The 243,803-nt window shown below is 39.0% G+C and overlaps 6 protein-coding genes across 15 annotated transcripts; all 6 read right to left on the reverse strand.

Annotated features, from left to right (window-relative positions):
* Positions 1-4,020: 4,020 nt before the first annotated feature.
* Positions 4,021-14,505, reverse strand: BCAS2 (BCAS2 pre-mRNA processing factor). Its single transcript, XM_058175192.1, has 7 exons — positions 14,186-14,505; positions 13,998-14,090; positions 12,409-12,479; positions 11,612-11,773; positions 10,185-10,235; positions 6,533-6,613; positions 4,021-5,803 (listed from the first exon to the last, which is right to left on the reverse strand). Exons 1-7 carry the CDS (start codon positions 14,276-14,278, stop codon positions 5,677-5,679), a joined length of 678 nt encoding a protein of 225 aa, XP_058031175.1. The 5' UTR covers positions 14,279-14,505; the 3' UTR covers positions 4,021-5,676.
* A 14,893-nt stretch (positions 14,506-29,398) lies between these two features.
* On the reverse strand, positions 29,399-101,736 carry DENND2C (DENN domain containing 2C). 4 transcript variants are annotated; one of them, XM_058176866.1, is made up of 20 exons: positions 101,590-101,736; positions 72,417-73,384; positions 68,701-68,849; positions 68,267-68,373; positions 58,651-58,821; positions 55,239-55,335; positions 54,084-54,128; positions 49,098-49,285; positions 46,463-46,572; positions 45,368-45,437; positions 39,806-39,883; positions 38,052-38,192; positions 37,544-37,692; positions 36,751-36,928; positions 36,208-36,249; positions 33,977-34,082; positions 33,476-33,715; positions 32,097-32,183; positions 30,783-30,849; positions 29,399-30,417 (listed from the first exon to the last, which is right to left on the reverse strand). In XM_058176866.1, the coding sequence occupies exons 2-20, from the start codon at positions 73,214-73,216 to the stop codon at positions 30,414-30,416; spliced, it is 2,829 nt and encodes a 942-aa protein (XP_058032849.1). In that variant the 5' UTR covers positions 73,217-73,384; positions 101,590-101,736; the 3' UTR covers positions 29,399-30,413. The 4 variants fall into 4 exon arrangements, with proteins under 4 accessions (XP_058032849.1, XP_058032848.1, XP_058032851.1 ...); XM_058176865.1 differs by having other exon boundaries at positions 30,783-30,882; XM_058176868.1 differs by lacking the exon at positions 30,783-30,849.
* Positions 101,737-111,634: 9,898 nt separating this feature from the next.
* On the reverse strand, positions 111,635-138,368 carry AMPD1 (adenosine monophosphate deaminase 1). The gene is made up of 15 exons (XM_058176874.1): positions 138,168-138,368; positions 129,739-129,913; positions 128,647-128,812; positions 126,226-126,391; positions 123,726-123,945; positions 122,799-122,928; positions 119,447-119,641; positions 119,197-119,328; positions 118,929-119,092; positions 116,536-116,662; positions 114,542-114,705; positions 113,938-114,058; positions 113,155-113,328; positions 112,929-113,039; positions 111,635-112,504 (listed from the first exon to the last, which is right to left on the reverse strand). The coding sequence occupies exons 1-15, from the start codon at positions 138,187-138,189 to the stop codon at positions 112,346-112,348; spliced, it is 2,226 nt and encodes a 741-aa protein (XP_058032857.1). The 5' UTR covers positions 138,190-138,368; the 3' UTR covers positions 111,635-112,345.
* A 4,595-nt stretch (positions 138,369-142,963) lies between these two features.
* Positions 142,964-154,336, reverse strand: NRAS (NRAS proto-oncogene, GTPase). Of its 2 annotated transcripts, none has more exons than XM_058176877.1 (6): positions 154,302-154,336; positions 151,708-151,834; positions 150,403-150,581; positions 148,991-149,150; positions 148,444-148,567; positions 142,964-147,791 (listed from the first exon to the last, which is right to left on the reverse strand). In XM_058176877.1, exons 2-5 carry the CDS (start codon positions 151,816-151,818, stop codon positions 148,448-148,450), a joined length of 570 nt encoding a protein of 189 aa, XP_058032860.1. In that variant the 5' UTR covers positions 151,819-151,834; positions 154,302-154,336; the 3' UTR covers positions 142,964-147,791; positions 148,444-148,447. The 2 variants fall into 2 exon arrangements, with proteins under 2 accessions (XP_058032860.1, XP_058032861.1); XM_058176878.1 differs by lacking the exon at positions 154,302-154,336 and adding an exon at positions 154,114-154,254.
* Positions 154,337-159,487: 5,151 nt separating this feature from the next.
* On the reverse strand, positions 159,488-202,965 carry CSDE1 (cold shock domain containing E1). Of its 5 annotated transcripts, XM_058176869.1 has the most exons (22): positions 202,826-202,965; positions 197,202-197,597; positions 196,409-196,568; positions 194,309-194,455; positions 192,297-192,495; positions 191,312-191,421; positions 190,859-190,951; positions 190,369-190,466; positions 187,488-187,569; positions 185,671-185,799; positions 185,125-185,250; positions 184,709-184,921; positions 181,764-181,904; positions 181,508-181,666; positions 180,324-180,431; positions 179,615-179,790; positions 174,974-175,086; positions 172,094-172,213; positions 171,321-171,499; positions 165,845-166,008; positions 163,971-164,103; positions 159,488-160,785 (listed from the first exon to the last, which is right to left on the reverse strand). In XM_058176869.1, the coding sequence occupies exons 3-22, from the start codon at positions 196,532-196,534 to the stop codon at positions 160,738-160,740; spliced, it is 2,664 nt and encodes an 887-aa protein (XP_058032852.1). In that variant the 5' UTR covers positions 196,535-196,568; positions 197,202-197,597; positions 202,826-202,965; the 3' UTR covers positions 159,488-160,737. The 5 variants fall into 5 exon arrangements, with proteins under 5 accessions (XP_058032852.1, XP_058032856.1, XP_058032854.1 ...); XM_058176873.1 differs by lacking the exon at positions 196,409-196,568 and having other exon boundaries at positions 194,309-194,397; XM_058176871.1 differs by lacking the exon at positions 196,409-196,568.
* A 5,589-nt stretch (positions 202,966-208,554) lies between these two features.
* On the reverse strand, positions 208,555-217,364 carry SIKE1 (suppressor of IKBKE 1). Of its 2 annotated transcripts, none has more exons than XM_058176876.1 (6): positions 217,205-217,364; positions 215,982-216,143; positions 215,765-215,870; positions 214,962-215,104; positions 213,110-213,223; positions 208,555-210,203 (listed from the first exon to the last, which is right to left on the reverse strand). In XM_058176876.1, exons 2-6 carry the CDS (start codon positions 216,138-216,140, stop codon positions 210,087-210,089), a joined length of 639 nt encoding a protein of 212 aa, XP_058032859.1. In that variant the 5' UTR covers positions 216,141-216,143; positions 217,205-217,364; the 3' UTR covers positions 208,555-210,086. The 2 variants fall into 2 exon arrangements, with proteins under 2 accessions (XP_058032859.1, XP_058032858.1); XM_058176875.1 differs by lacking the exon at positions 217,205-217,364 and adding an exon at positions 216,988-217,198.
* Positions 217,365-243,803: the final 26,439 nt, after the last annotated feature.

The following is a 243,803-nucleotide window of genomic DNA, read 5'->3' on the forward strand; positions in this document are numbered from 1 at the left end:
TAATACTCCACCTTCTTTGTTCATTTCCCAAAGTTCAGCTATTTCCTTCTGATTGACTCTCCGCACAAGCTTATATTCACAAACTGACTAAAGGGTGGATTCTTATACAATTGACAAAAAAAATGGACTTCATCGAAAGACTACTACTACAGTTCAAAGATATTTTTTTTCCTTGCCGCATAACCATTATAATAGATTATTTTGCACTATCTTCTCTTACCTACCTCACTTTAATACAGAGTCCTCAATTTACACAGTTGGGATCAGAATTTCTGTTGCTAAGCAAGGTGGTTATTAAGTGATTCACACCTGATTTTTTGACTTCTTTGCCATGGTGGTTAAGCGAAATCACACAGTTGTTAAATAAATCATATGGTCGTTAAGCAATCTGGCTTTCCACATTGACTTTGTTTTTCAGAAGCTGGCTAGAAATTTGCAGATTGCATTCACATGACCCAGGATGTTGCAACTATTGTAAATATATGTCAGTTGTTGAGCACTTTGATCTACGGTTGTAAATGCCAAGACCAGTTGTAACCTTTTTTAGTGTCATTGTAACTTCAAACAGCCACTAAACAAATGCTTGTAACCATTTTAAAACTTCACTTGTCCTCAATATATACCTTTTTTCACTATGTCTTTTAATGCAGCAGTGATTCTCAAATGTTTTGTAGACCTCTGATGGTCTTTGTAGATCCACAAAGTGGTATACTGCATAGGGCTGTCTTAACCCAGGAGCCTGATGGGCACTTGCCCATGGGCCCCACAAGCATAGGGGTCCCATAATAATCTGCGTATGTTAACCTTCAGTGCACCTTGTATCCTATAAATACAGCAACATATTTATTACATTTTACTGCATTTTTAATACTAACATGCAAATATATGTTTAGTTTTATCAACCATTTACATTTTTATTCCTGTGAGTAGTTGTCATAGGGGCCCCAGTACACTGCTTTGCCCGGGGCCCATAATTTTTTTTTTATTTGCATTTATATCCCGCCCTTCTCCGAAGACTTAGGGCGGCTTACACTATGTTAGCAATAGTCTTCATCCTATTTGTATATTTATATACAAAGTCAACTTAATGCTGTTAAGACGGCCCTGGTACTGCAATCTTCCAGCAGTCAGTTGGCCAGTCATAACCCTCTGCACCACTTCCTCCCTCCATTCTCCATTCTCACCAAAAACAGGTACTAATTCTTTTTTTCCTAAGAAGATAAAGCAGACAAACTTCAAGTTGTGAACCACAACTCAAGGATAAAATGGGGAGCCATACAAATGTTTTAAAGAAACAAAAGGAAATAACTTTTTCAAGATTTTAATGCTATGGGCCAAATAAATAAAGTATAGTTCCAGCATTTCTTGTAGTAGCCATTTCTTGATCTGGTATTGAAGGGTTGCCTTCAAATTGATGGTTTTAATTCGGCCACTATTGAATAGGTATTTTAAATTGATATTTTTAACTTTGTATATTTACTGTTTTTTATCCTGGCTGTACACCGCCCTGAGTCCTTCGGGAGAAGGGCGGTATAAAAATTTAAATAAATAAATAAATAAAAATAAATAAATTATTCCTTTTATTAAATTAGTCAATTAGAAACTTCAGCTTTGCAATATTAGCTATAGAACATAGATTTTGAACATTACCCTCAAATGGAAGCACTTTGATCCTCACCTTGAACTCCAGAATGAAACTGAAAGGCTTCAACCAAGCATGGTACCTCCGTGCAACAAAGAGCATTGCATAGTGCTTTCAATTCAAGCCCATCTCAACAAAATAAACACTGATAATAGTTATCTCTGGCTTTGTAAGATTGGAAAGGTTCCTTTACAACCCTATTTGGGGCTTTTGTCAGGACTGAGAAGAGCGATAGAAAGTAGGTGAAGAATGAAAGTCTTGCATGTCAGAGACAAAATTCCACAGCATTAAAATGGTAGCAGGCTGAACCTATGACTGAGCATCCCTGCTTGACAGTGAATGGTGTAGGGAAAATAATTATTAGGTAGATTAATTTTCTAATCTCATTCTCCAAAATAGATAATCCTCGCCCTTGTGAGGATCTTGTATCTGATCTTAGACAACCTTATAGATATTGGAATATGCCTAAGATAGTAGAACTGAAATCATTACAAATACACGTCTAGTATCAATGCAAGTATCCTCCAGCTTTTTACTTGAACATTTCAGTTACTATATTTTAGTGGAAATACCTAGAGCATATTTATTTTAAATTAAAAAAATAATAATGCATGAACAGCTTTTATTTCACTTGTTATATATCAGTGGCTATGGCATTTGGCTTTGTGGACTGTTCATCCTTCATAACATTAAAGAGAGAGTACTTGTCAGGGATCTGGAAGGTTGCACTGTGAAGAACAAAATAAATCTCATGGCAAAGCAGTATTATAATTACCCAGTTCAAAGCCTAGCAATGGTGTCTTATTTTTCCTATTGTACTTAAGAGGGGTAGAATCAAGGGATAGAATCAAACAGGGATAGAATCAATCATAAACAGAGGGATAGAATCAAGATCATGTGAAGTGAGAGTGCCACTTTATAATGCCTTGGTAAGGCCATACTTGGAATATTGCTACCAGTTTTGGTTGCCACGATGTAAAAAAGATGTTGATACCCTAGAAAGAGTGCAGAGAAGAGCAACAAAGATGATTAGGGGACTGGAGGCTAAAACATATGAAGAACGGTTGCAGGAACTCGGTATGTCTAGTTTAATAAAAAGAAGGACTAGGGGAGACATAATAGCAGTGTTCCAATACCTCAGGGGTTGCCACAAAGAAGAGGGAGTCGGGCTGTTCTACAAAGCTCCTGAGGGTAGAACAAGAAGCAATGGGTGGAAACTGATCAAAGAAAAAAGCAACTTAGAACTAAGGAGAAATTTCCTGACAGTCAGAACAATTAATAAGTGGAACAACTTTCCTGCAGAAGTTGTGAATGCTCCAACACTGGAAATTTTTAAGAAAATGTTGGATAACCATCTGACTGAGATGGTGTAGGGTTTCCTGCCTGGGCAGGGGGTTGGACTAGAAGGCCTCCAAGGTCCCTTCCAATTCTGTTGTTATATTATATTACTTGAAGCAATTTATTTATTACATGTTGTAGAGCAAATAGTGTAACATTTTAAATTGATCTGTTGCATTCTTGCAAAATGGCTGTGGTGTTTCTGTTCTTGAATTGTCAACAGCCAACTAATCAAACAGTCTGAAACCATACCATCAGAAGTATTCAAACAAACAACACCAATGCTAATTTGCATAACATAAAAAGGTATGTAGAGGCCAGTGTTCTGATCGATAAGCACAATTCAAAGCGCACTGACGATATTTCCTCAAATGGTGGACAAAACATTTGCAACCAAATTGCCAAGCTCGGCGCTCAAACCAACAGCCCTATTTCTGTTCTTCTCAGTTCACAAATCATGACCAATTGCAAAGCACACCTTATGAGAAGCCCACTTGCTACTTTTTTTATCAGTTCTACAGAATGCTTCCATTACCTTATTTTTTTTTTCTGGGCAGGTATGCGCACTTCCTAATTATACTGCATTTATTCACCATTCATATTTTCTAACAAAGCTTAAGACACATTTGGGATCCAGGGACGTAATTGGAAATAAACCAATATTGTCACACCTCACTATGCAGTATGGTAGCATTTCTTTCCTAATTTAATCCTGATTTTCCAATTTTGTGCTAAATGGCACGTGCACAAACATCTGCAACTTATGCCTCTGCTTGCAGAAGCGTGGCTGAGGTTTGGATTGTGGAAGCATTAGCCTTAAGAAAGTGAAATCCAGATCTCCTGCTGACGCAGGCAGTGCTGATGGAGAATTAAAATTCCTCAAGCTCTTAAGAAAGCCCTGGAAAAGGAACTGTGAAAAGATGGCTTGTCACTGGTTAGGTGATTAAGCTACTAATGTAGCTAAGTGGATTTTAATAGATGAAAAAATACAACATCAGCAAGATCCTAGAAGCAAGGACAAAAATGAACTAGAATGAACATTCCCAGCCACCATTTTTTTTATTCCCCTACTTTGCTTTCTCCATCTCTCAAGATTTTCCTACTTTTTAATTGACCACTGTAATTGGGAATATTTTTCATCAATCAATACCCTTTTTTTTATTCCACTTCTTTCTTTTTTCATGCCTAAATTCTGATTGCTTCTTAATTATAGTTAGAAATGCTTCTATATAAAACTCTGAAGAAATAATTCCTTCTGTAGTACCCTATGTTCCATCTCTTAGTCAGAAGAATGAAGGGAATAAAGAAAATTCATAAAGATAAAAAAAACTGCCATAAGAGAAATAAGTGCTTTGACATAGAGTTCATTCCACTTCCAGTTTGAAAACAATATTACTACTCATATTTAGTAAACAAACAGATACTGTACTGCTGGAGAAGCTGCAAATGAATCCCAACTGGCCATTACTCTGAAAGGAAACTACAAATTTTGTAATCAGGCAAAGAAAGACTGGGGACAATATATTATATACAATATATTATGACTCTAAAGCAAGAAACCACCACACACATATGTAGTCATCTTGGATAGTTTTTCCTACAGATAACATGTTATGAGAGGGAAATCCTGATTTGCCACAAGGTTCACCTGCATTCATTAAGCACAATACAACTGAACACAATCTTCTGAAAATTTCACCTTCTGGCACCATTACTACATTTCTCAGTCCTAAAATTACTTGAGAGCATATTATGGTTATCACTAATTCATCATTAATGTTACTATACTAGGAAATGTCTCAATTTTTAAGTATTGTTGTGAATATTTACTAAATTTAAATTCTTTATGTCAATTTGCATCATTTCCATAATTGCATAAATAACACGAAGTTAATTGCAACAAAATGTTAATTTAAAAGACTAGTCATCTGATAATTTAATGTATATTGTTATACATTACATATAGTTATTTAAATATATAACTGATATGAATAATATCATTTGCAGTGAAACCCAAACTTTTGTTTTCATTAGTCCATTAAATACAGTCCAAACACAAAATGTGTTCATTGCATCTGAAGTTTGCAAAACCAATTAAACCAAGTTTTATTTTTATTTCAAATATGAAACTGTATTTCAAATTAAATAACCAATGTCCCACATCTCCTAAGTAATCGTGCATTAAAAATCCCATTATACCATTTGCACTAATCCAATATATTGTCTTGACACTTAGAACAAAGGTATTTGCTACCACTACACATATTTGTATTTATTACAGACAATCTATTTTTTGCCTAAGAGCAAATATAAAATATAAGTAAATTATTCCATCTTTTAGATCTTGCTAACCATCTTGTGACATTTGAAAATATTTTGACATTCACTGGCAACATAAATTTTACTGCAGGATTTTTCAACTACAATGCTTTATTCTTGCTAGACAATTTACACTGGTATTTTTTTATTTTGTATTCCTTTAAAAAAAGATACAATCCTTCATAAAAATAAATCCCTCCATGCTAAAAATCTGGAAAATTAATAAATCTTCTGAAGAGGTTTGGACTTTGCAATCAGGTTATTAAGCTAAAGTTCATGAATCTTTTAACACAGGTGATGGCTTCTATATCATTATATACATAGAGAAATCATCTTCACTTATGCACAAGCTTCAGGCAATGTTGTATTAGCCTGCCTCAGAAGTCTTGCTGGATGTTTTCTTTATTTGCCTCTCCATGTTGCTGCTTAATTTGAGAAATTTCATTTTCCAACTGCACAATAGTTCGTTCAATCTCATAATTTTTACTGACAAGGGACACCCATCTAGAAAAAAGAAAAAAATATTATAAATGAATGTGCTAGTTTTATTAAAAGAATGAATGAATATTCCTCTTGGGATGTGCAATACCATATTGTCAATAAAATAGAAAGATAGCAAAGGAGTGCAAAATAGCATATTAGTTAGTAGAATGTGCTTAACACAAACAGAACTTCACCTGAGATGATAGAAATAACATGGCTGTTGATGGGAGGAAAATATAGATAATAAGGGACAATGTGAAAAGACAACAGCCTTAATACTGCAAAGAATTGTTAATACATAGAAACAGGGATTTACAAGTTTTTATAATAACTCATGTTTGTTTAATTATGTTGACTAATTGTGACCAAGTCACAATTGCCAAGATTTACAAGTTATACTAAGCCATAAGCCATGTTTAACAAATTATAATGGCTGGATAACCAATAGAACGAAATAAACTTACCCTATGTCATGGCATGCTATACATCAGGTAATTTGGAAATTGTTTTGTAACATTTAAGCTCCAATAATCTGCTCCATATTGAATTTCAAAAAATTCTTATTTATTTCTTTTTTTTCCAATATGAGGAAGTGACTATTGAGAAATAAAAAATCTCGCCATTCCTAACTTCTATTTCTACATATGGAAATGTTTTATAAAACCCAGTTACATTTTAACAGATTAATTCAGTAGTCCTGCAGAAATTGTTTTAAAAGTAGGTGAAATACTAGTGAGAAAAACTACTCACGTGGATTCCATTTCACGAAGTTTAGCACCAGCTGTGAGTTGCATGTTCTTCCGCTGCCAATTAAGGTCTTGGATGTGTTTTCTGGAAGAAAGAAAATGGAATAATGAATTATATAGTAATTTATTCGGCAGCCCAATACTTTAAGATAATAATCCTTAGAATTACAAACACTCATAACACAGGTGTTTAAAATGACCTCATAAAAATGAAACAGCTCACTGGATACACTTGGAGCATCTCACAATGCTCAGTGAGAAAAGCAGGATAGTTTTAGATTCTAGATGTGTTAACCAGCAGGGCATGGCACTAATTCTTGACCATCATTGTGTAGATATGCCTCTGAATTGCAACAAAATGAAGATCCCTATTGTATCAACCCCGATGCAGAACACCTAATATTTATTTTTATTTTATATAAATTATTTTAAATGTTTATAAATTCTATTTTCTATTTATTATATATATCATAATAAATGAAAGAATTTCCCATCAATTTTAAATACATTGCAAGCAAACTTATACCCATTAGGAAAAAAGTTTCAAAAATCTAATATTTTTATAACATCATGGCAGAGTCATATATATGGACTGAATGGATGCTGTTGCTAGATGATTTTTAGGATGTTATAAAGGTTTGCTGTTTTTATTTGAGTTGTGGTAGAGCCTTTTGAGATCGTCATCCAAGCAGAGAACAGGTCTTGTTTACTGTCTGACCCGTACGACTTATATCTTATGCAGCCTGAAACAAAGTTGTTTGGAGGAACAGAAGGCCATTTGCTTTGTTTGGAGTTGGAAAGCTGATGATAGGGGATTGGAGCCAGCAGCAATTGGAGCAGGTGTTGCTGGCAAGTGGATTGCTGACTGCCAAGTCTACAGAATGATTGCTTTGCAAGGGAAACATTCCAGGTATTTGGCAGACTGTTGATGCAGCAGTGGAAAGGAGCTGGCACCAATGAAGATGTAGTAGCTCTATTAGCGGAATGGCCTGTGGAATGAAATAGATGGGACTATCAGAGAATGGATGAGGACTATTTATTGATCAGGACAGGTTATAAGATTCCAGTAATGATGGGAGGAGAAAATATGATGGAAGACGGGAGGTGGGCCGCTCATGGATCCAAGCCACAGGTATATTATATTATGGCACACTCCAGCCCCGAGCTCACTCTTGAGCAGATGGCAGACTTTCAAGGCTCTGGGTTGTCAGCTGATGCTAGCGAACAACAGATTAGTCTGTTATAAAGCCACCTTTACTCACAACTTACTTGTGCATGAAAGGGCTAATGTGGCATGCATTACCAAAATCTAGCTGGGAGAGGAGGTATGTATGTGTCCCCTGAGATATGTCTGCCTATTTCCAGATATTGTACCAGCCAAGACTCCAGTGTGTGAGTGTGAATGGGTGAGAAAAAGAGAGAGAGAGGGAGAGAAAGAGAGAGAGGGAGAGAAAGAGAGAGAGATCATCTAAGATATTGGGTCCCTTATTCAGATTGCTGGGCAGGAAACACAGTTTATTAAGTTGGGTACCAAAGAGAGATCAGTTGTACCAGCACCCTGCTGGGTACCAACCTCCCTGCTTGAGCTTCTTGACACTATAGTTGGGTGGTGATAAAGTTTCTCCTTATGGTCTGGGGGGACTTTAATTTGCCTTCCTCGGGAGTGGGGTCAGAGACAGTTCAGGAGTTTATGGTCACCATGGCAGCCATGGGTCTAACCCAAGTTATCTGGAGCCTAACACCGTAATAGTGATAATTTATTTATTTATTTATTAAATTTTTATACCGCCCTTCTCCCGAAGGACTCAGGGTGGTGTACAGCCTTATAATGCACCTGATTTGTTTTTTTCTGTCACAGCAGTGACAGTGTTAATAGATTTGGGGACACAGACAGAATCTGTGGCTGCAGGGGCCAGGTTTTGTATGGTTATCTAGGGGGACTTTGAACCAAATGAGCCTTGCAGATCCTAGTTCGGTCACTTCAGTGTTAGATCTGTGTCTCTCCTGGATTGCTAAGACTGTGCATGATAGGACACATGATTGGATGATTAATTAGAGAGGGAGTGGTTCTGCTGCTTTTTAAGTAGACAGTGGCGCACCCCATCCTCAAAGAGGCCTTCACTGAATCCAACCAATATGGACATCTTTCATCCAGTTTCCAACCTTCCCTTTTTAGGGAAGGTTGTGGAGATTGGTTGCAGGACAACTTCAAAGGACTATGGATGAAAATAATTATCTGGACCTTTTTCAGTCAGGATTCAGGGTAGTGCTTAGGACTGACACTTTATTGATAGTGCTCATGGATGACCCCTGGTGGGAACAGAATGGGTAGTGCATCCATTTTGGCTTTTCTTGAAATACCTCAGTGGCATTTAATAACCATAGTATTTAGTATTAGTATTTTTCTGGACTGACTTTGGAAGCTGGGGAAGGGTGGCACTGTGTTGTGTTAGTTTTCCTTCTTCCTTTGGTGTTGCTTTGGTGTTGCTAAGAGAGAGACTGATAAGAGAGAGATAGAATTCACGGCCTCTACTTTATGAGCTGCCTCAGGACTCGGTTCTGCTCCTCTATTCAACATCTACATGAGGCCACTGAGTGAGGCAATCTGCTGGTTTGGGGTAAGGTATCCTCAATATAAGGATGAGTTCCAGCTTTATATCTCCGAGTGATGTGGTGAATATCCTACCCCAGTATCTGGAGACTCTCAGTCAAATGGGCTTTGACTTAACTCAAGCAAGATTTAATGGGTGGCAGTATTATTGCCCAGGATAGACCCAATGTACAAAAAAGGAGTTCTCATGCTTGAAGAGCAGGTGACAGCTGTAACTAGGAGGTCCTTTGCACACCTTTGGATGGTACACTAGTTGTACCCATTCCTGGACCAGGAGGCTCCACTCACAGTCACCCATGCGCCTATAACCTCTCATTGCAACATGCTTTACAAAAGGCTATCCTTGAAGAACATTTGAAGCTTCAATTGATATGGATAGTAAATAATATTGGATATGCAACACGTGTAACAGCACTACTGTGTGAGCTGCATTGGTTACTGGCATTCCCAGGTGCAATTCAAGGTTCTAGTTGTTTCCTTTAAAGCCCTAAATAGCTTGGGACTAGGTTATCTAAGGGACCATCTTTTCCAATACTTTCTATCCATCCAAATCAATATAGCAGGTTGGGCAATGGTGTGAGTCCTGCCAGCCAAGAAATGATGGCTGGCAGGGACCAGAAGACATGCTTTGTCGGCTCTGGTTCCTATCCTTTGGAACATCCTTCTTCAAAGCTAAAATGGCCCTTACTCTGTTTTTAAAAACTTGACTATGTGCCCATCCCGGGACTCCTAATGTGTTATGGGTGCTGTTTCTTGATTATACTGATAACTATTATGACAATTTTCTCAGATGCTGTATACATTTTTGTATTTTTAATTGTTTTATTGCCCAGAATCAGTAGGATGATATGGGGCAGCTATAGAAAATAAGTAAATAAATTGTTTTCATATAAATGTGTATTCCTTATAGAAATAGGAATCTGGTGGAATCTGTGGCCAAGAAAATGTTTGCTCAACTTAAACTAATTTACCAATGAGGATAAAAATAAAGCAAACAAACTCCACAACCTTATTTTGTCTGACTGAAAGCAAAAGCAGCTCTTACCTTAAACTTTGCAGCTCTTTCTGTGCCTGTTCAATCATGTGGACTAAATGCCTAATTAGCAGACAAAAATACAAGTTCATTATATTATTCAAATATAAAAGGAAAATAATGAAGTATTATTTCACAATAATTTCAAATATTCCAAGTATTATTTCACAATAATTCCAAATACCAGACTTGGTCATCTGAAGATGAAGCCAACAGGAAAAGGATCTACTATGGAATAGTAGTATTATGGTAAGGTTTATAGCCCCTGCTATATGGAACAGCATAGGCCCTTTTGCAAATACAAACTTATGGTGTTTAAGTAAAGTAGTAGGTTTTGCTACATTGCAGTGGTACAAATGCTTATCAAGAAGATCGCAGCTCCAACAAAGGTGTCTATGGGTACATTGGAAGCCTTAGTGCCAAACTGGGGAATCATTTTTATTAAAACTGAACATTCAATATTTATGTTTTAAAGTATTTTACCTGGATAAAATAAACAAACAGAGCTTATGTTAATTTAGCTCCCAAATCTCTTTTATACTTACTACTGTTAATGTTGCCATCCTTTAAACCTGACACTAAAAATATTAAAGTGGTAAAAACACCTGACCTACAAAACATATTTTGCATATATCTGCAGTGTGTGATACAAAGAAATGAGTACAGTCAGTCATAAATTTACAGCAGTTCATTTAGTCACTATTGGAAATTATAATGGCACTGAAAAAAGTGACTTCTGACTGCTTTTCACACTTAGCACCATTGCAACATCCCCATGGCAACTGACTCATGTTTATGACGGCTGGAATTTCCTGGGATCATGTGATCCCCTTCTGCGACCTTCTGACAAGCATAGTCAATGAGGAAACTAGATTCAACCATGTTACTAACTTAACAACTGCAGTGATTCACTTAACAAGTATGGCAAGAAAGGTTGTAAAATGGGGCAAAACTCACTTATCAAATGTCTCCCTTAGCAACATAAATTCTTGGCTCAATTGTGGTCATAAGTCAAGGACAACTTGTATTAAGTTTCAGCCTTAACAGAAAATTTGTGTTTCCCATTCCATCAGAAAGCGAATAGCAGAATAGATAATCCTCATTTGGTGACCAAAATTGGAATCAGACATTATGACCTTATATTATTTTACCTTTGCTTTACTGATCTGAAAAGGTCAAAAATGCAAGTTCTGATCATAAAGTTACTTTTTCATTGCCCCTGTTAACTGCACAAGGTAACTAAAAGAGGCAGTCTCTAAACAAGAAGTACCTGTAGCTATGAGGTGGCTGCATATCAATCTTAATTTACCAATTAAGTCTCTTGACAGAATTCATTTACTACCAAAAAAAAATGAAGCCTCCCCCAAATGGAAATGAAATACCAAGTCTTGCAGATAACCCTTTTCAAAGAAAGACTAAGGCTATAACAAACAGCTTACTCATTATATACTTTCCAGCCATTGCAGCCATATTGAGACATCAACTCCAAATTTTCAATTCGAACTGCTTGGTGTTCCAGTTGAGCCATTGAGTTATTAACACATTCCTGCCATGCTGTAATATCATTCTTCTGCCCAGAGGAAGGTGCAGGTAGCTCATATCTGCAATGAAAATAAGAGGAAAAACCATTGTTATCTCATTAGAGTATAACTGTCAGATAACCGATTATTTTTAAGATTTAAACTTATAAATGTATCGGTTTTGTAAGGGGAGAGTAGAGTGTAGAGAGTAGAGTAGAATAGAATAGAATAGAATAGAATAGAATAGAATAGAATAGAATAGAATAGAATAGAATAGAATAGAATAGAATAGAATAGAATAGAATAGAATAGAATAAACAGAATAGAATAAACAGAATTAGAAGGGACCTTGGAAGTCTTCCAATCTAACCCCCTGCTCAGGCAGGAAACCTTGGTTAAACATAATTTAAATACCTGAAGATTCCAGGGCTTATACCAGCAGAAGTAATGACCCACTGTTTTTTTTCCAAAGGTCAATATTTGTAAAATACATGTCCATTTTTTTTCATATATTAATGATTTGTAACTCCCAAAGCAATTATGTTATTTTTTTAAGATGAAAAGAATTATTGACTACCACCTAGTTCTTGCTTGTCATAATGAAGCAAGAAGTAAAATGTTAGTTTTTAAAAATTCAAAACATACCCCCAAATTTTAGTTCTACACTTTGCCCTAGCATAGATGCAGACATTGTACCTACATATAGCTAGCCTTACCTTTTCATGCTCAGTAATTCTATGGGTTGACGAGCTGCTAGGCGTTCAAACTCATTTCTCATTATTTCAGTCTATGAATCAAATTAAGGATAAATTAGTTATATCCCAAAAACCAGGCAGCGAAAGATTATAATCAACACATTATGCAACAGACATACATGTAAAGCAGTCTTATCTCATTTGAATACCTTTTAGAGGTTTTGGATTATAAGCTTTACCACTTCTTGGGCAGTACATTGATCATCATATTCAGAAATATAGATTTGTGGAATTATTTTTCCTTAATTAGAATTGGATGATGTCATTCATACACTTATCTCAGCAACCAAGTTGCAGATACGTTTTATGGGATAAAGTAGAATTTACGCCATTACTATCAGTTTTTGTGAGCCAAAAGTTCATTTCAGATATATGAAACATACTTATTCTAGTCTATGAAAGTGATACTGAATTTGAAAAAAAATGTGGCAGTTACAAAGTCTTTTTTTACAATTTTCTGAAATGTCTAAACTGATTCAGAGTCCCTCCACATATTCTAGATTACAGTTTAACATTGCAAATGGATCTATTATGGGGATTTTTTGGGTAAGATATTTAGAAATTAGAAGCATGCAATTTCTGCAGCACAATCTTGATGATGTTGACAGGGTTATTCATCCCATTCCATCTGGTCCATTCTATTGCTAAAGGAATTTTTCTTTTTAAAGCACTACAGATGTTGCAGACAGAACACACCCATACATATAAGGAGAAACTTTGAAAACTGCCCTTTGTATTTGCAACGGAAGAAAGGTAATATTACAGTTCTTCTACTCGCAACCATTTCTGCAGAGTACATTACATTTGGGGGAAGTACCAGTGGTCAAATTCAATTTTTTTTACTACCGGTTCTGTGGGTGTGGCTTGGTGGGCATGGTGTGGTTTAGTGGGTGTGGCAGGGGAAGGATACTTCAAAATTTCCATTTCCTCCCTACTCCAGAGGAAGGATATTGCAAAATCTCCATTCCCACCCCACTCTGGGACCAGCCAGAAGTGGTATTTGCTTAGTTCTCCCAACTACTCAAAAATTTCTGCTACCGGTTCTCCAGAACCTGTCAGAACCTGCTGGATTTCACCCCTGGGAAGTACTACTGTCCCTTTCCTACCCACTCACCATGCCTACAAAATCTGTTTTTATCAAAAATTCATGCAAGGAACAAAAGGAAGGAGGGAAGGAAGGAAAGAAAACAAGAATTATGGATAAGGTCAAAACTACTCCTATTTATAAATAGCAAACCTGCATCAGGGAAAGTGTCAGTAAGCACAAGTCAATCAAGCATATTTCACCCTCCGCCAGTATCTTCTGTGCGCTCATGTTCCGGAGTGTCTAAAATGTAAACTCTTAAATGGTTTCAAGAAGAGGCCTTTCCACAATGTAGTGTTCCCGTGATGGGGTGGACTCCCACTCCCATAATTCACGCGTAACTACGTTGGATCGAACTAGGGAGCCGTCGTTAAACTTCCTGAACGGCGGGAGCAACACGGTGACAGAAGGGGCGTCCCGGCTTCGACCGGGGCCGGATCTCATGCGAAACACGGGTCGCGCTCACCTCGAAAGTGCTGTAGTCCGGCGTAGCCAGGTAGCTTAGGTAGTTCTTGGTGGGTCTGTAGCGTCGCGTCTCCTCTTCCACCAGCGCCGCGGCCTGAGAGAAAAGCGGACAGGGACTAGTTTAGCTCCTCCGACAGGCACAACGGGACCCCAGCCCGCCTCTCGCCCTTCCCGACGCGCCACTCTTACCGCTTCCCGGATGCCCGGCGCTTCATAGCCTTGGTCGAAGTAGGGCAGCGCATCTACAGCGACTTCGCCCGCCACTAAGCCCGGGCCGGCCATACTGGAACGCTCACGAGCCCTTTCCGCTTCTCAGTTGCCCCGCTACAAAGCTCCGCTTAGGCCTTGCCTCCTCTTACCGCGTCTGCGCGGATGTACACTTGGCGACTCGGCCTAAATTTTACCCTCGGCGCGGCTGGCTGAAGAATTCTGGGAGTTGAAGTCTTCAACTTGCCAAGTTTGGAGGCCTTGGAAATTCTCCGGCCAATCGGAACCTTCGCATCATTACGGACATCACGGAGCTGCTCGATCGCCCCTCCCTTAGCTCATGCTTTTCAGATGATTGGACTCCAGGTCCTGCACTTGCGCACTAATGTAGCTTTCAAAAATATTCGGGCTGTTGTTGTCCAACAGGTCTGAAAAACATTGGACTTCAATAAGGCGCTTGACGAAGCACGTATCTTACTTTGCACACTTCCAGGATGGGCTATAGATCCTGGATTCGTCACAAATGTAGACAAAAAGTAAATTATGTAGTCCACTGCTAAAAAAAAGATAAGATATTCCTTACTGAACTAATGTCAAAATAATCATATCCCTTGCCATCTATAGCAATGTTTTTCAAACTTGGCAACTTTTAAGATATGTGGACTTCAACACCCAGGATTCCCAAGCCATCTTGGAAGTATTAGTATTAGTATTAGAAGTATTAGTATTTATTAAATTTCTATACCGCCTTTCTCCCGAAGGACTCAGGGCAGTTTACAGCCAACATAAAAACAATATTTATAAACAGGATTAAAAGACAATATAAAAATCTAATTCAATTTGGCTAATACCTATTAAAAATTATTCAAAAAACCATGATAAAACCCCACTTAAAACAATAGTGTTTTAAAAGAAAACTGGGAGGTGGGGCAAAGATAATGGGTATTAAATTGGCTTAACAGATTTGGATTCTGTTTATGGCGTGGCCTGTACTTAAATAAGAACGTTTTGCTCTGTCTTAAATTATTAAAGTCCCAAAAGCCTCCAAGCTGTCCCCCTGCTTGCTGTTTTACAAATCAAAAGTCTGCTTCACATTTAGAAACTTGCCATCATATTACTACTGTAGAATAATATAAACAATGTTACAATATTAATGTAAACTAATACTATAGTATTAGTATAGCCTTTCTGGTCATTGTACATCATATATACAACAAAATTGGTTATAAAATAACACTATGGTAGGAACCCCCTGTATGATCTTGCCTTTTTAATATTGAGAATTTAAAATATTAATTTTATAATAGCTTAAATTATTCCTCCCGACTCTTATTGCACTGCATCATCATATGAAGGAAATGTTCTTCATAGAAATGAGTAAAGAAAATCAGCAGTATATGCCAAGAGTGTATGTCCTAGCAGCATCACCCAAGATGTGAAGGTGCCCATCTAAAGCAAGCAGGTACGTAGCAATAGCGCTTAGATTTATATACCGCTTCATAGTGCTTTATAGCCCTCTCTAAACGGTTTACAGAGTCAGCATATTGCCCCAACAATCTGGGTCAATTTATCAACCTCGGAAGGATGGAAGGCTGAGTCAACCTTGAGCCTGGTGAGATTCGATCTGCCAAACTGCTGGCAGCTGGTGATCAGCAGTAGACCGCAGTACTGCACTCTAACCACTGCATCACCGCAGCTCATATTATGAAACGGCAGCGATATATGAAAATGCTGGAGGCAGATTATCACTTTAGTGACAACAGCAAATGCAGCAATACATACTGTGCGGGAATACTATTCCTGTATTTTTTATCAAGAAACCCACATGGATAGAAAATATAAAATGATTGACAATACAGATGATGGTCCCTTCAGATTAGATGACACTCAGCATGTTACTAAGGAAAAGCTGAGGAATAAGAAAAAAGAGCATGCTTCATTGATTATATCCATTATATCCATCTTTATTATTTTATAAATAACTCAAGAAGGTAAACATACCTAATACTCCTTCCTTCTCCTATTTTACCCACAACAAAGTATTTGAGTTGACCATATCAGGTTGTGGAATGCACCTAGAAAAATGGGAATCCCAGAATATCATATTGTTCTTTTCTGAAACTACTGCAGATCAGGAAGTTACAGTATGGACAGAACATGGTGAAGCAGATTGATTCCAGGTTGGCAAGGATGTGAGATAAAGTTGTAGACACTCTCATTATTTATTTAACTATATTAACTATTTATTTAACTATATAAAGGGAAACAGGATTGGAAAAGGACATGACTTTAAAACTGGAGGAAACATCAATAATTTGTGCTGTACTCCAGAATGACATCCCAGTATAACATCTCGGCTGCCAAATGGGACATAGTCAGCTGATGGTTGATTCTATGCGTTATTCGCAACAGGAACTCTTGCGCCTGCGAGGTGCCCCCGCCTCGCAGGAATGGCCCACCACACTATCGAGGGCCGGCCTCTATGACGGGTCTTGGGACCCACAGAGGTGGCATGCTAAAAAGAAGGGTTTATGGGGTTTTTTAGAAAGGGAATTTTTAAGGGGTGGGAGGGTAAGGGCGGGTAATGGGGGTAACCCGTCGGGTAGGGGGCCAGTTCCTGCACATGCTCGCGGCGGTTTTTCTTTATTAGGTCCAGAGGTTATGGGGGGAGAGTGTGTTCCTATCTGTGAGGGTGGTTCTATTGACACGGTAAGTGGGAGAGGCAGATATGGCGGAAGCGAGGGGTCATATCAAGTTCCGGGAGCGCGTGCTCGATGTTTGAAAGCGATCACGCGCTCCGACCCCTTGGACTTCACCCGTTTCCCGGATGGTCAGGATCCTCAGAGCTTGGGCCTCCGGCTGATGTTATGCAATGCTCGGTCCGTGGTGAATAAAGCCCCCCTCGTTTGTGACCTTATACAGGGGGGTTCCGCGGACCTTATGGTGTTCTGTTTCCCTTCCCCCAATACTCCCAGCAAAGAGTCCGTCAGAGGCCTTCCTTTTTTTTTCCTTTTATTTACATAGATACATGTCCTGGCCACGTCTACCCACGGGCCTGCCAAGTTTCTGGAGATAACGAGGAAATTATAGATAAGGCCAGAATTACTCACGAATATATTCTTCCCTCCATGAATTAGCTTGCGCCAAATTCATTGCTTTGTCCGAGACAAAAAACCAGGAAGTCCCGCCTCCTATTTATAGTCTCTGCAGATGTCACTGCATGACAATTATGACTTGGCTTTGTCCCAACTCTTCCGCTGCTGCGCACGCCGATCAAGCCTTCGTAATCTTGCGTCCCTCCAAAACTGTTCTTGGGGCGTTGCCAAATCAGAAGAAGGCCCGGGAGAATCAGGCCTTGCCGGCCTCCTCCCTTTGAGTGGGTGCCAGGGAGGAGAGGGCTCAAGAGAAGCAGGGCTTGCCAGGTCTTCTCCTCATTTTCTGAATCATCCGAGTCCAGGAGTCTGGGTCCAGGAACCTGGGTCACAACACTATCCTCACCGCAGGGCCCTTCCCCGGGCTGACGATCGGGATGCGGTCGGGCTGGGTTCTGCTCATGGAAGGCCTGCACCAGGTCAGGGCATGAACGCCGGAGGCATCTACCCAGGAGAAATCAGTCCCGTATCCCTTCCACGCGATCAAATATTGGAAACGACCCTTTAGCCAGCGGGAGTCTCGTGACGCTGTGGACTTCAGATTCCTCCGATCCGTCCTCGGCGACAGTGACGGGTGCTGTTGGGCACCGAAGGGGACTCGGTGTGGCCTCAGGAACCAGAAGGGACCGTGAAAACGGGTGGATCCGCATGGATCGTGGCAGGGTCAGTCGGTAGGCTACCGGGTTGATGACTGCCTCGACAGGAACGGGCCGATGAATCGGTGGTCCAACTTCTTTACCGGGCGGTCGGACGGGAGGTGTTTGGTGGAGAGCCACACCGGTCTCCAACTGCCAGCGGGGCGTTGCCCGTCGGGAGCGGTCAGCGGACCGTTTGTAGTCCTCCTTTGCCCGATTCAGCTGCTGACGTCAACTGTTGGACCGCATGCAATTCCGTCAGGAAGGTCTGCGTTCGGGAACAGGAGAGTCCGTGGTGCCAGAGGAAGAGCCGCGGATGGTACCCCACATTGGCAAAGAACGGGGTCATCTGAGTAGAGGTGTGCTGAGAGTTGTTAAAAGCAAACTCCGCCAGAGACAGGTAGTCGCCCAGTTGTCCTGTTGCTGGTTGATGAAGCAACGGAGATACTGTTCCAGTATACCGATGACCTTCTCTGTACCCCGTCGGTCTCCGGATGGTGCGATGACGACAGACATACCTGCACCTCCAACGCGCCATCAGGCTCTTCCAGAAGCGGGCTGTGAACTGAACTCCAGCGGTCCGAAACCACCCTGTCCGGTAGACCATGGAGGCGGAAGATGTGCTGCAGAAAGAGACGGGCGTTTTGCGGCTGTGGGCAGTCCGCGGCATGGGATGAAGTGTGCCATCTTGGTGAGCATGTCCACCACCACCAGCACCGTGGTGAACCCAGAGGACGGCGGCAGGTCTGTCAGGAAATCCATAGAGATCGCCCCCCAGGGTCTGTCGGGTGTCGGCAAGGGCTGGAGGAGCCCCGGAGGGGCCCCGTGGCGGTCTTGGCTTGCCGGCACGGTACGCAGGATGTCACGTAGGCATGTATATCATGCCGCACTCGGGGCCACCAAAAGGTCCGTGTCACCAGGTGGAGGGTCTTGAAGAACCCAAAATGTCCTGCTGCAGGGTTGTCGTGGCACTGGGTCATGACGAGGGCTCGGAGTGGTCCTGTGGGCACATATAATCGCCCCCGAAACTTGAGTAAGTCCTCCTCCAAAGTCCAAGGAGACGTGGGGCCCACCTCCGCCTCCTTTGCTGCGACCAGGCGCCCTGGCGCTGCGCCTCGCACCTGGGCCCGCAAGTCCACTGGCTCCGTGCTGCGGCCAAGGCTTCTGCCGCAGCACTGTCCGTGGAGGAAGGGGTCCTTGGCGCAGAGGTACTCTGGCTTATGGACAGGGCATCCGCCCTCCGGTTGTGACCGCTGGGAATGTAGGTCACGCGAAGTTGAACCGGCAAAACAACGACCACCGGATCTGCCGCTGGTTCAACTTCCGAGCTGTGGTGAGGTGCTCGAGATTCCGATGGTCCGCTCGACCTCCACCTGATGTCGGGCCCTCCAGATGGTGTCGCCAAGCCTCGAATGCAGCCTTGATAGCCAGCAACTCTTTTCCCAGATAGTGTAGTTGCGCTCGGAAGGTTGAGTTTCCGGGAGTAGTAAGCGCAGGGAAAAGTGTGCCACCATTCGCCGGAGCCTGTAGCAGCACCGCTCCCAGAGCCACATTGACGCGTCCGTTTCCACCACAAAAGGCCGGAGCGGGTCGGGATGCCTCAGGACGGGTTCCGTGACGAAGGCTTTCTTGAGGGCTGTGAATGCTTCTTGCTGCGGGGACCCCACCGAATGCAACCTTCTTCCTGAGGAGCTGGGTAAGTGGAGCTGTCAGTGTGGCGAAGCCGGGATGAAGGTCCGGTAGTAGTTGGCGGCCCAGCAGGCGCTGAACATCCTTCACCCGACGAGGGCTTCCCAGCTACACAAAGCTTCTACTTTACATGGGTCCATGGCTATGCCTCGGGCGAGATGATATGCCCGAGGAATTCTATGGAAGTCCGGAAGAAGACGATTTCTCCAGCCGCATTGAGTTGTTGCTCCATAGCGTTGCAGAACCAGACTGACGTGTCGAAGGTGGCTTTCCCTGGACCGGGAGTAAATCAGGATGTCGTCAGGTAGATAACCACGAACCGATCCAACATGTCTCGGAACACGCTGCTCATGAAGTGCTGAAAACGGCGGGAGCATTGGTCAACCCAAATGGCATGACAGTGTATTCGTAGTGTCCGTATCGGTGCCGAATGCCGTCTTCCATTCGTCTCCTTCTCGTATCCGCACCAGGTTGTAGGCCCCCCGGAGATCGAGCTTGGTGAAGATCGTGGCCTCCCGCAACCTTTCCAGTAGCTCCGGGATGAGCGGCAGGGGGTAGCGATTCCGCACCGTAATGGCGTTTAGCCGGCGGTAATCACAGCATAGGCGCAAGTCCCTAGTCTTCTTCTTCACAAGAGGACCGGGGCCGAGAGAGGACTTTGAAGGCGGATGAACCCTCGGGCCAGGTTTTGTCCAGGAAGTCCCTGAGGCGGCCAACTCGGGCTCCGACATGGAATACAGGCGTCCCACAGGCAGTGGTGCGTTGGGCAGAAGGTCCACGGGGCAATCGTAGGGCCGATGCGGGGGTAGTCGGTCCGCCTCCTTCTCGCTGAACACGTCGGCGAAGTCCGTCAGCTCAGGAGGCAAGGTGATGGCAGCGGTGGGGACGTTCTGGCCGGCACAGGTGTGGCGGATGTGATCGACGCACTGCAGACTCGGGAAAGAGATGGCGTTCCGCGACCAGGCCACCTGAGGATCGTGGGTGCGCCAGGCCAACCCAAGGACCAAGGGAAAATGAAGGTCCGCCGTGACATAAAACTGGATCGCCTCCTCATGGTCCCCAATAGCCAGGCGCAAAGGCTGGGTGGCGAATTTAATGGGGCCGGACACCAGTTCTCGTCCATCAATTGTCTCTACCCGCATCGGAGGGTCCACCGGAACCACGGGGACCGCAAACTGGGTCACAAAGGCCTGGTCCATAAAGTTTGTTGTGGCCCCTGAGTCCACCAGCGCATGCGCCTGGAGCCCGTCCGACTGGTTCCCCAACCATATCCGTGTGTCCAGAATCAGATGCCGAGGGGGCCCAGAGTCTACTTCCGCAACGCGTCCAGTGGGGCTTAGTACGTGCCCGACCTAGGGTTTCCCAGGTCGGGCCTGCTCCGCTTCCGATTGGTCACGCTGTGATTCGGGACCGGCGCGTGCCCCACCGCTTTCTGGGGCAAGAAGCGCGAAGTGGCGGGCTCCCCACAGTACAGGCACAATCCCCTTGGCGCCCGGTTCCGCTCCTGGGCTGTTAGGCGAGGTCTGGCCGCTCCCAACTCCATGGGCTCTTCCGCAGCGGTTACAAAACGGGGCGACCCTGGGTGCTGGTGGTGCAGGAAGTGGGGTGCAGATGTCGACGGAGGGTCCCGGGGTGCGACGGGACGGTCGCCGTTGCAGACGGGCATCGAGGCGGAGACAAGGGCACCAAGTTGTCGAGGGTCCGCGGCGCCTCCACGCGGGCCAGCTCGTCTTGCAATTCCTCTGAGAGTCCCTCCTGAACGCGTCCACCAGCGCTGCATCATTCCAGTCAGAGTCCTGGCACAAAAGACGAAATTCGCGATGTACTCCTGCAGGGGCGTTTCCTTGACGGAGTTCCTTAAGGCGCCTGGTTGCCGCCAGCATTCGAACGGGTCCTCATACATGGTGCGAGGTGCTGCCAAAACGCTGTTGGTCCGCCAGCAGGGGCTGTCCTGGAGCAAGAGGGCGTGGCCCATCGAGCAGCCGAGCCGGAAGAAGGTTAATCACGAAGGCCACCTTAGCCCGGTCGTCTGGGAAATCCTCTGGCCTCATAGCCATGTAGAGCTGGCACTGTCCCAAGAAGGTCGGGAACATCTCAGGCTGCCCAGAAAACTTATCCGCACGGTTATCGGGCACTTGCGGCGAGGAGGAGGTGGGAGGATGGGGGGCTGCAGGCACATTCCTGGCAGCAAGTTGGCCTGCCAAGTGAGCCACTTGCTGCTGGAGCTGTTGATTAGCCGTGTAGCTGCTCTAACTGCTGCTGTACCTGCTGCTGATCCATCTTTGGTGGAAGATGTTTTAGTCAGGTCTTGGACAAAATGTTCTGTTTCCTTCCCCAATACTCCCAGCAAAGAGTCCGTCAGAGGCCTTCCTTTTTTCCTTTTATTTACATAGATACATGTCCTGGCCACGTCTACCCACGGGCCTGCCAAGTTTCTGGAGATAACGAGGAAATTATAGATAAGGCCAGAATTACTCACGAATATATTCTTCCTCCATGAATTAGCTTGCGCCAAATTCATTGCTTTGTCCAAGACAAAAACCAGGAAGTCCGCCTCCTATTTATAGTCTCTGCAGATGTCACTGCATGACAATTATGACTTGGCTTTGTCCCAACTCTTCCGCTGCTGCGCACGCCGATCAAGCCTTCGTAATCTTGCGTCCCTCCAAAACTGTTCTTGGGGCGTTGCCAAATCAGAAGAAGGCCCGGGAGAATCAGGCCTTGCCGGCCCCTCCCTTTGAGTGGGTGCCAGGGAGGGAGAGGGCTCAAGAGAAGCAGGGCTTGCCAGGTCTTCTCCCTCATTTTCTGAATCATCCGAGTCCAGGAGTCTGGGTCCAGGAACCTGGGTCACAACATATGGGCATTACGGAGACCTGGTTGGGCGGAGACCACTGTACCTCAGATTGCCGGGTGCGAATCCTCTTGTGAGATGGGGTCATAGGTGTCAGATGGGTATGCTGATCACGTACCTGGCTCCTTGCTGCGTGACAGCTGCCCTGCCCGAGCTCCTGGAGGTGCTGGCCGGGGTGGCAGTTGAGACCCCCAGACTTTTAGTCATGGGGGACTTTAACTTGCCATCGTCCGGCTCGTCATCGACGGCAGCTCGGGAGTTCATGGCTTCCATGACGGCCTTGGACATGACCCAAGTAGTTGATGGCCCTACTCACAATTGGACCTGATTTTTCTCTCTGGTCAGTGGTTGAGAGATCTGGACTTAAAGGAATTAGTCATTGAACCTTTGTCATGGTCAGATCACTCTCTTCTTCGCCTGGACTTTCTGACCGCCATTCACCGCCGCAGGGAGACGGAGCCGATACGTTGGTTCCGTCCCAGGCGCCTGATGGACCCGGATGGGTTCCGGACGGAGCTTGGGCCATTTCCTGAGGGTCTGGCTCACGGCTCGACTGAGGAACTTGTTGCGGCCTGGGAACGGGCCGGCAGGCTTGGACCGTGTCGTGCCTTTGCGGCCTCTGACCCGGCGCAGGTCCCAACCGGCTCCTTGGTTCTCCGAGGAGCTGAGAGGATGAAGCGCCGGAGAAGACGCCTAGAGTTCCTGGAGGTCAGCTGTTCGAAGCTGATCGGACACTAGTGAAGTCCTATACTAGGACTTACCTAGTGGCATTGAGGAAGCGAGGCGAGCTACGCCTCCTCCCTCATTGCATCGGCAGATAACCGCCCAGCCGCCCTGTTTGGGTGACTCGCTCCCTCCTTACACCAGGGGAGCGGGATGACCCGTTGCAGGGACGTGCTGAGGAGTTTAACGTTATCTATACGATAAAATCGTTCAGCTTCGGGATGGTCTGGACCAAGATTGCAGTGATCGGGTGAGATGCGTGAGGGTGGTCTTGGTGACATTGTGTGGGATGAGTTTGACCCTGTGGCTCCGAGGACATGGACAGGTTGTTGGGTAGGTTGAATGCCACCACGTGTTTACTGGACCCGTGCCCCTCTTGGCTGGTGCTGGCCACTCAGGAGGTGACACGAGGCTGGCTCCAGGCAATTACGACCGCTTCTTTGGTGGAGGTGTCTTCCGGCCGCCTTGAAAGAGGCGGTGGTGAGGCCCTCCTCAAGAAGCCTTCCTGGACCCGGCTGTTTTAGGTAATTATCGTCCGGTCTCCAACCTTCGCTTGGCGAAGGTTGTAGAAATATGGTGGCATATCAATTTCCCTTGCACCTGGATGAAACTGTCTATCTAGACCCGTTCCAGTCCGGTTTCGGCCCGGTTACAGCACGGAGACGGCTTTGGTCGCGTTGGTGGATGATCTCTGGAGGGCCAGGGACAGGGGTTGCTCCTCTGCCCTGGTCCTATTAGACCTCTCAGCGGCTTTCGATACCATCGACCATGGTATCCTGCTGCGCGGTTGGAGGATTGGGAGTGGGAGGCACCGTTTATCGGTGGTTCTCCTCCTATCTCTCCGACCGGTCGCAGTCGGTGTTGACAGGGGCAGAGGTCGCCCCAGGCGCCTCACTTGTGGGGTGCCGCGGGGTCGATCCTCTCGCCTTCTGTTTAACATCTACATGAAGCCGCTGGGTGAGATCATCAGTGGTTTCGGTGTGAAGTACCAGCTGTATGCGGATGACACCCAGCTGTACTTTTCACACGGACCACCCCAACGGTTATCAAGTGCTGTCCCGGTGCCTGGAGGCCGACGGGTCTGGATGGGGAGAAATAGGCTCAAGCTCAATCCCTCCAAGACAGAGTGGCTGTGGATGCGGCATCCCGGTACAGTCAGCTAAATCCGCGGCTGACCATCGGTGGCGAGTCATTGGCCCCGATGGAAAGGGTCCGCAACTTAGGCGTCCTCCTGGATGAACGGCTGTCTCTAGAAGACCATTTGACGGCCCTCTCCAGGAGAGCGTTCTACCAGGTTCGCCTGGTACGTCAGTTGCGCCTTTCTGGACGGGATGCCCTATGCACGGTCACCACGCACTCGTGACGTCTCGCCTGGATTACTGCAATGCTCTCTACATGGGGCTCCCTTGAAGGGCATCCGGAGGCTGCAGTTAGTCAGAATGCGGCTGCGGGTGATAGATGGAGCCCCTCGTGGCTCCCGTATAACACCCATCCTGCGCAGGCTGCACTGGCTACCTGTGGCTTTCCGGGTGCGCTTCAAGGTTTTGGTGACCACCTTTAAAGCGCTCCATGGCATTGGGCCGGGCTACTTACGGGACCGCCTACTGCTACCGAATATCTCTCACCGACCGTGCGCTCTCACAGAGGGTCTCCTCAGGGTGCCGTCAGCGGCAATGTCGTCTGGCGACACCCAGGAAGGGCCTTCTCTGTGGGGCCCCACCTCTGGAATGAACTACCCCGGACTTCGTCAGCTTCGGACCTCGGACCTTCCGCTGGGCTTAAAACGATTTATTTAATTGTGCAGGGCTGAGCTAGATTTTAAATTATTGGTTTTAAATTGGGTTTTATTTGATATTTTAATTCTAAATTTACGGGCTTGTTAGAATCAGTTTTTTAATTGTTTTATATTGTATTTATATGTCTTTTAAATGCCTGTACACCGCCCTGAGTCCTTCGGGAGATAGGGCGGTATATAAATTTGAATAAATAAATAATAAATAAATAAATAAATAAATAAATACTACTCTAATCTGCTAAAAAAAGTCAAAGAGCACAGTGAAAAAATGGAACTAAAATTAAATAAAGAAATAATGACAATAGGTACAGCAATCAGCCTTACAATACACAGCAAAGATATTGAAGTGGTAGATAGTTAGTAGAAAGTATCAATAATAAAGGAACATTCCGTCAGTAAGTATACCATAGATTAGCATTTGGTAGAGTAGTCATGAAGCCTTGGAAAGGATATTCAATATGCTGGAAAGTCTGTATCAAAAACAGCAGTAGCAAACTGGATGTACGCTAACAATGGGTGTACCACTGAAAGACTCAAAAGACCAAACTAAAGACAGATCCTCCTGGAGAAAATCTTATGTACGAGGTCACTAAGAGTCAACTCTGACTTGATGGCATAATTGTCTTCAATCACCGGCAGCACTACTATGCACCTGCATATCTCCATCAGGATCACCTTCCTTGCTCTTGAATTATGTTTATAAATTTACAGCAAGTTGTAACTATGTTCATTTAATGCATTTCTAACAAGCAATAGTATTCTGCACAATCTGTAGCTATCAAAGCTCATTAAAAACTTTAAAATATATATATTCAACTTGTAGTGAAGCCATTGTTGTGTTCTGCCAGGTTTTATGTGTTGAGCAAAAAGTGAAGAAAAACTAGACGTATACTGGATAGTGCCCATACAACTCCAACAGATAAAACAAAGATTCATCAAAACACAAAAATAGTACACTTTATTCCCAAAAGATTTTGATTTCTTATAGCTTCATCTTTGTACATACAGTTTTGGTTTTTTCTATACAGCATAAATTAAGGCTTTATAAAGAATGAGCAAAACAAACAGCCATACATATGAGACAAAGAAGAAGGATGGCTACTGAGAAGTACCCAGAGTCTCAAACATGTCTGGGGCTAGATTAACTCAATTATTTCTCAAAAGTGGGCATGGCTCAAAGTTTTCTTCCTGTTCTTCTGAATACTGTTAAGAGCATAGTTCAAGCGCTGAAGTATATTCCAAAAAGCAATTCTTAACTGCTGCTATTCAAGAAACAGGGAGGGTGCTACATATTCTGAAGCCAGATTCTGAAACCTTCAAAGCAAAGCAACTAATTCAGATTCTGTTCTTTGTGTTTGGGACTTGCTTGTGTCACTGTTATATGTATATTGTGCTCCTGATATACTTTTCTCCAACTGTTGCCTTCCGTATAAATAGGACTGCAAGATTGATCATAGTGACTGAATTCTGAATCCCACCATATGTAGAAGATACTGTGGAGGAGGAAGGTTGATCCCATTCCAGAGACTGATCCACATTTCTTCCCTGTCCAGTACAAAGATGGGCTGCATATAATTTTTTTTTCTGTGTGTCTGTGGAGGAATGGAAAGCATCATCCTCAGTTCACCTCTAGGCTTTTGGGAAGGCAACCACCATCTGACGTAAAAAGTGGTATTTCACCCTCTCCTGGCACAAGCAAGACAGTCCACCAATTGCACTTTATTTCATCTTACACAAGTTTCTGTTCCAGTTGCTGTGACAAATATGCCTCCCCCCTTATAGCGTCTTAAGAGACCACTTTATATTGGCGTCCATGCCATGACAGGATCTTTTTCTACAGCAGCCCTGTAGTGCAATAGTAAATGCTGGACATTTTTCTCTTTTTATTTTAACAGATTCAGCAGTTTTCCCTTCTAACCCAAGAGACAGGAACCGTGGTGATGCATGTTCAGCCATTGGATGGTGAAACGCTCGACACTTCTTGGTGTGTTTTTTTTTGGTGTTTTTTTTAATTGGGTGAAACTGACAAAAGTTCTGCCAAGTTTTCCTTTTTAGATCAATGATAAGAAGAACTGCAATCTTTTTGCTTTTTTTTCCTCCCAGTCCTCAAAATAGAATGGAAAGCAACTAGCACCCACTTTCACGGCATAGGCAGAGAGTAAAAGCAGAAGGGGAATTATCAATCATAGTTCATGTTAATCACAGTCCAAGTAGAATACCTGATTATCACTATGACCATAATAAAGAAACAGATTGAAATCCAGAAACAGATTTTTTAAACGGCTTCATTTTCAGGCTGTTTATTTTGGGAGACAAGCAGCTGACGACTGCAGAAAAGCCCTCAGTACGAACCACGTGAGTATCAACCTGCAATCTCACTAGATTCCAAAAAATGTTGTTCTGAATTTACTTACATTGACTACTGACTGGCCAAATTAAAATAAGGACATTTCCTAGGCCTTTCGACAAATTGTCTGACTCCTCATAGAGAATCAGCAAGTCAAACTTCTGCCTATTCTTTCTGTTTCAGAGGTGGATAGTGTTCATATTCTCTGAGTAGAGCTTGAGTTCATGATAAAATTTCACCAGTTTTTTGATATTATATTCTTTGATATTATTTACTATCTTTGATATTATTTACTGAACTTCCTTCTTCTTAGACAGATCTACCTTACATGCTGCAAGGGGACAAAAGGGTAACTGTTCCCCATTAAAAGCAGCATTTTTTTTGGATAACAGGCAAGCCACAAACTTGTTTCATCCAAAGGTCAATTTAACCACATAGCAGAGAAACAGCCCAATACTTCAGCATTATGCACTTCAAAGAAAAATCCCCTTTCACTTGGAACATTTTTGCTCACAGGCAACATAACATAGTCTAAAACCTTTCGTTATTGTAAACATGTGGCAACATTTTACTAGACAGGAGCCATTAGCTATATGTTGTGCAAGAGAGCTGCAGAGGTGAATGGATCATGAAATACCTGCAAGTCTATATCATAGTAAACCATGATTTAACCATGATTTATTACATAAATGATATTTGGCCGAGTATTCATTACAACAAGCCAATAACCATGGTCTAAAAAACCACAGTAACTGGTTTCACCCAACACAAACTGCATTTTGGCTTAGGTCAATGTGTGGTCCTAGACTTTCTGTCATATTTGATTAATGTGTTACGTAAATCCAATATTTAGGTAATAAATCCTAAGAAGATTATATCAAATGCTAGGCATCTCCAGGAGTAGCTAATAAGAAAATTCAGTATTTATTGAAAGCAGTTGACAGATTTAACATTAGATGAAGAAGCATATTGTTGATGATATTCAGCTATGGGAAAAGAGTAGAATGATGCTTCAAGAGAAGAATATTTTGTTATTCCAGCTTTTACTGCAAAATAGACTGCATGCAGTTATCGTCTGTCCCTTTACATCAGTTCTGCAGCAAATTAATCTATTTCAATGTCAACATCTTGACTTTGAAAAATATTCATACTCCATTTGGGAAAACAGTTTTCTCCTGAAAAGTAAACAATATTTTAGCATGAGGTATTTCCTCTGTCATATATGAGATGGACTTGTAATTAGACAGTGTGTACATTCACAACAATTAAGACTAACATAGCAAACAGTTTTCTTGTTTTGCTTTCAAAAGTGAGAAAAAAAGCTTTACACTGCAGTAATATGTCCAAACAATAGTTAACATGAATGATCAAGCCAATAGAATATCTGATGCAATGGTGTTAGAGTCAAGGAGAGATTATAACCTCCAACCAGCTTTAGGAAAGGCTTTCTTGTGCAAAGAATCTACTCAAGAAAATATTGGCATAGCCACTTGGCTGGATTCCTGGTTCTTTCCTGGTTTCTTCCTCTTTTTAAAACGTACCAGCTGAATCCTTGAGATTGCTTTGAGCATACTTTTAATAACACGAGGAAAAAGGGAGAATCTTTTCCGGCCATGCAATATAAATAAGGATATAGTTTGTGCTGTTATTTCTGCTTTATGAATCATCTCTGTAAACAGAAGTTCATTTTTTGCTCAGTGATTCTCCAACCGGATCAAGCAGAACAGAGACCAAGCATGCTGTTCATATTTGGTGCTCATTTTTCCAGTCATCTGACGTTCTTCACGTGGGACCTGAAGAATCTAACAGAATACCACAACAGCACAGCCATCTCATTATGGCTTGCCAGGATTGTAAAATAAAGCTTAGTGATTCTGCATTTTGGCTTAGGTCAATGTGTGGTCCTAGACTTTCTGTCATATTTGACTAATGTGTTACGTAAATCCAATATTTAGGTAATAAATCCTTAGAAGATTATATCAAATGCTAGGCATCTCCAGGAGTAGCTAATAAGAAAATTCAGTATTTATTGAAAGCAGTTGACAGATTTAACATTAGATGAAGAAGCATATTGTTGATGATATTCAGCTATGGGAAAAGAGTAGAATGATGCTTCAAGAGAAGAATATTTTGTTATTCCAGCTTTTACTGCAAAATAGACTGCATGCAGTTATCGTCTGTCCCTTTACATCAGTTCTGCAGCAAATTAATCTATTTCAATGTCAACATCTTGACTTTGAAAAATATTCATACTCCATTTGGGAAAACAGTTTTCTCCTGAAAAGTAAACAATATTTTAGCATGAGGTATTTCCTCTGTCATATATGAGATGGACTTGTAATTAGACAGTGTGTACATTCACAACAATTAAGACTAACATAGCAAACAGTTTTCTTGTTTTGCTTTCAAAAGTGAGAAAAAAAGCTTTACACTGCAGTAATATGTCCAAACAATAGTTAACATGAATGATCAAGCCAATAGAATATCTGATGCAATGGTGTTAGAGTCAAGGAGAGATTATAACCTCCAACCAGCTTTAGGAAAGGCTTTCTTGTGCAAAGAATCTACTCAAGAAAATATTGGCAGAGCCACTTGGCTGGATTCCTGGTTCTTTCCTGGTTTCTTCCTCTTTTTAAAACGTACCAGCTGAATCCTTGAGATTGCTTTGAGCATACTTTTAATAACACGAGGAAAAAGGGAGAATCTTTTCCGGCCATGCAATATAAATAAGGATATAGTTTGTGCTGTTATTTCTGCTTTATGAATCATCTCTGTAAACAGAAGTTCATTTTTTGCTCAGTGATTCTCCAACCGGATCAAGCAGAACAGAGACCAAGCATGCTGTTCATATTTGGTGCTCATTTTTCCAGTCATCTGACGTTCTTCACGTGGGACCTGAAGAATCTAACAGAATACCACAACAGCACAGCCATCTCATTATGGCTTGCCAGGATTGTAAAATAAAGCTTAGTGATTCTGCATTTGGCTTTTCACTTCTTTTGTAGAAACTTCATTTTATTACCTAAAATACAACAGGAGATAAAAAGAAAGGCTGATATATTACCATGTGGGAGACAATTACAAAAAATAAAAATAAAAAGAATAGGTTTGTCTGTCTGAATCAAAATCCACAGTGGCTAATTTTGACTTGTGGAATTTTAGTATTGGATTTTTCAGAACAGAAAATATTTCTCTCAGGGAATGGTAAAGGGAATATAATATTTTAAAAGTATCTCAAAATTTAAATATATTTTGGGGGGTCTCCAGATCCCCCTATAAATGAGATGCAGAGAGTGCTAAGTAGGCTTTTAGTAGCAACACCCCAATTATACAATGTTTATCGATAGAAGAGAAGAGAATATATGAAGTTTTCTACAAGAAACTTGCCTGATCAAATGCAAATGGTTGTCAGCTCCTGAAACCTTAAGCTTCTTTAGTATATAACTGCAGTGTTCTGTTTTGAGTGATAGTGAGCAAGGGATGATGACTGTAATTTACAATTTACGGTACATTTCAATATGCCAAAAACAGCTCTTTCAGCCTTGGTCTTAACATTCTAAATACAGTGCATTCATGCATATAATTTTTAGAATTAAATTAATTGGAGCAAGTTCAGACAAATTACCTACTTAACAAACACTGCTGCCTAGATTATAGTCAAATGAGGGCTGGGGGACCCAAGACACAAGAGAGAAGGATGATTAGAGAAATGCCAAAGACTTGCAGAAGTACAAGATAAGAGCAACAGGAAGGGGGAGTGAAGCTGCTCTGCTTGAGCCTTCTCACCACTTGCGGTGCTTAGAGATGAATATGACTCAGACTTTGAACAGGAGGACTGCTATTAGAAGCTGCTTTAAATTCTGTTTGTTTAGGACCCAGTGTTAATTTCTAGTGCAATGCTCTACATTTTCACTAGGCAAAAATATCCACCTATGAGTTCAGATAACTGAATATGTAACTGTTAACTGAATAACTGTTAACAGAAGCAGTTAACACGAAGGTTCACTGATCCATTGACATCATATTGCAAAATCAATTGCTTAATACTGTTAGTGGCAAAAAGTGCACTGGGGAACCTAAGATTTCAAAATCAAAGATGAGGTTAATATATTGTGCTAAGCCACAAGAAGGATTACAAATTTTGACTTAAAAGATTTTGGGAACTGAGCAACCTGAGTGGTTTATAGATTACCTGGCAACATGAGCCCAGTTAAGGGTCATGATCATGAGAGTAGTGTGGCTTAAAGGTTAAGGTATTGGACTGACATCAGGAAGATCCAGGTTCAAGTCCACCTTCAGCCACAGAAACTCACTGGATGACTTGGGTCATCTCTCAACTCAATCTACCACAGAACTGTTGCAAGCACAATGGGTGGGCATGCCATGTACTACCTTGACCTCCTGAGGAAAAGTAGATTATAAGGGTAAATAATAAATAACATAGCTCAGCTGAAGTATAAGCTTTAATTAAAACATAAGAAGCAAAAGTTAAAGCATAAAAGGCAAACGTTCTTCCTCAACTACTTTATTAAATTTCTGTTTGGACATCAAGATAAGGATTCTAACCCTCAACTAATCAAAGTTAGAAAGTCACACCATATAAATAATTCCAGCTGTCAGTACCTTTTTAGGAATCAAAGTAAGGTCAGAGTGGATCACAAACAACTAGACAAAATAAGAACAAATCTGAGGATGACTCACCCAGACTGCGAAGGATTTTGTTCATTCCACTTGGCTCAGTCTCTGGAATAGTCTCCAAGTATTCCAAGGCACGAACTTCAAACAAGCCTTGAAAAAGAAAGCAACATTTCAATAGATGATTTTGCTATGGAAAACACCCTTATTTTTTATTTCTATATTTTAAAAGTTGAGCTCTGAAGAAGCAAAAATATATTTAGAAAATCAGAAAGCTATGTAGAGGATGTTTAAAACTCAAGTAGAAAATCTCTCAATTCTCTAGCATCAAAATCAGGTGAAATATGCAACGTATAACTCACTACAGAAATATGTATGTGTACAGGCATGCGCGCGCACACACACAAAAATTATACAATTTGCATGGATTAATGGATAGATGCACACCACTCTCCATGTTTGGAGATGGAGTTTTACAATTATTTCTCAAAGAAAAGCAAGGGTAATTTTTCCCCTCCCTTTGCTCAACTATGAAAGTAAATGTTGAAGACAGGGCAGACCTCATGGAAGGCACTATTTCTTATGGGTTCTGTCTCTCAGATTCTGAAATTGTTATAAGTCAAGGATAGCAACCTGAAACCTTCCAGATGTTGAACTGCAACTCTCATGCAACAGGGCCAAAAGCTGCTTGTTCAGCACCATCTGGAAAGAATTTTAGTTCAGCAGTATCTGGATGATCATTGTTCCCACACCTTTCAAAAATGAAGGGAAAGAGTTCCATCTGTTCATTGAACTTGCAAATTTTTTTCTTATTCATTAATAAACTAATTAAGATATTTAAAGATATATAGATTTATTTCGGAATATGTTTAAATTTTATTCCTTTTCAGTGTAACAAAAAGCACATGACAATACCTGACTAATTTCAAAAAAGCTACATAGGGTCAAAGCTAGGTAGCAGTACGATAACCCTAGGAAAATCCCAAGGCTGTCATCTAGACTAGAAAAAAAATGGGTGGGGGGAATCCCAGAAGGCAATAGCAATCCACTTCCAAAACAACATGGATGTGTTGATGTAATCACCAAGAATCAAGCGCAAGTTAAGTATGACTTTACCTTCCAAATATTTTTTAAGTTGTGGCAAGAGCTGGAACTTTGAAAACAGATATTTCTAGTGCAACTAGAAAAATCTTTTAAAAGCAAGAGGTATTTGTCCTTATTAAACTATTAAATCATTCTTGTCTTCTATGTCTAGTTATTAAAATGCTTTGGTTTATGGCAGCAATAAACATTCAGTTTCCAGGCTAAAAACTAACTAAAATTCAAAACAACAAATGATTTGAGGACATCAATATCTTTAACTTCCCAGCAGAAAGGCAGCAGTTACCTGTAGAGAGAACGTCATCCTGAATTTGTACTATTTTTGTTCTACACCAACAGCTCACCTTTTACCCCACTCTTCCGTAGCTCTCGGTCCTGGATGAAACCAGCAAACATTTGTGTCTCCATGAAGATATCTAGGAAATGGCGCACACTGCGGGACGTATGGGACTTCCGGAAGGGCTCCCGCTGGAATACTCTCTCTCCTTTCTCAGTGACATGCATGTGCAAAGAATAGTGTCCCACAATTTCCACAAAAAAGCGCACAAAAGCCTCTGATACTAGAGAGTCCAGTGTCACATCACCTGCAGAAAAAGAAATGCCATATTACACAGTCAGTCCAGGAAGTAATGTGATGGAGAAGAAGCTATTAGTGTTAGTTTTTTTTTTTTTTCAAATTGAAGATGTAAGCATATGTTTAAAAGTTACAGTGTTTTGGGGGAAAAGGCAAACATTAGCTGGACTTCATTCTTGTTATTTTTCACCCCATCATGGATTCACTCAGAGCAAGAAATACATCTATTTGAGCTAGGTTAGAGGCAGAATTATTTTTCAATCAACGTCACCTTGTGTGTAATAGCGTTCCTGAGACAAGATTTCATTCCTTTCTTCCAAGATCTGTACAAGTGCAGCCTGAAGCTTGTGAGGTAGAATTTCATTCTCATCTGAAACCTTTGAAATAAAATAGTGGAGGAGACAGAGAAAAAATAATGGGGTGAACTTGGTGTCTTCAGAACTAAACAAAATGCTGTATTAAGCATCAGTACCTACAACTCTATGAAATGTCTTCAGTGTCAGTGTACGGATGCATGATTAGGCCACATATTATAAAGTGCAAACAAAATTAGCCACATATAAATTGATTTACAACAGGGTCTATAATATAAATTGTGGGTATAAAATGTGACAACCAAAATCTTCAACCAAAAACTGTCTACTATTGACCTCACCCCATTCCTAAGAGGACTATAAGGGGCGTGCATAAGAGCACAAAAGTGCCTACCGTTCCTGTCCTATTGTTCCCTTCATTATATCAAATTAACATAGCTGTTGCATACTTTTACTTATATATATATATATATTTCTGCCTACTGCTACCGAATACCTCTCACCGACCCGTGCGCTCTCACAGAGAGGGACTCCTCAGGGTGCCGTCAGCTAGGCAGTGCCGTCTGGCGACACCCAGGGGAAGGGCCTTCTCTGTGGGGGCTCCCACCCTCTGGAACGAACTCCCCCCAGGACTTCGTCAACTTCCGGACCTCCGAACCTTCCGTCGCGAGCTTAAAACACATTTATTTATCTGCGCAGGACTGGATTAGGTTTTAAATTTATACTGGTTTTAATGGGTTTTATTATTTATATTGCTTTTTAATAATTCGGCCATGTAGAATAAGTTTTTTAACTGTTATTTTAGTTTGTATTTATATGTACTTTTTTACTTGCCTGTGAACCGCCCTGAGTCCCTAGGGAAATAGGGCGGTATATAAATGTGATAAAATAAATAAATAAATAAATAAATAAATGATGTGTTGTTTTTATTTATGACGATGTTTGTGTATACTGTTGTGACAAAATAAAATAAAAAAAAATATTTTCTGTATTAGAAATTGCATAGGGAGGGATTTTTTGCAAGCACCCCGATGCTAAAATTAACAAAGGGTTCAGACAATCAGCTAAAACAACAAAACTCAACATCTTTTTAACTTTTGCTTTGCAGAATAAGACAATGAGCAATTAGTCAGTCTGTGCTTGTTTGTCTTGCAAAAGCAGCAATTTGGTCAACAGCAGACAATGGTCACCAGCAAGTATAACATCATGACAGATTATTTTAAGGAACAAAAAACCCGAAAGTAAACAAAAAGCCCACATGTGTCTAGACAATGAAGGGAAGTAGAGGAGAAGAAGTCCATTGAAGGTTTTCCTAAGTGCCATCCTCTATGATATACAGCATGTGTGATTTGGCCTTCTGAATGATATGATTATTTCTAAACAGCAGCTGACCCAATTAGGAGGAACCTTCCTTTCTGTACTTTACAAAACAAAGCCCAGTTGCCTTTTGAAAAGGTACTTTTGGAATGAACCTTGTTATTTATTGTTGCATATAGCAGCATAGGGTTGGAGTTGATAACAGTATAATGTGAATGAAAAGCTTAAATAAATTTACACTTGTGTTATGACTCTAATTCAGCCCTTCTATTGTTATATACAGTAAGTTAAAATAAAAATGAAAAGTCAAGGCTGGCATTTATCATAATGACATGTTCAGACAGTTTACTGTTGTGGGAATGAGTTTATACATTGCCACCCACCCCTACCACCAGTAGCAGAAACCTAGAAGATCTGCATGGTGGTTTTACATCAATCAAAACAGGATGTACTGTAATTCTTCTCAACTGTATTCTAAACTATCCATATTTAAAAATAAACCACAGTTCAAGACAGAACCTAGCCAGCTTGATTTACTTAAACTTTTCTTGTAATTCAAACTGCAACATATTTGCTTTTTGTAATGTAGAAATGATAAAGTGATAAAATGTGGAGACTTTCTTGGAGCTGAGCTCAACGACACATCTATATAGTTTTCTAGGCAACGGAGATTTGCCATTTCCTTCTTCTGGGATTTTTTTCACCTCTAATTTTCCAGTGTAATTTACAGCTCTACCAATTTCTCATCCAAATATTAACCAGGTCAGATCATTCTTAGTTTTTTTGGGTTGAGCAAATACTGTCACAGCAGCTTGGTGCTGTTGTTTCCTATGCCAAAGCAGAGACTAGTAGAACCTATTGTTTTATTCACCTTTTGCAGAAATTTATCGGCACACAGATCAACGATCAGTACCTAAGAAAAGAAAGAGTCATACAATTAATGCAAATCTTCAATTGCTTCAAGCAACCTCTTGCCCCCTTTTCAATTGAATGAAATGTTCAGAGCTGACCACGGGGCTTCTCTTTTGTATTAAATTTCTGCAATTCTCATTAACTATTAACAATTTGGAATGCAACAAGTTTACTATTTCATAGCATTAATTTAAATTCAGTCCCTCTGAGGAAATAAGGGAAAGCTCTTACAGGCTTAATAACTGGCCAGATACAGCTACCTGAACACTCAACAGAGGAAGCAAGTCTTTCAGAATTCTGCTTTAATTAGTTATGGGAATAGCCTTTGGACAATTACCAGTTGTCACATTTAAAAAGACAAAAGAAGCATAATATCAATGTGTGTCTTTGACCTCAAAGATGAATTACCATGTTTTTAAAAGTAAGTTACACAGTCATTACCATAGCCTTTAGCAGCTGTACAGCATAGCACAGCTCTGCATTCTGGTTTCACTGATCTCACCTCTTCTATAGGCAGGTCCTGGAGATGTGTTAAGGAGCAGGAGAGGATGCCAATGAGAAAAGGAGTAGGTGAACAAACAATATCTATCATGGAGGCTGGCAGGACAGGGATGTAAGTGTGTTGCCAGGTAAATGGGTAGAGGGTTGCAACCACAGCATGGCCACATTTGGACAAGGTACTAGATGGAAAGAACATGAAATGAAAATTGTATCAGTAAACAAAACATCAGTGTCTGAACCCCTCAGGAGATGGTCATATGAAGAAGCTAAACAGTAATGTACGAAGTGGTTCTACATAAGAAAAAGAAACAGAAATGGCTCATTCCAAACAAGTGAAGTGCAAAATTGAATGTTGTCCTACATTAAAGATGTTTTGAATGATACTAGAGAAGGCCTGGAATTCTCCTAATCATGCTACTGCTCCCAAGGCAAACTATTTTAAATAGAAGAGCAGTCACATAGGTGTCACCAGCATTAGGAATTATAACAGTTCTTGGAAGGGAGAGTTCTATGCACTTCTCCCAAAAGTGAAGTCTATACAGTTTTCCAGATCAGCATTTAATTCTGGCTCCATGTGCATTAAATATTCTATCCAAATATATGTTAGGGTAGATTGACATATTTTTTTCCTCTTGAAGAACAGATACCTCACCTTCTATGTACACTCTCCCCACTCAAATGAAATGTATTAGCTTGCTTTTGGTCTGAAGTTTGTTTCCTTGTATATTTTTGTCCAGCCTACATATACATTGCATAACAAAAATCACAAGTTTACAGTAGCATGAAAGAGTCACCTTAGATTGTCAGCAACAAAGATCACCCTTCTTTCTAGCAGAAGAGAAGCACAAACTTGGATCAAATTAGAGACACTGAGGCACTTTAAGAGACATTCAAAATCTACGTGTTCTAATCGGGAATCCAGTGGACGGCAAAGCTCAATCACCTAAAAGCAAAGAAATAAAAAAGAACCATGGATGAGAAATGCAGTATTTTATTGTACTTGCTTTGGTGAATGGCTGGAAGAGATACACAAACCACACAAATAGAATCCAATATAAAGATCGAAAGCCTTCAGATTTCTTTAGTCAAATTAATTCCATTACTTCTATGGGACAAGTAATAAGAAGTATAAGCCTATGAAATAGGCTTATTTCATCATTCAATAGAAGTAATTAATTTCATTACTTCTATGGGAATAGAAGTAATGGAATTAATTACTTGTACTTGATGATGAAATAAGCCTATTAGATCGTCACAACTACAGGGGCTTTCATTGAATGAAAATTATATCTCAGCTTTTACCTCATTGCCAGCTCCGGGCAGGAAGCTCTTCACAGTGATGGTACGCCCAGGAGCAGGGAATGGTGCTTCCATAACGCTGCGCATGAATGGGTGAACTAGGGCAGGAGACATCTCACGCCTCTTCTCCACTTCATCTAATATCTGCATAAAAAGAATTTTCTGTTACCTGTCCGGTTCCTTTTAAGACAGTGGAAAGAGGACTGAAATAATATTTTATATCTTTAATGTATATCAGGTTGTGTGCAGGTAGATGTGCATGTGTGCCTTCAAGTCAGTGCAGGCTGTTTAGCAACATTTTTGGAAGTGGCTAGCCAATCCTTTCTTCCCAAGACTGAGAGATACCGGTAGTGGCTGGTCCAATGTCATTCAGCTGGCAGGTCTAGACTCATGGTCTCCTGATTTCTAGGCTGATGCCTTTAACCATTGCATCAAACTTGTTCTCAATAGTTTATTTATAATTTGCAAAATATTTTGCTTTTCAAACCTTCATGGAAACCAATTTTCCTGATTATTAATCCTGCAAACTAGTAGTCCAGACCCCGAAGGGTTTCCCAGGCCGTCTTCAATTTTTTTTCTTTTCTGTTCATTATTCTTTTAATTTTAAGTCATGTCCACTATTTTCAGAATGTATCCTCAGCATTTTGGTGGACAATGGACACTCTGAATTTTTGATACAGAAGCATTAAATTCTGCAGCAGGACACGATTTATCTTGGCACCAAAGCATTACAGCAGTTTTGGCAAAGTCATATTCTGACATTCCTTACGGTTTGGCTCATCTTCTGAATTTGTTCGTTATTTCAGAAAGGTGACTTCTTGTTTTATTTTTCTTCTGAGTTTTTGAACTTGACATTTCAGAGGCCTTCAGCCTCGGACACAAAGCCCATTGATTTTGCTTGTCAGAAGGTTGCAAAAGGGGATCGTATGACCTTAGGACCCTGCAACTGTCATAAATATGAGTCAGCTGCCAAGCATCTGGATTTTGATCGTGTGACCATGGAGATATGCAATGGTCATAAGTGTGAACAATGATCATAAGTCACTTTTCTCAGTGCCATTGTAACTTTGAATGGTCCCCAAACGAACTGTTGTAAGTCGTGGACTACCTGTACCTTTCCATCAGACTTTTGTCTTGTTTCAGGAGTATGTCAGCTTCCTGAGGTCCATAATTTCTTTTTGGTGTCTTTCAACATTTGGTTAGTATGCAACAAACTACCGCTCTTACAAATTGAGTTTGTAAGTCTTTTTTGAAAAATATACCAAAAAAAAAAATAGTTCCAAAGCAACAATAAAAAGTCCCCACCAGATTTTATACTCAAGTTGTGCACGGTATTTTGGGATTCTTTTCAATTTTGGTGCCCCCTAAAATTTGGTGTCCTAAGCAACTGCCCAGTTTGCTTGGCTCTAAGACAGCCTTGAAGTAGACAATGTATTTCTGTCTCCTGCAAGTAATCAGTTCAGGCATTTGGCAAAAACAAGTTAAAAAGCTGCCCTTCCTCTTCGTAGCTTCAATGGGCAGAAATAAAAAGGAGCACACCAGAACAGAACTTAGTGGGTAGTTATATCACTTCCAGGTTTGGGCTCTGTTTGCATCCTGCCCCTGGGCCAAATTACTTGCAAGAACATTGAATCCTCTGCAGAGAAATAATTGCCATGCCTTTTCTACCCAACCAGTTTTGTACTAAAAAGAAGTGTAATTCCCATAGATATTTGCTATTGCAAAGCAAGCAGCAATATGAATGTAAAGTTCCTCACCTTAGAAAAAAGGTTGAAGCAGCCTAGACGGCTAACCATGCAGTAGACCTCAGGTAGCAGCTTTCCTTTTCCTTCTGGCTAAAAAGCAATAGAAAGAAAGAGTTACTCAAGTCTCCCAGTGGGGCTTTCCCCATCTTCTTTTTTCTACTTGACACACCAGTCTCATTAACTGTTTGAGTGACCCTTTGCTATTTATGTCTTTTCATCTAAGTGGCCCATTTAGCTATAGTACAAAGCACCTGAGCACATTGCAAACTATCTATTAATAAGATTGCTTGCAAATGATTGCTCTTTACCAGCTCCTGCACAACAGAGATAAATACAAATTGCTGAACATTTCTATCTGTTTTATTATCATCCTTAGCAAGAAAACATCTGGATCCAGATTCCTTCAGCTATTCCAACTGATAGTTAAGACTGCAGAAAAAATAATTGCAACCAGCTTGCCTTCCATAGAAGACCTGTATATTGTGTGGGGTCAGAAGGAGGACTTAGAAGATATTTGCAAGACCCCTCATGTCCTGCACATAAACTGTTTCAACTCTTCCCCTCAGGATGGCACTACACTGCAGGCCAAAACACTAGACTCAGGGACAGTTTTAACCCTCGCACCAGCAAACTGCTAAGCATATGGAGAGCAAACTGCTAAGCATATGGAGGCTTTAGACTAGCACCTTCCATAGATGCTTGACTTTCTCTGATGGTTCTGCATTGCAGGTTTTCAAAATGCATTTTTCCTCAATATAAGCTCTTCTTCAAATAACAACTACCACTGGTTGTATTCAATTTGCATTAGAGTGTTTTTTCTTCTGATTCCTTTTAGAAATTTTTGACTGTGGAAAAGACAAATGTTGGCAGATTTTGATGTTGCTCCACTGCAAAATTTTGGGACAGCAGGATACCTACATTTATTCCTAAAGCAACACTTGACAAATTCTTTCATTCCGTTTTTACACTAAAGAGTTGCTAGGAGTCAGATGGCTGATTATAACATAACATAACATAACAACAGAGTTGGAAGGGACCTTGGAGGCCTTCTAGTCCAACCCCCTGCCTAGGCAGGAACCCTACACCATCTCAGTCAGATGGTTATCCAACATTTTCTTAAAAATTTCCAGTGTTGGAGCATTCACAACTTCTGCAGGCAAGTCGTTCCACTTATTAATTGTTCTAACTGTCAGGAAATTTCTCCTTAGTTCTAAGTTGCTTCTTTCTTTGATCAGTTTCCACCCATTGCTTCTTGTTCTACCCTCAGGTGCTTTGTAGAACAGCCCGACTCCCTCTTCTTTGTGGCAACCCCTGAGATATTGGAACACAGCTATCATGTCTCCCCTAGTCCTTCTTTTTATTAAACTAGACATACCCAGTTCCTGCAACCGTTCTTCATATGTTTTAGCCTCCAGTCCCCTAATCATCCTTGTTGCTCTTCTCTGCACTCTTTCTAGAGTCTCAACATCTTTTTACATCGTGGAGACCAAAACTGGATGCAATATTCCAAGTGTGGCCTTACCAAGGCATTATAAAGTGGCACTAACACTTCACGTGATCTTGATTCTATCCTCTGTTTATGCAGCCCAGAACTGTGTTGGCTTTTTAGCAGCTGCTGCACACTGCTGGCTCATATCTAAATGGTTATCCACTAGGACTCCAAGATCCCTCTCACAGGTACTACTATTGAGCAAGGTACCACATATACGGTACTGGTGCATTTTGTTTTTTGGCCTAAATGTAGAACCTTACTTTTTTCACTGTTGAATTTCATTTTGTTAGATAGCGCCCAATGTTCAAGTCTGTCAAGATCTTTCTGTAACTTGAGCCTATCTTCTGGAGTGTTGGCTATTCCTGCCAGCTTGGTGTCATCTGCAAATTTGATGAGTTCCCCATCTATCCCTCGTCCAAGTCATTGATGAAGATGTTGAAGAGTACTGGGCCTAAAACAGAGCCTTGGGGTACTCCACTGCATACTTCCCTCCATGTGGATGTAGTTCCGTTGAGGACTACACATTGAGTGCGGTTGGTCAGCCAGTTACGAATCCATCTGGTGGTGGTGCTGTCTAACCCACATTTTTCTACTTTATCTAGTAGTAGGTTATGGTCTACTTTATCAAATGCTTTACTGAAGTCCAAGTAAATTATATCGACAGCATTCCTCTGGTCTACTAATTTTGTCATTTTGTCAAAGAATGCGATAAGATTAGTCTGGCATGATCTGTTTTTGACAAACCCATGTTGGCTTTTGGTTATTACTTTGTTTGCTTCTAGGTGTTTGGTGATTCGTTGCTTGATTATCTTTTCCAGAATCTTCCCCGGTATTGAGGTCAGGCTGATAGGTCTGTAGTTTCCTGGATCTGTTTTTTTTCCTTTTTTGAAGATGGGAACTACATCAGCTCTTTTCCAGTCCTCTGGCAGCTCCCCTGTGCTCCAGGATCTTTGAAAGATATAGTTCAGTGGTTCTGAGATCACGTCTGCCAGTTCCTTCAGAACCTTGGGGTGTAATCCATCCGGTCCTGGTGATTTGAACTCATCTAGGGTAGACAGGTGTTCACTTACCATTTTCTTCCCTATTTTAACTTGTGTTTCTAATCTGTTTTTTGTAGTGCTGTTTTTGATAGGTTGGATTGTTTTTTCCTTTTGTGTAAAGACAGATGCAAAATATGAGTTAAGTAGATCTGCTTTTGTCATCTTCTTGCCACTTTCTCCCAGCAATGGGCCAATTGTTTCCTTGACTTTTTTCTTGTTTTTAACATGTTGGAAGAAGCTTTTTTTGTTATTTTTTACTTTTGTCGCTAGCCTTTGTTCATTGTGAGCCTTAGCTTTCCTCACTTCATCTTTACAGGCTCGGGCTATTTGCTGATATTCTGCCTTAGTTATTTGCCCCTCTTTCCACTTTTTATATTTGTCCTTTTTGTCTTTCAATTTGTCAGATAGTTCTTTATGCATCCATGCTGGTTTCTTTTGAGATCTATTATTTTTCTTCTTCATTGGTATTGTGCTAGACTACGCTTTTATAATCTCACTTTTCAAAATTTCCCAAGCTTCTTGAGTTGTTTTCCCTCTGAGGATTCTCATCCATTGAATCCTTCTCAAGCTCTCTCTAAGTTTATTGAAATTAGCTCTCTTAAAGTCCAAGACTCTAGTTTGTCTTTGTTCTACTACTTGTATTTGCTTAATGTCGAATTCCAATATTGCGTGGTCACTTGCCCCCAAGGTTCCTGTAGCTTCAACACCTTCTATCATTTCATCTCTGTTAGTGAGAATTAAGTCCAGTATGGCCGATCCCCTTGTCGCCTTCTCTATTTTTTGGGAAACAAAGTTGTCTGCTAGGTTTGTTAGGAACCTGTTGGATCTTCCACTTGGTGCAGAGTTTGTTTCCCAGTTGATGTCAGGGTAGTTAAAATCCCCCATTACTACTGTGATGTGCTTCCTACATACCTTAGTTAGCTGACTAGCAAAAAGTTCATCTACTTCCTCTGTTTGGTTGGGTGGCCTATAGTATAGACCTATGGCAATATCGTTTTTCACTCCTTTTATATTGACCCAAATACATTCAAGATGATTTTCATCATTGTTGTGCTCTATTTCTGTAGAGATGTATGATTATGATTATGATTCTGTAGAGATGTAGATTATGATTATGATTATGATTATTTTATTTACACAAAATGACAGTATACACAGCAAACGAGATAACTATGCTGGATTTCGTATCACAGATCACTAGTCGAACACTTCCCAAGCGTTTAGGACTGCGTGATGTATCGGTGAATTATGCGACCCCAGTAAGGTGGCCTTCTGCAGCTGACCAATGGTGATCTTGTCAGCGCCAATTGCTTTTAAGTGCTTGCCTAGGTCTTTAGGCACAGCTCCCAGTGTACCGAGTACCACTGGAATCACCTGCACTGGTGTTGTGCCTCGTCCGCTTTCCCCGCAGCCGGGCCCGTCTTATCTGCTTCCGAATGCTTCCGAATGTCCTAGCATGCCTCCCGGCCCCAGCCCTGGCTCCATGCCCAGAGAGGCCGAGGAAGAAGAAGCGCCTCCAGCCCCCAGCCCTGGCTCCATGCCCAGGCAAACGGAGCAACTAGCCCCCTCCCCCTCCCCCACAGCATGTGAGCCTGAGGAAGGTCAATTACCAACAGCTGCAGACTGGAATGACCCTCACTTCAGGAGAATTGATAGGCGGCGTCAACAGAAGGAAGGGAGGGGCAGCCTGGATAAGTGCTGAGTCATGGAGCCACACCCCATGGCCTAAATAAAAGATCTGCTTTCTGGCATTCTCTGAGTCAGGCAAAGTCTACCTTATCTTGCTGAAGTCACTTTCTGGTCTCCTGCCTGCCTTAAGAACTTTGCTAGGACTTTGGCAGAGCTGCAGAGGCACGCCTGATTCAGATTTCCCTGACCCGGCCGTCAGCGGAGGAGTGGGACACGACAACTGGTTTATGCCAGAGTCTCTGCAATTCGATTCTCAAATCTTGATATCTGATGACTGATTTTTTTTTTTATTATTATTATTATTATTATTATTATTATTATTATTATTATTATTATTATTATTATTATTATCATAGTCAAACAGATGTTCAGACTATATTTGGCATGTTTATCTATCTAGCAAGGCAGATGTTGGTGTTTGATAGTGTTAAAGGTATCGTACCAGCTGTTTTGAGAACAACTCTTTTTTAATTGATTAATGGTGTTGGTTTTTTTATTGTCGATGGTATTCAAGGGATGCTCCAATTGTTTTGGGATTGTACCCAAGGCACCTATTACTATTGGTACCACCTTTGCTTGCTTTTGCCATCGTCATTCTATTTCTATTTGCAGGTCTTTGTATTTGTTATCTTTTTCAGTTCTTTCTCTTTTATTCTGCTATCTCCAGGTATTGTCACATCCACCATCCAGACTCTCTTGTCTTTCTTATCAACAATGTTATGTGGCAGGTGCCTGTCTGTTTTAATTCTTAAGTCCCAGAGCACTTTAGCTTTTTCATTTTCTATTATTATATTCTTTTATTTTATGGTCCAATTCTGCCTCTGTGAATACTTTATTTTGTATTATAAATCAAAATCAATCTGCTAGCCTCTGTTCTGTTGTTTCTGATTCTGGATGTTGTTCTTTCCAGTGCATTAGTGCATTAGTTCTTCTTGCTAGACTTGAACTGTAATAACAGAGCATTTTTTCTTATATTCTACAAATATATCTCTGTTTGTTTGCAATGGGTAAACACCTTTTTTCCAGTAGGTCTGCAACTACTGGCCCTCGTTACTCAGCCAACAGTCCTGAATCCTATAGCACATTTTTCACCAGATGTCCAGGAATTATCTGTTGACCCAGGCAATGAGTGAAATAATATGGATTTCTGTAATTTACATCTCACCATATTATGGGAGCAACATTCTTCATCCTGCTCCTCTGCTGAGACCTATCCAGTATGGTTGAACCCCTGGCATAGCTCTCATATCCCTCAGAGCACACAAACCCCACAATCACATCAAAGTAGTGCCTCACTGGGGAGGAGGTCAATATTATTATTCTTATTAATATATACTTAATTAATATACTCACCAAGAGCCTTTTGCAATATCCAAACCAGCGGCTGCCATCCTCACCAGTTAGCACAAAGGAAAAGGTTTCACTGAACAATACACATATACAAAAATGATTGTTAGTTTTATTAAGGAAACAAGTGCAAAGAGCTATTATATCACAACTGTATATAAATCATATTTCTCCAATCAACTTCTATATATGGTTTTTTTTCAGACCTCCAGAAAGTTTACAAGAGATCTTTTATCGTATGTTGACTTCCCAAGTTCTCCACCCTGCCGCAAATAACCATAATTGGCAGTTTAGAAATGATCACTTCACCACAGTGTAAGTATAATGAGAATTCTAGGGCCAGCAACATCTAGGCCATTGTAGCACTGTATTAGAAGGTGGAAAATAACAAGCACACGGGCCGAAAAAAACCTCAAAAATGGGCCAAAAATAATAGGGAGAATAGCTACAATAAAAATGAATGTTACCATGTGTCATGTTCTTGACTTTACTTTTATTGAAACAATAAATGTATTTCAATAAAACAACTGTAATTCAAACAAAACAAAATAAAGCAAATTGATCTGCAGAGGGAAAAACATGACAATCATAGAATCAAGGAGAAAGGAAAGAAGGGAGGGAGGGAGGGAGGGAGGGAGGGAGGGAATGAGTGATGAAGGAAGGAAGGGAGGGAGGAAGGAAGGAAGGAAGGAAGGAAGGAAGGAAGGAAGGAAGGAAGGAAGGAAGGAGAAAGAAGCGGGAGGGAGGGAGGGAGGGAGGGAAGGAAGGAAGAAAGGAAAGAAGGAAAGAAAAGAAAAACAACAGCCATATAAACACTAATACAATGTTTATGAAGAAACTCAGACATTTTGGAAATTCATATTTAAGGCTGTGGTGTAAAACATTTTGATGAAAGCATCAGGAAAAATTTCGTTAATATAGTGAAGTAATGGAGACCAGATTAAAATTAAATTGTGTTTAATACTGCAACAGTTTCTAAGTTTTGTAAAGTATGATCACTAAACCAACAATATGATTAATCACCAAAAAATGGTAAGTGATTCTCCTATATGCCTCAAAACTCTGGCCAAAATGAGTAAGGCATTAGGCATCACCACTTACCTCTTTGTTTCTGAGGTTGGACACCAATCTTTGGGATCAGGGAAACAAAATCTGGGAATGACCTTTAGTCTGTCTTCAGTGTCCTTAGATTGACGAAAAGGATGGTCAGACTGCAAATAGAACAAAAAAATTGCCAGGCTGTCAAACAAATAAAACCAGGCTAATATTTTTCTCTGTGCAGATTGACTTAAATTAGATGCAGAGACAGTGACTGTGTTTCAACGGTATCTGGAAGCTGTGGGCAGCAATTTATCCAAGAATCTTTCAAGACACCCACCAAGTTTTTAAATTAAACATATGATTTAAATAATAAAAATGGAATGCTGCCATCTGCTAGGCAAACCATCTGCCTCTAGAATTTATTTTGAAAAAGGTTTCTGTGAATCACACAGGCCCTACATGCGTTTGGGGGGAAGGGAGGTGGCAGCTGTTGCAATTCAGTTTGGAAATTTTTCTGATGTGCCAGATCTATTGAGACTATCATTTTATGAATGGGCAACCACCTGAGGCTGCCATTTTGTGAATCTATTCACAATTCACTGTCAACTATCAATACATTCTGATTCTTAAACAATATCAAGACTTGTTTTGCCTCCTGATTATTCATTCCAGTTCTCAATGACCCACCAGTCATCTAGGTCATGGCTGTCTCAAATGTGTTTTTTTCGTCTGTCCTTAGGCTGGGATGGTGGTGGGAGGGGAATGGAAGGATCTCCTGTTAGAATTCCTTTCATTTCCTCCACCAGCATCATCACCACCCTTCAGCCAGAACAGATGAAGCTTCTTGAATGAGAAGTGAAACATCTTCTTCTTCCTCAAGGGAGACAAAAAAAAATAGTCCAGTTGCCTTTTGAAAAAAGCACCTTTGAGAATAACTTTCACTGTGGGTGTATGTGTTTTCTTTAAAGCAGAACTTTCTAAAGAGTAACAAGTTTCAGATAGTTCTTAGTTTTACAGCATTATTCCTTTGGACGTTTTCCTTCACTACATAGTCTATTGAAGCAAGTGACTGGCAGACTGTTTGGAAACAGAATTATTTTGGGAGCTGGTGGAAGTCTGTAATAATGGTGCTCATGTTATATAATCACTGCCCCATAATTACTAGAGTAAAGTTTCTTACTAGATCCCAGTCTGAAAGACCCTTCTGTGCAAATCTTGTTAACAAACTACAAAGCATTTCCTAGGCAGAAGAAGACAAATGGGCTGGCAAAATGCCATCATCCATTTTGTCAACAGTGTCATAAAGAGTGTAACAACCATGTGACCTTGTGAATCATTGCTCACTACATTTTTGAGCAATGTAGCAGTGCTGTTTTCGTATCAGTAGCAGTTTGAATTAAATCAGCACAATTTTGGAATTGTTTGTTGTTCAATTGTATTTCATTCCTCATCTGAGTCTACTACTAGCCACACAAGAAACTAGTGCATGTTTCCCCCCAAGAAACCAAGGTGCAAATCATTTTGCAGTCCACCAGAATCTGCAGAGGGAATGAGCCCCCCCCGCCCCCCCCCCCCACAATCACATTAGTGTCATATGTATATTTGATAGCTGCTTTTTTTCAAAAGAAATGGTGGTTGGAGAAGAGGAAACAAATACAGGAAATTCTGTCCTCGAACCATTGTTCCTTTTTTCCAAATAATTCCTCCCTCAAACTTCTTCCCCCAATTCACTGGATTCCAAATATATATCCAAAGATGCAAATGTGCATGTAGAAGGTTTAAATCTGTCCAAGACCTTTGATTGTTATCAGATTTTAGAATGATGCCCTCAGAAATTGTTAACAAATTGTAATTCAGAAGGTAATAGAAGACAGAGATAATTACTTGTATCACTAGAGAATTATCAAGTTAACTCTATATGGATTCAGATAATTTTAAATGTAAATGAAAGTGTTTTTTTCCCCAAGACTAACCATTACTCTTTGGAATCTAGCTGCTAGCATCCTATTCAAAGGACAAATTCACCATTTAGGCTCAGAAAAAACTGCACCTCCGCAAGACACTAAGCCCCGGAAAACTATTCTATGACATACTCTTTTGCATGAGGTTGAGATCATATAGGTGCAGATGGTGAAAACATGCAATGAAATGTGGTTAATGCATAAGACAGTATGTTATTTTTCTGCTGATCGTAGCACAGATAATATTGCTGTGGACAAAAACCCAACCACTGTATAAACATTCTACCTCACCTAGGTTTCCCAGCTTCCAGATGTGCAGATTTCGCTTCCCACAGTTCACAGCAATAGTCATGGGAATTGAAATCTACAGATCTGGAAGATGGCCAGGTTGGGAAACACTGATCTATACTTATATACAGTCAAGGCAAATAGAGCACTAATTTACTTATTTCTTAGAGTTTGAATCAAGAAAGACTGAGGGACTTCTCATTGGGAATCCGTGAACAACTAAATCCATAACATATTCTCCTGCAACGTGGGATTTTGAGCATCCAGAAACAGACTCTGAATCAATGAAAGCACAGCTCAGCAAAGGCACAGTGCTCATCTTGTGTTTCCTCTGTCAGTACTTAGGTTCAATTTTAACAGGAGTGAAGGTTCCATTTCCACCTGGCCACCCAAAAGCACCTAAATTTAGTTTTGTGGAGCATGGATAGAAGTAAACAGACACCAACCTTACATGGAAACTGTTGTATAACCTGTGGGGTATATGTTGCCTCTGATGGTTTCTTCTGCAGAGATACCACAACGAACAGCTCAAAGAGCTGCTGCTCCTGGAACTCAATGAGATCTCGCTCCAATGTCTGGTAATGTGGATTCCGTTTGGACTGAGCCTGGACCTGCAGAAGGCGCTTATGGCGACCTAGAGAAAAGAAGCAGTTCTTCAGTTGCCCAATCTTGCATCTTGTATTGGGGAAATGGTATGGCTTCCATTCATCAGGTAGAGGGACTGCAAAAATGGCTCTGCTATGGCTCAACAGCAGGTCAGATTTTAGAGCTGCGTCCACAGCATAACTAAAAGTAATAGCTGTGTTGCTGGAATAACAGTATTCCCATAAGCAAAAGAAAACGTGGGTAGCAATAATACCTTAATCGTCCAATAAAAAACCATACAAATAAACTTATACTAAATTAACAAGCCACAAAGCCTAACTTCCAAACAGGCCTCTTGAGCAATATCGTGGTACACTAACAGAAAGCCATTCATTCTAAATGCACATAATGCTTTACGAAGTACTGCGAAAGTGATGAAAATTGCAGTGGCGCAGACTACATGGACACGAACTAAATAGCTACATGTTAAGTGTCTCCCTCTCACTAGAGAAAATGCTGATCTGACCACCTTCATGAAACTGTTGAAGGAAGGAAGTGAGGAAAATAATCACGGCTTGCTTGGCACTATGCCTTTATTATTAGCAGGGAATTGCTGTGTTAAGCTATATGCAAAGCTTAATTCTGATGATTTCCAGGCATGGTGAACAGGAAATGCTGGTGTGTCCAGGGCCATTGGTGCCAATTAGGACAGATGAGTCACGATGCAGAGCCAGTTTGGAGCCTGCTGCTCTAGTTGTTCTTCCTCCAGTGTTTACATGCAAGGGCCAAGCGTTATATATAATTTCACTCCAGTTACTCCTTTTTCCCAGCGAAGGGCGTTTCATAATATTGCAAGAGACAGACAGAGGCATGACTGGGCTTCTTTAGCTTCAGTGAAAGGGGAAAAAAAAGTTCTAAAGAGGCAGCACTGGAAACGATCAAAAGGGAAAACACTTGACCCGGAAGCAGATGATTATTATGTGCCAAGTTGTTTTCAGCTCATTATTATTATGTTTATGGCATTATAAAATAAAGAGGGCCTCTAATTACAGCCCAATAAAACAGCATGGTTCTTGCAAGGTAATTTTCCTTCCTGGGCAGTTTATTTTCCTTCACCTTGACAAAAGACACAACTATCCTGAGAACTTGTTGCCTATCCATTTTTACATGGTTTCTCTTTTAAATGCTAAGTCCAAAATCTGCACTGGAGAATCATCCTTGTTTAACTTTCCTTCAGCACTGTGGCCATGCAGTTGCTTGTTCCCATGCTCTTTGCAGAAACTAGCCACTGCTGCCAAGCTATGGCGCATCAGAGGTGGGGGTCACAAGCAGTTGCAAGCTGTCTGAAACACTTAAGGCAGAGGTGTCAAACTGGTGGCCCGTAGGTCGGATGCGTCACGCACAGGCCACGCCCAGCCCAGCTCCGCAAAGGGGACAAATATCACGAAACGTCACATGACGCCAATGTGACGTGGCGAGTTTGACACCTGTGACTTAAGGGAAGTGGTGAGAACAGTTAAGGGAAGCAGCAGGTACAGTTGTGCTGTGCTGTTAAGACTTTTGAGGTAGTCCACACAAGAAGTACAACAAAGAAGCCTGGCTTTACCGTTACCGTAAGGTTATATTAACAAAATTTTGCAAGAGCGGAAGCATTTCTCCGCTCGTCTCCTTTTTACTCTCTGGAAAAGTAGGGAGGATCTCTTCTGAAACACTTCCCACACCTCCTCTGCTTCCGTGGATTCTGATACCTTTTGCATAAAAGATGTCTAGTCTGCAGCTCTCTGCCTTGTCTCCCAGGGTCATTACCACATACCATTACACGGGCCATCACCAAGAATCACAGTAGTCTTAACAAAGTGATGTTACATTTTGTGTCACTGTTGCGGGCTTTGGTAGAATCAAATCACACTTACCACCTACATATATCCACTTCTTGGCAGAACCAGATAAGCGCTGCAACATGCTCTCCTTTTCTGAAAACCACCTTTCAGACTTTGAGATAACCATGTGCCCCTTCTCTTAGGGAACTGAAGAATGGCTTTAAAAAGTTTCCCATCAAAGAAGATCTCTTGGCATTTTCTTGTTTTCTTAGTACCATTTAATTATTTATTTAATAGAATTATACTCTGCCAATGTTCTACAGAAGCTCAAGGCAGTCCATATAATACTCCTTCATCCTATTTTTCCACAACGAATGTTGTGAGGTAAATTGGGTTGAGAGATAGTGACTGGCCCAAGGCCACCAGAAAGTTTGTAGAACCAGGATGCACCACTCCTAGTTCAACTCCTTTATTACTACACTACATAAGCCTTTCAGGGGTTCAAATGTGTTCTAAATGAAAATATTACTACACTACTACAAGTGCTAATAGATATATGCAAAGCAACCATAAGCCTTTGTTACTGACTTACATAATAATAATCTGCTGTTACATTGCAGCTAAAATTAAGAATGATAAACAGGCTGTCTTTCAAGAAAGCCTTTCCCCAACTGATTTATAGGGGTTTTAAACTGGTTTTAATATTTATATTTCTATTTTAATAATTGGGCATTAGAATAAGTTTTTTAATGATTATTTTAATTTGTATATTGATGTTTTATGTGCCTGTGAACCGCCCTAAGTCCTTTGGGAGATAGGGCGGTATATAAATTCAAATAATAAATAAATAAATAATATAAATAAATTTCCTTCTCAAAGCAACTGTCATTAAATTCCTGAGGGGCCCCAGGAGATCATAGCTTAAAAGTGATTAAAAGTGCCGTGGTGGCGCAGATGTTAGAATGCAGTACTGCAGGCTACTTCTGCTGACTGCCGTCTGCTTGCAATTTGGCAATTCGAAACTCACCAGATTCAAGGTTGACTCAGCCTTCCATCCTTCCAAGGCTGGTAAAATGAGGACCCAGATTGCTGGGAGCAATATGCTGACACTGTAAACTGCTTAGAGAGGGCTGTAAAGCAGTGTGAAGTGGTATATAAGTCTAAGTGTTATTGCTATTATCCTAAGTTCTAAACCCATCTATTCCTTCTCTCAATCAACCCAGTTCTTAATGGATTTCTAAAATGGAGCCTTACAAGCCTTTAAATGATCATAATGCATCCATTCTGTCCAGCAAATAGTGACCATTCCAATTATTCAATTATTCAAATAGATCTCAGTCCCAAAGTACTTCATTGACTACCGTATATACTCGAATATAAGCCGATCCGAGTATAAGCCGAGGTCCCCAATTTTACCCCAAAAACTGGGGTAAACTGGGGACTCGAGTATAAGCCGAGGGTGGGAAATGAGGCACCTACCGGTTGGGGAAACCCTCCCTCCCTCAGCTGAGAAGGCTGGCGGCTCCCCCCCCCCCCCCCCTCACTGCACCGGCAGGGCTTCAGTCCGGTAAAATGTGAAAAAAAAAAAAAAAAAAAACTCGAGTATAAGCCGTATATACTCGAGTATAAGCCGAGGGGCTTAAAAAAAAAAACTTGAGTATAAGCCGTATAGACCCGAGTATAAGCGAGGACGTTTTCAGCACAAAAATGTGCTGAAAACTCGGCTTATACTCGAGTATATACGGTAAGTAGAATTTGCATAGAACATAGACACTCTCAATAATAATCTGCTGTTACATTGCAGCTAAAATTAAGAATGATAAACAGGCTGTCTTTCAAGAAAGCCTTTCCCCAACTGATTTATAGGGGTTTTAAACTGGTTTTAATATTTATATTTCTATTTTAATAATTGGGCATTAGAATAAGTTTTTTAATGATTATTTTAATTTGTATATTGATGTTTTATGTGCCTGTGAACCGCCCTAAGTCCTCTGGGAGATAGGGCGGTATATAAATTCAAATAATAAAATAAATAAATAATATAAATAAATTTCCTTCTCAAAGCAACTGTCATTAAATTCCTGAGGGGCCCCAGGAGATCATAGCTTAAAAGTGATTAAAAGTGCCGTGGTGGCGCAGATGTTAGAATGCAGTACTGCAGGCTACTTCTGCTGACTGCCGCCTGCTTGCAATTTGGCAATTCGAAACTCACCAGATTCAAGGTTGACTCAGCCTTCCATCCTTCCAAGGCTGGTAAAATGAGGACCCAGATTGCTGGGAGCAATATGCTGACACTGTAAACTGCTTAGAGAGGGCTGTAAAGCAGTGTGAAGTGGTATATAAGTCTAAGTGTTATTGCTATTATCCTAAGTTCTAAACCCATCTATTCCTTCTCTCAATCAACCCAGTTCTTAATGGATTTCTAAAATGGAGCCTTACAAGCCTTTAAATGATCATAATGCATCCATTCTGTCCAGCAAATAGTGACCATTCCAATTATTCAATTATTCAAATAGATCTCAGTCCCAAAGTACTTCATTGACTACCGTATATACTCGAATATAAGCCGATCCGAGTATAAGCCGAGGTCCCCAATTTTACCCCAAAAACTGGGGTAAACTGGGGACTCGAGTATAAGCCGAGGGTGGGAAATGAGGCACCTACCGGTTGGGGAAACCCTCCCTCCCTCAGCTGAGAAGGCTGGCGGCTCCCCGCCCGCCTCTCACTGCACCGCAGGGCTTCAGTCCGTAAAATGTGAAAAAAAAAAAAAAACTCGAGTATAAGCCGTATATACTCGAGTATAAGCCGAGGGGCTTAAAAAAAAAAAACTTGAGTATAAGCCGTATAGACCCGAGTATAAGCCGAGGGGACGTTTTTCAGCACAAAAAATGTGCTGAAAAACTCGGCTTATACTCGAGTATATACGGTAAGTAGAATTTGCATAGAACATAGACACTCTCAATAGTTATCTGCAAGGTATAATTATGCCACTTGACCTGTCTTAGGCCCAGTGATTCACTCACTCACTTTTCGGGAGATTCTCTGGTTCACTCTCATATCCACTGGTTTCACCTGAAATGACAAAAAGTTTCCCTCAGATTTTGCCAACTTAGTAGAACTGGAAATGTTGGAAGCAATCTGACAGAATAACAATCAATTATGTTCCTGAAATTTGGGAAAAATTGTATGAACAGTAAAGGCATCTATTCAAAAACATATCTACATATGTGTCAGGTGTTAAATAAAGCAAGTCAAGCTCATTATACAATTCTGTGGTGGCACCTTCTCCATTATGCAATGCAAAGGACTGAGAAGATGCATCACCATCAACTGTTTAACATTACTAGGCAAGTAGGCATCATTGATTTGCAAAATGTAGATTACACAAACAGCCCTTGGCTCTAGCTTGTATTTCAGCACATGTGGAAGAGGAAAGTCATCTAAAACAGGAAGGACTATTGATAAGATATATACACCCACACAAAATAATACAATCTTGCTCTTCTCATTTTAGCAACAAAAATTCTATACTGTCCTAAAGGGGCAACAGCATAAAAAAAGAGAAATCACAGATCACAATATTTCCCAAGGGAATTCTCAGAATTAACATAATTAAATCCAGGTTACTGAAAGGTCTCATTCCAATGGGACTGGTCCGTCCCACCCATGCTAGCAAAGGAGGGATGCTGTGGGCCCAATCAGCCAGGGTGTTCCGGCTGGCAGGGTCCAGAAAAAGAACTTTCTCTGCTGTCGCTCTTGCCCTTTGAAACCACTTGTCCCCTGTAGTGAGGTCGGCTCCAACCCTCTGACCTTCTGCAAGAATTTAAGACCTGGCTCTGCCAGTTGGCTTGGGACTCTAGTGGGAGAGCATCACAGTGAAGGTGGTTGATTGATCAATAGGAATTTCACTCCCCACCCCATCCTGCTCCTGCCCTTCCCATCTTTTAGTTAGGGTGTAATTTTTATATTTTCATAGTATTTTATTCTGTATAGGTTTTATATAGTTTTATTTTTTGATATTGTAAGACACCCAGAATTATCTTGTGGTAAGATGGATGGCCAAAAAATAAATAATATATAAAATTAAATAATAAAATTAAATAAAACCAAGAAAATCAAATAAAAATAAACAAACAAATAATGAATTGACCAGAAGAATTGCATTTAGCCCAGGATTTATACCTCTGGCTGGAGAAAGTTCTTTTCCAGTTTGTACCACCAACTTCACACGTTTCTTTCCTCGTCTGGAATCAAAGATCTCTTGTATCTTCAATACAAGCTGAAACCCAATTAAGAAAGAAATCATCAAGAGGGATGATAAGTTTCAGAGAAAGAAAAACTACATTTTTATACACAGGCTAATATAAGAAAACACTACAAAATTTAGCAGAGCTATAATAGAAGAACTGACGGGAACACAAATGCCCCAAACAGAACAGATTACTTTCATCTGCATAGTGCTAATAATGTAGAATGATCTTTAATCTGGATACCAAAAATATTCTAATCCATGATGAAAGCTAAATTGAACAAAACATGGATGTAAATAGGTTCGCTGGTTCTATGCGGTGAATGCTCTGTCTCCAAGCATTACAGGGTTTTGTTTTGTTTTGTTTTGTTTTGTTTTTTTGGTGCAGGCATAGTTTGAAGTAAAGATGCCATTGTGCTCAGCTTGGTCTTGCATCTACATCAGTTTCTTGCAAACATTATGAAAGTGATTTGCCACTAGTTTTTCCAGGATTTTTGTTAACTTCTTATCTAGATAACAGCCTAGAACTGCCAGGTATTCTCCCATTTACCAACCAGGACCAATCCTGCTTAGCTTCTGTGATCAGCCAAGATTAGCTAGATACTGCCATTTGCAGTTGGTAAAAAACAAATTGTTAGAGCATAATTGTATAATTCTTAAATACACTTTTTCTTGAATAGTTGGTTTCTACCATTTCCATAGAAACAGCCACATGTTCAACTGTGGTGGTGGTAGCTGCCCAACCCATCAAGCATCATATGGTGTCAAGTATCTCAGGCCATAGGCAGAAAACAGAAAGATCTACACCACATGCATGTCTAGCATGTCTAGTCAAAACTTGCTGACGATCTCAGCTCCTGCTCAACTACTTGCTATTTTAGACAATGGCATGTAGGCCAAGTTCACTCTTGCCCGGCTTCAAGAATGCATTCAGCATTCCAAAGCAAAGGCAACAGGGTGGGGTCCAGTTATTCCCTTCACTGCAAGTCATATAGAGAGACAGAAGGCAGTTAGCAGGTGAACCGTTCTTAGTCTTAACTATAGCAACCTAAGTAGAGTAAAAAGGAAAAAAAAGAATTTTAGAGATCCAGTCTGCTACTCAGAGCAAAGGTGATACAATTTGACCTCAGGAAAAGTCTGTACCTATGCAAGAAATTCTGTAGGTCTTCCACTCTTTCCTTCTGCTTCTTTTCCATTCCTCCCAAATTTCCCCAAATTTGATTTAAATGATTGGTTTAAGAGCTTCTTCAGATCTTGGATGTTAAACATGAAAAAATGAAATGGACTCAGAAATGTATGGTACCATGTAAAAGAATATCAGGGAGCTGCGACTGATGCTTTCTGGAATACAGGTACATCACAGAGACTTTGGAAATGTGCATTCCCAATGCACAAGTTTCAAGGTGACTCCTGCAAAGTCTGGTGCCTACAATATTTGTAATGGCTTCAAGAATGACTAGAAAATGCTGAGAGCTGAATGCATGATGTCAAGATGCTGGAGAATACATTATTTTCCATGCTGGAATTGAATAAGAATGTTTGGCTTACTCGGGCATTCTTCCAGCAATCATGGCCAAGTTCTATGAGTTCAGGATGAGAGAATAACATGCACTTCCTCTCTCAGTAAATTACTCTCACATTTCTGAAAGTGGTTGGGGTGATCATTTTTGTCTGAGGCATAATGCTCATATGGGGCTTATTAATCATCCTTTGTGGCTCAATTAATCATCTGTGTATGCTCCACACAATATTGATATGCAATACTTAGAAAGAGAGCAAATTTGACCTGCATATGTGCTGGCTTTCCTTCTGTCCACCTATTCCCTCTATCATAATGGAAATAAATTCTAACTAACAATGTGACTCTTTTTGCCTTCTGGCTTTGAGTAACCAGAAATGGGACCTTCTTTTGCTCAAATTCTTAAGTAAACATGATGTCTGATCTGCAGTTCTTTTCCTTTGCAATATTTCATGATTGTAGATTCATTAGACGACAATGCATATGTAGATTATTAAAAATTACTAAATTACTAAAATTGATAAAAAATACTAATTGTAAAAGATTCCAATTTCTTCAATGAACAGGGAGTCTTTCTTTCTTTCTTTCTTTCTTTCTTTCTTTCTTTCTTTCCTTCTTTCTTTCTTTCTTTCTTTCTTTCCTTCTTTCTTTCTTTCTTTCTTTTTTCCTTTCCAGTAGCTAGAGACTGATCCAAATCTATACAACTCTAGATGATAACTGATGCTTCTCAGTTTTTCTAGGTTCACCTTACTTGCACATCTCTGCTAATCATTCATTCAGAAGCACATCAGGAAATTACACTGAAATTTTATATAACAGCCTCATCTTTAATGAGCTGCTCAAAAGCTTTTTTTTTTTTGAAAAAAAATTATTTTTAAAACAAACAAACATAAAAGCATCTTCCATCCAAATACAATGTGTCGGTGGGTCAGTTACAAATCTTTTGTGCAATTTTAACATATACATATCATTAATTTATCTGATCTTACATTTTATCGTCCAATATATATCCAAATATTTTAATCAATTAACCCTTATAATATTTATTCTCTCATTTGATATAAATTATTCTAGATCAATATTTTATCTTATTACACCATTTATTCCATCATCTTAAATCATTTGTATCATTCAGTAATTCTCCCCTTGTAAAGAACTCCAATCTTCTTTATTATCTGCTCAAAAGCTTTTAAAGTACAGAACAGTTGAAAATTAAACCCTGAATCAGTAATAAGCAACCTCAGGGAAAGAAGTCCAGGCAAAATAAAATGAACTCAAGGTCACTTTATGCAATCTAAGTCAGGAACTCATCTCCTGTTTTTAACAGGAGGGTGTGTTCCTGAGTTACTCCTGGTGTAAGTGGGAACTTAACTGTGTATTAACTACATATTGCCCAATATTGCCAGTGACATCTTAGCAAATCTGCATGGTAATCAGGACAGGATATCAAGATAACTTGGTAAAGATATAATTTCAGTTATTTTCCTACTAGGGTCTTTTTATGTAATATTGTATACTGAATATTTATTTTATTAGGATTATTTTGAATTCAGATTGAAAACATATGAAATAACAATCCACTGTTATTGCAAGACCTTCTGGATATAGTGTGACAGCAGTTCCTAAGCTCTCATGTAATCTGATGGCAACTCCCAAAATTCAGCTAGCTTGAATGATGGCCAGACAGAATTGCCACCCCAATCATTAAAAATGATAGGAATGACCCATCCAAATGCTGTGGTACAGAGGAGATAGGGAGAGGAAATGGCAACAGAAGCTGGTATTTGTCTAGCAACTAATTATTAATATTTTGGCTCAGTCCTTACCCGGGGAAGATTTTTTCTCTTCCTGCTTCCAACATCTCCTGCTTTGAAGAACTTCCATTCGGTTAACGTAACAGGTAGCGTTGAATCTTTCGGCAACTTCCCGCGCAAACAGATCCGTGTGTTCTTTAGCTCCAAGGTTTTACGGTGAAAGAAGTGCGGCTTGTGGAGAAGCTGAAGAAATGTGAAAGAAGGATAAAAGAATGCTAATGTTTTACAAAGAAAGCAATTCCCACTGAACTTGATACAAACAGATGCAGACTCAAAAACAATATATCCCACCATGCAAAACAGTGGCTTGGTTTTTAGAAGAGTGAAAGCAGGAAGGTCTAAAAGTTTGGTGGCCCAAGTGCTCTGCCAGCGAAAATGGGCTCCCGAGCTCTTTTTCCGGTAGCGATGGCCTCTTGCAACCCTCTGCCAGCGAAAACGGAGCCCAGGAGGGCCACACGCAGCACTCATGAACTCTATTTTCAGTTGTGATGGCCTGCAAAATGCTCCCAGTTCGGACCAGATCGCGGGTGGATCGGAGAACTGGTAGCAAAAATCCCTGTCCCCACCCCCACCCCAGCTGAGCCGAGTGATCATCAGAGGGTTTTTTTTTACTTTTAAAAGCATTTTTCTTTGGCTGAAAAAATGCTTTTAAAAGTAAAAAAAAAGCCTCTGATGGTCACACGGCTCAGCTGGGATCATCAGAACCCTTTAAAAGCATTTTTTCTACAACCTCTTCAGCTGAAGAGGTTGTAAAAAAAATGTTTTTAAAAGGTTCTGGCGATCAGGCAACTCAGCTGGGATCGTCAGAACCCTTTAGAAGCTTTTTTTCCTCAGGAGATCCTGCTGAGTTGCCTGATCATCACAGGCTTTTCAAAGCATTTTTACAACCTCTTCGGCCGAAGAGGTTGTAGAAAAAATGCTTTTAAAAGTAAAAAAAAAAAAAAAGTTGGCCACGCCCACCAGTCACCAAACCACGCCCACAGAACCCAGTAGTAACAAATTTTACATTTCACCCCTGCCTGCAACCCTCTGCCAGGGAAAACATGTGGCCTTCCCGAGCTCCGTTTTTCCTGGCAGAGGCACCGCAGGCCGGTCCTTCTTTGTTTCCAGGGCAGCCCTGTGGGCCAAATCTAAGCACCCCCCAGGCCTGAATTTGACACCCCTGCTCTAGGAATCAATGTTTGGTAACAATGAGACTAATAGATATGAGAGCTCTTCGTTTGAACTGTGCAATGAAGGAAAAAATGAAATCCTCCCCCCGTCCGTGCCCTTGTAAACCACAGTCCCAATCTTCCCTTTCCCCATGAATTCTACTTAGAATTAAAAGAGAGACAGAAACGAGAGATGTAGCTTCCAGAAATGAATTAATTATTATATCCATCATGGCCATCAACCACTGGACCAGATTATAAATCACAGAGAAATTTAGGATTGTTCAAGATAAAATATCCCACAGAGGTCATCATTCCTTGCAGTTTCTTTTTTCTAGCTTTCTAGAGATATTACTGTAGAACATAGGAAATTGTGACTCAGATGTATCAGTTTCAACCTCGGCAGATAGAGGTATGTAGCTGACCCCATAAGCTAAGCATGATGGGGCCTGATTAGTATTTGGATGGGAAATTATCATAAATCCCAGTTCTGTTGACTAGATTAAAAAGGTAAAAAAATCTTGCATAGATAAAATCATCAAGGGGTGGACTTGAAAAGGTATCTTTTACATAGGCAAAACATAAAAAATTAAATTAAAAAGAGCAAATTAAGAATACACAAACAGATTTTAATATAAGCAACATACTGTATATGGTATGTCTATAGGAAGACATAATCTATACAGTACTGCACATGAAGATCTATTCTATAGGAAGATATAAGAGACTGAAGAAAAAGTAAACTGGAAAAAAATCCAAAATTTCACAGAAAAAAGATCCAAAATTTCAACAGAGGAAAATACGGGCTAATTTTAGCACAAGCAATCATCAAAAGAAGGAGGATGATATTGCCTTAAACAACAAGGAGGACATATGTCAACAAATTTCAACGTCAGGTAAGAAAGGGCATGGAACGATATATTAATCAAAAATGTCAACAAAGAGGACAAGATAATAAGAAAAGGAAATGAGGAATCCATTTAAGAAGATCCAAAAAAATCATCAGAAAATTTATTCACTATTCAAGAATAGTGAAAAAAGAGATTTCATAGATTTCACTTCAAAACAAAGTAGTATAGAAATATTTTAAATACTTAAATATCAAAATCTTTTACAAGTAATATTATAGATTGACAGGAATATCTGTAAAAACAAAATACATTCAGGAACTAATTCTACAAGAGAATGAGATACGACAGGCAACAGATCTGCTGTTAATAAGAAAGTACCAGGTGCAGATGAAATATCTATTGAACCGTTTAAAGCTAAAGACAAAGAGACAGTTGAAGTCCAAATAAATCCATGTCAACAAATATGGAACAACACAAAGTGCAGATTAGAAAGCAGCAGTAATAGTAATAGTAACAAATTACTGAGCCAATTTTCACCACATTTTGCTTAAGATTTCACCATTAAAATATATGGAGAGAGATCTTATGGAGATAATGCCAGAATGTAGAATATGTTAACATTAATAGGTAAACATTTAAATAGAGAATGAATTATTTTATGTTTTTGTAACATAATTCTGGGCAGTGCACAATAAAACTGCCCACAAAATACAGATGACACAGATAGAAAGTCTGAGGGAACGACGACCCTTCTTAGCCAAAAACAAACAAGACCCACCCCTTCATTCAACCAAGGCCAGGGGGAAGACTAAGTTTTAAATTCAGGCAAGTTGGGAGGTCAATTGCGTCTTGAGATGGCTGAGGTGATTCCAAACAACAGGTGCTGTTACAGACAAGGCACACTTCCTAGGTCCCACCAGATGGCACTGCTTAATAAGGTGAACCTGGGGGATGCCCACTCTGCCCAATCATACCAGTTTTTCTTTCAGAAAATATAGAAGAATTAACAGAAATAATAATCAGAAGGAACTTCCTGATGAGCGAGAAGCTGGTCTAAGAATTAATTTAGAGGAAAACACAGTAGTTCAGAATAAGCAAAACAGTGCGATAAATTTATGTATTTTCCCGTATCTGTATAATTTACTCAGAAAGCACACATTAGGAATGGCTGGGTGAAACATGTATGTATGTATGTATGTATATATGTATGTATGTATGTATGTTTGCATGTACAATACCTCTACCCATTGAGTAATCTAGATAAAATTTTAACAGGTACGGATGATAATTTAATTAGAAAATTATATGGATACTTATTAGAGGTTAAACTAGAAGAACAAGTTAAAGAGACTATGATTGCTTGGGGGAAAAACTTTGGACATGAGATTGATTTAGAGACATGGCAAAAATTGTGGATACAAAACTATAAGATGATAATGTCTACTGCATATAAAGAGAATTTGTATAAGATGTTTTACAGGTGGCATCTACCCCCAACAAGAATAGCCAGAATGTTCAAGAACAAATCAGAAAAATGCTGGAAATGTTATCAGATACTTGGTTCTTATTACCATATGTGGTGGACATGCGTAGAAGCTAAAAGATACTGGACTAAAATCTACACATGGTTGGAGAAAATGATAAAAAAGCATATAGACTTTAAACCAGAAGTTTTTTTATTGGGGATTATATCTGAAATTTATAATAGAGAATTGAGATACTTGATTGTGAATGTAGTAACAGCAGCTAGGATTGTATTTGCTAAGAACTGGAAAAATGAGAAATTACCATTGCAAGATGATATTATTAAGAAAATAATGGAATGTGCAGAATGAGTAAACTGACATTTGAAATTAGAGAACAGGAAGATAAGCAATATTACAAGATATGGGATTTATTTTACCAATGGTTAGAAGGGAAAATATGTTTAAAAAGATTGGAGTTTCTTACAAGGGAAGAACTAGTGAATGTTACAAATGATTTAAGACGATGGAATAAATGGTGTAATCCCACTGAGGAGCATAGCCAGTTAAGTCTTTATATAGGTTTATGCTAGAGTTTAAATTCAAGGCTTTTTTCTTCTGCAGCAGTTTTTCCATTGCTAATCTGTCCTGTAAAAATAGGACAATTGTATTAGACTGCTAATTAAAAGTACCATAGACTATAGTCAATCTGTCTTGGATTAAATAAAGGCTGATTGCTCTCTTAGAATAGAATAGAATAGAATAGAATAGAATAGAATAGAATAGAATAGAATAGAATAGAATAGAATAGAATAGAATAGAATAGAATTTTTATTGGCCAAGTGTGATTGGACACACAAGGAATTTGTCTTGGTGCATATGCTCTCAGTGTACATAAAAGAAAAGATACGTTCATCAAGGTACAACATTTACAACACAATTGATGATCAATATATCAATATAAATCATAAGGATTGCCAGCAACAAGTTATAGTCATACAGTCATAAGTGGAAAGAGATTGGTGATGGGAACTATGAAATGATTAATAGTAGTGCAGATTCAGTAAATAGTCTGACAGTGTTGAGGGAATTATTTGTTTAGCAGAGTGATGGCCTTCGGGAAAAAACTGTTCTTGTGTCTAGTTGTTCTGGTGTGCAGTGCTCTATAGCGTCGTTTTGAGGGTAGGAGTTGAAACAGTTTATGTCCAGGATGCGAGGGATCTGCAAATATTTTCACGGCCCTCTTCTTGATTCGTGCAGTATACAGGTCCTCAATGGAAGGCAGGTTGGTAGCAATTATTTTTTCTGCAGTTCTAATTATCCTCTGAAGTCTGTGTTTTTCTTGTTGGGTTGCAGAACCGAACCAGACAGTTATAGAGGTGCAAATGACAGACTCAATAATTCCTCTGTAGAATTGGATCAGCAGCTCCTTGGGCAGTTTGAGCTTACTGAGTTGGCGCAGAAAGAACATTCTTTGTTGTCCTTTTTTAATGATGTTTTTGATGTTAGCTGTCCATTTGAGATCTTGCGATATGATAGAACCTAGAAATTTGAAGGTTTCTACTGTTGATACTGTGTTGTCAAGTATTGTGAGAGGTGGAAGTATGGAAGGGTTTTTCCTAAAGTCTACCACCATTTCTACGGTTTTGAGTGTGTTCAGTTCCAGATTGTTTTGGTTGCACCACAAGGTAGTCGTTCGACCTCTCGTCTATATGCGGATTCGTCATTGTCTCGAATGAGACCAATCACTGTTGTGTCATCTGCGAACTTCAGTAGCTTAACAGATGGATCATTGGAGATGCAGTCATTGGTATACAGAGAGAAGAGAAGTGGGGAGAGCACACAGCCTTGGGGGGCCCCTGTGCTAATTGTACAGGTATTTGATGTGATCTTGCTTAGCTTCACCTGCTGCTTCCTGTTTGTTAGGAAGCTTGTGATCCACTTACAAGCCTGTTCCGGTACCTGTAGCTGGTTTAGCTTAGTTAGGAGAATGTCTGGAATGATGGTATTGAATGCTGAACTAAAGTCTACAAAAAGGACCCTTGCATAGGTCTTTGGAGACTCAAGATGTTGTAGGATGTAGTGCAGAGTGCACTCTTTAGGCAGAAAGCAAAAACTAAAGAACATTGGACATGTGAGGCAAGTGAAGGATGGATTTAAAAAGTTTTTAATGCTTGGCAGGTTAAAAGAAGAAGACAACAGGCTAGATTGATGGACAAGATCAAACAAGCTACAGGAATGTCCCAGGGAGAATTACACGTTATTATTGCAGATAGGGCAGGATGGTTCATGCAGTCACTCCGAATTAAAACCATCTTGATTACGCCTAAAAATAACTAAATCACACAAAGAAACCAAACAACAATCAACTTTGGGGTTAAACCTTGTAAGCTGCCTGGAGTTGCCAAGAGTGAGTTAGGCGGCCATGTAAGTTTTTAAAATAAATAAATAAATACTCAAAAAACCTTGATTTAAATTACATGAAGAAAAATGGATTAGTATTGGTGTTAGTTGCAGAAGAACAATTTATACCCCCATGTCGCCCTTCTTCGTGCAAAATGGTTTTTGCCTTAAAATAGTTCTTCCTTTTAAATGGTAGCTGTCAGTACTTCATTAAACTCCTATAAAATAACACATGCTCATTCCTTTTTTAGAACAGTATACAACAGGGGTGTAAAATTTGATCGTGTCATGTGATGTATCGTGACGTTTTTTGTCTTTGCAGAGCCAGGGTGGGCGTGGCCTGCGCGTGATGCATCTGGCCCAGGGGTCGCCAGTTTAACCGGCCTGGTATAGAAAAATAGACACTAACAATAGTAGCTATTATAATTTCATCTGCCAGGGAAACATCTCCTTTTCCCCAAACCATCAAAGATATGCAATCTACTCCTATCCTCCAATTCACTACAGGTAGTCCTCGACTTACGACCACAATTAAGCCCAGAATTTATGTTGCTAAGTGAGACATTTGCCCCATTTTACTACCTTTCTTGCCACAATTGTTAAGTGAGTTATTGCAGTTGTTAAGTTACTAACTTAACAACTGCAATAACTCACTTAACAATTGTTGTTAAACGAATCTGGTTTATCCATTGACTTTGCTTGTCAGAAGGTCACAAAAGGTGATCACATGATCTGGGACATTGCAACCGTCATAAATGTGAGACAGTTGCCAACAGTCTGAATTATGATCACATGACCATGGGGATGCTACCACACTCGTGTGAGAAATGGTCATGTCACTTTTTTCAATAATGTTATAATTTTGAACGGTCACCAAATGAATCATTGTAAGTCGAGGACTACCTGTACTAAGTACGAAAAGTTAATTGGGATGGAACATTTTCATCTTTTCAGCTATTATTATATGTACCTTTGGTAAGTAGTAGGTAGGTAAGAGATATTAACCTGCTTTTGGCAGCCATATAAAAAAGCACATAACATCTAATTCCCTAAAGGTTACTAAAATCTTAACACCCAGTCAGTATGGCTAATAGTAAGAAATATTGGAAGATTTAATTAAGCAACAACAGCTACATAAGCATCACTGAAGTGTGTATACCCCTTCACATTTTGTAAATATTTAAGTATATTTTTTCACATGACAACACTGAAGAAATGACACTTGGCTACAATGTATAGTGATGAGCATGCAGCTTGTATAACAGTGTCAATGTGCTGTCCCCTCAAAATAAAGCAACACACAGCCATTAATGTCTAAACTGCTGCAACAAAATTGAGTACAACCTAAATGATAATGTCCAAATGAGGCCCAAGTAGCCATTTTCCCTCCCTGGTGTTATGTGACTTGTTAGTGGTACAAGGTCCCAGGTGCGAAGGGGGAACAGGTGTGTTAAATTCAGTGATATCACTCTCACTCTCTCATACTGGTCACTGGAAGTTCAACGTGGCATCTCATGGCAATGAACTCTCTGAGGATTGAAAAAAAAGAATTGTTGCTCTACATAAAGATGGCCTAGGCCCGTGATGGCGAACCTATGGCATGCATGCCACCTGTGGCATGCAGAGCCATTTCTGCGGGCATGCGAGCCGTCGCCCTAGGTCAGCTCCACTGTGCATGCACGTGTGCCTCCCACCGGCCAGCTGATTTTCAGGTCTCTGTCGTGCATGCAGGAGACGCACGCACATGCCCATGCCATCCCACCCCTCCCAGGAGTCTCCATGCAGTCTGTTTTGGATGCCAGGTAAGTACAGGGCTCACACAGAGGATCTGGGAGAGTGAAAAACAGGTCTCCGGAAGTCCAGAAAAAGGCCATTTCCGGCCTCCAGAGGCTTCAGTGAGGCCTGCTAGACCCAAAATGGGACACAGAGGGGGGTCGGGCATGCATGTGCAGGGGGGTTGTGCGCGCATGTGCAGGGGCATTGCATTATGGGTGTGGGCACAAGCACAAGTGCTATCTTGTGTGCATGCTTTTGGCACCCGAGGAAAAAAAGATTAGCCATCACTGGCCTAGGCTATAAGAAGATTGCCAAGATCCTGAAACTGAGCTGCAACATGGTGCCCAAGACCATACAGCAGTTTAACAGGCCTTGCCATGGTTGACCAAAGAAGTTGAGTGACCAAAGAAGTGTGTGTTGCTTTATTGTGTGTTGACTTTGGGAAATAGACATACTAGTGCCGCCAGCATTGTTGCAGAGATTGAAGGGGTGGGAGTCAGCCTGTCAGTGCTCAGACCATACGCTGCACGCTGCATCAAATTGGTCTGCAGGGCTGTCATCCCAGTAGGAAACCTCTTCTAAAGATGATGCACAAGAAAGCCCGCAATCGGTTTGGTACAGACAAGCAGACTAAGGACATGGATTTCTGGAACCGTGTCCTATGGTCTGACGAGACCAAGATAAACTTATTTGGTTCAGATAGTGTCAAGCATATGTGGCAGCAACCAGGTGAGGATTACAAAGACAAGTGTGTCTTGCCTACAGTCAAGCATGGTGGTGGGAATGTTATGGTCTGGGGCTGCATGAGTGCTGCCGGCACTGGGGAGCTATAGTTCATTGAGGGAACCATGAATGCCAACATGTATTGTGACATACTGAAGCAGAGCATGATCTCCTCCCGTCAAGACACTGGGCCGCAGGGCAGTATTCCAACATGATAACGACCTCAAACACACCTCCATAATGACCACTGCCTTGTTAAAGAAGCTGAGGGTAAAGGTGATGGCCTGGCCAAGCATGTCTCCAGACCTAATCCTTATTGAGCTTCTGTGGGGCATCCTGAAATGGAAGGTGAAGATGCACAAGGTCTCTAACATCCACCAGCTCTGTGACATCGTCAAGGAGGAGTGGAAGAGGACTCCAGTGGCAACCTTTGAAGCTCTGATGAACTCTATGCCCAAGAGGGTTAAGGCAGTGCTGGAAAATAATGGTGGCCACACAAAATATTGACACTTTGGGCCCCATTTGGACATTATCACTTAGGGGTGTACTCACTTTTGTTTGCCAGCAGTTTAGACATTAATGACTGTGTGTTGCATTATTTTGAGGGGACAGCACATTGACACTGTTATACAAGCTGCATGCTCACTACTTTACATTGTAGCCAAGTGTCATTTCTTCAGTGTTGTCACATGAAAAGATATACTTAAATATTTACAAAATGTGAGAGGGTGTTCTCACTTCTGTGATATACTGTAAGTAGGGAAGAGAAAAGAAATGGTTGGTTGGTTGAGCAAATGGCAAGCTACACTAGTATTAGGTTTGGATCACATCCATATGAATCCATTCCTGAAAAGGAAAACCTATGCCCAAACACAACTGTACAAATACTATACAATTTTCTCTTTTTAGTCCTTTTTGCTGCTGTTGTTTTGGTTTGGTTCTGTGCATGGGAGGGCAAAGTATCCTCTTCAGATTAAATAGAGACCAAACAAAGTTAAATCAGTTTAATGGGCATCCATTCTCTTAAAAGTGGGTTTACATATCTCTATGTTCTTCAGTGAACAACTGCAATGTGATGATTCACATGGGAATAAAGACAAGGCATAACAACGAGGCACCTATTTATTTATAATCACAGAGCAATGTAGACAAATAACTTCATTTTATTCAGATTTCTGCACGATAATGCCTAAACCCTGTGTAGCACCAGCACAAAGCCCAATATTTAACTAGAGAGGACAATCACTAAACGTTCATTCACCTTGGGTGGCTTGAAGGTATTTCGGGGAGGAGGCAGTTTCCAATTAGATGGGATCCTCCACAAAGGTTTCACTTTAATATCCTCATAGGGATTCTCTTTTGCAGGATCTAGAAAAAAGAATTATTTTGAAGCAGAACATGGGTAGACAAACCAACCACATATATTTGCCAATTACTATTTTTCCATATGCACAAACTGGCATCAAGTTATTACCCAGCGAGTGACAAATAGAGAAATCAAAGCAAATCCCCAAATGACTATCTTTAATTTCTAGCTTCCCAGTGGAGGAACTGTGTATATATATCAGATATCCTTGAATATATCAATACAAAAGATCAGAATGTATTCTGGAATTCTCTAGAACTGAACCGTAGCAGTTACTTTTCATTCAGAAGGCTGTTTCTTGTTTCCTTTAGATGGATCTGGAATCTTACCAATAATATCCTCATAGAGGTTGTCCTCTGACTGCGTGCAATAGAGACAGACACGTGTGGTGCCATTTAGCTCTTCATGAAGCTTTTGGTACTCGATGGCTGCTAGTCTGTTTCGATAACTTTGGATGTCCTCAAATTCAAAGGACTTTCTATAAATAAGAATAGGATATGTTATCACACATCTTAGGTGCAGACCCAAGCGCACCTATTTACCTCCTAGCTTTTTTTAAAGCAAGCTACCTAGAAATGGATGAATTTTTAAAATATACATAAATAATATATTTATCTATATAATAAATAATATGTATTTACAAAATTGTTCTTGGAATGTTTTAGAAAATAAAATCATGTGCGCAATTTTGGAAAATCTGTCTTTCTCAATCTTCCACCAGCAATGTAGAATGAAAGAGGCGAAGGAGCCATTGAAGATAATTTGACTTGATACTAAAGCAGTTTATTTAACATAGCCACACTTGAAAGTGCTTTAAGTTACATAATATAAGCCATGAAATATAGTTTGCAAACCACAAAAATGGGAGACTCACAATACTTTAAAACAGGGGTCTCCAATCTTGTCAACTTTAAGACTTGTGGACTTCAACTCCAAACTTTAAGACTTGTGGACTTCAACTCCCAGAGTTCCTCAGCCAGCAAAGCTGGCTGAGGTACTCTGGGAGTTGAAGTCCACAAGTCTTAAAGTTGACAAGGTTGGAGACTCCCTGCTTTAAAACACACCAAATTTTTATTTGGTTTTATATTTATTCTTCTAAGGAAAAAGAAGAGAACTTAGATACTAAAGTAGCTCTCTTGAATCTGATGTCCCCTAGATTGTCAATCAAATAATAGTACCACCAGCAATATTGTCTATATTCTGTATCATTTTAATGCAGGACTGAAACAGCAAAACTGAAATGATAGGACCAACCCCACAGTACAACTCCAAGACAACACATGAGGGAATCTGAAAATCAGAATTTGTTGCCTGTAAATAAATAATGACTGGGAGATATATTCTATGTAAAACCATTGGTTATACTCAGCTACTTTATGTCTCCATGTGTCTATAGGGTAGTTCTCAACTGGTTGTTTTATAACAGTTTAGAGCAGAGGTCTCCAACCTTGGTCCCTTTAAGACTTGTGGACTTCAACTCCCAGAGTCCCTCAGCCAGCAAAGCTCAACTCTGGGAGTTGAAGTCCACAAGTCTTAAAGGGACCAAGGTTGGAGACCCCTGGGTTAGAGTTATGATGATCTTGACACCTGTGCTTTATGGCCTGTAAAGTACTTCCAGCTATTGTAAAATGGTGCTCCCCATGATAAAGTGACTGCATTTTGGGTGCTTGGTAACTGAATTGCCACTATGACCGGCTGCAGCACCCTGTAGTCACATGACTGCAATTCGTAACAATTTCTGCCAGTTTGTGGTGGGTTTTGTTGGTTTCTGCCAAAAAAGGTCCATTCAGAAGACAATCCCTGTGAAAAATGTCAAAAACCTGTGTTTAGTCATATGTGCATCTGGACTTATGACCAAAATGATTTACAACCAGATTTCCAGTCCCAATTTCATTATAAACTGAGGGCTACCTGTTTTTATATTTAATACAATATTAATTGAATTGATTTAATTTTATTCAGATTATGACAAATTAAGGTAAAGAAGAAGGAGGACATGGATGAGCCTAGAGTCATTCTCATTGCAGTACTTGTAACTGGCTGGTTTGTGTTTGTCTTTTTTTTTTTTTTGGCTGGTTGATGACATGCAAGAAAAAAAAAGGAAAGAGAGGAAAGTCAGAGGAATCAGTCAATCTTTTTGCCTATCACACACTGCATATGCATAACCAAGACAGCACCGTGGGCAACAGAGACAGGATACGGATTGGCAATAGGGGCAGAAAATATCATGTCAGTATAATTTTCTGCCAATTTACAGGAACAACAGACAGCACTTTAATTCAACAGAGGGGAATAGCTCTTAGTGCATGATACAAACCGTATCAGTGATAGTGTTGCTATCATCCTTCATTTCACATGATCAAAAATGTGAAATACATCTGCAATTTCTGCAGGATGTTGGCTTTTCATGCCAACTTCCAGACACACTAATAAACTATAAATATTCCACTTTAAAATAAATTTCTGCACCAGGATAATCCACATCATGCATTAATGCTGAATATGACATACTGTATGTAAATGTCTTTATCTTTCAAAGACAGTCATATCAGGGACTGCCTACCCATTTTTAGTCTAATTTTATGATCACATAGCTTCCTCTTACATAGCAACAAATGCAATGTTTTCATTTTCAAGGCTGAAATTCTATTTTAATGTAACACTTTGCATGCCAAAGGTCAAAAAATAAAGGCACATACTACAAGGATGAATGCTAGGACACAGTTTTGCAACTACTCAAAAAACAAACAAACATTTTCTTCATTCATGTGCTCCACTCCAATGAACGAAATTATGTAATTAAATGGAAGCAATTTTCTAAATGGAAAAATGTTTTGTTTTCTCAAGAATTATCCAAACTTCCACATTAATGTTTATATGAGGAAAAATGACCCCAAGTAGAAGACTTACTGATTGACTGATTATGTGTGCTATCAAGCCAGTGTTGATTCTTAGCAATAAAATAATGATGATGATAATAATTCAGTGACACTAGACAGTTTGTAAATTGTTGAAAACATTTAAAAACAAGTAAAAATACAAGAAACACAAAACAAATAATCAAACATGGCAAAGAAAAACAAACTATATGGGAACAAGGAAAAGAAAGAAAAATGGTGTCCATCATCTTGCCAAAGTTCTGAGCAAAAAGCCACTTCTTAAGGGCCCTTCAAAATGGCAATAGAGTGAGGGGAGCAGTCAAAACTCTTTGGGGAGGGCTGATTCCAGAGAGCAGGCATGGCAATAGAGAAGGCAGACTTCTGGGGCCCTGAAAGATGACATTGTTTAATCAACAGAACCCACAATATCTCAACCCAGCCAGATCAAACCAGCTGGATAGATACAATGAGTGGTTCCTGAAGTAATTAGGATGTTTGCCATGTAGCCCTTATAGGTAGCGACCAGCACCTTCAATCATACCTGGAAGCAAATTGGCAACCAGTGCAGCTCATGAAGCAGAAGTGTTACATGAGCATAGTATACAAAATTGTCGCTACAACGTCTTACCTGTCAATGACTTCTTCAGCTTCAACCATAATAATACATGAGCAAATGATCGATACAAACTCAAGGTAAATTGCTCCAAACTCGATTGCAGAAAATACGACTTCAGCAACAGAGTGCTCAACACCTGGAATGCTCTACCTGACTCCATTGTTACATCCTCAAACCCCCACAGCTTCAACTTTAAACTGTCTACCATGGACCTCACCCTATTCCTAAGAGGTCTGTAAAGGGGGCGTGCATAAGCGCACCAGCGTGCCTACCGTCCTTGCTATCTTGTGCATGTTTGATAAATAAATAAATACATACATACATACATACATACATACATACATACATACATACATACCAAGGCTGTCCACACTGCTGTATTCTGATTATTTCAAGGGCAACCCCATATAGAGCACCACATGCATACATACATAGATTTTCTCCATGTAAATGACTTACTGCTCCAGAAAGTTGCAGTCTTAGTAATTAATTTGTACAAACAAAGCAAATTAGATTCATCCCCTACAGAAGAGGTCAAGCTGCAACCCACCTCTTAGATCTGCCTCGGATTCCTCTGCTGCCTGTTCTGCGGCCAGACTCACAGGAAGCAGTTGCAGGATAGCTCCCATTACACAGCTGTTCCAGTGGCTTCTTATTGCTGTGGTATCCATTAGCGAAGTTTGCCTGGTCCTTCTCAGAATGGTAACGGAAAGTCCTCTGCGGTTTGGGCACTGGGTTGATGGCTGGCTGCCTTTCCTGACCTTCCACATCATAATATATTGTCTCCAGGCTCTTTGCTGGAGCTACATTCAGCTCCTTCTCGGTCGAACCACAGCTTTCCCGTTTCCTTTTTAAGTCCAGTGCAACAGAAGCTTCTCCATCAAAAGGAAGAATTTCCATCTGTTTCCATAGGCCTCGTGAGGTGTAGAAATTCCCAGGGGGCAGTTTCTCCCGTGGCCATTCTGTAGTATCTGCTGCTTCAGATAAAGTGTCACTAGAAAGTTGCTCCACTGAATGGTTTCTGGAAATCTCTTGGAAATGGTGGTCATCCTCCTCCTCTTCCTCCTCGGTCACAGAGCCAAGATTAGAGTTTTCCCACAAATCTAAGCCTAAACGCTGAACATTTGCTTCTATACTCTTGTCCGGTGCAAGAGTTGATGGCTTTTCCCTGCTGTCCAGGCCATATCTGACCCCAAAATCCTTCAGTTTCTGCCTTTCTTCCTGGCAGACCCCTTTTGTCCGACCTTCCCACTGAGAAATCTTTTGCTTTATGTTCCGGCAGTGGCTACGGGACAGTGTTTGCACAGCCGTACGGGAAAAACTGGAATCTACACTCCCTGTAGGGTGCATGGCAGGCAAGCTAAACTCACAAAAGCCCCATCACAGCATGCTGCCTTTGGATATATATATATTAGAGGTTAGAGAATTTCCAAAACACAAACTCCTTTTGGTTAATTATATCCAGTTTGTGGAATGATCCAACTTTTGCAGAAAGAAGAAGGGTATCCTGATGCTATTCTGTAGAAAAAGAGACAAAGGACATTTATCAAAAGTACTAGAAGGCCCAATTAGATAATGTCACAATAAATTATTTTCCACAAGACTCGCTTATTAAAAACAAACTAAAAATTATTCTGATCTTTTCTCCTTATACCCCAGAGCAACAGACTTAGATTTGCAACTTATTCACTGATAAAAAATGTGTGACCTTTTCATTACTTTTCACTACTCTCAGTGAGAGCTAGTTTGGTGTAGTGGTTAGAGCATCAGACCAGAAACTAGGAGATCGTGAGTTCTGGTCCTACCCTAGGCACAAAGCCAGCTGAGTGACCTTGGGAGATCAACTCTCAGCCCTACAAAAGAGGTAATAGCAAATTACTTTTTGAAAACCTTGCCAAGAAAACTGCAGGAACTTGTCCAGGTAGTCTCTGAGAATTGAACACAATGGAATGGAAATATATATGTTTTTGACAGAAAAACACTTAATCTCTCTCGTGACTCAGCTGATAAAAGGAGCAAAACTTGTGGCTCAGAGATTAATACAACTGCCTAATATGCAGGCAGCCCAAGTTTGAATCCGAGTAAGGGTATGGCTAGATGATGAAAGCTAAAAGGGGTGTTGGTCTTACCTGTAGCTTAAAATATATCTATACTAGTTTCCCTTTATTTCTTTATCAGCAATATATATTTGGTATAAAATGGTTTGTCGTGAATGTGACTGCTTGAGGGCTCCTGGATTGGAGCAGAAAGGCGAAAGGGAAGCAGTATGCTCCCTCCCGCATTGGGGCAGACCAGGTGCTTCAACAGAAAAACACTTATATATTTATAATATTTATAAAAGTCCTAGTCAACAAACAAGTCCCAGCCATGAAAATTGACACCGGACCCAGGATAACACACAACGCCACCACCAATCACCCTCACCAGAATAAAACCCAAACCCATCCCACAGACGAAACACAACCACCATCCAGAAGCCAGATCATGCTGGCACCACCGGATGCTGCGCCCCCTTCCGATCCCCACAAAAAGCAAACTGACATATGCCATGAACACATGACAAGAGCTCAAACTCAGAGCCAAACCTAAACCCGGGATGCTGCATCACAGCCATCTGCTCAGGACATTACATCACAGAACCAACAGGCCACAACACCAAAGCTCAGGACGTTACAGCACAACCTACCATCCAGGATGTTACAGCACAAGACTCAGGAGGTCACATTCCCAGAACTCAGGATGTTTCCACACAACCCATTACCACCACAGGAGGTCATATTCCCAGAACTCAGGACGTTTCCACACAGCCCATTACCACTATAGGAGGTCACATTCCCAGAACTCAGGACGTTTCCATACAGCCCATTACCCAGGTCGTTACAACAGAAAAGACTAATGGGCACACAACTAGGACCACACCCACACAGGATGCTATGAAACAGCTGACTAATCTGTAAACACCCACTCCATCTACCAATCAAGATGCACCACACAGCCAACCAACCCGCTTACAGCAACCAAGTCAACACTCCCCACTTCCCCACCAGTATTTACAGAGACGGCAGCTCCGACCATGCTTTGCTCGCACAAGCACAAAGCCGAAAACACCAGCCTGAAGATGATGAGTGAGACCTCGTCAAAACGTCGCCAAGATACTCTCAACCTTACACAGGAAAAGACCCGAATACACCAAGACCTACATACCTATACTCGTGAAAACCTACGAAAATAAATAAATACACACACACACACACACACACACACACACACACACACTTGACAGAAGTTTATTTTATTTATTTATTTTTATTTATCAAACTTCTATACCGCCCTTCTCCCGAAGGACTCAGGGCGGTGTACAGCCTTCATTTAAAACAATTAATATACATATTAAAATAACCATTAAAAAACTTATTCAATAAAAGGCCAAATTAAAACCGTCGATTGACCATAAAAATACCCAATAAAATTACCATTAAAAGTTTAAAATTTAAATTTAGAATTTAAAAAGTCAGGCCAGTCCTGCTTGTATAAATAAATAAGTTTTCAGTTCCCGTAGTTGCAAGTTGCAAGTAATACAAGCATTTTAGCAACTGAATTTGTATGATGCACAGTCAACTGATTCACAAAGATACATTTTTAAGAATACCTCATTAGATATTCTTAACACGTTCTGTATTTGTGATACTATTAAAACAGTGCTAAAAGAAAAAGAAGCCCAATGCCGTCATGTCTGTGTGAGAATTGGCTTTATATCAACCTACAACCTCTCTCCCAAATCTTGAAATTTTGCACCTGGATGAAGTCAAGAATATAGATAAGAAAATCTGATCTAGACAAGCTCAGCTATAGCTGAATGGCTCATTTAGCCCATACACTGAAAGTTCCTCACCTTGTAGAGTTGAGCATCAAATTTGAGAACAAAATAAAAGGTAGAACCTCAGTTACTACTACGTACTACTGTCTTGGACATTCGAACAGTAGCTGCAGAAAGATTACCCAGTTAAAATCAAAACGCTTCAAAAGCACAAGTCATAGGATTGGAAGCTCATAGCTATTAGATTTGAAGCTGATAGAGACCTGAATTAATCTCAGGGTGATGTCTAGGTCTTGCAAACTGGGCTCTTCCCAGTATCAACCAGATCTCCAAGCTAATTTATGGCCTCAAGGTATGACTCTGAATAAAGAATAATACAAGTACAGAGGAAAGGCTTTACTGCTTCACTGTGCAATTTCTACCACCTATGCTGATCAGCTGTTAGACTGGCTCTCTTTGAATTCACCCACACAAAACATTTATACAAAGTGAGGAGTGAGACTGACAGATGGCTAAACCCATCAGCCTACCTATCTGCCAGAACTTGTCTCTTGCCCTACTCCAGCCCTATTCTACGTGAAGGAAAATGATTGATGGGTGCTCAGTCAGTAATGCTATGCAGGCAGGAAAGGAAATAAAATCAGGGAAATGCCTTCCCTTAAAATGCCCTGAACCCTTCAAATGAAGACTCCACCATTTGATGGCAGAGCAGAATAAGCAGAATAGGAATTTGAAATAAAAGCAGCAGATGTTATGCTGATATGTTTTCTGCTGCTTGTCATAGGCTGTTTGATAGTTTTTTATGCAGCAGAAGCCCTTTGTTCACAAAACCAATATGAGATATTGGCACAATAAGTATAATCACACAGTGCCCTTACATTCTGACACATTCCAAAGCACCATTTTGGAATTATATCTGAAGCACTGCTCAGTTTCAAAATTTACCCATTTTATGGTTTGCTACATGAGCTAACCAGCAGCTGACAAAAGTCATTGCCACCACTCTTTCTACTTGCTGAGATCCTAAGCTGCTATAACTGAAGAGGGAACTTCACTCTTGAAGTTTCCAGAAGATAAAAGATGGCCACAGTTTTCTCTGACAAAGTCCAGCTCTGTGACAGCTTCATCCCAAATTACACTTATTTTTTTTCCTTTTAAGAAAAAAAAGGATTATTTTAATCCCTGTGAATCTTAACATACTTATTTTGTTCCTTGATGCTCCCTTCCAAATAGATAAAAAGTGCCCTACTTATTTTGGCTTTTGATGACATCACTGCATACATCCTCTGCGGTCTTTAAAGCAGGGGTCTCCAACCTTGGTCCCTTTAAGACTTGTGAACTTCAACTCCCAGAGTCCCTCAGCCAGCAAAGCTGGCTGAGGAACTCTGGGAGCTGAAGTCCACAAGTCTTAAAGGGACCAAGGTTAGAGACCCCTGCTTTAGAGGGCCAAAAATGTGCTGAAGCTAGCCCTTGCATGCAAAAACTTGCGAACACCAGATATAGTTGGATACTGAGATGAGGTTTCCAAATAGAAAAATCCTGTATGGATGGCATTAATCTAACCCTTATCTGACATATGGGTCCTCGGTGATAGAAAATACTGTCAAATTAGTAAAGAACTTCTTGACCTCTAGCCCCTAAAGACACCCCAGGCCTGCCCCAAATATCACTGCCATAATCCATAGAGGTCCCACACAATTTCCTATGAACAGTTCAGACTCTCTTCTCTAGCATTAAGAACTGGAATAAGAATTAAGTATAACGAAACCTGTCTGGAAACAACATGGATATGAATCTAATCTACCCTGTTCTACATTCCTTTTGTCTATATTCCTCCTGTCTTGATATAGAGCAGCAACAAGGCCATTCTTCCGAGTAGGAGACTGGTATCAAGGGCTAATGATTTTCAAAAAATCCATGGAAATTTTGGAAATCAAAGAAGGATACAGTAGTCTAACGTCCAGGGGTAGAAATCATCTCACAAAATGTGAAAAATTCCTAACTCACAATGCAAGATTCTCATACAAAGAGGAAAAGAAAGTAGTGCTGCCTGTATGATTCAGATCTTTATGGTGATTCTTTCCCTCAATGCTTCCCTGTCATTTCTATTTTCAACGGCAGACTAACTCCTACTTCAACCCACATATTTAGCTAATTGTGGGAATCTTTTTTGAGGCTTTTTTGATCTACCTTGCACAGCAGGTGTCATATGATTGTTACATCCACTAAGAGACTGATTCCGCTCACACAACTTATGGTTTAATCAACTCTGTTTCTGGACTAGTACAGCATACTGAACTACAAATTAATCACATTAGACTAAATAAATGGCTCTGTTTGTTGTAAAATCCATCCATTGTGGCCACTTCAATAGTATGTAAATATAAACCCAGGCAATCAGGTTAATTCAATACCTGTGGGTGGTAGAAATAACCACATAAAGTAGAAGAAGATGATGGCAAACCACTGCTGAAAAACCTTGCCAAAAAACTTGTCAAGGTGGTCTCTGAGAATCTTCCAGTCAATATTTTTTTTTTAAAGAAATGATATGAACAGGACTTTTTCATGAAACAAAATCATGGAAGGTCGAACTTTTTGAACACTGGTATTTAAAAAAGAACTATTGTAGAATCTTCTACATTGGAAAAATTAAATTACTGCTGAAGTTTTTGTTTTAACATGATGAAATAGCATGCACCCAAATTTAAGACAGCTCTAAACAAAAATAAAGCTTTATTATATACAGTATCTTTGTAAAGTGCCAAAGGTCAGCTTTTGGTTCTCATCGCCTTTTCAGTGGATCCCTTCCACATTTTCTTCTGACCAATGACAACATTGGATACAGGCAATATTAGCCCAAATCAGTCTAATGGCATGTCTTGTTTTTAAAGGAAGACCAAATCTACTATTTTTACTACAACAGGGTAGCAGTGACTCTGCCTAGATATTCACTGCCTCCCAAAAAGCTATTTCTTTATTTTTCAAAGCAAAATTCTCTATATTTCTTTAGTATGTTGCTCCTGAAATCTGATAAAATTTTCAAATCTGATCATATCCCAATCTATCTCAGGAGAAATACTGGCTATTCTTGTTCAAGGCACAACCCTTCATGAGCCTCCACACCCAATGGAAAGAATAGAATACTACTATTTGAACTTGCATAGGCTTGCAAACCAGGTAACTGTGTCTATCATCAAAAGAGGTGAATTTTGTCCTGATAAGGTCTACTATCCTGTTCCGGTAAGGCGCCTGGTGGACAGAATATCTCCCAGTCTTCAATGGAGAGTTGTGGCTATGACTAGCAAGCTGTTGTCTGCCCAAAACACTGACAGAAAAGCCCTACAGAATGACAGTTATCATAGACCCCTGTTTAATTGCCTCATCCACAACTTTTTTATTATTATCAAAAACAGAATCAAAGGCCATCCTCCTCTAACCTAGATGCTGTAACTGGAAACTGGATTAAAGAGTTACAGGATACCAGCTGAACATGGCCACATTCAGAACTCCAGAATGTCAGGGTCTCTGACAGCATTTAAGTTCTCCAATTAGAGAGACAGAAGTTCTAACTGAAGCCACCCTCAACAGAACTGACTTAACAATTACAAACAGAAATAGTCTTATGAAAGTTTTAGGAAACCTTTAACATTCAGTGACCTTATAAAATAGAATGAGCAATCCACAAACCTAAGTGTGACTGTCTCAAAACAAGCAGGGCAAAAGTGGTTTTAATCGAGTTTTGTAAGTGCAAAAAAGTTTAAGGGGCAAAGCTGGCACTTATTTCCTCCATTAATCTGTTGAAATCATTTTTTAAAAAAACTTTTCATGGGCAACATGAAAACTTCCAAAACCAGACAAAACAGTTTGATTTGATTTGATTCCTAGTGATAGTATGATGACCTACACTTTCCTATGCTCCTTGGAACTGAGTTAAGGTAAAGGTAAAGATTCCCCTTGCACATATGTGCTAGTCGTTCCTGACTCTAGGGGGTGATGCTCATCTCCGTTTCAAAGCCAAAGAGCCAGCGCTGTCTGAAGACGTCTCCGTGGTCATGTGGCCAGCATGACTAAATGCCAAAAGTGCATGGAATGCTGTTACCTTCCCCACCAAAGATGGTCCCTATTTTTCTACTTGCATTTTTTACGTGCTTTTGAACTGCTAGGTTGGCAGAAGCTGGGACAAGTAACGGGAGCTTACCCCGTTACGCGGCACTAGGGATTCAAACCACTGAACTGCCAACCTTTTGATTGACAAGCTCGGCATCTTAGCTACTGAGCCACCATGTTCCATGGAACTGAGTTATCCCATAGTTATTTACCCCGCAGAATTTAACCCCTGATTCAGTATCTAATATAGAGACCCAAAGTATTTACAAATCAAATAGTATTGATCCTGGCTGCAAAGAAATGTTCAATCCACTGTTTTTTCTCCATGGAATATATATATATTCCATGCAGAAAACCAGTGGAAAAAAGACAATTCTTCCACTGTGGTTAATTGATGATGTCTGAAGACAGCAAAATAAAACACATGAAGACACATATTGAACCTCCCTTTGGCTACCAGTAAGTAGCATTTTTTGCAAGAATAGCTAGATCACAATGTGAATTAAATCTCAGACTTTAGAAATAATTTAATGCATTTTACCTATTTACAATTTCTTAAATTGTCTTTATGTCCTCCCAATTTCATTTTTAAAAAGTAATCAATAGTTGCTACTAAAGAATACAGGTAGTCCTCAACTTATGATCACAACTGAGGCCAAAATTTATGCTGGTAAGTGGAACATTCGTTAAGTGAGTTTTGTCCCATTTTATGACCTTTCTTGCCACTCTTGTTAAGGAATCACTGCAGTTGTAAAATTAGTAATTCAGCTGTTAAGTGAATCTGCTGTCCCCACTGACTTTGCTTGTCAGAAGGTCACAAAAGGTGATCAGGTGACTGCAACCATAATAAATATAAGTCAGTTGCCAAGCATTTTAATTTGGGTCATATGACCATGGAGATGCTGCAACTGTCATAAATGTGAAAAAGGGTCATAAGTCATATTTTTCACTGCCATTGGAACTTTGAATGGTCACTAGATGAACTGTTGTAAGTGGAGGACTACCTGTAATATGGTAATCATTTGTTAACTGAACTCATTTAGTTTACATGAATTTATATAATACACTAAACAGTAAACTGCAATTGCTGAAATTGCTCAACACACTGAGCAACAAGTGAGCGAGTCACATTTGTCCCTAACATATTATTATGCACACAGACTCCATGTCACATTATCTGATGATTAAAATTGTCTCAACCACATTCATTATAAACTTTCTCACCTCTTCTTGCTGTGCTCCCACAACATCCTTAAATAAGCCTCGTTTAACTATGGTTTTACCAAATAAAAAAACATCTGGCTTCTTCCCACACATTAACAAACATCTGGTTTCTTCCCACACATTAACAAATAAATCACATTTGCTGGATTCACATAACATATTATAACAAACTTTGTTTATTTCTATGCATGGTATGTGAGCCCAGCCTCTCCCTCCTTCCCTCCCTCTGAATTTTTTTTAAAAAGACCATTGGCTTCCAGTCTTGATATCTCTAAATACCATGTTTCCCAACCTGGGCAACATTTATTTATTTATTTAGTTAGTTTATTTGTCACAACAGTATATATAACATAAGCATGAAATAACTATACGGTATATAAGCATAAATATAGTGGACTTCAACTCCCAGAATTCCAAGCAAAGCTGTCTGGGGAATTCTGGGAATTGAAGTCCACACATCTTCAAGCTGCCATGGTTGAGAAACACGGTCTAAATACATTAAACACACATTTATTCTATGGTGTTACAACAAGCAAATTTCCTACTCTTTGAAATTTGGTTGACTATTGAACATCAGTAATTTGGCATGCGAAAAATAGGAGGCTTAGGGGTTTTTTAATTAGTTGTTTTAGCAGATTTTTTAAGGGGAGTTTTAGAGGGGATTTTAAGGGTTGGGAGGGGAGGAGGGATTTGACGGGTAGGGGAGAGAACCCGTCGGGGAGGGATCCAGCCCCTGTGCTTGTTCGCGACATTATTACATCTGGTCTGAAGGCAGGGGGGGAGGGTTCTGTTCCAGGACTAGAGGGCTGTTCAATCGGTACGGTAAGTGGGAGAGGCAGATATGGCGGAGGGCGTGTCGAGTGTTGGGAGCCCGTGCCCGATGTTTGAACGTGATCACGTGCTCCGCCCCCTCAGTCCCTACCCATTCCTCACGCGGCCATGATCCTCAGAGCCTGGATCTTCGATTGATGTTATGTAATGCCCGGTCCGTGGCTAATAAAGCCCCTGATTTGCGATCTTATTCAGGGGAGTCCGCGGACCTTATGGGCATTACGGAGACCTGTTGGGTCCGGAGGGGGTTCCCCTCGTTGAGCTGTGCCCTCAGGTTTCCGAGCATTTCATCAGCCGAGGCCCAAGGTAGGGGTGGGGGTGGCGGTTGTCATTAAGGAAGATCTAGAGCTGAGGAGGCCACTGTTCCTCAGATTGCGGTTGTGAATCCCTCTATGTGAGGTGGGGCCTTAGGAATCAGTTGGGCTTGTTGATCGCGTACCTGGCTCCTTGCTGCGTGACCACAGCCCTGCCCGAGCTGTTGGAGGTACTTGCCTCTGTGGCGCGTGAGAACCCCAGACTTATAGTCATGGGGGATTTCAACTTGCCATCGGCTGGCTTGCTATCGACTGCAGCTCGGGAGTTCCAGGTTTCCATGACGGCCTTGGACCTGATTCGGGTAAATGATGGCCCCACGCACATGGGGGGAGGCACACTGGACCTGATTTATATCTCTGGACAGTGGTTAAATGATCTGGAACTAGATGATTTAGTAACAGAACCGATGTCATGGTCCGATCATTTTCTCCTTCGACTAGACTTCCGAACCGCCATCCACCATCGCAGGGAGACGGAACCTATACGGTGGTTCCGTCCCAGGCGCCTGATGGACCCTGAGAGGTTCCTGACGGAGCTTGGGCCATTCCCTGAGGATCTGGCCCACGGCACGACTGAGGAACTAGTCGCGGCCTGGGAGCGGGCCGCGGCTGGGGCCTTGGACCGTGTCGTGCCTTTGCGATCTCTGACCCGGCGCAGATCTCGTCTGGCCCCTTGGTTCTCCGAGGGGCTGAGGGAGATGAAACGCCGGAGAAGACGTCTAGAGAGCACCTGGAGGTCCAGTCGTTCCGAAGCTGATCGGACACTAGTTAGGTCCTATTCTAGGACCTACCTAGTGGCAATGAGGGAGGTGAGGCACTCATACGCCTCCACCCTCATTGCGTCGGCAGATAACTGCCCGGCCGCCCTGTTTCGGGTGACCCGCTCCCTCCTTCATCAGGAGGTGCGGGATGACCCGTTGCAGGGACGTGCCAAGGAGTTTAGTGGTTATCTATACGATAAAATCGCTCAGCTCCGGGATGGTCTGGACCGAAATTGGGACGATCCAGGCGAGGGAGAGGAGACACGTCTTGTTGAGTCCATTTGGGATGAGTTTGACCCTGTGGCTCCCGAGGACGTGGACAGGTTGTTGGGGAGGCTTCACGCCACTACATGTTTACTGGACCCGTGTCCTTCCTGGTTGGTACTGGCCACTCAGGAGGTGACACGAGGCTGGCTCCAGGGGATTATCAACGCTTCTTTGTTGGAAGGGGTTTTCCCTGCCGCCTTGAAAGAGGCGGTGGTGAGACCCCTCCTCAAGAAGCCTTCCCTGGACCCAGCTATTTTGGGTAATTATCGTCCAGTCTCCAACCTTCGCTTTGTTGTGAAGGTTGTAGAGAGTGCTGTGGCGCGACAGCTACCCCAATACCTGGATGAAGCCGTCTATCTAGACCCGTTCCAGTCCGGCTTCCAACCCGGATACAGCACGGAAACAGCTTTGGTCGCATTGGTGGATGATCTCTGGCGGGCCAGGGACAGGGGGTACTCCTCTGCCCTGGTCCTATTAGTCTCTCAGCGGCTTTTGATACCATCGACCATGGTATCTTGCTGCGCCGGTTGGGGGGATTGGGAGTGGGAGGCACCGTGTATTGGTGGTTCTCCTCCTATCTCTCTGACCGGTCACAGACGGTGTTGACAGGGGGGCAGAGGTCGACCACGAGGGACCTCACTTGTGGGGTGCCACAGGGGTCGATTCTCTCGCCCCTTCTGTTCAACATCTATATGAAGCCGTTGGGTGAGATCATCAGTGGCTTTGGGGTGAGATACCAGCTGTACGCTGATGACACCCAGCTGTACTTTTCCACCCCAGGCCACCCCAATGAAGCTGTTGAAGTGCTGTCCCGATGCGTGGAAGCCGTACGGGTCTGGATGGGGAGAAACAGGCTCAAGCTTAATCCCTCCAAGACGGAGTGGCTGTGGATGCCGGCACCCCGATTCAGTCAGCTGCAGCCGCGGCTGACTGTTGGAGGCGAGTTATTGGCCCCAAAGGATAGGGTGCGCAACTTAGGTGTCCTCCTGGATGAACGGCTGTCATTTGAAGATCATTTGACGGCCGTCTCCAGGGGGGCCTTCCACCAGGTTCGCCTGGTTCGGCAGTTGCGCCCCTTCCTGATCGGGATGCCTTGTGCACGGTCACTCATGCACTCGTTACCTCTCGCTTGGATTATTGTAATGCTCTCTACATGGGGCTCCCCTTGAAGTGCACTCGGAGGCTTCAGTTAGTCCAGAATGCAGCTGCGCGGGTGATAGAGGGAGCTCCGCGTAGCTCCCATATAACACCGCTCCTGCGCAGACTGCACTGGCTACCTGTGGCCTTTCGAGTGCACTTTAAGGTTTTGGTTACTACCTTTAAAGCGCTCCATGGCTTAGGGCCTGGGTACTTACAGGACCGCCTGCTGTTACCACATGCCTCCCACCGACCCGTACGCTCTCACAGAGAGGGACTTCTCAGGGTGCCGTCCGCCAAGCAATGTCGGCTGGCGGCCCCCAGGGGAAGGTCCTTCTCTGTGGGGGCTCCCACACTCTGGAACGAACTTCCCCCGGGTTTACGCCAAATACCTGACTTTCGGACATTCCGTCGTGAACTGAAGACACATCTTTTTATTCGCGCGGGGCTGGCTTAAATTGAATTTTATTAAATTTTAAATTTTATTAACTAATTTTAAATGGGGTTTTTAGTTCATTGTATACTTTTCAGGCCAATTTTAAAATAAGTTTTTAATTTCATTTTAAATTGTATATTGTACTATCTGTTTTATTTTTGCCTGTACACCGCCCTGAGTCCTTCGGGAGAAGGGCGGTATAAAAATCAAATAAATAAATAAATAAATAAATAAAAAATAAATAAAATAAATAAAAAAAGACATGCTTTTTTTAAAAAAATCTTCTGAGACTGTTCCAGAGATGGATTTCTATTTATTTTTAAAAATTCCCCTTGCAGCATTGCTAGGATTAAAAAAGAAAGCACCTTTCCTGATCTCTTTGCGAAGAGAGGGCTGCTGGAAAGTGTTAATACCACGTGACAGGCATTTTTTCTAACCTCTTTCCAACACTGCAAGCCAAAACACATTTTAAATGTTTTCCATTCCAAATTCCCAACAGGGATTAATTTAATTTCCTGAAGCCAGGAGTTCCAAAACTATAGAATTGCCAGATGATTCAATATCACTGCTCCCCTCATTGCTAGGTCAAGCCCACCCAGAGAAAGTATTTTTGCCTGCGTAAACTAGGACTGCTGCAATACAACGGCATCAACCATCACAGTACAAATTGCCTCATGGGATTTGATCGTATCTGAAGAAGCCTGCTGATTTAATAGATTGTTTTCTTGTGACCAGGTGAGATTCCTAAATCACTGGTGATATTCCCCATCTAAGTACTGCCTGGGGTCTTCTTAAATATTTGAGATAAGAAATTTTTTCCTACTATTTGAGACACATCAATAAAAACAAAGTTAAATGTTTTGATACCTCCTTCAGAAGTTCGGTTCCACAGGGAGACCCTATATACTAATTTCAAATTATTTATATCAACCAGTCAGCTTAGCTGGCTGGGGAATTCTGGGAGTTGTAGTCCACATGTCTTAAAGTTGCTAAAGTTGAAAAACAGTTTTATATAAAGTAATTCTGAATTTGAAGGGCTTTCCAAAGGCATGTGTCTATCTTTTATTATTATTATTATTATTATTATTATTATTATTATTATTATTTATTCACATTTTTATACCGCCCTTCTCCGAAGACTCAGGGCGGTGTACAGCAAATAAAACGACAATAATCCAAAACCATTTAAAATATCATAACAAAGTTAAAAATCTAATTAGACTGCTGTATACTTAAAACTATTAGGTAAAAATAGAAAAGATAAAAAACCCTGTTAAGAAACCCGCTAAAATCCCCAAATATTAAAATCAATCAATCAGGCCAGCCCCGCTTGGTGAAAAAAGAAAGTCTTGAGCTCGCGTTTAAATGTCCTAAGATCAGGGAGAAGACGGAGTCCCACCGGCAGCTCGTTCCACAGAGCCAGGCCCCCCACAGAGAACGCTCTTCCCCTGGGGGCCTTCTTATTCTTTTCCTAACCATAGTCTTTTATAACAGAAACATTATTCATAATATATGTAGTGCAAGTGAATACCTCTGTCTTGATAGTAATAGAACAATTACACAAATATATGTACTATAAAATAGCAAAATATAGAGTAATCAGAACAATTTATATAAATTCAGGGGTTCACCACATATCCCTAAAACCTCTTCCCATTATAAAATGAATGTTTCATTAGAATCAGATATGAGCAGGAAACATTCTATCAATTTGTAATAATTTTAAGTTATGTCCACTGTGGTTCTTCAATGTTGATGTACCAAAACTATCCATTACTGCCTGGGCTGGTGTAGGCAAAATAGAGAGTAAAACCTGAAGAGAATTTTGACAGTATTCCTTCTTTGCCTTCTAAAGCATGATGGGGTTTCCACAAACCCTTCCTTGACCTCTAGTTTGGGAACTTCCGATCTATTTACCTTATAGATCTGGCTAGCCCGGAACATCAAACTCTATTTGTGATTTAAATCAGGCCATTTTTGCCAGACTTTGGAAGAAGCACAAAGAAGAGCAACTAAGATGATTTAGGGCCTGGAGACAAAAACATATCAAAAACAGTTGCAGGAATTGGATATGGCCAGTCTAGAGAAAAGAAAGACTAGGGATGACATGATATTCCAGTATTGAGGGGCTGCCACAAAGAAGAGAGGGTCAACTTATTTTGCAAAGCACCAGAAGGCAAGAGAAGAAATAATGGATGGAAACTAATCAAGGAGAGAAGCAACCTGGAATTAAGGAGAAACTTCTTAACAGTGCAGACAATTAACCATTGTTCTCACGGCGTCTGACACAACTGTGGCTGAGCTAGCCGAGACAGTGGAACAGCTTTGCCTTCAGAACTTGTGGCGCTTCATCACTGTAGGTTTTTAGGAAAAGACTGGATAATCATCTGTCTGAAATGGAATGGAATAGGGTCTCCTGATTGAGCAGTGGATGGACTAGAACAGTGGTCACCAACTGGTGGTCCATGAGAAAATTTTGATGGTCTGCAGAAAAATTACTTGCATTTTTATATTGCACTAAATACTATTTATCTTTTTAAAAAATTCATATTAGTGGTCCGCAGGATTTAAAATTATGAATTTAGTGGTCCCTGAGGTCCGAAAGGTTGGTGACCCCTAGACTAGAAGACCTCCAAGGTCCCTTCTAGCTCTATTCTGATTGATATTTGCTCCAAGGCCATTCATTAGAGGGCATTCAAGAAACAAATCCTCTAGCAAAGCAATAGCTTTCCTGTTTAGAGATGGCTGATGCCAAGTCTTACTAACTTTTGATGTTAATTTGAGACCCCCATATCTACTCAGGCTTTGTATTAAATGCTGCTATTTAGTGTGGTTTTCCCTTATTAGTCTAGGGTTTTTAAAAATAATTTTACATAGTTTTATTAGTTTGTATAGCCGCACATAACTTCATAACTACAAACTTATTTGTATAATTTATAAAGAAATAAATACTCAATTCTAGTGTGACTCACTGAAAAATTCTCAAAGTGGGGGGAGGGGGGGTATCAATCAAGAAGAGCATTCTGCTGAAACATATGCTGCCAATGTGGAATCCTATCCAAAAGATGGATGAGTCAAAAAACAAAAATGTTGGCTCCAGCTGTTTCCAAATCATGAAACAATTCTGCCAGCACAGGCAAGAATGAGAACCAAACAGATTTTCTGAAACGATTCTTAAAAACTTCAAGTGTCAAGAATTGCTAAACAAATAAATTGCCTAAATTGCAAGTTAGATTAAACACTCATTCTTGAAAATTGTGCCTCAATTCATCTTGGGCTATACTTACTATAATCTGATAGCTAGAAGGATATAATGTTGGCACCCCTTCAATTAATGGGATATGAATTGGAATAGATTTCTTGTGGTTGTGATCTATTTTTCTGCAGAAGGTTCCTCTCAGACACACGAGGGAGCATATTAGCTTATAGTAAAAGGGAAGAAAGAGACAATGAAACTTGTTCAAACAGAATTCATCATTTGGAAATCTCAGCTATTAATCCATCTGATGTTTTAGTTCTCCATTTGAATCCCCAAAAACCAAATCTATACACACAAATGTCATGCTGTGCCCAGAAGATCACCTGACCAAGTTATCTTTTAAAATAGGACTGTGCAAATGCCTTTACGAGGCACTTCAGAGTGCACAGAAATGGGTAAAGGCACATCTTTCTGAATTGTTAAATTAACCACATTTTTTCCAGACTTGTGAAGCTGCTTCGGATGTTATTCCTTACTGTCTCTGCTTGCACGTTCTTTTCAGTCTGCTGGAAACGACGTAAAGTAATTGTGTACACACACGTGCATGCAGAAATACCGGAGTGCACCAGTTTAAAAAATACTTTGCACAGGCCCCTACATGTTCTGAAATAGTTCTTCTGAAGGATTGCCCAGCTGAAGGTATATGCTGACATGGCACTAGTATTGTTTCAGAACAAGAAACTGGCTGAATGAAGACTGTTGTGCTAAGAAAACCAAAGAAGCAATCAGGTATAAAACTTGGCTTTGTAGCAATGCAAGCAAAAACACATCCATGTTGCTATTTCTTAAGCTTTCTAACACCAGACAATCTGTGATTGTTGGGGAAACACAGCACCCCTTTCCTCTGTTTTCAATAAAGAGAGCTGGGCTTTAAAAAAAAAAATCAAACCAAACCAAAATAACATCCCAACTTAATACAACTATGTACAAAAACGTGGGATATCTTTATTTTGTCTGATTTAAATTTATTCTAACTTGAAAATGGTGAATCTATTGTATTTATGTTACAAAGCATTCCACTTAATAATAGTTCAGGAGTATTTTCCTTGGGTTACTAAATGTCAAAGAAAATATTCCAGACAGTATGTTCTTTGGGGCTTGGAGAGCCAACTCAAACTTCTTGGGCAATTAGATTAGGTGGCGCTTCTTCACAGCAGAGAAGAAACTTGAGAGTACAGCAGGAGATCCATCCAGCATTGAGGGCCCCCAGTATGCCTAGAGAAAATTAAGTGGACATAGATTTTTAGCCAATAGTAAGCGCCCCAATAGAATGTCCTCACTTGAGGCAGAACTAACCCTTGGATGTCTTTCTGCTTTCCCATGAGGGTCCAGGATTGGGTTTTGTGCCTTAACCTCCCTCAGATTAGGATAAACATATTTTCCCTCTGGTAATATGAATAGGAAAGGATTTAAAGAAAAATCTGTGACAGAGAAAAATCTGGGAAAGTGAAATTGCTCCTCATTGTCAACTCTGGCTAACATTAAGAGTTGAGAATGATATAGTTATTGTAGTTTTGAACAAAGTGGATTATTTGCCATTCACCCCACCCTCCATAAATGCTGGTTAATTTGGGGTTTCTCTATGTAGTACTCATACGTTAAGAAAAGACTGGTCAGTTTTTCTATTATTCCAGATACAAAATAAGGGATTTAAGTTGCAAGAAGGCATATTCCAATTAAATGTTAGCAGAAATGTCCTAATTCTAACAGTAGCCTAACAGTGCCAATGACTTAAGGCTGGTTTTTCTTTGCTGGTTGTATTGAAGCAGAGACTGGATACACATTTCTTAAGGATGTTTAATTTATATTCCTGCACCAAGCTGGGAGTTATACTTAATAGCCCCTTTTAACTCTGATTCTGTTATGTCCTCCCTGGTTACATGTATGCTTTCTGCACTGTACCAAAAAGGAATAGTCAAGGCAACAATTACTTGCATAATTTTGGGGGGGAAAAACACAGCAAGGAAATCAGATGATGAAATGAAGATCTATTATTAGAAGTCAAATCTCTAGACATACTTCGAAACTATCCGACATGAGGAGATAACAGGTATCAAATCATGGCAAGTGGTAACCTCTTCACATGCCATTTTCTAAGTGTAAATCTGGCCCACCAGTTAACTGCTCCATTACGCAAATATGTAGGTCCTCAAAATAGCAATGAGGAAGGAAAGTGATACTTTTAATAAAACAAGTTTTTAATAAAAGATGCAACAATTCCACATCAACTGCTTCCCATAAAGATCTGAAATGTCCTCCCAAAATAGGAAAGTATATGAAAACTCTTGCATTTTCACATGTGAGACTAAAATGAAGCTGGCTAGCTTGTTCCAACTGTTGTATAAATTCGGTGAACTATAAACAACAGTTGTAGTAACTATCATGCAAATTGAAAAAAATTGAGATAACTAAGGCTTAGATAAGAACACAGTGACAATCTTTCTTCTCTCTCTAATTCACTCAGAAAATTTTCAGTGGTGGATACTACCAGTCTGTTGATATACTGCATTGAAAGGGTGGATATACCATAATTATATTTTCAGCATATTCAGTGTGGGAAAGAAGGCAGAGCATGTCAAGGGTTCTCTAATCTATATTATCTTGAGACTTAAAGCAAGGAAAACTAGGAGACATTTCAATAGCAACTTCATCATAATGCCAAACTAGCTATAGGCTAGCTAGTGATGACTCCTTTATGTAGATAATATGCCAGAGGGAATAAGAAGTTTATCTAAAATATCATTTACTATAAGTAAATACACAGTCCCTTAGAAACACCCTGTTTCACTCATCTCCAGAAAAGGTGTGGAGCAGGAAAAGTGATTCATCTAGGACACAACATTAGGCAGGAGCTGGTTTCGGCTTCAATCCTGCTGTTCCTCCCCCAGAATTCATCACCCTTCAAACCCCTATTCTGTCATGTAGACATCAACTACTATCAACTCATAACCAAGGATTTGGCTGTTTTCGGAGGCACAAAATTGTCCCAGGAACACTATTTTGCCTGAAATGCTGCAATATTTTCCCTGAAGAAAATAGACAGTACATCTCACATTCATTTTCCTCCCATGTTTTCCTCCTTGCTCCGAACACGTTGAAAGAAGAAAAATCAATTGTACCGGCATCCTGAGAAAACCAATGAAATAAGTACTTAACTTTGATCTCCAGTTGTAATAGTTTCACAACAAGGCTCTTACTGTTTTTCCTCTTGGCTACTCTCCATTCTTCACCAACCTATTGCCCTACTATGGAAAGGATTCAACATGCTACAATGCCCTTTCTAATTCTTGATTTTTTTTAAAAAAATCAGTACAACTTCTTAGCAGGATTCCTAAAGGAAGGGCTGCACAGGGTTTCTTTGGTGGCAGCCAAAAGGAAATGAAAGAAAAGAACTATGGAGTTTCAACTGCATTCAAAGAGACATTGCATAGTGAATTCACTGACCCTGAAAACAAGTCTAATGAGGTATAGACTATATTCATACAACACAGAGAAACAAATATTAGCTAATTATTTTTAATCTATTGTGTTATATCAATCTGTAATGATTATCATGCATCATGTGAATCCAGAAACTGAACTAAATAGACCATGGGTAAGTATGCTGTATGCTGAATACTGTACAGAACTGGATTTCAACAAATGCTTTGAGTCATACCATGGTGTAGTGATTGTGTTCATGTAATACTGTAAGCCATGATCACTGAATTAATGTAGTTGCCTGAGTCAGCGCCTGGACCTCAAAAACTAATTACATTTGTTTGCATATTACACTGAACTGCAACTAGCCAACCACACTTCAACCCTACGTATTGTACAAACTCAGCCACAGAATCAGTCACAATAGAAACTATTTGAAACTTTTCTGCACAATTATCAGGTAGAGGAGTTTGTTCATTTCATTCATTCATTCATTCATTCATTCATTCATTCTCTGGCCATACAACTTTATGCAACAGAGGACAAAACAATTATGATTATGTAAAATAATTTACTGTTCATGGCAATTCATCTAGGAACTGTGGCAGGCAAGGAGAGAGGAGAGGAGATCTGAGTTGGCAAAAAATCTTCCAAAAACTTGATCCATGTGCTTCAGACAGCATTATCATCTTCTCCTTTCTCCCCAAAATATGGTACCTTCAACACTTGAATGCTGTCAGCAAAGTGACTAAGGTTTTCTTAGGATAGAATGGAAATGCAGCAATAAGAAAAAACTGACTGTTAGGAAAAGAGTTGCAAATTTAAGGCCATTGTGAGAGAGACAAACACTCCTATGTGAGAAAATTGAAACCAGTTGTAACCAAAATAAAATTAACTTCCCTTCAGAGTTCACAGAACAACTGCACGTCAGTAGCAGCACACCATACCTGATCAGGATTCTAATACAAAACCTTGGGTACAATGCACCACTTCCCGCTGAGAAAACAACAACTTAGATACCATTAATTTGCTATCAGCAGTAAGGTCTACGTGCTTACTGGCTCACTTCTCTCTTCTACAGGAACTAAAACCAAACATGACTCTCCCTTCTTAAAAGTAAATCACTAGCTTAGAGGCAGGAGTAGCCAACTGAACCTTTCTCTGGCTAAGCCTAGAACAGGATGGACATTTGCCTGCAACTACTAAGGGGAGCGGAAAAGAGACCTAAGTGCCCTTAGCACCAGCTCACTGGGGGCATTCTAACATTTCCTCAATTGCAGGACAAAGCCAAGGGCTTTTGTTAGAAAATAGTATGCCTCATGGGTAACCATGGCACCAATTGTGAGATAGAGAGCCCACATAGCTTCACCGCAGCAGTTGGCTCTATAACAGAGCCGGCAACAAAAATAAACTTAGTGATGGGTACTATATCTGTAATATAAAGCTTTCTGAAAAATGTGCTTCCGCCTCATAGCAAGCAGAGAAATAGCACAATCAGGCAAAAAAAGTGAGATGCAGAAAATGCTAATTCAGGAAGCAATCTAAAAGTGCTGCAGAGAAGCAGAGCCCTGAAAAATCAGTCCATGGTTATGTTTATACAGCAGAGTGCATCACTAACTAGTCAACTGCAGTTCAGCTAGACTGCTCTAGGAACCCACCCATGTCATCAGCTGAAGGGCTCCATGCAAACATAGACTGCATTTACACACTGCATAGAACCATATTTTATTGAACAAACCACAATGCCTGAGGATGCACAGCATGTGAGGAATGATTCACTGCTGACACACAACAATCCCTGGGCCTACAACACATCAGATAAAATCAAACAAGCAACATAACTAAGCACAATGTGTAAACCAAATTACTACAAAGCTAGTCTCCCCCACTGCTATTCAAATAAATACCCACAGAAAACCTTGTTTCTAACCAGCAGCCAAAGATGTAACAGAGTGCAATTGTGTTTTCCGTGGGCATTCTGCAATGTGTGTCCAGGAAGAGGATGACCATGACAGGCGATTTCCCTGCTTTTCTGCACTGTGATGTGAACAAGACTATCCAGCAACCCTGGTAGCCAACACCCTTTCCCTCCTATCTGGAGGCCAGGGCAAATACAGGCTAAAATTCTGGCAAAGAGCCCAGAGATTCACAGCTGACACAAAGCAGCAGAGGGGAAGCACTGGGGAAACAATTTCTTGCAATCTACATAAATATAGACTGGTAGGGCTGGGTTTCCTGGGGAGCACACAGCACAATAGATTTGGGGTAGACAACCGGTGCCCTCTAAATGCTTTGGATCCCCACAACTCCTGACCACAAGATCTTCTGATTAGAGCCTTTCGTGGGCCAAAATAACTGGAAGGCATCGGAGCATTTTACACATCTGGTACAATGGAAGCAGTTTACACATCTTGCATCTTACACAGCTTTGAGTGTCAGTTGTACATGCTCTTGCCTGTCATTTCTCTAAGCACTAGAATGTAAGATTACAGCAGTCTCCCACAAAACTGAAAAGAGCCTTTCTTAAAAACTATACACAAGTTCATGTGTAGCCTATGTGTTATAAATACCTACAGGTATCGTATTTCTCCTAAAACACGACCCACCCCCAAAAAGAAGGCCCAGCACCGTTTGTGTGCATGCGTTAAAATTAAGCCCTACCCCCAAAATTTGGCCCTATTTAAGCGCATGCACGGCCATGCTTGCCGGAATGGACAACGGCAGGCTTTTTCGAGGGGATGGCTAATGGTAGCTGGAGTGACCATTACAGATAGGCAAGGGTGCGCGAGGTGCGTGGACCACAAAAGAAGCAGCCCAGTGGCCAGGCCAGGCAGGTGGATTGCATTGCTTGCTCTTTTTGGCCGCGAAAGAAGCGGCCTGGTGGCCAGGCCAGGTACCTGGATCATGTTGCTCGCTCTTTTCAGCTGCGAAAGAAGCGGCCCGGTAGGGGGGAAATTAAGACACCCCTCGAAAAGAAGACCCAGTTGTATTTTCGAAGAAACACGGTAGTCTTAAATTATGATCACAATTGGGACCAAATTTCCAGTACTAAGTAAGGTGGTTAAGTATTTTATGACCTTTTTTGCTATGGTTAAGTGCATCACTGCACTTAAGTGAGTTACGCAGCTGTTAAGCAAATCCTTCCCCCATTGTCTTTGCTTGTCACAAGCTGGCTGAGAAGGTCACAGTGGCAATTACATGACCCCAGGTCATGCAATGTCATAAATACACATTGTTTGCCAAGTGTCCGAATTTTGATCACATGACTGTGGGTATGGTATGATAGTGGTAAGTGCGAGGACAGTTGTTTTTTCAGTGACATAATTATGAATGGTTGCTCTACAAGTGGTTATACGTCGATGTCTATTTGTAAATATAACAGTTTGTAACTGAATATAATTTTGATTTTACCAAAGAATACAATCCGAAACTTTTTTGATGCAATCTGTAAGTACTGTACACAATGCAATAATATTTATTTCATAAAATAAAAACTAGGGTTTTTGCTTATTTCTTTGTACACACATAAAGGTGAAAGGCAAACATTAGCTTCCATTAAAAGGTGAGGGCCACCACATATGTTACCCTGTTTCCCCCAAAATAAGACATCCCCTGATAATAAGCCCAATCGAGCTTTTCAGCACATGGCAATAAGGCCAAGCGCTTATTTCAGGGTTAAAAAAAATATAAGACAGGGTCTTATTTTCAGGGAAACACAGTACACTTTTAAGAAATATCAGCTGTTTGGCCAGAAAGGGAGAATGCAAGTCAACCATCTACAGGTAGTCCTTGCTTAACAATGATTTGTTCAGCTACTGTTCAAAATTACATTGCTGAACGAAGAGACTTAAACCTATACCCAAAGTTATGGCCACTGAGGGGCCCCCATGGTCACATGATGAAAATTTGGGCACTTGGCAGTTTTCTCCCCCATCATAACTGACCACAACTATTCTCATCCTTCTATCACTGAACAAATTCTCTCTCCACCAAACTTGGAAGGCCTCCCTCAACCGGTTACAGGGCCCAGCAGTGCAAGTAAATTGCTCCACCTACCTGCGTTTTTCTGCAGCTGATGATGGGCACATCCACTCAATGTGCAGCATGCCTTTCTTATAAAGGTCAAATTGTGCCATTCTGCAAGGAAGCACCATTTTCATGATCGATTAGAAAGCTCCTTTTCCAAATTGCACAATTTTAAGAAGGAGCCTCCCAAGAATAGCACCAGCTCTCATGATTATTTGGAAGGCTATAAAGGACCTCTTTCTAGCCTTCTGAATGATTGTGTTCACTAGCTTTCTAGAACAAATGAAAACAAATGAAATTGTTCAGGAGACTAGCTGGCACCAAAGCACCCCTGTGCTCTGCTTAATGAACTATGCAATCACTTAATGACCACAAATGGGAGAGCTGGGATTGCAATTGTAGATCAAAACAGTTACTTACTGATCGCTTTATCCATGACCTGGTCAATTGTGGTCATAAGTCAAGGGCTACCTGGAGGTGGTGATAGGTTCTGGAAGGAGGATATATGGACAAGCTCTCATGGTTCAGAATTTTCTGGAGGTAAGGCTTTGCATTTACTGCATTCACCCATGGATGCACATGTTAAATTGTAAACGAAAATATTTATTTTACTTCTGCCACACTCTAAAAACTCTTAACACCTTACAAGCTATCTAAACAAAAATTAAAACATATACAATACAGTTAAAACCAATCAATCTAATTGTAACAATTGTGTGGATAACCACTAAGAACATAAAAACATAATGATACAAAAACAACAACAACAAAGAGAACAAAAAATAGAAAGCAAGATGGCATCAGGCATAAACTGAAGGAAAGGCCCTCCAAAGCAACTCAGCTTTCAGAAATCCAAAAGGAGGAGCCAATCTGATCTCCATCATCAGGAAGATGTTCCCAAGAACTGGTGCTTCTAGAAAAGGAGTGCCATCAAACCTCAGACAGCCCTTCCACATTGTTCAGAAAGGTGGGATTACAAAAAGTTCATCCCTACGAATTCTACCTGTATCCTATTACCCAGTTAAGATTTTGTCATCAATTGCTCTATATGTGTTGTATCACTTTACAGAAAGACCATCAAAGCCAAAATACCAATTTAGCTCCATGAGGTAGACTAAACTAGAATGTAACTACGAATACTCTATCTTTATTGTATAGTTACATTAACAGAATCTTGCAAAACAAGATTTTCCCCATTGTCTCCTTTTACTCTCTGAAAAACTAGGGAAGTTCCCTTCTGAAATGCTTCCCATGCCTCCTCTTCTATGAGCTGAGACATCTTTGCATGCCAGTTGTCCAGTTTGTGGCTCTTCCTCCTGTCTCCCAAGACCATTCTCAAACACCATTTCAACCACTGCAGCCCTATTGAAAAAGTTTCCGGAGTTCTCCATCTAAATCTTTCAAATTGGTATACAGGATACAGTGCAGGAAACAGGACTGAAAAGGCCACACTTCTCAGAAGGATTTGCCAAAGTGGAAAAAATAGAGAAAATGCAAGATTACAAGTTCTTTCATTGCAGTATCACAGATAGTCAAGAAGTGAAGCACAGTTCATGGGAGCAACTGGCAAACCTGATATACCGCACTGTGAAAACATACATAAAGAATGTCTAGGGTAAATCTTTTCACATACATATCAAATAGATAACTTATCTTAAATATTCTTTTAACATACCAAATAAATGGTTACACAATTAATCCCTTTTTCCTCTATTCAATCATGTCCAGTTCTTGGAGATTGCCTGTACAATACCCTGCAGTTTTCTTGGCAATGTTTTTCAGACGTGGTTTGCCATTGCCTCCTTCCTAGGGCTGAGTGAGAGGGACGAACCGAAGATCCCCAGGTTGGTTTTGTGCCTAAGGCAGTACTAAAACTCAGTTTCCCAGTTTCTAGTGGATGCTTTAACCCCGTGATAGCAAACCTATGGCATGGGTGCCACAGGTGGCACACGGAGCCATATTGATGGGCACTTGAGCATTGCTCTAGTTCAGCTGCAGCGCGCATAGGCACATGCCGACCAACTGATTTTCGGGCCTTCTGGGCCCACCAGAAGTCGAGAAACAGGCAGTTTCTGGCCTCTGGAGGGCCTCCAGGGGGGTGGGGAAGGCACATTTTTCACTCTTCCCAGGCTCCAGAGGCTTTCTAGAAGCCTGGGAAGGGCGAAAATGCCATTCCCCACCTCCCTGGAGGCCGGAAACGGACCAACAATGCGCGGGGGGAGGGGTGGATTGAATTATGGGTGTGGGCATGCATGTGTGCAACCCCCCTGCGCTCCCCCCGCTTTTGGCACGTGATGGCAAAAAGGTTAGCCATCACTGCTTTAACCTCTACACCAAACTGGCTTTCTAAATTCTGCATTTAATTATAATCCATGATAACTAGAAGGTCACTGAATATTAATGCAGAAATTAATCAGCAACAACTTATAAGTCATCACTGTCTGGGCTCACACAATATCTAAATCAGCAAACAAGATTATGACTTCATACAATGTGGGAATTTGGTCCATATACATACATTAGAATATTTAACTTTGTTCTCCAGTTGTAATAGTTTCACAACAAGGCTCTTACTGTTTTTCCTCTTGGCTACACTCCATTCTTCACCAACCTACTGCCCTACTATGGAAAGGATTCCAACATGCTACAGTGCCCTTTCTAATTCTTGATTTTAAAAAAATCAGTACAACTTCTTAGCAGGATTCCTAAAGGAAGGGCTGCACAAGGTATATGAATCTGGTCAGTATACATACATTAAACAGATTAATCTTAAAAATCTACTATCTAGCATATTATTATGTAATATCTATGAAATATCAAATCCTTTGAAAATTCAGAATTCAGTGCTATTCACTAAATGTGACTTACACTTTGTCAGTGACTGAAGTGATTGATTCCTTAAAAAACTCTTACTCTTATTTTTTTAGCACTGATGATATTACCTATTTTGGGTAATGAAACAGCTTCAAGGAAACAACCGTGCTCAGAGAGCACCAAGGACCACTCTTACTCTTGCTTGGAGTCCCATTCTTAAAACTCCTCTATTTAAAGAACTATAACATTTCTCTGTTCTTAAGGAACTTAAAAAGGAGAAACTACAGCCACTCAACTAGAAAATGCAGTTAATTGTAAAAGTGAAACCAAGTGGCTGTTCAGGCATGTTTTATAGAAAAAACAGCTTTGCGATTCATCTCCTTGGATGATAAAAAAATTATAACCCAGTGAGAGTGGCAAACCAGCTATACAGGTATCACCCACCACACAAACACATATTGCTAAAGTGAAGGATGTTTCAAAGGCTATTTCAGAAGCATGCAGAGACAAAAAGATTTCACACATACTATCAAATCATCAGGTTAGGATGACAAGATGTATTAGTTTCAGGCATCCACAGAGAACTGCTTCACTATGCACTGACTCCCTCAAAGAGGGACAGAATCTCACTAATTCCCCCAAAACAGTTACAATTTAACCCCAAAGTTTGGCTTATTTTGATTCTCATGCAAAATAATAGATACAACAGGTAGAAGTAAGGATTAAAATCTGTGATGGCTTAGAGCACCTGATTCTTACAACATGATTAGATGTTATACACAGAACTTTATTAAAAATATTTTTCTGGGAAAAAATGCAACAATCCAAACCATTTCAATGCCACCAAAGCTGAAGAAATTTTATTTCCCTAATCCAAATTTTATTATTATTACTTTAATAGCCACATATAGTAGAAAAAACTTTATTTTTTTGACAGACATCAAGCCTAAGAAAGTGCTTCTTCTGTTATTTGAGCGTCCCTTTTTAACAGGACAATAGGGAAAGGAATTTGTATTTATTTATTTTTTTCAAACTGCAGCATAAACAGAAGGTAGATTGGGATCTACTCATAATTTTTGAACAATTTGCAGTAAATGAGCAATGATTTCTGGCTCTTGTTTACTAAGCAAAGAAAATAGTAAACTATTACTTATTCCCATAATTTTTACATCAACTAATCAAATTTTATGTTATAGGAAAAGATTGAGAAGTCTGTCAAGTGCTGTACAGTCATATAAATTTATAACAGGTTCTAGTTGGTGAATATTAGTGTTATATGAAATACAACATAAGTTATATCCCGTATACTTTTAAGTCTGCTAATGCTTGCATTAGGATATAAAGCCAAAATTTAGGTTCTTAACTCTCTTCAGAAATCTGACAATTCAATACAATTACAGTCCCTTTTGATCCCACAGAGGCTGTTATGGCATTATTCAAAATTCCTTAGCCAACATTTTCCCTTTGTTTCTCTAGTAGGAAAAGCAGCATTGTCCTTCTCTCCTAAATATAATAAAAGGTCACAGAACACCATTACACCATTTCCTGGTAGTGCTGTGAAACTGCTTCAAAACATTGCAGGGGGAAAATTCAACTAAGCAGACCCTTTGACTCTTCTCCAACACAAACCTTTGGAGTTTGCAAACACAGTTCTTAAAAGCATACAATGCTGTCCTTACCTTTTTACAGAAAGTTGCCACTCACCTTCTGTTAATCCAGAGTGGTATATATTTCCCAAAGTTATCAACATGTTTAATTCAGGGAGTATTTTTGGGACCTGAACACTTCTATTCTGAGTTTTAGCTTTGTGCACTAGATTTCCTACTCACCATTTAAATCCAGATATGTATTTGAAATCCTAACCGTCAAAATTCAAATAACAATACAGATCCAGGTTTTTTTTTAATTGCAGTATTTTGGCAAACTCAGAAACAGGTTTGAAGAACAGATTGCTTTGACAGCAACAAGATGTTGTGGTCACTGATTCTTATTTCATTGACAGCATGTGTGAAGCAGCTGCCTTCCTAGTTCAAGGCTGTATTAGAAGTAAGAAGGCACACATTATGAATTTAAGTATTTCTTGAATTCACACCACTACCACCTCACCAAATTATTCTTCACATAAATAGAGATTGTTTAGGATCAGCAAGCTTCCCATACAAGACTCAACAAAAAACAAATAAGCACAAAACTCCAAAATTGCTCTTGGCTGTGATGGATAGTCAGAGCAATCATTCAACATCATTTTCTTATTTGACACCAGAACAGGTAATACTTGAAGCCTGAGCCAATGCTATTAATTGTCATTACAACAGGATAAAAAGAGTCCTGTTGAATCAGACCAAGCCTATGGGACCAAAAATCACTCATTCTAGTAGCAACTAGAAGCCAGTTGAAAATCAACAACTAGAACTGAGAATAGCTGCCCACTGCTTTCCTTGAGAAATTGGCTTTGCCACCTCATGGAGGATAAATACCACTTTTAATCACTATTGGTGATTAGAAGCTTTCTTTTGGCTGAATTATCTTAACCTTTTCATTTGACATGTACACGAGTGGGCATCATCCCCATCTTGTGGATGGAATTCATTCATTTAACTATGAGTTCTGGGAACTACTTTCTCAGGCAGACTAATTAGCAACTTGTCTTATTATAAAGCATCAACCAAGGCATCCTATCACGCAGGTTATTATTTAAGAGGAAGTACAGGAAAAACGAACTCAAAAAGGAGGATCTGCCTCAACCTTCAAGAATATTCCAACCACCCCACCACCTATTCTATGGGCACTAGTTTCCCATGCCGTTTTTCGCATTTTGGAGAAGTCACGCGTGCTCAAGCGGGGATTTGCCGTTCCTCGGCCGCCTTCAGGATTGAGGGTCGAGACGAGTTTCTCCTAATGCAAGATCCCCACGGGAAAAGGAGGGGGGTCAAATAAACTCTCTCCGAGAGTCACTCGAGCTTGAGCGTCGCAGGAGCGAGCGCAGCACCATCCTCCAAAGAAAGCACAGCCTTGATTCTCAAGCCCGCTTTCCACAACAGGGGTCTCCAACCTTGGCAACTTTAAGCCTGTCGGACTTCAACTCCCAGAATTCCCCAGCCAGCTTTGAATTCTGGGAGTTGAAGTCCGACAGGCTTAAAGTTGCCAAGATTGGAGACCCCTGCTCCACAAGAAGCATCGCTCAAATGCCCCGCCAAGCTCAGAAGAAAAGCCAGAAAGTGTCGTCGTCCCCCTCCGAGTTAGGCAAAAAAACCCCACAAATTAAACAGGAAACTCGATGGCAAGACAATCTCCGTGTTTCCCCACTCACCGGCTTCCATCGCTCCCCTGCTCCCACTGAAATGCTTCTCGGGCTCCTGCCACCGCCGCCGCTGGCAACTATGCAAGAACCTAGTAGAGCCGCTCTCCGAAGTTGACACATTTGGGCAGGGCCTCCGCCGTCCAAGCCCTGCCCTTCTCCGCCTAATATACAACTCCTCCCCCTCTTCTCTCCTCCCTCCACCCCACTCCCCACCCCCCACCCCCAAGTACATGTGGGCGCTCCTTTGGATCGTTGTGGCTGGTTTTGCCGAGCGCTTTTGGCCATGTGCTACGCCCAGCCGTTCACCCACGGGCGGCCGGGAAGGAAGAACGTCTGGCAAGAGATGGCTGAACTATGCCGTCAGAGCGCCCTTCGGCAAAAAAACAAAAGCGAGAGAACCAACGAAACTCGAGGCGCCTTCCCAAGCCAAATAAGTGAGGCTTGTTGTAGTGCCGCAAGCTTCGGCTGGTCTTCAGAATCCCGTCTGACTTCTACAACTATAGGATCCGTCTATAACAGAGGTTTCCAACCTGGGCAACTTTCAGTCTGGCGGACTTCAACTCCAGCTGGGGGATTCTGGGAGTTGAAGTCTGCCAGGCTGAAAGTTGCCCAGGTTGGAGACTTCTGTTAAAGGCTTTGCTGGCTGGGGGATTCTGGAAGTTGAAGTCCGCCAGGCTGAAAGTTGCCCAGGTTGGAGACCTCTGTTATAGGCTTTGCTGGCTGGGGGATTCTGGGAGTTGAAGTCCGCCAGGCTGAAAGTTGCCCAGGTTGGAGACCTCTGTTATAGGCTTTGCTGGCTGGGGGATTCTGGGAGTTGAAGTCCGCCAGGCTGAAAGTTGCCCAGGTTGGAGACCCCTGGCCTATAACCTCCTTGCTCGCCATCTTGGATGTGCGCGCGCGTCGCCTCACGCGGCTAACACAAATGTTCAGACCGTTGCACCTTCACCTCATGCAGATGTTGCCATTTTTCTTTATGAACAAGTGAGCAACCCCTAGTTTGCAGCAGCGGGGCCTATGTCAATTACTTTGAAATTAACTTGGATACCACGGGCTGGTTCAGACCTGCATTCACCGATGGGTGTAAAAACTGGATCAAAGGGGATATTAAGATGTGAAGCAGTATGAAATTGTATTTGGTGTAAGTATTTTTTTAACACCTCAAGGATCCAATCTGAATCCCACTTTACACAACTCCTGGATAATTGTGATTATGTAGATTCCGTAACAGCCAAAATGTGTCACAGCTTTCAATTGTGAGGTCAGGGTGTTGTATATTACTAGAACAAACATAAAATCAAGAATTTGGGCAATTCTTGGAGAGATAAGCTGTACTGTTTCTAGGATCAATCGCCTTGGAATACTAGTTGCTGGATCACAAGCGAGAGAGTCTTTCTTCCTCCATGTCAGCCCTGTAGCGCTCTCAATGATTGCCCACTATGGGGATCAAAGTCTTTTTGAGAGACCTTTGGCCTAATCCAGCCTAAATATTTTCCTTTCCTGGTGTTTTCAGGAGATACTCAAATTGCCTTTCTTACTGATATATCTCCCTGTCTGATGACAGCTTTCACAGCTAGAGAGGATCCCTGAAGGCTGGACACCAGTGAGATGGTAGATAAATGCAATGAAGAAAGACCCTGTAACATCCCAAGTTTTCTTTTAAAAAGGAACAAAACTGGGATTTTTTTCCAAGTCGTGTTTGTATCAGGGACAAAAGACAACAATGCTAAGCTGTTTATGGTTCTTCAGAATTTTACTTTATCCCAGACCGGATGCAACTCTTAAGATGGAAGGCAAAATGAATATTTGCATTTGTTGCCAAAGCTGAATTTCTTTATGTAATGCTGTCACTGGAGTTTTTTCCTTATACCCATAGAAGACACACCCTGCAGAATCACCCACTGAGCACTTATCCTCAGGTGCTGTAATGGCACAGTGCCAGTGGTGAGATTCAAATAATTTAACAACCGGTTCTCTGCCTTAATGATTTCTTCCAACAACCAGTTCATCAAACTGCTCAGAAAGTTAACAACTGGTTCTCCTGAAGTGGTGCGAACTGGCTGAATCCCACCACTGCACAGTGCCCACCCACCCACCCACCCACTCTCTGCAACTTAGGAGAATCAAGCACTTCACCATTGCAGCTGAACAGCTGTGAGAGACTGGGGTCTGGCAAATCCTTTCACACCTTCTCAAATTCACACCTTAGAACTGTAGCAATGTAGTGTCATTTCATTCAGATCAACAAATAGGAGAAACAGTTAAAACAAATGGCTGCAAGCTGTTGTTTACACTTGAACATTAAGAAAGGAGAATGGCTATTTAGAGCAAGGATGTGAGATGTTGCGGCACAGTGCAAAACACATCACTAGTTTACAGGATCTTCCTGAGCTATGGTTAAATTTCAATAGAATTCTGCAAAATGACAAATTACAAAGCTCTGGGGACAGAAACACAAACTTCAGGTCAGGGGTTGGTTGGTGGGGCTATTCTGTTCAATAATCAGGCTAAATCGGAAAGAAAGTGATTGCAAGACAAAGACAAATTTCTTGTGTGTCCAATCACACTTGGCCAATAAAAAATTCTATTCTATTCTATTGAAAGGGAGAGACATATACAAATTGGTAATACTGATAATGATGATATTCTCTAGGACAGGGGTCTCCAACCTTGGCAACTTTAAGACTTTAAGACATGTGGACTTCAACTTCCAGAGTTCCTCAGCCAGCTTTGCTTCTGGGAGTTGAAGTCCACAAGTCTTAAAGTTGCCAAGGTTGGAGACCCCTGTCCTAGAGAATATCCTATATCATCATAGAGATATATTTCAAATGAATAAGTGCTAATGTTTTTCCCCAGGTATACAAACCAGTAGTGGTGGTGGTGGGAGGCGCCGCCCACCCACCCAGTCATAATAAAAAATGCTCTGCGCGTGCACAGAAGTGCTGCACACTCACAAACCAAGTGTGTGCACCTGCGCGCTACCGATTGTGAACCGGTAGTGCCGGGATTTGAATCCCACTACTGATACAAACTAATAAAGTTTCTGAATAGTCCCAATGTTTTTAGTCTTTTCCCCCCCCAACAGTTGAACTTTTTTGCCAGTTTTGTTTTAGCTTGAGGCAAACTCTTGTCATTATCCAGATAGTAAAGTATGAATAGAATATTCAGGTAGAATGGACTTGATTGCGGATGATCATGCTTGCAGGACTTTGCTGCCTTCCTAGATTCCTGGATTGCATTTCTCATAAACTTGAAAACCCATCTGTGTAATTATTATTATTATTATTATTATTATTATTATTATTATTATTATTATTATTATTTAAATTTGTATACCGCCCTTCTCCCGAAGGACTCAGGGCGGTTCACAGCCAGGTAAAAATACAATACAATAAATACAAATTAAAATACAATTAAAAAACTTATTAAAATTGGCCAGGATTAAAATTTGGAGCTAAAAACCCATTAAAACCCATTAAAACACTAATCCAGTCCAGCGCAGATGAATAAGTAGGTTTTAAGCTCAGGTAAAGGTTCGGAGGTCCGGAAGTTGACGAAGTCCTGGGGAGTTCGCTCCAGAGGGCGGAGCCCCACAGAGAAGGCCCTTCCCTGGGCGTCGCCAGACGACACTGTCGCTACCGACGGCACCCTGAGGAGCCCCTCTGTGAGAGCGCACGGGTCGGTGAGAGGTATTCGTAGCAGCAGGCGGTCCCGTAAATATCCCGGCCCTATGCCATGGAGCGCTTTAAAGACATTCACCAACACCTTGAAGCGCACCCGAAGGCCACAGGTAGCCAGTGCAGCCGCGAGGATAGGTGTCACTCGGGAGCCACGAGGGCTCCTCAATCACCCGCAGCTGCATTCTGACTAACTGTAGCCTCCGGATGCCCCTCAAGGGAGCCCCATGTAGAGAGCATTGCAGTAGTCCAGACGAGACGTCACAAGGGCGTGAGTGACTGTGCACAAGGCATCCCGGTTCAGAAAGGGCGCACTGGCGCACCAGGCGAACCTGGTGGAAAGCTCTCCTGGAGCGGCCGTCAAATGGTCTTCAAAAGACAGCCGCTCATCCAGGAGAACGCCCAAATTGCGCACCTTCCATCGGGGCCAATGCCTCCCCCCCGCCAGCCAGCCGCGGCCTCAGCTGACTGTACCGGGATGCCGGCATCCACAGCCACTCCGTCTTGGAGGGATTGAGCTTGAGCCTGTTCCTCCCCATCCAGACCCGTACGGCTTCCAGACACCGGGACAGCACTTCGATGGCTTCATTGGGGTGGCCCGTGTGAAAAGTACAGCTGGGTGTCATCAGCGTACAGCTGGTACCTCACACAAGCCACTGATGATCTCACCCAGCGGCTTCATATAGATGTTGAACAAAGGGCGAGAGAATCGGCCCTGCGGCACCCACAAGTGAGGCGCCGGGTCGACCTCTGCCCCCGTCAACACCGTCTGCGACGGTCGGAGAGATAGGAGGAGAACCACCGATAAACGGTGCCTCCCACTCCCAATCCCCAACCGCGCAGCAGGATACCATGGTCGATGGTATCGAAAGCCGCTGAGAGGTCTAATAGGACCAGGGCAGAGGAATAACCTCATCCCTGGCCCTCCAGAGATCATCCACCAACGCGACCAAAGCCGTCTCAGTGCTGTAACCGGCCGGAAGCCGGACTGAACGGGTCCAGATAGACAGTTTCCTCCAGGTGAAGGGGAAACTGATATGCCACCATACTCTCTACAACCTTCGCGCAGCGGGTTGGAGACTGGACGATAATTACCTAAAACAGCCGGGTCCAGGAAGGCTTCTTGAGGAGGGCCTCACCACCGCCTCTTTCAAGGCGGCCGGAAAGACTCCTCCAACAAAGAAGCACTCAGAATCCCTGAGCCAGCCTCGTGTCACCTCCTGAGTGGCCAGCACCAGCCAGGAGGGGCACGGGTCCAGTAAACATGTGGTGGCATTCAATCTACCCAGCAACCTGTCCATGTCCTCGGGAGTCACCGGGTCAAACTCATCCCACACAACATCACCAAGACCGCCTCAGACGCCCCGTCCGAATCGCTGCAATCTTGGTCCAGACCGTCCTCCAGCTGAACGATTTTATCGTATAGATAACCGTTAAACTCCTCAGCACGCCCCTGCACCGGGTCATCCCGCTCCCCCTGGTGAAGGAGGGAGTGGGTCACCCGAAACAGGGCAGCTGGGCGGTTATCTGCCGACGCAATGAGGGAGGAGGCGAGCAACGCCGCTTCCCTCAGTGCCACTAGGTAGGTCCTAGTATAGGATCTAACTAGTGTCCGATCAGCCTCTGAACGGCTGGACCTCCAGGAACTCTCTAGGCGTCTTCTCCGGCGTTTCATCCCCCTCAGCTCCTCGGAGGACCAAGGGGCCGGTTGGGGTCTACGCCGGGTCAGAGGGCGCAAAGGGACAAAACGGTCTAAGGCCCCGCCGCAGCCCGCTCCCAGGCTGCAGCCAGTTCCTCTGCCGTGCCGTGAGCCAGACCCTCAGGAAATGGCCCAAGCTCCGTCCGGAACCTCCCTGGGTCCATCAGGCGCCTGGGACGGTACCAACGTGATGGTTCCGCCTCCCTGCGGTGTTGGGTAGCGGTCAGAAAGTCCAGGCGAAGGAGAGAGTGATCTGACCATGACAAAGGTTCAATGACTATTTCCTTTAAGTCCAGATCTCTCAACCACTGACCAGAGACAAAAATCAGGTCCAGTGTGCCACCCCCGATGTGAGTGGGGCCATCCACTACTTGAGTCAGGTCCAAGGCCGTCATGGAAGCCAAGAACTCCCGAGCTACCGTCGATGACGAGCCGGCAGATGGCAGGTTAAAGTCCCCCATGACTAAAAGTCTGGGGGTCTCCACCGCCACCCCGGCAAGCACCTCTAGGAGCTCGGGCAGGGCAGCTGTCACGCAGCAAGGAGCCAGGTACGCGACCAGCAAGCCCATCTGACATCTATGACCCCACCTCACAAAGAGGGATTCACACCCGGCTATCTGAGGTACAGTGGTCTCCCTCGGCTCTAGACTCTCTTTAATCACAACCGCCACCCCTCCACCCCTACCCTGGATGAAACTTGAGGAATAGTCAAGATCTCACTGTGACACAATATATAGGTAAGGGTCTAGATTCTGTATGGTGATCATGAGCTATGCAGGATTAGCATACAGCTAATGTTGAATTGTTTTGCCCTTGGACTCTATATTAAAATGAAACTTGCTTTATTATATACCAGGGGCTCAAGTTGTTTTTCAAAACTCAAAATAATGAGACTAATTACAACCAAACTTATGAAATCGCAACGCTAGTGATGGAAACATAAAATCTCTTCCTACTTGAAATCCAGGGGATTAAAAGTTTCCTTTCCTGAAGTTGTCTTGTTGTACATTTATCAGTACCATATAGGTTTTTAAAATCTATCAATATTATTGGGGTTTATTGGGTGTATATGTGTAAATATTATAATTTGTATTTTATTTATTTAAATTTAGTGGTCACTCAATTACAGTGGATATCTCCCAAAGCCCAGGTATCATCCAACATCAACAAGTCTTTTGAATCTTTGTAACAGGATTCTGTTGAGAGCTAGTTTGGTATAGTGGTTAAGGCGTCAGGCTAGTAGTCAGGAAATCATAAGTTCGAGTCCCACTTTAGGCACAAAATCAGCTGGGTGACCTTGGGCTAGCTAGTCTCTCAACCCTAGAAAGGCAATGGCACACCATTTCTGAAAAACCTTGCTTGGAAAACTACAGGAACTTGTCTAGACACTCACTGAGAATTGTACACAGTTGAGCAAAGGGGAAAAAAAACATAGTCAGTAGATGGCGACAGACCTACTGTAGTATAATGAAGCAATATTAATGATAAAATGTAACTTTGGTGGTGAAAAGCATTCAAGACTTTTGTTATCTTAATGCCTAACATAGCAATTGCTATATTAAACATCTCCGTATGCATGACATTGTATGGTAATCTTTATGAATGATTATCCAAATCAGGTACAGTTTTCTGTCTTATTAAATTACCGTATATACTCGAGTATAAGCCGAGTTTTTCAGCACGTTTTTTGTGCTGAAAAACGTCCCCTCGGCTTATACTCGAGTATATACGGCTTATACTCGAGTTTTTTTTTTTTTCTTTTTCCACATTATACCGGCTATACTTGGCTTTTGCTTTGCGGAAGCCCTGCGGTGCAGTGAGAGGGCGGGCGGGGAGCCGCCAGCCTTCTCGGCCGAGGAGGAGGCTTTCCCCAACCGGTAGCTGCCTCATTTCCCTCCCTCGGCTTATACTCGAGTCCCCAGTTTACCCCAGTTTTTTGGGGTAAAATTGGGGACCTCGGCTTATACTCGGATCGGCTTATATTCGAGTATATACGGTAGTTAATCTCCATAATGCCAGATGTCTTCCGTGTTTATGAATATCAGCAGTTATGTTGATGTGGTCCGAGTTGCTTCAGTTTCAACTGAATTAACTTCAAAAATTTCAAGCAAAACGGAAAAAGTCTGTCTATCTGAGGTTGTGGTACTTGACTGATTTTATTTTTGCATTGAACTTTGCATTGAACTTTTGAATTGAATTTTGCAGATTAGAATATCATATGAAAGAGACCAGCTATCGGAAAATTAAAACCAGAAATTGAAATGAATTGATACAAAAGAACAGACTGTTGATACCTGCTTCAAAATTTCTATTTCCCAACAGGCTAAATATCTTAGTTATATAGCTGCTCTTACATCTGTTTATTCTCTCTTGGCCCTAGGAAGAAGGCAAGCTACTTCTACAAAAGTTTGCCTAGAAAGCTGCATAGAATTGTTGGGAGAAATTAAGTCTGAGTTTAAAATGAAAGACTTCCAGCTCTTTGTTGCTGACATCTCTTGGTCGTCCAGATTTTTACTTCCCAGGAAGTAGCCTTGCAAATGATGCTAGGTGTATCACGATTAATAGAAATAATAATAATAATAATAATAATAATAATAATAATAATAATAATAATAATAACAACAACAACAACAACAACAACAACAACAACAACAACAACAACAACAACAACAACAGAGTTGGAAGAGACCTTGGAGGCCTTCTAGTCCAACCCCCTCAGGCAGGAAACCCTACACCATCTCAGACAGATGGTTATCCAACATTTTTTTAAAAATTTCCAGTGTTGGAGCATTCACAACTTCTGCAGGCAAGTCGTTTCACTTATTAATTGTTCTAACTGTCAGGAAATTTCTCCTTAGTTCTAAGTTGCTTCTTTCCTTGATCAGTTTCCACCCATTGCTTCTTGTTCTACCCTCAGATGCTTTGGAGAACAGCCCGACTCCCTCTTCTTTGTGGCAACCCCTGAGATATTGGAACACAGCTATCATGTCTCTCCAGTCCTTCTTTTTATTAAACTTGACATACCGAGTTCCTGCAACTGTTCTTCATATGTTTTAGCCTCCAGTCCCCTAATCATCTTTGTTGCTCTTCTCTGCGCTCTTTCTAGAGTCTCAGCATCTTTTTTACATCGCGGCAACCAAAACTGAATGCAGTATTCCAAGTGTGGCCTTACCAAGGCATTATAAAGTGGCACTAACACTTCACATGATCTTGATTCTATCCCTCTGTTTATGCAGCCCAGAACTGTGTTGGCTTTTTTAGCAGCTGCTGCACACTGCTGGCTCATATCTAAATGGTTGTCCACTAGGACTCCAAGATCCCTCTCACAGGTACTACTATTGAGCAAGGTACCACATATACGGTACCTGTGCAATTTGGGTTTTTTTGCCTAAATGTAGAACCTTACTTTTTTCATTGTTGAATTTCATTTTGTTAGATAGTGTTGTGTCTCGTCCAATCTCACCTCAGCCGGGGTCTTCTTATCTGCTTCCGAACACGGAGGAATGTTCTAGTATGCCTCCTGGCCCCAGCCCTGGCTCCATGCCCAGACAGGCTGAAGAGGAAGAAATACCTCCAGCCCCCAGCTCTGGCTCCATGCCCAGGCAAACGGAGCAACTAGACCCCTCCCCCTCCTCCACAGCATGTGAGCCTGAGGGAGGTCAATTACCAACAGCTGCCGACTGGAGTGACCCTCGCGTCAGAAGACTTGATAGGCGGAGGCAACAGAAGGAAGGGAGGGGCAGGCCTGGATAAGTGCTGAGTCATGGAGCCACACCCCATGGCCTATATAAAGGATCTGCTTTCTGGCATTCTCTGAGTCAGGCAAAGTCTAAACATATCTTGCTGAAGTCACTTTCTGGTCTCCTGCCTGCCCTGAGGACTTTGCTAGGACTTTGGCAGAGCTGCAGAGGCACACCTGATTCGGATTTCCCTGACCCGGCCGTCAGCGGAGGAGTGGGACACGACAGATAGCGCCCAATGTTCAAGTCTGTCAAGATCTTTCTGTAACTTGATCTAAATGGAGAGATTTGTGATCTGGAAAGGGAAAAAAATCTGTGGGAGAATCTAATTGTGGAAAGAATCTTTCACAAGGATATCTGGTTAGGAATAGATTTGGATGAATTAAAATGACTTTAATACTAAATCTTCTCGGCGGCATGAAAAGGCTGTGTTGGAGGTCCAAAACAACTGCAAGGCCAAAGGTTTCCTGTTCTTTTTTTAAGAGTCAGGGTTGTACTTTGCATCTATATTTACACGCTTTTCCTATGCCGGTTCTAAACCCAAAAGGCCACTAGCATGGTTTCAAGTAACTACTATATTCTTTAACCCTTGTATCCAAAGAACAACTTTCTATTAGGAGAGCTGTGAATATAGACCCAGGAATTCAGGGCAGTGTGCCTGCTGGTGTTGATGACAAATATGCAGAAGGCAGCTGAACAAAAGAAAGATCTAACTGTCTGATTAGAGCTGGAAGTTGCATGATCTTCCTTCTCTAGACAGAGGGTTTTTGCAATAAAATAATCTTTGTTGAACATTTTCATTCAAGATTATATTCTGCTTGGTAATTGCCAGTTTTTACAAAAGATAACAAAATCGTATGACTGAATACATAAAACAAAAATGTTGAGGCTTGGAATATATGTGTATGTGTCTGTGTATACACACACACACACACACACACACACACACACAGGGGTGAGCTTCAGGAATTTTAGCAAGGGGTTCTCTGCCCGGTTGCTGGATGGGCGTGGGCAGGGTGGGCGTGGCCTAGTTGGCCTTCTGCACCATGGGGGGGTGCTTTTTGCCCCCCCTGGGCTCTGGAGGCTTTCCTCAAGCCTCCAGGAGGATGAAAATGGCATTCCCAGGCTGTTATTGTTCTTGTTATATTGTTTTTATTCTTTACTTTAGTATATACTTCAGTATACCTAATTCTGGGAAAGATTGAGGGCAAAAGAAGAAAGAGACGACAGAGAACGAGGTGGCTGGATGAAGTCACTGAAGCAGTAGGCATGAGTTTAACTGGACTCCAGAGGATGGTAAAGGACAGGAAGGCCTGGAGGAACGTTGTCCATGGGGTCATGATGGGTCCAACATGACTTCGCAACTAACAACAAAAATGGCTTAACAAAATGTTTGAACTCAGTTGTAATATGATTTTTCATCCAGGATGTTAGAAAAACAGATGTTTGTAGAACAAAGAAGTGCAACAGTACAAAAAGGCTTAGGAAACATGCTGTATTTCTTTACTTGTTTTGAAAATATAATTTAAGCTGAAACAATATGGTCAGAGCTATCTTTCCTCCCATAACTGACTAATGCTAAATAGTAATGCTATTTTTCTGGCTCCAGCCAGCTCCACGGTTCCAACAGTTGATACACAAGATGCTCCAATCTAGTCAGGTGATTTCAGCCCCTCAGCCATAAGATCAAGCTCATAGCACAATGTTTCGTAGCGGTAGGCCATCCGGATCTGCGCCACGTTGGTCTTGGAGATGTTATTACCCTGTGGGCCATCTTCATGATAGTTCTTGCCCAAAATATGGAGCTTTTCCTGTCAAAGGGATGCAATGAGTCACACATGCATTCCAATCACTTTTCCCCTAATTCCTCCAATTAAAAAAAGGAGTTTCTTTTTGCTCGTCTTCCTTCTCTGTATCTTTTTTCCTCCCTTTGATCAACCTAGTCATATTCTCAGATATACAGCAACCTTATATAGTCCTTTAAGATTTTCTAGTAAGCCTCATGGAAAGCCAGCTTGGTGTAGTGGTTAAGGTATCTGCCAAAAACTGGGAGACCATGCATTCTAGTCCTGGCTTGGTCCCAAAGCCAGCTGGATGACCTTGGGCCAGTCACTTTCTCTTGCCTAGGAAAGAGGCAATATCAAACCACTTCTGAAAACCTTGCCAAGAAAACAGCAGGACTTTCCCAGGCAGTCTCCAAGGATCAGGTACAACTGAATGGAAGAAGCATCATACCTCATGAGATAGGCCACACTGCAGGACACTGTTGCGTGCAATCTCACACATATCGCAGGTGCTCAGCTTGAAGACTTGAGCAGCAATTGCATATTCTTCCATGAGGGGCTCCTGAGAAATAAATAAAGTGCTGAAAGGACAAATGCCAAAGATGCAGCCATCCCTCTTGCCCACACCCCATCTATTTTTATAAACAAATATCCATGGAAAGGAGCCGCCTTCCTACCTTGGTGTAGTGGAATTGCATGGGATCATCAGTGGAGAGAGATACCATCAATCCCTTCTGATGGAAATCAAGGAATGGGTTTTTGGCATACTCTAGGAAGAGGCTGTTGTTGCTGAGTGGGGACATGGCAATTGGGATTTGGGCTAAGAAGTAGAGATATTGCAGCACAGGACTCTGGGGAAAAAGACAGTAGAACTGAGTTAGCACAGTCATGAAGCAAGATTTCTCATTTCTCGTCTGAGAGGATATAGGTTTCAGGTTTGTTCTAAGAGAAAGTTGAATAATGTTGAGTAATATTGAATCTGCCTATGTTAGTCATTACTTGTTCAGCATTTGGAAACATACAAGTTCCAATCATTTCAGTTATATTAGAAATCTCTTAGAAATCTAAGATGGGATCTGAATACTAAACATCTAAGGAAGCCAACTAGACCAAGTTTTCCAACTGAAGATACAATTTTGGTGTATTTGTTGTTGTTGTTAGTTGCGAAGTCGTGCCCAACCCATCGCGATCCCATGGACAATGTTTCTCCAGGCCTTCCTGTCCTCTACCATCCTCTGGAGTCCATTTAAACTCATGCCTACTGCTTCAGTGACTCCATCCAGCCACCTCATTCTCTGTCGTCCATTTCTTCTTTTGCCCTCAATCTTTCCCAGCATTAGGCTCTTCTCCAGTGAGTCCTTCTTTCTCATTAGGTGGTGTATTACTATGCAGGAAAATCATATAAGCATCTAAAAAGGGTGGTTTATATCTGCTTTCTTCTTCTGAATGCTACAACTCACCTTCATCAGGTTCAAGCCATGAGAAATATTATCTGCAGTCATGAAGGCAGCCAAGAGGTGGGTAAGAGAACCAGCTTCTCCACAGTGAGGACGGAATAGGAAGGTGTTCATACCACGCTTCCTGGAAATAATAAGGCAGCCTTTATGCATGCTGTACATGTTAGGTTAATTAGGATAGGAGGATCCAGCTAAGACTTTATTGGATACCATCATACACACACACACACACACACACACACACACACACACACACACATACTGATGTCCTTCCATTTCAAAGGCATAGTGAGAGGGGAGCAGAATGCATCTAAATTTCAGGACATCTAAATTCAACAGTCTTCACCTTATCTACATTTGTTTGTTCTTTCTTCTGTAGTGGATTTGGAATGAAGACTCTAAGAACTGGATTTGATGGAGGGATCTGATCGATGCAAATGCATTCTTGAAAGACATTAAGCAACAATACACTTAACAGAATTAGTGGGCGGTTATCAGAATCATCAAACTTAAGAACATTGCTTGACTAAAGAGTTAGTAAAGGGAATTTGAGTATCAAAGCATAGTGTCAAAGCATAATCCTTTGCAAGCTTAAGCCAGAACTCACCGTCGAAGATGATTCAGCACAAGGATGTTGGCATACATATAATACAAATAATATGTATAGGATGGATTTTTTTCATGGTTCCACTCCTCAGGCTTGGGACTCTTGGTAGAAAACATGTGCCCACTATGTTTGGACTCATCATCTACACTATCAAAACCAGTAACCTGCAAATAATAAGAAAACGTTGTACAAGATGTCCAACTTCATCCAAGATGCTAAAATCTCATAGTGGTGTAATATTTTATTGCTTGTTATTCTTTGGGTCAAGACCCCCAATTTGATGAGTTGTTAACTTGCTTTAGTTAAGGATGTGCTGCCTTAGATGCAGACTTTTGATATAGCACTAGCCCTGATCTCTGGCATGCAGTTTCAAAGAGCATGCCCAGTTTCCAACAATGGAATTAGGACCATGTTCTTTGTTCTGGGCTTTCCATAGCAGGAAGTTGATGAATACAAATCACCGGGACCTGAAGTATTACATCCCAGAGTTCTAAAGGAGCTGGCAGAGGTCATCTCAGAACCATTGCACCACATCTTTCAAAAATCCTGGAGCATCGGGGAACTATCAGAAGACTGGAAAAGAGCTGATGTGGTTCCCACCTTCAAAAAAGGAAAATAAAACAGACCCAGGAAACTACAGACCAATCAGCCTAACATCAATAATCAGGAAGATACTGGAAAAGATAATAAAAAACAGATCTGCCAACATCTAGAAACAAGTAAAGTAATAACTAGCAGTCAGCACAGGTTTGTTAAAAACAGATCATGCCAAACCAATCTTATTTCAATCTTCAACATAATGACTAAATTAGTAGGCCAGCAAAATACTGTTGACATAATACTGTGGACTTAGACTTCAGCAGGGCATTCAACAAAGTAGACCCCAACCTAATTCTCAGTAAGCTAGAAAAAAGTGGGATAGATAGCATCAGCACCAGATGGATTCACAACTGGCTGGCAAACCGTACTCAACAAGTAGTCCTTAATGGGTCTAAGTCTACATGGAGGAAAGTAAGGAGTGGGGTACCACAAGTTTCCATCTTAGGCCCCGTACTCTTCAATATCTTCATAAACGACTTAGATGAGGGAATAGAAGGGGAACTTACCAAATTTGCAGATGATACTAAGCTGGCAGGAATAGCTAACACCCTAGAAGATAGGCTCAAGATCCAGATGGATCTTGACAGACTTGAACACTGGGCCCTATCTAACAAAATGAAATTCAACATAGAAAAAAGTAAAGTCCTAACCTTAGGTAAGAAAAACCAAAAGTACACATATAAACAGGGTGAAACCAGGCTTAATAGCGGTGACTGTGAATGGGATCTTGGAGTCGTAGTGGACAACCAGCTAAATATGAGCTAGCAGTGTTCAGCGGCAGCCAAAAAAGCCAATGCAATCCTAAATTGCATTAACAGAGGGATACAATCAAGATCAAGTGAGGTACTAATACCACTCTATAAAGCCTTAGTAAGACCACACCTAGAGTACTGCACCCAGTTTTGGTCACCACACTATAAAAAAAGATGTTGAGACTCTAGAAAAAGTTCAGAGAAGAGCAACCAGGATGATTAGGAGACTGGAGACTAAAACATGAAGAACAGATCCAGGAACTGGGCATGGCTAGTCTAGTGAAGAGAAGGACCAGGGGAGACACGATAGCAGTGTTCCAATATTTGAAGGGCTGCCACAGAGAAGAGGGGGTCAAACTATTTTCCAAAGCACCTGTAGGCCAGACAAGGAATAATGGATGGAAACTGAACAAGGAGAGATGTAACCTGGAAATAAGGAGAATTTTTCTGACCATGAGAACAATCAACCAATGGAACAACTTGCCTTCGAAAGTTGTGGGAGCTTCATCACTTGAAACTTTTGAGAGAGATTGGACTACCATTTGTCAGAAATGGTGTAGGGTCTCCTGCTTGGGCAGGGGGTTGGACTAGATGACCTACAAGGTCCCTTCCAATTCTGTTAATCTGTTAATAAGTACTCACATGACGTAGGAAAACACTCAGTTCCTTATTGTCCTGGGGATTGATTGTTGCTTCAAACACAGGCAGGAAAATGTTCTCCAGCATCTTCCCAAAGTGTGGTAGAAAGTTCTTTGCCTTAAAGACATCACTGAGGGAAGAGATAAAAACCAATTCAGCTCAGTTCCTACAGTACAGCAGAAACAAATGGGCTCAAAGACAGTGTACAGTGAGGATGTAAAAACCTGCTGCCTCACAAAAGTCTTGGATGTATCCCTGCCCCCACAAGCTTCTCCAAAAGTCATTGTTTTTATTACAGATTATGTTTAGATGCCACCATATTCAACAGAAATTATACTCAGCAGTTTACAATAAAAACATAAAAACAAGTAATAAACACAAGCAATGTAAAAATGGCAAACACTATAACAGTGACCATTCATTCCTCAATGGCTCCCCAGAAGGGACTAGGGTGTCAGTGATGAGGGTTGTGAGAATTGGGGTATGGGGGTTTAGGCTTAGTTTTTGGAGGGAGGTTGGATTATGGGATATGGTCGTCTGAACACTTCAAATTATTGCTCTATTTTTTTTCTTTTTTAAAACTGCAAAGCTGCCAGAGTTGTTCTGAAGTTAAGCAACCTCTAAATGTAACCGTCTTCCTCCTTCTCCATTGTTGTCATAATCGTCACCACAATCCATCTACTTTGAAGATGGAGAGTGTCCCACAACATGAAGGTTGCAACAGAAAACAATTGCTTGCAAATCCCAGCCTCTTTTACCTCTCCTACGTGACTATTAGAAGGTGACTATTAAAAGATATTGGTAATAGCCCTAGAAAACTAAAAAAAGAATAAATTAGATTCAAGGCTATACTATGGCTGCAGTCAGGATTTTCCATCTCACACTTTCCCTTAGTTATGAGAAATATATTAGGAGCTAGAGTTTCCTTGGCATCCTGAGAATGGCAAAAACCAGCGAGCAGCTGTCAGGTTTCGCATACAGCTGAGCAGTAAATCTTTGCTCTCCAGACACTGAGGCCCTTATTCAGAAACTGATTTACTTGGTGCAAGTCTTTCAGATCTGATCCTTCTTGATTAGTCTCGTTATTTCAAACAAGAATGAAGCCATACATACATAGATTTCTCCAAGGTATAAATGGAAACCAAAAACCTTATATATATATATCAGGAGCTGCTGATCCAATTCTACAGAGGAATTATTGAGTCTGTCATTTGCACCTCTATAACTGTCTGGTTCGGTTCTGCAACCCAACAAGAAAAACACAGACTTCAGAGGATAATTAGAACTGCAGAAAAAATAATTGCTACCAACCTGCCTTCCATTGAGGACCTGTATACTGCACGAATCAAGAAGAGGGCCGTGAAAATATTTGCAGATCCCTCGCATCCTGGACATAAACTGTTTCAACTCCTACCCTCAAAACGACGCTATAGAGCACTACACACCAGAACAACTAGACACAAGAACAGTTTTTTCCCGAAGGCCATCACTCTGCTAAACAAATAATTCCCTCAACACTGTCAGACTATTTACTGAATCTGCACTACTATTAATCGTTTCGTAGTTCCCATCACCCATCTCTTTCCACTTATGACTGTATGACTATAACTTGTTGCTGGCAATCCTTATGATTTATATTGATATATTGATCATCAATTGTGTTGTAAATGTTGTACCTTGATGAACGTATCTTTTCTTTTATGTACACTGAGAGCATATGCACCAAGACAAATTCCTTGTATGTCCAATCACACTTGGCCAATAAAAATTCTATTCTATTCTATTCTATTCTATATAAATGTGCCGGAATTCAAATTTTATTTTTTTCCCTCCTGCTCTTCTAAGTCAACAGATACTTGACTGACCTACTAATGGTCATGAAAAATTCTTGATATATAATAGTTCTATCTAGCTGGGTATGTTGCTTCACCAGTTTCATTCTTTATGCCACCAGCAAGGGTATGAAGAAGCCCACAGAAAGGGGTGAGCTAAAAAGACAACAGACTTAAACCCAGGAGAAATCGGACAAGAATGTGTACAGTATGTGTGTGTGTATTGCATTTTCTGTTTCTTCTAAGGTATTTTGGAATTGCTTTAAAATACAAATCAGGAACTCAATAATGACTTGCAACTATTAAAATCTAGCTAGAGTCAAAACTGACAAAAAGTCCAACAATTTGGCCCAAGTTTTAATCTGTCTTTTGTAAATATTAACCTCACCAGTGGTGGGTTATTACCGGTTCACCCCGGATTGGGCAAACTGGTAGCGGCAGCAGCAGGAGGCTCCGCCCACCCACCCAGACGTCTCTGTGCATGCGAGCGAGCGCCCACCCACGAGCGAACCAGTAGTGACGGGATTTGAATCCCACTACTGAACCTCATCCTTTTGTACTTACTAAATTCTGGGTACCTGGATCATCCATCTCATATTGGGTGAATATACACGATGTTGGGTGAACCATTTAGCTAATTTGGACCATTCATCTGGTGAGCATCCATAGATGGAAAGTCGGGGCTCTGCATATTGGTATTTGGCATCCTCTAGATCAGAGCCAACTTCCTGATAAATCAGAATTAACATCTATATTAATCTGCTTCCAGTAGATTACTTCATGCTCAAATTCATACTCAAAACATATGTATATATATATCATACTATCTAACCTTAATGATGGTAGCAAAATACTCGCCATTGATGGCATTTTCAGTCTTCAGGTAGAGGTCACGCAATTCACTGGCCCCTACTGGGTTATACTTGGCATTGAACTTATCAAAGCGTTGGAAAGTCTGGCGGCCCTGCAGCATAAAGGAATAGTCAAGTACACAAAGCCATAAATTCTGGTTTAATATTAAGAGTGGTGCACTATTTGTATGATTTACCCTTATTCAAGTAACAGAAATAGACAGGACTTACTGCGTGCACATCAAGTGAATCCACAGTTAGATCAGAAGGGAGAAGATTGAGCTTCTCAAAGAGCTGCCTCAATGTCAATGTTTCATCCTTGGATTTGTATACCACCCTATCAGCATCGATCCGGTATGACCTCTTAATAAATCGTAATAGATGCTTTTGATTCATGCAAGCTGCAGCATGGATATGTGTATCTACCTGTTAGAGAAGCCAAAGGTCAGTTGAGAAGAATATGCTGGTTACTGTTGGGAATCCCTCCCCCAGAACCCATCATAAAAATGATATATGATTAGATCAGCCTACTCATCTCTGTTGCATCCAAGTTATAAAAACTACAACCCCCAGAATTCTTAGTAAGCCATAATAAAGGAGCCTTTCAATTCTGTGCATTAAAATCACACTAATCTCATTTAGAAACTTGGTGTCTAAAAAATAGAATAAATGAAACAAATGAAATAATTTGGCACTTAGTTTAGCACATCCTAACTTCCTTATTTTGGAAAGTCAGAAGATTTTGAAAGGAATGAAAGAGGAAGAGGCAGACTTTTAGAAGCAGGAAAGAAATGAATCTCGGGGATCAGAACTTTTGATCTGTATTTTATCAAGCAGGAATAAGCAATACTGCCTTTGATGGGTTAACATTTTACTTATTTGTTCACACATCTATGTTTCCAAAAATCATGCAAGAATGAGATGATTGATGTGTCTGAAATAATTTCTATATCTGCTATATTTAGGTGCAAATGTAACAATGTCAAAGTGAGAACATATATAGAATAGAATAACAAAGTTGAAGGACCTTGGAGGTCTTCTAGTCCAACCCCCTGCTTAGGCAGGAAACCCTGTACCCAGAGGTGGGCTTCAGCCAGTTCACACCAGTTCGGGTGAACTGGTTAACTTTTTGCCCAGTTCGGAGAATTGACTAATCCCACCTCTGACCGGCCCTGCCCAAACCACCCTTCCCCTCTCAGGAGTCCCCACACAGCCCGTTTTGAAGTTACAGGTTGGTGCAGGAGGCCTTCCAGACCCAAAACAGGGCGCAGGGGCATCATGCGACCCCCCACCCCCCATTTTACCTTCTAGGATGGTGCAGGAGGCCTTCCAGGCCCAAAACGGGGCACGGAGGATGTTGTACGCCCCCACCCACATCCCATTTTGCCTTCCAGGGTGGTACAGGAGGCCTTCCAAGCCCCAAACCCCCACTTTAGGGTGAGTTGGGAATGGGGATTTTGCATTATGATTGTAACTAGGAACCAGTAAAGGAGGAATGGAAAAATCCCTATCTGTAGATCAGCGTTTTTCAGCCTTGGCAAGTTTAAGATGGGCAAACTTCATGCTGCTTGGGGAATTCTGAAGTCCATGCACCTTAAAGTTGTCAAAATTGAGAAGCATGGGTCTACACTAGATCTTAGGATTTTCCATTCCTGTTTTATTTAGAATTTGGTGCAATTAAATAAATCAGTTGTGGTTTCATTAACAAATAGTGATTAAAGCGATATGAACCATTACTGGATTTTTGTGAGAAACTAAAATTAAAAGTTGATCTGGGATTTGATTATTACATAAGGGACTATGGAAATAATGTAGACAAATGTTAATCTTAAGAGTAAGAGTTTGATATTTTTTTTACTTATACCAAAGAAAGTTAGAAGTCATTCTTTTTCAGTTTCCCTTCTTTTCCCTTTTCTTTCTTTCTTTCTTTCTTTCTTTCTTTCTTTCTTTCTTTCTTTCTTTCTTTCTCTTTCTTTCTTTCTTTCTTTCTTTCTATTTTCTGAGTCTTTTTTTTTTCAAATCTGTTTTTAATTTGTTGATCCCTTAGCTTTGTAAAAAATTTTATGTACGAAGGATCAAACACTCAGCCATTATAATTCTACATTCCTTTTTTACAGAATTCATATCAAAATTTAGAATGAAATCCACTGGGAGCCATCTCATATAATGCAGGCTCTGAGTCCCTCTAACCAAAAAGTGTTTATTGATAGAAGAGAATATTTGTAGCTCAGGATTGAACTGTAGGTTTCTTAGTGCTTTCTGAGCTTGATGGTTTTCTTGCAGATGTTTCATTACCAAACTAGGTAACATCATCAGTACAAGAAGGGAGTGGAGTTTGCTCTTATTTTCATATACTAGTGACTTACCCTGTCAGTGTTGATCAGTTGCTTCACAAAAAGTGTTTTGATTGGTCTCTAAAGCCTCAGGCAGAGAACGGTATTCTGCACCCCTCCCTCAAATGTTCTTTAAAATATAGTTTCCCAGCATTCCTTTAGGAACCTCCAACATGCAAACTGTGGTTACTCATCCTAAAATGAATCCTCTTTACATGGAGCTTTAAAATTTGCTGTTTGCTGGAGAGGTGTGTAGCTAAAAGTCAGTCTATGTTTAGTATACATCTGATTTTGGGGATATTTCTTCATAACCAAACAAAAGTCTATTTTCTGTGCAGTTCACACCCCTTGTTCGCTGGATCTGGATGTCACAAAGCAAAGCCCACATTTTGTAATTAATCCCCGTGCCCCATTTTGGCTGGCAGAGTGCTGCAGAAGGCTGAGTGCTGACAGGCCCCCTGGCCACGGCCACCCAGCCGGTCATTCGGGCAGAGAACTGGTTGTTAAATTATTTGAATCCCACCACTACCTATACCATTTCAGACAAATGGTTATGCAATCTCTTCTTAAAAACTTCCAGTGTTGGAGCATTTACAACTTCTGGAGGCAAGTTGTTCCACTGATTAATTGTTCTAACTGTCAGGAAATTTCTCCTTAGTTCTAGGTTGTTACTTTCCTTGATTAGTTTCCACCCATTACTTCTTCTCCTGCCCTTAAGTGCTTTGGAGAATAGTTTGACTCCCTCTTCTTTCTGGCAGCCCCTTAGATATTGGAACACTGCTATCATGTCATCCTAGTCCTTCTTTTCATCAAACTAGACATACCCAATTCCAACTGTTCTTTATATGTTTTAGTCTCCAGTCCCCTAATCATCTTTGTTGCTCTTCTCTGCACTCTTTCTAGAGTTTCAACATTTTTTACATCGTGGTGATCAAAACTGGATGCAGTATTCCAAGTGTGGCCTTACCAAGGCATTATAAAGTGGTATTAACACTTCACGTGATCTTAATTCTATCCCTCTGTTTATGCGGCCTAGAATTATGTTGAGTTTTTTGGCAGCTGCAGCACACTGCTGGCTCATATTTAAATGATTGTACACTAGGACTCCAAGATCCCTCTCACAATTACTACTATTGAGCAAGGTACCACATATACTGTATATGTATAAGTCATTGTGAGGAATCTCTCCAACTTCTTTATTTGTCATTATGGTTTCTGATAAGGAAATAATGTATAGCGAAATCCCTCACCTTCCGACAATTATAGAAGTCCCGATGGGGATTGTTCTTCAGCTCCTTCAATTCTTCCATCTCATTCAACATCTCGTGTACGTTGAACTTGAAGGAGAGGAATCGCAGCCTTCGGTGGGCATAGGTTTTACTGCAACAGTCGCAAAAAAGACCACATATTTGCCCATAAGTGTCCCATAGAGTTAGGAAAAAGGCATAGACATAAGAGTAAGAAAGCATTTGCCAATATCACCACTATCTGCCAGGCATGACGGTCCCTACTATTGTAAGCTTAATAAATGACAGCTTAATGAAGTTCACATTCAAAATTGAACAGTGATAGCCGGCTCATACTTGTGACCAAGTAGGACAACTTGGCTCTTGCTTCCTGTGTCTACAGGAAACACCCTTCTATTGTACAACTGCTGCATTCAGCTATAGATCTCAAATATCAATATAGAGCTGTGACTGTGGAATTCTGGGAACTAAAGCCTACACGTCTTAAAACTGCCAAGGCTGAGAAACACTGAACACTGATATAGGAAATTGGTGGTGTTTGGTTTACCATTACTTCTTTTAATTGCATAAAATCACTTTTCTGGAATTTTGCAGTTATGCAATTAACATTCTTAAGCTGGCTCATGTCAATGATCCATACCACAAGTAAGCATTTCTAGGGAAGACCATTTTTGTCAGAGTTTTCTCTGAACGACAAAATAGTCCATGACTATTGAAAATTAACAGCACGGCTTCCTGGTCTTTTCAGATGGGAAATACAAGGAAGCCAAGTAAATTTCTATTGAAAACACTTTAAAACCTACTCAAATTATCTTTTCTCTCTGATGTGTACTATGGCTCCATCTACTTTGCGATACTCAGTACCCCAAGAAGGTTAAAAGCTGCTTTTCTCCACCTCAACGTCACCAGTTCCTGCTTTAAGACACTTACACAGGCCCCTTTGCTATAAGGGCAAGCAGGAAGTTCATGTCATCAATAAAGACCTCCAGGTTAGGGTAGGACAGGTCCATGGGCTCACTCCTGGCAGCAGCTTTTTTGTCAGCATAGACATATACCACCCCTTCCTTCATTTCTGTATAGTAGTTCAGATTCTCGGGAAGATTGTCAGTTTTCCAAAGATCTGCAGCATCCTTCACTGGTGAAGTGAACACTAAAATCAAGCAAAGAAACACTCAAGTGAAGATAAGGAACGTTATAGGACCTATGCATTACCTCACAGATGACCCCCATCCCGTTAAAGACCTTGGAGTTTTCATGTCAAATGATCTCAGTGCTAAAGCCCACTGCAAATACATAGCAAAAAAGGCTCTAAGAGTTGTAAACCTAATCTTGCGTAGCTTCTTTTCCAAAAACACTACACTACTAACCAGAGCATATAAAACATTTGCTCGACCAGTTCTAGAATACAGCTCACCTGTTTGGAACCCTCACCATATCTCTGACATCAATACAATTGAACGTGTCCACAAATATTTTACAAGAAGAGTTCTCCATTCCTCTGTAAACAACAAAATACCTTATCCCACCAGACTTGAAATCCTGGGCTTGGAAAACTTGGAATTCTGTCGCCTTCGACAAGACTTAAGTTTAACTCATAGAATCATCTATTGTAATGCCCTTCCTGTCAAAGACTACTTCAGCTTTAATTGCAATAATACAAGAGCAACCAATAGATTTAAACTTAATGTCAACCGCTTTAATCTAGATTGCAGAAAATATGACTTCTGTAACAGAATCATCAGTGCTTGGAATACTTTACCTGACTCTGTGGTCTCTTCCCATAATCCCAAAAGCTTTAACCAAAAACTTTCTACTATTGACCTCACCCCATTCCTAAGAGGACCATAAGGGGCGTGCATAAGCGCACAAACGTGCCTACCGTTCCTGTCCTATTGTTTTTCTTTTCTTCTTCCTATATATATATATATATATATATGCTTATACCTTTATATACTATATAACCTTTCTGTATGATAGTTACATATATTGTTGTGACAAAATAAATAAATAAAAATAAATAAATAAATAAATAAATTCTACAAATCTGTGGAATCATTAGAAAATAAGTAGATATTGGGGAGGAAAGATTCCTCCCCCCCCCTCCCCCAGTGATGCTTTCCTTGGTTGCCAAACAACGAACGTTTTGCTGAGATTTTTTTCTTGTGACTTCTTACATTTTGATTATCTGAACAAAAGACTTTTCCTTACTTTGCTCCTGCTTTTCTCTTTATTGTTTCTTGCAGAACTACCATATCACATGCTCACAATTTGTTCCTATTAAATTATCTTACCGCAGGGGAAAAAAAACACCCAAAAATCTATCACATGCTAACAACACCAAGTCAGTGAAACACATATTTTGATTTCTGTGTATTTGTTCCACCATGTAATCTTCATTCCCTCCTCTTTTTCACTCCTCCCTCCCCCCAGATACATTGGTAAGCAAATGAAGTTGGAATAGGTTTGCTGAGGGTTGCATTTGGTTTTGGGGCCTAAGTTTGTCCATACCTGTATTGTGGCTATTCTAAAAAGCAAAGGGAGGAGATTAAACTCTGTTATCATTCAGGAACTTTTTACATTTTCCTAGTGCTGTTGGATGTTCAAGGTTTTGTCAGTTTGTTTGCACAAGAAATTTGTAACAATTTCCAAACAATTAAAGTTTGAATTACATGCAATTGGTAGGGGATATTTCAGTTCAGGGGTATACACTTCTCTTTCATGTTCTATAGGATATAGGTTCAATCCCCCATATCATTGGTATATAGGATAATGAGATATCAGTATTTTCCTTTTGCATTAATTATAAACCAAGAGCTACCTTAGCAGAATGGCTCTGACTATCTGCCTACCTAAGATTCCAAAATTAGCAATGCTTTAACAGAAGACACAACATATTTGCTCAGTCAAAGATAACATGAGAATCAGACTTCTGTAATTCCCTCAGGAAAGGTCAACTCTTCCACTTTTGTATTTGATAGATTGGTCTCACAGGGCCTGTCAGAAAGCATATCTCACTAAGACAGGGCTCTCCAACCTTGGTCCCTTTAAGACTTGTGGACTTCAACTCCCAGAGTCCCTCAGCCAGCAAAGCTGGGAGTTGAAATCCACAAGTCTTAAAGGGACCAAGGTTGGAGACCCCTGCACTAAGAGATGTGACACAAGACACAAAGTATCTTCATCTTTAGTGCTCAATCTTTGCACCAACAGATTTTTACTATTATTGAGGATCAGGTTCCATAATCACTTGGTTTTTCTGCTTTGGAAAACACCTGTAGGGGAAACTGACTGGGCTCCCTCAAGAATTGTTCACCCTAATGGCAACTCAGTTTATCCTGCATGAACAGCCCAAGTAGCCTTCCTTTCAAGCATAGCTACATTTTCTATGTACTGCCAGCAACGCTTGCCAATAAGAAGTTTATTCATAAGTTACCTGGCCACATCTCTTCATTGGGCTTCCATACTTCATTTTCAATTGCACGTAAGAACTGGGAAGGAGTCTTAGGGAATCGCTGGAAAGATTTCATCATATTCTTTTCTCGGATGCATATGGCACGGTACAGACCCTGGCAGACTAATTCAAAGTCCTCCACAGATACCTACAATGTAACATATGTTAAGATTCCTAGTTCCAGATAGTTCATAATCATAAGAGCATACAACACAAGAATGGCTGGAAAATACAGTAGTCTATTATGGGATCTATGTGCATTGTGCTATAGTAGTAATAACCGTAAGGATGGAGTAGTAGATCCAATAAGACCACTTGGTAAGTCTTATCATGGAGAGAGAGAGAGAGAGAGAGAGAAAGGGAGAGAAAGAAAGAGAGAAAGTTGGAGAGAGAGATTGTGTGCGTTTCCCATTGCTTAACAACCTGTAAGTCTTTACAAATCTTAATAGGGACAACCACTCTGCCAAATTTCGAGTCACCCAATGGGTGGAGCATAGAAAATATAAGGTATTAAAGAGAAGGAAAGAGTCTTACAAAAGTGTTAAGAAGGTGAATTGTTTTGCTGTTAATCTTGTAGCTTTGCTTTGAGATCATTATATTCAGGGGTGAAATGCTCCTGATTCAGACCGGATCGCGCGATCCATTAGCGATGGGGGTGGGTAGTTCGGAGAACGGATAGTAAAAATCCCTGCCCGCCCACCCCTACCCATGCCCACCCAGTTGCCCAATCCCCACTTGCCTACCTGCTGCTTCTTTCGGGCTTGCTCCTGCCTTGCTTTGCTTCAGCTGCTGCAATCAATTGCATCAGCTAGCAACTGAATCTGCCTGCCTGCAATCCATCTCATCAGTGAGCAACTCAATCTCCCTGCCTTGTCCGTTGAATTCGGTAAGTAACTGGGGGAGGGAGCTTTAAAAAAATAGTTAATTGGGGTTTTTTAAAAAGAGTTTTATTTTTTTTTAGACATAGCAATTAACTTTAAATTGCTACATCTAAATTTAAAAGGAAGTTTTAAATTTAACTGCTTTTATCTACAAATATAAATAAAATAAAATAATAAAGTATTTGTGCAGCTTTCTGAGATTTGGTGTGTTTCTGTAGTGTTTCACTCTAACTACACAAACACACAAAATCTCCCAATGCTATATGTGGCATTTTGTGTGTGTGTATGAGTCAGTTGTGTTGTGTTGTGTATGTGTGTAAACTGTGAAAGTTGATTTTTGAGCTTTTTGTGGCTGTGTGAGGTTCCTGCTTCACAGTCAGTTGTGTTGTGTTGTCTGTGTGTAAAGTGTGAAAGTTGGTTTTTGGTACCTCTTATTGTTTTGTATACTTTGTTTATTATTTTTATTATTTATTGTTATTGGCCATGCCCACCCAGTCATCTGACCACCAAGCCATGCAGACCAATTAAGCCATGCCCACAGAACCGGTAGGGAAAATTTTTAGATTTCTCCCCTGATTGTATTCATAATGAAAAGTGGGCAATATGTCTTCTAAATAAATATTATAGCAGCAGTCATATTCTCCAATGAACCATCATCTGAGACAGCAATTAAAGGAAATCAAAAGATGTGATAAGATGCCAAAACAAGCACTTCTAAGCATCTGAATGATTTTTCTTTTTTTTTTTTTTTGATTCACTAAATCTCTTTTATGACAAATTTGTCTTGGATTCAGATTATGTCATTCATAATACAGCTGCTGCTGCTGCTGCTAATTAAAGTAAATAGAATTTATCTTTAAAAAAAACTTAGATTATTTTCTTCCCCACTCCATTTCTGGATTATATTCTTTGGGATTCAGAATGTGGAATAAGGATTGGGAACAAGCAGCAGTAAGATACTTTTTTACAGGATTTTATTATGTTATTGTGGAGTGCAGTCTATCCATTTAGTCAGAGATGGTATGGTTTCAATTATACTTTCAAAGATTTTATAGCTATATTATATAATCAGGACAAAACTTTATCTCAGGATATACATTGGCCTCATACAGTTGTTCCCATGTCACAGCTTCCTGCTCTGTCCATACCATTCTGCAGCTCTCTTGCCGGCTTACATGTACTGACATAGGACAAAGTGTTTAATGCATATTTGAAAATATGTATTTCCCCCTACATACTTTGTAATAAGCAAGATTTCTTATCTGCAACATCTATTTTGCAATAGGGGCCTATAACACTTCACTTTTCCTTTGTTTGTCATTTTTGCTAGACAGTATAATAGTCCTCTTATACTTGCTGTCTAAGATAGTACAGTGAAATGTTACCAGGTGGAAAATAGATTTTACATAATTCTAGTTAAAAAGTCACTAATGATACTGTCAGATCTGAACCATCTGAATGGTGGGAAGAAGTGACAAAAGAAGGCTAAGACAGACAAAGCTCAGGATCTTTAGCTACTGACCCCTGCAGCATAATCCCCAGTGATCTTCACACGCTGAAATTTGGGTACATCTTCATACATAGCAGTAGTAGAGATGACCTCATCTAAAGTCGACAGTTTTGTTGAAGAGTGTGCAGCAATAGGAACAACCAACGCAATGGTTTTCAGCCGCAAAAGCCTCTTCTTCCTAGGAGCCAGGAAAAAGGAATGGAACACAAGCTCAAACTCTGTTCATATTTTGGGAACAGTTCAGTTCAGTTGATCATATATTTTCCATATATGATCAACTGACCATATATGACCATATATGATTTTAAATGGATCTAGGATTCTAGGATGTTTTGGATTTTGTTTGTGTCTTCAGTCATTCTTCCTATATATTCATTCATTCATTCATTCATTCATTTATTCATTCATTCATATGTAAGATTTTTATACTGCCTCAATCCAGCAGGGCTCTAAGCAATTCACAATATTAACACTATAAAAACAATATCTACTTAATAACTGTATTCTTATATCTTCAAACCTACTGAAATAGTCCAATTGTTAAAGAACCAATCCATTTTGCTTATCAGAGTATGTAAGTGTATCTATAGCATGTGTTTATTAATATGGGTAACATAAAACCCACATAATTCCTTCTCCAGCCACATCTTATGACAGGTGATTTCCAATATTTCTAGGCTGGTGAAATATTTGGAATGGTGAGTATGTGTTGTTGAACTTCCCTATTGATAAAATGGGTACAGGAAGAGATCGATGGATTGTTATTTGCCATTTTGCACTTCCACTCTAGTCCTTCTTGGCAGGATACTCCCTAATACTGTAGATTTTTGTGTTCCTTTGTTCCTTTTCTTAATTAGATGTCCATCCTTTCAAACAAAACTCGGCCTCTCATTTTTCTTTTGTAAAAATGCACATGGTTTTTATATGGAGTTAGATATAAAGTTGCTATAGTTTCATGTCAGTTTCCTCTTAAAATAATTAGATGGGGCTGAAAGCATGATAGGTATGAAGAAAGGAGGCTAGGCTGGCACTGGCACCATAGCAGAGCCCTTAGCCTTACAATGTTACTTATCCAAACTTTCAGGGTATATGCCCAATTCTCACCGTTTATCAGAAGCGTCTGTGTTCTCCTGTTTGATCATGTGGTCTTGCATTTCGTGATGTGAGATGGGGCAGATATCTGCCACATCAAAAGGAGAGATTTCATGCCGTTCTCCTTCATCCTTCACCTCTGAGGCAAAGACCATCTCTGCAAAGGAGCGCATGTCATCGTCTGTTTCTGTGGGGAAAAGGCAATCGATCAACAGGTCATCTTAATTCACCAGATCCAACAGAAACGTGCATATTAACTTTGTATATATCCTGAGAAGAGATCAACCTCTCAAGTTGTAGTGCTAAAAAAAAAGTATGGAAGTAGTGACCCATCTGGAAAAAATGTATTGGTTATAAGGAGAACACAGCAAAAGAAGGCTGCAATAATCTATGGAATATAATGTTGCTAGTATTACGGAGTCCATGTTGCTTGACCCTCACTACAGAAATGGGGGTATAGAAAGCATTTCATAAGAGGCCCTTCTTAGTTCCTTGGAAAGTAAAGACAAGGAGGGAGAGAGATATTTTCAGACTTGCAAGATTCTGCTAATATAACCTTATTGTAGATTTGAACAGTCACTAAATGTGGCAGTTGTTAAGTGAGATTTGCCTGTACATAAAGCTTTACAAAGAAAAGTTGCATTTCTCTTTTATTAATTATAGTTGATGAGTGATATGGGAGGAGCTGGAGAGAAAACTGCTGAAACAGATAGTGATTAAGGTCTAAAAACAAAAGAGGGAATTAAAAGATCAAATGCAAACATTGAAATAATTCCAACAATGCCATCTCCTGGCTATGTATGGTAGATTCATAGTGACTGGTGTACTTCTTTTTGGGAAATAAACCACTCTTAGAAGAGATAATAAAATAAACCTTATTTTTTTAAAAATAAAATGTACTGTAACTCTTCCCTTTTTCTTTTTTAAGATTAAAATGTGAATATTCAGTATAGAAGATAAATTATAGAATTTCCTGTATTATTTATTTATATTTATTTATTTATATCCTGCCTTTATTGTTTTTACAAATAACTCAAGATGGCAAACACACCTTCCTCCTATTTTCCCCACAATCCTCTCTCAGTTGGGCTGAAAGAGGGTGACTGGCCCAAAGTCACGCAGCTGGCTTTCCTGGGTAAGCAGGCCTCCCCGTATCTATCCTGGTGTGATTTGAGAAATTAGTCAAAAAAGAAACATCTAAAAGAAAATATCATATAATGTTTCTCAACCTTGGCAATTTCAGATGTATGAATTCAACTTTCAGAGATCCCCAGCCAAATTATTATATAGGAAGTCTTCAATTTTCAACTTGTACTTAAATGACCATTGGTAGTTATGACAGCCTCAAAAAAGATGTTTAATTGCCCATAAAGCACTTCCAGTTCATACCACCACTACCCCATGGCAGTGATAGGATTCAAATAATTTAACAACTGGTTCTCTGCCTTAATGATTTCTTCCAACACCAGTTCACCAAACTGCTCAGAAAGTTAACAACCGGTTCTCCCGAAGTGGTACGAACTGGCTGAATCCCACCACTGCCCCATGGTACATGACTGCATTTTAGGCTCTTGACAGCCTGTTCATGCTTACAACTGGTTGTCAAGTGCCCCACAATCATGTGAATACCATTTGCAATCTTGACTGCCAGCTTTCCCAGAAGGAAATGTTGTAAACTGAGGGGACAGAGGGAAAGTCACCTCTCAGCCATATTCAGGAGCCCTCAGCCAGCTCCAGAGGATACTGGCATGCCTAAAGCTGCCATGGCCCTGGGAGTTTTCAGCTTATTCCCCACCTAGCCATGCATGAGAGCCTGTAAATAGTTCCAGGACCTACCAGCACACATAAAGCAGCCATGGCCTTGGTCATCTTTGGCCATGAGCAGGAGACCTTAGCCAGTTCCAGAATCCAGCAGCATACAATTTTCTTTTCTGTTTTTCTGTAGCTTCTGAGAGACATGCACAGCCAATACAAGTGTGGCCTTCCCGCACAGACTATTCTGCAAGTGGGTACTATTCTTGCAATCTTAAAACAGAGCCTCCTAAAGGCTCTGAGACTGTGTGTGACTGGGTGACTCAGTGGAAAGCACACTGAAAGCATCCAAGCCCGCAGAAGCTTCGTGCAGCTGGTAGACCCTGGAGCCGGCTGAGAGCTCCCATTTGTGACTGAGTGGGGAACAGGCTGATACCTTCTGGCCTGCATCATGTTTCCATGTGCCAGTGAGCCCTGGACCTCCCCCTGAGGCTTCACTTAACAACTGCAATTGGTGAGCCAGGAGTCATTGATTGCAGTCATTGAGATAAGTGGTCATGTGCTCTTCACTTAATTACTGAAATTGTGGAGCTAACTGTGTCGTAAGTCAAGGACTGCCTGTATGGTCTAAAGGAAAACTGCATCTTCATAAACATAGCTTGAGATTTGAATGAAGGCTGACACTAAATAACTCATTCCATATCTTGCACAAATACATAAATTTTTTTAGCATAGCACATAACATCAAACTGAAATAAAGTACTTTTTTTAAAAAACAAGTTTTTTTATTTTTATAAAAAGAACAAACCACATACAAATCTTTGTTGAACAAGATATCAGTCGGGTACATAATTAAACATATTTCAAATTTCACCCCCTCATTGTATCATTTGTCCAATGTTTTCCCCTCTTCAAATTTTATAATAGACCATTTCTTTCCAAAGTTTTATTTAATCCCTTTATCCTGAAAAATATTTAATCAAATCTAGTTCCCCCGTTTTCCCCCCTTTCTTGCCCCAACCTTCTTAAGAAAAAAAAAGGTACAACTCAATTATCTTGAAATTTATCAAAGACCAATAACCAAGAAGTAAAATAAAGGCAAGGTCAAAATCTCTCCTATCTTAAGTCTCACCTTAATTAAAAGGTCGTCCATCACTTATTTGTTACAAAAACCCATTCTAAATAAAAGACAAGATAATAAAAATAAAATAAAAATCTCTCCTTTCTTAAATCTCACCTTAGTTAAAAGATCTCCCATCACTTATTTGTTTCAAAAACCCATTCCAAATAAAAAACTTTAAAACAATAAAATAAATCAAAAGAGCAAAATAAAAGGGAATAAACATTCTATTCATATTCAATATTCTATTGGAACTTCTATCTCAAAAAAATAAAAAACAAAATAAAAAGGAACAAACATAAAAACCAAATAAGAATCTCTTCTATCTTAAATCTCACCTTAATTGAAAGGCCTCCCATCACTTACTTCACAGTCCCCATTCCAAATAAAAACCATCTTAAAAAACATTACGAAAGGAACAAACATTATCCCATTTCTCATGCAATATTCATATTCAAATATTCTATTAAAGCTTTATCTCCAAATGCTTCAATTTCATTAAGTGTGCTCAAAAACTATATTTTCTTTAACTTATTAATCATTGTCTTACTAAAGGTCAACCATCTAGATACAAAAATATTTCTTTGGAATGCCCTGAAATCACGAGAAACATTCCCCTTGTATGTCTTTAGGTGTCAGTCTTTAGAAGTTACATAATATTATTTTCTGTGTTGTTCTTAAATATTATCAATCTTAAAGGTCAACCATCTGGATGTAGAAATCTTCCTTTGAAGATGTTCTGAAATCACAAGAACATTTCCCAACTGCTTTTCTTCTTCTGCCTTTAGGTGACAGTCTTTACAATCCACAATTAACAAAGTATCCATTTTAGAGTCAAATCCTTTGTTTCAATTTGTTGCTTCTGCATTCCTTCTTCTCCCTTTAGGTGTCAGTCTTTATACTATAGTTACAATCCACAATTAGCAAAGTATCCATTTTGGAACCAAAGTTCCTTTCTTTCAAATTATTTCACTTTGTAGCCTTCTTTCAATCCCACAATTAATTACATTATAATCCTTTATAGCCAAAATTTGTAGGCAGGGGAGGGGTTAAAATAAAGTCAATTAAAATCCATTTTTAAAGTCCTAATCAGTTCCATTTCTCTCTCTCTCTCTTCTTTCCCCTCCCCCCCTTCTTAACTGTAAAAAGTCAATTAAAACTTTTTAAATTCTCCAACGTCAATTGTAGTTAAAATATTGATTTTCTCCAATTCAATTAGAATTCTTAAGATAGGTTCCAAACCCTCTTTTTCCAGATTTTGGGTATCCTTAATTATTTCTTTCCACTTTCATTTCCTGTTTCAATTAGCCGCTGTTCACAGGTTTTCTTAAAGTGCTTATTGGCAAACTTGCCTTCAATGCGTCTCCGTGAGCTGATGAAAATTCACCCAGCTTCAATATCTTATTCAATAGTTGTGCTTACTCCTCCTGCCCATTCTTGTGGCCGCCCCGACTTCAAGCAGCTGTTGATGGCTGCAGTCCTCCTCGCTGGATCGAGGGAAAAGGGCTGGAGCTATGGGGAATTTGCAACTTCCCTGACCATTCCGGCGGCTTCCTCATTCTTCGCTGACCCTACAAGTCGGCTATGGTTCAAAACGGAGCCCCCTTTCAAGGAGATTTCAGCACTTATCCCGGAGCTCCCGGGATTCGTGTCCGTTCCGTCGTGACGTTGGCCACGCCTTCTGAAATAAAGTACTTAATGCAAATTCCTGATTGTACATTTTTCTTATGACTATGGAAATAGACATACCCTGAAACAATTGTCCTTTTCCAGTTACCTGGATTTCTCCAGATTTTTGAAAACTGCAATTCATTCATTAGAAGTGGATGAGATGGGGAAAGGGAGGTGGGAAACAACAAGTGTTTTTACAGGCCTCTCTCCATGGGCTCCTGCCAAATTCTACCAGCACATGGAAGGGCTGGAGTTGCTGAACTGTGTGCATTCATAAAGCCATCTCTCAATAACAGGGAGATGTACAATATTATAGCCTGTGGTCTTATAATAGAGGTGAAATAATAATCAGATGGGTATCTGATCTGTTGATAGGAATTGGAAGAAGCAAGGATGTGATAATGATTCGGCAAGAGATGGGCAGGAGGAATAAGCAAGATAAGCATAAAATGTCATGATGATTAAAGAGGTATGCTAGAGACGAGGTTAGTGACAGCTGTGTGTAATGCCAGTGACACTGTATATTGGGAATGGGCTAGAAAGAATGAAGCCCTCTCTACTTGAGGACACAGAATAGAACAGGGGTCTCCAACCTTGGCAACTTTAAGACTTGTGGACTTCAACTCCCAGAATTCTTTGCTGGCTGAGGAACTAAGTCCACAAGTCTTAAAGTTGTCAAGGTTGGAGACCCCTGGAACAGAAGATGGTAAGAGGGACAGTCCTGTTCTGTATTCTTTTCTCCTGCTTTGAGGTGCTCTTTCTGTGTAGTTACCAGCTGATGATATGGAGAGTTGAAAAAGAGGACAAATGTGTGGGTATGGGAGAAGACTCACTAACTTTTTAGCTTCCTTGTGATCCATGTCAAAAATTACAGCAAAAAATGCAAAACAGAGTACCTAGGTCTACATATATATGAAATTACTTTTTCCAGCATCAAAAGACTGTTTTTTCAATTGCATATTTTTTCCCTACCAATCATTATTCTCAATAATGTATGATGGTAATAACATAGAATTATCCACCCTGCAGTTTTCAAATTTCACAATAGAAACATATGATGAATCATGTGATCAACAGACTGCAGGATCATAGATTTAAAGGCACTGAACTGAAGGTAATTGCTGGAATCAGGAAATAAATTAAATTAATGTAAATGAGGGCTGTTGACACTACTGACAGATGAGAAAAAGAAAGAAGTAGAGAATTTTTGTGGTCACAATCCACAAAAGTTTGAATGGCTACTGTTGTGAAAAATGTCCATAAAGCCCACAAACAAACAAGACAATAAAAAAGCCAAACAACAATTATTTTAAGCCTTTGCCCACTAGACAGAAGATGTGAGGACAAAAAGGAGTCTTCCTTTGTCCGAACATCTGGTAACTATTTTGTTGTTGCCACAGCCACATTCTACAAAGACAGAGGAAGCCCTCTTTTTCCTAGCAGCGCCAGATCCTTGTATACCGTGATGCTGAATAGTGTGACTCGTATTCAGCTCTGTACCCAGCAGTACCTAAGTATCCAGACAATTTTCTTTCCAGGGCAAATTGTCCCAATGATGCAATTGAAAAAAAAGAGATTTATAACCAATTCTCACACTTTCGGCATGTATTTAAGATCGTTGCAGCATTCTGGAGTCATGGGATTCCCATTTGCAACCTTCTCTGTCGGCTTCTGACAAGCAAAGTCAATGGGGGGAAGCTGTGTTTGCTTAATAAAAATGTGATTCATTTTTATTAACAACCATGGCTAAAAGGTTGTAAAATTGGATATGATTCACTTAATAACCTCATTGTTTAGCGATGAAAGTTCTAGTCCTAATTGTAATTATATGTCAAGGACTATCTGTATTTCAAAATATTGACTCCTTAACAATACTCAAGTTTCTTCAATAAATTGTATGATGGAACATTTGAGAGATGTTTCATTCTCACACATACAGTTGTTAATTTCAATAGACAAATGTCCGAAAAGCTGTGGCTTAAGCTTTCTGCATATTTTTTATCAATGGTTCAACAGGGAGAAAGAAAGAATATTAACAAAGTGAATGAAGGCAGTTAAATGTGTCCCATGATAATGTTGCAGGATCTAATCTGGGTCGCTGACCAGGACCAATGGTTTAGTCTTTCAAGCTTTCGGACTCATGCTAGATTCCATCTAGCATATTCTGGGGAGAGGGAATATCAGTTCCCTAAGGATGGGCTGCAGCATGAGTCTGAAAGCTTGGAAAACTAAACCTCAGATTGGATCCTGCATTAACAAAGCATCGGGAACATCATGGACTCCACAAGAGAAATTTAAATGTTTCTCAAAGAGTCAGCCTGGGCAAGCATAAATCTGAGAGTCACATCACCAGCAGCACTTCCAATATATATCAAAAAGGTGTGGCCTTAATCTTTACATATTAACTGCACAGATCCTAAAACATCAATCCAAAGCTCTTACACAAGCTGAATTTCCTGCCTTCAAAGATAAGTGTTGTGCAGAGAAAAGCAATGAACTAGATATGAATTTAGATGTGAAGCTTGTCGATCGAAAGGTCGGCAGCTCGGCAGTTGGAATCCCTAGTGCTGCCATGTAACAGGGTGATCTCCCGTTACTTGTCCCAGCTTCTGCCAAACTAGCAGTTTCGAAAGCACGTAAAAATGCAAGTAGAAAAAATAGGGACCACCTTTGGTAGGAAGGTAACAGCGTTCCGTGCACCTTTGGCATTAAGTCATGCCAGCCACATGATCATGGATATGTCTTTGGACAGCGCTGGCTCTTCGGCTTTGAAACGGAGATGAGCACCGCCCCCTAGAGTCGGCAACGACTAGCACGTATGTGCGAGGGGAATCTTTACCTTTACCTTAGATATGAATATTTTCTTAGTAAAATTAGAAATGTGCACAGTTCACATATATTTCTGTATACTACATCAGGAGTGTTGAACTCGATTTCATTGAGGGCCACATCAGGATTGTGTTTGAGCTTGGGGGGGAGCAGGGGGGGCATGGCAAGGGGGGCATGACCAGCTCGGCATCACTCGTGTCGGGGGCGCATGTGGTGGCCTGAGCCCTCTGCCAGCAAAAACGGGCTCCTGAGCTCCATTTTCGGCTGTGACAGCTTCCTGCAACCCTCTGCCAGCGAAAATGGCATTCTGCAACCCTCTGCTAGTGAAAATGGAGCTCGGGAGGGCCGGCTGCAGCCCTCCTGAGCTCTATTTTCACTGGCAGATGCACCACAAGCCAATCCTTTGCTATTTCTAGGGTAGCCCCACAAACTAGATCTAAGCACCCCACGGGCCAGATCTGGGCCCCGGGCCTTGAGTTTGATACCCCTGTACTACATGCTCCATAAACAAGTTAATAAATTTGCAATGTCTATTAATTCTTTTGAGAGAATGTTAATATTTCAATAGTCACCTCTAAACAAAACAGTTGTACTTAACAAATAATGGTATCTTTATTATATCTCCCGCTCTCTCTGGTCCCCCCGCCCCTCTTTTTCTCAGCTTCCTAGCTGCACTGAGTTCCAGATTCATAACAAATTTCTGAGTAAACTCCTGTAATTCTAGTTGGCATCGGTTGACACATTTAATTTGCCCTCCGTTTACCACCTTATCCACTCACTACCTTATTAATTTCTGCTCATGGATGGGAGTGGAGTGGGTTTTGCTGAACTGAGTTCACAGTCTCTTCCATCTTTTTTCACATTTTTGATATAAAAACTACTTGCTTCCTGTTCTACCAAAGGACTCATTTGGGGAAAATTAAAAGGCTTACCAACTCCTCATTTAAATTCTTTTTACCCCAGTACAATACTTAGTTTTAAATAAATAGAAAATAGCTTATATAGATACAAGGCACCATAGTTAAATTGAGATTAAGTCTACCTCTCAACCTACTAGGTATAGGCCTACCTGGAATTTTCACCTGTGGCATTTTCCTCCCACCTCGGTAAATTTTTCAGGAACTGACTTTGGAATAGGCAAGTGGAAGAGTGAAGGTTTATAGCCAGCCAGCGTTCATTTTATTATTTATCTGTGCTCTTGTAACCCAACTCCTCTTCTCTAAAAGGAATGAACAAGTAAGCAACGGACTATTTAAAGCTGCAGTCAGACTGTCAGACTAACTTTTCACTGCAACCAATGATGCCGTGGACTTATTTGGGGTTAATTGAAATGTCCGTTGAAATCATCGCAAATGAAATACTATGGGCAGCATCCTATGTAAGGCTCTGGCTGGTATCAATGGGCACTTGTCTTTTCTCCTTGAGCAACTTTTAGCTCTCTCTCATTTTAGAGAAGTGCACTAATCTGAATGTGTGTCTCACTGTGTTGGCTATGTACCCCATTTAGCAATTTTTGAACCAAAACAATAAGATATTATTATAACCCCCCCTACATATATATTATACAAATATTAATGATATATTAATACATATATATATTATTTATTATGAAAGCATTTTTGCATTTTGCATATACCAAATATGACATCTTGTTTTATTTTTATTATGCATTTGACAGATTCACAAAGTATACTTACTCAAATGTTCAGTATGAACTACAGTATTAAAAACTATAATCAATAACCACAGCCTTCTTTCCTCATAAACAAACAAACAAAAAATAATCAGTAAGAATTGATGCTCAACAACTAGACATTGCAATAAAAAAGGTTCTGCTTCCAGCCACAGTCATCCCATATGAAAGAAAATCTAAGCTATAAAATAGACTGGGTTCATGCATCATTCTAAGCTGTAATGAAGTCTGGTGGGTTTTGATTTAAGATATTTTGTGAACCAATTCAACTGTAGTTTATTCAATAGACCATGGCTCAGCTGCCACTACACATATCTGGAAGGTTTCTGTTCCATAGGTCTTATGCCATATAAATGAGACCTGCACAATTTGAGATTAATTTAGCTGACAAATAGCTAAATGTTAGGTTTATCTGCTATTGCTACTTTTTCTTTTTTTGCAGTAAGAACAGAAGTATTATTAGCCCCTGATGGAAGAGCATAGACTTAGCCGGTGACTGCCCACAATTCAGAGCAGTGTTTCTGAATCTTTACAACTTAACAGGTCTGGACACCAACTCCCAGAATTCCTCAGGCAGTACTTTTTCAAGGAACTGAAAAAATTAGAAGCATTATCTAAATACTAAATCTGTCACCTAAAAGGGATACTTTTTTTCCTCTGAAAGGATATCCTGTCAGAATATGTCTAGGAGACTTTTTCCCCCCAATAGTTTTATTTTATTGCTTGTCTGGTAGAGGATAAAGATCCCATCAAAGGATTTCTGTTGACTTGTTAACCAAATTTTACTTTAGCGTTGATTACAGATCAGCATTCTCCACTGTGCCCAATCATCATCATCATCATCAACATCTAACTTAAGGGCTGTAGGTCAGGTCAGATAGGAAACATAGTTCTCTTTATCAAGATCTCAACCTGTGCTCTCCCAGCATCTCCTACCGAGAATGCTACCTTAGGGGTCTCACCACAATATATGCAGGTAAGATTTAGGGTTTAGATGATCTGCAGAACTACTTTTTACTCACATCAGCTACAATTTAATACAGGAATCACAAGTTACTGTTCTCTCAAAGATGCTAATTATTTGTTGGAATTTCCTCAAATATTCTTCCATTTTGAAATGCAATTGGAACCTTTTCTAAATCCTAGTGTTCAGGCCGAGCTCAATATGTTAATTTACTGAATCCCTGAAGTCCAGTCCCACATGTCATCTTTGGGAAGACCTTCCCAGCTTTCTCAATTCGTTTTCAGAAAACTATCTCCCCGCCTATAGCTGGAGGTAAAAGTACATTTGCTTCTAATATTTCTGCAGTTAATGTCAAAGGTATTAAAACTGCATCTGAAACCAAGAATGACCTTCAGACTCTACAGTAACACCAATTCCCTTTTGAGCTCTTGTGACCTCTTTTATTCAAAAAGTCAGATGAAGTAGAGTAGGGTCATCAGAAAAAGAACAGAAAATGTATGGAGAAATCTTTTGGAGGTTGTGGCCTTGTGATAGAGAACTACAAAGATACAACATTCCCCTTCTTATCTATACAGCCCTAACCTTATTGTCATTTTAGGGAAGCATGTGGCTCTTCCAGCAGGCTTTAGCTGATTTAGGACTCTGCACCGGCATGGATATTTTATTCTTGGTTGTATTCTGTATTTCCCTCCAACATTGTAATATATATTGCTTAGTATCTTTGCTGTTTTTTTGTCACTGCTTTAATATTTGTTGCTTAGAGTCGCTTGAATGATTGAAACAGCTTATAAATTGAATTTATTTGAGCCTTAGATAGCAACAATTCTCCAATCTACATCTCTATGGCCTAGATTAGAACACACATGGTGCTCTGTGAACTCAGATCATACTGTGATTTATAAACCATAGTAAACTTTTGTTAATTGATCAACCACAGTGGAGGTGATTAATCAATTAGTAACAGATCCCACCTCTCCACATCCTGCTCCTGCCCTCCCCATCTTTTAATTGCCGCAGTGTTTGACTTTTTGTACTAACTTATGTTTTTAATTTAGATTTTACCTTTTACGATTGTAAACTGCCCAGAGTTACCGTAGTTTTACAAGTAAATAAATATTTGCAAATACATTCCTACTCCCAAATCATTCAAAGGGTGTTCATCCCAAATTGTCAGTCATCCAGGTCATGGTTGGGGGCAACTGGACTTTGTTTTTTCTTTGAAGGTATTTCACTTCTTTTTACAATTTGGGATGAATACCCTTTGAATGGTGTGGGAGTAGGAATGGATTTCCAGCAGAAAAAATTGCGGGGACTACAGGAACCAGGAGCACTACTCATCTGACCCTGAGGAGAACGATAACCTCCACATGTGTGTGTGTGTGTTTGTATGTAAATAGATGTGTATATATATAGACGTCTTCAAAGAAAAAAACAAGGAAATCCAGTTGCCTACAGAAAATAAATAAAAAAAATACCAGGCATTTTTTGATAAAGTTGTATAAGTATCCATTATGTTGGAAGATGTATAGCAGTTAGTTTTCTTTTTCTGTTCTTGGTTGCTGCAGTTGTTTTTGCTCATCTGAATAATATTCTTATAAAGCTCCTTTTGTGGGAGTTTGGGTCATTACTTTAATAGTGGAACACTTGGTTACTGTGAGTAGTTTTTAGTTAGTGTGAGTAGGTTTTTGATATTAGTGTTTCTAATTTGCTGCCATTTTCTCTGCTGATATTTTTATTTATATTTCATATTTCTTAACCATCCATCTCCCTCAGATATTTAGGAAGGGTAGCGTATTGTTTTTTTCTTGTGAATTGTATTATTTTGAAGATGTTGATTGTTTCATTATGTCTTTTGCAGTTGCTCCTTTATGATGGTATTTTATTATTTTTTATATTTCTTTTAAAAATTACAGTAAAATATATTTTAATTATATCAAAATTGAAAATTTTAAACTTCTGCTTCTTTCAAGGCCAGGATTTTTTGTCTGCAAGATAGAAATAATTGGTAAGATATTTCTAAAATCATAATGAAATACCAGTAGTAGAAAATATACATAGCACTGGGTTGAACTGTTGGGTTTTGACTTCTGAGCATATTTTCCTGCAAACATTTCATTACCATGCTACATAGTATCATCAGTTCACCGGAGGGTGGAGCTTGCTGATTGTTTATATATAACAGCTTGGCTAGGATTATAGTTTCTTCCTTGATAGGGTATTGTTCCTTCCAGGACTTATTAGATGCTGCTTCCTGCATATCTGACTGCTAAGTAAGATGTTATGGGGGCCATTTGTTTCCAACCTTGGTTTCGAGTTGTATCTTTTAAACTGTAGGTGATTATGTGCCATCAAGTCATTTTCACTTCTTAGTGACCGCATACATTTTCCCCATGACTAACAATCCCTAAGCTGATCTTTCAGATCTTCCAATGGTACACTCATCCCTATTGTAACTGAAGCTATCTGTTTTGCTGTTGGCTGTCATCTTATACCTTCCACTTTTTTCAACATGAAAGCTGGATGGATAACCTGGGCCAGTCGCGCTCTCTGTCTCAGCCCAAATCATTTCACAGGGTGATTTTTGTGGAGAAAATAGGAGGAGGAAGGAGTATTAAATAGCATGCTGTGGTTTCTTGCCCTGCATATAACTTTCTCATGTGGTCAATGAGTTTTTCTGGAATTTCCATTATTTTTTAAGGAAGAAGAATCTGAAATTCACCTACACTACAATATGTAATTTGGAAAAGAAAAAAAATAGAGTAGGTGGAACATAAGTTTTCTTTTTTTGACAGAAATATATATTTCTGCCCTTCTATAATACCAACAAAATATTTTCTAAGTTGCCAAACATTTAGCTAAAATCTGTGACTGACCACAAGACTTGAACAATCTAAGGCAATCTAAGGCAGGGGTCTCCAACCTTGGCAACTTTAAGCCTGGAGGACTTCAACTCCCAGAATTCTGGGTGTTGAAGTCCTCTAGGCTTAAAGTTGCCAAGGTTGGAGACCCCTGATCTAAGGAACTGACCAGGCTAAAATGTATTGTAATTATTCAAAAACCTCCAGGACAATGTTTTGAAGGTGGTCCAGTCATTTGAGAAAGATTCACCTTGTAATAGTTACAGGTTTTGGTAATTATGAATTACTCACATTTCACAATACAAAGTAGGGGATTTTGTTTCTGACCCAATTACTGAACAAACACAATAAAGAAATATTTGTATATTTTAGGGAAAAAAAACACTGCTTGCTTAAACACATTCAAAAATGATTACATTACAATGGAATTAGACTTAGTGCTTTGACAATATGTCAACCTTTAACATTTAGTGGTCTGGAAATCCAGAGTAAGTTCATGAAATACCATACAATGGAAGCATGGCCCATTTTTTTTTAATCCACATAGCATCTATTGTCCTATATTAATTGTGGTATTCAGTTATGAGACCTAAAAATAAGTATAACTAAAAAGTGAAATCAGGTGTTACAGCAAATATTACAGCATTCTTAAAATAAGTCACTTTGTTATCCAAACAAACATAACTTGAGAGAATATCAGCTCCAGAAGTTAAGAATTATTTTTAGCTGCCTCTGAATTATGATCAGAATCTTGACTCCAATGTTTTATCAATGATGACCTTCACTAATATACACAGCATCTTGCCATTCATTCTTGTTTTGTCCATGGAAAATAGAGCCTAACCATGTCTAGGCTCTATCATATATTATAATAGATGAGTAAGGGACTAGCTGGTATTTTATGCTCACATTAAAAAGATGAAATTGTTAAAGTCTCTCTAGTGAAGTTTGACTCCCGATGGCTATATGGCAATAGTATGAAAGTGGGTAAAAGGGTTTGTTGAATTTTTTATCTAAATAGTCTTGTGATACTAATTCCATTCAACCCTGCTTAGCTTTTCCAAAATTAACCAAAATTGGCAAATTGCTGTCACTTGCTGTGATTGGGAATTTCTAATTGTACATATATTTCCAGGAATTCAAATTTATTAGGCAACAAAGGCACTTTTGTTTTCAAACAGTCCAAATGTATCTTATCAAAGTTTAGAGATCAGTAGAGGTATTTTTTTAAATCACAGATAACAGGTAACAGAAGAAACTGACCATAAGATTCAGTGGGTCAATTACATTTTCATATGGGCACAAATATTTCTGAAACAGTATATTAAACATTCTGAAACATTAAACAAGACAATACACACATGACCCAGCAGGCAACTTACAGAAGCCATTCATCCTGTAAAGGAAACCATTTCCTTTAAAAAGGATCACTATTTTGTCTAAGTTTGCATAGTACTATCCTGCTGTATCAGGCATATCCTTTTAGTAATGGAAAATGTTTTAAAATATTAAGCATATTAAACACTGTAATCTTGTTTTCTGTTCAATAGTCCAGTAAAATTAATATGTATGGCACCTGCAACAAATTATTAGTGTAATTTTAACAGCATTATTATAATCAGTTAGAAGAAAAACAAGGACCTGTAAGTGGAAGCCCAGCTTGCAATAGATTTTTTTCCCATATCTAATGTTATGAGCAGAGTAAACTAAAAATCCAACTTGTTTTGGCAAGGGCTTCTGCAGATTTACATGAATCTGTGAGATTCTTTTCTAAAATAACAAAGATATCCCTGATCAGCTGAAGAATATGGTTGTAAAAGTTATTTTAAGACACTACTTTTTAAATCTGCAACCAACAGACACTATCAGCATGTACCTTACTCTTATTCAAGACTATGCACTTATTTTAGTTATAGATCTGTTCATGATAATTTGTGAGCAATAATGCTATAGAAATAATCTATAGATTAATCTATGTGCTTGCTTTCCTAAATTCCTCAATTTACAACCATTCATTTAGTGATTGGTTGTAAGTGACAGTTCAAAGTTACAACGGCACTGAAAAAAGTGACTTTATGACTCTCTTAACTGCTTTGCTTAGCAATAGAAATTTTGGGCTCAATTGTGGCTGTAAGTCAAGGACTATGCGTATATGACATTTAGCTTCGTATTTGTCACTTCTGTATGTTTTTTCAAATGGTCTCCACTGACTCCCTTTTATAATTAGCGTTACAGAAAGAGACAAATCGTGATCTGAAGAAGATAGCAGATACCACTCATGAATAATATATTGTTGTGGCCCAGGTTAGCCACTACAACATCCTCTGTATATAATACAAATGTAAGTGGAGGAAATTTCAAGAACTGAAAGACGGTGAGAATTGCAAATGTTACCAACTTTTAGATAAACGTTTTACATGCTGAAGCAAACAGGTGTTTGAAAATTGCTTCCATCACCCAAATTAGCTGATTTCACCTACTTCATTCTACAAACTGCTTCTTAATTAACCTATGTCTCACTTGTAATGAAACATTATTTAATACAAGTGAACCCCAGATGGAAAATTACCATATATTTGGTAATATATAAGTAATATATACCATAAATATATTACTATGTGCTTTTCAGATTCATTGACAAACATGCAGAACACTGAGCCACAAATGACATTTTATATTCAGGCTCCTGGAATTACAATTTCCAAATTGCAAATGCTAACCAAGAAATGTGATTTCTCAATAATTCTTTTAAGCCCAACAATCTGCTGTACTTCTATTTAGGCAGTCCCATGTTCTGCAGTAATGCTCCTGTAATTTACACAGCTGGCTGACTTACAAAATTAAGGACATTTCACTATCTTCACCAGTGTATATGCCACATATCTACCACAGAACAAACGAATCACACTAAGAAAAAACTAAATGCTATGTAGCATTAAGCAACATGCAAAGGGACTTTAAACAGTATCAATTTATTGCTCAGGTGACACAATTTCTTGAGCAAATGAGTGTTTTGCTTGGTTTAAAATTAACACATTAGCCAGCAGTAAAGCATATGAACACATTATTGTATGGTCCTATGTAATACTGTATGAAATTAGCTTCAGATCAAGTATACCTGAAATGATCCATTATGGTAAGTTACCATATTTTTCGGACTATAAGACGCAGCTTAGTTTTTGGGAGGAAAATAGGAAAAAAAAATCTGCCTATCAGGTATTCATCTGGCTAGCGTCCGTTTTTATCCCGCTTGGGGAATAAAAAACAGCTTCTAAAGCACAATTAATCTTTGGAGAGAGAAACAATGAGAAAAGCAGACAAACCATGAAGATCGCTTCACTAGCTACTGCCTCGTTAGGACTGAAAAAAAGCTACATTCGGAATATAAGGCGCATCCAAATTTTCAGCCTCTTATAGGAGAGAAAAAAGTGTGTCTTATACTCTGAAAAATACGGTATATATTTAGGAAATAATATGCCAACTTTCTTACTTGGTACTTAGATAGTTTGGATTAAGTTGGATAGTGGTTTTCTATCCAATTTAGAATGTATACAGTAAAATGGCAATATTGTAAACCAGTAAACCATTTAATGACCACAAACTCAATTTCTATTGAAGTCATTTCTGTGCTTCTATACATAACCACATTAATCAGATATGTAAAACAGTCACACAGACAGCTTTTATATCACCTCACATCATTTTAAGCATCTACTTTCAGTGAAGGCAGTTCACTCACCCACTTACTTAAAAGTGAGATGATACACATACATGGGATTCAGGACCAGATTTTGGATACATCATATAAATAGTAATCCAATCAACTACTCCTCAGCATTAGAGAAAGGAAAACTCACAGCTCCTTTTCTTTTATGATAGAGGTATGGAGGCTACTGAGGAATCCAGCTCCATATTTTGTAAGGATAAATGTACAGTATCGATTTAATCCTACTTTTAAGCAGCAGGAAAATTACATTCATCCTCTACTCCTCTAGTTCCATTTTACCCTAGCTCTTCACCTCTAGTTTCACTGCACAGCAGTAGCCTGGAGAGAGCTTTCAAAATGAATAATGCCAATGAAGTTGATTCCCTAAATACATTTCTTAACTAGTAAGTCTAAAGACACTGTGCTTGACAAAGGTATCAAATGAGTAAACAAGTTTAACTAAAAATAGAAGTGCAGAAATAGCTGGGATAAAACAGATTTTTTTTCTACACAAACTTCACACAGCCATGTTTTACGACCGATAATGGAGTAGCAGCTGTTGACAGTATCCACAGCTAATAAGTGGTCCTGATGAAAACATCAGTACCTTCAAGCACAAGGTAAATGGAATGTATTATATTTAAAACCGGAAAATAGCAACTGACTGCTATTTCCTCAGGAGAATCTTAATCTCAAAGTGCTTTTCAGCCAATGATGCGAGAAACTCTAATGACAAAGCCCAGGGCTAGTAAATATCTTCTGCAAAAGTTCCCACATACAGTTCATTGGGAAAGATAAGACAATAAAGCTGAGCATAGATAATACTGGGTTAACACAGACCAATGAACTGAGTCAGCTTAAAACATTCAGGATGGGTCAGCTAGGAACCAGAGCTGCAAACAGCATGATAAGGCTTAAGGTCTAGCTTGCCTTTGTAGAGGCACTTGATAATCAAATAATTTTACTTTTGTTATAAAAAGGCTAGAATTAAAGAGGTTAGACTAGATGTGATTAACCTAATGTACAATAGGAATATTTAAGTACATAGTATAAGAAATATTATCCTGGTTTAAAATGGTATACAGGAAATCAAGTATGTTACCGTACAATGCTATGTAATGGCTTTTTCAGAATAGCATGATCACAATTCATTCCAGCCTTCTTTCCAGAAAATGAGATGTTATTTCTTTCAAGGCATTTGGCCTCTATAGTTCCCATATAATCAGTTTCTCTGTTTGAACCTACCTAAGAAAGGAAAGTGAAATATCGCACACATAACATATGAGACTTTCTTTGCATGCTCAACTGAGCAAAGAGGTAGATGTTCAGAAAGAGTATCTTCTGGTGCTGATAGAATGTTTTAGTATTAATCAATTGGCAACTTGCATGATACTGGCCAAGGCATCGTCATGAAATGCAACACAGTGGAATTAAGATTCAACTTTGAACTTGGATGGATGATTCAAAGGCAGCTGAAATAGATAAATATGTTTTGTTAGTTCTGTTCTGTTAGACATAAATTATTAGCACAGATTTGTCTCAGAATGTCTCTCCAAAATCCAAGAAGACCTACACATTTAATTTTGATTTCTAGACAATGAACTAGTGCATGACAATATAAAGTACAGGCAACTGAAATTCCAGAGGCTGGTAGGCTTACAAGCATACATGTCTTATCATCAGGAGTATTCTATCCAAACTGCTAGAACTTTCATTTTTATAAAATATAATGCAGAGACTTGGTACCAACTGCATCAACTTCAATTGATTTGCAACATAATAAAGCAACATTCTCTACCAGTAATTATGACACTACCAGGTACTTTTCACTAAATCCTTTAACGTAAATGAGTTTTCTAGAGGCATATCCAGGGTCTTATCAGCTCAATGACAGAAAAGGTTATACATTTCAAATTGTCTTCAAAATACTTAATAGTTCAAAAATGTTATATCATACCTCAGTGTTTCCCAATGTTGGTGACTTTAAGATCTGCGGACTTCAACTCCCAGAATGTGCTGTCTGTGGAATGCTGTTGAAGTCCGCAGATCTTAAAGTCACCATTGTTGAGAAACACTGCTTTACCATATTTGTCAAACATAAGCCATCAGCTAGTTTAATCCTACCTCATCACATCACAAGACACGACACCCCCATGCAGCCTTGATTCCCATCTTCATTACTGTTGAGCCTTTTCATTCGATACTGACGGATTTCTCTAACCAGTGTATAAAAAGCATCTTCAACACCCTGAATGAAAAGTTGAGAAACATACAGTCTTAAGTAAGTAAATTATTTCCTATACTTTATTTTCTCACATTCCTCCTGAAAAACTCTATGATGAATTTAATGTTCTTCATTAATGTTAAGAATCCTCCTCTATTCTTAAAGAACTAGGTTTTTGCATCCCAAACATAAACTGTTTCTTACACAGTTTAATTCACAATTAAATGTAAAGAAAACCTAAATGCATAAGAACTTATTAAGTAACAGAAAATACTTAGGGAAGTGGACTGCACTTCTTCAAAATTCAGCTACTCTGAGTCCTTCGGGAGAAGGGCGGTATAAAAATCAAATAAATAAATAATAAATAATAAATCAGATTTGTCCATATATCTAACAATAACTCTAGCTATTTTCTTAAGATATGAACAGAATACAAGAATTCATTACCTGTCTTGTTTTGGCAGATGTTTCAATGAATGGAATACCATAACTCTTTGCTACTTCGTGAGCCTGCTTGGTATCTACTGTTCTTGTTGGTAAATCACATTTGTTTCCCACTAATACCATTGGTACATCTTCTGAATCTTTCACTCTTTTAATTTGCTCTCTGGGGAAAGATACGATAGGAAAAAAGAAAATGAATCTTTCCTCAGAATGATGGGATATGTTAATGGGAGAGTGAACACATACTTTCTGTGCTTTTTTCTGATACGGTTTCTGCTGTCATTGATGAACAGCCCAATCAAGATGAAACTGATACCTGCCTCTGACTTACAATCCTGAGGGAATTATTCTGCCAAATTAATATTCTCTATTGAGGGAATTAAATCCAATATTATGTTGCATTATTTTCTAGATAAAAGAGGGTAGAAATGAAATCAAATTTACCTGCTACTAGCAACCCTGACTGCTCTTTAGAAGGCCAGATCCTGAAGATGAAACTGAAATACTTTGGCGACCTAATGAGAAGGAAAGACTCACTGGAGAAGAGCCTAATGCTGGGAAAGATTGAGGGCAAAAGAAGAACGGGACGACAGAGAACGAGGTGGCTGGATGGAGTCACTGAAGCAGTAGGCATGAGTTTAAATGGACAGCAGAGGATGGTAGAGGACAGGAAGGCCTGGAGAAATGTTGTCCATGGGGTCGCAATGGGTTGGACACGACTTCGCAACTAATAACAACAACAAATGCTAGTAAAACACTGAGGTTGAAAAGACATCCTTCAAGTCTATTTTATGGTTAACTTCATATATATATATTTTCTAATGCAACCCCTGGGCTGAGGCCTATTCTAAACCGAGCCCCGCAAACAATAGGCAAGTGCGCACATGAAGCTCTACTTGCAAGAGTGGCGGGGTAGTTTACATGCACACTCAGAGTGAAATAGAGCTTTGTATGTGAACACTCTTCACTCAAGCACCTTCCACTCATGAGTGGAATTTTGTGCATGAGTGCTAGTGCTTGCTGCTCACGATGGAGTTTCATGTGTGAGCACAAAGAGGAGTTTTATGTGTGGAGCTTGCACACAAAGCTCCATTCACACAAGCGGAGCGTGTGCAGGCCCACTTCTACCAATGGAGCTGTACACGTGCGTGTGCACCTGCCACTCACATGCCCCCACCTGTTCCAGGCCACTGAAGTGGAAAGGTTGGGGACCACGGTTCTAATCCATTTAGTAACCAGATGTTCCTAATCTTCCACAACTAGTGTCCAGTACATTTTCAAAGTTGCATTTGGCACCAATATACAATATTGACTAAAATATCTCAGCAGTTATTAATCACTGCCTGACTAATCATCTCGCTAGCAGACAATGTGCCACTCGATCTTATCTCTTGTCATTAATAAGGAGAATTTACCTGTAAAGATTTATATCTGCAAATGATTTGCTGTTGTTAATGGCAAACACACAAAGAAAGCCTTCCCCAGTTCTCATATATTGGTCCCTCATGGCACTATATTCCTCCTGTCCTGCCGTATCCAAGATGTCTAGCAAACAAGTCTCTCCATCAATAACAACTTGTTTGCGGTAAGAATCCTATGGAAAATCAATGCAGTTTCAAAAGTAAATATGCAATCATTCAATGATAATGAACAAAACTATTTTTGAAATTATAATCGAGATAAGATGAGAAAGGGTAATCATAATATCTTAAATTTTAAAAATTAAGTAATCTAATTAAACATCATTTTCATATTTAATTTCCCATTTCAATTTTTTTTACATCACCTCAGCTTCTTTTGTGACATGGCTTATAACATCAAAACTTAATATGGCTCTCTATTTTATTGTTCATCCTTACTTTTATCCTACAACAGTGATGGCTAACCTTTTTGCCATTGCGTGCCACGAGGGGGGGGGGAAGAAAGTTCACGTGCGCATGTGCCCACACCCATAATTCTATATGTCCCGCCCTGCGCATGCACGCGCAACCCCTCTTCCCCCCCGCTCCTGGCACATGATGGCCTGGTAGGCCCGTTTTTCTTTCTCACCTGGCTGCAGATCCTCTCTATGCATTTGGGGAGGGCAAAAATAGCCTTCCCCACCCTCTCGGAGGCCCTCCGGAGGCCCAAAACAGTCCGTTTCCCAGCCTCTAGAGCCTCTCTAGGAGTTTCTGAAGGCTGGGGACAGCAAAAAAATCACTTCCTGTCCAACCAAAAGTTGGGAAACGGGCCGTTTTGGGCCTCCAGAGGGCCTGGGGAAGGCTGTTTTCACTCTCCCTAGATGCATAAAGAGGATCTGGAGCCAGGTGAGAAAGAAAAAACGGGCCTTCCCCACCCAACACAGGCCCTCTGGTGGCAGGAAATAGCCTGTTTCTCTACTTCTAGTGGGCCCAGAAGGCCCGAATATCAGCTGGCTGGTATGCAAATGCTCACCGGAGCTGAGCTGGCGTGCCCACTGATATGGCTATGCGTGCCACCTGTGGCACGCGTGCCATAGGTTTGCTATCACGGTCCTACAACATCTTCTGCCGCATGCTTCCTTAACAAGTCTTTTCCAATTCATTTTTCAAGGCAGTGAAAATAAATATCAGAGACCAGTGATTGACAGCAAAAAGTGATAAAACAAAATGTTTAAGTATCAAGGACAGCTTCCATAAACAGAATGAAAAGGACATAAACATATTTAATATGCTAAAATGTTAGTACTCTCAAAGCCTTACCTCAATAGTAGGATCATATTCATCTACGAAGTGATTCTGGATAAGCTGGATGGTCAGGGCACTTTTTCCAACACCCCCAGCTCCTACTACCACCAGTTTGTACTCAGTCATTGCCTTCCTCAGGGCCCTGTTGGTAATACAAATATATGTTATGCTATGTACAAATCACCCTCCATTAAAATATCCTATGTAACAAGAATGCATACTGCCTTGAAAAGAGGCAGAGATGAGTAATATATAAATTTGATTAATAAAATATACTTCAATGTACATTTTTTTAAAAAAAGTAATTAGGAACAATACAAAATAAAACACAATTCACTTATCCAAACATATTAGTAACAATGACCACTTTATCACAAGTTTACAATTTAAATTTAAACAATTTTAGCAACTCATCACCTTCTTTTAAAATACAACATAAATCTCATTTCATCTCTTATTTTCTTAATCTCTTATCTTTGCAGTTTGTATTATTCTCTCTCTTTCTCTTAATTGGCACCTGGCACATTTCTGGGATAGACTGGAGTTAAAAAGGGATTAATTTCCATATCCAGATCTTCCATTCTTTTAGGACAGATATGGAAAATACGCAGTCTACAAGCTGTATTGTAGCACCCCAAAATTATCCCATCAAGATTCAATGCAAAATGATTTATTTACAGGGATGCAACATTTTTGTTTTATAGAGTTATGCATGAGAATGGAAGCAGAAAGCTTCAACCCAAAAGAAAAACAAAGAAAAATAAGGATCACATTGTTAAGAGATTGTCCATTCCTAATGTGGATGTTTAAAAGTGTAGAATGCAGAACAGTATTCCTCAGGACTACATGGCACAAGTTTCATGAAGAGTTTAGAAATACTTTATCACTTCCTGGGCAGATCCTGCACGCAGGATTTTTTTAAAAAAATGGGGTCCCAAATGCCCAAACCTGAATCAATTCCAGTGATGGTTAATATCAAAAGTTACTTTTGATATTAGGACACATATTTCCTACCAAAACGAATTCCTTGTGTGTCCAATCACACTTGGCCAATAAAATTCTATTCTATTCTTATTCTATAGCTCTCCTGGCAATTAAATTGCTATCAGGATAACCATTTCAGCAGTAAATCCAGGGCTGTGATCTTATCCCATTTCCTCAAGATTTTCCAGAGTTCTCCAAATGGGGGCAGCACTTGTCCTAAATTTCTGGAACAGCTTCTTTTTGTTTAAGCATGTATACACAACAACCTTATTCAAGATTTTGGGAATTCCTCTCTTCATCAAAGTCATCAATTTATCCAATCCATCCAGCCAATCCCATCTTCCCTGACTAGGTACTACCACTTATGAAGATTTTTTCTCTCTCTCTCTCTGACCTAGCACTAATATAATGCCTTAAATTCAGATCCTAAGTACAGCAAAATAAATTATCCCTTTTTCTACTCCAGCTACTCAGACTGGCGTAACTATATCAAGTCACTTTTACATAAAACTCTCAACTGAAACAAATTTGCTTTTCAAGACTACATTTGCAAAATTTTAATAAGCACCCAAGGAAAAAAATATTTTTGTCATTTGTTGTAACCTAAACACAGAAAGATAACACATGAACAATTAATCTGAATCCAATTCTTAACGGTAAGGGATACCAAATACATTGTTAGCCTTCCTGCTAAATAAGTACGTAAATGAGTAGTGTACTTAGTACCAAACCTATGATATTATAATATTATAATACTACTATAATATCATAGGTTCATGATATCATGGATGGTGTAGAAGTTATATTATAACGTAACTTCTACACCACCCATCTCACCAAAGTAACTCTGGGCAGTTTACACATATCAGATTACACCGATGGCAAAAGGATTCCAATTCATATTCTGCGAAGAAACAAAATTATTCGGCAGCCTTGTGTAAGTTATCAATTTCATGTATGTTGTAGGATTGTTACCGAGACAGGAAATCCCGTTTCCTTAATAAGAACTTTAAAAAGCAAACCGTATTTTACCTTAGGGCTGTCTATCAACCTAGCCACAATGGCTGTAAACCACTGCTTATTATTGAGAATCATGACAGCTACGGTTTGCTCTATAAACCGGAGTTAAATAAAGCCTGATGGCGTGGTGTGAACTAAACAGAGCACAAGCCAGCCTTACCGAGCAGCTCCTGGTAGCTGCTAAGGCTGCACTAAGCCCTCAAGATACCAGTCAGAGAATAAGGAGCCTCGCAGGACCACCACCCCCTTCTGCTTGCCTCCCCCCCCCTTCCCAGGCAGCTGAATTGAACGCCCTGTCCTGAGAGGCAGGAAAGGCTCTCCTAGAGGGGCATGAAGCCCATCGGGCACCGTCGAGGATAGGGAGACAGGATTCGAGCGGGAGCGACGGACACACCCAACTCTGGGGATAGCAAATACCTTCCAAGGCAGCGCCTTTCAACAGCGGGTGGGGATCGAAGAGAGACCGCTGTCTCTCTTGACCGGGGTGCGCCGTTTCCACGCCTCCCCCAACCCCAGACTCGGAGAGAAAGGACTTCAAAGAGAGACACCCTCCCTCCACCCTCCCTGCCCAACGGCTGGCAAGTTAAGTATGAACCTCCACTTACTTCACTTCCAGGCTTCGCGGTCGCCGGAACGCCCTTCCGACGTAGCACAGCGCTGACGTCATCAACCGGTGCCGAACGTCTCGGAATGGAGCTGTGCCCGGAGGATGCTGGATGTCTGGCATTGGTAACATCGTCGCCTATGGTCTGAGACAATTCACTATACGAAGGCTTAGGACCCGCTATCCAAATTGGAGAGATTAGGGGTATATTCCTGAGAACAGCCTTGGAAAAAAAAGTTTTTCTGATCTCCGGTTAACGGTTCCCCTGCTGACTTCCAGGAATTTATGGCAAAGTTCCCCAGGCTGCTCCACATGCCTGACTTAGAATGCCCAGCTAGCACGGAACATCCGATTGGGAGGTACAATAAGAAAGATTATGGAGTCAGCATCCTGTGGGTCAGTCCGTTGCCCATGAAACCCAATGTTGTGAATTCAATAAAGTCCGAGGAGTGTGTTCTGAGTGTGTAAATGCACCGCACGTACGTCGGAGCTCATGGGATTTGGGCAATAGCATGTTGGCTTGCCGGGTAGTGTTACAGTTCTTCGGTTGTAAAGGACAGTATGAGGATGCTTGAGTTAAAATTAGGCATTGCTTGTGCTTGTAGTATACTGGCTGAAAGGTGGCAAAAATGACTGGTAATATTTCCTTTTCTTTAGCACCGAATAAGAGACGTACAACTAAGGCTATTAGTGTAGGTTATACAGTGTGCCATGCAATGAAGGTTAGTTGCAACCCATCTGGTGAAGATTATGACATATGGAAAACTGAACTGTGGAATCTGAGAAGATGAAATGGTAGAGAAGAATGAGCAAATGAAATGAAACATGGATCAATTCTGTGCTTAGGACACTAAAAGAAAAGAGTATGGTATGATCTTGTAAAAGGTAAAGGTTCCCCTCGCACATATGTGCTAGTCGTTCCTGACTCTAGGGGGCAGTGCTCATCTCCGTTTCAAAGCCAAAGAGCCAGCGCTGTCGGAAGACATCTCCATGGTCATGTGGCCGGCATGACTCAACTCCAAAGGCGCATGGAACGCTGTTACCTTCCCATCAAAGGTGGTCCCTATTTTTCCTACTTGCATTTTTTACGTGCTTTTGAACTGCTAGGCTGGCAGAAGCTGGGACAAGTAAGGGAAGCTCACCCCGTTACACGGCAGCACTAGGGATTCGAACCGCTGAACTGCCAACCTTTTGATCGACAAGCTCAGTGTCTTAGCCCCTGAGCCATCGCATCACTATGATCTTGTAGTCCTCCCCTATTTATTCAATCTATATGCAGAATATATATTGAGAGAATCTGGATTGAAAGATTAGTGTGGTTTTAAAATTTGAGAAACATCAGTAACCTGTGATATTCTGATGGTACTGGTCTGGTTCATGGGTCTGCAACCTTAAACACCCAAAGAGCCATTTGGACCAATTTCCCACAGAAAAAAAAACACTGGGAGCCACAAAACCCTTCCCGTGCCTGACTTTCTTGAGTGGCCACAAAACTAGCATATGTAGTTGAATTAAAAGTTGTTTTCTTCTGAATTGAATTTATCCATGGTTGGCCTACCAGGGGTTGAAAAGCTCAATAAATTGCATGCTGGTAGATGTTGCACATTGGTGGTTGTGAAGCATATTTTGAGTGACAGGAAGCCACAGCAAAGGGGTGAAAGAGCCACATGTGGCTCCAGAGTCGCAGGTTGCTGACCCCTGGTCTGATCCCTAAAAATTCTAATGATGGGCAAGCTTGAATAATAAAAGTCAAGGAGCACAGTGAAAAGTGGGACTAAGACTAGATACAAGAAAAGGAATGTCTGCAGCAACCAGCGTTAGAATTAATAATGAGTATACTAAAATGGTGGATAGCATCTCTTTTTTGGAATCAACTATTAACAGTTAAGGATCTATCAGTCATGAAATACACTAGATTATACCTTGGTAGCATAGCAATGGATTCTTGCAAAGATACTCTAATGGCCTGATGTGTCTATAGCTACAAAGACCAGAATTGTTCAGGGAATGGTTTCCCTATGACACTCTGGAAGTTGGGCTTTCAACAAGAGAATAGTTATTGATACTTTTGAACAGTAGAAAAAACTCCTGAGAACAGTATGGATAGCCAAGAAAACAAATCAAGGAGTATCAAACAAATCAACCCTTAAGGCACAAATGGGGTTAAAATTTTAAGAACTTTAGAGACATTGGAAATCCATAATATTCGGAAAGGTGGCAAGAAAGAGAGGACAACCAGGAGGATAGATGGACTCAGTTACAAGTAGCAATGGGTGCACCATTTGAAGACCTCTGAAGGACCAGGTTGTTGACAGATCCTTTTGAATAATACCTGTATGTTTACTAAGAATCAGCATCAACTTGATGGCACATTAAGTAAATCAAATCAATGGGAATGATACTAATGTTGAAAATGGAATTGAAATCAATGCTTTCGATACTAATCTTCCTTGTACCAATAATGAAAAGGAACTCATAAATATTGAAAATTGTGATACTGTAATTGAAGATGATAATGGAATAGTCGTGTAGTTTATTTAATGTAAAAACTTTGTTCTATGCCCAGTGATTTGAAGTGTTTCTTTTTACTAAAAGAAAGATGGTATCGGGGCCCCAAACCAAGAAAGACATGATTGTTCCAAGCAATTCCTTCATTGTTCCACACCTATAGACATTATCTTACCAAACTGCAGTACTCCATTATTTACATCAGGCATATCTGAGAACTATTACATCTTTATCCTCTTTCACACCAAATATATGGACTGAGCCGTCTTATTCCTCTGGACTGCATGCCCTTCCCCCTCTTAGTCTTGTAGTATCCATACTACTACATTCCATCACAATTAGGATATATATAATAGCTGGATTTGTTTGTAATATAAGTTACATTGAAAGGAGACAAGAGGACAATGATCAATATTTGGGAAGACAAATGATGCTTTATTTCATGTGGTATGCAGTTTAGGGGCTTTTTCTCCTTTAGGTAATGGAGAAATGTGTGACTCAGTGTATAACACTAACTAGGTTTGAATTTTGGAACATTTTGTGAAATTCAGCAGTGAATAGGGAAGACAAAGGTGTGTGTTGTTGGTTATGTACAGATAGTCCTTGTGCAAGGACCACTTATTTTGCAAGAAGTTAAAGTAGTGCTGAATGAGACTTATGATTGTTCCTCATGCTTGCCACCATCGCAGGATCCTTGCAGTTGCACGTTCATGATCCAGGTACTTGGCAACCTGCTTGCAATTACATTGCAGCATTCCAGGTATGTGATCACCATTTGCAACCCTCACTTGCCTGTTTCTGACAAGGTCAACAGGGAAGCTGGCAAGAGGTTGCAAATGGTGATTGTGTGATATTGCAACTAAGAACCATGTGTCAATGTCAGCAACTGGAACTACCAGAATTGCTGGAATCAGTGTGGTCGCATGACATCATGTTTTATTACTGCATTGCTTGACAGAATTTGAGGTTCCAATTAACTGTTGTTAACCAAGGACTACTTTTAATATATGTATCAGTTAATATGTAACAAATGCTTGTACTGAGATTAGAGATGTGTTGGAGATGTAAATGTGCATGTACTTTCACACATAGACGGTGCTGTACAAATAGTCCTTGATTTACAACAGTTGGTTTAGTAATCATTCAAAGTTACAACAGCACTGAAAAAAGTGACTTATGACCGTTTTTCACACGACCGTTGCAGCATGGTCACGTGATCAAAATTCAGATGCTTAGCAGCCAGTATGTATTTATGATGGTTGCAGGGATCATATGACCACCTTTCGTGACCTTCTGACAAGCAAGTCAATGGGGAAGCCAGGCTCATTTAACACCTATGTTACTAACAACTGTAGTGATTCACCCAACAACTGTGGCAAAAAAGGTCGCAAAACAGACAAAATTCATTTAACAAATGCCTTGCTTACCAGCAGAAATTTGGGGGCCAATTATGGTTGTAAGACAAGGACTAATTATATTGACTGAAAATCTGCATGATTTTCACCAAATGCTTGATGGATTTTATGATGTAAAATAAATGACATGGTGTAATATGTCAAGTGTTGTTTTTCATCTGAGGTTGTATTTACCTATTAAGAATTGCTAAGCCCCAGATGATTTTTACTATGTCCTGATACATAAAACCGTAGAACTCAAAGAGTGTATATTTTGTGTATATATATATAGTTTATGGTTTACCGGCAGAACTGTCTTTTGTATATATATTTATGGGTTACGGGCAGAACTGTCTTCTCCCTATTACATTGGCCTGTCTCAGCTGGTTAGGCAGAGAGGGTATGGTACAGACTCTTTCAGTTAAAGACTTTGAACTGGTAGGGTCCAGGAAAAGAAACTATTCTGCTTTCTCCCCTGCCCTTTGGAATTTTCTCCAAGAGGTGACGTGGGCCTATTCTCCTGGCCTTTTGGAAATATCTGAAGACTTGACTCTGCCAACTCACTTGGGTTTCTCAGAGAAGCACACAACCTTGGAGTCAGCACTTTGAAGGTCTTCCCCTCACCTTTTAAACTTTAATTTTTCTGTTTTTGTTTTAGCTGCATCCTAGTGATATATATTGTTTTAATTGTACATTGCCAGGATCATTCTGTGATATGGGCAGTTTCTAAATTTGATGTATAAAATAAATTCCTTTGAAAGATACTTTGAAAGTATCTTTCTGGAACCGAATTCGAAGCATAATCCTAATAAATTGACTTCAGGCCAGATCCAGAATTATTCTGATTCAGGATAAACATCATCTTCAAACTGAATTATTGTATTCAATATTTAATGCTAACATTATCAAGCCATAAATCTGGATTATAGATAGGTCAGAAGTTCAAATAATGCATATTTGGTTTAGTGCGAATTGTAAATTGATACCAAGACATGTTTAATGTGACCCACTATTCAGTTAATCGGATGCTAGTGCATGTGCAAATGTGGTTGGGATTTTAGATGTTAATCTTTATGTGTGCAAAATGGAGAAAAGGAAGGCTATCTGAGGAAAATGTTACAAGTTTAAAAAAGAGGGTTTTTTTTGAGTTACATTGCCTGATCATAAAAATGGGGGAAATTTTGTTTTTATTCAGGATCTAGAATGTCTTCTGAAAACACAGAAATTGGCCAAGCAGGAAAGTGGATAGGAGATGTTTATGAAGAAGTTACAAGACAGAGGCAAATTTTCAAAATCAGTAAAACTTTATTCTATTTCCATTCTTTGCCATTAACAGAAAAATTGGAGAAAGCAATGTTTGTTTTACAAAGATAATTCATCTCCCAGAGAAGAAAAACCCTAAATTGAGAATAGAGGTAACATGGAAAAAACACAGTACTGCCCTCTATTCAAAGTAAATAACTCCTGATCTTTTTGGTTAAAGTAATACTTAGACCAATCATTCAGTTTGCTTGCTTGATAAAGTGTGGCTGAGGGAGGGAAGGGATGGGAAGAGGGGGGGCCTGGAAGGAAGGGAGAAAAAAAAAAGCACACAGACATCAACTATTTCACCTTGATGAAAGTCTCAATACAGCTATGGAAAGCCTAAGTATTCTTTTACAGTACACTGGGTGTTGGCTGCAAAAAAAATGTATTTACTTCAGGCACAAATTTTTAATTTATTTTTAAATCAGTAAAATAAACCGGGTTTAGAAGCTGCAGTGTTGTAAGCAGCAAATTGTGCATTGTTTTAAATATCTTTAAGTTACCACACTGATGGCACACTTTATCCTTATGAAATTCTGCACTATGCATGCTAATTGCAGTTAATTAGAAAAAAAACCTAGTAGTTTACTTTGGAAAATATGTTCAATGAAATCTAAGAGATAGTTTTGCTTGCTAAATGGATGTGAATTTAAATGAGACATTAAAAAAACTAACATTTGGCCATCAAATAAATGTTTGAGTACTCATATAGGATTCTATATAATACGGTTAGTATATCTATCCCCATATAAGCCTCAAAACTGGATGAAAAATGACGAGAAAATCAGCCTTCCCTGCCTTGGAGAGGACAAAATTGAGACCTAAGGCATAGTAATACCTTGACAAAATTGAATTAAGGAAAATATATGCATGTTGTGTCTATATATATATATTTCTTTTCAGTGCAGAATTTCATAAGGTCTTCCAGAATAGAACTGTCTATAATATTTACTTAAAGAGGCAAAGTAGATTTGCAGTTACCAGTTGCTTTAAATGCACCATTCAAAAAGCTTCTAAAATGTGTTAATATAAGGCGCCACCTTAGGTTCTCCAGGATGCAACTGTGCATATTTTAAAACTGTTTCATAAATTTATTTTTAAACATAACATGAGGAAGGTGTTAAAACTGGTGTAATAGCTCCTTAGATTTTGTCAGGGATGAATACAAGGATATTCAGTACCCTTCACCAGATCCCACCCTTATTCCAATATTAGTTGCTTTGAGACCAGTTAGTCGATAACACCAGCTTGACGAATCTTTCTCTCTGTACCAAATCCCTGTAAAAGGCAAAATAAATCATGAGTTTAAATTGGATGTTGAAATAACAGTGAAAGTAAAGACAGCTATACGCATCACATACATTCATTTTGCTTCTGAGCTTACATTTTTCCCATTTTGCTCTTATTTGTGTTTATGCTATCTTTTAAAATGCCTCAAAGCATTTGTGGACCTGATATTTATTACAATTAACCAAAAATGAATATAGAATGTTCCACACATTCCTGTTTGCCGATCCTACTTAGTGTATTCTTTTTTGCTTAAAATTGTCATGAGTAATTGCCTTTTTAATAGCCTCTGAAGTGCCCAAATATACATTTCTGCTTCCATGGAAAAAATAATTATAGTTCTTTCCTAAAAACAAAGCTAACCCCCCCCCCAAAAAAAAAACAAAAACAAACCAAAACCAACCATTGCAAAGCCCTGACTAAAACCTGATTTGTCTATACAGGGCAAATATGTACTGGTAAAGAACTAGTAACTTATATTTCTAACTGAAAATCTTTGAATGGTCATTTGTGATTATACACAGAAAGATTGTATTGAGCTTTATTTGAAACCTAGAGCTTAGAGCACTTTTTGCTAGGAACAGCCTCTTCCAATATACCATGCCAGTTAAATGTAGCTCACACCAGACCTTAATTCCTAAGACTAACAGGCTAACATGGGACCCAAAGAAATACTGAGGTCATCTGACACTAAGGGGGAGGGGAGGATTAAGAGAACAGGCCATGTGATTCACACCTATATGAGTAGTAGTCAGCTTCTTACTCAGGAGAAAGGTGAGCATTCCAAAAGTTGCACTTTTCTGGGAGTACAAGACCAGTCTTAATTCTGGATAAAGAGCCCAACATAAAGTGGGACATTCTTGTTTAGCCAACTTGGAACAAAGCATGATGGTTGCCAGTATCCATTTAGAAAAATGTCAGGGGAAAAACTAACTTTTAAGTGGGATATGGAAAGTCAGAAATCTATACTGGTCTTTGCATAATCATACCATCCATTCTAAATAACGTACAAAATAAATATTAAGAGAATAAAATGATTATTTCACTTTATTTGTAGGTCCTAAGTAGGACCTGCAAATAGGAATTTGTGTCAGGTTAGGAGCTACAGTGGACTGTATAGCATTGAAAAAATTGGGACCAATTTTGGAAAGAGGTATCTGACTGAAGAACTAATTTGCCCGATGGAATCTAAGGAAGAGAGCATTTTTAATAGGACAAAGTTCTCCAGCTTGATGAGTGGATATTATTGCTACCAAAAATGCTCCCTTCCATAACAATTAAATGGGACAGTAGCCACAAGCTCAATGAATTTCAATATTAGAAACGTTCCAAGATGGATTGGTAGATGTGCAAAAAGATAAGAGATACCAAGCCTTTCATTTTATCAATGATTTATAAAAAAAGGAAGGTATCTTCCATTGAAAGAAAACAAGATGATCAGACAGTATATCCTTTATGGAATGAAGAATCGACATTTGCTGTTTTAAATGAAACACAAATGCCAAATATGAGGGAGGAAATCAAATTGTTCTTTTCAGATAAAGTTTATAAAAGTTTTCCACTTAGCTTTATAAATTCTCAGAGCTGTGGAGAAACAAAATAGTGAAACACAAAATTGGGAAATAGATTCACCTATTATAAACTGAAGAAACTTGGTGGGGATTCTGTTCCTACAATGCAGACATTTGCAAAAATGGGGTTTTAAGATAAGATGGCTTATGATAGGAAGTCATGTATGACTGACAAGAATTGTTTTTAAAAAGTGTGACATTAAAAAACGTAAATAAAAATTTAGTAAAACAGTATTTAAGAAATATCAGAGTTCAAGCTCAAATGTACTAATGTTTGATAGACATAGAAACAAAATTAGTTTGGTGGGAACCAGACTTAGTCACATGGTAGGTGTAGAAGATAGTGCTCTGCAAATAATTCTATAAAGCTTTAGAACAAGGGTGTCAAACTCACCGCATCAAGTTGCCATCATGTGACATTTTTCCCATTTGCAGAGCTGGGACAGGCGTGCCCTACACGTTACACATCCGGCCAGTTTGACACCCCTGCTCTAGATGGTTCTGAACATACTCTGCACAGCTGCACAACTCTTACATGTTACTCAAAGGGACTACAATAAATAACTGCAGATTATTAACACAAAAAATATTTCCAGAAATGTGAAAAGTATCAAGAGCGAGCAAAAAAAAAAAAATTTTTTTAAAAAATGGAATGGAATGTTTTCCGTGAACATAAAGAATCTGTCCACCTGAAGTGAATTTTGATAGTCCTCTTTAACAGTTTCTATTCCCTGTCAGATGTGGAAAAGGAGACACAGAGATCATGTCCTGTCTCAAAGGTCCCATTGTGGAAACAGGGAATCTCAGAAATAAACCTCACATCCTGATTATATCCTTAATATTAGCTATTATATCTATCTTTTGTTATTTTGAAGAACAAGATACCTTACAACTATGTTAATTACCACCTTCTGTGATATTGTTTTTTAAAACAAATCAAATATTTTAAATCCTAACCCTTGCTGAAACTTACACTGAAACATATCCCTCAAACAAATGGTGCAACTTCTTTTTCTTCAAATTCTTTCTCAAAACCATTTCTTCCTTTGTCTGAAAACTTTTATTCAATTATGCTAAGTAACTTCTGTCTGTTCATGATCATACTTCCTTGACTTTTTCCTCCTTCCCTTCCAAACAGCAATCATCATATCATTATGGGTTTAATCTCTGGATATTCTAGATTTAATCTGTCTGATACCAAAGCCCAATAAGGTGCTATATCAACATTTATTAATCAACCATCACAAACTGTTCTGTTTATTTATTTACTGCTTTATTCCAACATCATTTTTCAATCCCATATGATTCTTCATTGCCTGATGGACATCATTTTGCCAAGAATATTTAGACTACTATATAACACCAATTTGTTCCAGAAAAATAACTAGTATTAAGGGATTATAAGAATTGTAGTTTAAAATGTTTCAATACTAAGTTGTCTATTCCTACACAATGCATACCCTGGTCCATTTCAAATAGGAAATGTAAGAAATTCATATATTCATTATACCATTCCAATGATATGACTATCAGAAATAATGTCATTCTGTCATAAAAGCTGAAATTCCAATATTATGAAATATGGGCAAATTTCCTGTAACGTACCTTTGTATTATCCGGTCCCCTTGGCTGACGAATCACAGTTAGACGAGGAGCACTGGCATCATCCAAATTAATGCTCTTTAAACGATTAACAAGTCTGTCAGGGCGTGGAGCAGCTACAGCCTTAGCACCTTCACTGTTAATAGAAACAAACCAAATCAATGGGAGGAGGGGGAACTAACATATAAAAATACTATGGCTTTTGGTTTCCTCTTCCATAAAATCCAAAATGATTACTAAGTTGAGTAATACAATGAAAATCAGAATATTTTATGTCTACAATAAAATTCCAAATGTAAGTTCTAGTACAGAGCAAATCAAAGAAATGTCAAATTGTTCTGGTGATTCTAACAGAACCACCTTTGCAATAAGCATAATTCTACTGCCACCTTCATTTTTAAAACCTTAATGACCAATAAATACGTAAAAAAATATTAATTTTTAAAAAAGAGACTAATCAGAAAATGTGTTGTGTTCAAATGTTACATAATAATAATGCTAGCTGTACTATATAGCTTTCCCTCCCATTCTTAGTGTAAGTCCAAACATCAAATCTGCTAACTCCTGATTTCTGGAATTCCTCTTACACTTCAGCCACTAAAATTATATTTCAGACAAAATGTATGGAGAAGTGCAGGCAAAACTAGGAATAGAAAAGTTAAAGTTAAAAGTTACAAAGAGTAACCTACTCAGATATATGAATGTAAAAAAGCTTGTTTTGCAGGTGATTATGACGCATCAACAATTAACATGGAAAAACAGGGAATTCATAGAAGGTATATACAGTAACCACAACAATAATTCATATATTTAGAAAACATTTACAAAACAAAATAAACCTCTGCACAAATTGAAAAGGAAGAGGCTCACCAAATAGTTTCCAATCAATGTGTTATGCTATTAATTTCTGAGAATGTAAATAAAATGCTGAGAATGTAAATAAAACTGGTCCCCAACTCCTCCAGGCCATGGATTGGTACTGGTCCATGGCCTGTTAGGAACTAGCCACACAGCTGGAGGTGAGAGGCGGGGGAGCAAGCCAAACCAAAAGCATCCCCATCCTAGTCTGTGGAAAAATTATCTTCCACAAAACCAGTCCCCACCATCATAAAGGTTTGGGGGGGGGGGAACCGCTGAAATAAAAAACTAAATTAAATTCAAATTCAGAAACATGATTTAAAATGACATTTAGAAGTGCTTCTGTACCAGAGACAAATTCCTTGTGTCTCTATTCACACACAAATAAAGTTCAATTCGATCTGGAGACAAATTGCTTATCTGATATAAATAAATAAAGCGATGACTGAAAAATGATTACATTGCGTAATCTAAATTGGTCATTTGAAGTAATGAGAAGTGGGGAATTATAAACTATTTCTGTATATCTTTCTGCCTTGATACCAAGGAGAAAAATCTGACAGCATCTGTGGGAACTAATGAGTGGTCACTTATGACACTATTTTGCAAGGTAACAATTTTGTCAATGGGTGCACTAGGAATTTTGAAAGAATGTTGTATTAGCAGACTTCTCAAAACAGATTTATAATTAAGTAGAAGGCAGGATGCTTTCCTATATATTTGCTTTCAAAAGAAGTGATGCTTTCTTGAAACAACATAACAATAACATAACAACATAACAATCGGTGAAGGTTTCAAGTTATATTTATTTATCAGTGAATAAATGAATTAAACAGAATATACTTTTTGTAAGCAAAAAAACATGCACCAATGTTGGTACCGATTAATTCACACAAACTGATATAATGCTGCAAGAAATGAACAGCTAATGAAATGTTTTTGTAATATTCCCGAGATCAGAATTGCATAATTTATTTCTGTGAAAAGAATAATACTGTTAATGATTAGCAGTTTCTTACCTAACACGCCACACGTTACAGGCACTGCATTTCCCTGTGCGTTGATTGAGAATGACTGAAAACTCTACTTCATCACCAGCCTGCAATTCCACTCCATCCTGAACTTCTTTCACATGAAAAAAGAGTTTTTTGCTGTCACCCACTTCATAGTTTATGAAACCAAACTGAAAGAGGAAAGGAAGAAAGGAAATTATCTTGTTAATTGAACAATTAAGCAATGTTTTCTACAGATGTTTTCCATACCCATCAGATTGCCGATTTTGTTTTCCTGTCACCACACATTTAGTAAATTTAGTAAGACATTTAGTAAAGGGCTTCCTATCATAACAATTTCATACTTCCACCCAAATTAAAAATTTTAAATCTAGCTACTTTATTTAGTTCAAAGCCAAATACAAGACCTCTAAAATTTTTCCACACTTCTATATATTCAGAATAACGTTAAAGTGAATATCATAGAAGTAATTTTTAGGTTTCTAGGTGATATGTTCCAGAAACTGGAGATCATTCAAGTGAAATCTTGTATTAAAACACATTTAGAACAAATTATCTTATCCTAGAGGTTCTAAACTACAAGGGTCCCAAATGGATTTTATAGGACAACTCGGACACAGCTGGTGTATGCTACTCCAATTCCTTCTCTAGTTTCCAGCACAACAAATCTGACTGGCCAACCTAATTCCCAATCTTCCAAATGATTTTTCTTCTCTCCTTTTGTGCTTCTCCTCAGCTACTACCATAGCAATCTCCCCAGCATGAAGTATCTACCAGCATGACATCAATCTGAAATACCCACCAGCACCTTCCCTTTCCCTCCCTCATTATTTGATGACCTTTGCTTTTCTCACACCTTTAAGCCAGTTTTTGCCATAATACCATACTTGGATCTGAGCCCACAACATAACAGTCTCATTTCACCAATGAACCTGTGGTTCAGTTCCAACATGTGCTCTAAAAAAACCGCATTTCATACACAGAACATTCTGCATACACATAAAACCATATTTTCCTAGTTACAGGTTTCTTAAATCCAACAGTATAGTTTGGGTTGATGAAGAGATGCTTTATTGATACTATTATTAAAGTATTATTTATAGAAATGTGGAAAGCAACAGAAGAATAATTCGTTTCTAACCAAATTATGCCAACAAATCTGGAGAACATGGTGACTAACACATTGGAGAAAGTTGGTCTACATACCAAATCAGAAAAAGGAGACTTAACAAGTGTTCAAAGGTTGTACAACATTCTTAATGTAACATGCTAACAAAATACTACTTAGAATCACCCAATAAAGATTTAGAGCCCTAGGGCCTACATGGAAAGGGATATATGCTAGATGGTCAAGATGGTTTTAGAAACACCTTAGCAATGGGAGACATTAATTGCTGATGTACAATCTATACCCCAAGAACACCCCCCCAATCAATATGTGCTTTATTGATTAAAAAAAAGGTATTTGTTTGTATTGAGCATGACTGGTTGTGAATGTCTTTAGGACTCTGGGAGAAAAATGGCATATTGAAGATGGCTCTGTGAAAATCAGAGCCGATTAACAGCACAATGGAGGAGCAACAAGCAGTCCAGCTCTCTGATAATAACTTGAATTACTACCCACAATTGATCCAGGCAACTGCTTCTTGTGAGTAAACCACAAGAGTTAATTACTAAAATTGTTTATGCTTGTGATAAAGGGGAAATTGTTTCTTTGTTACATTAAAATTATTTTTCATTACTATATTCTATTTTCTTCTTTTCTATACCTTTTTCTTTCTTTCTTTAGTTTGCATTATTTTTTATTGCTGTAATTGCAATCTTTAATAAAATTACTATCTGGAAAAAAAGAAAAAAATTGAATCCTGGATTATTCATTGTCTTTATGCAAAATCTATATACAGGACAGAAAGCAACAATTTGAATGCAATATTATGCATACATCAGCACAAGAGTGAAGCTAGGTTATATACTCTATATTTATTCAATCTAATTCCTGAAAATATACTGAGGGAAGCTGGATTGGAGGAAGAGAAGTATGACTTTAAAACTGCAGGAAGAAACATCAATAATCTGCACTAAGTTGACTACACTATTCTGATAACTAAAAATGCAAATGACAGCATTAATACGGAAGAGTTAAATAGTGTCTGCTTTTTAGAATCAACTATCAACAGTAAAGGAATCAGTACTCATGAAATGTTCCACAGTATTTGATGAAGTAGAAATGGAGCCTTGGAAAACACTCAGATACCAGATTATGCCTTAAATATACATGGAAAAGTTCAGAATCACACGAGTAATGGTTTTCCTTCGATACTCTTTTGAAATAAATGTTGGATTTTGAAGAAGCAAATTGGTTTCCTAGTTTGAACTTTGGGGTCACAGAAATCTTTTCAAAATACCATGAACAACCAAAAAAGGGGAAAAGGAAAAAAAAAAGGATCATAGAACAAATCAATTCAAAGTTCTTATTAAAGGCAGTGCTCTTAACTTAAGGCAGTAGTTAAGAGAGTTTTGCCCCATTTTACAACTTTTTTTGCCACAGTTGTTAAATGAATCACTGAAGATTTGCAGTCCAGTTAAGTGAATCATAGTCCTTCCAATTACCGTGCTCTAATCTGGCAGGCTATGGGCCAAGGCATATGACTCTACGGCAGTAGTTCCCAACGTGGGGTCCACACCCCAAAGGAGGGTAATTTAATTTTTAATGGGGGCAATTAAAAAATGAGCTATTAACTGAATTTGTGAAACCCCGCTAATTACTCTTATATACTTGTGATGAAACAGCCGTGTTTCATTTACCTATTATTGTCTTTGTTAAAGTGCATTTCCTAGGGCCTGTTCTGAAAAGGATATCCCAGCTGGGGGGAAGAGGAAGCAACTGCCAGCCAATCAGATGTGTTTCCATTCAGGATCATGGTACTGGCAGTCTCTCTCTCTCTCTCTCTCTTTCCTGTGGGCTTTGCTGCTGCGTGGTTGCAGGGAGAGCTGCTCTGTGGGGAGAATGGATGGCTGCTAGGGGAAGCCCAGCAGTGAGGATACAGAACCAGGACCCAGGTTCAAGTAAGAAAGCTGCAGGTTCAAACAGAGTGAGCGAGTAGGAGGGTCATAGGCTACAACCCCCCTTTCGTTCATGACAATCTTACTATCATAAATTAAGTTAAGAATAGAAAAGTGGTGTTATTCAAAATGAAGAAAATTTGGTTAAACAAATTAGAAATCAAACCCAGGGGCATATAAAGAGATTGTATAATGTGTTGATAGAAATAGATTCTGAAAGAGATTTAATAAAGGATTGTATGATAAAATGGGCACAGAATATTCAGGAACCAATAATGTTGGAAACATGGGAAAAAATTTGGGTTAGAAATGTTAAATTTGCGCAAGCGCAGAATTTAAGGGAAAAATTTTATAAGATGTTTTATAGATGACATTTAGATCCTAAGAAATTATCATGTATGTATCCAGATATGCAAGCGAAATGTTGGAGATGTAATTGTGATGATGCTACATATTTTCATGTATGGTGGACTTGTAAGAAAATTAAGTCTTTCTGGATAAGAATTTGGTGGATTATGCAGAATGTTCTGAAGAAGAAGATAAAGTTCCTACCACAATTTTTCCTTTTGGGAATAACAACAGACTGTACAGTGATTGAGACTAAATTGATTTTGAACTTAATAACAGCAGCAAGACTGTTGATTGGACAATATTGGAAGAAAAAAGAATTACCCACAATAGAAGAATGGATATTGAAAGTTTCCAATTTGGCTGAGATGGCTAAAATCTCAGCCTTCTTGAAAGACAGTACTCAAGAAAAATATCTAAATGAATGGAAGAATTGGATTGATTATATTCAAAATAGATATCAGATTAAGAAATTTCAGATTGCCTTTGAATGAAGGACGTTGTTTTTGATTTTAATGGAAGAAGTCAGGTTATGTGAGAGAGAAGGATTATAATTGTGTTAGATTTTAAAAATTTAATGTATGACTGTTTGTTTATTGAGCTATACCTTGTGTTTGCTCCGGGAAGTCGGGGGGGAGGGGGTTTTTGGAGGGAGGGGGGAAGGAGGGGGAGGGGAAAAATTTAATTGTTGTTGTAAAACCTTTTCAATAAAAAAAAATAAGTTAAGAATGTTTTTAAATTTCCCTCTTTCTGGCATGGCTTTGTGATGAGACAGAAATACTCAATTTCAACCTACTTTGCAAGAAAATTGCTGTTACCATTCCCATCTTCATATTTAGCTGAATGTGGCTTTAGTGCTGTAAATGATTTGCTAATGAAGAAATCGACTGGATATCACTGAACAAGGAGACTTGAGAATGAAGCTGACAAAATTGGAGCCTAATATAAAATCTCTCTGAAGCAGGCATCAAGTACAAGGATCTCACTAACTTAAGTAGATTAAAGCTGCAATCCTACATTTTCCCAGGAGTAAGCCCCATTGAAGACAATGGTAGTTACTTCTGAATAGACATGAATAGGATTGCGTTGCAAATATGATCTTTAGGTGAGCTCAAATTGTATTTTGAATTTGTTAGGTGCCTTTATTTTAACATGTATAGTAATTAATATGATCAAAGTATTACAGAAAAAGCTTTCATTAAAATAATTTTATATTTATTCATTTTAGTTCTCTATTGTATGTTTTGAAATGTTATTTGCTGTTTTTTCATACTATTATTTTTTAAGTTCCTCATACTTCTACTGTCTTTCGTTCTTTTATTTTTCTCTTTCATGGATGCCATGTTCTTTGGAACCTTGTTTAAACCAAGTTAATGGCCTTTTAGGCTTTCTTCACATGAGTAGGAGTTCACTTTTTGAATAGTAAGAATTATATGTCAGGGGGGCATCAGGATTTTAGAGAGGCTTAGATGGGGCATGGCCAAAAAAAGGTTGGGAACCAATGCTTTACGGTATCTGCTTTCTTCATGGTGCTTGTGCAAAAAAGGAGGAGGGAATATCCCTTTTCAGACTAACGATGAAGATAAAAAGGTGCATTCCACTTTCATATTAAAGTACCTGTCTAAAATTTGGCAAGTAGTAGCCTCATAAAAGGAGAAAATACATCTGACAATGTCATCTAATTGTGGTAATTAGATGCCAAAGTAAGCTATAAGTATTTTTAAAAATTAAAATGACTACTAGCAGATAGCACAAAATATGCTAGGTAACACTGGCCTCAGCAAGGGCTAATATATCTAAAAAAATAATTCGTTTAAACAAGTAACTTTTGAATAATGTTTGGCTTTAATTTAATTATAAGGAGCAAAACCCACACCAACTAGCACTGAGGTTACCTAGTTGGATAATGAAATATCTGCAAGCAAACAATCAAGCTCAAAGAATACCAAGGACTCTCCATAGTTCAATGCTGAGCTACATATATTCTCTTTGGAATATATGCATCGAATTGGAAATTTATTTTTTTAATATACAAGCAACACAAGCTATGCATAAAGAATTATCTTCTTACCTGATCTTTCACACATTCTACAGTGGCTCTACGGAAAGCTGTTATGTTGCAAGCCATTGTTTGTCCATTCTGACCGAAGACACAAAGCTGGAATTTTACGGTCTCTCCTTTCTGCAGACAGTCCCCTTTATTCGCCATGCCAACAATTCCAAAAGGATAGACCTCACCTTTCATTTCTCCTAGAAAAACACACAACACCAGAAATGTTCTTTCATTTTAAAAAAAGTAGCTAATACAGAGAATCCTCAATTTGCAACCACAATTGATCCCAAAATTTCTGTTGCTAAGTGAGACATTTTTCAGTGAATTTTGCTCCATTTTACATCCTTTCTTGCTACAGTTGTTAAGTCATTCACTGCAGTTGTTAAGTTAGTAACACAGTTATTAAGTGAATCTGGGTTCCCCATTGACTTTGCATTTCAGAAAGTTGCAAAAGGTGGATCATACGACCCCAGGACAGTGAAACCGTCATTAATACAAGTCAGTTGCCAAGCAATTTTGAATTTTGATCATGTGATCATGAAGATGCTGCAACAGCTGTAAGTGTGAAAAAGTGATGTCGCTTTTCAGAGCTGTTGTAAATTTGGTCACTAAACGAACTGTTATAAGTTGAGAACCACCTGTATTCTAAATAAATACTGTTCTATGAATTTATACTGTTACAGAAGAGCATGCAAATCCTATTACAGCTAATGAATTCTAGACTAAAAGAGTTACCTAATACATACCAAGAATAACATATTAAAAGTACAGTGACGATACGTATTACTTACCATCCTCCATGACTTCAATCATTCCTTGGTATTCCGTTTGGGCAGGATCTACACTCCTGAGAGGGCGAATAACTTTACCCGTGTAACAAGTTGGGTCAGCTTCATCTGTGATGCCATTTACTGCAATAAAAGATCAATAATGCCATTTACTGCATTAAAATTACCAAGTTTGGCAAAACAATGTGCATAATTTGCAAAAACTATATTGTTTTAACTTACTAACATAATGAAGTAACTCAGAAAACCACTGAAATCTATGTTGAATGTGCTTATTAGTACTTTCCTTCAAGAGTAGGGCCTGCTTTTGTTTGTTTGATTTTCTATTGCAACAAAAATTGACTGGCTGACCGGCTTGTATACTATGTATGTATATAATCACTAAAACGAGTTGTGGTTGATAACCAAATATATTACGCTACAGAGAATTCACTATGAAGAAACTGCTTTTTAATTCAAGGGATAAAAACACTCAATTTTGTTACAATACCAGAGCCTTGGGTTATACCAAAAAGTTGAATAATTCAGGGAAGATACAGGACATACTATAGTAAAACATACTAACTTTTACTAAATTGCATAGATATAGTTACTGCAGAGAACAGGTATGACGTACATACTGTTTCAAAGCAACTTTTAACTTTGGATCTGAAATGCAATACATCTCTAGTTTTCATTTTCTCATATACAGATATACAAACACACACTATCTATCTATCTATCTATCTATCTATCTATCTATCTATCTATCTATCTATCTATCTATCTATCTATCTGAATATATCCTAAGCAAAGAGGTTCCTCCCAATCTCCAAGCGAGTTGGTGTCTAGCTTACTGTGATGGAAAATCAGAAGTCTGCAGCTAGAATAGCTGGGAAAGGTATAGTTAACCATTTCATCCAGAAATCTTCATCCTCCTAATAACAGCAATAGCACTTAGACTTATATACAACTTCACAGCCCTTTCTAAGCGGTTTACAGAATCAGCCTATTGCTCCAACAATCTGGGTCCTCATTTTACCGACCTTCGAAGAATGGAAGGCAGTCAACCTTGAACCTAATGAGATTCAAACTGCTAAACTGCAGGCAGCTGGCAGCCAGCAGAAGTAGCCTGCAGTACTGCATTCTAACCACTGCACCACCGCAGCTCTTAATAATCATAAATTTGCAAGTTTTCTTTTTTTTAATGTCAGTCCAAAAAGAAAAAAAGAAAAAGTAGCAGCAGACAGACAGACATTTCCTCGTTTCTAGAAAGAAGAATATTGCCTCTTTGATACTGAAGTTACTGCGGCTGGAAAAAGTGACAAAAATATTTAAGCGGCTGATCTGATAGAAAACCAAAATAAAAGGGAAAAGGGGTAATAGGATTTCTGCAACAATTTTAAACATATAGCAATTAAAGGGGGAACAGGATATGATTATTGGAGAAGGGGAGAAAAGTTAATAGAATGTATTACTGACTTATTGGAAATATATGACAAAGTAAGATTATCCTATATCTATTAGCTACAAAGACAGGTCTTCTTATATAATCCATCCTAAACCAAGAGGTAGACAAGGAAGATTATAGAAAATAGACCTGTTTGGCTTTGATAAAACCACTCTGGATTGACCTGAGGAGCAAGACTAAGTAGAAAAAGGAGATGTATTCAAAAGGAAAGAACACAAAAAGACTGCATTGGACTTGAATATGACAAGGATAAATCTTGCAAGGAAAATAGGAGCAAGTCTATACAGGAGCCTAAGGCTGTGTGAGTTGTGTACACATATTTCAGGCCAAGGGCCACTTCCAGCTTGTAAGAGATTTACTAGGAGCTATTTTGTTTTTTCTCCTTCAAGAATTTCTTCTCTGAAAAATTTACACAAAGTATGTAGTATGTCAAATGCAGCTTCCCTTCACATAATAGATAAGACCAATCTTTAAAACACACTGCATATATAAAACTAATATTAGTTACGAAATTAATTGTGCATGCCAATCAAACTGCTACACATCTTATATAGCACATGTCAAAATTTGTCAAATAGAAACATTTGAGTCTGAAAGTACTAATTGTAAATAAAACTGATCAGAATGTCTGGGAAATCTTGTTAAGTATGAGTTATTCACTCACAGTGGCTACTATTATAAAACAAAGTATATTAAGAGTTGTCTGAACCTTCAAGGGACTCCTTCTCTGCATGGGCATATTCTAGTTTCAAATGGAGTGCCCTCTAAAACTGCTGCTATAAGTGTACTGATATGTGTCAGGATTAGGCTCTCCAAGCTTGGGAACAGTAATTTAAGTATCTGGCAGGTGTGGAAAAGGTGCAAGAGCTACTTAAAATACATCTTTAAGAAGAGACATCAGATCTGACTGACTATCCATGACTTTAAGATGTTGCTTGATTGCCTCTACTTCAGGCTCATATAATAGCAAATGCATCTGAATGAAAGAAAAACCTAAAACTTTGGTTTCTTATGCATCACCTTGACCCATGATGAAACGTTATCAGAAAGAACCTGGTTAGATCTACTGAGAAGAAAAATAGTTTACTATGTAAAGAATCTACTTAGGCATTGGATTTCATCTACTTGATACCATCCTCAAAACATAGGACTGCATTTGAAATCCAACAAGGATTCAAATATTTTTTTACATCCTGTTTTAGATTATTGGAGCTGTAATATGTAAAGTGCTATATTGAGAAATATTAATATGGTTTAATTGATTCTATCTGCTCCTGGATTATCTATGTCACTAGCATGTAATAAAGTTACACTCAGAAAAAGACATCCATAAAATCGTCATTAAGTATATTTTCTCCTTAACCCTCCAGGACTAATGTTTGTTTAAACAAACATTAAAGTAAAACAAAAAGCAAAAAAAGAGGGAACTTCACCTGCATGTGTCTTGTTCACTTTCTCTGCACTGACTTTGTTTCCTTTGCCTTTCGATAAGCTGTATTCAACCATGTCTCCAAGTTCCAAGCTATCGATATCACCACAGAATTCACTGAAAACAATCACACAAAAATCTTCAATACGCATAAATATGATCTAAAATGTTACCTCCAGCAAAACAGCTGAACATATAAAGCATAATGTGGAAATCAGCCACATTAAATTTTGGTTCCCCCAGAAAGCATCAATATTTAACTGCTACATAAATTTACATTTTAGAGAAATAGAATTTAGAGACACGTACCTTAAAAAACCTCTTCTTTGAAGATTTCCAGTATCTTATTCAAAAATATTAACATATACCATATACAATCATGTGAAAAAGTAATTATACCCCATATTTTTTTTTCTTTTTTTAACCTATATGGACATATCAATACTTTACCTTCATTGAAAACAGTATATCAAAATAAAGATGACATAAACACAAAAATGAAAACATGATGTTGAATAAATAATGGCAAACTCAATTTAGCAGAAATGCTGTTTCTTTTTATGAAAAAAGTTAAGTACACCCTTGACTGCAATATTTGGTATTTTGCCCCCTCAAGGTGGTTTATCTTATAAATGTCTGTCAGTTTCTCACATCGACGGGAAGGAATTTCTTCCCACTGCTTCAAGCAGAATTTTTCAGCTGTGGAATGTATAAGGGATCTTGCATGCACGGCCCATTTTAAATCACCCCCAAGCATCTTGGTGGAATTTAGATCCTCTTTTGTCTTTTTCCCCCCAGTCATTCCTTGGTGGATTTACTGGAATATTCAGGGTCACTGTCATATTACAAGATCCACTTTCAGTTGAGTTTCAATCTTGTGACTGATTGTTTCACATTATCCTCAAGTATCCTCTGAATACTATGAAGAATTCATAGTGAATTCTGTGATAGTGAGCTGCTTGGGTCCTAATGCAGTATCCATAAACCATAAACCTAATGCAGTATCCATAAACCATAACATTTCCACCACCATGCTTTACATTTTGTATCAGGTTCTTCTGGTGAAGTGCTGTCTTTAACAAAAGTGGCCAAATAACTCTTTGCCTCATCAGTCCAGAAGCACACTATTCCAGAAGCCCTGGTCTTTGCCTAGGACCAGGTTTTCATAGAAATCTTTACTCTTGCCTTGATGTTGCTGACACAGCACCCATGCAGATCTGATTTGTGCAGCTTCTTTCTAATGGTAAACTCATGCACTTAGATAGCAATAATGGCTATTGGTCATGTGATAAATAATGGCTAAATGATGGATAATAATAATAATAATGGATAAATAATGGATAAATAATGGCTATTGGTCATGTGATAAAAGGGACTCTTTTCAGCATTTTGCATTCTGCTCTTGGGTTGAACTTTCTGGGATGTCCAGGCCAAGTTGACAATTGTTTGAAATCTTTTCCATTTGAATGATTGGTGTCCAACTATTTGATGATTTCTTTATATGCAGGGGTAAAATCCAGCAGGTTTACAGAACCGATAACGGAAATTTTGAGCAGTTCAAAGAACCGGCAAATACCACCTTTGGCTGGCCCCAGAGTGGGGAGGGAATGGAGATTTTGCAGTATCCTTCCCCTGCCACGCCCACCAAGCCATGCCCACAGAACCGGTAATAAAAAAAATTGGATTTCACCACTGTTTAAATCCCTTCCCAGACTTATAGGTATTTATAACCTTATTTCTGAAGGCTTCAGAGTTCTTTCAATCTAGGCATGGTTATATCACACATTTCAATAACAAAGAACAAATTAACTGAATATCTGAGGTTTTAAGTTACGTTGTCCCTCCCAAATCCCCTAACACTGATCTAATCATCTGCACTTGGTCTAATCATCTGCACAGAATTTGGTGCACCTGATTCTTATTTTAAGTATTTGAGGTAGTGATAAATTTAGCGTGTACTTACTTTTCCCACGTGAGAAATTTGCATTTATGTTTATTTAAATTATATAATGGATCACAAAATGTAAATTGTGTATTTATTTATTGGCCACTCATCTTACCTCAGGATAACTCTGAGTTCAAGAAATTAGTTATATTATATCTTCTTTGTTAATATTGTTCAAATGAAGAGCAAGTATTTGTATGTTAAAATAAGTTGAAAAAGTCACAAATATCAATGGGTTGTACCTTTTCATATGATTATACATGTCACATGCAAATTCAACATGAAAGCAATTTCTTTATTATTTTCTCTTGCTACAATGTTTTCATTAATCAATTCAGCTTCAACTAAGCTAATACATCAAATACTAGGATATTACGAAGCTTCAGATTTGAAGGGGAAACAATTCCTAAAAGTATAAAAGGCTCATAAAGCAACTAACAGCAACTCCAAAATGCTGTATGTTTTTTAAGGATTATGCAGCTGCCCTTCACAAGGCAGCGAGATCCTGTGGAAATATGTGTTTGGTTCAAAGAGTTGCCAGGTGCTACATGAGCACATTCCAAAATATATCTATCCCTTCAAATCTAAAGGTACGTACAGTCACACCACATAGTACTCTATATTCACTATACTAATGGGAATTTTATTAAATAAAATACTGGTACTTTGGTTTTTTTATTGCTTCACAAGAAAAAAACAAATTCTTTGTTAATGCTACTGAGTAGTTTGTTGAGAGTGGAGGAGGCAAAAACAAATTCATGTTTTTATTCTGACTTCCACACAATGAATTAGTATTAAGCTTCTATCAGAATAATACAATATACAACATACTTTCCCTTAAGCTCTCAGAGAAAGACATATGGATAAAAAAATACACAGGGCTATATCTCATTAGATATGGCAGAAAAAAGCATGCTGCGGGTACCATCAGCTAGGAACCTGCATTTGGTCAGTCCTGAGATGTGCTTTCTGTGCCATAGTACCTACATTATGGAGTACTGTTTCCCCAGAAATTAGATTAACTCCATCCCTTTTGACATTCTGGAAGATCCAATATCTGGTGATGTTATCAGGCCCGAGGATTTCAGGGAATTAAGAGACTGACTCCATTGCTGAGTTCTTTACAATTATCCCATCTTCACTTAGGGTTTGTATATATTAACAATATTTAGTTTTTATATCTTTTATATTGTTGTTGTTTGCCACCCAGAGCCACCCTTTGGTGAGATTGGTGGATATATAAATGATAAATAAATAAGTAAATAAATAAATATCATGTCTCCATGTATGAGGCTTTACATGATATTCATCAGATTTCTATACATTACATGGTATATACATCCTGTGTGATTTTTTAAATTTACAGACTACCAGGAAAGAGTATCTAACTGATTTTTGTCTATATTAGGACTCAGCCGCATCAATGTTAAACTGTTATATACACTTGAAAAATCCTAATATGGGATGAAATCAGACACAAATATTACCTCCTGGTTTTAAGCTTCTTTTTCACAGCAGAATGCACATATGCAGTTATTTTGAATCAATATTCTAATCCAATATTAGCATTAGGAAAAACAAAATAGAGGGTTGTTTTTTTATTTTATTTATTTTAATTTAATTTAGGAAAATTATATTGCTGCCTATTCACACATGGCAACTCAAAGAGGCTTAAAAGCCTCATATAAAAAACAATAAAACTAATAAAAGAGAATCATATAATAAATTAATAAAATAATAAAATAACCCACAACCGCCTGCCCTGACAAGCCATTTAATGGGCTCCTTCCCATTTTGCGTTCCCTAGGCCGCTGGCAGAATCAGGTCCTAAGCGCCTTCTGAAAGAGTATTAGTGTGGGGGCCATTCTAATCTCTGGGGGAAAGATGTTCCAGAGAGAGGGAGCCACCATGGAGAAGGCCCTTCTTCTGGGTCCCACCAGGTGTATCTCCCTAGGGCAGGGGTTCCCAACCAGGGGTGCGAAAACTTGGGTTTAGAAGTTTAAAAATTATAGTGTATATGCATAATTCAAAACAGGTATTTACTTTTGTAAGGGATGCGAGAATACATCAGAAGCGTTCTAGGGGTGCAAGGTATAAAAAAAGTTGGGAACCCCTGCCCTAGAGCAGAGATATCCAACTTTGGCAACTTTAAGCCTTGTGGACTTCAACTCCCAGGCTTAAAATTGCCAAGGTTGGAGACCTCTGCCTAGAGAATGGGACCCACAATATTCTTTGCCTCCCCACTCTGGTGGGTTGGGTAGATGTGACTGGCAGGAATCGTCCCTCAGATAACCTGGTCCCAAGCCATGAGGGGCTTTAAAGGTGGCAACCAGCACCTTGAATTTTAATTAAAAAAGGAACAGACAAACTACTGCATAAAGCAGCAACAATTTTGGATACATCATCTGTGGCTAAATTTGTGGATAATCCAATGAATAACCCAATGAGTATAAATCAACAGGCATTATGTTAAATATTCATCCTATATATAACTGGCAAAAGTTTTGTCATCAAATCCTACTGCATTGTTTTCTTAAAATGTGCATTTTCCTTTCAAGTGATATATATTTTTCAAAAGAAATATTGTAGTTTTTGAAAAAAAACAATAGTCTTATAAAGAGATTCTTTGTGGTTATGTAAGAGATGCCACAAAGACTCCATTTTCACATAATGTAGTCAGTCTTTACTAGTATCACTTGCCTGTAATGGAAGAAGATCTCCTTATCGTGATTGGCTGTTTCAATAAATCCAAAGTTATCTTTAAGAGTTGCAACATATCCCAAAAGTCTTTTTGAACTATAGTTTCTACCAAGCAGTCGAACAGAAGTAGCTGTTTGCAACCCAGTTCTTTTTACTTCAGAGACTGTAAATTCAACCTGTACAAAAAAATGTACCTATTAAAAATAATAATGCTTTCTGGAAGGGTAAGACAGGCTACCTGTACTTTAGGAGTAATTTATCTCTATATATTTTCTGCCTTCTAAATAAAATGGCATATGTTCCTATTAGATCTTTCCTGACTATTCCCACACTTAACCTTTCTTTTTATTTTATCATTAAAGTATCAACAAGGAAAAGTTAAAGGAGGCTACTTGTCTTACTTTAATGCTATCAAAACAAGTGTTTTTATACTGATCAATGTTTACAATTTAATTTTTTATTAAAGAGTCTCATATAATTTGAAGATATTAGTAAAATCTAATTTTTATACACATTTTATACAATTAATATACACTTATAGATGGGCCTCTGTCTTATAATTTCAACTATTATGTGAAAATCATAAGAAAGATAGGATTGCCAATATTTTAAATATATATAACTAAAATAGCCTTGATTAGTCATTAGCAATAGTTGTAAAGAACAAATTACAAGAAAATATTCCAATAATTACTTATTAATATATCACCTTATCTCCTATCTGAGGAGTAGTAGATCCTTCCACATCTTTAGCCTGATAGGGAATAGTTAGCTTTTCACCACAATCATCATAAGCAATTATTCCCTCTTCAGGTTCCTAAAAAGAGAAGCAAGAATGTCAGAAGTATTGTTCTTCAATTTATCCACTTGGCCAGAGTCTAATAACACAAATGTGGTTTAATGGCGTAACTATTCAGTGCCAAGACAAAAAATGCAATTTTATATGATCTTCATTTTGTAACAAGTATAGTATCTTTACTGCTAACAAGAATACATTAACATTGAAAATGTATTGTACATTTAATTAATCATCCAGGTCATTCAAAAAGTCTGCTTCTGAAAAATAGGTTACTAGTTTTCTTTGATAAATAGAACCTTACTAAATTAAAACAAAAGCATTATATAAACAATTGCAATGAAAACAAAATCTTATTCCAAATGATGAACTGAAACATTTTTATGTATAGAATTCTAAACTAGTCAGTTTATCTTCCTTGCAGACAGCTGGACATTTGCATCCTTTTAGAGGGTCCTTGAAACAGGTTTATCTGTGTCCTCAGGGTCACCAGAGTAGGAACCAGGAGCACTCAGGTGAACCTGAGGACACAGATAAACCACCAAGTACTTCAAGGACCCTCTAAAAGGATGCAAATGTCCAGCTGTCTTCAAGGAATATAAATGCTTCCATTCCCCACTATCTGGTCAGAGCTGAAGAAGCTTCTTGGATGAGAAGTGAAACGTCTTCAAAAGAAAAAACAAGAAAGTCCAGTTACCTCCTAAAAAAAAAAAGGGGGGGGGGAGAAAGCATCTTTGGGACATTAATTATGATACTGCAGAGTAATTTATTTATAGTACAACCCAAGCTATGCTCTTAAACTTATTTTATTTATTAATTTGGAAGGAGGGAAGACTTCTGATCTGATTTGAAGATTCACCACCACCAATTAAGCCATTCACTAGATGTAATATGCATTTATAACGAGCATAATTTCTATGACTATACCAGAAAGCTACAACGAACAAGAGGCATTAGGCTACCTGGATTTGTGGTAATAGTGGGGACAATATCATCAAATATTCATAATTCCATGCACAGAGGATAAAACTCAATCAAATCTTTTCTGAAAGGCAATTATACAGATTTGAAAAAGGGGAGGAATAAAACAGAGCTACCTTTTCTTTGCCTTTATTTGGACTAGTGGATTTAACAGAAGTGGCTTCTTTTTCTATAGTGCCAATAAAACGATGATCTGATTGGGTGTGGAATGAAACTGTACCCTTCGGTAGTTTTTTAATCCTTATAGCATGATTTCTTTGAGCAGACAGCATATCCTGAATGGAAGAAGCAAATTATTACCCGAAGAAGCAAAGCTTCCTAAGCTTCCTAAATTTAGTGTCCCAAATTCTACATAATTATGATTCTACTTACAGGAACAACAGTAAATTCCACTTCATCTGAAATGTGGAGCTGGTTACCATCTAAAATTTCACTGAAGTGAAAGAACATGCGTGCATCTCTATCAACACATTTAATGAAACCAAAGCCATCCCTCATTGCAGCGATCACACCCTATAAAAGCAAGATATATCGGTTATCACTAGAATGAAGAATTCTTAGAGGATATATATCTAATACAGGAGCAATAAAGGTGTTTGGCAAAATATCAATTCATACTGAAAGTGAAACAAAGAAACAATTTAGTTAAACAGCTAGGATAAAAACTGGGACAAAAACAAGCCTGTACTTTTAGTTGTGCAAGCTTAGGCTTAAGGCCTATGAACACTATTATGTCCCCAAGTACAGTTGCCTCCTGAAAAGGGAAAAAAAAAAGGGGGGGAAGCATCTTTATGACATTAATTATGATACTGTAGAGTATCTTTTGTATCCTTATTTAGCTCCTAATTTAAACATTAAAAAATATTCTTATTAATAGACTAACGCCAATAGCAATAGCAGTTATACTTACTTACTGCTTCATAGTGCTTTTACAGCCCTCTCTAAGCAGTTTACAGAGTGAGCATATTGCCTCCAACAATATGCGTCAATATGCCGCGGCTGACTGTTGGAGGCGAGTTATTGGCCCCAAAGGAAAGGGTGCGCAACTTGGGTGTTCTCCTGGATGAACGGCTGTCGTTTGAAGATCATTTGACGGCCGTCTCCAGGAGGGCTTTTCACCAGGTTCGCCTGCTTTGCCAGTTGCGCCCCTTCCTTGATCGGGATGCCTTATGCACAGTCACTCATGCTCTTGTCACCTCGCGCTTGGATTATTGCAATGCTCTCTACATGGGGCTCCCCTTGAAGTGCACTCGGAGGCTTCAGTTAGTCCAGAATGCAGCTGCGCGGGTGATAGAGGGAGCTCCACGTAGCTCCCATATAACACCACTCCTGCGCAGACTGCAATGGCTGCCTGTGGTCTCTCAGGTGCACTTTAAGGTTTTGGTTACTATCTTTAAAGCGCTCCATGGCTTAGGGCCTGGGTACTTACGGGACCGCCTACTGTTACCTCATGCCTCCCACCGACCCGTACGCCACACAGAGAGGGACTTCTCAGGGTGCCGTCCACCAAACAATGTCGGCTGGTGGCCCCCAGGGGAAGATCCTTCTCTGTGGGGGCTCCTACCCTCTGGAACGAACTTCCCCCTGGTTTACACCAAATATCTGACCTTTGGACCTTTCGCCGCGAATTGAAAACGTATTTATTTATTCGCGCGGGGCTGGCTTAAATTTTGTTGTATTTTAAATTTATATTTTATATTTCTAAATTTTATATGAATTTCAATGGATTTTTAGAATTTTAAATGTTTTAAAGTTTTTCGGCCAATTGTATAATAAGTTTTTTAATTTTGTTTTAATTGTATATTGTATTGTTTGGGTTTTTATTCTGGCTGTACACCGCCCTGAGTCCTTCGGGAGAAGGGCGGTATAGAAATCTAATAAATAATAATAATAATAATAATAACAATCTGGGTCCTCATTTTACCCATCTCAGACAGATGGAAAGCTGAGTCAACCTTGACCAGGTGAGATTTGAACTGCCGAACTGCAGCTAGCAGTCGGCTGAAGTAGCCTGCTGTACAGCACTCTAACCACTGTGCTATCTCGGCTAACACTGTATTTATTTCCAAGAATGTCTCTGGAGCCTAGAGGCATTCTTAGGAAATAAAAATGATTGGTGACTACCCTAGCTCTTTGTTATGAAGCATACGCAGTTAACTAGAAAGAAGGATAATGAACAAATTAGGATGATCAGGCCCTAGGACAGGGGTGGACAATTAATCTTCCCAAGGGAATACATGAGAACCTGGGACAGTTGTGGAGGGCTGCCACCACCCTCCCATCCTCGACTGCCACAGACCAGACAGTGACAGCAAAAAAGAACCAGATATGGCTCATGGACCATAAAATGCCCAGGTCTGTCCCTAGGCATACAAAGATTTTTACCAGTGCTGTTTATATATATCATGATTTCAAAAACCCTGCAATGAAAGCCAGTTTTATTATCCCAACAATAGATCTAAGCTGAAGCTAGAAGGACTTTGCTTAATAACAATCAGAATGTGGTAGAGAAAAGTGTCAAAGCAGACTTCTCAATTTGAATCTAATCTCCTAACCTGTGCACTATATCAACTCTCCAGTAGCCACACATTTATACTATGTTCAACCCTAACTATATAGGGTCAGCTGTTTTAAATTTCACTGCTTCTCCTATAGAACCCAGTTAAGACTAGTGAACTTAATAGGCAGGAATACACCCATGCAAATAAGAAAGAAAAAATACACATCCATCTCACACTTACAGAAAACCATTATGGAGGGAGGAAAAGCGATTAAAAAGGACAAAGACATGTAATGGAATGCTTATTATTCTAAATGGATGCAAAGAAAAACACAAATTTTATAGCAAGGCTTTAATTTGCAACTTAGACACTTATAAACTCCATGGTGCTCTCCGAGCTTGGTTGTTGTCTTGCAGATGTTTCATTACCCAAATTAGGTAACATCATCAGTGCTACTGATCAGCTACTGATGATGTTACCTAGTTTGTATAATGAAATGCCTGCAAGAAAACAAGCAAGCTCAGAGAGCAACATGGACTCCTCATTTCAACCATGAGCTACTCTCCTTTATTGGTACTTATAAACTCCATGCTTCAATTTTCTATAACTTCTGCTTAAGTGCACAGCATTGCCTCCTAAGATATTTCCCTAAAAGTAAAAGCACTCTGAACTGATAAGGTGCTGACCCATCACTACATTCATCACTATAAGAAATTTGGCACCATGATACAATCCTAGTAATACAAACCCACATAACTAAAAGGTATTATGCATTACAATTCCAGCTTCATTCTGCCATATTTCTTAAGTGCTTACCATTTCTCTAGCCTCATTAGTAACTTGAAAAGTATTGGGAAGAACTTCAATATTAGTGGCTCGTTCCAATTTGTCACGCCGATCTGTTGAAATGTTGAATTTAACGTGGTCACCTTCCAAAAGTGTCACCTTTGATTTTGTATCTTTGTCTCCAAATGGAAGTTCTTTAGGAATCACAAAATCAACTTTTATGCGTCCAGGTAATGGGTCATTCTAATTACAACACATAAGAAATTTAGATAATGCTGATTGTACTCAACCTACATTTTCAATTATTCCGTTTTTAAAAATGTTTTCCCAAATAGCAAGCATAATTCACTAGGTCACTTTTACCACATTTATCAGTCCCTTATGACAGACATTTAGAGCTACAGCATTCTGAATAAAAATGGGAAAATTTAAAAAGCATTTGTTACCTGATTTTTGTTGGGTACTTTTGGAATTACTTTCGTTACAGTTCCCTCAAAGTGTTCAATGCTAATATCTTCAAAAATAACAGTTCCTTGAGGCAAAAGTCTTACATCAGTTGCAACTTCTTTACCCTATTAAAGGAACATTTATTTATTTATTTATTTTCCTGCCTTTATTGTTTTTATAAATAATTCAAAGTGGTGAACATACCTAATACTCTTTCCTCCTATTTTCCCTACAACAACCCTGTGAAGTGAGTTGGGCTGAGAGGGATTAATTCAGAGGCAGAGTCAGCTTTCATGCCTAAGGCAATACTAAAACTCAAAGCCTCTGCTCTGCCTCCTGGTTTCTAGCCTGGTGGCGTAACCATTATATTTAACTGGCTCTCACTGAGATCATTGAAAAAAAATTATAAACCTCATGCAAAGCATAGTCTAGCAATAAGTCACACGTGTGTGTGTGTAAATAAATAAAACCAATTAATTGTATTAAGTTTAATCTTTAATTGTATTAAGTTTAATATAATTGAAATGTATGAAATTTACTCTTACATTTCTGTCTTTGATTGTGAACTCCACATCATCACCAGGCTGTAAGGCTTCTAGGTCACCTTTAAATTCACTATAGTGAAAGAATATCTCCTTTACAACATCACCTCTCTCAATGAATCCAAAGGCTTCCTAAGGGAAGATTGCAGTTATTTAGCCAAAATGCCTTCAAACATTCATTAAGTTACTTGACAGATCTAGGCACTACAGGTAGTCCTCAACTTATGACCATTCTTTAACAACCATTCAAAGTTATGGCAGAGATGAAAAAAATGAGTAATGTTTAGTCCTTGCATATATGACTGTCACAATGTCCCTGGGATTATGTTAAAAATTTGCTTAACGGCTATGGCAAAAAAGATTGTAAAATCAGGCACAATTCACTTAACAACCACATCACTTAGTGACAATTCTGGTCCCAACTGTAGTCATTAGTTACTGTAATAAAGAGAAAACGAGTTTTAGAAAGATCCAGAGCTACAGAACATGTACATGTTCTACAGAACATTGGAGTCTCAAACTCCAATGAACATTGGCGCTACATTACATAAAATGCAATAATCAGTGGGTGATATTCATGCACAAAAGGGACACGGTGGCTCAGTGGCTAAGACACTGAGCTTGTCAATTGAAAGGTCAGCAGTTCAGCGGTTCAAATCCTTAGTACCATGTAACAGGGTGAGCTCCCGTTACTTGTCCCAGCTTCTGCCAACCTAGCAGTTCAAAAGCATGTAAAAAATGCAAGTAGAAAAATAGGGACCACCTTTGGTGGGAAGGTAAGTGATCCATGTGCCTTTGGCATTTAGTCATGCTGGCCACATGACCACGGAGACATCTTCTGACAGTGCTGGCTCTTCAGCTTTGAAATGGAGATAAGCACCAGCACCCCTAGAGTCGGGAATAACTAGCACATATGTATGAGGAGAACCTTTACCTTTATCTATTCATGCACATGCACAAATGTGAGAACTATTAAATCAATATTAACTAATTAATTTAAAATGATGTATGCAATGAAAAAAGTAAAATACTGCATTGATGCAATCTCTGATCTGGAAATGCCATAAACCCTTTGAGTCTTCATGGGCTGCCACAAAAGAACCCAGTGGGCTACATGTATGAAACCCCTGCTTTGTAACTCTTTATATGGTACATGGTAAAAGGCATAAAGGAAGCTTTCTTGGATACAATATGGCTGATTCCCAAGCAAGAATACATAGGATTTACAGCAGTGGTAGTCAACCTAGTCCCTACCGCCCACTAGTGGGCGTTCCAGCTTTCATGGTGGGCGTTTTGTCCGATACTGAAGCACTTTCCTTTTTTAAAATTAATTGACTTTTTTAAAAAAATTTCATAGCATTATTTAAAAACATTTTCATTAGGTTTTCATTAAATTCCCTGTGACAATTTAAATTTCTGAAAATATACTATTTGTATCATCTACGCATAAATTTAGTTCACGTTAGGTAAGTGAAACTAAATGGCGCTATAGTGCGACCGCAAACAAAAGAGCCTCGTCCCAGAATAGCTCATGCATCTCCCCCACCACCACCCAGCTATAACAGACAAGCAGAGCGGGTAGCCGGTGCCCCACCCCCCAACCCAATCCACAATGCGTGAGAGGTGTGTGGTTAGAAAATTTTACTACTAACAGAGATACAAAAGTGGGCGGTAGGTATACCCCTACCCCTGATTTACAGCTTTCGAAGAGATAAAATAAAAAAAATATTTCCTTCAAATTTCTATGGCTTTATACTGAAAGTACAATCATCATATTTAATTCTATTACATATAACTAAACTTAGTAAAGCATTCCTTACCTTCATGGCACAAACTACTCCTTGACATCGAGCTTGTTTCTTTTTCAAAAGCATAATATTCCGAGCACTCACAGCACCAGTACTAGGAAAAAAGTAAATTAAGATTATATAAAGATGAATACAACTCACGTATCTTACCACTATAGAGAATATTTAATTTTGTATGCAAAATCCACTTTTAGAAACACACCTCGTTATAATATAATTTATAAAAGGACATCCAGCTGTTAATTGAAATCTTTATCTTAAAGATCAATAAATGTATTATGAAATTACCTCTTATATAGTATGGTTAAGAAAAGCATTCTAAATTTAAAATAAAATGCTTGTGTTTTGGAAGCACAAATATTGTTTTGTGTTTCGGGGGGATCGCACAAATATTGTTTTATTCTCAGTTTGTGAATCCATTAGAACTAACCACAATCCGCTTTTATTTATAAATATTTATCTTTTATGATTTTAATGCTTTTAATGCTGTAAGCCGCCCAGTCACTTCTAAATGAGATGGGCAGCAAATAACTAAAATAAATAAAAATTCTGCAATACTGTTGTGTGATATAGATGATGTGATCTGAACTTCATCTATATCCCACTAATAGATCCTGATTAAACAAGCAACATACAATACAATGTACTTTGCAGTACTAACAGCAGAGTTTTCAACCAAATTATTGCTGTACCTGTTAAATCAATTCCACATTTGTCTTGAAGACATTTTGGCCATATCACTTCAACTCAGATATTTTAGGGTTATCTTCTATGAACTACTTCCTACAGGGTGTATGACAATACTTCAACTGGGTTAATGTCAGGACTTTGACTTAACCATTCTAAAAATATGAAATTGCTTCTGCTTTAGCCATTTTGTTGTGTATTTGCTTTTGTGTCTATAATTGCTGTTATGGTGCCATGACTCACATTTGTTTAAGCTACAGCTCAGGCAAGTACTTTGCAGATGGATACTTCAGACATTCTCCTGTAGAATTTGCTGGTGCCACCCAGAACATATTGTTCCTTCAAGGACAGAGAAATGTCTAAATCTTGATGCTGCAAATCGTTTATCAGTCAGGATAAAATTCTTTGGTTACAGTGCAGTACAGGTAGACCTCGCTTAACAAGCACAATTTGAATTAGCAATTCTATCTTTGAGACATCACATGATAACACCTTGTGATTTTTCTGCCAGCTCCTCCTTTGACTCTGCTTGTTGGAAGCCAGCTATGAAGCACACACAAGATGATCATGTGAACACAGGAAATGCCCGTCAACTGCAAAGGGTCTGAATGTAGATCACATGACCATAGGGACACTGTAAAGTTTTTTGGGCAAGGCCTGTTGTAAAGTTACTTTTTCAGTCTTCTTGTAACTTTCAATAGTTGCTAAACAAGGCAATTGTTAAGCAGGACTACCTGTATTTCATTTCCCCCCCCAAACATATTTCTCATTAATAGTTAAAAGTTTCAGTGTTTAAATAGCCTTAAATAGCAGGATCATCCTGATAATTGCTGGCAAATATGAGATGAACAGTAATGTGTCTTCTAAAGATAAATTATTTCCTTCTTGGTTTATTCTTACGCACACCACTCTTGTTCAATGTTTTCCTTATAGAAGATTCATAAACATTTGATATCTGAATGGCCTGCAACTCTTTTGCTGTTACCTTGAGATTCTCTGTGCTTTTCTAAAGCACTGTACGCCCTGGTCTTATAATGACTTGGATAGTCACTCCTATAAGGGTAATAACAGTATTGCACTTTTTCCACTTCTTTAATAACTGCTTAACCACTGTCTGATAGAAGACAAAGTGTTCGATAATAATTCTGTAATCCATTCCAGATTCATGAGCACTGATTTTCCCCATTTTTCTTGAGAGGTCTCTTCTGACTGGACATATGCCTGGTGAGCAGTCTCTGATGACTGCAACCTGTGTCAGGAACAGCAGACTTCAATGATGCCAAAGAGCATGTATGTTAATGATTGGAGAGGACCAAACTGCTACATAAATATCATCTTATTGATTAGAATTTCTAACTTAACCTACTCCATTAAGAGTTAGTTATCCTCGGGCAGGAATCAGCAATCATCTTCTGCATAGGAGCCCAAAGCCATGCCACTGCAATCTTATCTTCATGGCTTGCTCTAGCCAGCACCAGGCAGGGGACTTGTTCCATCCACTTAGGCAGCTAATGAAACCATTATCAAATGCCTGCCTAAAGAGATTATGAATGCTTAGAAGAACAGCCAAATGGACAAATGTTCTCTTATAGGCTGGGTGCATATATTTGCTTTTGGGACTATGGGCTACATGATTTTGGAGAGCAGGTTACATCTGGCCCGCGGGCTAAGTTGCTGATGCTATCTAGGGTTTCATATACCTTTTCTAACAACAAATGTTGGTTCAGTATTTTCAATACAAATAATATAATACACAGTTTGAGATACTATTTCTTTACTCAGCTTCTGTTTAGTCATAAATAAGGCATACATGAAGCTCTAATCACATTTTAAGATAAAATCCTGCAAAATTATAGATAGTTCTAGAAGATTCACAAACTTTCTCTCACAACTGAGCCTTGGAACAAACCAGTCATTTCCTATGATTGGAAAACTTAGAACAAACTAGATGTCATATTGCTAAAACTTTGTTTGAAAAATATATTCTTAGTTTGCATCTAACAAGAACTATAGACCTTGATTGACATTACCTCAGATTACCCTTGAAACAGACAATAAATGTGCTTTATCAATTACTGTTCCCAGATACACAGTACTATACCCAAAAGAATGTTTCAAAGTTTATTAACCATGTTTCAAGTAAAAATACATTTTAAAGATACTTCCAGCTAAAAATTATTTAGTGCAATACAAGATATCCACTTACTGTTTATTTGTATCAATAATAAAGTTTATTTTGTCACCAGTTTCCAATTGAACATTTCCTTCAACATCTTCTGGGGTGTAAGTTAAGTAGAAGACTTCCTGTAATTATAATTTGATTGCATGAACAGTTTGCTATCAGATTTAAAGTGAGACAAAATATAATCTCCAGGTTAGTTTAAATGTGAATTTAGGAATTTAGGAAGTGGTCAGAAATTTACAATATTATATAATTTTATAATAAATAAATTCCAACAATGAAGTTGTTTGCTAATAATATTTTAACTGACCTTTTATTCTAATCTGTATTTTAAAAATACTTCATAATTATAACCAGTATGCTAAACTTTATGCATTTATATATCAATAGATTAATAAGCAATTTAAACTTTGTAAAGCAAATACATATTTAACGGTCTATTCTGGTAAGTATTTTAGTTTAAACTACACTGGAGGATCAGTGAAACATTTTTTAGTAAATACATAATTTTTACCCCATTACGTTCGTAGCATACACTCCCTGTTGGACTCTGACCCGGGGCAGCTGGAGACTTACTCTCTAAGTTGTGAGGAACAGCACACACAACCTACCAGTCAAAAAAAAAATCCATTGCTAATTATTTCTACAGGCACCATTATGCATCAGACTTCTATAACACACTCAGGGATGCATTTAACAGGTAACCCATAACAGTATGCCATGCTGCAAAGCTTTTATCTTACAGTACTTTTATTAACTGTAAGAATTGTTCCTGGTTAGGTAAATTTCTTAATTTTTATGTGCTTACCAAAAGGAGGAAAAAAAGTATATTTGAAAAAAATATTTTAATGCAACTAAGGAGAGGCATGCTACATTTAATTCTATCCTTTTTCGTTTGACCACAGCAGCTGAAAATGGCATGCATATTGAAAAGAAAAACAAAACCCCCCTAAGAATAGGCACTAACTTGTCCATTTATTCGTTCTTCAGGTAAGGTCTCAGTTTTTATCTTCACCAGTTTAATTGCAATCGGTTTTCCAGTTCGCCGGTCAGAAGATACTTCAAATTCAACATCATCTGTAAACAAATGATATTTATTAATTTATAGGCTTCAATTTAGTGGTAAAACCATGTCAAGATAACTTCTAAGTCAATAAAGCTCATACAATTTCAAAAAGATGTAACAATAAAATATTACTCTAATTTGAATATTTAATAGGAACTAAAATCACATAATAAAATAAGGGTTCATAGGTTCATTTATACTTAGTTAATATGAAAAGCAAATGTGATTTTGAAATAACATATACTCTATTTGTTTTAATTTTCTGATTCCATGGAATTTATTTCACATTAACTTGTGTACCAAAAAATGTTGCATAATTTAAAAAAAAGCAGATACCACATAGCTCAAATTTCACCATTCTCAACATGTCCTATAATATGCATTCTAATACAGTGCAAAATCCAGAATCAAAGGCTAAAACCTGTGTTGCAATATACCGTAGATGACGTGCCCTATTCTCCCCAGATGAATACAAGTTCAAGGCACATTTAAGTTGTTCCTAAGAAATGTGCTTTCAAGTTGCTCTGAATTATACTTTGTCCTCTGAATCCTTTGAATCTTTGCACAATCGTAGTGTATACATAACTGTTTCTTGAAGGTGCACAGTGAAAGATACTAATATGCAAAATTATTGCCATTTCTCATCTTCTCACTTAGGAATCCTAACTAAACTTTCTAGAATGTTCTCTCCAACATGCAGTATGAAGAATAACTTTTTAGAAAAAAGTTATTTCATGATTAATCTGATCCCGTTAACATTTGAACTGAATTTGATTTTACTTCTCATTATCTGATGGTTCAGCCACTACTGTTTACAGTAGCAGATACGTCTCTAGAAGAAATTAGCCTTCTCGCATACAAGAACAATCCTCTACTAGTTAATTACCTCCTACTTTGAGCTCCTGTAGATTACCATTATACTGTGAACTATGGAAGAACAGTCTAGCTTGCCGTTCTGAACACTGAATGAATCCATAGGAGGCCAGCAGTTTTTCAATAACCCCAGTTTCGCGCAATCCTGCAGAAGTACCATTGGGGTACCCGTTGTGTCCATTGTTATGGAGAAGGTTTGGATCAAAGCTCATCTGGAATTAAAAATAAATTTGTAAGTTCCTCTAAGGATATTCTCTTTTTCTTTTATACTGTTATTTGTTAATTCAGGATAAATATAATGTAATAGCCAATGCTTATTATAAAAGAGGCATGTAGGCTTCTAGCAATTTGAACAGATTTTGTGTGACACTTTTTTACACCACACTGAAGTAATAACTTTGTACTAAAAGTTACTATGCTATTCTATTTCACATTTACACCCATAATATTAAAACAGATTTGAAGTTACCAATTAACATTTGACTTTGCTAATGGAGGTAACCAAGAAAGCAAAGCCACAAAAAAACTAACACAATTTTAAGACATTTTCCAAATCAAATTAGTGTCATGGCAATTTTCATAATTTATTCTTTGAACATAGCTAGCAGATTAATGTTTATTAAATTTCAAAGCTAATTGCTATGTCCACTGAATTTAAATACTTTTCCATCCATAGAGATTTTTAAACCCACAGAAGAACATAAAGGAAAGATTGGAATTTTAAGTTCTCATCAACATGTTATATTATTTTTTCTTAAGTCACACTTTCAAAAAAACTCCAATCTGTTTAGTTATCAAATTAAATTAAGTCCAAAAAGAGGTTAGTATCAGAAGCTCCCTGTAAATATTTACAGTAACCATCTCATGCAAGTCAGAGTTCAAGGCAAAGCAATGCCAAAATCATGCATACTGTTCCTCTGTATTTTATGCAGTTTCCTGTGTATCTGTTTAAGAAAACAAACTAACATTCCTATAACCATAAGGAGCTATTAAGAATTCAGAATTGTAAACATAAGCAACTTTGAAATCTACATTTGATGAATAGTCAATTACTCATTAAACTGAGACTGAGCAAACTGTTTAGGTTTTTAAAAAGTATTTCATTTTAAAGGAGAGGGTTGTCTTTACAATGTTATGAATTAATCTGGTATGCAGCTGCTGCAGATACAAAAGTCCCACTAAACAGAATTATTTAAAAGTAAATCCCTTCAAAAGCATAGAACTTTCTGATTTAAGTGTACCTTGGAGAGTTGAAACAAATATTAGAATTTTTTTAGTCAAATAGTGCAGGAGCTGGCGATGTGAAATGCTATTGTCAAAAAATAAGAACAGAAAGCCCCCATATATACATAAAATTACTAATCAAATTAAAAACCACAAATGTATATGTCACAATTCAAGAATAGCATCATAAGATGCAACTTTTTCCAATGGAAGTCATTAAGTGTTTACAATTTTTGCACCATCCTATTGTTTCCTAATATAAATATAATTAAACAGATTTAAGCCATTTGGCCATTTCAGAGATGGTGTGATTTTTGTAGAGGTTAATCTGCTGAATTGGGGGAAAAAAAACCTGATATTTGACAAATGGTCCCATTTAATCCAGAACAGCATGAGCTGGATTAAACTCCATACCACCTCCAGAATGACATGATTGACATCATCTAGAGGAGAAAAACAATAATAATTTTTGCATATGCTTAGGACAGAAGTCTGTTCATTTTGTTCACATCTGTAAGCCAATAAAATAATTTTTAACACCTTTGAATGCATACAATGAAAATACAATCAACGTATGTATAAGAAAACCAGGCTTTCATCAAGTTTCTAAAACAGATACAGGAAAGCAAAATCTGAGAACTCAGCAAGTTTGCCCATTGGTATAGATGAATTATACTCCTTAACCTGTTGAGGAGATTTAATACCAGTGAGGTTAGAAGTGAGAACATATGCAGAGAAGAGTTAAATGCTAAGGATTCCCATGCTGAGATGGCATGTCTGCCAATAGATGCCCTGACTTACAGATCTCTGATAAAGGGGGGTCCTCTTCGGTTTTTTAGACCCGGATGAAGTAGATGAAGAAAAAGGTAAAGGATGAGAAGGAGGGGGAGCTGCAGGAGGGGGGAGAGGATCTGATGACACAGTATAATGGTTCTCCATCTCATACAGCTGTGATAACATAGTACACAGTATAACTAGTCAATAATTAGCACATCTTTAGCAATATCCAATAACTATTAAATCCATGTTTCAAGAGACTTAGCTGCAAATCAAAAGCAGTCAATTTAGATATCCTTATTGTTCTGGAATTAGTCTAAATGTATGACCAAGCTCTATTTCTAGGTCAGTAATTTCTTTCCAACAATATTCTAGTTTTTTTATATTTTCAAAAATCCAACATGTGTCATTGGGAAGAAATATATGCAAGCAGTGGATTGAGCTAAAAGCTGTACCACTTCAAATATCCTTGTACTATGGCAGATAATATACTCATTATCTATTATTTTTCTCCTTTTCTATTTCAAAGGGATAGCATAACTCTGAATTTGAGAACTGTTATTAATTTTACTGGGCTACAAAAAAACCCTAAAAAATAAACCTACTTATTATGCAAGTTGCATTTGTGGCTGAAATTTTTCAACTCAATAAAAGTCCCAAAGACATAAGTTATAAACAGTATAATTGAAGAGTTATAATTTATTAATTAGAATTAAGATACTAACCTATTTTCACATGACTAGAGAGACTGCCATTCCTATTTTCTCAATCCTTAATTTAGGGGACAAATTATAGACGAACCTGAATATCAGGTACAAGCACTTTAAAATTTGGTTAATTGAATTTAGTCTTAGGAAGAATGGCAAGTTAACACAAAGTCACAGTTCTTCAGCAGCTTAAATATACACATATTAAGCAAATATCAATTGAATTGTACACAGATGAATTCAAGTGACAATGCTGTATCACTTATTTATGGCCTGCATATTATTGAATGTACTATAGTACTAATATTAAATCATACACATTTGTTGGCCATCTGTTTGTATGCCAAAATCCATATTAGACATTTCTACATACATATGCATTTAAAAATTTTAGGTCAGTAAATGAGGCAAAGGCCTATATCCTAGAATAATCTTTGTATTAAAACAATGAAGCTGCCATACACCAAGTCAGACCATTGCCCATAACTATCTATCTAGCCCAGTGCTATATCTTTTGACTGATAGCAGCATCCATGGTCCTGAGCAAAGGTCTTTCCAAGTCTTTCTGCTATATATGTTTTTAACCAGGAGATATAAGAGATTAAACAAAGGCATTTTCATGTGCTCTATCACTGAGCTAAGATTTCCCTCCCCACTTCTGAAAGTTCAGTTTCAACAGTTCTCAATTATTTGTAAATAAGGTACTAATAAAGATGTCTCATATACTTCAGGATCATAACTATCTTATACTTTATTATTTAATAAAAAGCAAGCCTTCAGAAATGTTAATACAACTCCCTCTCCAATGTTTTGATACACCAAACGTAAGAACCAAAATGCACCTCTTAGATGAAGGCTATCAATTAAAACACCACCCCAGTGATTACTGGCTAATTTTAAAAGCTTGTTGGAGAAGCACACAATTTCTGTACTTGTAAAGGACCATGATACAAAAGGATTAAATAATTAACAAATATATTTGTTAAGAGGTAAAATTCTTATATAAGCAAATTTGACAGGTGTGGGCACTGCCTATTTTCAACTGAATACTTTCAAATTTTGAATCTGCATAGGATGTGGACATCTATGTTCCAGGGTAACTTTGCCTTTTAAACAGCTGGAGAGGTAACCAATTGCCCTCAAACAGGAATTAGGCCTGGCACAATGACCAATGAAAAGAATGATTGGGAATGAGGAGTGAGTGTGAAATGATTCCAAACTGAAGCTAAGGATATTTAGTCTGCTCATGTCTCTGGCATGATTAAAAGAAGGCTCAGAGGTCACAAAATGAGCAGTGTTTTCTGCTATCTGCAAATTGGCCACACTTTTTCTTTTGCTCAAAGGTTGTTATATCACACCATCTGAGCTAATTTGGCTTTACCCTTAAGAATATTGCTAGTATGGCAAAAGAACTTACTGATTGGCCATAAGGTGATAAATTCAGTCCGACTGGAGATGCATTGCCCAGGTTGGCACTAACGTATGCAGTAGGGGGAGAAGACGGCATGGAAAATTCAACAAATTCTTTCCAGGTGCTTGCCATATTTTTACGCCTGTTTCAACTTAATTTTATAATGCTGCATATAACAAAATCAAACAAGACAACCTTGTCAATGTATATCTGTCACTTATCCAGTGTCATAAAAAAAGCTGCCATTGTGGCAGCTTCCTAGAATATTAGACAGGAAGGGATTGATGTGCTAGTTAAGAAAGCATTAGGTTTTTTTTGTTGTTTTTTTGTTTTTGTTTTTTGAGGGGTTCTGAAATGAACACAAGCTGGTTGCTAATTGAACTCATTACTATTAATGAGTTATCTTTACAGCATAAAATTCACATTTAGCCTACCAGCTTATGAAATGGAGACTCACTGACCGATACCAGTAACTGGGAGAAGGATATGGAGAAAGTTTGAGATCCAGATTTATAGCATTAGAATAAACTGATTTCAAAAGCGAGAAACTGGAAAATAGTAGCAGAAAGCTTAAAGAAAGTTACAATAATAAGACTGCATTCCATGGTTAGCTCAACAAATAGAACGAAATGGCAGTTCTAAAGAATTTCAGTAATTTAAAGACAAGCCAAATGTTAGATCTGCTTTGATATTTTGACCAATAAAGACAAGATTTAAACAAAATGATTATTTAACTCATTTTATGGTACTTTTAATTTGAAATAAATATATTGCTGTTCAACACAGTACATGGACCAACCTCGCAGTGATATTCTAATATTGCACTTTCAGTAGTATTTGCCGTTTCTTCGTTTCTGCACACGTTTCAAAGTTTGAAGATTGCTATTGTTAAAAAAAAAAAAGAAATAGCAAGAGACAAGTGATCTATCAAGCTAATAAAGAATAACTGGTGCTGCACTGGACAATTTCAGCACAGTACTGAAGAAAACAAAGACTACTAGCAGCGTTGGGACGTGCTCTTTTGAAGCTGTTGAGTAGGCACAAACTTCTTGTTTCAGATCAAGTGTTGTGTCTTCAGTGTAAAGTTTACTCTTCTTTGGTCTTGTTTTGTTGTTACGATGTAATGTGTTCCTTTCCTGATCTGAACTTGAAGCAGCAGTTTCAGGTGGTAAATTCTATTCTGTTACACTTCATACTGGAGGGGAAAAAGGATAAACAAATTTATTATGATATACATTTTAGATATTTCTGTACCCCATAAATATGATCCCACCTCTGAGAAGAAATTCCAGACATTACTAGTGTTTAACCAAGCTTCAAAAATTCAATGAAAAACAAGTGTTGCTAATGCACTGAATACAAAACCAATTAAACAAAAACATATTTTACTGATTCCTACAGAACATTTCCACCAAGAAACTAAAAGCATACTGCTCTCTCAAGTCTTATTTTAAACTCATGCAAACAGATTAGGCAAATATAAAATGACTGATCCAAAGTCACATGCTAAGTTTCATGACCGAATTGGAATTTAACTTATGTCTTGCTAATTCTCATCTATCACACTACTCAGAATATTTCACTATTTATGGCTCACAATTTTCATATTTGAAATTTAAATGTCAATTTTTTCAACATAGCAGGTAAAAACAAGAGTAATTATAAATTTGAAACATTTTCTAGAGTCAAGTAATATAGTATCTATAACCATCACAGTAAGTGCAGATACCTAATCCTGTGTTCATAATGCACTCGAATAACTATGATCTACAATTTGGCTATGATTTATTTTCTTTTTAAAAAATGTCTTATTTTGGACCTTGTGGTTGGTTCATCAAGACCTTAGAAATATCAGTATAAAATGAAACTTCTGAAAAGATTGAAATTGAACCCCCTTGTCTTGTAACATGGAATGGCTTGGGATTTTTAGGGAAATTTAGGTAATAGCACTAATGAAGAAACCTCAAGTTTTGTATATTTAATTCAAGACATACATTTTGAATACTGTAAACAGCTACTGAGATTGTCTTCAGAGAAAATTTAGAAATGTTTACAAAAAAAGGGATGCTGGGGCAGAAGTATTCCTTGAGCTCTTAAAAAGAAGCCAGTATTAGGAAGAGACTCAGGCTGGCTTCCCGCTAAGACACTTGGTTATAAGAGTAAGGGGAGAAAAAAGTCAGAATTGGAAGATTACGGTTAATAATAGAACATCCCAATAAAGATTAGCTCTAGCCTTGTGGAATCTGTTTCCTACAACCTCAAAGGGCTGCTGCATATATAGAATGAGAGACGAAGAGTCATGGGGGACTCATGGTTTACATATTAGTTTTCTTATATTTACATTCTTAAACCAAAACTCAATTACTTTCTTAGAAATGTTTTGTGACTTTAGCTTCATTTCTATCTCAGTCATTTTTAGATAAATTATTTCTTAATCACAATAAAAGATTGGTATTTTTCTTAAATTATTTTTATACATTTTTGTATTCACAAAATTAATTCATATAATAGCATACATTTCTGTACTTATAAAATTAATTAAAACTTTATATGTGTTTCATGTTTAGGTAGCTGGACAAGTTATTGGTCTTCCAGCTATCGTAGCTTTTCTTTCTATGAAATGGGTATCTTCTGTTCAAATGTGTACGGTGATAGTAGTTTTGTGAAAAATAAAGACCTTTATTGGTGGCATCCTTCACATATTCTAAATTCCAACTGCACAGAAAGACCAGAGACACCTAATTCTTTAAAAAAGAAATATATTTTCTTCTAAGAAAAAGATGACTTGAAAATGCTGATGTTCAGTCTGCAATGTACTATTGTTGGCTATAATAGATACTATAAAATATTACAAAAAAAGGTAACTAAGTAGCAACCAAATACAAGTATCTTTTAACCTAATCCCTGTATTTAATATAGTTAAATAAAGTTTATTACCAATACATTTAACTGTTAAAATGTTTTCCTAAAATAGTCTTTATGCTGTGATTCTATATTCAAACAGGGGGCAATGGTGTTACAAATAATTTTATTCTCAAATTCTATGTCCCAGAAAAAGAATATTTAAAAGAGGCAGTCCTTCAGAAACTGTTTACAAATTTTCTATTCCAGACAAGTATTTTTTTCTTATACTGTATGTAAAAGACAGGATACAGGGTAGGATCAATTATGTTTAATGTTGAAGGAGTATTCTCAGCATCCAACAATCTTTGGGCATGTAATATAGAATGCTGTAAAGGAACAACTGAGTCATTTAGCCAAAGGAAAAGGTAAAATATTTAAGATTATAATCTGGAGACAGAAGTAACCAGAAACAAATGCTAGGGAACAGGAGAGAAGAAAAAGGAATGATACCCTCCAGTTTTAAAACATTATATCTTTTTCTATCAGCTCTGCTTAGTCCATTTTATTTTGGGTGGAAGATAACATTTCCAATTGGAAGTGCTTTCATATATTACTGAAGAAATGCCAGTATAAATTGCTTTAAAAACAATCCCAATAATTCAAACTGAAAAGTACCCATCTTCATATTTTATTCATCCCACCTTTACTTCTTTTTAACTAACTCAAGGTAGGAAAACATACATAATATTCCTACCTCCTATTTTCCCCATAGCAACAACCCTGTGAGGTGGGTTGGGTTGAAAGTGATTGGCCCAAAGTCACACAGCGGGCTTCCATGCCTAATATGGGACTAGAACTCAGTTTCCTGGTTTTTAAGCCAGCATCTTAACCACTACATCAAGATTGCTTAAACGAGGAATAGGAACTTTGAAGTTTCATTAAAAAGATCTGCCTAGTGGCCCTAGCCTATGTAGAAGATGAAATCTCGAATATGCTTTTTTCAGGAAGTTAAATATGCACACTTATTTGGGAAAAATTATAGTAAGTGGTTATTTCAATACAAGTATTCCTAGAATCAGAAAATCATTTCTGCTGAATACAAAAAACAAAACCCTAATCCCCTATATATTTACTAAGAGATAAATGTTTATCTATGCCTAAATTCACCAGGGTTTGCCTCAAAGAAATATGACAATATAAATAAAATTATTTCCAAAAATTTCTACATCCGATGATCAAATCCAATGTTTTATCAAAGCTGCAAAACCTTAGAAGAGCTTTTGTGAAATTAGCTTGAGCCTCTATTTTAAATTCTTTTCAACTCAGCAGCTATAAATATTCCTCCTGATGGTAAACACCCAGTGCAGTTGCCAAGCTTTCATTCAATTCAGTGGTCTCTAATACAACATGTGATCTTGAAGGATTAACACAAGTCAGTCAGAGGAAAGAGAAAGTTCAGACTTATCCCCTTCTGAATATTTATTATTTGATTCTGACACATGGATATTGTTTTTTTAACCTATCTGCATAAGTGAGTTAAATAGTAGTAGCTTTTATTGCTGATATGAAAACGTTTTTCTGGGAATAGTATTCTTCATGACAAATATATTTAGCTTAAATTACTTTAAAATATTTTTCAAAATATTTTTTTCATTTGTAGTCAACACATACTGTTTAATTTTCCTTTATATAAATGAATTAATATGAAGAAAAGCCTGTTTCACCTACAATAATTAGGAATTAAATATAACTTTATTAAAGACAGCAAAAGTAAAATGCTGTAACGACTATTCTATACTTATTTGGAGTTAACTCCCACAGAATTCAGTAAGGATTACATTGGAATAATCACGCATGGTGTTGTGCAATAAGGGTGTAACCAGGGCCCATTGAATTCAGCGTTTGCTTTTAAATATAGCTGCATAGGAATGACCTGTAATTACATTACATGACTTTGAAAACAGGGCATTAGACTCTTTTCTCACTGGAAAAACCAGCGGAATTGGAGGCTCTGGCTTGAAAACAAAGTGAACTCAAATTAACTCAACAAAAACGGGAGAAAAATCTATTCTTTCAAATGGCAGCAAATTTCAACTTGTATTAAAAATAATTTTCTGTGACTACAAAAAATGTCCTTAGCAATATATTTGGCATTTTTGAAAAAAAGTATATGGCAATGAAGTCTCAATAATTTGCTCTAAAATTAAAATTAATTTTTAATTAAAATTAAAATCTACTTGGAATGAGGTTCCAAGACCCCCAAATCCAGTGGCTACCACCCTGCTGGTGTTCTGGATAAAGCTTTGGTTTTCTCTCAGGCCTTGGATTAAGATAGTTGAAGCTCCCTATTCTGAATGTTAAAATGCTGGATGTTAAATTTGAACGTCTGCTGGGTTTGTCATCTTTTTTCCCCCTTTTTATAGTTTGGTTTTCGTTATGTTGTTTCTTACTATAGTGCTTTTATCCTGTTTGTTGCATCGTGAGCCACTCAGACACAAATTGAGTAAAACAAATGATTACACATTTCGGTAAGTGACCAATGTCCAATTGTATCAGTAGTATTCAAATGAGAATCTAAGACTTTGAAAAAAAAATAGTTTCAACATTTTCATTAAAGAAAATAAGGGAAACGTGAGTTACCACCCCATTTCCTCCTGTAGATTTACAAAGACGTTCAGCCACAGCATGCAGTCCTTAGGCTGCAAGATGGTGGCTCCTGCTACTGAGGGGCGATAAGACTAGGCTTTATATCCGAATAGGAAGAGTGCAAAAGCCTTGCTTCCAGCAATTATACTACTACTGAAAAACGTAAGAGTGGAATCTAGAAATGCACGCTCCGCTGCTAGCTACATAGTAGCTACTACACCAACCGGAGATAATTCCCTCAAGTATCTGAGGCGTGTCCACTATTTGCTCCCCTCCCCGAACAAGATATGGGGGGGGAGGGGAAGAGAGAGAGAGAAGGAAAATGGCGGCAGCTCCCCCTCACACAAAGGAAGATTGACCGCCCCTTCCCCTCCCCACGTCCGCACGCTGCATGCTGGGAGAGGTAGTCTGCACGGCTGGCTTCGCTCCGTAGACTGTAAAATACCAAGAACTTCATCCCCCAGCAGGCCTAGTAGCCTAATCTTTCAGAGGCATCACGATGGGAATTGGAGAGTTTTTTATCGCCGCTGCCGCCGCACCCCTAAACTCAATCCCCCATCGGCCCCTGCGGGGAAAAAAAAAGGCAAAACGCGTCGCGCACACTGGGAAGCGTAGTAATGTCGAGCCTTGGGCCCATTGGTTTTCCGTCTCTCTCTCTGTCTCGGCCCTGCCTAAGGGCAAACCGAGGGGTTGGTGAAGAGAGCGAGCTTGTCTCGGCAACGTTCCTTTTCTCCCCCCTCTCGCTCCCTTTTGCTGTCAAATAGGAAGGCTCTCGGTGGGTGGGGGAGGGGTCCCACCCGCACTAGACCGTTGGTCCCAGGGACTGTGACAGGAGACGTTCCAAGCCACTCCAAGCTCCCCGTCTGTCCTCCACGAAGCCGCCACGCAGGACAAGAAAGGCCATTAGTCTTCCTCTCGGAGAACCTCACTTACCCCAACAGCTCAGCGCCCCCGCTCCAGCGCCGCCATGAGCAGCACGGCACAGCACGTAGGAATAAATCCCGGCTTCTCGCGAGACTCGCGGGGAAAGCAGGGTCGATTCACGCATGCGCAGGAATCCAGGCCAGGAAAAGAGGCAGGGGGAGTGAAGCGCAAGGGTTCGAGTAAGTAGGGATATATGGCGCATGCGTGCAGCGCTGTTTGCAGAAGCAGCGTTGTTCTCGGGAAGTTTTGATGCCCGGTGGTTCACTGAACATCTATTGCTAAGCCGAAAATGGCAAAGATTACCATTTCTTCTCTTCCCGCTCCCATACTTGTCGCTCCATTTTTTTGAGGCAACTGAAGAGATTAAGAAACGGGTGGGTGGGTGGGTGTTGCAGTTCCTATTTCTACCAGTCACGCGACTATTAAAAGACCTGAAAACGGAGACTGGGAGAGAAACCTGTCAGTCCCATTTCTTCTTTATTCCCTGCATAGGTTTTGTTCACTCCAAAACCTAATTACAGGAGGCATGTTTTATGTGCTTGCCCCTGGAAACATAGATTTGGTGCAAGAATAATACAGCTGCCATTAGTGCACAGCACAGGATAGATGATTCGTGATTCAGGGATCATATAAATTAGGGAGTGTATTTGGGTTTTTTGGTACCCCTCCAAGCATGATTGCTGAAAATATAGTACAATTTCCTAATGCTTCAAATTGGAAATAGGGTAATACTGCATTGGAATCAAAATAATTATATCCTCCATCCATCCAACAAATCCCTGCATTTGATACATCTTTTCCATTTTGTAGCTTACATAGTCTTTAAAACTCTTAAATAAGGTTAGGAAATATGGTTCCAATCACCAAAAGGCTGCTTGCCTTTGGTTTAAGCAAATACGTGAAATCTGTCTTAAACCCCATTCTATTTCAGTAGCATTTGAAATTTGAAGTTATCCTGAAGTCCAACACTTATTTATATCACTTGTATTGTTTTGTGTCAGAAAGCAGATATCCATGGATAAATTGTATCACCCCTTAATGTATTAATACAATTAGTTAAAGTCTCAATATACTGAGCCACAAAGCAACAGACTATCTTTTGAACTAGTAAGTTACACTATCATATGCAAACATGATTTTAATACATCATTTGAGGATGATCAGTGAACAGTTTGAAAAACATTGTTCACATGGGTCATTAAAAGAAGTGTCACTTCAAGGAGCAGGTTCTTGGTCTTTTGGGAAGCTGCAACTTGTTAGAAACCTGCTATTTTTTGGTGTGGGTTTGAAATAACTGAATTCTTGTATTTAGGATCTTTAAGTTTTGAAAATGCTCATGTTTACATGTGATAAGTACCTATTGCTTTTCAGCCTTGCCTTAGTCGGCAAAATGTATTAGATTAATCGTGCAATACAGCTGTAATTAATAGTTACGTTAGGCAAATTATCCCAAGGATCAGTTGGTAGTTACTTCATTCTTTGGGAATCTCTAGACAAAAAGGCAAAAGCTTTAGAACATGTTGGCTAAATTCACACAACATGCTAAATGTGGTTTGTTTTTGGCTTATAGTGTACCTATAGTGAACCTATGGTATATAGTGGTTAAGACACTGGTCTTGTGCTGGGGAGACTTGAATTAGCCAGTAATATTCTGTATTTTGGGGATAAAATTAAAGAACCGCCCCATATGCTGAGACTGAAGAGGTATAGCAACCAATCAATGAAAAAAAGAATTATGGCAGAGAACCCAGTGCCAATGGCTCCATCACAAAAGCAAGTTTGGCAGTGAAACTACTTTAGAAGCATGAATTTTTGGTGCTACTGTACCTTTTTTTTTTACTCTTTCCAAGTTTTTTTTAACTAAGCATCCAGGAGGCATAATACAAGTATTTTGCATCCTAGGACTCCCACCATCCCCAAATTGATTTTGTAATCTAGGTTAAAGTTTTGATCTGCTATTGGATATTCCATGCAGAAGTGTGAAACTGGTGGCCCGCGGGCCTGATGTGTCATGAGCAGGACATGCCCATCCCAGCTTCACAAAGGCAAAATGTCATGATATGTCACATGACATCAATATGACGTGGTGAGTTTGACTGACACCCATGCCATAGTGGCTACTGCTTAAACTTTATTCAGATGATATATTTGCATGCAGAATTAAAATCATGAATAAGAGTAAGGAGCCCTTCCCCTTTCTCAGTTTCCCTGACAGTCTGCAACTACGTGTAAGTGTAGCTGCAGTAGGAATTCCAGCTCAAAAAGACTGCCTTCATACAAAGATTTAAGGCTCAGACAATTGTTTTATATCTGCATTCTTAAATTCTTAAAATGTATATACAATTATTTGGTTACGTATGGAAAAACAGGCTGCTTAGAAATGCAAGCATCTCTGCTACCTTCCTCTCCTATTTGAGCTTTCTCCCCAGCTTAGAAGAGGGGAGTGTCAATAAACATAAAACTTTGAAATGGGTGTGGGAGCAGAATGGAGTAGATGTCTTTTTTGGAAGCTCTTCAGCCATTGGCAAACAGAAAGAAGTCAAATAAAAGAAGGGATTTTTTTTCTTTCAAACTGAGTGGATGGTCCCAGAAGAAAAAGAAATGTAGAGACACAGCATAGCGTAACTATGTTGATGAAATACTGTGAGCCAAACAGCCCCCCCCCAAAATAATAGTCAAGCACAAAGCTGATTTGCGTGATCAAGAACAAAGTAATAATCCATGGTAGCAACTGATGCGTTTCACATGAGAAAGGTTCATGAGCTAAGAAAGGGAAATTGCTATCAGGCTTCATATTGATAAGAGCAGAAATAAAATCTTCAAGAATTGATATTTGCTAGCAATTCTTATTTATGCTAAGAAAGTGAGGTATTTCTTCACAGGATTGTGATATGAACTCATCATCCAGAAATGAAGTGCCAGTATATTAAATATTATCAAAAAGTTTCACCTGTGGGGGGGTAAAAAACCCAGGCTCTAGCAGAAAAACTAGTGGTTACAGCTTTTGGAAGGCAGATGGATTCCCTGGATTTCCTTGAACTAGTACCACTTCATTTCAATGTTCAAAAGTTTGAAACAAGGATTAAGTAGAGCTTGGAAGCACAGAAGGAAATTTTGCTACACTATGAAAACATTAGGGCTCACACCTCGCAAGCCACTCAAGAGGCAGCTGTGAAATTTGACTTTTGGTGTCTTATCCCATCTGCCATTTAGCCCATATACTCCCACCTTTTCCCAAAACGAAGCAATAACCTCACAAGCATGTATTTGACTCAGATGAAGAGGTGGAAAAGATTTGATTAAAGAAAAAAAGTAGAGTTAATTTGTGATGGCTTTAAAGAAAATTGTCCCATGTTACAGGAATGTGATTATTGGAAAAATAAATACAGCTAACAAAATAGTTAATACCAAAGTTTTTCTGTTTTCTTTAAAATATCTATTTAAACTATAATTACAGAAGTGCAGGTATAATTTTTCACTCAGCCCTTATAGCTGATAAAGTTCTTCCTGAGCTGTTAAAATGCACAGGCTACTTTTATAAAGTGCTGTTTTTGAGCTTCTGTCCACTTCGAAGTAGTGGCATTACAAGGCATTTGGTGGCATAAAAAACTCATGGAACCCCTTCAACTTATTCTGGGATCCCTGATATTCTATGGATCATAGTTTTAAGAAACACTATCTCCTTGTGACATGCAAATCCAGCTCCAATGTTCTTGCTTTTTCAAGAGGCAACTGGACTTTCTGGTTTTTCTTTGAAGACATTTTGCTTCTCATCCAAAAAGTTTCTTCAGCTCTGACTGGATGGTGGGGAATGGAAGGATTTATACTCTTTACAGATAGCTAGTCATTTGATAATGATAAATGACCAATTGTCTGCAAGAAGTATAAATCCTTCCATTCCTCACCATCCAGTCAGAGCTGAAGAAACTTTTTGGATGAGAAGCAAAATGTCTTCAAAGAAAAACCAAAAAGTCCAGTTGCCTCTTAAAAAAGCACATTTGGGACAACCATGAGCTAGATGACTGAGAATCTCCATAGACATCCAACTCCAGTGGTTAATTTGTTGTTCAGTGTATCATACAAATGAGAGGAAAATTAAGCTAATCAAGTAAATGGTGGCAAGCTAACCACCAATACGTGCACTGTGAGCTATAGTCAATATCATGTGGGAGATTACCTCTAGATTTGACACTAGGGAATAAAATCATGAAGTAAATAAAATTAATCAAATCAGAATATTGCATCATATTTTACTTACAACTCTAATAATTACCAAAGAGCAACCAAACATGTATATGACAAACTTAAACTTGTTTTAAGAAAGCATCATGACAGTTTAACAGGATACTATATCCAATAATGACTGCTACTGATATAGGGTATAATGCTCTTGGGCACCACTTTGACCCAAGATAATTCCATTAATACCAACCAGGCTCTCTGCTCCATCACTTTTTGAAAAAAAAATCTGGCATATGAGCCAAGTTCATAATTCTAGCACCATATTTATTTATAGAAATGTCAGTGGAAAAACTGGGATGGCAGATAATATAGTGGGGTGCTAACATCCAATAAATGATTTTTTTGATTGGCCCTACCTCCATGGTAATTATTTTATAAGTAGACAATCACCCATTATAGCCATTTGCTTTCAAAATCCATTCAGAAGTGGTTGTCCTCTTCTTCTTTATCATCAGGCTTCTCTTATCCCTATTGCCTCCATCCTAGCTAGATTCATTATAATTTTATTTCTCTAGAACAATCCTAAAAATCAATTCTGTAACTGTGTCCAGAGACTTAACATGCAACGAGGAGCCACCCTTTCCGCAAGCTTCATAAGATTATCTCCCCAAATTCAGAAGCCACTACTTCTGCTTAATCTTTAGGATAGGTTTTCTATACAGTATGGTCTGTTACCATAAGAAAAGCAGAAAATAAACATGAATCCATAACCAAACACGCTGTATGTTGGGTCTGAGCCATTATGACAACTGCAATGTGTGTCATTGACTGATTTTTTCTAGTTTATGACATACAGTTTTATTCTAGGAGTAGCCTAATTACTGCAAAGTAATGCTTAGGTGCATGCTTATAAAAATGTAGGCAAACCTGCTTCTTGGGTGGCAGGAAGGATGCAGCTGGTTGCTGACAGGATGTAAAGAAAATAATTTGATACATAATATAAAGCAACAATAAATTTATTAGTGGCCATGTGCAAGAATAATCTTTCTGCTCTAAGTTATAATATGGCTTATTTATTTATTTTTTGGCTTGGTAAATAAAGCAGGGTTAAAAAAATACATGAATCTAGAATACTTATATACTTGCAAACTAGAATTTACAAGTTGATCACATTATTTGAGGACTGTTCTCTTGGTCCTCAATTCACAGTCAACATATCATTTTCAGAAATGTGAAGCTACAGCATTTCTTTATTAATCTGAATTTACAAACTAAGAATACAGAATATAACTCTTAATGTCCAAGGATTTGACCAGCAAATATTGATATCCGTGAAATTTAAAATATGTCCAAAAGCATCAAAGAAGAGAGAACCTATGGCTCTTTTCTATTACCAGCCATGATGGCTGGGGCTGTACAACATTTAAATGGCCAATAGTTCCTCATCCTCTGCCATAAATAATTCTCTGTACAAAAAAGCCTTAGCACACAATACTGCCTCAAAACATTTATTTCAAGAAAATAATGAGCCAATATACATATTTAATAAGACGAGGTAAAGATAATATTTTTAATTTACTGAATAGAATAGGCTGTTAAGACGGTAAACAATAATACAACACCTCTGTAGGTAATTAAATTTACATCCTACAGGATGTAAATAATTCAAAGCCTATACAAAGACTGGGCAAATTGCAGTTCATTACAAGAGCTTATTGATTCTGAAGACAGCACCGAAGGCATATATTTAAGGCATAACGCTGCAAAGATACTGAATTTGTTCAGCAAATAGGGCCCACATTTTAAGAATTTTTTTTTATCTGCTCAGCCTTTAAAGTAAAATTTTCAATGTGAAAACCTGAAAATACCCCCAGATGAATTTGATCAATTAGCCTATCACTCCTTTCCACCAAACATATGGAGCAAGAAGGAAACTGGCAAAATTGACTATTTAGTTATATTCCTAAAACTTAGTTAAACCAGGACAGCAAAAATAAATGTGCACAATATGTATACATTTCATAGATTCTTTTTTACCATCAGAGAATGGATACCCAAGAAATTTTAAAAGAGACATTTCTAAGTTGTATACTTTAGAACAATATTAACAAATATTAGGCATATCTATCTTCAATCATCAATCTTTCAAGGAAAATAATTTTTAAAATATTGGCAGGTGCTTGCAAAAAAGTAAACCTCATCTTTTACAGGAATAATATGTATGACATATTTGTGCAAATGCCTACACACAGAGTAATCTATAGGATATAACAGAGACTTGTTTCCACATATCTCTCCCTCCTGACATCCATGCACAGTGGCTTAATGTGGCTATAAGAAATTAGATTCCTTGATCAAGTAGATATTGACATAGACAGAAAAAGGACTAATGAGGTTATGCCCCATAATGGATTATTGTACTCATTGAACGTTCTAGGTAGGCAGAAATACCAGACTTTGTTATAACCCACAGAGACATCTCTTGTATGAAATAGTCATAGGCATGAGGACTCAAAGAACACTTTGGCATTATGTGTTACTTTCGGTATTTATTTATTTTATTTATTACATTTCTATGCTAAATTTTAACTCCCCTACAAGGTGACCCTGGGTGACTTTGTTGATAGTAAGAAATACGTAATATGACAGTATATTTTTAAATGATACAATAAAAGCAGCACCAAAAACAATGCTAGAAGCAGAAATTCTAGCATTAAGGAGTGCCTAAGCTTTGTACAATAGTGCATCCTAAATATATTTAAGAACTGAATTCCAATGCAATTTAAGTCATGCTAAGACTTTAATGTTATTTGCTCACACTAGAAAAGTAAAGATGACCCTTGCTGTATCCTACTGAGATTTCTAAAATCATGGATAACCCAAAGAAAACATTTATTTCATTCTTCTGCATGATTAAGCAAACCAAATCTTAATCAAAGAAGAGGATATTACAATATCCCCCCAAGCACAGAATTTACAATATAGTAACAAGCTTGGAATGGTTTCCAAGAGAAGACTAAAGGGAATTAAAGGAAAGCTCAGAGAGGAAGCATACTTATTCCTACAGTAGAGTTTCCAATTTCCAGGATCAACTGTTCCAGGACTGAGGTTTTGTAGCTTCAGTTGCAACATCAAGTAATTCTTGCCTCACTTCAACAGATTCTTTACTGATTGATAATAATTTTCGTAACTCTTTATTTTCAAGCTGAAAATTAAAAATAATTTGTGATCAGGTAGTGACAGAGACAATATATTCATTCAATATATTCATTCAGTGTCATAAAAATGTAATTTTGGCGCTATCCATAATTACTTCCCATTTGGCATTCCTATCTTCTTTCCATGCTGCTTTTTAAAAGATTTATCATCAAATAAATGTCCAACATTACCTATGAGCGCCATGGCGAACAAACACATTGCTAGCTTTTGTGAGCTGGCAAGGCAGCTTTATGAGGGAAATTGAACCATAACTCGTTGAATGCTGGATCCAAGTCAATGTAATCTTTCTGGAACAAAGGATTGTTGATAGCTGCTCATGAGTAGACCACCAAAACTGTCACTTTTTATGATCAGCTTCTGAACGGAGTAGCTGAGAATCAGGATATACATCAAGCTCAATCTCTCAAAGTAATCATGGACACTAAGCTGGAGAGAGCTTTATATCTTAATTCCTTTTTTGGATTTAAAAAAATTATTTGTATATTGTAGAGATTAAGATTCTTCAGACTGGTGAGGCTTTTCATCAGGTGATAATTGTATAAATTTAAGTTTTCTATATGGGCTTGGTATATGGATTTTGGAAAATTAATAATGGATTAAGGGGCTAAAGGAATTTCAAACAATAGCTTTGAATTATTTAGAAGATACATTCTCGTAGGAAAATGAAGATTTGCATATTTTTTATGACGAGGAAATCTTGAAGGCTAGATCCCAGAGCCAGAGGAGAAAGAAAATGGAGCAGAAATCCTTAATGCAAAATTTTGAATAACTTTCAGTTAAACCTTTGGACAGAATGGATCAGATGCTCAATAAGATTGACAGAGCATGTCCTAATGAAGTTGTAAAACAAGAACAAGCTGTAGTGATGTTTATGAGAGTAATTTTGAGGGGCATTTGAATGTAATACAAATGTATCTGATGGAGACTTATTCTCTAGAGGAGATGAACAGACATTAGGAAACTGATTTGGATATTTTTTTTCTTCAGTATATACAAAAGAGCTCTGCTAAGATTTGTAAGGACTTTTAAGAAATAACAAAAGAATACATTTTACTTATGGGTGTAAGAAAAATATATTAAAGTTCTAAAGGATTTTTGATTTGAAACACAGATGAGCAGCAAATTCCCTCTGGAATTCTTTTTGGAGGGGGTCAAAGAATATTTTTAAAAAACAGGAAAGTTTTATAAGTTTGTCTTCTTTGATCAGGGTTAAAAGAAGAAAATAGTTATATCTGGTTGACCTTACTGGATTTTTATTGACAAAGATTGATTGATGGAGTATTTTTAATTTCTTCTCCTTATAAAGAAAATGAACTATGAAGAGATGAGAGATGATGTTTTATTTAGAGACAGTGATAAGCTATTAAAATTGTTTTTACCAACTGGGATGAAGGGGAAAGTTACTTCTTTTTTCTTTCTGGATTATTTAATTATTTAATACAACTTGGTTAAAAGTCATTATTTAAAATATTGCACGATTCCAGCTTTGTGAAACTCTGATTTCAAAGCTTTCCAAAGAACCTAAAGGTAGGACAAGAAGTAATGGATGGAATCTAATCAAGGAGAGAACCAACCTAGAACTAAGGAGAAATTTTCTGACGGAACAATCAGTGGAATGACTTGCCCCCACAAGTTTTGGGTGCTCCAACACTGGAGGTTTTTAAGAAGACATCGGACAACCATTTATCTAAAATGGTATAGGGTTTCCTGCTTGAGCAGGGGGTTGACTAGAAGATCTCCAAGGCCCTTCCAACTCTGTTTTCATTCTGTACAACTATGAAGCTACTTCAGTCTGGTGCATGTAAAAACCCTTAATACAGAACAATCAATGTTCCTTTAATGATCAATGTTCCTGGAGGCCGTACGGGTCTGGATGGGGAGAAATAGGCTCAAGCTCAATCCCTCCAAGACAGAATGGCTGTGGATGCCGGCATCCCGGTACAGTCAGCTAAATCCGCGGCTGACCATCGGTGGCGAGTCATTGGCCCCGATGGAAAGGGTCCGCAACTTAGGCGTCCTCCTGGATGAACGGCTGTCTCTAGAAGATCATCTGACGGCCGTCTCCAGGAGAGCGTTTTACCAGGTTCGCCTGGTACGCCAGTTGCGCCCCTTTCTGGACCGGGATGCCCTATGCACGGTCACTCACGCACTCGTGACGTCTCGCCTGGATTACTGCAATGCTCTCTACATGGGGCTCCCCTTGAAGGGCATCCGGAGGCTGCAGTTAGTCCAGAATGCGGCTGCGCGGGTGATAGATGGAGCCCCCCGTGGCTCCCGTATAACACCCATCCTGCGCAGGCTGCACTGGCTACCTGTGGCTTTCCGGGTGCGCTTCAAGGTTCTGGTGACCACCTTTAAAGCGCTCCATGGCATTGGGCCGGGTTACTTACGGGACCGCCTACTGCTACCGAATATCTCTCACCGACCCGTGCGCTCTCACAGAGAGGGTCTCTTCAGGGTGCCGTCAGCGAGGCAATGTCGTCTGGCGACGCCCAGGGGAAGGGCCTTCTCTGTGGGGGCTCCCACCCTCTGGAACGATCTACCCCCCGGACTTCGTCAGCTTTCGGACCTCCGGACCTTCCGCCGCGGGCTTAAAACATACTTATTTAATTGTGCAGGACTGAGCTAGATTTTAAATTTTGGGTTTTAAATTGGGTTTTATCTTTATTTTTAATTGGACGGGCTTTAGAATAAGTTTTTTAAATGTTTTATATTGTATTTATATTCTATTTATCTGTTTTTAATGCCTGTAAACCGCCCTGAGTCCCTTTGGGAGATAGGGCGGTATATAAATATGATTAATAAATAAATAAATAAATAAATAAATAAATTTGGATGCTGAAAAATCACAAATATCTTCCTTTTCAACAATCACAGTGGTTCAGCACTTACCTCTAACTGTGCTAGCTTTTCTTGTACTTTATAATACTGATCACTGTCAACATTAACTGCTTTTCTCATAACCTCTCCCATTTCACAGATTATGTCAATCTGACTCTCAATCTCCTGCAGATAGATTGCAAAAAAAAATTATTCTCAATTAAAAGCACATAAAAACAGATATTCATCACTATTGCAAATTAAAAACACTACTTTGATGAAGAGAGAAAAATAATGCTCGGCTGTAGGAGTTGTCTTTTTTAATTAAATTCGTGTTTGTCAACAAGAGGGAATAGCTGATATTGTAACTAGGCTTCAATAAACCTTTTCACTAGACTGAGTTGTTGAAATCTTTCCAATTATAAAAACACCCTTAAATGGATGCAATTTATTAGAGAAAATAAAACAAATGCCACAGACAAGCAGTTTACTTTAAACGATAATCAGTCCAATATAAGGTTGGAAAAAGTATCTGTAATGAGACATGTCCATTCAAGTCAAGAAAACTTTTAATGAATGACTCTGTTGAACGCTAAAGGGCTAATTTTAACTTGTGCCTTTATACTACATTATATTTACTTTATATTTCACTTTTTTAATATACAGTACCATGACAGGTTTTTGTCTTGGAACTGCAGCAGTTAAATAGGAACCAACTATTGCCATCATATATTTTTTAAATAATCCTGTTATTCCGTAATTCTGTTAAGGGCCGTGGTAGCTCAGGCTGTAAGAAGCCTGTTATTAGAACACAGCAGCCTGCAATTACTGCAGGTTCAAGCCCGGCCCAAGGTTGACTCAGCCTTCCATCCTTTATAAGGTAGGTAAAATGAGGACCCAGATTGTCGGGGGGGCAATAAGTTGACTTTGTAAATATACAAATAGAATGAGACTATTGCCTTACACACTGTAAGCCGCCCTGAGTCTTCGGAGAAGGGCGGGATATAAATGTAAATTTAAAAAAAAAAGATATATTTTAATTTTCAGAAAAATAGCTTTAACACTAGCCCTCTTTATTATTATTTAGTAAGAAACATATTATTTTGCTCTGAAATATTTTTAATATGTGCTATGATTATAGAATGTAGTCATCATCCAGTCTCGCCATGCAATACCAACATATTCAGTTTTCATTTAACAGCTCAGAGATCTATTTTTTCCTCATTGCAACTTACACATATTGCACATACTGCATCAACCTTCAACTTTTTTCAAATTTATGCATGATATTTATACCCCCTTAGCAAGGACATTTGATTCAGGTTATAGTACTGCTACTGACATGGTGCTCCAATTACTAACACAATCACAGCATTGACTAGGTAATCCTACATAAAGAACATTTATATTATACAAGCTATTCTTGTTACCTCTCATTAGCTCTATGACTATTATTTTATACAGCAGTTTAGAAGCAAACTGCAAAACAGTAAGGCTTTGGATCCAGCAGATGGGCACTCTCTCTTGTACATCTACTTTGCTGGTCATATTTTCCATTCCCCAAAAAAATCAAATAACCTGTCGTGTATGGAATGCCTTCTGAACAGTCATAGGTTTATAGCCACCTACTTTGAGGCAGAATGTAATAAAATTTTGCAGTTTTTTTGTGGCATAAAAATAATTTAATTTAATCATTTATGGTATTTACAGTTATTTGCTTTACAAGAACTCTTAAATTACTTCATGGCTCAGCTGCAATGCTTTCTCCTAGGAAGAAAAGGCGCTTCTGAGATATTTCAGAGAGGAGACTACTGAGGAAAAAGCGAATCAAAAACAGACACCATAGGAACAGAGCACTCATCCAAGCAAGTCTCCTAAATCTATTTCTACTTTTTTTTTTAGAGAGAACATTGTAATTTCTTACCTCAGACTGAGTTTGATGTACTTGCAAAACGGATTGAGAATCTACATCTTTTCTTTTCATCATGAGCTGCAGCATATGTTTTCTGTATTTGCTCATAATAAGTTCCAGTGCATCTTGATGTTCTTCCAAAGACATCCATAGCTCTGGGGGGAAAAAAGTGTAATTCCATGCTATAACTATATTGGTAATATACACATTGGTCCCTATTATTTGTTTGGTTACACTTCCATTTCAAATTCTTTCCCTGATGGCAGACCAGGGAAAGAAACTAGACTTCTCTGATCAATGCACACTCTGGATTAGTATTTTATAATCAAGCAAATTTGGTTTATAATCTAATCCTATGCATTTATTTGGGCGAAAATTTCTGTTTTTCACTGAAGCATTGTTATGTAAATGTGTAGCAGACTATCTGTCATCTATTTATATAATACAACAGTTAATCAATGAGGTTACAATCTATTTTTCAAATAAGTTGCAGATTAAATATAATTTGAACAAAAAAATTTTGTCTTGGCATCCTTATACAACCAGCATATAATGCCATGAGGACACCAATAATAAAATTATTTTAAGCTGATATTTTTACCATACCGTTTGTTGCATGAATAAGAAATAAACTGAAACACTGGTTCAAAGTATACCCATTTTATCAAAATATTTATGCCAGATCTCACATACTTCCAGCCTCAGAATATTCCTAAAATATTCTAAATTAAGCTCCGAAGTAAAGCCCTCAATTAAATCATTACTTCTACAAAAATCATTCTAACTCACAACTACTTCATTAGGACAACGCTCACCTCTATTTTCCTGTTGCAGATCTCTGATCTGAGTGTTTTCCTGAGATAAGAGAATGTGAGGTTTGTATTTAGAGAGATCCTTTAGTTCAGCTGCATCTTCTTGATACTTGTAAAAGAAAAAAACATTTTATTATGAGCCAGAGAACTTGTACATTGCAACGCATCCATTAACCCTGCAATGCCAATCAATTTGTGCCATTAACAAAACTGCACTCACCTTGTGTGAAAGAGTTGAACCAGCTTCTTTCATGGCTACTACTTTCTTATGCAACATAGTGGACTGATCAATGAGCGACTCAGCAGCGTTGTCGTGATCTTTCAGCCTTTCCAGCAATGTCTTTGCATCTGTCAAGATCTTTTCTATTGTGCAGGCCATTTTCTGAGAAGATATGAGAGAGACCCCAGATTCCAAAATAGAATAGAATAGAATTGAATTGAATTAAATTGAATTTTTATTGGCCATGTGTGATTGGACACACAAGGAATTTGTCTTGGTGCATATGCTCTCAGTGTACATAAAAGAAAAGATACCTTCATCAAGGTACAACACTTACAACACTTAATGACCATCAATTGTGTTGTAAATGTTGTACCTTGATGAACGTATCTTTTCTTTTATGTACACTGAGAGCATATGCACCAAGACAAATTCCTTGTGTGTCCAAACACACTTGGCCAATAAAAATTCTATTCTATTCTATTCTATTCTATTCTATTCTATTCTATTCTATTCTAATGATAGTCGTAAGGTACAAATTTAACACTTAATGATACAACACTTAATGATAGTCATAGGCTACAAATAAGCAATCAGGAAACAATATCACTATAAATCGTAAGAATACAAGCAACAAAGTTACAATCTAAGTGGAAGGAGATGGGTGATGGACCGATGATAAGATTAATAGTGCAGATTTAGCAAATAGTTTGACAGTGTTGAGGGAATTATTTGTTTAGCAGAGTGATGGCCTTTGGGGGGGGGGAACTGTTCTTGTGTCTAGTTGTTCTGGTGTGCAGTGCTCTGTAGCATCGTTTTGAGGGTAGGAGTTGAAACAGTTTATGTCCAGGATGTGAGGGGTCTGTAAATATTTTCACAGCCTCTTTTTGACTCGTGCAGTATACAGGTCCTCAGTGAAAGGGAGGTTGGTAGCAATTATTTTTTCTGCAGTTCTGACAGGATGTAACAACTTGGTGAGGGGAGGATAAAGAAATGAACAAAATACCTTGCCAGCATTTGCTAAGAGATCTAGTCTCGCATCAGGTTGTAGAAGAAGCCGGAGTAAGAAAGTGAGAAGATCGCGCCACCGTGACCCCAATTCAAGGCTTTAGGTTCAGCTATTAGTAACAACTCAGGAAAACACCACTGTCTAATCTTTGGTCTGTATCACCCTAAGACCGGAGGGGGAGAGACGAAGGAAAGGGATATTCCCCACCGCTCACCTGGAAATCCCGAGGAACCGCGTTACACCCCCCTTCCCCGCGATGTCCTGTCCTGTCTCTTCCGCGCGCGCACAGGCACACACACACACCTGTGTGGCGGCCTCGCTTGGCCACGCAATAGTGCCTCTTAGCTGAAGGAACGAGGGTAAGAGAACCGCTAGAGGGCGCAGAGGTCACGGGCTCTGAGTCGCTGAACCGTCGTCGCTTCCGGCGTAGCGTTCGGTTTCGGAAACGAAGGACGTCACGGTTCTCCAAAGGCACTTCCGCTCCCCAGCGAAGTGGGTGAAGGCGGTGCGGAGAAGGAGGAGACGCGAGCCTGGGATTAATGGACACGCGCAGGCTGGGGTGGGGGCATTCATCTGGCGTAGCTTGCATTTTATTAGTGGCGATGGTAGTGATGCTGGAGGTTAGTGTTGTCTGTACAGCAATGCAACATCTCCAAAGTCATTGGAGAGCCCCCAAAGTAGCAGCCCCTCTAAACCAGGGGTCTCGAACCTGGTCAACTTTCAGCCTGGCGGACTTCAACTCCCAGAATTCCCCAGCCAGCTTTAGGTTGGAGACCTCTGCTCTAAACGGATCTCTTAAAGCGGACAAGCACTTGAGCCCAAGTAGAAGTAGGTAAAAAGTGCACCTGGCAACCTCATGAAGAGCAGAGTTAAAATAATTCTTCCGCTCTGGTTAAAACTGCTGCCTCGTTCTCTGACTAAACCCAAATGTTCTCGCAGAGCGCTCTTGGCACATATGAACACTGAAGAAGTGGTTTTCAATGGTTTTTTAATTCCAGGTAAATAGATACAGAAATATAGTTGTGCTTGAGAAGTTTTACATTTATATGACACATTTGTCTGCAATATTCTTTGGGATTTTACCATCTTCTTTACCCCAAATATGTAATGAGCAAAATATTAAATTGAAACTCATTTCAGATAACTTTATTAACCACATTTATGAACCACCGCTATCCCAAATGATTATCAGTAGCTTACAAGATAAAATACACAATACATGAGATGCAATAAATGCATAAATAAAACGCCTGGAAACTATTAAAAAGAATAACATCAAATAACAAAACCAATGATAATCCCACCAAAATGAAATTGCAGGCCAAATACAATCCAGAAGAGTTTAGTTCAAATTGCTTTTGGAAGGCAATCAATGCCGCCCAACTGACATGCTAGTTTAAAGTTTAATGCCACCATGCAAAAAAAAAGCCATGTGAGCCTTAGCCCCCCTCTTCTTTGCAGACCTCAGAAGTCTTGCATAGCTAATGTCAATGCTTTTTTTAAAAAAAAAGTATTGCTTTTTAAAATAACAGAACAGACAAAACATATACATAAAAGACATACATAATAAAATACATATTTAAAATTAATTAGCTTAAAATTAGTGAAAAATACAGAAAAAGCAAAATATAAAGCATAATATGTCATTACAGTAAATACACTGTATACAATGTATACAATTCTATACATAATTATCTAATGCAAATATTTTGAGCAAATGAGGCCATATCTTTCCAAAATTTCAGTAACAAATTTTAGCCATGGGGCACACAGAATCCATTGATGCTGTCTAGTTGCCACATTCCATGAACTAGGTACATAATTCCACTCATTTTTTAATTTTTGCATATCAAGCTGATTTATTTATAAGAACTATCTATTAAAACTAATAGATTTTTTAGTTTTAAAAGATTTAACTATTGTTGTAATATCTTGGGTATCTCAAAACCTGAAAATGCTGCTGATGCAAACAATATTAACAAATGTTTTAGGTATAAATATTGCCAGAGTTACATCTGATAGATCATATTTGTATCTCAGCATGATGTAAAAAATTTATCATCATCCTCTTCAGTTGGTCCAAAATCAATATCTCTGCTTTCATTCAATTTTTCCTTTTTTTTATTTTTATTTATTTGAATTTATATCCCGCCCTTCTCAGAAGACTCAGGGCGGCTTACAATGTGTTAAGCAATAGTCTTCATCCATTTGTATATTATATACAAAGTCAACTTAATTGCCCCCCAACAATCTGGGTCCTCATTTTACCTAGCTTATAAAGGATGGAAGGCTGAGTCAACCTTGGGCCTGGTGGGACTTGAACTTGCAGTAATTGCAAGCAGCTGTGTTAATAACAGACAGACTTAGTCCGTTGAGCCACCAGAGGCCCTTCACATCATTTCCCCCAATTTTTAATATTGGATTTCCCCATAAAGTCAATTTAGCATGGAAGAAGGACCAAATCTCTTTATTAGACATTACATTCAGTAGCTTTTTAACTGATATATTGTTTGGAGAGATACTAGAGTTCTATTATATTTAGATCTTAATATTATCCATTCAATCATATGCTATATATGTATCTCCCAGAGCTGCCCATATCAGAAAACTAATACCAGTTGGCTTCCACTATTTAATACTTAATAATATGTAAGCTTGATAATATAGCTCCAGATTCAGAAAACCAAATTGTCCTTATTAATTGGTAATTTCATTTTCTATAAAGATATTCTCGGAATTGAACCTGAAAATATTTTCTGGATATTTGAATAAGGATTACTCTCTGGATATAAATTAATATGAGAATAATATTCATTTTTAGAACATTAATTTTCCCTAGAGAATGAGGTTTAGTGTCTCCTCCCCCCGTATGTATGTATGTATGTGTCAATATAAGTCCTATCTCATAATTAAATGTTTCAGGCTAATGGCCCAGAACATACATTTAAAAAAAACCTGATCCAGAAACCCAAATCAATTTATTTCATTTTTTTATTAAAACCAAATGGTATTGATGGTAATGAAATAAAAAAAAATCCAGAAATTGAATTTTGATGATCTTTCTAAGCAATAAATCATAACCATATGTTCATTAGGTCATACGATTAAAATATATTTAAAATAGCAACAAAAATATAAAATTTCTGTCAACTAAGTATCAGAATAATAGCATAGTTAGATAGAATAATAAAAGTTATATTTATTTATTTATTTATTTATTTATTTATTTAAATTTTTATACCGCCCTTTTCCCGAAGGACTCAGGGCGGTGTACAGCCAAAGTTAAAACAATTAAATATACAAAATTAAAATATCAATTAAAATACATATTCAATAATGGCCAAATTAAAACCGTCAATTGACCCAACCTAAAATACCCCATATAAAATTACAAAAAAATTAAAATTTGAAAATTTAAAAATCAAGCCAGTCCCGCTTGGATGAATAAATAAGTTTTTAATTCCCGGCGAATAGCCCTTTAAAACCAAATAAAGAAGGAAGGAGAATCCCACAGTTTGGATGCTATTCCAAAAACCACTTGTTCCATTCTTTTTACCAACCTTGGCTCTCTTAGTAGCTGGCCAATTAGAAGTCCTGTTTGTCAAATTGAATAAAAAAACAGCCCGCAAGATGTTTTTAGAGTGCTTTGGTCTGGAATTCACATACACCCATCCACCTTGTGGAGTTGAAGACCACAACACTTTGTTTATTATTAGAAAAAATATATGCTCCTGACCTTTGAGCTACTAGCTTTATGTTTGTATCCTTATACTTTCTGATGCAATAATAATAATAATAATAATAATAATAATAATAATAATAATAATAATAATAATAATAATATCAGAGTTGGAAGGGACCTTGGAGGTCTTCTAGTCCAACCCCCTGCCCAGGCAGGAAACCCTACACCATTTCAGACAAATGGCTATCGAAAATTTTCTTAAAAATTTCCAGTGTTGGAGCATTTACAACTTCTGCAGGCAAGTTGTTCCACTGATTAACTGTTCTAACTGTCAGGAAATTTCTCCTTAGTTCTAGATTGCTTCTCTCCTTGATTAGTTTCCACCCATTGCTTCTTGTTCTACCCTCAGGTGCTTTGGAGAATAGTTAGACTCCCTCTTCTTTGTGGCAACCCCTGAGATATTGGAACACTGCTATCATGTCTCCCCTAGTCCTTCTTTTCATTAAACTAGGCATACCGAGTTCCTGCAACCGTTCTTCATATGTTTTAGCCTCCAGTCCCCTAATCATCTTCGTTGCTCTTCTCTACACTCTTTCTAGAGTCTCAACATCCTTTTAACATCGTGGCGACTAAAACTGAATGCAATATTCCAAGTGTGGCCTTTTTTTGTTGTTAGTTGCGAAGTCGTGTCCGACCCATCGCGACCCCATGGACAACATTCCTCCAGGCCTTCCTGTCCTCTACCATCCTCTGAAGTCCATTTAAACTCATGCCTACTGCTTCAGTGACTCCATCCAGCCACCTTGTTCTCTGTCGTCCCCTTCTTCTTTTGCCCTCAATCTTTCCCAGCATTAGGCTCTTCTCCAGTGAGTCTTTCTTTCTCATTAGGTGGCCAAAATATTTCAGTTTCATCTTCAGGATCTGGCCTTCTAAAGGCATTATAAAGTGTATTAACACTTCACGTGATCTTGATTCTATCCCTCTGTTTATGCAGCTCAGAATTGTGTTGGCTTTTTTGGCAGCTGCTGCACACTGCTGGCTCATATCTAAATGGTTGTCCACTAGGACTCCAAGATCCCTCTCACAGTTAGTACTATTGAGCAAGGTACCACATATCCGGTACCTGTGCATTTTGGTTTTTTGGCCTAAATGTAGAACCTTACTTTTTTCACTGTTGAATTTCATTTTGTTAGATAGTGCCCAATGTTCAAGTCTGTCAAGATCTTTCTATATCTTGAGCCTATCTTCTGGAGTGTTGGCTATTCCTGCCAGCTTGGTGTCATCTGCAAATTTGATGAGTTCCCCATCTATCTCCTCGTCCAAGTCATTGATGAAGATGTTGAAGAGTACTGGGCCTAAAACAGAGCTTTGGGGTACTCTACTGCATACTTCCCTCCATGTGGATGTAGTTCCATTGAGGACTACAGGTTGAGTGTGGTTGGTCAGCCAGTTACGAATCCATCTGGTGGTGGTGCTGTCTAACCCACATTTTTCTACTTTATCTAGTAGTAGGTTATGGTCTACTTTATCAAATGCTTTACTGAAGTCCAAGTAAATTATATCGACAGAATTCCTCTGGTCTACTAATTTTGTCACTTTGTCAAAGAATGCAATAAGATTAGTCTGGCATGATCTGTTTTTGACAAACCCATGTTGGCTTTTGGTTATTATTTTGTTTGCTTCTAGGTGTTCGGTGAGTCGTTGCTTGATTATCTTTTCCAGAATCTTCCCTGGTATTGAGGTTAGGCTGATAGGTCTGTAGTTTCCTGGATCTGTTTTTTTCCCCCCTTTTTTGAAGATGGGAACTACATCAGCTCTTTTCCAGTCCTCTGGCAGTTCCCCTGTGCTCCAGGATCTTTGAAAGATATAGTTCAGTGGTTCTGAGATTTCGTCTGCCAATTCCTTCAGAACTCTGGGGTGTAATCCATCCGGTCCTGGTGATTTGAACTCATCTAGGGTAGACAGATGTTCACTTACCATTTTTTTCACTATTTTAACTTGTGTTCCTAATCTGTTTTTTGTGGTGCTGTTTTTGATAGGTTGGATTGTTTTTTCCTTTTGTGTAAAGACAGATGCAAAATATGAGTTAAGTAGATCTGCTTTCTCCCTGTTGCTTGTCACCTTCTTGCCACTTTCTCCCAGCAATGGGCCAATTGTTTTCTTGACTTTTTTCTTGTTTTTAACATGTTGGAAGAAGCTTTTTTTGTTATTTTTTACTTTTGTCGTTAGCCTTTGTTCATTGTGAGCCTTAGCTTTCCTCACTTCATCTTTACAGGCTCGGGCTATTTGCTGATATTCTGCCTTAGTTATTTGCCCCTCTTTCTACTTTTTATATGTGTCCTTTATATGCTGTGTTGATATGTTTTCCTTCTATAACATTAAAGGCTGTGCAGTGCATAGATTATTAAAACTTTGTATATTAATTTGTTGAGTAAAATCAACTAAAAGTTTCTTCTGAATAAATGTATACAAGACTGCAAAAATACTACAGAAGAAGTAGTCTAGTGTAATGTCTTGGTGTCTTAGTTGAGTTAAATATGCTACAAATGCTAAGCATATATATTGCTACTGGGAAATATAATCAAAGAATCATTTTAAGGGAAATTATCTGCCTTAAAGCTAGTCTCAATGTTTGTATAATAGCAATTGATTTAACAAGGTGCTAAACAATTTGCCTGTGTTAAAGTAAACCACTTTGCTTGCTTATTTTCCATCTTTTCTCTCTTAAAACATGTGGCCTAAAGACTAGGATCGTATATTAAATTATGATAAACTTAACCATAGTTTATAGAATAAAAACAATTAGTTTAGTTTGTGCAGAATACTAAACCATAAACAACAGTTTACAAACCACTAGACTTCAATTCATACAGTACACATTAGGCCAAAAATTAAACAAGTTTCATTATGATTCAGTACCATGTGTGAACCTGAGTAAAATCTACTTAAATATTAAATATTTAAGTAGATATTAAATATCTACTATTTAAGTAGATATTAAATATCTACTATTTAAGTAGATATTAAATATCTACTATTTAAGTAGATATTAAATATCTACTATTTAAGTAGATATTAAATGTCTACTATTTAAATATTAAATATTACAGACCACAATCATCCAGCTATTGCTTTGCATACTTATTTGAGTGTTTTATTAAACACTGAGGCTTACACTTAAGTAAATTGACATATTCTAAATCTATTAAATCAGCCAGTAACCAGATCAATATCATTGCATTAAGATATGATTTGTTTCATCATAGTTTGTTGATTAAAGTAACAGTTTTTGGCTTATACAATACACTAAACCATATACCATGGTTTATAATCTACAATAGCTGAATTATTTGCACATAATTCTAAATTAAAATCAAGCAGTCCACAGAGATTTTAGCAGCCGGAGGGTAAGCATTTAAATGAATCTGCCCAATTTGCAAAATTGTACTATGTAACTCCTCTCTAATGGGGTCTTATTTCCCCACCACAATTTATATTAGAGTGGCCTGTTCGTGGAAGGAAGGAATTTGATGATGTAAGGAATGCTGTTTTTAAACCATTATGATGCCAAGGAACAAAAATTTGGCAAATTAAACATTTCTGTAAACAAAGGTTTATAAACAGATCCCATTGCACTATGTTCTCATTTGCTGTTGCATCTGAGAAGCTGATATGGCAAGTATTTTGCAAAAAAGATGGCCTGAAATCTCTCCGTTGCTTTGATGGTGAAAGATTGTGTACAATTGTTCAGGTTTTTTGAATAAGTTGCGGGGGACAAAAATTAGACTAAACAATCAAATATTTATCAGAAAACAATCCGAGGAGCGTTTCCCCCCCCCCCCCGGTTAAATATAGAAGCATTGCTTTATCTTGAAAATATGAATAAAAATATTTCCAATTTTGATTCCAGCTTGTTCTTCTCATAATTTCTTTACTGAGTTTTCTGTGACTTTGTGCAGGAACACTTTTGACCTGGTTCTGTATTTAAATGCAAATGCATGTCATGGATTGAAGAACGATCACTGAAGAATGTGATGGAAACTGAAACAGCAATCTCTACTCGAAAGGCAAAATATATAAACTATGCTTGGTCTAAGTTCTTATTTTATATAACTTAAACATTGTTTACTCAACCCAGTTTTCTGGGTTCTCGTGAACAGTAATGACTGGTTCCCACAACTAGCCAATTTATGACACTAATGGCTAGGTTCACACTATGCTAGAATAAAAGGTGATTAGCTATTTTTATTTTTATTTATTTTTATTTTTTTATTTACATTTATATCCCGCCCTTCTCCGAAGACTCAGGGCGACTTACAGTGTATAAGGCAATATAAGCTAGTTTATTGGCTCAGTGTGTGAAGTTAGCACTGCTAAAGGACTAGCCCATTTTAAGTTTTAATTTTATTTAACAATGTAATATCTTATGTCTTCTTCCCAGAAAAGCATTATCTCAAACAGTTCAAGTTTTTATATATGCTCTTCATTTTTGTAATAAATCCGCAACTCTAATATTAGTTGTTTTACTTAACCATATTTTATTTTTATTTTATTTTATTTATTTTTATTTTTATTTACATTTATATCCCGCCCTTCTCCGAAGACTCAGGGCGACTTACAGTGTATAAGGCAATATAAGCTAGTTTATTGGCTCAGTGTGTGAAGTTAGCACTGCTAAAGGACTAGCCCATTTTAAGTTTTAATTTTATTTAACAATGTAATATCTTATGTCTTCTTCCCAGAAAAGCATTATCTCAAACAGTTCAAGTTTTTATATATGCTCTTCATTTTTGTAATAAATCCGCAACTCTAATATTAGTTGTTTTACTTAACCATATTTTATTTTTTATTTTTATTTTATTTATTTTGTCACAACAATATATATAAGCATCACACAAAAAGATTATATAGTATATAAATATATATATGAGGAAATATTAGGAGGTATAAGCATATATATATATATATAAGAAGAAGAAAAAAGAAAAAAAACAATAGGACAGGAACAGTAGGCACGTTTCTGCGCTTATGCATGCCCCTTATGGTCCCCTTAGGAATGGGGTGAGGTCAATAGTAGAAAGTTTTTGGTTAAAGCTTTTGGGATTATGGGAAGAGACCACAGAGTCAGGTAAAGTGTTCCAAGCACTGATAATTCTGTTACAGAAGTCATATTTTCTGCATTTTTTTTTTGCATATTTTGCTGACTAAACACAATTATTTGGGATTACACAGAGTAATTAGCCCAAATCATATAGTAGATTAGTATGTTGTATGACTTTTGTCACTGAGAGACATGTCACAGTGAGTTCCATAACTGAATGGTGATTTCACTACAACTGAAGACTCAACTAACTCAACCAGCATTATGAATCTTTGGTTCTGCAATTCTTGATGAACAGCGCTTCCCATCTGCAGCAGTCAGTGTGGCCAATGGAAGCAACAGTAACATCTCCAAATGCCTGATTACCTATCCGATCTAAGCATTGCAGCATGTGTGTGCTCTTTCTACTTCTGTTCATGCTCTAACTTGTGGAATTTCAAACTTTTTCAGAAACCTATTAATAAAAGCCACTGAGCACCTGATAGAGAAGCAATGGGGATAGAAATGGACTTCATTCAAATGAACTTTTGTGAAAGGCTTTGTTTTAAAAATCCTATCAAATTCTTGGAAAACCCTAAGGAATCTATGGAACATAGTTTAACACAGCTCTCCTAACTCTCAACGTTAGTTGAATTGTACCTGATTCACTGTTCTTATGGTAGGTACTGTAAATAGCTGGATTGGTGTATTTGCATGGCATGTCGACTCCTCTCCTTGACCTGATAGGCCCTGGTTATCTATCTAAATACCATCTGAAATAGTGTTTAATGAATTCCAGGCTGAGATTTGTCAATATGTCTTCTTATCTAATATTCTTATTTGTTCCTCTTCATAGCAGACCTTCCTATTCCATTTGAAACACATTCATTCCAGACATTCTGTAACGGGGACTGGAAACTTTGTTACTTATTTGCTAAGAGAAGATACTGTTACTGATTTGATGTCCTTGAAGCTTAATCCGACTTTGTTCACTGACTGCTTTTTTCTTTATTTGTAATTACTCAAAACTATTTGACTTTTAAAGTAGTATAACTAAACGAATCAAAAATTGCTGCAGCTTCAGGCTACAGTGGTGTCCTTCAAGCTGATTCTTAACCAAATTTTGTAGAATTTGATAGCATACCATCCTTAAAAATAGTATGGAAATTTATTTATTCATCACATTTCTACATCTGCCATCTCACCTAAGTGAATCAATTAGAAATTAAATTATTCATGGCTAACCTAAGTCCCCAAGTCCCACTGATTTCAATTGGTCTAGTCTAAGAGTGGGTAAAACGTGCGTTATTAAAACATAAATCATTGAATAAGCTACAGTTAGATTATTTGTAAGTCATACACACACACACACACACACACACACACACACACACACACACAAAACTAACAGAAACAGAGAATAAACAAAACAAAGAAAAGTACAGAACTAAGAAATAGATAGAAGCTTCCAATTTCCTTTGCAGCAAATATGATTACCAAATTATTCCTTACTGTAGGTTTACAAAAAAGCTCATTTTTTTCTGTTACCCATTTTTTCTTCTGTTCCTCAAAAGCACAAGTCATAAGTGCATATTTTCTGTTTCATACAAAAAGTTTGTGAGGGGTTTCCAGTCGGCCATATATGTAGAATGCTGTCTCTTCTCTAATCAAGGCAGTCAATTGAGCCATATTTGCAAGTTCCATCATTTTCAGCAACCGTTTTTCTACTGTGGGTTGTGTCAGTTAGGATCAGAATTTCTGTCACTAAGTGATACCACTGTAAAATGATGTCATGTGATCCATTGCTTAGCAACAGCAATCCCAGCAGTCCCTGCTGCTATTGTTAAGCAATTACTGTGGATATTAAAGAGGTTGCAGCTTCCAACAAGCAAACAGTTTGAGGGGGAGAAATATTTTCAAAATACCATAGCATCATTATGAGGAAGAGTCAGTTGCAGTTGTTGGTATTTTGATGTTTCATTCGTAGCCATAATATATTACAATTGAAAAAGTAGGCAAAAATGGTTTATTTATACCAAATAAAAAGCTGCATCTGGAAAAAGACATATAGACTCCATCAATGATGTGCGTTTACTAAGCAATGTAAGATTCAACTTTAAAAATACGTTGTGAGATTGATGTATATTCTTTTCATCCTTCAGATGTAATACTTTCCGTACATACATCCATACATTTCTTGGCACTTTTGAAGAAATCTGTATATACAGAAATCATAGTAAAAAACATCCAGAAGTTTGCCCATATCAAACTAACCCGTATCCATGAGCCAATTTAAATAAGTTACTATGAAGAAAAAAATAAGTGTTTTATGCATACTGCTTTCTTCTCTCTTTTGCTTATCATACTGGCCTTGTGTAAACGAAAGGGAATGTAGAAAGTTGACTTCTCCAAGTTTTCTCTGTTTAAATCCAGTTCGATTAAATCCTTATGGAAGTGTACAAAGTGAAAAATGAGGTTATGAGAGGTTAATGCTTTAATGCTTTTAATAACTTTTAGCCACATGGCTGTGTTTTGTCAAATAAAGCACAAAGCTGTCCCAAGAAGAAAAATACAGATAGTAACAAACTAACCAATGCTTCCTCCAAAAGGGCAAAGCTACTATATGTTGGGGGAAAATATGTAACCTGGTAATGAATTGAACACAATAAACATCTTGCCTCTATGTTTGTTATACCACACATAGAAATTGTATGGCAGGCGACAGAATAAGGCTCATCAACCTTACTGGTTCAGATGTTAATTCATATAATTGCTTTTATTTCATTATAAAATTAGCAATGTACTTATTACAATGTATTTAGGGTGATCTTAATTTCAAAATCATGTCTGATTTTGACATACTTCGTTTTTCATACTGGTGTGTCATGTATTGATTGTTGTTAATGAACTAAACCAAGTAAACATCAGTGTTTGGCGTTGTTTGTTTAGTCAGTCTCCCTGTATTTATCCGTATGATTCACATGAAGCTCTGTTAAGATTCAGTGGTAAAGGTAACAAAACTCAGAAACTCAAAAAGGATGAATACTTCTTCAAAAAGTTTTTATTATATGTATATGTATATGTGTGTCTGTATCTGTGTAGAGAGAGTCAGTGGTGGGATTCAAAAATTTTTACTACTGGTTCTGTGGGCATGGCTTGGTGGGCGTGACTTGGTGGGTGTGGCAGGGAAAGAATACTGTAAAATCTCCATTCCCACCCCACTCCAGGGGAAGGATACTGTAAAATCCCCATTTCCTCCCGATCAGCTGGGACTTAGGAGGCAGAGAATATAGATGGGGGCAGGGCCAGTTAGAGGTGGTATTTACTAATTCTCTGAACTACTCAAAATTTCCGCTACCGGTTCTCCAGAACTGGCCAGAACCTGCTGAATACCAGCTCTGGAGAGAGAGTGTATATAATGACTTTAATGTGATATTATAAACACAATAAATTCTCCCTGGGTTTATGATAATTCTCCCTGGAATTATTTTGCTGTCAAAAATTTATTTTGCTGTCAGGTTTAAAAAAATTACATTTATTTATAAATAACATTTTATTTATAAATTACATTTATTTACAATTACATTTACAAATAAATAAAATTATAAATTGCTGTGTCATTCCAATTTTGTGATTCTTTCAACAAAGAGAGATACAGAACTGTACTGTAATTACTGATCCTCCTTCTGCATTACTTTTGAATAGAATGCAAGGGCCATATTGCCCTAAATAGTGTGGCCAGTAGTAAATTTTTTTTTTATTTTATTGGATCGCATTGGCATTTAATTAAAATTAGATATACATATCTACATAGATATCCATCAGATTTTCACTCTTGGTATAATGCATGTAAGACTATGACAAGGACAGCAATAAAAAAAATTAAGGTGTAAAAGGGGCCGGTTTAGCTCACGCTGGTAAAGCCTGTTATTAAGAACACAGCAGCCTGCAATTACTGCAGGTTCGAGCCTGGCCCAAGGTTGACTCAGCCTTCCATCCTTTATAAGGTAGGTAAAATGAGGACCCAGATTGTTGGGGGGGCAATAAGTTGACTTTGTAAAAAATATACAAATAGAATGAGACTATTGCCTTATACACTGTAAGCCGCCCTGAGTCTTCGGAGAAGGGCGGGGTATAAATGTAAACAAAAAAAAAAAATCATAGCTAAATGAGTTTCCATTCTCTATAACTTTTAAAACTGACAAACCATGTCTACACATGGGTTCATATATTATTAAATATTATTAAAATTTTCATTATCTCAATGCAATCACAACTTTTTCAGTCTTCCCCTCCTTTTCAACCAGTCACTTTTTGTATATTTATTTTGGGATTGCATCCTCATCCATTCTACATGACCAAACCATATTGACTTTTTCATATCGTTAAATTATTTTTGTAACAATACATTTGTTCCTCACTCATTATTGATTCTATCTCTTCTTTTGTTATTACATACATGTACACTTTTTAAAGTATCCTATTTCCATTTAATGTTTGTATTTCAACTGATAAACCAACTCTCACTTCCATAGAACAAAGTGGGCAGAAGCATACTCATAGCATTTTTTAAAAAATTTTTTTATTCTGACAGTCAGTTATTCCTCAAAACAGACTACCGATATGTATTACCCACTACCTTTCTATAGCATTTGTACATCTTAAAATTTCTCAATTTCACTACATTTTTCCAAAGCTGAAGGAAGATGAACAGAAAGGACTGTTGTGGTAAATATTTTTGGCATATGCTTTAAATATGTTGATGCTAAATGAGGTCCCACTAAATCTAATTAAGTGAATATGAACTTCAGATTGCGGAAAATGAAGGGAATTTTAAAAATTGTAATTACATATTCGAAAATGAAATTATATGAGCAAAATTAAGCACATGTATATGGAAGAATGTGCCACTGAATTAAATTTACAAAACAAAGAATCAGATTTATTATCCATGCTTTTATGGACAACTGTCTGGAAGGAAATTAGGAATCTGGTAGCACCAGTTTCAATATATCTACTTCTGGGTAGACATGCATAGAATTGCACTGCATGTCTAGAATCAAATATTCATTCCACTGAAGTTCATTTTTCCAGCTATTTTAGAGCAAGGTGACTTTTAAGAGGTTCTTGACTTCAACATCTAGCACCTCTAACTAATGATACTTCTACCAATTTATAAATATTGTAAGAGGAAAAATAGAATTTGCTTTAAGTTTTAGTTGCTTAATCATTATTCAAGCTTTCACATAGATCTCAAAGTTCAGTAAGCCTGTTCCGATTGTGACACAAATACTGGCAACCATGCACTGATAGAACAGGCATGCATGCCCATATTAAAGTGAATAGCTTTTGGAATGCGTGGTTTCATTCAGTTTGATGGTGCTTGCCTTCTTTCCAAATTATGCTTAAGGTAGCAGGTTTTGAGTGATGTTTCAGATTTCCTTTTCAAATCTAGAGGTACAAAAGAACAAAGTCTTTTTCCTAAACAGCTTACAGTTTAAACCGAAAAACAATATATTACATTTCCTGAAAATGCCATTGCATAATAGTTAAATATTACAATCACAGTATGTACACCCACTGTTTGTCTACTGTTTATTTTTGCACAGGTAGAATCTGAAGATGCAGTAAAAATGATAACTTTGCAACTTCAGAAGTTTAGAAGCTATCAGTTCTTAGGATTTCCTGTAGCAGCTAAAGGAATTTTCCAATGGACCACTCAGCTAATAGGTTCTCAGTACTCGTATGCCCATTGTGACTGGACTCACCCACATGGCTATAAATAATAACTTGTTTTATTTAGTGCACTGTATAAATCATGCTAACTGAGTCAACAAATCAAGTTTTAGAAAATGAAAACTTGGTTCAATGTATGAATTCAGTATATATGTTTTAGCCTGGACAGTTTCAACATTTTATGTTAGCTGGCACATTGGATTTTTGAGAGCATGTTCAAATCAATCAACAAAATGGTTGCCATGTGGCCAATCACAAGTACCTAGCTACCAGAATACAAACAAAACTTTGATCTCTGATCCCTCCCCCATTTTATTTTCTCAGAATGCTTTGGAAGTCTCTTATGAGAAAGACATTGGAAAGCCAATATTTTCCTCTGTAGCATGCTACCCTATCATTTTTTAAATTAAAAGAATCTAAAAAAGTAAAATAGAAAATTTATCTGAGTGCCAAGAAACATTTCTGGCAGATTATTGCAGATCAGGTTTGAGTCTCTTTTTATTGATGTTAAATCAGTATATAGCTAAAATAAATATTATTTCAGTGTCTCTTCACCTCAAATTTATTCATGAGTTATAAAGACAGTCTACACATCAAATATCCACTGAAACATACCATAATACCATATTAAACATAGAGACTTTGGCTTGTCTGTATTTGAAGGTTTAAATATACCTGACTTCTCTTTCTCCTCTTAGTTCTTGTGTTAATAAAATTTTTGAAAAATATGTGGATTATATGTGCTAAAAGTTCAGAAAGCAAATAAAACACTGGACAACATTTTTTCCCCAAAAGTTTTGCTTCCCAAAAAACTTTTGCTGATTATGATAGACCCCTTCAACTGAACACAAATATATTTTCAAAATGACTGTATCACATAGGATTCTTGAGAAATATGAAATTAACTTTAAAAAATTATAATGTATTTAATCACATATTTCCGATACACTGCATGAGTTCAACAGAGCCAAAAGTGTTTTGCTGTTATTTTTCATTTGAAAAATACATAATTTACTGTAATGTGTAAATTCAGCCATTCTGCTAAAGAGAATAAGGCATCTCTAAAATGTCTCCGTAGATTTGCTGTGTTTCTGTAATTTTCTAAATGTGTCTTTCCCATTCCTGAGTAATTTTACCTATACTTATTATAAAGTTTATGCCCCTTCTGAAAACAAAACTGGACTAAAAAACCTCTCCAGAAATAGTGTTTCATGTTCATATTAGTTAATTACTCTTCATAAGCCTGGTAAGCATTTTAGCGTGGCATTGTTTATGAATTTAATATTCCTTGCACTGGTCAAACAAAGTTCTCCAAGATGAATTTTAAAAAGGCTTATGCCTTATTTTTGATAGAGGAATTAGAAATCCATAAACTTAGCTTGCTGGCAGTTTTGTTCTAATCTATTCTTTTATAAAATGCTGACAAAATTATAATTTTACAGTAAATTTAGTTTACTTTAGTTCAGCATTCAATACCATCATTCCAGACATTCTTCTAACTAAGCTAAACCAGCTACAGGTACCGGAACAGACTTGTAAGTGGATCACAAGCTTCCTAACAAACAGGAAGCAGCAGGTGAAGCTAAGCAAGATCACATCGAATACCTGTACAATTAGCACAGGGGCGCCCCAAGGCTGTGTGCTCTCCCCACTTCTCTTCTCTCTGTATACCAATGACTGCATCTCCAATGATCCATTTGTTAAGCTACTGAAGTTCGCAGATGACACAACAGTGATTGGTCTCATTCGAGACAATGACGAATCCGCATATAGACGAGAGGTCGAACGACTAGCCTTGTGGTGCAACCAAAACAATCTGGAACTGAACACACTCAAAACCGTAGAAATGGTGGTAGACTTTAGGAAAAACCCTTCCATACTTCCACCTCTCACAATACTTGACAACACAGTATCAACAGTAGAAACCTTCAAATTTCTGGGTTCTATCATATCGCAAGATCTCAAATGGACAGCTAACATCAAAACATCATTAAAAAGGACAACAAAGAATGTTCTTTCTGCGCCAACTCAGTAAGCTCAAACTGCCCAAGGAGCTGCTGATCCAATTCTACAGAGGAATTATTGAGTCTGTCATTTGCACCTCTATAACTGTCTGGTTCGGTTCTGCAACCCAACAAGAAAAACACAGACTTCAGAGGATAATTAGAACTGCAGAAAAAATAATTGCTACCAACTTGCCTTCCATTGAGGACCTGTATACTGCACGAATCAAGAAGAGGGCCGTGAAAATATTTGCAGATCCCTCGCATCCTGGACATAAACTGTTTCAACTCCTACCCTCAAAACGACGCTATAGAGCACTGCACACCAGAACAACTAGACACAAGAACAGTTTTTTCCCGAAGGCCATCACTCTGCTAAACAAATAATTCCCTCAACACTGTCAGACTATTTACTGAATCTGCACTACTATCAATCGTTTCATAGCTCCCATCACCAATCTCTTTCCACTTATGACTGTATGACTATAACTTGTTGCTGGCAATCCTTATGATTTATATTGATATATTGATCATCAATTGTGTTGTAAATGTTGTACCTTGATGAACGTATCTTTTCTTTTATGTACACTGAGAGCATATGCACCAAGACAAATTCCTTGTGTGTCCAATCACACTTGGCCAATAAAATTCTATAAATTTTGAGTATTGATCTACACAGACTTTACAGAAAACAGGCATGACACTGGGTAAATATTTCAAGTACTTTCAGAAAAAGTTAGTAAGAGCTGAGAATCCTCTCAAACTCCATGCCAAAAAAGAAAAAGAAAAAAAGGGGGGGAACCCCCAACCACTCTGTTCCCATTTTAGAAGTATCTCTTTTTCACTTCCCATCATCTCTAGTCTTCCTCAATCTGCCCAGATGATCCCCATCCTTCCAGAACAATTTAATGGGTGGGAATATTTTCTACTGGCTGACTGACAGCATTGAATACAACTCTGAGTGTTTTAAAGTTTTAGAATCAGCAGTGTTGCATCTGTTTACAATGGAGCACATTTTTATTTGCTGTGCACTCTAAGGAAGTGCAGACATTCACCCAAAAATGATTAGGAAAATCTGGTTCTTTAATTTTTAGCTCAAGTGAACAGTACCTTCTACACTTTAATATCACGTGTTTCAACACTTGCTGTAGCACTGGAAGAAAACATTCACAATTCCAACAAGCCAAAGTCAAGTGGTTAAGCCAATTTAATTTAATTATTTACCACTGTTGTATCCTGATGGTCCACTATAACAGGAGGACTGTATAATGTAAGAAAGAACACACATTCTCTGTCTCATATTTATTAAATATTGACCAAACGACCTTGTAATGGGTCAAGAATTTCAGTAAAACAAACTGATCATAAGAACCAACTTTACATTGATGTCAGAGAACTAGTCCTTTAATTCAATTATCTGGGTTCACATACCACACATCCATAATGTGGTTTGCTTGTTTGGGCTCAGCATATTTGCCATTTATCCACTTACATTGCACAACTCCCTTTCAGGTCAAATAGCATAAGGCTGAACCCAGAAAAGAGGTGAAAAAAGAAATTAAAAGAGAAAAAACCCTCTGTAAGTAATTACGGTATGTCCCTCCATAGCTTCCTATCCTGAAAAACAATCTCTGCTTCCCCAATGTCTGCATATTACTTCATACATTGATTGGTCTTTAACCAGGTTGTCAGTTTTTTTATTTATTTATTTTATTTATTAATCATATTTATATACCGCCCTATTTCCCGAAGGACTCAGGGCGGTTTACAGGCACTTAAAAATACATAATACATAAATACAATATAAAACAATTAAAAAACTTATTCTAAAGCCCGTTATTAAAATATAAAAACAAAACCCAATTAAAACCCATAAATTTAAAATCTAGCTCAGTCCTGCACAATTAAATAGGTATGTTTTAAGCCCGCGGCGGAAGGTCCGAAGGTCCGAAAGCTGACGAAGTCCGGGGGGTAGTTCGTTCCAGAGGGTGGGAGCCCCCACAGAGAAGGCCCTTCCCCTGGGTGTCGCCAGACGACATTGCCTCGCTGACGGCACCCTGAGGAGACCCTCTCTGTGAGAGCGCACGGGTCGGTGAGAGGTATTCGGTAGCAGTAGGCGGTCCCAGAATAACCCGCCCAATGCCATGGAGCGCTTTAAAGGTGGTCACCAGAACCTTGAAGCGCACCCGAAGGCCACAGGTAGCCAGTGCAGTCTGCGCAGGATGGGTGTTATCCGCGAGCCACGAGGGCCTCCATCTATCACCTCGGCAGCCGCATTCTGGACTAACTGTAGCCTCCGCATGCCCTTCAAGAGGAGCCCCATGTAGACAGCATTGCAGTAATCCAGGCGAGACGTCACGAGTGCGTGGGTGACCGTGCATAGGGCATCCCGGTCCAGAAAGGCGCAACTGGCGTACCAGGCGAACCTGGTAAACGCTCTCCTGGAGCGGCCGTCAAATGATCTTCTAGAGATAGCCGTTCATCCAGGAGGACGCCTAAGTTGCGAACCCTCTCCATCGGGGCCACTGACTCGCCACCGATGGTCAGCCGCGGATTTAGCTGACTGTAGCGGGATGCCGGCATGCACAGCCACTCTGTCTTGCCGGGATTGAGCTTGAGCCTGTTTCTCCCCATCCAGACCCATACGGCCTCCAGACACGGGACAGCACTTGATAACCGTTGGGGTGGTCCGGTGTAGAAAAGTACAGCTGGGTGTCATCCGCATACAGCTGGTACTTCACACCGAAACCACTGATGATCTCACCCAGCGGCTTCATGTAGATGTTAAACAGTAGGGGCGAGAGGATCGACCCCTGCGGCACCCCACAAGTGAGGCGCCTCGGGGCCGACCTCTGCCCCCCTGTCAACACCGACTGCGACCGGTCGGAGAGATAGGAGGAGAACCACCGATAAACGGTGCCTCCCACTCCCAATCCCTCCAACCGGCGCAGCAGGATACCATGGTCGATGGTATCGAAAGCCGCTGAGAGGTCTAATAGGACCAGGGCAGAGGAACAACCCCTATCCCTGGCCCTCCAGAGATCATCCACCAACGTGACCAAAGCCGTCTCCGTGCTGTAACCGGGCCGGAAACCGGACTGGAACGGGTCTAGATAGACAGTTTCATCCAGGTGTAAGGGAAACTGATATGCCACCATACTCTCTACAACCTTCGCCGCGAAGCGAAGGTTGGAGACCGGACGATAATTACCTAAAACAGCCGGGTCCAGGGAAGGCTTCTTAAGGAGGGGCCTCACCACCGCCTCTTTCAAGGCGGCCCGGGAGCCGGCCTCCACCAAAGAAGCGATCGTAATCGCCTGGAGCCAGCCTCGTGTCACCTCCCGAGTGGCCAGCACCAGCCAGGAGGGGCACGGGTCCAGTAAACACGTGGTGGCATTCAGCCTACCCAACAACCTGTCCATGTCCTCGGGAGCCACAGGGTCAAACTCATCCCAGACAATATCGCCAAGACCACCCTCGAACATCTCACCCGCGTCACCGCAATCTTGGTCCAGACCATCCCGAAGCTGAACGATTTTATCGTATAGATAACCGTTAAACTCCTCAGCACGTCCCTGCAACGGGTCATCCCGCTCCCCCTGGTGTAGGAGGGAGCGAGTCACCCGAAACAGGGCGGCTGGGCGGTTATCTGCCGATGCAATGAGGGAGGCGTAGCTACACCTCGCTTCCCTCAATGCCACTAGGTAAGTCCTAGTATAGGACTTCACTAGTGTCCGATCAGCTTCCGAACGGCTAGACCTCCAGGAACTCTCTAGGCGTCTTCTCCGGCGCTTCATCCCTCTCAGCTCCTCGGAGAACCAAGGAGCCGGTTGGGACCTGCGCCGGGTCAGAGGCCGCAAAGGCACGACACGGTCTAAGGCCCCCGCCGCGGCCCGTTCCCAGGCCGCAACAAGTTCCTCAACCGAGCCGTGAGCCAGACCCTCAGGAAATGGCCCAAGCTCCGTCCGGAACCCATCCGGGTCCATCAGGCGCCTGGGACGGAACCAACGTATCGGCTCCGTCTCCCTGCGGTGGTGAATGGCGGTCAGAAAGTCCAGGCGAAGAAGAGAGTGATCTGACCATGACAAAGGTTCAATGACTATTTCCTTTAAGTCCAGATCTCTCAACCACTGACCAGAGACAAAAATCAGGTCCAGAGTGCCACCCCCAATGTGAGTAGGGCCATCAACTACTTGGGTCAGGTCCAAGGCCGTCATGGAAGCCATGAACTCCCGAGCTGCCGTCGATGACGAGCCGGACGATGGCAAGTTAAAGTCCCCCATGACTAAAAGTCTGGGGGTCTCAACTGCCACCCCGGCCAGCACCTCCAGGAGCTCGGGCAGGGCGGCTGTCACGCAGCAAGGAGCCAGGTACGTGACCAGCAAGCCCATCTGACACCTATGACCCCACCTCACAAGAGGATTCACCCGGCAATCTGAGGTACAGTGGTCTCCCTCGGCTCTAGACTCTCTTTAATAACAACCGCCACCCGCCACCCCTACCCTGGGCCTCGGCTGATGGAATGCACGGAAACCCGGTGGGCACATCTCGACCAGGGGCACGCCCCCTTCAGTGCCCAACCAGGTCTCCGTAACGCCTATAATATCCGCGGCACCCCCCTGAATCTGATCATGTATTAGGGGGGCCTTATTGGCCACGGACCGTGCGTTGCATAACATCAGACGAAGGCCCAGGCTCTGAGGGTCTTGACCATCCGGGGAACGGGAGAAGGGAGGGGGATCGGGGCGCGCGATCGCCTGCAGACATCGGGCGCGCCCCCCCCCAGAACGATACGGTCCCCCCCTTCCGCCATATCTGCCCCTCCCACTTACCGTGCAAATGGAACCACCCTCACCAAAAGGAACGTAATCCCCCCCTATAACCTCCGAACCCATTACTGAACCGCCACGAGCGCGCGCAAGGACTGGCTCCCCACCCGGCGGGCTACTCCCAATACCCGCCCTAACCCTCCCACCCCCCCTCCCCGACGGGTTCTCTCCCCTACCCATCGAATCACTCCCCCCCCCTCCCAACCCTTAAAATCCCCATTAAAACTCCCCTTAAAAAATTTCTTAAAACAACTAATTAAAAAGCCCCTAAGCCTCCTATTTTTAGCATGCCACCTTTTTGGGACTATTTTGTAGTGTATAGTTGATAAGAGGAAGACCACAAATTATTTATCCCTTTATACCCTTTATCAATTCATGTCTTTTAGCAATCTGATATTCCTTCCTTCCATATGGACAATCACTTCAAATTGTTTCTTTTGTACTAGTCATTCTTGAACTTAATCCATATTCAGTTGGCCTCAATTTATTCTAACTAACCCTGATAGGCATGCTGACTTTTGCTTCTATATAACAAAATGGGCAGAAACATGCTTTTATTTATAGCAGTTGTAATTTTATCACCTACAGCCTTCATCTGCATAGCTACAGAATATATAACAGAATAATAGAAGGGATCTTGGAGGTCTTCTAGTCCAAGACCCTATACCATTTCAGACAAATGGTTGTCCAATCTCTTCTTTAAAAACTCTAGTATTGGAGCAGCCACAATTTCTGGAGGCAAGTAGTTCCGTTGATTAATTGTTCTAACTATCAGGAAATTTCTCCTTAGTTCTAGTTTGGTTCTTTCCTTGACTAATTTCCATCCATTGCTTCTTGTCCTGTGTTCAGGTGCTTTGGAAATAATCTCTCTCTTCTTTCTGGCAGCCCCTTAGATACTAAAACACTGCTGTCATGTCACTCCAGTTGTTGTTTTCAATGAATTATATGTTTACCTCATCTTTCCTCCCTCACACACACACACACACTTTCTCCCTACAACTCCTCCCAATTAAAATCCTAGATCAGTCTAGCCATTTGCTGCATCTGATGGAGAATTGCTCATTAAAAGCTTTTGCATTTTAATACAATCTGCTAGTTGGAAAAGGTGATACCAGGCTCCTTCAAATTTTTGGCTGCTACAGACAACATAGCTTTCCTTCTTCAAAGTTTCTATTGGTAGTTCAAGGACTAACTGTAATATGAAAAATACAATGAGACAGTCCATACAATATGAATAAATGTTTCCTATCCACATTTTTTTACGTTTTTATACATTTTTATGCTGATCCAATTAACTTTCTTTCTGACTCTCAGAAAGAACTAGATGTCAATCTTGGCATTTCATAATTCATATCAGAAAGCTAGTGCAAAATGGATTCCTTGCATGTTGGTAGCATTTGAAACATGCCAACCATTGTTGTCATACCATCAAAATGAAGGCGAGGAATTTCTTCACAGCATTGTGACAACTAACAAAACATTGGCTTATGCTCATCAGTTTATGGAATATCATGACAAAGTTTCACTTACACTGCAACAGTCAAAATTTGAAACAACAATTAAGTAGAGGTTGGTAGCATAGGAAGGGCATTTTACTACATGACAATACTAATCCTCACAATTTAACCACCTAAAAGGCAATTGTGAATTTGGATCTCACTGTCTAAACCTATTTACCATAAATGCAGACTTGGGACGAGAATGCTTTAACTTTTTGACAAACTGTTAATTCTCAAAAGACAAACACTCTAAAATTTAGTCTAGGCATATAGTGTATAAATAACAAAATACTGTTTTTTGAAATAGTCTGAATGGTGCATTTAACTGACAAGTCAGCAATTTAATTTTAATTTAACATGAACAGCAATCTGCTTTTATAATAAACCTTACACTGTACCTTAAATATATGGGACAATCTAACATCTTTGTAAAAATAAAATATGGTTTAAATGTGTGGTGTATGTTTTCATTTTTATAATCATAAGATTGAAAAGGTCATAATTCATATCATATACTGTCAATAATTGAAACTGATAACTATAAGATTCCTACTGTGCCCATCTATTCACTTCTTGGGAATCTCTAACATAGGAGAATCTATTGCCCCACCTATGCCCCACCAATGATCAGAGACATATCATTAGGAAACCCTTGCTTATGTTTAATCAATCCCTCCTTTCCAAAGCCTGTACTTGAGATAAAATAATATATTCATCATCTGGATACATGAACATGAATCTATTATCAAATTCCATCATGAGTTCAACAGTTTTTACTACACAATGAATGTCAGCCTCAACTTATCTATGCAACGAATCCACTTCCTTAATGTTACCATAAATAAGCCATGTTATAAAGGAAACTATAGATAGCTGGGAATACCAAGATTCAAAATGCTTCCAGTTTCCACTTAGAATGAACTACCAAATCTATCATCTATAGTCAGGCTGTATCCTACAACTGCATTTGTTCTAACCCACTTAACAGAGAAGCTCAACGGATATAATTAAACCAGGCATTCAGAAAAATGAACTAGTCACCACACAAGATCAATAAGCAAATCAATAGTGTCAAATCAATTCTCAGGGAGAACCTATTAAACTGTCCACAAAAACAGAACACCCCTAGTTGTCATCTACCGCTCACAACAACACAAACCATTCAAATACATTATTAATAAGCCACTATCCATATTGGAAAATGACACTTTACTTTCTGTGTATGTGAGTATAGCGGGCTCATATTTTTGTATATAACTACCCAATCTGAAGCAGAGTCTCACTAGCAATAAGAAGCAACAGAACAATTATCCTATGAGAATTAGATGTTTTGACCAGTAGATATCTACTTTGTACCTACACCTACACCAGCTGATTTCTTCACATGCTTTCCCTCTAATGTGATATCCTTTATACCATTATCAGTCATCAAGGCATTGTTTTGCAGACTTCAAAACTACCATCTTTGTAAAAACAAAATTTTAACAGTTCCATTGAGTGAGATTGCTGAACTCATATTAAAAGGTGTTTCAGGCAATCTCAAAAAGTCTGAACAAACAAAATGTTCTTTAAAATACATATTACAGTTGTTAATTGATAAAGTACAAGCAATCAGTCTTGTATGTAACCTGCATTGTCACAATTAAAGTTCTATATCAGTCTAGCCACTCTATGCACCATGAAATTTTACAATTTATTATAATTTGTTGGTTTCTAGATTTCTTCTGATTCCCTACCCTTCCCTACCTTGGTCTTTTTATTTTATATAAAAAGATTCCAATCTATGGATTCACTTTGGATTCCAATCTATGGAGCAATAGAGAACAGTTTTACCATCATCCATTTGGCAACTTCTCAAATGTAAATGAGGTTTTCTTATAGGCCCATTTCTATTCATTTTACCAATTAATTGTTATTTATTGTTAAAACTCTTTAGTTGCTTAAAGTTATCCAGTTCTGACTCTTTGATGATAAACTGGGCTGCATTTTGATAACTTTCTGGGTGTGGAGTCCAGTGGTTTTCCAATCCCAAGGAGGAGTCTTAGAGTGAATAATGAGCAGAATAAATAGCCTAGCACCTCCATTTGAACTTCATCCCAGATGCAAGGAAAATGAAGAGAAAGTCTTTTAAGGAAGTATATGTGAGCTTTGGACTCATTTTATTTTTATAGTTAAATAATTTATAGTTAAAAGTTGAAAAATCAGTCTTATGCATGGGGAGTGGGAGGAAAAAGGACAATGTGATTGCCCAAATTACTCTTTTAAATGATAGATTACAGCTGCATTCTTGGAGGGTTAGCCAAGACCAATAGATTAGGATATGATTTAATTTTTTTGGAAAGAAATATTTGTAATGAAAAATACAACAAAACGACCACCAGTAATCAGTCTCCAGTAGCTGTGGAAAGGCTGCTACTTTGCTGAGATTTTGCCCTGGGTTTAAATGTTTGACAAGAGCTTTATAAATGAGCAGGAGAGGTGGTTTATGTTTCATTAATGAGGCTGATAGTGGTTAATTACCAAAGTGGCTGTAAACAATCCACTACCAGATCAGGCAAGAAGGGTCAGTTATGCAGAGAAAAGATCCAGCTGGACTGAAAAAGTTCTCATTAACTCTTTAAATACCAAATCTAAGAGCATCTTTCTATTGCCTATTATCGGAAGAATTCAGAAGCAGTCACACTACAATGAACACATGATGAGTTCAGACATCAGAATCCTTTCTAGAAAGAAAGAAAAATAACATTTAGTATGGTAAGTAAGGAAAGAAAATCTGTGAAAAATAAGTCAAAACTAGCCCTGATGATGTTACCTAATTTGGGTAATGAGATGTCTGCAAGAAAATAACCAAGCTCAGAGAGAAGCAAAGAGCCCTCAGATCAAATCTTTGAGTTGAGATGGCCTGGAATTTAAATTTTCCTTTTGCAGAGAGATTATAATAATAATAACAGAGTTGGAAGGGACCTTGAAGGTCTTCTAGTCCAACCTCCTGCCCAGGCATGAAACCCTACACCACTTCAGACAAATGATTATCCAACATCTTCTTAACAATTTCCAGTGTTGGAGCATTCACAACTTCTGCAGGCAAGTTGTTCTACTTATTAATTGTTCTAACTGTCAGGAAATTTCTCCTTAGTTCTAAGTTGCTTCTCTCCTTGATTAGTTTCCACCCATTGCTTCTTGTTCTATCCTCAGGTGCTTTGGAGAATAGTTTGACTCCCTCTTCTTTGTGGCAGCCCCTGAGATATTGGAATACTGCTATCATTGATTGATTGATTGATGAACTAAATTATTTTGAATTGAGATCTCAGCCCATTAGATTTCTATTCTGCTATTTTTCTCCCATATGTCACATTTTCATGCTACACTGTGAAAATGAGCAATAAATTCAGTGCCACTACTCAAAATATTTCTTTTTCATTGTACTTCAATAAGATAAATTCAAAGTATCATATACATAAAAAAATAAAAACTGAAGCAAAAATGATAAAACATTCAACTTTAAAACGATTGCTAGAATAAAAGAGCTTTGAGAGCTCTTTAAAATAGGCAATATGAAATAAGTTGGAGCAGTGGTCCCCAACCTTTGTGGCCTGGGGATTGGGGACCCCTGCATTAGAGAAATGTGCAAAACAAATCACTGAATATTTTCATTCCTGCCCCTCTTTAAACAATCCCCACTTTTGGTGAACACCTCAATTTAATCACATCATAAAGGAGGGGTGAAATCCAGCAGGTTCTGACAGGTTCTGGACAACTGGTAGCGGATATTTTGAATGGTTTGGAGAACTGGCAAATACCACCTCTGGCTGGCCCCAGAGTGGGGTGGGAATGGAGATTTTGCAATATCTTTGCCCCAGGAGTGAAAGTGGGGAGGGAATGGAGAGTTTGCAGTATCCTTCCCCTGGAATGGGGTGGGAATGGAGATTTTGCAGTATCTTTCCCCTGCCACACCTACCAAGCCCACAGAACTGGTAGTAAAAA

This window comes from Ahaetulla prasina, chromosome 3, assembly GCF_028640845.1.
Source record: "Ahaetulla prasina isolate Xishuangbanna chromosome 3, ASM2864084v1, whole genome shotgun sequence".
Lineage (NCBI taxonomy): Eukaryota > Metazoa > Chordata > Lepidosauria > Squamata > Colubridae > Ahaetulla > Ahaetulla prasina.

Bases quoted from the DNA above. Each gene is read 5' to 3' on its own strand.
- NRAS (XM_058176877.1), bottom strand. From the start codon at position 151,818: ATGACTGAGTACAAACTGGTGGTAGTAGGAGCTGGGGGTGTTGGAAAA. The intron at 149,151-150,402 runs GTAAATTCTCCT...ATCTTTCCCCAG, and splicing joins GCAGATATAAATCTTTACAG to AGAGCAAATTAAAAGAGTGA. The intron at 148,568-148,990 runs GTAATGAATTCT...CTTTTCATTCAG, and splicing joins CATCTGCCAAAACAAGACAG to GGTGTTGAAGATGCTTTTTA.
- AMPD1 (XM_058176874.1), bottom strand. From the start codon at position 138,189: ATGCCACAGGTGAAAATTCCAG. The intron at 114,059-114,541 runs GTGAGTTCTGGC...TATTATTTCCAG, and splicing joins GTGCTGAATCATCTTCGACG to GAAGCGTGGTATGAACACCT. The intron at 112,505-112,928 runs GTATGATGCTTC...TCCCTTTGACAG, and splicing joins AGTGTGGCCTATCTCATGAG to GAAAAGCTCCATATTTTGGG.
- BCAS2 (XM_058175192.1), bottom strand. From the start codon at position 14,278: ATGGCCGGCCCGGGCTTAGTGGCGGGCGAAGTCGCTGTAGATGCGCTG. The intron at 14,091-14,185 runs GTAAGAGTGGCG...CTTTTCTCTCAG, and splicing joins CGCCGGGCATCCGGGAAGCG to GCCGCGGCGCTGGTGGAAGA. The intron at 6,614-10,184 runs GTAAGAGCTGCT...TCTTTCTTCCAG, and splicing joins AAAGAGCTGCAAAGTTTAAG to AAAACACATCCAAGACCTTA.
- CSDE1 (XM_058176869.1), bottom strand. From the start codon at position 196,534: ATGGCAAGCACCTGGAAAGAATTTGTTGAATTTTCCATGCCGTCTTCT. The intron at 166,009-171,320 runs GTAAGAAGATAA...TTCCTCTTTCAG, and splicing joins TAGAATGTGTGAAAGATCAG to TTTGGTTTCATAAACTATGA. The intron at 160,786-163,970 runs GTACGTTACAGG...TGCCTTTTACAG, and splicing joins GGGGACCGGATAATACAAAG to GGATTTGGTACAGAGAGAAA.
- DENND2C (XM_058176865.1), bottom strand. From the start codon at position 73,216: ATGCACCCTACAGGGAGTGTAGATTCCAGTTTTTCCCGTACGGCTGTG. The intron at 68,850-72,416 runs GTGGGTTGCAGC...TCTTATTTATAG, and splicing joins ATCCGAGGCAGATCTAAGAG to AAAGTCCTTTGAATTTGAGG. The intron at 39,884-45,367 runs GTGAGTATATTA...ATTGCTTTTTAG, and splicing joins GATATTGCAAAAGGCTCTTG to CCAGAAGGAAAAGGAAAGCT.
- SIKE1 (XM_058176876.1), bottom strand. From the start codon at position 216,140: ATGGCCTGCACAATAGAAAAGATCTTGACAGATGCAAAGACATTGCTG. The intron at 215,871-215,981 runs GTGAGTGCAGTT...TTCTTTTACAAG, and splicing joins GTTCAACTCTTTCACACAAG to TATCAAGAAGATGCAGCTGA. The intron at 215,105-215,764 runs GTGAGCGTTGTC...TTTTCCCCCCAG, and splicing joins TCTGCAACAGGAAAATAGAG to AGCTATGGATGTCTTTGGAA.